Source organism: Ailuropoda melanoleuca, chromosome 14, assembly GCF_002007445.2.
Source record: "Ailuropoda melanoleuca isolate Jingjing chromosome 14, ASM200744v2, whole genome shotgun sequence".
NCBI lineage: Eukaryota > Metazoa > Chordata > Mammalia > Carnivora > Ursidae > Ailuropoda > Ailuropoda melanoleuca.
Genome location: NC_048231.1, coordinates 2,891,692 through 3,118,089, shown reverse-complemented (window position 1 = coordinate 3,118,089; position 226,398 = coordinate 2,891,692). Strand labels below are relative to the sequence as shown.

General features: G+C 36.7%; 3 protein-coding genes and 2 long non-coding RNA genes across 13 annotated transcripts in view; 3 read left to right on the top strand and 2 right to left on the bottom strand.

Annotated features, from left to right (window-relative positions):
- LOC117796047 overlaps positions 1-7,801 on the top strand; it is a 32,092-nt gene extending 24,291 nt beyond the window's left edge. Inside the window, exon 5 of the long non-coding RNA XR_004620383.1 lies at positions 6,487-7,801. This is a non-coding gene — a long non-coding RNA (uncharacterized LOC117796047). The remainder of the gene's footprint in view (positions 1-6,486) is intronic.
- Positions 7,802-26,588: 18,787 nt separating this feature from the next.
- Positions 26,589-41,511, top strand: DHRS7 (dehydrogenase/reductase 7). The gene is made up of 7 exons (XM_002913025.4): positions 26,589-26,846; positions 32,171-32,323; positions 32,960-33,066; positions 33,504-33,743; positions 36,327-36,449; positions 37,703-37,918; positions 41,270-41,511. The coding sequence occupies exons 1-7, from the start codon at positions 26,714-26,716 to the stop codon at positions 41,315-41,317; spliced, it is 1,020 nt and encodes a 339-aa protein (XP_002913071.1). The 5' UTR covers positions 26,589-26,713; the 3' UTR covers positions 41,318-41,511.
- A 2,598-nt stretch (positions 41,512-44,109) lies between these two features.
- Positions 44,110-83,956, bottom strand: PCNX4 (pecanex 4). 8 transcript variants are annotated; one of them, XM_034643381.1, is made up of 12 exons: positions 83,486-83,956; positions 79,061-79,223; positions 71,130-71,874; positions 65,581-65,760; positions 64,979-65,493; positions 64,638-64,738; positions 64,389-64,511; positions 59,940-60,300; positions 57,042-57,145; positions 51,939-52,972; positions 51,372-51,558; positions 44,110-44,954 (listed from the first exon to the last, which is right to left on the bottom strand). In XM_034643381.1, exons 3-12 carry the CDS (start codon positions 71,825-71,827, stop codon positions 44,703-44,705), a joined length of 3,555 nt encoding a protein of 1,184 aa, XP_034499272.1. In that variant the 5' UTR covers positions 71,828-71,874; positions 79,061-79,223; positions 83,486-83,956; the 3' UTR covers positions 44,110-44,702. The 8 variants fall into 8 exon arrangements, with proteins under 8 accessions (XP_034499272.1, XP_034499275.1, XP_034499277.1 ...); XM_034643384.1 differs by lacking the exon at positions 79,061-79,223 and adding an exon at positions 72,620-72,701; XM_034643386.1 differs by having other exon boundaries at positions 83,635-83,956.
- Positions 83,957-84,034: 78 nt separating this feature from the next.
- Positions 84,035-176,761, top strand: LOC117796133. Its single transcript, XR_004620519.1, has 5 exons — positions 84,035-84,171; positions 96,638-96,722; positions 112,365-112,425; positions 145,974-146,125; positions 176,098-176,761. It is a non-coding gene; the product is annotated as an uncharacterized LOC117796133 (long non-coding RNA).
- LRRC9 (leucine rich repeat containing 9) lies at positions 107,883-226,010 on the bottom strand. 2 transcript variants are annotated; one of them, XM_034643379.1, is made up of 33 exons: positions 225,743-226,010; positions 217,343-217,423; positions 216,861-217,079; positions 215,227-215,367; positions 214,621-214,684; positions 214,244-214,314; positions 209,398-209,580; positions 203,238-203,393; positions 200,523-200,719; positions 199,512-199,643; positions 192,106-192,282; positions 191,666-191,783; positions 180,438-180,570; positions 178,381-178,503; positions 176,757-176,872; positions 173,408-173,620; positions 168,567-168,686; positions 158,572-158,763; positions 157,099-157,224; positions 154,699-154,833; positions 153,560-153,737; positions 150,758-150,978; positions 149,147-149,269; positions 145,769-145,899; positions 143,586-143,694; positions 142,733-142,872; positions 139,473-139,609; positions 134,562-134,779; positions 130,414-130,482; positions 114,488-114,628; positions 112,009-112,153; positions 110,386-110,554; positions 107,883-109,564 (listed from the first exon to the last, which is right to left on the bottom strand). In XM_034643379.1, exons 2-33 carry the CDS (start codon positions 217,388-217,390, stop codon positions 109,525-109,527), a joined length of 4,485 nt encoding a protein of 1,494 aa, XP_034499270.1. In that variant the 5' UTR covers positions 217,391-217,423; positions 225,743-226,010; the 3' UTR covers positions 107,883-109,524. The 2 variants fall into 2 exon arrangements, with proteins under 2 accessions (XP_034499270.1, XP_034499271.1); XM_034643380.1 differs by lacking the exon at positions 158,572-158,763.
- Between the last annotated feature and the right edge of the window lie 388 nt (positions 226,011-226,398).

The window sequence follows — 226,398 nt, the reverse complement described above, 5'->3', positions numbered from 1 at the left end:
CTTTTATCTGTAGTGTCATTTGCAAATATATTCTCCCATTCCGTGGGCTGCCTCTTAGTTTTTTTGACTGTGAACAATAGGGCAAGTTTTAAATGATTTCCGAAAAAAGCTGAATACCACCAAGAGACATGGCAAAGGATATAAACAAGCGGTGGAGATATAAAAAGGTATAATAAAATTTAATGTAGCTCATATATATTTATATAATATATATATAATATATATATTTATGTAATATATGTATACTCCCTCCCAGATATATGTGTGTATATATATATATGTGTGTGTGTGTGTGTGTGTGTGTGTGTATATATATATATATATATATATATGTCATTTAGCTTAGCAATTCTTTTTTTAGTAAATTAATACCTTGGGAACAATTAGTACAAGGAAGTACAAGGATAATGTATAATAAAAAGAGACTGCAATGATCTAAATGTCCATCAGTTGGGTTTGTTGAATAAGTCATACACAGCAGCAAATACTATGGGATACTATGGAGCCATTAATAAAAATGATGGGGTGCTACATTTATTGACACAAAGAGATGTTCACAACATTAGGTTAAGTAAAATGCCAATGGCAGAACAGTGAGCTGACATTTTGAAAAGTTTGGAAGAGACATACTACAACGTGGCAGGGTGAGAGGAGAAGCTCACTTTCTTCTTCCCCTATGTCATTGATTTTTTACAATAAGCATCCATTGCTTTTATAATCAGCATAACCACTAAACTATTCCACTCACACCTCCCATAAAGCATAAAGAAATGAAAAATATTTCTGTGAGCTAGTAAGAATTTATATAAAAGGTAATGCTATTGAATCCCCAACCTTTTCCCCCTGGTATGGGATTTCAAGTTCAGCATCACTATGGCAGTGACAAATGGGGGAAGGTTTGGTAGAGGCACGATGTTCCAAGAACTTTGTTGAAGAAATTCACAGCTGTGAGGATTTGAGGAAAGTCTAAAACGCTGTCTCCTTTTATGGTGCTGTTGTGTGTATGCCTGCATGCCCCTACACATAGCTTCTCAGGCAGCATTTCCACTGAACCTCAGAGCCTCTGAGTGAATGTCAAGGGTGTGGACTCCTTTCACATTCCCTTCCTCCCTCCCAGATCCCCAAAGGAAGTCCTTTTAGAATGCTCAGCTGCACCCAACCCCAGTCCTGGGAAAACCTTAAGTACAAGAGCCTCTCACCACCTCTTTTCTCTCCATGGGACCCTGTTGCTCCTTCCAGTCTCCTCTTTCACTTCTGTCACTTGAAGCTAATGTCCAACTGGCTGGTTTTAACTGTGGTCTCCCACCATGCATACCATACTCTTAAAGGCTTCCTTCTCTCCAGGCTCTGGAAAACATTACCTTCCATTCCCATCTCCCCTTTGGACTGTGACAACTTCTATTATGTCAGGGCTAATTTCTTAGTTAGGAGAATTGAAATCATGCCACAGTATAGATAACAAATACCCTGACAAGTATTATGTCACAGGGCTTAGTTATACCTTAGAGAGTTAACCTGGAGTAAGGAATCTGTCATAGTGGAATTTTAGTCAGAGTTACAAACTAATAAGGAAGATATTTTTAGTGGTGGTTAAGCTTGTTAGCACCAATGGAAGTACTAGAACCTTTGTTTTCCTGTTGCCCAGTCCAGGGTCCTTCCAGCTATAGTTTGCTACCTCTTACTTTCTCCTTTGTTGTGATTCAGAATTCTTAGCGCTATGTTATAATGTAAAGAAAACTCCAACCTTCACCACTTTAAAGGAAAAAAAATATATTGCTATAGGATATGCATATGAAGCTGATTTGAACAGTGTTTTTAATCATCGTGGTGTCTCAGGCTTATTACCTTGTAGTATATCCAGTTTAAAGTAAAAAAGAAAAAAAAATTGAGATAATATTAACCCTAGCTATACTGTTTGATAGATGGTGAGCTCTGGAGCCAGACTGCCTGGATTGAGTGAACATGTTACATGCACTAGCTAGCTCAGCCTCACACTAGCTATGTGACCTTGGGCAAGTTTACTTAAACCTCCCCATGCTTCCATTTCCTCTTCTGTAAAGCACAGCCAGTGAACATACCTACCTTATAGGGTCACTGCTAACATTAAATGAGTTGATGCATGTAAAAATACTTGAGTGCCTGGCACAAAGCACTCAATAGATGTTCTCTGTCATAATTTAGCAGTTGGAGAAATCAAAGTACAGGGCATAATCTACATATGCATTTAGTTGGATGCTCAATAAGCAAAAAATTTGTCAAATATATTGTTGGAAATAGGAAAACTTCTAAAAGAACAATAATAAAATGAATGCTTGCATTTCTAGGCATTACAATATACAAATACAATTGATCAACACAATCAATAAAACAAAGAGATTATTCCTACAGTAAACAGAACAATGGAGAACTACAGAAATCTTTAAAAGCAATCCCAAATACACAAAAATTGAGTATCTGACAAAAATGACATTTAAAATTTGAATCTGAAGAAAAGTTAAGCCACCCAATAAATAGTTGTAAGACAAATGGTGAACAGTTAAGAAAAGTTGTCATAGGGGCACCTGGGTGGCTCAGTCAGTTAAGTGTCCCACTCTTGGTTTTGGCTTAGGTCACGATCTCAGAGTTGTGGGATTGAGCCCTGCAGCCGGGTTCCTCCCTTAGTGGGAAGTCTGCATGAAGATTCTCTCCCTCTGCCCCTCCCCCACTTGCATGTACTCTCTCTCCAAAATAAATAAATAATCTTTTAAAAATATTTAAGAAAATTAAAAAAAGTTGTTATATATATATTTTTATAATTTACACCAAAATCCAGGTGGATTAAAAAGTCAAACATAAAAACAAAATAAAAATACAAAAAGATGAAAAACAAGTATAGTTGATGAAGATAACTATTAATCAGCCTTTAAGGTGAGAAAGGACTTTATATATTGAAATGAAAAGGAATAAGCTACTAAGAAACAGCTTAATTTGAATATGCAAAATGTGAAATTTCTGTATATTAGAAAAATTAAAGATTTGGGGGAAAAAGTTGCAATTGAGGTTAAGAGCCTTAATATATAAAGTTCACTTACAAATTAATAAGAAAATATAGTGCCCACTGAAACAGAAAATGGATAAAGGACATGGGAAGTCAATTCCCAAAAGCAGAATCTTAATGGCTAATACATTAAAAAATTTAACTGGACTAATATTTAAAGGAAACAAAGTTTCAAAATGAGATACTATATTTCTCTTATAAAATTTTATTAAAAATTACCAACTTTTGATAAATTATAACTCTTATTATCTGTGAGAGTTGGGGAATAAATATTTCACTGTTTTAGGAGTGTATTTTGCTACAACCTTTCTCTGGATTTTAGTGGTAAGCGTTAAAGGTCTTAAAAATGCTTATACCCAGGCACCTGGGTGGCTTAGTCAGTTAAACGTCTGCCTTCAGCTCAGGTCATGATCCCAGGGTCATGGGATCGAGTCCCGTATCAGGCTCCCTGCTCAGCGGGGAGCCTGCTTTTCCCTCTGTGATCTCTCTCTCTCAAATAAATAAATGAAATCTTTTAAAAAAATTAAATTAGTTTAAAAAAATGCCTATACCTTTGAACAGTAATTCCACTTCTTAAAATTTATCTGAGGGAAATAATCAGGAATGTGACCAAAGGTTTATCTGCAAAGATATTCACTGAACATTTCTCATAATAGAGAAAAATAGAACAAAACTAGGGATTGGGTAAATAGATAATGGTTTTTCCATATGAAGAATTAATAATGTTATAGGAGACTACATAATGATATGAAAAAGTGCTCACAGTATATTAAGGGAAAATACCAGCTTATAAAACAGCATGATACCAAGATTTTTAATATGAATTTTTAAAAGGTTGGAAGGATACACTTTAAAGTTTTAAGAGTTGTTCGTTTCTAGGTGATAAAACTGAGCATTCCTTTATTTGTCTTCCTTATACTTTTTCTTTATTTTCTATATTTCCTACAGAGAATGTGTACTATTGTTTTAGTTGAAATGTTAATTGAGATAACTGTATGCTCACAGAAAATTGTAAGAAATAATACAAGGAGATCCCAGGTACCCTTTATACAGTTTCCCCCAATGGTAACATCTCACAAAAAATACAGTATCACAAGCAGAAATATTGAAATTGTTGCAATCCACTGATCTTGTACAGATTTCTTATTTCATCGTACTCCTATTTCATCATACTTGTGTATGTGTGTTGGGGGGTCCTACACAATTTTATCACATCAGGAAGTTAGTGTGTCCACTGTCACAGCCAAGATACAGAACAGTTCCTTTATAGTAAGAAACATCCCTCCTGTTGTCTTTTATACCCATACCTACCCCCCTCTTCTCCCACCCTCCCTCTTGAACCCTAACCCTGGAAACCACTGATCTGTTCTCTGTTTCTCAAATTTCTTATTAAATAGGGTAAATAAATGTTTTGATTTGTTAAATAATTTAAACTATGGAATGTTAAGTGTTCAAAATTTTAAAGTATATTAAATATTGGAATGTTAGATGTTAACATTTAAGTGTTAAATAAATAGAATAATACAGTATATAACCCTTTAGGACTGGTTTTTTTTTTTTTTAACTCAGCATAATTCCCTAGAGATTAATCTAAATTGTTGTGTGTACCAATATTTTCCCTCACTTGCTTGCTTGCTCACTCGTGCACTCTCTCTCTTGCTCTCTCTCTCTTTCCCTGCTGAGTAGTATTTATGCTATGTCTGTGTTACAGTTTGTTTAACTATGCATCTGTTGAAGGACCTCTGGGCTGTTTCCACTTCGGGGCTATTATGAGGAACATTTGTGATGAACATTTGTCAACTATGAACATTTGTGTACAGGTTTTCATTTGGACATAAGTTTTCATTTTTCTGGGATAAATGCCCAGAGTGCAATTGCTACATTGTATGGTATTTGTGTGTTTAGTTTTCTGAGAAATTACCAAACTGTTTTCCAGAATGGCTGTTCCATTTTATTACAACCTCACCAGCAACGTAAGAGTGATTTAGTTTCTCCATATTCCTTGCCAGTATTTAGTGTTGCCTCTAACTTTCATTTTTACCCTTCTGATAGATGTATAGTGATATCTTATCATAGTTTTAATTAGAATTTTCCTGGTAGCTACTGATGGCAGCATCTTTTCATGTGCTAATTTGCCATCTTTGGTGAAATATCTGTTCATGACTTTGACCATCTTTTTGGATGATTTGGGTTTTTTTTTTTTTTTAGTGTTGAGTTTTAATTTTATATCTATTCTAGATACCAGTCCTTTGTTGGATATGTGGTTTGCAAATATCTTCTCTCAGTCTGTAGCTTGTCTGTTTATCCTATTCACGTGGTCTTTAACAGAGCAAAAGCTTTTGTCTTTTTCTTTCTTTCTTTCTTTCTTTCTTTCTTTCTTTCTTTCTTTCTTTCTTTTCTTTTCTTTCTTTCTTTCTTTTTCTTTTTCTTTCTTTCCTCTCTTCCTTTTCCTTCTTCCTTTCCTTCCTCTCTCCCCTCCCACCCCTCCCTCCCTTCCATCCTTTTCTCCTTTCCTTTCCTTTCCTTTCCTTTCCTTTCCTTTCCTTTCCTTTCCCTTTCCCTTTCCCTTTCCTCTCCTTTCCTTTCCTCCCCTTTCCTTCCTTTCTTTTCGCCTGTGATTGTCCAGTTGATTTTAAAATCTGTCTAAAGAGGGGTGCCTGGGTGGCTCAGTCAGTTAAGTGTCTGACTCCTGATTTTGGCTCAGGTCATGATCTCAGGGCTGTGAGATGGAGCCCCATTTTGGGATCCACTCTGGGCGTGAAGCCTGCTTGGGATTCTGAATCTCCCTCTCCCTTTGCCTCTTCTTCTCTCTCTCAAATAAATAAATAAACAAAATAAATAAATAAAACCTGTCTAGTGAGCATTTGAAACATTAGGTATTTTTGATAGTGCTGACATAAGATTGCTGGGTTATATACAACACCAGTTAATGTCCAAAGGGCCACACTGTAATATTTGAGGTTTCCCATTTCACCAGACCGAAATTATTTGCATCTCTACCAGACAAGAATCTATAAGCTCACCTCCACTCCTACGGTTGTAAATCCCCCAGACAATAGAATGTCAAGCTCAGCACTACAATGTAAGAGCACTGAGTAACCCTTTCTGCTTCTTCCCAAGTTTAATAGTGTGCCAGGAACACAAAATTACACCAGAGCCAGTGAGAATCTTCAGGTTTGAGTTTTCAATGATAGACTTCAATGCACAAGTAATCAATGCAAACTTCTTGTTCTTGTTAGAATGTTCTGTTTGGGGCAGACCATCCGCTCTGACCAATCAATGGAACAAAGTGAAGGTATTTTGCTTTCCAAGTCACTTTGAGAAAGTCTCAATAGTCTTAACTCATATCTTCTTGGGCAGCAGTTCAAAACCAGGGAGTGAGTCACGGGGCCTCACTGGTCATGGCAAAACGTAATGACAACTCTCTACTCATTACTCTCTCATTCTAGGTTCTACTTAAAATTATTGGAGTCCTGCCTCTAGGCTAACGGTCCCTGAAACGCTTTCCCCTTCATCTCAGAGAACTTCCATGAGCCACGAAGCCCTATGAGGATGGACCAGTTTAATAAACATGCCTGTGTTCATGACCCTTCATGACAGTGACGGACAACCCGAATTCAGATCCAGAAGCTGCAACCTCAACTTCTCTGTTGGCTGGAGAAGGTGCCAGCCTGAACTAGAAGAGGACTCCTCCCAGTGCCCAAGCCTCCAGGACCTGCAGAGAACTCTCATTTCTGCTGTCTGGAGCCTTTCAAAGGCACTATTCTTGCTGGTCTAATGCCTTGCCTTGAGGAATTCAAAAGATCACATTTATTTACTAAGCAGTGCTTCTGAACCATGTTCCTAGAGAACCAAATCCTGAAGGTGGTTCCGTTTCATTAATCAAGGTCTCAACTAACTTCTCTACCCTTCACTCCTACTTCAGTGACCTGAAAGTGGTTTCTGTTTCCAGAAAAGGTGATTTCTCCACCTCCTCACTCCTGACACATAGACCTTTATGTTAGGGTCTCCTCTCTTTTATTTTTCAAAACACAAACTACAACATACACAAAGAAAGGAGTGTAAAACACGAATGTACTGCTATTTAAAGCAAAATTATGATGGGAGCATCTGCAAAAGACCATCTAATCAAGAAGGAACACTTCCAGGCCAGAAGCCCCAGTGTGCCGCTTTCTTAACAAACTCCTTCTTCCCTTCCCTTCCCTTCCCAGAGGTAGCTACCATCTTGACATCTGAGTTAATCATTTCTTTACTTAATTTTTTTTTTTTTAAGATTTTGTCTATTTATTTGACAGAGAGACAGAATGAGCAGGGGTAAGGGCAGAGTGAGAGGGAGACGCAGGGGCTCAATCCCAGGACCCTGAGATCATGACCTGAGCTGAAGGCACGCACTTAACAGACTGAGCCACCCAGGCGCCCCCTTACTTTACTTTATGGTTTTACCAATTTTGTAAGCATCCCTAAGTGGCATAGTTTAATTTTGTCTGCTTTTAAACTTTTTATGAATGGAGTCATACCATGTCTCTTGCTTCTTTCATTCATTGTCATGTTTATGAGTTTTGTTGAGTCTAAAAGTAGTTTGTATACATTCACTGTTATATAGTATTGTGTGATTACACCATATGTTTACCTTTTTAAAAATTCATTCTACTGTTAAGAAATGCTTATATTGAGGGGCTTAAGACTCTCTCTCCCTCCCCCTCTGCCCCTCCCCCACCCCATGCTGGCTCACTCTCTTTCTCTGTCTCTCAAATAAATTAATAAATCTTTTTAAAAAAATGAACACTTATATTGTTTTCAGTTTTTGGTGAACAGGAATAATGTGACTATAAACATTCTTGTATGAATTTACTGGTGCAAACGTGCCAATAGTTTCGCTAGGGTAAATACCTAGGAGTGGAATTTCTGGGTCATAGTATGTGGATACCTCTGACTACTAGACAAAGCTTAAGATGTTTGCTAATTTACCCTTACCAGCAATCCCCATTGCTCCATGTGAGCAGGGTTATTTTTAGAGTTCTGGAGGAAAGGCCTATGTGGCTGGTGATTTCATACAGTATGCCTTTTTCCTTTGGTCCCGCGGATCCATGCACACTGAAGTAGCCAGGTTACCTAAACTCCCGACTGAGCCAAAGGCAATAAGTATCAAAGTCATCTTCACTGAGCAGGTGGCTGTATTGCCATAATATCACTGAAACATTGCCAAAGAAAGGATATTATTTTGACCACAAGATAATTTTGTAAAGCATAAAAATATTTGTTGCATTGAATGATATCAGCACAAAACAAAGGACAAGATATTTACTGACAATTCTGCCACTCAATAAATCACAGTTTTTCTTTTTCCTTCCAGACCCAGCTCAATTCACTACTTCAATTTTTTACATAACTGTAGTCACTACATGGATATATTTTGTCTTTTGCTCATCCCTTAAACAAGATAGCATGAGCATTTTTTTTTCCTACCTTGCTACAGAAGCTTTCTAATAATTATTTTATTCATGAATGCAATATTCTGCCAATAGTCGCAGGTATAGGGGAGACAGCTGGGGTTCTAGTGTCCCCCAATCCCATCCTTCATCCCCCACAAACAAGCCCAAATAAATATTCTATCTCAGGAAAAAAAACATGTACTCTGTCTAAATGCAGCTTTGAGCCCCCTGGCCTCCCACCAACAAAATTGTATCCTAAACCCTTACCATGTGGAAATGCTGGTGTTCTACTGACTGCCAAGGGCATGCCATAACTGACTTCAGTGTTCCCCTGGTGGAGAGCCTTCAGATTGTTTCTGATGCCCTGAAATTTTAAATCGTGTGCATTCATACAGCCATTTTCCTTCCTTTAGATTATTTTCTTAGCATAAATTCTTAGAAGAGGGCTAATGAGGGGCACTTGGGTGGTTCAGTCGGTTAAGCATGCAACTCCTGATTTCAGCTCAGGTCACGATTGTGGGGTCCTGGGATTGAGCCCCATGTTGGGCTCATGCTCAGCCGGGTGTCTGCTTGAAGATTCTCTCTCTTCCTCTGCCCCTCCCCCAACTTGTGCACTCTCTCTCTCTCCCTCTCAAATAAATAAATAAATAAAAATTTTTTTTTAAAAGAAGAGGGTTAGTGAGTCAGAGATGAATGTTTTTTTCTGGATCTTGATATATAACACTAAAACACTTCACAAAAGTGGTGTTTCAGTTCATATTTACAGTAAGGATGTACGAAAGTATATACTAGTCTGTATGTGTATAAACTACATTAATCAGGATTCTTAGTCGCAAACTAAGGAATTTATTGGTGCAGAGAGTAAGCCTTGGAGACTCCACAGCCATGAAGGATACCCACAGCACACTATAGAGAAGACTGTGCTGTTGTTATCGGGAGAGAGCACCACAGCCCATCTGCTGTGTCTGGACAGTGGCTGATGCCAGAAACTCTGCTGCCCTCAGAGCTGGCCACTCTCTGCTATCATTGCCATCAGGAAATGAATTCTGTGCATCAACTGCCTCCTCTTATTTCCCTCTTCTTCTTCTTTTTTTTTTTTTTTAAGATTTTAATTATTCATTTGAGACAGAGAAATACAAGAGCATGAGCAGGGAGAGAGGCAAAGAGAGAATCAGACTCCCTGCCGAGCCAGAAGCCCGATGTGGGACTTGATCCCAGGACCCTGGGATCATGACCCGAGCCAAAGGCAGACACTTAACCATCTGAGCCACCCAATCACCCCTTATTCCCCTCTTCTATATCAGACTCTTAATTGGATATATTTGTAGGTTACATGTCAACATCCCTGTTGCAAACGAACTTGGGAAAATGGGTTCCATATTTTTCCTTCAGAGACATGATTCATAATTTGACAACTTTCCCAAATATAAGAAATTTGTTCAAAATATACTGGTGGTCACCAACATGAGATATGTCTGCCTCACCTTCCATAGTTGTGAACCTTAGATAATTAAATTATTTTTGCTAATTGGTTATAAAATAATTCCTTTTTTTATTTATCTGATTACTATTTAAAATTCCTTTCAAGCTTCTGTGTACCGATTTTATATTCACTCACAGAAACTATCAGTCCATCTTCATCTGTTAGAAATATTGGAAATATCTCTATCAGAAATATCTGTGAATCTATTTATTAATGTATTTCCCATAGCTGTGTAGAAACTTTCTTTTACCGTAGAGATTAAACTTAGTTGTCAACGTTTTCATCTTTCAACATTTCAATGTCATAATCATTTCTATGCTGGCTGGTCAGGTAGGCTCAGTCTGTCTGTTCTTTCTGCCCCTTCATTGCCATGATGCCATTTATTCTAAGAGGTGGGTGGTCTCTTGACCTATGCCCAGAGAATTCCAAGTAACACACACAAAAAAAAAAGGGAAGAAAAAATGAATCTGAAACACCAATATTTGTTTTCTGCCTTTGTACATGTCACAGCTCTAGTTACTTTAGGAAACATGAAAACGTTATGCCTATAAGTGGCTGAGATACTTGTGTCTCAGGTGGTATTTTTTGAACAAGAGAGACAGACATGACTTTGACATTTTTCTCCTCTCTTCATCATGGATTGATGAAACAGGCAAGGGAAATATTTATTCTTTATGTCTAATCTTTCATCCAAAGATTGTTAGTTTACAAACATTGACCTCAAACTGAACCAAAACCTTAATGCTACACTCTAGAAATGGCCATTTTACATATGTGGGATAAACAGCTAAGGTGTTTTATTAAGGTTATAAATACTTTACCACCAGAGTCATAAATTGGATAGTTCTCAGTTTGGGCCCCTTATTATTGTTCTCTCCTAAGCCCTTTATACAGAATTGTACAACCAAGTCACATTTTCAAGAGCCAGGGCATTACGCAGTGCTCTTTGGGGCAGTAGGCCATGCTTTTTCCTCCTCCACCAACAGAAGTACAAAAAGTGCAGGTTACCTCATAGACCATTGGGCAAATGCCTAAATCCTTCTGGATCAATGTGCACATGCTTTCTGTTGCATAGGGATTTGCCCTTGCTAATGCTGGCCGTGGTTATAAAGGTCTGTAGAAGCGCTTTGATGGATGAATGGTACTTTCCACTACTTGGTGAACTGTGTGCTCCCATGGATAATAAAAATAAATACAACCAACATGATTGCATTTCAGAGAAGGGGTAGTAGAGCAGGGAACAACCAATCAAAAGTATCTAAAGCACCAAATTATGCCCCTGAGGAGTCATCTTGCATATCCTTGGTTCTGTTTCCATGGTAGTAAGGATTGCTTGGGATATTCAAAGGCAATTTAAATGCATTTAGGCCACAGCTTACAAGGGGATAATCTTAGGAAAATCAGAAGCGAGTAAACATTAACAGCTAGTAAGAGAAGCAGTATTAAAAAACCATACTCCATCTTGCTTGCTTTTTTATTTAGTGAAAAATAAAAATTTTTTGACATCTGGAAATTATGTCTGCTTCTAACTTGGGCTTGGGATGACTCATTTCGAGAAAGTGCCACCATTTCCATATGCTAGAACTCAGAAATTTGAGGCTGCTTGTTTTTTAAATTTAATTTTTAGACGCAAAGGTATGAATTTGCATTCTTCTCCCCAGGCCAGCCTCAGGAGTGTGCAGACCAGGCACAGAAGGAACTCCCCCACCCTCCATCTGAAAATACAACTCCTCACTGACATGTCAGCATCGCAGATTCATTTCTTTAAGCTCTGGTGACTTTCCAGCCTTCCAGAGTCTCCAGGGGGAATTCAAAGGCCCCTTGGAGAAGCTTGCTGAGACTGGCACCTTAAACATCGCCAGTTGTGATCTGCTAACACCCTGGTAGGAACTTGAAAAGGGGACTCAAGATGAACAGAGGAGAAGGAACTGCAGGTAGGAAAGACAAAATGCTTACTTCTTAATTTTCCCCCAGGGCATTGCTTGATCTAAAACATGGGACAAAATCTTCAGGAAGCTTTGTTTATTTTATAATTTTGTTTAACAAATACTTGTGTAGCGCTTGCTAGATCTTAGACACCATTCTGTGCGTTTTACAAATCTAGCTCATTTGTTCCTCATGACTACCTTAAAAAGTAGGCATTTTTTATTATTTCCAGTGGAAAGATGAGGAAACAGGCACACACCTTCAGGTAAGGGTCCGAAGGGTCCCCAAGAGCCAGTAAGTGGAGAACCAAGATTTTTAGATCCAGGTCCAAATATGGCTCCAGAGTCCCCGCTCTGAACCACTCCACACTACTCAAACACAAACCACGAAGTTTTTTCAACTCTCTTGGAAAGCTTTGGTATTAGGGGATGTGGATGAGGAGAGAGGTCAGTTTAATGGAACAGCTAGCCCCCAGAATTCAGCTTTCAGGTGGGGAATGTATAGTGTTTACAGAGGACTCACGAGAGAGACTTAGTCTGCTTTGTGTAACATTTAGAGAGCCAGAGCAACTCCCGCCTCTGTATTCATCTTTGAATGGAGATTTTGATGTTGATCAGATAGGAATTCTAATTTTCATATAAAAGAGAGGTTGAACTCCCCCAGGAGGCAATTGGCCATCAGCTTGATAGCCTGTGAAGGAAACCACTTTTTGTGCATTTGAAAGCAGAGAATAGTGGGATGGGAGAAAAAAAGGGGTTTCGACGTATTTTGTGGAATCTGAAACTTCTCTTAGCATCATGGGAATTGTCTTGGTCTGTGCTGTGCAGGTGGCGTGACCCCCTCTCTACGAAGGATGTGAGTTATTCACTATTTCCAACCGTACAATTGCTTCATTATGTCCACACCCACATTTTTCTGTTTACAGCCAAAGAAAAGGCCCATTGTTGATGCCAAATCACTACCTGAAACAAGCATATCGTAATTCACCTAAAATATCTTAGGCTGTTCTGGGGAACAGTATTTTATTTGACACTGGAAAGCAATTTTCAATCATCTTTTACTTAAGAAAATAATGTTAAATCTTTCTAAGTATTAAAACAACCTAGATATTCAAATGTGTTAAATCTTTGAAGGAATTACAAATAATCCTCCACAACCCTCAAAATTTGTGTTTTACTTTTTAAAATGTTATGTGTTTTTGCGTATTCGTAGTTTATCCACAGAAACCTGGGTTTCTGGCCATTGAAAGCTACGGAAGACTGAAGTGGTTGTGAGCCATTGTTCAGAGACCCTTGCATTCCAACGTCTGGATGGGGAGTGATTTTGGTCCCCCAAGGGACATTTCTTTGGCTGTAAACAGAGAACTGGTGGTGGGATGTTTTTCCAGGCATTTAGTGGGTTGTGTGTAGAGTGCTGCTAAAGATCCCACAATGCACCTGACAGTTCCCTACAACAAAGAATATCGAGACCACAGTGTTCCGAGTGGTGAGATAGAGAAACCCTGCAAGAGAGATTTTCCAAACCTTATTTGTAGGACTTTTTACATAGACCCTTCATTTTATGTTGCTTGCCTTATAAGCCCCCTGTATCGACAGCTAGTCTGTCTATCTTGGAACTTATCAGCTTGTGATGGGTACCCAGGACCATCAGGAACTCCATATTCACAGAAGGTCCGAGAAACACTATTTCAGGGCTTAAGCTTCCAAATTGCACTAAAAACAATTTTGCGAGCTTGCCCAAGAGCCTAACTTTCATGTATAGCTTAGAAAAAATATTTGCAAAGTTCTAGTCTTGGAATGAACTTTCGTAATGTACTGGCTTGAAAACTGGGTACGGCCTCAATCGCATTCCTCAGTTCACATCATTGGGATAACAGTTGTATCTGTGTTGTTCACGTTCACGCTCTCTAGCTCCTGGGAGTACTAAAGAAGGAGTCACTGAGGTTAGGATGTTCTGTTGGCAGAGTAAAAAGTATCAAGAAGTGGTGGTACAATGATGGGCTTTGGACCCTAGTGTCATCAGCTTTGTGGTCTTCCTGGCTCTAATACTCAGTATATTCATCTGAAGATACCAACTTGTAGAGATTTGTTTGAATGACATGAAGTGGTTTATTCAAATCATGTGTTCCAGTGTCTGAGCACATAGTAGATGTTCAGTTAACAATAATTTCTTCTCCTGACCTATTTTTCTTAGGGAGAACTCCTCCCTTGTTCTCCTAGCTCATCAAAATGAAATGACCACCCGTTTCGCATGGAGCTTTGTGTCCCCTCTAGGTAGATGCAGACCTCAGGGGGTGACCACAGGACTTGAGGAACAGACTATTTTTCTGCAACACAGACTCAAACCAGCATGCACTTATAATTTTCAAAACTGGAAAATGAAGCCTTTTTTCCAGGAACTTTTTATATGACCATATTACTAGGCATGGAGGAATATCCAGACAGCTCAGATGTCCTAGTTTCCATTCGTTTTTCATTGAAATTAAGAGAAAATATCAAAAATCCTATTTAAATCATCTTGGGCATGTTATGTATTAAGTAATAAACACAGATCATCCAGTAGAGGGCAGTGCTGACTTATTTATGGATGCCTTCACTAGAAGATGCAAAATTTAGTACAAAATAAAAGCCTTAAATTTTTTTTTAATTGAAGTATAGTTAAGACACAATGTTATATTAATTCCAAGTGTACAACATAGTGATTGTATCAATCTATCCCTTATGCTGTGCTCACCACAACCGTCACTGCACAGTCACCCTTACAGTATCATTGACTATGTTCTCTAACCTTTGCTTTTATCTCGTGACTTATTCACTCCATAACTGGAAGTTTGTAGCCCCCACTCCCCTTCACCTATTTTGTCTATCCTCTGCCACTCCCCCCAACCCCCCACCACTGGCAACCATCAGTTTGCTCTCTGTATTTATGTGTCTCTTTCTGCTTTTTGTTCTTTGTTTATTCATTTTTTAATTTTAGTGTTTAAAAAAAATTTTTTAAAGGAAGCCTCTGACAGACAATACGCAGTTTTACCTAAGATGCTCTGAATTCAGCAAAAGTGCCTTTGTTACAAAGGAGAAGCATGGTCATCAGCTTTGCTGTTTGAACATCCAAGTTTTGGTGCTGCCTCAGCTCAGATACCGACGAAAAGTTTCCTTCCTTCCTTCCTTCCTTCCTTCCTTCCTTCCTTCCTTCCTTCCTTCCTTCCACCCATTTATTTGACAGAGAGAGAGAGAGATAGAGCACAAGCAGGGGGAACAGAAGAAGCAGAGGGAAAAGCAGACTCCCCCGCTGAGCAGGGAGCCCAACTCAGGGCTCGATCCCAGGACCCTTTTTGAGTGCTGAGTCAAGACTAAGGCAGTATAGACACTTTGTCCCACTCTTCCGGGCCCAGTCCCCATCAATGGTCCTTTATAGACTTCAGCATGAGGCTTGTGCTGGGGAAGATGACTCAGAGTGTCAGTGGCGCCTGCCATCCCTAACTGGTCCTCAGGCTGGTCTGTGGCTCCTACAAAGAGAGGGGTTTGAGGCTGGTAGAATCTGGTGGAGTTAAACAAGCCTTTGTGAGGCCGAGCAAAAAGAACAATACAGAAGACATGGGGGAGGGAGGAGACTCATTCATCCCTTCTTCGGGAAACCAGGGACTACCTACAGAATGGAAACCCTGGAGATAGAAGCCTTGACACAAGACTTGATGTTCTTGCAATAGTGGGTTGAAGCAGTGAGGTTTCCACAAATGATTCTGTAGGAGTCAGTCATGGACAAGTGGGAGTAAAGGCAAAAGATTAGGATAGATGAGTTGAGGTTGTTGCTGACATTCTGCTTTGTAAGTCCATGTGAATTTCCTCTTTGGGGACACTCAACTATAGTTGGGAGACATCATTTTTTTTTATAAGTACACCATCATATTTTTAAAATTGAGATTTAACTGACATATTAGTTTCAAGTGCACAACATAATGATTAGATATTTGTATATATTGCAAAATGATCACTGCAGTAAGCCTAGTTAACGTCCATCACCATATAAGGTTCTGATTTTTTTTTTGTGATAAGAACTTCTAAGATCTACTCTACTACCAACTTTCAAATACACAATACAATATTGTTAACTATAATCACTATGCTATACGTGACAACTCCATGACATTTATCTTATAACTGGAAGTGTGTACCTTTTGACTACTTTCACCCATTTTGCCCACCTCACACCCTATGCCTCTGGCATCACCAATCTGTTCTCTGTATCTATGAGTTGGCTTTTATTTTTCAAGATTCCACATATAAGTATGATCACATGATATTTGTCTTTCTCTTCTTATCTCATTTAGCATAAGGCCCTCAAATTCCATCCATGTTGTCACAAATGGCAAGATTTTATTCCTTTTATAGCGGAATAATATTCCATTTATGTGTATACCACATTTTCTTGATCCATTCATCCATCAATGGACACTTAGGTTGCTTCCCAGTCTTGGCTATTATACATAATGGTGCAATGAACATGGGAATGCATATATCTTTTCAAGTTAGTGTTTTTGTTTCCTTTGGATAAATACTCAGAACTGGAATTGCTGGATTATATGGTAGTTCTATTTTTTCTTTTCTTTTTTTTTGGTGAGGAATCTCCATACTATTTTCCATATTGGCTACAATGACTTACAACCAACAATGCACAAGGGTTTCCTTTTCTCTACATCCTTATCAACACTTGTTATTTTTTGCCTTATTGATAACAGCCATTCTAATAGGTGTGAGGTGATAGCTTGTTGTAGTTTGATTTGCATTTCCCTGATGATTAGTGACGTTGTGCACTTTTTCATGTACCTGTTGACCATCTATAAGTCTTCTTTGTTAATGCCTATTCAGATCTTCCACCCATTTTTAATTGGATTATTTGTTTTATTTTGTTGCTACTGAGTTGGAAGAGCTCTTTATATATTTTGGATATTGTTCCCTTATCAGATAATATGATTGGCAAATGTTTTTTCCCATTCGGTATGTTGCCTTTCATTTGTTGATGGTTTTCTTTGCTGTGCAAAAGAATTTTAGTTTGATATAGGCTCACTTGTTTATTTCTGCTTTTGTTGCCTTTGTTTCTAGTGTCAAATCAAAAAAAGCATTGCCATGGCCCATGTCAAGGAGCTTACTGCCTGTTTTCTTGGAGTTTTATGATTTCAGGACTTATATTCAAGTCTTTAATTCATTTTGAGTTAAGTTTTGTGTATGGTGTAAGATAGTTCAGTTTTATTCTTTTGCGTGTAGCTGTACAATTTTCCTGACATTAATTGAAGAGACTGTCCTTTCCCTGTTGTATATTCTTGGCTCTTGTCATAAATTAATTGATCATATATGTGTGTGTTTTTTTTCTGGGCTCTCTATTATGTTCTATTGATCTATGTGTCTGTTTTTATGCCAATACCATCCTGTTTTGTTTTAAATGGCTTTGTAGTACAGTTTGAAATCAGGAAGCATGACGCCTTCAGCTTTGTTCTTTTTCTCAAAAATGTTTGTCTATTCAGAGTCTCTTGTGGTTCCATACAAATTTTAAGATTGTTTGATCCATTTCTGTGAAAAAATGGCATTGCAATTTTGATAGGGAAATTCTACTAAAAATTCAAAGAAAAATTAACACCAATCCTTCTCAAGCTCTTCCCCAAAAAATGAAAAGGAGAGAATACTTCCTAACGCATTTTATAGGGCCAGCAGTACCTACACCAAAGCCAGAGAAAGACACCATAAGAAAAGAAACCATAGGCCAATACTGTTTATGAATAGTGATGCAAAAACCTTAACAAAATACTAGCAAACCAAATCCAACAGCATATTATGAAGATTATACATCACTTATACATCATCAAGTGAGGTTTATCCCAATAATGCAAGGGTGATTCCACATAAGAAAACAAATCAATGTGTAACGCACAGCATTAATAAAACGAAAGGAAAAAAACCATGATCATCTTAATTGATGCAGAAAAACACTTAACAAATTCAACATCATTTCATGATAAAAACACTCAGAAAACTAGGATTAAAAAGAAACTTCCTCAACATGATAAAGGGCACTTATGAAAAATCTGCAGCTAAAGTCATAATCAAAGCTGAAATACTGAAAGCTTTCCCTCTAACAGGATCAAGACAAGAAAGCCTGCTTTCACGAATCCTATTTAATTTTGAACTGGAATTGTTAGCCAGGGCAGTTAAACAAGAAAACAAAACAAGACAAAACAAAACAAAAAAAACAAGAGCCATCTAAATTGGAAAGAAAGAAGTAAAACTTTCTCTATTCACAGATGATATGATCCTATATCTCAAGAATCCACAAAAATACTCTTAGTGCTAATAAATTCAACAAAATTTTGGGATACAAGATCAACATGCAAAAATCAGTGTGTTCCTACACACGAGCAATGAATAATACAAAAAGGAAATTAAGAGACAATTCAATTTGCAATAGCATCAAAAGGAATCAAATAACTAGGAATGTATTTACCCAAATAGGCAAAAGACAGAAAACTACAAAACAGTGCTGAAAGAAATTAAAGACGACATAAAGGGAAAGACATCCCTTGTTTATGGACTAAATCTTATTGTTGTCAAGATGACAGTACTACCCAGCACAAGCTAACATTTAATGAATTCCCTATCCGTCTTCAAATGGCCTGTTTTACAGAAATGGAAAGTTGATTCTTAAATTTATATAGAATTGTGAGTTGCCTGGAATAGCTAAAACAGTCCACAAGAACAAAATTCGTGTGTAGTTTATAACAGATTAGGAACAGAAGGCTAAAAGAAGGTAAGGCTGTTGGAGCTTGTCACAAAGACTCACACTAAACAAATATCACTTAGATGTTTGCTATACCACAATAGATACCAGGCATTGGAGAGACAGCAGCTCCTGTCCCCAAAGAGTCTGTGTCAGGGATTGGCAAACAACACCTTGGGGGACAAATCCAACTCTTAGGTTTTTTTTTTCCAATGAGGTGAAATTCACAATTTAAAACAATTAATAAACTTATTTTTTTAGAGCAGTTTTAGGCTCACAGCAAAATTGAGCAGAATGTATGCAGTGTTCCCATATACCCCTGATCCCCACACACACACAACATGCCCCTCATCAACATCTTGCACCAGATGCTACATTTGTTACAATCAATGAACCTACACTAATCACATCACTATCACCCAAAGTCCATAGTTTGCATTAGGGTTCACTTTGTCATTGTATATTCTATAGGTTTTGAAAATGTATGTTCTATAGTTTGACAAGTGTTTTGACAAATTCTATAGGCATGACAAAAGCATATATCTATGATTATGATACAGAGTATTTTCACTGCCCTAAAAATTCTATGTTCTGCCTGTTCTTACTTCCCCCCACACCCTCAAACCCAGACAACCAATGATCTTTTTACTTAATAGTTTTGCCTTTTCCAGAATGTCATATAGTTGGAATTATACAATATGTAATACTTTCACATTGGCTTCTTTCACTCAATAATATGCATTTAAGTTTCCTCCATGCCTTTTCATGGTTTGATAGCTCACTTTTTTTTAGTACTGAATAATATTCCATACTCTGTATATACCATAGTTTATTTATCCATTTACCTACTGAAGGACCTCTTGGTTGCTTCCAAGTTTTGGCAATCATGAAAAAAGCTGCTATAAACATCCATGTAGAAGTTTTTATATGGATGTACATTTTCAGTTCATTTGAGTAAATACCAAGGAGCATGTTTGTGGGACTACATGGTAAGAGTATGTTATGTTTTATAAGAAATTTCCAAACTGACTTCCAAGAACGGCTATACCATTTTGCATTCCCCCTGGTAATGAACAAGTGTTCCTTTTGCTCCACATTCTTGTTTGCATTTGGTATCATTTGTGTTTTAGATTTTGGTTATTCTAATAGGTATGTAGTTGTATCTTATTGCTGTTTTAATTTGCAATTCTCTAATGGCATATGATGTTGAACATCTTTTCATATGCCTGTCACCTATATATCTTCTTGATACACATCAGTTCAACTCTTCTGTCCATTTTAAAATTGGACTGTTTGTTTTTGTATTGTTGAGCTTTAAGGGTTCTTTGTCTATTTTGGATAACAGTCCTTTATCAGATGTGTCTTATATAATACTTTCTCCTTGTCTGTGGCTTGCCTTTTCATTCTCTTGACCCAGTCTTTTGCAGAGCAGATATTTTCAATTTTAATGAATTCCAGCTTATCAAATATTTCTTTCATGGATTATATCTTTGGTGTTGTATCTAAAAAGTCATTACTGTACTCAAAGTCATTTATGTTTTGTCCTTTGTTATCATCTAGGAGTTTTATAGTTTTGCATTTACATTTAGGTCTATGATCCATTTTGAGTTATTTTTTGCGAAGTGTTTAAGGTGTGTGTCTAGATTCATATTTTTTTTCCATATGAATGTCCAGTTGTTCTATACCATCTGTTGAAAAGATTGTTTTTTGCTCCATTATATTGCCTTTGCTCCTTTGCTAAAGATCAGTTGACTATTTTTGTGTGGGTCTATTTATAAGTCCTCTATTCTGTTCCCTTAATCTATTTGTCTATTCTTTCAATGCCAAACTGTCTTGATTTCTGTGGCTTTACAGTAAGTCTTGAAGTCAAGTAGTGTCAGTCCTCCAGCTTTGTTCTTCTTCAATATTGCGCTGCCTATTCTGGGCTTTTGCCTCTCCATATTAACTTTAGACTCAATTTGTGAATTTCCACAAAATAAGTTGCTGGAATTTTTATTAGAATTACATTGAATCTACAGATCAATTAGGAAGAATTGACACCTTGAAAGACTATGGACTCTGGGAAACAAACTGAGGGCTTCAGAGGGGAGGGGGGTAGGGGACTGGGATAGGCCAATGATGGGTATTAAGGAGGGCACATATTGTATGGTGCACTGGGTGTTACATGCAAATAATAAATCATGGAACATTACATCAAAAACTAAGGATGTACTGTATGGCGACTAACATAATAAAAAATTATTATTATAAAAAAAAGCCATGCATGAACTCCTGACGCATAGAAGCCATGAGGCAATAAATGTAAGTTATTTTTAGCCAAAAAAAAAAAAAAAAAAAAAAAGGAAAAACTGACACCTTGCTGAGGGGGTTTCTGGAAGAGATTAGTATTTGAATCAGTAGACCACGGAAAAGCCACCCTCAACATTATGGGTGGGCATCACCCAATCCAACCAAAAAAGCAGAAGGAGGGCAAATTTGCTCTATGCTTGAGCTGAGACTTCCATCTTCTCCCACCCTCAGGCATCAGTTCTTGGTTCTTGGGCATTTGGTCTTAGGCAGTGACTTACACCATCAGCTCCTTTGGTTCTCAAACCTTCAAACTTGGAGCAAAATACAGCACTGGTTTTCTGGTTCTCCAGCTTACAGACAGCAGATCATGGGTCTTCTTGGTCTCTATAATTGTATGAGCCAATTCCTATAATAGATCTCTTACACACACACCCATAACTTATTGGTTCTGTTTTTCTGGAGCCCTAATACACTCTTCTTTCTTAGCAAATCAATTATACTTTTTTAAAAAAAGATTTTATTTATTTATTTGCGAGAGAGAGCATGAGAGGAGGGGGAGGGGCACGGGGAGAGGGAGAAGCAGACTCCCCGCTGAGCAGAGAGCTGAATGCAGAGCTTGATCCCAGGACCCTGAGATCATGACCAGACATTCAACCAACTGAGCCACCCAGGTGCCCTCAATTATACTTTTTTTTAAAACTTTTTTAAGTGGTTGCCCTAGAATTTGCAATATACATTTATAATTAATCCAAGTTTACTTTCAAATAACGCTATTTTGCTTCACAGGTAGTGCTAGCATCTTATAATAACAAATTATTCCTACTTTAAAATGATTACAGATCTACAGGAAGTTGCAAAAATGGTACAGAGAGGTCCTGTGTACTCTTCACTCCATGTTCCCCATTGGTAACATTTTACATAATTTTAGAACAATAACAGAACCAGGAAATCGTTATTAGCACAATTCATAGACTTATTAAAATTTCACCAGCTTCACATATATGTATCTGTGTGTAGGTGTGTGTGCGTGTGTAGTCCTATGCAATTTTATCACATGTGTGGATTTGAGTAACCACCACCACTGACTAGAACGTTTATTGCTGTATGTAAGGCGGAGTTTGAAATGAGGCATTTAATGAGAGAGAAGGGGGCAAGGACAGAGACAGAGAAGGAGAGAGACAGAGAGAGGGAGAGAGAAGAGGATATATAGTGAATTGTTCACGTCTAAGAGACTTAAGATCATGCAGAAATCAGCTATCTAAAGAGACAATCAATTCAGTGATATGCAGAACTACATGTGGCCAACGGTGCAGTGAAATTTTCCTAGCGAGGAATCCCATAAGATTACTAAAGATAAGGAAATAATTTACATGAGACACAAGATAATTCAAGCAAGACCTTGTCTGCCTGCAGAATATGAGAATAGTAAACAAGAGCCCGAATGCTTCTATGATGAGTACAGGCAAACAGATGCAGAGGAATGCAGGAATGCTTCCTTTAAGCAGGGTATGGATCAAGGAGCACGTGTCCACCACAGCTAGGCTGCGAGATTTCTGTACAGGGGCACTGGGGGCCAGACAATTCTCTGTTGGGTGTGCCTCTATATGCTGCTCAGATCTTTAGCACTCCTGGCCCATGGCCACCTGGCACTATGAAAACAAAGCATATCCAACAAATTGCCAGAAGTATCTAGGGGTTGTGATACTATCTCCAGCCAAAAACCACAAACACCTTTCTCTTCTACAGGAAGAATATTCTTCTCCCTGACTTCCTCACTCCCTGTTTCCACTCCCTTGGACTTTCTTTTGTTTTTTGTTTTTTTCTCCAGAGACTGACAATAATGAAGGATCTGGATTTTTTTTTTTTTGAGGATCTGGATTTTTAAAGTTATTTTTACATGTGCTTTTATTATGGAAAGTGACAGTTTTCTTACACATCACTGCCTTCCATCCTGGCTGATCTATCCTGAGTAGGCCTGAGCCCATACCATCAAAAGTGACGATTACCAAAAGGAGAGAAGGGGGTACCATTCTATCACAGCTGAAATTTAAAACTAAGGGTACCAATTATACAAAAGGCCTTGGTTGGGACTTTATTCAAAGTCCCATTAAAATAATGACATTCAGGGAAGACTGATTTGTTAAAATGTAGTAACTCTTTTTCTATCAACTTAAGAACCTCAGGGAGGGAGTGCCTGGGTGACTCAGTCCGCGAAGTGTCTGCCTTCCACTCAGGTCATGATCTCAAGGTCCTGGGATCAGGGCCTGCGTAGGGCTCCCTGCTAAATGGGGAGTCTGCTTCTCCCTCTACCCTCCCCCCCCACTCATGCTCTCTCTCTCTCTCCCTCTCTCAAATAAATAAATAAAATCTTCAAGGAGGTTTACCTTTCAGGGAAAGGAGGATTCGATACAATGTGGGCTTATCATTTGTTGTATTAACACTAAGCTAACTACTGCAGACTCTTCAAAAGAAGCATTAGCTTTGCTACTTGATCTCAAGGAGCTTAAAGTTTCATTGGGGTAATAACATATTAACCCTGAAAATAATTAGAGATATCAGATAGTTCCCATCAGAAGTAATTACAAAAGAGATGAGACTAAGGAAGAGGTGATTATGGCTCCGGAGAGCCACAAACATCTTTCTGGAGGAGGATGGGAGTGGGGAGCTGGGGTGGAGGTTTGCAACAGGATTGGAAAGGGAGACTTAATTATTGCAAGTAATATTCTTCAATGCATTTCAAGACAAAAGAAAGTGGAAACTTGGTAAGCAGAATGGAAAATAAAATGTTGAGGAGGGGAGCCGATGTCTCACTTTCATCACTGTTTTAAAGTTAAATTTGGCTTATGCCAAGGAATAGCCTTTGACATCAGAACATACAAGGTATTCCAGGAATTAGAGAGGATGGAAGTTCTATTGCACCAACACCAAGAATGTTCTCCATTAGACTCTCCATTATCCTCAGCCTTGACCTAATTTCTATGCACTCTAACTGGGTCCCTAGCAGGCTCGTGGATCAAAACCCCTCATTTTTAAATTCTTAATTTTAACGCTTGTAGGTGTTTAGAAGGAAGCAATGAAATGTTTTGAAGCTCATTTCTAGTGGAAATGAATCAAGACTAGTATCTTGACATTTTGTATAATTAGTGGTGTTTTGATTATATTCTCTGTTTTCACTGTGCTGTTTACTTTGGGAGGTAAATCATGGCTTGGGAACAAAGATGTTTAGCACTGAACTAAGATTTGTTTTGCTGGGGCGCCTGGGTGGCACAATGGTTAAGCATCTGCCTTTGGCTCAGGGCGTGATCCCAGCGTTCTGGGATTGAGCCCCACATCAGGCTCCTCCGCTGTGAGCCTGCTTCTTCCTCTCCTGCTCCCCCTGCTTCTATTCCCTCTCTCGCTGGCTGTCTCTATCTCTGTCAAATAAATAAATAAAATCTTTAAAAAAAAATTTGTTTTGCCAAAACAGATAGTCAGCTAAGAGCAAGTTTGTGTGCTGTCAGAAGCACATTGTAAGGTGTTGAAATATAGCATACAGTGTTAGTCTTTTTTCTCTAATTGTGAAAGGACCCCATCCTGAGGGACCATTGCCTTGACTTGTGGGGACTTGTGTGATGGCCACTGGACGTCAGCACTGTCCTGGCTTCATGAAAGGATACAGAGATGCGAGGAGAGGGAGCAGCCGATGCTCTTTCCAAATGGGAATGAAGAAGGGGCTGAACGGAGAGTGTTTCCCTCCTTGACTCTGGCAGCTATTTAAGTTTCTCTGTTCATAATGGAAATAATGTAGCTTATATTTGAGTCCACTTTTTAAAATTATTGGACTTCTATAAATGGTTGAAATTCTGGACGAATCCAGGAGAGGCCAGGGCTCCACTGCTCTGTCTATTGTGCCCCATGAGCTTCTGGGGAGTCCTTTCATTTATTCATCTGTCTTTTGTTTGCTTTGCACACTTTGGATCCAGTTTTGAGATAAATTCTGCTCAAAATAGGAAGAGGCAATCCTGACGGATGCTACTTTGACAAGAGCTTGCTGAGTATCTTCACCAGAGGCAGCAGATTCTGAGGCTGGATATTTCTCATTGGTGAATAGAACGAATGAGGACAATTAGGCACTGCAAAGATATTTGCTGTAACAGTTGCTTTTCTGATCATAATGACTGATTCTTTAAATATATAATTGAATTCCAAAACGAATTATGTTTCTATTCAGGTAAAAGGAAATTCATGATGTTGAAATTTGTTTATTAACCTGTTTTCATTTTCCAAGGCAAAAATCACTAGTGAGATGAAATGACCCTATGGTTTTATTATTGTTTGTGTATTAGTCCCGGGTTCTCCATAGAAACAGCTTTGTTCCCCTTTCACCCTTCCCAGAGCTGGAGTTTCTGATGGAGAATCCAGGAACACATCCATGGTATGGTCTGGCTTGGGAGACTAAATCTAATTCAATCCTTACATTTTACAGACAGTAAACAGGCTCAGAGGAAACTCTTGGAATTTTGTCACTGGAGTGAGACTCGGTGTAGTATCTTTAAGCAACGTGGTTTAAAAGTCATTTATCATCAGGAAAAGAAAACCCATATTGCAAAGGTCACAACTAAAGAGGACACCTCTTGAGCAATATCATACCAAGTTGTAATTGAGGTAAACAATCCATCAAGATCCAAGTTTAGCTAGTGTAGGTCTTCCTCGGAGAATCAGACCCATATCACAACAGTACCTGATGCATCATAATTGAAACATACTTATTGCTCTCACGTGCAAGGATAATTCTATAGATCCAGAATGTAGAAGTTTATGAACAAAGTCCCTGTCTTTCAGGTTGGACTCCAGAAAGTGATAATTATAATGGAAACAATAAATAATTAAAATGACAATTCTCATAATCATAAAAGAAGGACTATAATTACTGTGTATGAGCTGCTGTGTCCCTCGCAGGCATTTTCTTATTTAAACCTCCCTATTCTTTGTGGGTACCTAAAGATAAAGAAATAATTTACTTAGGTTGCTGAGGGAGGCACCAGCTGGGCTCAGGTCTGCAATCCTGCCTCTAGAGCTAGTGCTCATGGGCAATCTTGACTGAAACTGCCCTTTCCCGTCCAGGAACCAGGCAAGTGTCTCTTGCAACTGCTTTCCAAATCTAAATCGACAAGATGGCAACTCAGATTCAGGGTTCATTGGGTGTGATGGTGGTGAGGGCATGGCGTGGGTGGAAAACTAATAGTCTGTTCCCTTCATTTAGTTAAAGAAGGAAAGAAAGATGAGGATGGTGGGAATCCCGGTCATAGGTCGGAATATCTGTGCTCTTCCTTTTGACACAACCCGAGCCTTGAAACTATATTCCCTCAAAACAACTGTTAGAGAATTGTTCTTGATATGACAAACCTTGTGGCTGCTGTACTAACGGCAGTCTCGCCAAATCTTAAAGTCCTCCATGCCTTCTGTCCCTACTGCAACCCTTCCCGGGGCGCAGACCCCCGCGAAGACGGGCGCGGCGTGCGGGGATCCCCAACATCCTCCGCGCAGCCCCGGACGCGGCGGCCGGCCGGCGTAGGGTGGAGGGGGGATGAGGTGGGGGGCGGTGCGGAACGTGGTGCCGCACTGGGCGCGCCCGGACCGCCCCTCCCGCCTGCCCACTATCTGGGCGGAGCCGGGGCGGGGCGGCTCTCGGGCCCTGGGGGAGGAGGCCGCGCTGAGTCTGGAGCGCTGAGTCCCGTGCGCTGCTGCGCGGCTCGGACGCGGCCAGTCTTCCTCCCGCGGAGCCGGGCGCGCGCGGCCGCGATGAGCTGGGAGTTGCTGCTGTGGCTGCTGGCGCTGTGCGCGCTCCTCGCGCTCGTGGTGCAGCTGCTCCGCTTCGTGCGGGCGGATGGCGACCTGACCCTGCTGTGGGCCGAGTGGCAGGGGCGACGCCCAGGTGAGGACCCGCGGCCGCGCCTCCTGAGGGGGAGGCCGGGCTCCGTGCGGCCGTCCCCGCTATCACCTCATTCCTCCGGGCGGCTTGGAGCTTCGGCGCCTTTCCCTGGGACTGCCTGGGGGGGACGAAAAAGCCGGGACCAAGGAGGCGGTCCTGCCCCTTGGTCTCTCTTGGGGGTCAGCGAGGACTTGGCCGCTTGCCGAACGGAGAGGGCTCTGGAATGCGCGGGGCGCCCTAGGGACTCGACATTCTTACCCCGGCTCCCAGGGGTTCTGCCGCTGCGTCCACGGAGGACACCACTTTGACAAACAGTGTGGGTCCCCTGAGTTTGTAAGGAAGCCCCTTTTGAGAACTGGAGCCCGGTTTATCTACTTAATGAAGCTGTTCCCACTCCCCGAGTGGTGAAATAAAATGAGAGTGTCCGGAGTTAGCACCCTACTCAACGTACTGGGATAAATGTATCACCCTAGAGAGAACTGGATTTTGCCCGGGGCGAGATCCTTACTGGCGTACTGGGGGCCGTTCTGCCTCTCCCACTTTCATCTGTACCCTGGTTAAAATTTGGTGGGCGTTGCCTAAGCACATTCTTTGTGCTAAAGCGATGTGACACGACCTCTAGCCTTTACAGCGACTCTTACAAAGTAGACGTTATTAATCTTATTTTCCCGATAGGGAAACCAATGTTCAGAGACATTAAATGACCTACCCAGAGCGAGGCTTTGGATCCATAAGCTCTAGGGTAAGTGGGGTTTCCCTGGAAGTAGTTTCCTCTGTGAAAATACCCAAAGCATGTGAGGTAGTTTACTTGGAAGTGATGCTAGCAGTGCAGAAGACAGACTCTGCTTTCCAAAGGGGGCTAGGAGGGAAGGGCAGCGATATGGCTGCCAAGGGTGTCAAAACAGGTTCTTGAGGACCAAAGAAAATCTTAGATGATACAGTTTTGTGTTCCTCCAAAGCTCAACCCTACCGCACAAAACCTTATTCCTTAATATTTCTTCTCGTTGCATTTTCTTGGGGATAACATCTGGAGTGCTGACATTATTGAGTTGGTGGAAAATACACCTATGCAAGGTCAACACTACAAAACTATGGCAAATAGACGGTTGTGATTGTCAGACCTTCTCTGAATCAGTCCTTCACTTGTCTGATGGCTGCCTTGTGGCTGCTTTGTGGATATTTCCATTCGATCCTGAGTGTTTTTGTGTTAACTTGGACTTGAGATTACTAAAAATAGGTTTTTTAAAAAATTTAATTCTGCAAAAGTTATTCGATCCATTAGTTATGTCAAGTGCTGAAGAGGAAAAATGTTGACAGTGTCTGAATGAATATCTAACAGCAAGTTAAATTTAAGTTATTATCACATATCAAGCAAAAATTAAAAGTTGACCAAAAATAGTTTTTAAGAAATTCATTTAATCTTTTCAGTGTTTTACTGTTGCTGAAAAAATAGTTTTGAAGGATTTTCAGATACATTTAATTACACTGCTATTATTATTATGAACTTCTAGAATAGGCTAATTTGCATACTAATTCGATACCTTATCATTTATCTAAGTAAATAAATTACATTAAAAGTTATTCTGCAAATACAGTTATAAAGTTAAATGGTAATGGCCTTTAAATTTTAATTTAACTTTTAATTTTTTAATTTAGTCGTTCTTAAACCTGCATTGACTGGAGAGTAAGCTTTCCAGAACTCTTTTTTTTATGTATAAAGCACAGATATATATATATGTATATATATATATATATATATACACACACACACACAGTACATAAATGGATATACAGTATAATGGGTGTTAAAATTTCATGGAGGAGTTTTTAGGACAAAAATCATAAAAAGTCTACTGGGGGTTGGGAGGGTGGTAATAAAGTTTAAGGCACATGGAGATACACTCAGGTTCCCATCAGGTTCCCAGAACAGTTTAGACTGGAAAGTTGGGCAGACTCTATTAAGGTAAAATATATATATAATATATATTTTTATAAGTAAGTAAATCCCCCCTGTCTTCTCCATCGGTTTATTGTTTTTGTCACCTTAGAAAATAGACAATATACTCATGCTACAAAACCTAATGATGCAAAAGGATATACGGTGAAAAGCTGCCCCCAGCCACCAAGTATGCCTCTCTGGAGCAACCAATGTTTCCCACCTTTTATGTATCCTTCTAGACAAATTCTCTGTTTTTCCAAGCATATATCTCCCATGGTGAAATTGAAGGGTGACTAACTTTAGATGCTGCACATAGATCCAGAAAAATCCATGGCACAAGTCCAGAATGGGAAGTCTCCAGCAGCAGCACACCAGAGGAAAACTCAGGTTTTAGTTGGCAGTAACCTCCATGTGAGCAGACTCTGAAATGACTGCCAGAAAAGACTCCGCAAGCCGTGGAGGCATGTCGCGTATGAGGCAACACATGGCAGTCCACAGCAGATGTCTTCTGAATGGCTGCTTGTATGTGTCAGCCTCTGTGCTGGACCCTGGGACACCCCAGTGGCTGAGCCAGCCATTGTCCAGACCCCATGGGAGTCCTGGATCCTTCTCGGGCCAGTTCTTTTCACTAGGAACATTGACAAGCTAGAGTTTGTGCAGAGGGGTGTGAGCCAAAGAGTGAGGAAACCTGATGCCATGTCATCTGAGGGCAGGTCACAGACGTTGGAGGTGTTTATTTAGCCTTAGAGAAGCAAGAGATGAGAGGATTTAGGGAAGACATGTAAGCTGCCTTTACATACACAAGGGATTGTCACATGCAAGCCAGGCTTGATTTTTTCTTTCTGTTACCACAAGGCAGAGCTGCTGCCAATGACTCCACTGCTACGGGGCAGCAGATTAAAGGTGGACCACAGTATGGGAAAGAATCCTTGACCCCTTGAATGATTAAACTAGTCCGAGGAAGGAGGGGGTGCTTTGGAGAGAAGTAGCTTCTGCATCCTGTGAGGGAATTAAGTAGACATTAGTCAACAGCTTGAGGAGAGAATTCTCAAACTGGGTTGGGGGTTGAACTCTTGTGGAGTTTCCTTCCAACTCCGGACTCTGCTTTCAGAGACTCAGTGGGGGAGCCCTTCATGTCTTGCTAGACTCTGTGGAATTGGTAAACAAAAGCTGGTGCTAAATATGCAAGTTTTCTACTCCAGGGTGGGAAGAAGGGGACCAGGACTGCAGGTGTACTGACTGGGCCTAGGGGTTTTCATCATTGGTTTTAAGTCATATTTGCTTAGTTGTGTAAACATGAAATTTTTGTGAGCCTTATGCTAGTTAGTAAATAGTTACAAACAATTATATTCACTCTGTAGTCTGAGTACTGCAGAACTTTGGAACGATGAGCAGTCAGTGAGTGAATGCATGATTATCTGAATGTACATTCTGCTCTTCCTGATGGAGTCCTCTGTTGTGCATTTCAATAAAAGTACATCATATGATAGGAAGGCATTGTAGCCTAGACGTAGTATTTGGGATATTTACAACCTTAGTTCAGATATTTACATGAAACCTCTTTCCTGAAGACAAGTTGCATTTTCTTGAATGGCTAAGAAACAGTTGGGTTTTAAAAGATTGATCATATTAAAATGTGGGCACCACAGGCTGGTGGTCCGAGTGTGGGCTTTGGAGCCAGATGTGCCTGGGCTTATATCCCAGCTCTGCTAGGGTTGTGTGGTGTTTACTCAAAAGTTACAGATGGCGTTCTTTCTATATTCCGGTATCCGTGCTAGGCACTGAACAGTGAACAAGGCAGACAGGGTCCCAGACTTAAGGGAATTTACAGTTTAGTGGGCTAAATTAATGTCTGTAATCCTCAGTTTCCTTTTTGTAAAATTAAGATAATTCTTATTTCGTAAGTTTCTTGTGAGGGTTCTAATAAGGTATTTGTTTAAGCACGTAGGAAGTAATAAAAAGTATTAAGCCTGTAAAAAATTATAACTATAATGTTAGGAACCCCTTTGCCCCTGGCTAGAGGAATTATAACAGTTGTTGGGTGAATATTCTTCTTTGTGTTGCTGCTGAAAAGTCTATTTGTTAAACACTTTTAGCAATAGGTACGCATTTTATTAAGCACTGAGTATGTGTCAGACACTGCTCTGGATACTTATTTTAACTCATTTTTCTCAGCAACACTATGAGGGAGATTTTATTATTAAGCCAGTTTTCCAGTTGTGGAACATTAAGGCACCAAGTTTTCACAGGAGGGCATTTCCTTGCTGTGTGTGATGGAGCCAGGATTTGAACCCTGGCAGTCTCCAGAGCCGGTACTGTTACCCTGACAGGTTTTAGAATGGTTTGACTCAAACAGTAGACTGATTTCCCAATTTTAATTTTTATGATCTCAAATCAGAAATGTGTGTGGTGATTCCGTGTTTACGTGTGTGTGTGTGTGTGTGTGTGTGTGTGTGTGTGTTTGTGTGTGTTTAAGATTTTATTTACTTATTTGAGAAAGAGAGAGAAAGAGAGAGAGCAAGCGTAAGCAGGGGGAGGCCAGAGTGACAAGCCGACTCCCCACAGAGGAGAGAGCCCATATGGGCCTGGATCCCAGGATCCTGAGATCATGACCTGAGCCAAAGTCAGATGTTTAACTGAGCCACCCAGGTGCCCCTACTGTTTTTGATGAACAACACATATTTTAAGAAAGAAAGCACACAGGAACGTTGTACCACAGTCACTCTCTAGGAATTCAGATAGACGGTGGCTATCATGTCCTACAGGGCAAGTGAGTTTTTCATTGGAGAAAAGGAGAATAAACCACTCCTCATTGCTTTAGTGCCATAGCATTTTTACAGTCTCTTTTTTTTTTTTTAAGATTTTAAAAATTTATTTGAAACAGAGAGCATGAGAGACAGAGAGTAGGAACAGGGGGAGAGCAACAGAAGGAGAGGGAGAAACAGTCTCCTTGCTGAGCAGGGAGCCCGATGCGGGACTCATTCCCAGGACGCTAGGATCATGACCTGAGCTAAAGGCAGATGCGCAACCAACTGAGCCAGCCAGATGTCCCTGTATTCACACTTTAAAAAAAAAATTAGGTAGGAGGTGCTTTCTGAGGATATTTAAATTAAAAAATTTTAAACCATTTTATTGAGGTTTGATTAGCATGTCAAAAAACTGTACATATTTAATGCATACAACTCAGTGAGTTTGAGGTAAGTGTACACCTGGGAGACCATCACCAGGATCAAGGCCATAAATTTAGGATATTGAAAATTTTAAACTCCATACATTGTATCCTTCATATATGTAGTGGTATGTTTAAGACTATCTTTTTGGTAATCTTTGAATTATAGGTATAATCTATTCCTTATTTCCTGCTCACTCCACACTTGTTTCTCACTAGAATGGGAGCTGACTGATATGGTGGTATGGGTGACCGGAGCATCGAGTGGGATCGGTGAGGAGCTGGCGTACCAGCTGTCTACACTGGGAGTCTCCCTTGTGCTGTCAGCCAGAAGAGTGCAGGAGCTGGAAAGGGTGAAGAGAAGGTGCCTTGGTGTGTAAATCTAAAATGGCAGCAGTACTTCCTAGAAATAAACCAGAGTCCAAATTCAAATACAATTTTGAGAATTTTAGAGGAAAAAGTGGGATTTTCCCGGGCTGTCTACTCTGGTTCCAAATGTCCCAAATGCTCAGATCCAAATCCTCTTCCTATGGGCATCACTTCATTAGCTGCCCTTGCCTTTTTCTTCTCTTTTTCTGACACCTTTTTTTTTTTTTTTTAAAGATTTTATTTATTCATTCGACAGAGATAGAGACAGCCAGCGAGAGAGGGAACACAAGCAGGGGGAGTGGGAGAGGAAGAAGCAGGCTCATAGCAGAGGAGTGATGTGGGGCTCGATCCCATAATGCCGGGTTCACGCCCTGAGCCGAAGGCAGACGCTTAACCGCTGTGCCACCCAGGCGCCCCCTGACACCTTTCTAATTATGGTGAAGAGAGCCGTTCTACTTCCTGTAAACCCAGCCAGCTTTTTGTCTGATGAGATGTTGCCTCATGACCACCAGTCCTCTTAGTCAGTGAGTTTGTTGCCAAGTCCAGTTGTAGGGTGGGTGTTAAACTTAATGCAGTAGCGAGAAGCCTGATTGAACTATCTCATGATGTCTCCACTAATTTTTAAATGTCTTTATCTAGAGAATGGCAATTTAAAAGAAAAAGATATACTCGTTTTGCCGCTTGACCTGGCTGACAGAAGTTCCCATGAAGCGGCTACCAAAGTGGTTCTCCAGGAGTTTGGTAAAGTAAGGAGCCATTTTGAATCGTTAAGTCTTGCTTTGACACAGCTATGAAAGAGATTCCCATCTTTGTGCTGTCACTTAAAGGGCTTTAGGTAAATGGGTCAGTGCCCACGAGTCTCTTACACTTGAAGACTTGGCTTTATGTAATTCATCCTTGCCATACCTTAACAAGTACTAATTCCTCCATCTAGAACAAAAGAAGGTAAAAATTCACCATGCCTTTTATTTTTGTGACACTTATAAAAAGTCACTTAAGATGGGAAATTAATTCCATGGGTGAATTCTGGTTTTTATTTTCTCTCTTTATTGCTGACTTCTGGAAATTCACCATTCCATTGATTTTTTTCAAGTTAATGATACAACCATCCATCCCTGAGAATTGCATCAATCCATTTACAGGTCATCGCCAAAGTGCCCCTTTTCTGATTTTATTTAACTAGATTGACATTCTGGTCAACAATGCTGGAAGATCCCAGCGTTCTTTGTGTGTGGATACCAGCCTGGATGTCTTCAAGGAGCTAATAGAACTTAACTACTTAGGGACGGTGTCCTTGACAATGTGTGTTCTGCCTCACATGATCGAGAGGAAGCAAGGAAAGATTGTTACCGTGAACAGCCTCCTGGGTATCATATCTGCACCCCTTTCTAGTGGATATAGTGCCAGCAAACATGCTCTTCGGGTAAGTCTGCTCCAACTCAACTCTGATGGTACTCATCTAAATATGTATATGGGGGATATGACCATTACTGCAAGAGGTCAAGGAACTGGGCAGTGATGTAGGGAGACAGCAAGAGAGACCCAAGGAGACCTTTGGTAGAGGACATCCCAAAAGATGCTAAAAAAGACTTGAATCTCACAGGCTTCTTCCTAATTCCACAAACATGTATTGAGTATCTACACTGTGCCATGCCATGCACTGCAACAGATCTTGGGAATATAAAGATAAGAAACGGTCCCTACCCTCAAGAAGTGTTTAGTCTAGTCAACCTGTCACCCTTCTCCTCATCTCTACCACATCTTCCTGGCTAATTGGGGATCTGCCCCTCATTTCTTCCACACACACTTGAAGTTGTACTTGTCGTTCTCATTTCTGTGGCTTCTTTTTCCTTCCCTGTTGTAGTTGGTATTTGTTTTATCTGGTGTAAATATATATGCATGTCAGAAATAGGAGCTCACCACTGGATGAGTAGCTCTGGGCTTCATATCCCTACTGGGACTAGGCTTGACTCTATTGACCATGGCATCACTGAAAGAAAAGCTAGTCAAGGCAGAGGCTAGGAGAAAAGTTTGATTTGGTTTGCATAAGTTACTAGATGTAAATATTGGAAAGAAATGAAGTTTTAATGTTGGCTTAAGAGTAGATATGAAGAAATATTATTATTATTTTTTTTTTAAAAGATTTTATGTATTTATTTGACAGAGAGAGAGAGACAGCCAGCGAGAGAGGGAACACAAGCAGGGGGAGCGGGAGAGGAAGAAGCAGGCTCATAGCGGAGGAGCCTGATGTGGGGCTCGATCCCATGATGCCGGGATCACGCCCTGAGCCGAAGGCAGACGCTTAACCGCTGTGCCACCCAGGCGCCCCATGAAGAAATATTATTAAACTGTAACATGGAGCAAATTAGATCCTAAGCCCAATAGGAGACACATAGTTTATAATTAATGCTGTTGAAGGTCAGTGTAAGGAGAATGTTGCACCGTTGAAATAATGAGATGCAGCAGCCGAATGGTCCTCACAGTTTCATGGAGATCTGAAGCTGGTTCTTTAGGGCATCGTCTTTCTGCTGGGGAGAGCAGACAGTTGCAGAGTGGTGAACCGGATGCTACACTGATGATGTCCCCATATTTGGTGCTGGGGTAACAGTCACTTCTGCAGAGCAGTTGGGCAAGTCTTGGGCAGGCAGATAAGGGACGGCAGCCAAGTTTCTCATGACATGCAGGGTGCTTTCGATAAAACACAACCTGTGTTATCTGGCCTGCCTTCCAGGACTCACTGTTTTATTACTGGATTTGATCCTCTGAGACAACGTGGCAGGTTGAGACTCTAGCTAGTTAAACCGGTAGCTGAACCCTGCGACCAGGAAGCACTTTTCCAAGAACACTTTTCCTTCCCTGATTCACAACAAGCTCTAGAGTGAATTTGTTTATCACCGAGAAGTTCACACTCTGTACCGGATGTGATTTCAGACAAGGAGATGTATTAGCCTCTGATGTTTTTGGCTTTCATGTTGCCCTCATCCTCTTTTACTCTAGAGAGGCAAAAGGTTAAGGGTATGAGATTTCTTGAATTTACAAAGCCTTTTTTCCTGTCCATCTGAGTCAGGCACTTTATTAATCTCCGACAGCATGAACCCTCACCGCCCCTGTTTATTAGTGGTCAGCATTGGGAGCTGGTAACTGTTTAGTGTTGGTGAACTGTTTAACTGTTAAAAATGAACACACTCTGGGCTGGCTGTTTAGACTCTTTAATAGTTAATTCAGCTTATACCAATGTAGTCTTGGAACATTTCCTAATTTAGAAAAGAGATGAGGGGAAGTAGATGTTTATTCCCTATTTGGTTTAGAAATGGCCAATATCTTTAAGTCTAGAGGGTTTAGCTTGTTTTTACAAAAGCCATCAAGTAAGCAGTTGTATTATTTTTTTAACCAGCCATGTACTCTTTTGCTAACCCTAAAAATAAATGTTTGCTGAAATGAAGTGTCTGTTAAAATAGTAATGTAAATAGAAAACGTTGAATTCTTCCTCTCTGATAATTTCTGTTAAGTATTACTAACCCCTCTCGCTCCCTCTTGTGCCAGCACTGGCACCTTAGGCCACTTTGAGGGATAAAAGAGGCCCAACCTCAGTGATTCTCAATGGAGAACACGTACCTCTTTTGGAGTGGGGAGCTGGGGACTGGTGTGAGGAGGGTGGGTCGGAATAATCTCCAGGGATAGTTTTTCACTTGTCCAGCTCCTACCATAAAAAATCACTGATTGCATGTGCCAACTGCCAAAAGGGTGAACTGTTCCTACTGGAAGGTGATGATACCTGAACATGCCTGTTCTAGATTGCCCCCAGTCTTACAGTTAAAAATGTTTAATGAGGACACCCAGTTATATTTCCCATCCTTTACTTGGCATTTCAAAACATATTTTGATAGTGTGCCACTATTGTCCCCCATAAAACTTTGAAGAAAATTAATTTCATACTAAGAGCAAATATGAGATATGTATATCTCATTTGTTGCTTTTTTTTCTTTTTTCTTTTTTTGCCTATTAGGGTTTTTTTAATTGCCTCCGAACTGAACTTGCTACATATCCAGGTATAGTAGTATCTAACATTTGTCCAGGACCTGTGCAATCAAATATTGTGAAGAATTCCCTAACTGAAGAAGTCCAAAAGGTAAAAATATCTAATTAGAGAATAATTAGAATGCTTTAGTAGTTATATATTGATAATGTATCACTGTGTCTCAGGGCTTAGAATTTTTTCTAACATGCATGTTATTACCATGTTATGAATTATTTACAAAACTTACCTCATAGCACTAGGAACACTGATAAGGTTAGCTGATGGTGCTTTGGCATTCAGTTTTAATAAAGGCTAAAGAAACTGAGAAGATACTGCTTATAAGTAATCCAGTATTATGTGGACGGTCAATATTCTTAAAGCCCAGCTTCTGTCAATTCACAAATTATAGCAACATTGAAAGGTTCTGTGTGGCTGAATTTTAGTACATTAAATCTTACTAGGATTTTCAAGAGGGGCTATGGTGAAAGAGCTTAGGAAAAGCTTTGCCGAACTGAGATAATTTTAGGTTAGCCTCACCTGTGCTAAGCACAGGCCTGTGCTTCCCTCAGCTCATGGATTATATGTAGTGAGTTACCCAGTGGATGACAAATGTCTTGTGAAGAATCTAGTATCACTCAATAATCCAAAATCCCACTAAAGACCATGAAATTTTTCTTCTTCTCCATGAAGATCGATTTCTACTGAGATGTAAATCTACTTCTGCTTGTATGTAGAAGTTTACAGATACCATTTATATTTTCCCATTTTCGGTGGAAGCTCTAGGGTGAAACAGAATGAGCGTGCTATTATAGGAATCAGGTGACTTGGACTGTAGACCTGGTTACTGCTAATGATCTGTGTGAGCACAGCTGAGACACTACCTTTCTGGGCCTCGGTTTATGTATTTGTAGAATGGTAGGGGCTTAACGAGATGAACAGTACCAGATTTGTTCACTACCAGAAACTGCTTTTATCTTCTTCCTCCATTTTATCCCCATGGACTCCATGTCTCATAGAACTTCTCTTGCTAAATGGATTAATTTGTTTAAAAACTTTTATTGCTAAAATGACATATAATTATTAGTAAATACACTAAAGGTGATCTAAGGAAAAGCAGAGAACCTTCATCTTTTGTTTAGCCTGCACAGTCTTATCTGGTATGTGTGTGATTTCTCTTAGGCTTTTGGAAATATAGCTTACAGACACCCTGTAGTAGCTATGGGGACTACAAAGGGGCATGAGGTCCCACTGAGAGAGTCACTCCAGTAGATGACCTCTACGTCCTTTCTAGCTTAAAAGTTCTGTGAAATGTCTTGGATAAATACTCGACATTCACTTAATATTTTTTTTTAACATTTTCTTAGACTGTAGGCGTTGATACTGTCCAGTCCCACAAGATGGTGACCAGTCGTTGTGTGCGGCTGATGTTAATCAGCATGGCCAATGATTTGAAAGAAGTTTGGATCTCGGATCACCCTTTTTTGTTAATAACATATTTGTGGCAATATATGCCGACCTGGGCCTGGTGGCTAACCAACAAATTAGGGAAGAAAAGAATTGAGAACTTCAAGAATGGTTTGGTAAGACCCATTTATACACTTCTTAATACGTATCAGTCTTGTAGGAAAGTATGAAATTCTCTAGTGCTTGAAAACTTTTCTTACTAACCCTCCACCAACCTTATGATGTAAATACAAAAGAGATAAAAAGCATTGTGTCCCCCATGCATATCTGTTGGTTTACTATAGATTACTACTGGTCTTAGAGGAAGAAGTTTCTTCAAGGTAAAATCAAATCAAAGATTGCCATTTTATCTTCTACACTTTCGGATTGACCAGTGTATGGGTCAAAATACTCTTTCTCCACTGCTTTTCACCACAAGTTCCTAGCTGGTACGGTCTCCTTGGGTTGATAGCTGGCCTCCCCTCCCATTTCTCCCCAGGATGAGGTGTACCTCAGTCCCGTGCTTAACTCTGTCAAAGCACTTATTGTACTGTTAAAACTCATGCTCACTCTCTGTGTAGTGCTGGTCCTTTGGCCTCATTCTGGAAGCACTGTGCACATATGTGTCAAAATGTCCGTGTCTGAAAAAATTCGGTGATTATTCATTCTTTTAAATGAATGGATACTCATTCTTACAGAAAAGTGAGGAATAATTTGAGCTATGTCTGAGAAAAAATTATGACCATTGCAAGAGTTTAATGTATAAAGACCACAGAAAATGTAATGAGTTAAGCCAAAAAATATGGCTATGATAATGCAAAGAAAGGCCATTTCTGTGGCTGGTTTTTAATGTTAAATTATTTTTTCAGTGACTACTACCTTCTTTTAGAAATAAGTTAGCAGGGATTGATATATAAAGAGAATTACTCGGTGGAAGCATACCATATGTATCATTGTATAACCTACCACTATTTAAGCAATCCACAATTTGTTAGGCACTTAATTTGTTCCCAGTTTTTGCAGGACAGTGAACATGAATCAGTGAAAAAAGCAAACAACCAAAATGCTTAAAGAGACTTAAAGGTTATAAAACTTTCATGATGCACTAAACAAGTCCAGAGCTTGAAAAATCCTGAAGGAGGCTATTCATTTGCTACCAAGTTGTAACGTGGACAATTTATATGTGTTTTGGTAATGTTGGGACGTAGTAGTGTGGGATGGTTCCGAAGGTAGAGCTTCATCAAAGATTTACATCTGAATTTTTAATTCGGAGGACAGCTGATAGAGTGGTGTGCCCAGTGATGGACAGGAGTTGAGAAGAAAGGGCTCCATACTAGGGAGGTGACATAGCGTCCTGGTTAAGAGCATGGAGCCTCCTACCAGGTTCCCTGGGTTGAAATCCCAGCTCTATCCTGTGACCTCATGCCTCAATCTCAGGCAAGTTCTTCTCTGTAAGTCAATCTCCCCATCTACAAAATGGACATTAATGATGAACTTAGTCATAGGATTGTCATGGGGAGTGAGTGAGTATATGGAAAACTCTTAAAACTCATCTTGAAGGGTTATGCTCGTTAAGTATTCGTTCTTAATGCTTTTGTTTTGATGGTAGCAGGATATTTAGCTAGCAGATAAAGATGGAAGAGTTCAGCCATAGGGCAGAGAGAGAATACATTACAGAAGCGATTGGGTTCAAGGGAAGAGGGGACCAGGGGCTAGAGTTCCGGTGCCAACATAGCAGTTGTGCTTTTTGGAGTGTCCACAATAATGTTATTTTGTTTTGTTTGTAGATTATCTAACTGTAAAATATAAACATTACTCAGTAAATCAAGCATTTGATTACATTGAGTCTTTACTGAAATGATGGCCTTTTTCTTCCTACCACCACCTTTAATATGTTATTACATGATCTTTTTTTTTCTTAAACATTTTATTTATTTATTTGAGAGACAGAGAGCATGAGCAGAGGGGAGGGGCAGAGGGAGCGGGAGAAACAGAGTCCTCACTGAGCAAGGAGCCTGACATGGGTCTTGATCCCAGGACCTGACATTATGACCTGAGCCATAGGCAGATGCTTAACCAACCAAGCCACCCAGGTGCCCCTGCTTATTACATGGTCTTATTGCTAATCTTTTTTTTATGATAAACTGGGCATCCTTTCATTTCCCAAGAATATTTCTGAGATAAAATACCTCGTTCTTTCCACAAAATGATATGAACTGAAAAAAAATTGTTCCTCACTTTTTTACTCGGTTTTCTCCTCCCTGCTTTTTCTCCCATTCTTTTCTTTTTTTTCTTTTTCTTTTTTTTTAAATTTATTTATTTGACAGAGATAGAGACAGCCAGCGAGAGAGGGAACACAAGCAGGGGGAGTGGGAGAGGAAGAAGCAGGCTCATAGCGGAGGAGCCTGATGTGGGGCTCGACCCCATAACGCCGGGATCACGCCCTGAGCCGAAGGCAGACGCTTAACCGCTGTGCCACCCAGGCGCCCCTCCCATTATTTTCTATTCTATATATATATATATATATATATATATCCTTTTTGAAATTTGCTTATAAGGCATCTACATTAAGATAATGCCAATATAGCTTTTCTCAAACTAAATGTACGTATTGATAATACTTGAATTATTTCTGTTGTTTAGGCTAGGAACGTTGTATCTGGAACTTTGTTTTTATGAATATGTATTATTTTTCAGGATCAAGAACAATAGCCGCACTGAATTGTTATTTATTATTTTGTCTTAGTGCAAATTCTTAGAAGTGGTAAATGCATATCTTCCCAAATGAAATGTCACATCTTAAGGATTATTGAGTTGCCTTGGTTTACTCTTTAAGCAATGTACCAGAAGTTCACAGATCACTTTAATCTGTCAGCTACTTCAATTCTAAATACTCTGACCTATTCTTTGTATTTATTTTGTTTAAGGATTTATTTATTTTATCTGTTTATTTTGAGACAGAGAGTGAGCAAGCATGAGCAGGGGGAGGGGCAGAAGGAGAGATTCTCAAGCAGACCCCTGCTGAGTATGGAGCCCCAATGTGGGGCTCAGTCTCACAACCCTGAGATCATAACCTGAGCTGAAATCAAGAGTTGGAGGCTTAACTGACTGAGCTATCCAGTGCCTCAATTCTTTGTATTTATTACAGGTATGAAATGCTGGTCATAGTAATAGTAGAAATTTCAGCATTTAAGAAATGCTAATCAATACTATTCAATGATTAGCAGATGCTAATCAATGATATTTATACCTGATAGAGGATATAATGATACTAAGTCCTACAGAAATATTTTTGTGTAGATCTAGAATTCTGGCTGTGATTTTTATTCTAATTTAATCATTTGTCCATGTTTTATAGGGATTCTTAACAGTGAATCATAATGATACAGCTCCTGAAAACAGAAGGAATTCGTAAAAACAAAAAACAAAAATAAAACTAGGGTAAATAAAAGGAGGGTCTGATTCATGTTACTGTCACTTTGTTACAGGATGCAGATATCTCTTACTTTAAAACCTGGAAGACAAAACATGACTGAAGGAGGAGTACTTGTATTTTTTAAGTCACTGGAGGGAGAAATGAAAACAACAATCTTCTTATGTACTGAAGACTAACTTCTGACTTTCCTTTTCAGTAGATATAAGTTTTCTTTCAACATGTAATAATTAACAAAAGATTGCCATGACTCTTGCAATAAAGATATTAACATATACTGCATTCTTGGATAAAAAAGCATTTTTTGTATTTTTTAAATTAATTTCAGATGTTGAGTTTAGTGATTCATCAGTTGCATACAATACCCAGTGCTCGTTACATCAAGTGCTCTCCTTAATGCCCATCACCCAGACACCCCATTCCCCACCCCCCCTCCAGCAAAAAAGCATTTTGAAATACTCTAGCATATATGCTTAAAATCTAGGGTAGTAGAATGCTAACCAAAGAACTATAGTAACCCATTAAACATAAATGTATGGAATACTACATGAAGCAGAGTGCAGGATAATAAGCAGATAATAAAGAAGTATCTGAAATGGACCTGCGTCTAAGGTACTCACACTCTTAGAAGAGCTGACGGGTACAAATGACTATAATTTGAAGCGGTGGGTAGGGCTCATAGCAGCCATTATTAGACCCCTGTCACATGCCGTTTGCTGTACTGAGGTGCTTTGTATGAGTTAATTCACTTATTCCTCATAACAGCTCACTAAGGTATGTGGTAATATCCATCTTTACAGAGGAAGAAATAGATGCTCAAAGCAAGTAGGTATTACTTTCCCAAAGTCACAGAGCTAGTAAGGGGTAAAACCAGGATTAAACTCAGCTCAGGAAGACCCCATTGGCAACACTTTACTCTAGTTATTAATTTTACTTTTTTTACTAGTAGTATTACTTTAATCTTTACCGCTTGACAGTAGAAAACATACATAGGCCACAGCAGAAAATCAGCAAATATTCCTTGACTGTCTACTCTCAAGAGGCGTGTAACAACAGAAGAAAAACATGCCCCTTTATCATAAGCAGTTAGTTTAGCTATAGTCAACATACATAAAAGAACTAGAATAGTTGTTGGGCAAGTTGGAGGCCCCTCAGGTAGCTATCCTTCCAAAAGGGGGAAGGTGACAGAGGTAGACCATGGGGTACAGCAGCAACAGAATAAAGAGGGTGCAGTACGGGGATAAAATAAAATACGCAAGAGGGCTCTTGCACAACCAATGATGAAAATGGGCATTATGACTAATTGAATACACTGCATCTGGGGTAAAAATAAAAAAGATGAATTGTTGGAACAAATCTAGAATGCTACAAAACAACATTGTCACAAGGCATGGTATAGACTGTAAGCACAAATAATTCAGAAAAGGGAGAGATCTGAATATAGAAGAGTGCGAGGTGACTATGATAAGCACTACACTATGGAAACCCCTCCGTAGCATATAGAAGAGTGTGAAAGTCCTTTGTGGAGAGGATGATTTGCACTGAGCCTTGAAATTGTGGAATTTAGGAAAAGGTTTCAAGAGATTGGAGTGCAGGTCAGTTTTGTTTTGTCCCTAAATCTCCAGACCTTGGTGTGCTTGCCAGTGTTTAGGGTTTGTTGAAGAGTATGCCAGACTTCCAGAATGTTACGAATGAAAACTCACAGAGGATGAAATTAGCATGGTATGAGGATGAAGGAACACTAAGTTCAGTTTGCTCAATTTCTCCAGCCAATGAAGGGTAAAAGAGGCATAAATAAATTAAAATGATCTTTAAAAATTCATCTGTAGGGTGTTTTTCTATGGCATGTACAATCAAATACTTTTCTGTGTATAAACCCTCTCTTTGGTCTTTTTTGTGAGCAACCCAAGATGGAAAGGCAGCTTTTTGTCAAAGTTCATTTTGTCAAAGATGGTCAAGAGCTGTGAAACCAAGTGTTCACATATTGACTTTTTAAGAAGTTTATTATTTTGCCCTGACCTCTCATTTCCTAACCTTTATCTCGAACGGCCCTTCGAAAGAGGAAGGAAACGGCGTGCTCATTCTATCAGTGCTGAAAGTGAGGCAGAAATGGGGTTGTGCAAGGTGACAGACAGCTGGTGAGCTGGTTAGAAGAGTTAGCAGTAGAAGCTATGGCTTTAGGATTTGCTCAACTACTGGGTGCACCAGTAAGCACGTGAGACCTCAGTCACAGTTATTCAGAGGCTAAATCACGTATCCTACTAAATAAACAAAATAAATGTTCTATTATTTTTAACACATTACTATTTTAACACTGAAGTATAGTTGATGTACTATGGACAATTTGATGTGTTTTGACATATATGGCCATACTTGTGAAACCATTAGACAATAGAGCAAACATATCCATCAGCCCCCAAAATTCTTTTGTGCCCTTTGTAATTATTTCCCCAGCCTATCCCACCCCAGGTAACCAATGATGTACTTTCTATTACTATTTCTATTCCATTACTATTTAGAATACTATAGATTTGTTTGCATTTTCTGGGTTTATATAAATGAAATCGTAGTTTATACAGATACTGCTGGTGGGAATGTAATCTATAAGCAGCAAAAGAATGAAAGTCCTTATCGTGTTATGAACATTTTCCTGCCATTTCTTTCCGCCTTTAGTTTAGATACCTAAGACACTAGTAACCACTAGACATTTGGGTTAAATTATTCTTCAGAAGCAGTACATTCAATTGGAAAGAAATGCTTAAGGAGCCAGATCTAGGGAATGGCCTCTAGCAGTCACTCATTATGTTGTATCCAAGCACTGTTAATCCTGATGAACAAGATAAACCCATTTCCTTTCACATGTATCAAAAAGGTACTGGGAAAGGAAGGAAAAAGATTTTATTGGAAGAGGTTTTATTAAAGTTTTTAAGGTTTCTGAATTGAAGTATATGTAAAGAAAATGAATAGATTATATGAAAACACTCAGGCTATATTAATGTTAAAACAGCACAAAGTTTGAAAATACTATAAAATTTAATATTTCAAATAAATAAATATACATTATGCAACCTTCAATAGGATCCATTATCATTACATAACACTGATATGTGTGTATATCTTCTAGGTATGTAAAAATTATAGTTGTTGACTTCTGCAAGGCAAGCCACCTATGACATATTTAAGAAAGCATTAATAAATCCATTACCTAATCTTATACAAATATTTTATATTTGCTAAAGCCTACCACAATCCATAGGGCACAAATATTGGCCAACTATTTCTAACTCTTATGTTAGACAAAGTTTGTTTTTTAAACATTAAGATAGCTGATAGAATCAACTTTACAGAGCTTAGCTTTTCTCAGATATCTGACTTGTAGGAGGAGAGAGAGAAGTCCAGTGAAGTTATGAGGAATCACATTACTTTTCTAGAATGAGAAAATAAAAACATCTCATTTGATGACAACACACTCACAAGTCAAATGGGCTCTAATACAAATGTATGTGAAGAGGTTTTGAAGAATAAATTGGATATCCCAGGGGAGGATCAGCTGCTTGTACCGTAAGGTTTCTTAACAGTAGTGGATGTGCTTGTATACTATATCGTTCCTCATCATCGTTTGTGGCATAAAGCAATTCCCATGACAGATTGGCCCACTGACCTCTAACGGCTTCAGCATTTAACTTCCCAACTTGGATCAACAATTCTTGAAGGGTAAGTACTCTGCCAGTGTAAACTCCCTTTAAAGTATAAAAGGGGGGTGGGGGAGAAGAAAAAGTTATATTCAGGCCTTTACATTTTATTTATAAACTCAGAGAAAAATTCCATTGTAGTTAGGCAAACTTAAACAGAAAGTGGTGTATTAAAATATACACATGAATTACTTGCCTTCAGAATCAAGCATCACCTCTATTCGGTAGCTCTCTGAATAAGCATGAAATGAGAGACATTCATTCAATAACCCAAACAGCAAAATCCCGCTACTTCTCTTTCCTTTCCCTTTCTATTCCTTACCCCATCTGGCCTCAACAATGCATAAATCATAAATAGTAGTCTGGACAATCACACAATAGGCTCTTTTTAAAAACAGTTTCATTGAGATACAATTCACATTCCAATTTTCTCATGTAACATGTATAACTCGTTTTTTTTAGTTTATTCAAATATATACAACTATCTCCACAATTCTGAACACTTTCATGGCCTTAGAAAGAAACTTGTGCTCTCTAGCTACTACGCTCCTATCCCTTCATTCTCCCAGTCGTAAGCAACCACTAATGTAATTTCTATCTCTATAGTTTTGCCTTTTACAGAATTATCATATGAATGGAATTATATATGGTCTTTTGTGACTGGCTTCTTTATAACTTAGCATAATATTTTCAAGGCTCATTCATGTTGTAGCATATATCAGTACTTTATTCCTTTTTATGGTGGACTAATATTCCATTTTATGAATAAACCACAATTTACTTATTGATTCATCAGTGGATGGGTAGTTTGGTTCTTTCCACCTTTTGTCAGTTATGAATAATGCTGCTATAAACATGCATGTACAAGTTTCTATGTGGACCTATGCTCTCATTTCTCTTGGGTATATACCTGGGAGTGGAATTACTGAGTCATATGGTAACTCTAATCATTTAATAAACTGCCAAAATGTTTTCCAAATGGTTGTACCATTTTACATTTCTGCCAGCACTGTATTAGAGTTCTAATTCTCCATAGCCTCACCAATACTTATTATATGCCTTTTTAATTTCAGCCACTGTAGTATGTCCTTGTAGGAAGCGATATCTCATTGTGGTTTTGGTTTGCATTTCTCTCATGACAAATGATATTGAACATCTTTTCATAGGCTTATTTATTGCCCCATTTGTATATCTCCTTTGAAGGAATATCTATAGAGATCCTTTGCTCATTTTAAAATTTGCTCATATTTTATTATTATTGCATTGTAAGGGTTCTTTAAATATTCTAGTAACAAATCTCTTATCAGATATATGCAAACATTTTTTCTACTCTGTGAGTTGTCTTTTCACTTTCTTGGTTGTATCTTTTGAAGCACAAAAGTTTTTATTTTTGATGAAGTCCTATTTATCTATTTTTGTTCTGTTTTGTTTTCATGCTTTTGGTGTTATATCTCAGAATCCACTGCCATATTTGAGATCATAAAGATTTACTCCTATGATCTCTTCTATGATTTTTATGGTGTTAGCTCTTATATTTAGGTCTTTGATTTATTTTGAGTTCATTTTCGTAGATAGTATGAAGTAATGGCCTGCAGTTGGTTGAATGGTATCCCTCAAAGAAGATATATCTCAGTCCTAACCCATGGTACCTGTAAATCTTGTTTGGAATGTGTCTTTGCTGATGTAATTAAAAATCTTGAGATGAGATCATCCTGAATTTAGGTGGCTCTAAATCCAGTGGTTGGTGTCCTTAGAAAGGGATGGGTGAACTGACACAGGGGGATATAGGAAAGGTGTCCATGTGAAGACAGAAACAGATTGGAGTTATGCTGTCACAAGCCAAGGAATACCAGAAGTCACCAGGAGCTGGAAGAGGCAAGATTCTCCCCTAAAGCCTCTGGACAGAGTGTGGCCCTGCTGGCATCTTGATTTCAGATTTTGGTCTCCAGAACTGACAGAGAATAAATTTCTGTTGTTTTAAGCTACCCAGTTTGCAGTAATTTGTTGCGGCAGCTCCGAAAACTAACACGGGGTACAACGACATTCTTTGGAATGTGGCTATCTAACCGTCTCAACACCATTTGTTGAAAAGACTATTCTTTCCCCTTAGAATGGTCTTGGCACCCTTGTTAAAATCAGTTGATCAGAGTCACGTGGATTTATTTCTAGATTTTGATTCAATTTCATTGATTTTTATGTCTATCTTTATACTGTTGCCATACTGTCTTGATTACTGTTGGTTTGTACTAAGTTTTGAAATTTGTGTTAATCTGACAATTTTGTTTAAGATTGTTCTGTATATTCAGGGTCCTTTGAAATTCCATACGAATTTTAGAATCAGCTTGCCAATGTCACACAAAAGCCAGCTGAGATTCTGATAGGGATTGTACCGAATCTGTGAATCAGTTGGGGCGTATTGTCATATCATTTTGAGCCATGAACATGGGATGTTTTTTCATTTTATTAAATCTTAAATTATCTCTTTCAACAATGTTTTATAGTTTTCAGAGAATACGTTTCGTGCTTTTCTTGTTAAATTTCTTCCTAAGTATTATTAAGTAGAACTGTTTTCTTAACTTCATTTTTAGATTGTTCCTTCCTAGTGTATGGAAATAAAATAGATTTTTGTATGTTTATCTTGTATCCTGTAACCATGCTGAATTTACTAGTTTTAAGTTTTTTAGAGGATTCCTTAGGTTTTCTATAAGCAAGATCATGCTGTGAATAGAGATAATTTCACTTCTTCCTTTCCAATCTGAGTATCTTTTTTTTTCTTGCTTAATTATCTTGGCTAGAATCTCTAATATAATGTTTAATAAAAGTGGTGAATGAAATCCTTGTCTTACTACTGATCTTAAGGGAAGCATTCAGCTTTTCACTAATAAGTATGATGCTAACTGTGGATTTTTCATAGATGCCTTTATCAAATTGCAGAAACTCCCTGCTATTCCTAGTGGAAGTAATTTTAGTACTAAAGGCTATTGGATTTTGTCAAATGTCCACCGAGATGATTACATGGTTTTGTTGTTTATTCAATTGATATGCTATATTACATTAATTGATTTTTTGGTGTTAAAGAAACCTTGCCCTCCTGGGATAAATACCACTTGATCATGGTGTATAATTCTTTTTATATGTTGTTGGATTCAGTTTGCTATTATTTTGTTACAGATTTCTGCATCCATATTGATAAAAGATATTAGTCTATAGTTTTCTCTCCTTGTAATGTTTTTATATGCTTCTGGTATCAGGGTAATACAGGCTTTACAGAATGCATTGGTAGGTGCTCCTGTTTCTTCTATTTTTTTTTAAGATTTTATTTATTTATTAAAATGAGATAGAGACAGCCAGCGAGAGAGGGAACACAAGCAGGGGGAGTGGGAGAGGAAGAAGCAGGCTCATAGCTGAGGAGCCTGACGTGGGGCTCGATCCCATAATGCCGGGATCATGCCCTGAGCCGAAGGCAGACGCTTAACCACTGTGCCACCCAGATGCCCCTCTTCTATTTTTTTTTTTTAGAAGAGTTTGTGAAGAACTGGTATTATTCTTGAAAATGCTTTGTAGAATTATGTAACAAAGCCATATAGTTCTCAGATTTTCTTTACAGTTAGTATTTTGATTACTAATTCAATCTCTTTAGTTGTTATAGGTCTGTTCAGATTATTTCTTCTTGAGTCAGTTTCGGTAGTTTCTATTTGTAGGAATTTGTCCATTTCATCTAAGTTATATAATTCACTGGCATACAAGTGTTCACAGTATTCCTTTATAATCATTTTTATTTCTATAAGGTCAGTAGTAGTGCCCCCCTTTTTTAAATTTTCTATTTCATAATCACCTTTCTTATCTTTATTAATTTCTTTCTTCTGTTTCCTTTAAGTTTTGTTTACTCGTCTTTTTCCAGTGTTATAAGGTGGAAGGTTAAGCTATTGATTTGAAATCTTTCTTCTTTTTAAAGCTATGAATTTTCCTCTAAAGACTGCTTTAATTGCATCTTGCAATTTTTGGTTACTGTGTCTTGTCATTCATCTCAACGATATAGAATGATATAGAATAGAAATTATATTCTAATTTCTTCTTTGACCACTGGCAACTTAGGCATGTGTTAATTTCCACATACCTCTTAGTTTCCTAAATTTCTTTCTCTTACTGATTTTTAATTTCATTTCTAAAATGAAACATAATAGATTTTTGTATTCTGCAACTTTACTAAGTTAGCTTATTATTTCTTAAGTTTTTTGGTAGAGTACTTAGGACTTTTTATATATAATATCATGTTGTCTGCAAACAGTGACAGTTTTACTTCTTCCTTTCCAAATTGGATGACTTTGTTTCTTTTTCTTGCCTAATTGCTGGAGCAGGACTTCTAATACTATGTTGAATAAAAGTGGCAAGAGTGGACATCCTTGTCTGGTTCCAATCTTAGAGGAAAAGCTTTCGGCTTTTCACCAGAGTATGATGCTGGCTGTGGCCTGTTGTATATGACCTTAATTTGAGGTACTTTCCTTCTATATCCACTTTGTTGCCCACTTTGTTTTCTTCTTTAAGCATGGTTTCTTTCAGTCCTTTGAACATTTTTATGATGGCTATTTTGAAATCTTTGTTACATCTGACATCTAGTCACTCAGGCAATTTTCCCCCGCTGGTGTATGGGTCTGACTTTCCTGTATCTTTCTGTCTTATAATTTATGTTCAATACTGGACATTTTATATAACACCATGGCAGTTCTGAGCATTGACCCTTGCTCCCCACCCCCATCCCAGGGCTTGTTATTTATTTGCTTTAGTTTAGTAAGTGGCAGGATGACTTTAGTGAAGTTAATCCCTACTTCCCCCACAAGTGTGAAGCCTTTGATTTTGGTTCCTCAGGGAGTGCAGCCTTGTGAATGTCCACAGTTACCATGAGATGGCAGTGGTTTTAGCAGGGCTCTCTTCATCTATTAATTGCTCACAACCAGCTGCTAAGCGCCAATGATTGCCAGGTGGTTGCTTTATGTTTTCAACAATGACCTGGGAAGTAAATTGTTTCACAGACTGATCCAATTAAACATGGGAACATTTTCTGAACCCACGAGGGCTCTTCTCTACGGTTTCTTTCCCTGGTTCTGTTTACCTATTCAGCCTACAGTTTAGTTTATGCCTCTAACAAATTTACCAGTAGCCCCTTAATTACTTTTTACCACAAGCTCCTTTGTTTTTGAGGGCATCTTAGGTGTCAATGTAGCCACACTGCTGCAAGTAAAATAATTTCTTTTGGGAGAAATTTAGAGTTCTCTCTCTCTTTTTTTAATGGTCTGTTTCTCCCACTAGGCAAAATCTCTTAGCCAGAGCTCTGTATCTGGGGGTGAGACAATGTCACGCTTCTCTCTGAGAGACACCTCTGCTTTAGGAGGTGGAAGGGGAGCAGTAACCTCAGGTCTTCTTGGCTTGCCTCTCCCAGTGTGGAACCTCCACCTTCCGAGGAGGTAAGGGTGGTCAGGGCCCCATTATTCTCAATGGCACCAAGTCCAGAGTAAAGCCTCTATCCAAAGAGATGTGTTGGCCAGAAAGGAGTTCTCACCTCTTAACTACACATGCCTAGAACCTAGCCTCACAACAGGTAGCTGGAGGTAAGATAAGAAATGCTGAAAACAGTCTTCCAACTAGAAGCTGAAGTGAGAGGGAACCCTTCTTGTTTATATCAGTCTGAGGAGTTTCTGTCTTGCTGAGTAGGGAAGGAATGGGTCTTGGTTCAAATACTGCAGTCTCTCACAATTCTTATGGGGCTTTAGTTGAAAGTTTTGAATAAATGTTTCTTCATTTGCATTTGCCCTTAGGACCATTTCCAAATCTTTAAATGGTTGTTTTTTAAAAACAACTTTCATTATTTTTGATGGGGAGCACATCTATGGAGCTCCTCAAGCTGCAATGCCAGATATGAAACCTACAATGAGTGTGTAACATTGAATCACATTGTGCACACCTGATGACAGTTTAAATGTAATGAGAACAGCCACTAATTTCTTTTTTAAAAAAGTTATTCCCTATTTGGAGTCTCTGAATTTTCACAGGTCAGATTTGCTTCAGATAAAGCACTGATGTCAGAAAAAAGGAATACTTTGCCACATATATATTAATTTTTCATCTAGGAGTCAAATCCAAAGTGGTAATTCATGACTCAAATTTGGCATAGGAATATAAGCCATTTAGTCAAATATGTAATAGCAAATTAAGTTTACTTGGTTATCTTAGAGGTTATTGCACAACGGCTACACATTTTTAATTAGCTCATTATTAGGTTTGCAAAAGTAAATAATGAGTCATTCTATGATTGTACTATGTTGGCCATAAAGTCATTATTACAAATGCCTTAATGATATGATTAACACATCCATACCCAGAATGTTGTGTCTCTTTCACTTAGTTCAAATACTTTAGTTCCTTAAGGTCAATATATGAAAATGTTTAAAAACACAATTTTTACCTTACCATATTAGGGTCATATCCCAGAGAAAACAAGTATGGTTTTTCTTGTAAAATTGCTTCCTTCCACTTTTCATCGGACACCAAACCAATATACCAGTCAGTTTCATATTCTTCAAGGCAGTTAGTCAGCTCTTTAAAGTCTTCTATTGGACCTAAACTTGCTTTATCAATCATTAGTTTCAGAGTGTATCTTAAAAATGGAGAAACAAAGAATTTTAGAATTTTTAATAAAATTTATAAAATCAATTTTATAGGTAATTTTGTTCAATATTTTTAAGACATTGTGCTAAAATCATACAGATTTCAGATAAAAAGTTCAGGGAGAAATGATGGAGTGAAGTGAAAGTGAAGAAACCCAATAAGCCATATGAAAAATAGGTTCTCCACATAAACAAAAAGTAGAAATTAAAATGTACTCCTGATATCACTACATACTAAGCTTTTTTTTTTTCATTTTTAGGAAAGTGATTATTTTTTATAGTTAGAAATGAAGAAGTATCTCCTCCTAGGTTAAAAAAAAATCAGTATTTTTCTGCCAGTTACAGTTTATGTATAATCAAAATGAATTACCTGAAAGCTTTCAGTGCTAGTTGGAACAGTTCTGGCTTTTCTGTGAGCCAATCCAAGGCAAGAGACCAAGGCAAAACACCATTGTAAACTCTCAATATATGACCAGGACTGGGAACCATATTGTCTACTCCAAATAAACTAAAATAACAAGTCATTACTGCATGAACATAAAAGTCTTTTAAAACTCTGTCCTTTGCAATTTCTTCCAGTACATTTGAGGCATTTTCTTCTGTATGAAAACATTCCAACTGCCTTAAAACAAACCGGTACCACTCTTCTGGAAATAATGAGCTCATCTCCCTCATTTTGGAATTAGGCAAACAGTTAGATGTCCACTCTTCAGGTAAGCTTAACAAGTGAGAATGAGAACAACTGAATTCCGCGAGAGGGATATATGTCACATCTTTTTGTTTTCCTTTATCAACAACAGGGTAACCCAATATAACTGACTTGTAAAGACTGTTATCAGGAACTGTGCCTATAGAATGATCACCAAGCCCCTGTGATTCTACTGATCCTGGAATAGGCAAATTTATACCTGATACAACTTTTAATTGATCTTTTCCTTCTTTTCCTTTTTGGATAGTTGGCTCATCACCAAAAACATTATCATCAGACCAGTCACCCAAAATTTCTGAATTTAAACTATCTGTGTCTTCTGGGGATTGGCTTTGTGGTGAAGCATTCAAAGCAGGCAGAATTATTAGAGATGCTTTCCCTTTATTTTCAGTTCTGTGAACCTCCTGAATGTTGGGTCTTCTGGAACAGTACTGAACAAGTATCCACACAAGTACTTTAATAAGGTCACCTTTAAATTCTTTTAAATTATCATGAGAATCGATTATGCCAGATAGAACATTCCTGGCATCAGAATAGAGTTTTACTGGTAAAACAGTACAGGGTGTCAAGACATTTCCAAAGTGTTCGTTAATAGAACATATTCTCGAATATTCTTGTTCAAAGGCGCTTTGAAAAACTTCATCAACTCTTTGAGCTTCAGCAGTATGACAGGATGTCTCTTGCAATTCTAACCCCTAAAGAAGAAATAAAAAGGACTTGAGTTTATGATCACTTATTACACAGAGAAAAGCAACTATTTTTGTATATGCCATGGACTGGATTCTCATAATGAAAACATGGAAAATGCAAAAAAAAAAATTCTTTAACTCAAGAGCTACACCTTTACTCAAACGTATTGGCACTTTAACACATTTGATGCTGCATACAGAAATGAAAAATTATGCTACCATTTTAAAAGAAATTATAGAAATGCTACTAGAAATTGGCAAAGCGATTAAATTGACCATGACCATAATTTTGAAAGACTATATGTATGGTCAAGGTTTAATCATACTTACAAAAAACTACTTTTTTTAAAGATTTTATTTATTTATTTGACAGAGAGAGATAGAGTGAGAGAGCACAAGCAGGGGGAGTAGCAGAGGGAGAGGGAGAAGCAGGCTCCCAGCTGAGCAGGGAAACCGAGGCAGGGACCAATCCCAGGACCCTGAGATCATGACCCAAGCTGAAGGGAGATGCTTAATGAACTGAGCCACCCAGGTACTCCAAAAAACTTTTTTAAATATAAAATTTTTTCGGAGGGCAAAAGGCAAAATTGGAATTATACAGCATATACAGTTTTGTATCCTACTTTATATGGCAGCATTATTCTACTGGGATATGCCAAAATTTATTCGATCATTTTCCTGTTCTAGTTTTTTAATTTTAATATCATCATCATCATCCAGATTTATGTATCTGATTACTGTCTGTCTTCTCCAACTATAATGTAAACTCCATGAAGCAGCTTTCTTTTGGTTACTACTCTCCCTGCAGTGCCTAAACCAGTACCTGACACAGTACTAGTATGCAACAAATATATGTCGATAGAATGAATATTATGAATGTGTTTTTGTTTTTTACTTATTTATTTTTTAAAGATTTATCCATTTATTTGGGGGGGGAGGGGTCAGAGAGGGAGAGAGTCCCAAGTAGACTCTGTGTCCAGTGTGGAGCCCAATGTGGGGCTCAATCCCACAACCCCAAGATCATGACCTGAGCCGAAACCAAGAGTCTGATGCCCAACCAACTGCATCACCTAGGCACCCCTGAATGTGTTTTTCTGTGAATTTTAAACACATTACTTCTCTATAAGGAATTACATGAAGAGGATGTGCCAGGTCACTGTTTACTATTATTATTGCTATCATTGTTTACGTATACATTTTTACAAAATTGTCAGTGCCTTTAACAAAAGTCAATGTGGTCAGGTTGTATTAGGATCCAGAGAAAGAACATGGAATGTGAACATCAGAAGCCATTTTTAAATATGGCTTTACCAGGTGTTTGCACACAATCTTGAGTAGATCACTTATCCTGAGATTCCTTTTCTCTTTCAAAGAAAACTAATCCTAGCACATAGGGTTGTGAAGATTTAAATAATAAAAGTGTTTTGTTGGGGTGCCTGGGTGGCTCAGTCAGTTAAGTGTTGGACTCTTGATTTTGGCTCAGGCCAGGATCTCAGGGTTGTGAGATCAAGCCCCAGGTCCAGGTCTGCATTGAGCATGGAGCCTGCTAAACATTCTCTCTCTACCTCTCCCTTTGCTCCTTCCCCCCAACAATCTCTCTCTAAAAATAAATAAATAATTTTTTTAAAAAGTGCTTTGTAAACTTTAAAGCATATAACATATAAATTTTGGTAAGATAGTAAGCATTGCTAAGCCACCTTGTGTCCAAAAAAAGAAAAAAAGACTGCCATCAAAAAGTATATCTACGTATATAATAGAGCACAAAAGATCAATAAAGGATTCACATTATTAGGCATAAAACATATCATTTTAAAAATAGAGCCTAAATGAAGCAATGAAAATGCCCTCAATATTTTTTAAACATTTTTTTTATAATGCTCTCAATATTTTACATGAGATTTTGCCGTCTCTTACTTATACAGGTTAGACTAGGTTCTCAAACTTTAGGTGAGTCAGAATCACTGGAGGGCAGTTAAGACACAGGTTCTTGGGCCCTCCTCTAGTTTCTGATTCAGTAGGTCTGAGGTGGTGCCCAAGACTGTCCATTTCTAATAAGCTCCAGATGTTAATATTACTAATCTGGGGAACTGAATTTTGAGAACCACTGGACTAAAGAAAAAGCTTTTTAGTCACCAGCAATTTTATCCCATCTGTGCAAATACAAAACATTCATTCATTCACCACTGTTCATTCACCACTATTCATGAAGGGCCTATTATGTGCCAGACACTGTTTCAGGGGCTTAGGATATATCCCTTCAAAAAGAGATCCCTGCCGTTGTGACAATTACATTAGAGAGTAAAGGGACACAGACAATCAACTATGAAAATAAGTAAATTATATAGTCTGTTAGAAGGTATACGTGCAAGAAAAATAAAGAAAGTAAAGCAAGCCATGGAGGACTGGGAGTGCCAGGATGGGAGTGGGAATACAATTTTAAATAGGATAGCCTGAGAAGGTGACATTTGAGCAAAGACTTGAAGGTGGTAAGGGAGTTAGCTTGTAGTTACGTGAAGGAAGAGTGTTCCAGGTAGAGAAATAGCCAGTAGGCTGGAGTAGAGTGAGCAATTCAAGTAGTGGATGAGGCCAAGAGGAAACAGAGAGCCTGACCACTTAGGACCTCGGCTTTTCTTTTTTTTTTTTTTTAAATATTTTATTTATTTATTTGACAGAGAGACAGCCAGCAAGAGAGGGAACACAAGCAGGGGGAGTGGGAGAGGAAGAAGCAGGCTCCCAGCGGAGGAGCCCGATGTGGGACTCGATCCCGGAACGCCGGGATCACGCACTGAGCTGAAGGCAGACGCTTTAACGACTGTGCTACCCAGGCGCCCCCTCAGCTTTTCTGAATAAAAAAAGAGATCCACTGTAGGGTTTTGAGTAGAGAAGTGACATGAAATGAGTTAGACACTGAAGATCACTCTAGCTGAAACAGACTATCGGGAGGCACAGGCAGGGAGAAGCAGGGAGACAATCAGGAGGCTACTTCAATTACCCGGGAACGACAGAAAGCTTGCTTAATAGTAGGGTGGTGTGAAGTGGTGGGATATAGCATATGGCTTAAAGACAAAGCCAACAGGATTTCTTGTTGGATTGCATGTGGGGTATGGTGGTAAACAGGAGTGAAACATCACTGGACTAAAGCACAAATGTTTTGGGGCTGAGCAACCAGAAGGATGGAGTTGTTACCAAGGACTGCTAGGCTCTGGGGCAGTCTGATGTTAAGACGTCAAGGAAAAGAGGGACACCTGGGTGGCTCAGTGGGTTAAATGTGTGCCTTGGGCTCAGGTCATGATCTCAGGGTCCTGGGATCAAGCCCTGATTCCAGCTCCCTGCTCAGATGGGAGTCTGCTTCTCCCTCTCCCTCTGCCCTCCCCACTGTTTGTGCACACGTGCTCTAATAAATAAAATCTTAAAGGAAAAAAGAGGTCAAGGAAAAGAGAAGGAACCATCAAAGGAGACTGACAAGGACTGACCCATGAAGCAAGCTGAAAGAAGACACTGTGTCAAATGCTGCAGACAGGTCAAATAAGACCATGTCTGAGAACTGATCATTGGATTTGTCAATGAGATAGCCATTAGAGACCTTGAGAAGAGCAGTTTTGGTACAGTAATAGGTAACAGGGTGAAAAACCTAGAGTAAGTTGAAGAGAGAATGGGAAAAATGAAATTTGAGATTTATAAGCAATTCTATTAAGGCATTTTGCTTTAAAAAGAGGAGAAAGACGGTGTAGCAGGAGAGGTTTTTTATTAAGTTGAGAATGCTTATGTGATATAGGAGTGAAAGAATATTACTGAGTCACACTTTTGAGACGCTCAACTAGATAAGGATATAAAGAACAGTCCTGGACAAAAAGAGGGCAGGTATATTTTGTTACTACACTCTACCATACCATCAACACTAGTCTACCTATCAATATGTGCATATTGAAATACACTTTAAAAATCCCTATGTATTTTCACACGTAATTAACTGATACTCTTAAGTTGACCTAGTAAGTGTATGATGTGTCTGTAACAGGTAAAATTTTACACATGTGCTATAAAAATACTAGAGAGGTTTCAAATGTACATTGACCTTAATGTTAATACAGCAGTAAGTATAACCACATTCTAGAATCATTATCCATATTAAACGATCCTGAAAACGGCCCAAGTAATGAGACCCAGGTAAGAGGAGACCTAAAACAAATTAGAAAAAAAAAAGTAAGTAATATTCAACCTGTTTTATTTTGCCATGTGAATCTTCAAAATTGATAAGACACTTGGAACTGATTCATAGCTCCTTTTATTCTCTCTTTATGTCAAGAATAGAAACAATTATTCATTGCATATCAGGGGGCATTAAATTAAGCTCTTTATAGGAATAGTAACAGTTAAAAGAGAAAATCTATAAGTAATACTAAAAAAAATTCAAGCATATACTTTCCAGAGAAACAACAAATTAGAACCTACTATATAAAATCCTAAATACAGCAGGAAAAGTATTAAAAGTATAAACGTATTTTATGTAAAAAATGTATAAAAGCCAACCTCACATTAATTATTTATTTAAAGCATTTTGGACATTTTTTTAATAAACATTCATATAAAAATGTTTTGTGGTGCTAAAAATTTACTTAAAATGCCACTACCACACTGTACAAAAACTTCAAAAACATTAGTTTTCTCTCAACATTATGTCTCTGAGATCTACCCATGTTGACTGCAAATAGCTCGTCACTCATACCTACAGAATTCACTATATGAATATAGCTAAATTTGAATATTCATTTCCCATTAACAAACACATTCCATTTATTTCCAATTTTTCTCTATTACAAATAATACTGCAGGGCCTTTGTGTAAGTCTGCTTATACAACGTGCTGTACAGTAGAGTTAACATAGCCGAACTCACTGCTACTCTTTAAAAGTCCTGCTTGCAAAGTTGGTTGATGGCTGGCATATGGGAACTTGTGTTTTGGGAGAATTCTCACCACCCTCCCTAATAAAAATCTCACTGTGTCTAAACAGTTTGTACAAACAATACAGTTTATACTGAACACCTGCTCTCCTTCTGGGAGTCTGGAATCTTGGTACACACTAGGCAGATGATGCTTACATGACCATGCCCCAGTAAAAGCCCTCGGCGCTGAGTCTCAAATAAGCTTCCCTGGTAGTCACCATATCACACAGGTTGTGACAACGTGTGGCTGGGGAATTAAGCATGTTCTGTGTGATTCCATCGGGAGAGGACATCTGGAAGCTTGCACCATATTTTATCCCATGTAACTTTTCTCTTCATTTTGTTCTGCATCCTTTCACTATAATAAATCTTAGCCATGAGTACAAATATATATTGAGCTCTGCGAGTCCTCTTAGTAATTCATCAACCTGGATATGGGCTTGGGGACCCCCAAGACACATGTGCAGAAGTTTCCCTAGAATCAGAATCTAATTAGAATTATGGAATCTAAAACTGAATCCCTAAGCCATGGGATCCATACACCTTTACAACAGACTATTAGTTTACTCTTCAAGGTGGTTATACAAATTTATATTCCCTTCCAGCAGGGTGTGAAAGTTCCTGTTCCTCATACCCTAGCCAATACTTGGAAATGTCAGACTTTTACATTTCTGCCAACCAGACGTGTGTGAAATGTTATCTCATTGTTTTTTGTTTTTTTTTCCCGCAGGGATACTTTATGACACACTTCTTCGCTGAGTGTATACACTCACTGATTTGAAAATAAAGTATAATTTCTATCTCAGGAATTTATTACTTTACATGTGAGTCAAACCTCACAGGTATTTTTATAAGTGGCATACTATTATATAATAAACATTAACTAGAACCGGATGAAAAGATTAAAAGTGTAGAATATTTTCTATGAGAAAGAAAAATGATTATTCATTAAAAAATTTATATTACAAAGTTTTTCCTAAATTACTTCACATATTTTAGATAACAAATAGATAATTAGAAAAGTTCAATCCAAGAAAGCATTTCATTAAAATTCTAATTTGAAGTTTTTATTCTGCCTGGAATCAGTTTGCCAAGATGTCACTGGATATTTCTAAAACAAGTTTCAAGGGCTAAGGCATATGGTAGGAGACAACGCACTACTGTCATCAGCTTCTGCATTATCTAAAACCAACCTCGAGAAGTACAATATAGCTGAGTTTGTAGTTAGCACACAGTTAATGAAAACATTAACTTATAAAATTAGTTCATCCTTATAAAAAAAAATATTCTCTTGTTGATACTTGTATAGTACTTCATTTTGGGAGGCTACTGACCATTGACCACAGCTTTTGTTATCTTGCCCTGTAACCCTGTCAGAGTGCTTACGTTGCTATACAGTAACTAAGATACAAACAAACTCCCTTAAGCCCTTCAATCTGCTATTATGTAAAGATAGTTTTTTTACTATTTATGGATCTAAGCCATTGCATCTATTTGATGTGAACTCACTATAAACTCATGGAAATTTTGGGAGATAAGGTGTTTTCATGGTTCAGTGGTGGGACTATAACATGATTTTTAAAAAAATTTTTATTTATTTATTTGACAGAGAGAGACAGCGAGAGAGGGAACACAAGCAGGGGGAGTGTGAGAGGGAGTACCTGGCTTCCCACCGAGCAGGGAGCCTGATGCGGGGCTCGATCCCAGGACCCTGGGATCATGACCTGAGCCAAAGGCAGATGCTTAACGGCTGAGCCACCCAGGCGCCCCTATAACCTGATTTTATTCAAGAAAATCTTTTTTAAAAAATGTCAAATCACCTTAATGAAACTGCCTCTCCCTGTTTTTATTATGGCTTTGCTCAAAATAAGGAGCAAGAGATGTACTTCTATTTCATAGTTAGTCCTTCTGCCATACATCAAAGTATTAGAATCTATATAATGGCTGGATCAAGACTTTTTCTCTATGTTCATTTTTTTGTATTTTAAATATATTAGTGAGGATTTTTAAAGCACAACCCGTTTACTTACCTAAACTTCCAGTGGCCATTGCAGCCTGCAGTGCAGTGGTCAGACTTGGGACCATCTGGTGGTAGTACACTGTGTCTGCACACACGCAGGCCGCGGTGCCCACTGCTCCTGGCCAAATCTGAACAGGTCGGGGAAAGCCCACCAAGAACAAAGGAAGGGTGAAGAGGGGGAGTAAGGGAGAGGAGAGGAGTGCAGAGAAAACGATGAAGACCAACACGAATGGAGAGAAGACAATGTTGAGTATGCATAAAGTGGTGGTTGACTTTCGACGTTTTTTCTCAGTCCACGATGCCAAAAGTACAGTCATAGCAAACTGCAGTTTAGAGATGAACTGAATCAGACGATCACGCATGATACCAACCTGCAGAGATGTAAAAATGATTTATTTCATTCTTAAAGACTTCATGAATTTTTAAGATCCTATAAGGAAAACTATAATTTTATTATTGTTGCAATATTTTTGAGGAAATAGCTCTTCTATGAGATTCCTTGTTATAATTTTCCTCAACCCCCCAAGTAATAAATGAGCCTACATTTTAAAAAGTTTGGGCTCCTTTAGGAAAAAAGTGATACCAAAGAGAACTAACAGAGTGCTAGGATATCTTAAGGTTGACTAACTTTTGCATTACATGCTTGTTAGGTCATGAGAATCAGAAGTGCTAAATAGTTAAGTAACTATCCTTAATTCATCCTTATTTTAGAGAGTATTTTATAGATTAAGAAACAGAAGTCATAAGACAAGCCTTAATAAATTGAAATCATGTAAGTATGTTCATACGAATCATACAAAGTATGTTTTTTAACCAAAATAGAATTAAATCAACAATAGAAATAAAAAATAATAAAGGAATCTTGAAATTAAAAGACACATTGCTGGGGTGCCTGGCTGGCTCAGTTGGTAGAGCATGCAACTCTTGATCTTGGGGTTGTAAGTTTGAGCCCCGTGTTAGGTGTAGAAATTACTTAAAAATATAATCTTAAAAAAAATTAAGATAAATAACCAATGAGTTAAAGAAGACATCACACAAAAAAATGAGAAAACATTTGAGATGAATGAAACAAAAACACAACATATCAAAACTTGTGATTCAGCTAAAACAGTGCTGAGAGGGCAATTTATAGCTAGCTTTAAATGCCTATGTAGAAGAAATATCTTAAATCGATAACCTAATTTTCTACCTTAGGAAACGAGAAAACAAAGCACAAACTGAATCTCAAGTAAGCAGAAGGAAGGAAATGATAAAGATTAATAAAATAATATAAAAACAACAGAGAAAATCAATGAAACCTAAAGCTGGTTTTTTTTTATGATCAATAAAATGGACAAACTTTTAGCTGCACTGACAAAGAATAAAACAGAGAAGACTCAAATTACTAAAATCAGGAATGAAAGAGATAACTTTACCACCAACCTTACAGAAAAAATTTGGAAGGATTGTAAAAGAATACTATGAATTGTATGCTGATAAATTTGATCACTTAGATGAAACCGACAAGTTCCTTAAAAAACATAAAACTCAAGAAGAAATAAAAAACTGAACAGACCTGTAAGAAGTACAGAAATTGAATTTGTAATTTAAAAGTTACTCACAGAGAAAAGCTGAGGCTCAGATGGCTTCCATATTACAAAATACTACATACCACAAAATATTTAAGATACATACCAAATATGATCAAACATTTAAGAATAACTTGAATGAAATTCCTAACTCATTCTATGAGGTCAGTGCTATTTTGATATCTAAACCAAACACATGACAAGAAAAGAAAGATACAGATATATACAAATATCAACCACACAAAAACACTAGCCAACCAAATCCTGCAACTATAAGTAGGATTATATATCATAACCAAATGGGATTTATTCCTAGAATGCAAAGTCAGATTAACAACCAGAAATCAACATATAATACCATGTTAACAGATTAAAGGACAAAACCACATGACCACTTCAGCAGACACAAAAAATAGACAAAATCCAACACCCTTCATGATAAAAAAGACTAACCGGAAATAGAAGGAACTTCTTCTACCTGATAAAGAACATCTACAATAGGGACACCTGGGTGGCTAAGTCAGTTAAGCCTCCGCCTTCCGCTCAGTTCATGATCCCAGGGTCCTGGGACTGAGTCCTGCACTAGGCTCCTTGCTCAGTGGGGAACTTGCTTCTCCATCTGCCTGCTGCTTCCCCTGCTTGTGCTCTCTCTCTCTGACAAATAAAAAACCTTAAAAAAAAGTTTCTTAAAAAAAAAAAAAGAACATCTACAATAGCTGATGTCATATCTAATGGTAAAAGACTGACATCAACTTAATGGAGAAAGACTGACTGCTTTCCTCATAAGATGTCCGCTCTTCTATTTAACATTATACTGGAGGTTCTGGCCAGGGCAAGTAGGTAATAAAAAGAGAGGAAAGACATTTAGCTTGAAAAGGAAGAAGTAAAAATATCTCTACTATCTCTAATTTGCAGATGATGTAATCTTATACACAGAATGTCTTAAAAAATCCACTAAAAATCTACCAGAACTAATAGAAGTGAGGTTCTAGGACACAAGATCAATATTTTAAAAAATCAATTGTATCTATACTCTAGCAATAAACAAGCCAAAAAATGAATTAAGAGGGGCGCCTGGGTGGCACAGCGGTTAAGCGTCTGCCTTCGGCTCAGGGCGTGATCCCGGCGTTATGGGATCGAGCCCCACATCAGGCTCTTCCTCTATGAGCCTGCTTCTTCCTCTCCCACTCCCCCTGCTTGTGTTCCCTCTCTCGCTGGCTGTCTCTATCTCTGTCGAATAAATAAATTAAAAAATCTTAAAAAAAAAAATTTAAAAAAAAAATGAATTAAGAAAACAATTCCATTTATAATATCATCAAAAAGAATAATATACTTAGGAAAAATTTAATAAAACCATAAGACTTGTAACACTGAACACAAAAATATTGTTGAACTAAAGATCTTATAAATATATAAAGACATGTCATATTGATGAATGGGAAGAATTAATATTTTTAAGATGGCAATACTCCCCAAACTGATCTACATATTTGAGGTAATCTCTATCAAAGTTTCAGATGCCTTCTTGCAAAAACTTAAAAGCTGAAACTAATATTACATTGTAATGCAGGGGCACTGAAGAGTCAAAACAATCTTAAAAAAGAACAAAGTTGGAAGACTCACACTTCCCTATTTCAGAACCTCTACAAAGTATAGCAATAAAGATAGGATGGTACTGGCATAAGGATAGACATACAGATAAATGGAAAAGAACTGAGAGCCCAGAAATAAATTCTCACATTTGTCATTTGATTTTTGACCTGGGTCCCAAGAAAAGTCATTGCAGGAAGGGTAGTTCTTTCAATAAATGGTGTTGAGACAACTGTATAACCAACCATATATTAAAGAATGGATTTGGAACCCTACCTCATATCATATATAAAAATAAACTCAAAGTAGATCATAGACCCAAATGTAGGAGTTACAGTTTTAACTGTAAAACTCTTAGAAAACACAGTGAATCTTTATGATTTGGGTATAGGCAGTGTTTATTAGACATGACCCCAACAATTTAAGTGACGAAAGAAAAAAGAGATAAACTGAACTTCAGCAAAATTAAAAACTTTTTTTTGCTTCAAAGGATATTTTCAAGGAGAAAGATAGCCTACAGAATGGGAGAAAATTTTTGTTTATCGTATTTATATCAAGGAACTTGTATCCAGAATATATAAAGAACTCTTAAACTCAACAGTAAAAGGGCAAGCTACGTAAAATGGACAAAGGATCTGAATAGACATTTCTCCAAAAAACATACACAAATGGCCAATAAATTCATGAAAAGATGCGTAATTAGCATTCAAGGAATGCAAACCAAAATTACAATGAGATAGCAGTTCATACCCACCAGAATGAGTATAATGAAAAAGTCAGAAAATATGGATGGTAGAGAAATCCTGGTATGGATGTAGTGAAATCCTCAGACATTATTGGTGGGAATGTAAAATGGTACAACCACTTTGGAAAAATGTTTGGCAGTACCTTGAAGCGTTAAACATAGACTCACTATGAACTGAAACTCCAGTCCTAGGTAGATAGAGTTAAAAGAAATGAAAACATATGTCCAAAAAACAAATGTCCAAAAACATGTACACAAATGTTCATAGCAGCATTATTCATAATAGTCAAAAAGTGAAAACAACCTAAAAATCCATCATCTGGTAAGTAAATCAACCAGAGAAACAGAAAGTATATTAATGGATACTGGGGCTAGAGTGGAGGGTGGGTGGGATGGAGACTGGAAATAGGGAAGGCCATTAATGTGCATGAGGTTTCTTTTTGGGATGTTGAAAATGGTCTAAAATTAGACTGTGGTAATGGCTGTAAATTTCTGTGTACTATTGAACTATGTATATGAAATACATCTCAATAAAGCTAATTAAACATCATCTTACCAGTAAGAGTCTGATTCCTGTATCCAGGCTTCTGTTCCACCATACATCTGTACTGGAGACCAACAAGTGTACTACTGATACAATGACTGTCTCCAATAAAGCATTTTCTGTATTCTGCCATACCTGCAGTACACAAATTATCCACTTTATCAGGGAGAATTTGATAAATTTAAGTAAACTGTTAGAATAAACAAAACTGCAATTAAACTCAGCAATACAAAAATATTATTAAGTGCTTATTAGGATTACCATTCTAAATGCTCTCGTGAATCCAATGGAGACAGACAGAGAGTGGAGTCCTTGTAAGGAACTGTCCAATGAAAGAAATGCTATCATAGCAAAGGGTGACACTATGACAAACAAAAAAGAGACAAATTTAATTAAGGCAAAGTAACCTCTTCTATCATATTTTATTTGGGCTAATATGATTTTTATGAGCACATTTAACCAGTTAACTGAAAAAACTAATAAACAAACCAAAACAGAAAAGAATAAATGCTTGTATGCTGTATATTGCAGAAACATGGGAATTCCACATTTTTGTATACTTCCTAGATATAACACAAAGTTAGTAGATTTTATCTTCCTACCTAGATTTAGCAAAATCCGTCTGACAACACCAATCTTCACAAGTCTTGTTTGCTTCTCTAAGAATAAAGTCATAGTCTGCACATCCTTTGGATAGAAAGGGTTTCGGAAAATTCCAAAGATACAGACACTTTGAATTTCTCTAAGTATCCACAGTATTATAAGCAATATCATTAAAACATAGCCAACAATAGCCTGAGGACTGTTTTTGGAAATCTGTGAGAAACCAGCAAAATGATGCAGCAAACTAGTTTCTATGAGAGCCAAGACTAATATGATGATGTAGAAAAGGTATTCCTTCCAAGTAAACGGTTTCTCTGAACCACTGGGTAAAGCCTTAGAATTGGTTCCAACTCTGTGTCTAGTCACACTGCGTTTGAAGACAAGACCCATGTCACTTAGGTTAAGACTCAGTAAGAACCCAAGTCCAGTCATGAAAAGAACCACACCAACAGTGCTGGGAATGAAATACGATGTTACAGCTGTTCCAGCAGAGATGATGAACATTATTAATAACCTGCAGAGAAAAAGAAAGATTTGCTCAAAAAGAAAAACTGCACTTTAAGAATAAGTTAAGCAAAACTTTAATATTTAAAATAATTACCGTAGTTGTGTTGACATAGATGAGCCTCCAAGGCCAAACTCTAAAACCTGCTCCATTGCCCATAAGAAAAGAGCATCAGGTGGGGGCAGAGTTCCGAGTGCCCACAGAAAGGGTAAAAATATAAACAAGATGTGTAAAATCTGATTCATTTGTTCTAGAGCTGGTATATTTACCGTAAACCTATAAGAAAAAGGAAACATTTAAATCATACCAAATAATATACAGAAGAGGATCTTCCCAGGAAAAACAAAACCATGCATGTAACCCACTCCCTGAAACAAAGAACACTTACAAAAAGATCCTAGTCCCAAACTGCAAAAGATCAACATTTATAAATTGTGACTATTGCCCTTTCCCCTTATCAGCAACTACCCCTACTCAACTGTGTATGAGATAAGCACTAAGAAAATATGTGGATTCAAATGTGAAAAGGAAGAAGTAATTAAAAGTAGTTTACTGAAAAAAATTGAATTTAGGGACTTGTAAAACTGAACTGAGCCCAGAGTAAAAATATTACACCCTGAATTATCTAAACTACATTGGCTGAAATTCTACTAATGATTCTTGAGAGTTTAAAATTTTCTAATTTAAAATTGTAAGTAACTGGGAAAACCAAAGCCTTATTGACGTTCTTACCAGTAGTAGCTAGCAAAGAAAGCTCTTCTTGTTCTCCTCCTTCATTCCCCCACTCCCCCCATACTGTCTTAACCCCAGGTCCCAGAATTTGAAGTCAGTATAATTAATATCAGAAGTCAGCAACATTTGGTTATGAATGTGTCTCTGTGGGTTAGCCTGGGAACTTAACTAGCATTTATAATATTGTTTTTATTTTATATAAATAGTGGTATGGATTTGAAAATACAAACTTGTAAAATACAATCTCATAAATCAGAGATTGCTTCTATAAAGCGGAGAAATTGGTTCTTGGTATAGCGCTTACCAGTTAAATATACTATTATATGGTTTTAAATAATTTAATAAAAACTTCAAGCATAGAAGAATAAGCACTATATTACTAATTTTTTTGGAATAAAGCTGACCAAACACTGTCTGGAAACCAATAATGTCCTAATACTTATGTTCCAAAGATAACTTGCAAAAGAGAAAACTAATTCTCAAAACTTACAGCATAATTATACTTGAATACCTGAGCTGCTAGGAATCAAAGTCAAGGAGAAGGCACCTTATGTAATAATTACCCACTTAAGTGTATGTTAACAGCCCTGAAGCAAATGTATAGCAACTATGGATATAATAATGATGTGTTTGCTCACACAGATATCAGGACTATGTCAGCTAATGCACTCTGTCTCATAATGTACGTCCTTCAAATTTTTATAAGCAGAGAATTAATGAATTCAAGATTAACAATGTGATGCTAAATTAGAGGACAATACTTTTTGTAATGTAGTTTTAAAATACATTTCATTCTGGGAAGAAAATACTCAAGTACCAAAAAGGAAAATCAAACCACACATAATAAACTGCAGGAAGGTCAAGGAAAACACGTAGCTCTGTAGTTATTTTTCTTGTTAAAGACAACATTCCTCTAATATATTCAAGGATAGTATAATTTGTGTAAAAATAATGTATAGTCAGGAAATATTTTACCCAAATTCCATTTAATCTCCCCAAATCTCTTTGTTCTTAAGCAATGACACAGAAAATCTATTATATAGAAGAATATCATACACAAATACAAGCATATGTAATTTAAGCAGCCAAACATTGTGATCACTTTCCTGTATGACTCAGACTCAAATAATATGATTATTGTGGTTAAGTCTTTTATATGGAAAATATGTTTAAATTCTATTTCTGATAATGTAACATGATTTTTCTAGGGCAAAATATCTAAACCCTCAAGAAAAAAACTTTGTTTGAATCTAACAACCATAAAAACATTTCAAATTCTGTATACTAAGATCCACATGCCCAGAAAGATGTTTATAGTGGCTAAGATGATATAAATATGCATCATTCATTGAAACAATTCCTGAGAGTCTATGAACTAAGCACTACAGGTTTAACGCTTGTCTTTAATAAAAATGCACAGAAAAAGTCATTTAAAATTATTAATACACAAGTGTACTGGGTAAAATAAAGAATGGGGAAAGGGAAAATATTATTATACTGTGAGGCTTGTCTCTTCAACTTTTACATTCTCTGAAATTAAGACACAATTTGATATATTTGACAACTGTCCAAACTTGAACAGTGCACACATGTCATACATTATTGATTTACAGTATTATACCTACTATATAAAGATCATCTTCTTATTTTGTTGACCAAATTTCTTTTTTTAAAATTTAAATTCAATTAGCCAACATACAGTTTATCGTAAGTGGGAGGTAATTGTTCTGCACAAACATGTCAACTTTTTCTATAAAAATTGATTTGGGCCTGATTTTGTCTTCTCCTTTTAGTTGAAAAAAAAACAAAACCTCTTTGTAATGATCAAACTGTAAACATTAAAACTGTATATTAAATCCAACTAGAATGCAGTAAAAACATTTATGCTCTTTCATTTAGAAATTAATAATGCAGAAAGTCAAGGTAACCAAATTATAAATTAATAGATTTTTTTAAAAAAATTAAAGAACCTAGGGTATCATTTTAAATGCAACGATGTATTATAGCAGGTATATAATTTCTGATTTCAAAAATAGCACAGTGAGATAGTAACTCAAGAATATAAATTCTGAAAATAATCGTATAAACCTAACTCTTTCGGAAGGGGATGAAGGTACATATGTATACATAGAAATTCAAATTTACTGCTGACTTTTCAAAGCCAAGTATTTAACTTTAGTATATTTTACGGCTAGTAAATGGTAGTGGTACTAACAAACCCATCATAAATGAATTTCCCATAAACGAATTCTCCCCTTACATATATGATTAGGTGAATAACAACGATATTATGGTGTCCTCTGGTCCATAAATGTAGCACAATTAGAAGAGATTAAGATTTAAGGAATAGCAAATGGCCCCCTAAGAATAGGTCAGTTTCAGTACAAAAACTGGCTAAATATTTTTAAATGTTTTGTCTTATTTTAGGCTGCCATAACAACATACCACAGAGCAAGTAGCTTAAACAACAGAAATTTATTTCTCATAAGCCTAAAGGCAGGAAGATCAGAGTGCCACCACGGTTGGGTTCTGGTGAGAATGCTCTTCTGGCTTAGCAGACAGCCAACTTCTCTCACTGCAACCTCATATGGTGAGAAAGAGAGAGATCAAGCTCTCTGGTCTCTCTTCTTATAAGGGCACCAATCCCATTAGAATAGGACCACGTTGATGACCCACCTACCTCTCAAAGACCCCCATCTCCAAATACCATCACATGGGGGTTAGGGCTTCAACATATGAATTTTGAGGGGACACATATATTTATTCCTTAACATTCCACCCAGTCTCCCAAATTCATGTTCTTCTTACATGCAAAATACATGCAGCCCATCCCAACAGTCTTAACAAATTCCAGCATCAAATCTAAAGTCCAAAGTTTATCTAACTACCATCTAAATCAGCGATAGGTGAGATTCGAGGTACACCTCATCATGAGGCAAAATCCCTCTCCAGCTGTGAACCTGTGAAATCAGATAATTTATGTGCTTCCAAAATAAAATGGTGGGACAGCCCCAGAATGGACACTTATTCCAGAAGGGAGAAACAGGAAAGAAGGAAGGGGTGACAGGCTCCAAAGTAGTCCAAAACCTAGCCGGGCAAATTCCATTAGATTCTAAGGCTGGGAAAGAATCCTCTTTGGTTTCATACTCTGCCCTCCAGGACTCCAGGGTAATAATAATCACCCAAACAGCTCTGGGTGGGGGTTTCACCCCCAAGGCTCTGCAGGGCAGTACCAGCCCCAAAACTTCCAGTTTTTAGTTTGTTGAAACCAAGGAAGTAGCCCTGACAATCTCTAAATCACTTTTGGGATAATTTTCCCCTCTTCTTAAACACATGTCAAATCTAAGAAGTCTAATAGTCTTAGTTCATTTCATTTTGTCTCTGACCCCTTTTGCTGAAACTGGCAGTATTTTTGGTCATACAACCCCATAAACTATTTAGTGGTAGTCCAGTCACACTCTTGGTGCTCACTTCAGAACATGCTCTCTCATTTTTCTGCAATATGGTTAGGCCCCAAAATTTCCAAATCTTCAAGTTCTGGTTTCTTTTTTACTTATTCGTTCCTCCTTCTATTCATCTCTCCTTTCATATAAGCAGTCGTGAGGAATCAAACTGTTCTTTCAACCACTTGTTTAGAAATCTCCTCACCTCTATATCCAATCACTCTCAAGTTCTACTTTCCACAAAACGTTAGAAAGTGGTTCAGCCAAGTTTTGTGACACTTTATAACAAGAATCATCTTTCCTCCAGTTTCCAATAACAGGTTCTCATTTCTAACACCTCACCAGAAATACCTTTAAGGCCATATTTCTTGCATGCACCTCAAAACTCTTCCAGCCTCTACCCATTACCCAATTTCAAAGACACTTCCACATTTTTAGGTATCTGTTACAGGAGCAACCCACCTCTTGGTTTCAAAATCTGTCTTAATCAGCTTGGGCTGCCATAATAAAATACCACAGACTGGGTGGCTGAAACACAGAAATTATTCTGCAGGCTGGAAGTCCAAGATCAGCGTGCCAGCGTGGTCAGGTTCTGCTGAGAACTCTTCTTGGTTTGCAAACAGCAGCCTTCTCATTGTACCCTCATATAGTGGAGAGAGAGATAGATCAAGCTCTCTGGTGTCTCTTCTTAAAAGAGCACTAATCCCATCAGATCAGGGCCCCACGCGCATTTTCCTAATCACCTCCTAAAGATCCCATCTCCAAACACCCTCACTTGGGGGATGGGCTTTAACAAATGAATCTGAGGGGGGACATGAATATTCAGTTCATTAACAAGCCTACACATTTCTACCTGGACATGAACCTGTAAAAGAGAGAACCGCAGTCTACAGAAACAGAGAAATAAGTCAGATTTAGAAAAGGTAAGCAAAAGGGGTTATCCAACAATTTTGTAAACAGTGTGGTAAACAATTTAGTTTAAAAACTCTATTCTCTATTTTTCCACTATAGCAAATCAAAAAAAATCAATATTCCTTCTAGTTATTACAACAAAATTAGAAATAAGTTATTCATCTTATATTCAATCTGTACATAATATTTATGTGTATAAATTTCAAACTCTTCATTAGACCCTCATAGGAAAGTTCCATCTCTTTTCATAGGTCTCAGCCAGGCATCTTACAGATTCATAGCTCGTTACTGAAAGTGAAACAGAATTGAAATTTTGCTTATTTCTCTTACCTTATAAAGGGTTTTCTTTTTACTCTTCAATAAGGTTTAATTACTGCTTTAGTATGAATGTTTAACAGAGATTACTCCTAAGAGATTAATCATCAGAACAACCTATCAGCCAATGGTTTGGTCTTGAAGACTTTCAATTCATAGATTCATTTTTTTAATACTAAGAAGAGCTCATACTACGTATGCTTAAAAACAAAGCAAGTCATAAAGTATCTGATAGCTTATTACCTGTGTGCAAGATCTACAGAAACAAAGAAAAAAATATAAAGAGGTCTCATAAGAGGAGTGATTTCGTAAGTATCCTGGGTTTGGAAAGTCGCAGTCTCTGCAGCTGTGTTTACAATTAATGAATATTCTCCTATACATAATGTCATCCATCCAAAGAGAAACAGTAGAACAGTGCCTCCCGTACTGCCATATAGCAGGGATATTCTCTTCGGGAGCAGATACCATGTTCCAAGACCACACATTAACCCAGCAAGAAAAGAATGAAGAACTGTATTGGCTATGTATTTCTTGCCAGGAATTAGAAATTTGATAGTCTCAGTACCAGCACAACTTGTAAAGTCATGTTCATCTTCCTCTGCTAAGATATCTGTGGTTAGCATTCTTTCTATTGTCATCGACTTGTTTCTGGCATATAAACTTGTGAACTGGATGATAAATGCAGCGAAAAGCATTAGTCCACCTGAAAATGACGCTGTGTAATAGTCTTCCAAAATGCCCAACTGATACAAGAGTGTTCCTAATCCACCCCAAACCCATGGCATCAGAAAAAGGATAATTTGATTCACATATATATAAGGAGGGGCACAATAGCCTAGTTTGAATCGAGGGCCTCCAAGAACAGTCTGCGGAAAGCGCTTCAGAAAGAAGTCCTGTTTGTAATCATTCAGCAGAGGCACATCTGGACTCATCCTTCTCATTCAGGATTATTCTGAAAGTCACATCCTCTTCCGTAACACAGCAGTCTCTAAGAAAAAGAAAAAAGTCACTACTTGACAAGGTCTTACTTAAAAGATGGCAAGGGAGGGGAACACCATACTTCTATTTTTATCTCCTTAATTCCTTCAAGGGCAGGATTTAGAACTTCACCTCTTTAGCTCCTCCCCATTGCCTGACACACACATGGCACCAAACAAATAGTTGTGAAGTTGTTTTTTACTTGAAAAGGAATCATATTAATTATTAATTTATCTAGAACTTAATATTTGGGATTAGATCTTAAATTAACTAACCTTTTTAGATTCAAAGATAAGTTAAAAAAGCCAAACTATGGACTCTGAGAAACAAACAGAGGGCTTCAGAGGGGAGGGGGGTGGGGGAATGGGATAGACTGGTGATGGGTAGTAAGGAGGGCACGTATTGCAGGTGCACTGGGTGTTATACGCAACATGAATCATTGAACTTTACATCAAAAAAAAATAAAAATAAAAAAATAAAAAAGCCAGTCTATCAACTCAAATCTGCCAGTGGTTTAACTAATCTTGTCTCCCTAAAAGTTTTTGATGTTTGTTTTTAAACTTTCCCTCTATTATAAGGGTCAGCAAAATTTTTCTCTAAAGGCTGAAGAGTATATATTTTATGCTTTGTGGACCATATGAGCTCAGCTACAATGACTCAATTCGTTGTTGTAGCAGAAAAGCAGCCATAGATAATACATAAATAAACATGAGTGGTTGTGTGCCAGTAAAGCTTTATGTTATTTTTACCTGTACCTGTAGGCCAGATTCAGGCTGTGGGCCATAGCTGGCCAAACCCTGATCTATAAAATGAGGATATTCTCTTTATTCCCTTGAACTGGAATGAAAATAGAAGTGGAAAAAGAAATAGAAATACTGTTAGTCACATCATTTAGCAATTATAGTAAACTTAGGATTTTCTGCGAATTTAAAAAGTCAAATCCTGCTAAAATAGTAACATTTCAATAAAAAGCCATTAGCAGCTCAACATGCAGTAGAAAGAACAATAAACTGGAAATCAAAAGACTCCAGGTGTCTGACTAAATGCTTATTATTAACTATGTTACCATAAACAAACCGTTTTCTGATTCAATTTTTATCTTCTCTGTTAATCAGCTTCCAAAATCTACCCAAACCAGGAAAACATGAAACAATAATAGGACTTGTATGTGCTGTAGTCTAGATTATTTCTATCTAAGGGCCACAAAAATCTAAGTATCGGAGCGCCAGGCTGGCTCTGTCGGTAGAGTATGTGACTCTTGATCTCAGCGTCATGAGTTCGAGCCCCACTTTGGGTGTAGAGATTACTTAAAAAAAATAGAATATTTTTTAAACATCTAAGTATCAAATAACATAGATTTTCTTCTTTTCGAGTTCTCCTTTTCCTAGGATATACTTAGTAGCTTATTCTGAAAAACAGTTGCCTGACACAAGATAGCTAGCAAAGTATTACTCAGGGATCATATATTGGGCTGGGGAAAAAAAAAAAAAGCTTAAAGCTATCTTCATAAAGCAAGACATGTAGGCCAATGAAATAGAATAGAGAACCCAGAAATAAATACTCACATACATGTTAAAATATTTGACAAGGGTACCAAGACCATTCAACGGGGAAAGTTTGGTCTTTGCAATAAATGGTGCCAGGAAAACTGAGTATTCACATGCAAAAGAATGAAATTAGACCCTTAACATCATACACAAAAATTAACTCAAAATGGACCTAAGTGTAAAGACCTAAAACAATAAAGCTCTTAGAAGAAAACATAGGACAAAAGCTTCCAATACTGGCTTTGGCAATGACTTCTTGGATATGACACGAAAGGTACAGGTAACAAAAGGAAAACAGACAAATCAGACTTCATGAAAATTTAAAAATTATGTGCATCAAAGACAATAACAGAGTGAAAAGGCAACTCACAGAATGGGAGAAAATAACTGCATATCATATATCTATCTGATAAATATATATATATCTACATGATATATAGATATATATATATCCATAATATGTAGAGAACTCCTAAGACAACAACAAAACAAACACACCAATTCAAAAACTAGCAACTGAATTGGACAAACCCAAAAATTATAACTGAATAGACATTTCTCCAAAGAAGGTATACAAATGGCAATAAACACATGAAAAGATGCTCAACACCACTAATCATTAGAGAAATGCAAATCAAAACTATAACAAAATACCGCTTCACACTTATTTGGATGGCTACTATCAGAAAAACAGAAACCAACAAGTATTGGTGAGGATGTGGAAAACTGGAACCCTTGTGCTCCGCTGGTGGAAATATCAAATGGTATAACTGTTGTGGAAAACATTACGGTGGTTCCTCAAAAAATTAAAAATCAGATTACCATATGATCTAGGTTTTTGATTTTTCGCTATATATCCCCGAAGAATTGAAGCAGGGTATCAAAGAGATAATTTGTAACTCATGTTCCTAGCAACATTATTCACAATAAGTAAAACATGGAAAAAACCCAACTAGCTGCATGTTACTATCCCTATTCATTTACCTTTTAGTACTTTGGAATCTTTGGTAGAGCTTAGTTTAAATGTTACTAATTTAATGGAATACTCTATGATTATATTCCAAAGTGAAATATTCTGAAGATCTGTTGTTAATGTGGAAACAGAAAGATACTGTGATATGTTAAAAAGTAAAATAAACACACTGATGATCTCATTTGCATTTTTTAAAAAAAGAGTACACACACCTATGCGTATACATGGCTGTGTATTGTTTGTGTAGGTGTGAAAAGTTCCAGACAGCATACATGCTAGGGTGTGCTTGTGTGCCTGTGTATTTTACACAGAACATTTTGATACCTCTTCAAATTACCAAATAATCTCTAGACTTCTCAGCCCCATGCCCTGCAAACACATCCTGCCCTTTTCCTTCTGGATGCTTCTGCTCATGCCCTCTCTTTTGCCTAGGATGTCCTTTCTTCCCTTCCCTAATTGGTATTCTTGGTCAACTTTCAAGATTGAATCTAATCCTTTCTGAAATTTCCCCAGAACACTCTCTTCTCTCTGCATATCAAACATTCCTTGTTCATACTACTCATCTTGTAACATGTATCAACACAGGGTACTTCTTGTCCTGTTCACCTCTTCACGTGTTCTTTTTTCATATGTATATCTTTTCTCTACTAACAAGTTATATGTGGGCAGGGGCCAAATCTTGAGACACTTCCAATTCTCCATAATATTTAGTAAAACACCTTGGCATGGAGAGGAATATAATACATTAATGGCAGAGCTTAAATAAGATGATTAAAATGAAAATATTAAACACTGCTGTTTAAAAGGGAAGTTGGGAGTATTTACTGTTTTTGAAAACCTCTTCCTGCATATCCTGTCCCACTCACAACAGTAAACTCATAAACTCTTAATTTTTAAATGTTTAGAAAATATCTTAATTTATTTTTAATATGGAATAAATAACAGCATTTATTGATAGTATTATTGGCTCAGAGAAGATTTTGCCTAGAGCAGTATGTCCCAAAGCAAAATAGAAACAAGATGGGCCTGAGGGAGAAAAATGGCTGGGTTTCTGCGACTGAAAAGGAAATGGCTAGAGAATTTTAACAAGTCAGAGATCCAATTTTAATTTGCTCCCTATCCTATGCAACATTTTAACTTCCTTCAGTATCAGGAAAGAGAAGCTAGTGCATATTAGGAGAGATAAAATAGCAGGTACGAGAGTCAAAATGAGGCAGGAGCAATCAATAAAGAAGTGAGAGCACATCGGGAATTATGAAGAGAATGTTCATACTTGAGTTCCCTCAAGACACCTTAGAAGCACGTGGGAGGACACTTAGATGGTGATTTGAATTATTTTAATGTGATATTAAAAGAAAGGCTGAAGGATACAGAATTATTTGCCTTACACAATGTTTCTTAAAAGGGGGTCCATGACAGCTATATGCAAAAGAATGAAACTTGACCACTCTCTCACACCATACACAAAGATAAACTCCAAATGGATGAAAGAACCTCGATGTGAGACAGGAATCCATCAAAATCCTAGAGGAGACCATAGGCTGCAACCTCTTTGACATCGGCCACAGCAACTTTTTTCATGACACATCTCCAAAGGCAAGAGAAACATTAAGAAAAAATGAACTTGTGGGACTTCATCAAGATAAAAAGCTTCTGCACAGACAAGGAAACAGTCAAAAAAACTAAGAGGCAGCCCACAGAATGGGAGAAGATATCTGCAAATGACACTACAGGTAAAAGACTGGTATCCAAGATCTACGAAGAACTTCTCAAACTCAATACACGGGAAACAAACAAATCAAAAAATGGGCAGAAGATATGAACAGACACTTTTCCAATGAAGACATACAAATGGCTAACAGACACACACAAAAAATGTTCAAAATCATTAGCCATCAGGGAAATTCAAATCAAAACCACATTAAGATACCACTTTACACCAGTTAGAATGGCAAAAATTGACAAGGCAAGAGACAACAAATATTGGAGAGGATGTGGAGAAAGGGGATCCCTCTCAGACTGCTGGTGGGAATGCAAGTTGGCACAGCCACTTTGGAAAACAGTGTGGAGGTCCCTTAAAAGTTAAAAATTGAGCTACCCTATGATCCAGCAATTGCACTACTGGGTATTTACCCCAAAGATACAGATGTAGTGAAGAGAAGGGCCATATGCACCCCAATGTTCATAGCAGCATTGTCCACAATAGCTAAATTGTGGAAGGAGCCGAGATGCCCTTCAAGAGATGACTGGATTAAGATGTGGTCCATATATACAATGGAATATTACTCAGCCATCAGAAAGAACGATTACCCAACATTTGCAGCAACATGGACGGGACTGGAGGAGATTATGCTAAATGAAATAAGTCAAACAGAGAAAGACAATTATCATATGGTTTCACTCATTTATGTAACATAAGAAATAGCAGGAAGATTGGTAGGAGAAGGAAGGGAAGAATGGGGGGGGAGAGACTATGGACTCTGAAACAAACTGAGGGCTTCAGAGGGGAGGGGGTGGGGGACTGGGATAGGCCGGTGATGGGTATTAAGGAGGGCACATATTGCATGGTGCATTGGGTATTATACGCAAATAATGAATCACGGAACACTACATCAAAAACTAAGGATATACTGTATGATGACTAACATAACATAACAAAAAAATTATTATAAAAAAAAGGGGGTCCATAATCAAAGAAGTTTGAGAAATAACACACTTGAAGAGTCACAGTGGATATCTGCAAACTGAAGACTTTGAGACATCTCTGAAGTTTAAAAAAAACAACAACAAAACCACTGCAAACCTGTTTAAAATGTATCATTTGAATTTTCCAAACTTACTTGCACAGGGAGCCCATCTTTCCCACAGTATCTAGTAACAGCTCATGTGTATAGTGTTCTGTTTAAACTACTCTCAGAAATATTGGCCTGGGCTTCAATTACGATCTTAAAGATTTAGCTAAGCCAAGGAGAATTAAAGATCTGTAGGAATCAAGTAGGAATCAAGAGGAATGTCAAAAACAAAGGTACACAAGGAAAAAGATTATGAGAGAAATTTGACAGGTAGCAAGTATATCAGATTGCTGAAAAGCTTATTTCTAGTATGGCTATTTTCTTTCTAATATTTTAAGGATAAAAGAGGATTGTAGCACAGATACTAAAAATTCATTAAAGCAAAAATTATGATAAACTGGTACTGTGTGATTTTTAATTTAATTACAGATCCTGGAATATTTATAAAATATTTTCTTTATAGGCAGTAACACTTAACATTTATACAGAAAGACCTTTCAAATCCAATTTGGATTACTAGAATGGAAAGTAAAATCAGAATAATTAAAACTTAGTTCCAGGGGCGCCTGGGTGGCTCAGTCGTTAAGCGTCTGCCTTCGGCTCAGGGCGTGATCCTGGTGTTCTGGGATCGAGCCCCACATCAGGCTCCTCTGCTGAGAGCCTGCTTCTTCCCCTCCCACTCCCCCTGCTTGTGTTCCCTCTCTCGCTGGCTGTCTCTCTGTCAAATAAATAAATAAAATCTTAAAAAAAAAAACAAAAAACTTAGTTTCTGAATGAGATTTTGGTATACATTTTCAGAGACAATTCCCAAACAGACTGATGCATTTATATGGCTGCTGCCTCCAACATGTTAAAATGAAAAATGTCTTAAGGCTTAGGGGAAAAGAAATGCCGTGAAAAGAAAGGTTAAGGGATAAGGATGGCATCACAGCATTGATTTTGGCCATATGCTTTCTTCATATGCTACTCTGAAAGTGGGCCAACAAAGTAGCCATAGAAACACTGCTTTGTTTGGAATTTGAGCCATCTTTCTTTCTTTTTTTTTTTTTTAAAGATTTTATTTATTTATTCGACAGAGATAGAGACAGCCAGCGAGAGAGGGAACACAAGCAGGGGGAGTGGGAGAGGAAGAAGCAGGCTCATAGAGGAAGAGCGATGTGGGGCCCGATCCCATAACGCCGGGATCACGCCCTGAGCCGAAGGCAGACGCTTAACCACTGTGCCACCCAGGCGCCCCTGAGCCATGTTTCTTATGCATTATCCAGAAGGGTGAGAAACAGATCAATTTGGCAATGTACTAGGAGGGAATTCTTATTTTTCAACTTTAATGCAGGAATCAGGCAAGATATCAACCTGAAAAATCCCTTAAAACCAGAACAAAACAAACAAACAAAGATAACAAAAAGCAGCAGTTTGGAGGCATTACAATAAATTGATAGTTTTCTTAGTTTGGCAAACAGAATTCCTAAAAGAAGTTTTAGCCAACTGTGTGATTTTTATTTAGTGAAGTTTGTTTTTAACCTATCATATTATTTTTATTGATTGGTTAATTTCATTCATTGAACCAACCCTTCTTTTTTGTTTTATTAGATTCATATTTTTTTATAAGAACACTTAACATGAGATATATCCTCTGAACAAATTTTTATGCGTATAATACAGTATTGTTAAGTAGCAACACAATGTTGTACCGTAGATCTCTAGAACTTATTCATCTTGTACAACTAAAACTTTATGTAGCAAGTCTTCCTCCTGTTTCTTCCTCCCCCAAGCTCCTGGCAAGCTTCATTCTACCCTGTTTCTACAAGTCTGACAATTTTAGATACTTCATATAAGTAGAATCATGCAGTATTTGTCCTTTTCTGACTGGCCCTTTTCACTTACCATAATGTCTTCAAGGCTTATCCATGTGATCACAAATGGCAGGATTTCCTTCCCTTTTAGGGCTAAATAATATTCCATTGTATGTATATAACACATTTTCTTTATCCATTCATCTGTTGATAGACACTGGGATGCTTCTGCTTTTTGGCTATGGTGAATAACGCTGCAATGAACACAGGAGGGCAAATATCTCTTCAAGATTCTGATTTCAATTCTTTCGGATAAATACCCTTAAGTGGGATTGCTGGATCATATGGTAGCTCTATTTTTAATTTTTTTGAGGACCTTCCACACTGTTCTCTATAGCACATGCACCATTTTGCATCCTAACACTTTACATGGGTTCTAATTTTTCCACATCCTTGCCAACATTTGCTATTTTTCTTTTCTTTTTTCTTTTTCTAATATCCATCCTAACAGGTGTGAGGTGACATTGAATACATACATATTGATTAGGTACTTCTGCACTGTGCCTCAACTGTATTTTTGTTATACTTTCAGGAAACATACTATCTCCATTTGTCAAATTTTATTAAATCTTTGCTCTCATATTTTTAATTTCTATGAGTACATCTTTAACCCCTAGATGTTTCTTTTTATAGAATCCTATTATTATTTCATTAACATAGTCCATCTTTCTGAGAATATTTACTACACGTATGTGTACATGCAGATAAATATCATTTAATTTCTTTGTAAATTGCCTTTTCATGTCCTTTGCCTCTTTTCTTTTAAAGTGTTCACTTCTCTTATTAATTTGAAAGAACTTTTGATATATGAAGGATATTAACTCTGACATATGTTATAATCTTTTTTCCTCCCCCCATGCTAACTTGCTCTTGAAACACTGTTAGCAGATGCTGGTGAGGATTAAAGAGTTCATTCTGACAGTTGTTAATAATAGACAAATGTGTTGACCTTCCCCTTTCATAGAGAAATAGGTAAATGAAAATTTAGCACTTTCCACACATTTAAACTTTTAAATACCTATGAGGTACTAGGTAACGGTAATAAGGCTGCTCTCTTGATCCAAAGAAGTTTATAATCCAGTGTGATAGAGATAATTTCCCTCTCAAATAATTATTACTGTCAAAAGTAACTCTGGAACTATTTTAATTTTCATTATCAACAGAATAAACAATACATAAAGTTATTTCACAAATAACATAAAATTACTAAACAAAATTAACTTGTCAAGAAAAAGTAATTCCTGCTTGTTTAAAAAATGCCTACACAGACTTTGTCAGTAATATATAGAATGTCTTCATCCACGTTCCTAAAAAGTATTTTTAAAAATGTGAAAGGAAATATACTGAAGTTCTACTTTTCTAAGCATCACACCTTTACTAATTTGGAAAACAAAAAACTTCAGGTCTGGAAAAGAAAGAAAATGGCTTACCTGAGTACGCTAAAAGCATGTTATGACACAACTCAATTCTCATTTGCCCTGGATAAAATGACCTGTTCCTGTCAGAGGAGTCCTAATAAGAAAGCACCTACAGACTTTTTTGATAGCCAAGTGCTACCTGTTGAGGATATTAGTAGGAATCTAAAGATGCAAAGATAGCTACTCCTATAATTCTGAAAATACTCTATGAATCTTAACTAAATGCCATACCAGGCGTTTAGTTAAGCTAAATAATTCTTGAAGAGCCTCTTGAAAGACATTTAGTGCTAAAACATGAAAAACACATTCATGTTATAGTTTATCAAATATGTAGTAAGCACTCTCTTATACCCACCAATAAAAGGAAAATCTACTCAAGCCCCTAAAAAGAGTCCTAAAGTGAAAGAACAAGCGCAATAACATCTCTTTGATCTACAAAATGTTATTTATTCAAATTCAAGATTTTAGGAGGGTCTTTGAATCCTTTAAGGGTTTTCCTTATATTCACAGGAATTGGTTTGTAGAGAAAACTATGACTGGATGGAAAGGGTAAGTAGATTACTCAAAGGATTTATTTATTGCAGATATTGGGAAAGCTTCACAGGTAGAATGATGAGTTGTCAATGCTATGACTCACCCTTCTCAAATGTACAATACTAGAATATGAATTATTAACATTCCGTTATTTATGCAAAAACTAGATGGTAGAAAATGGCCAAAAGTCACATCAGCGTATCACAAATGTGCAGCAGGCCCAACTGACACCTCTTCTCTCCCAATCTACCCTTTCCACACTGCATACATATTACCAATTATAAATTCAAAGCTAATTGCTTGTTAATTACAAGTTTTACCATTCACATGGATTACCAGAAATAAACCAACTTACTTTACAGAAAAGAAACTGAGAACCGGTGAAATTAAGTGACTTAACCAACACACCATGTCAGTTGGTGTCTGACTGAGTTTTTCAATCATACCAAGACATTACCAAATGAAACAGAATTTTATTTTTGAGGCTAGTTCTTGAGGCTAGAGAAATAGAAGGATAACTTGGGAAAAAGAGTTTTCAGGGAAAAGTGGGCCTGAGAGGAATCTCCAAAATGTCAAATGGGAAACTTTTGTTAGCCAAGCCAACGTCAGGACACTGGCATGCAGGACTCCTTGATAAGAGATAAACACAAATGGGAAAGTGTCTAGAAGAAAAGGTTCTCACAATCAAGAAAATGAAAACAACCCACAGAATGGGAAAAATTTTTTGCAAATCATATATATGATAAGGGACTTACATCTAGAATATATAAAGAACTCTTACAACTCAATAGTGAAAAAACCAAATAAGCCAATTTAAAAGATTAAAATAGACATTTCTCCAAAGATAATATACATTGCCAATAATCACACAAGACAATGTTCCACATCATTACTCACTCGTTAGAGAAATGCAAACCCAAACCACAATGAGATATCACTTCAAATCCACTTGACTGGTTATCAAAAATAGTATTAGTGAGGTTGTGGAGAAAACAGAATCTGCAAGTTATAAGGTAAAATGGTGCAGTTCCTTTCAAAAACAGTCTGGCAGTTCCTAAAAAGGCTAAACACAGATTTACCATATGACCCAGCAATTCTATTCCTGGGAATTTACCTAAGAGAAATGAGAACATAAGTCTACAAAAAATTTGTGCATGAACATTCATAGCAGAAATATCAACAGCGAAGAAGTGAAAACACCCAAAATATCCATCAACAGATGAAATAAAATGTGATATAGCCATACAATGGCATATTATTAAGCTATAAACAAGAATGAAGTACTGACATATGGATGAACCTTGAAAGCAGAATGCTAAGTGGAAGACAAACACAAAATGCCACATCTTGTATGCTTCCATTTATATGAAATGTCCAGAACATGCAAATCTACAAAGACAGAAAACATATTAATGTTTCCCTAAGGCTGGTGGAGATAGTAACAAGGGTGGGAGGGAGTAATTCCTAAAGGATACAGGGCTTTTTAAAGGGGTGATGAAATTTGACTGTGGTAATAGTTGCACAATTCTGTGAATATACTAAAGGCCATTGTACACTTTTCTAAATCTTTAATCCATTAAAAAAATTTTTTAAATATAAATTCCAGTTAGTTAACACAGTGTAATATTAGTTTCAGGTGTTGAAATATACACTTTTAATGAGTGAGCTGTATGGAATGTGAATTATATTTCAACAAAGTTCTTACAAAGGAAAAATAACCAGAAAAGTTCCCCAGAAAAGTGTCTGTTAATAACTAGCAGGAAACTAAAGAGTGGCTGACAGGTGTCCCAGTTAAACTACTAACATGGCAATACCTGGTCATGAGTCTGGCTCTGGATCTATGATAAGGGTTTGGAGATTTGGCATGGGTGGCAGTGGACACTCAATAATACAAAGGACGGTCTTTGCCCTAATTGTAAAAATGATTCATAAAAACAAGAACCCACCTAATATTATATAGCTGAATAAAAGAGAAATGATTGGTAAAGAGCAGATAAGCAATACACAGGTTTGACAAATAACCTCTGATGTTGTAGATTTCACTGATATAAATATTGGTCCCTGACAGAGTTGTGAAGAGAGGCAGCAGATGAGGGGAAAGAGTTATTCATGTTCAGGGGGCCAGAAGTAGACCAAGTTGGGGCAAACGCGGTTTAGTTGGAGATAAGGAAAGAGTACAGTACTATCTACGGGAAGCAATTTGTACAGTTTATTGGGGTAACAAGGACATCACTAAATCAAGACTCAATGAACCGCAAGTGTCTCTTAAAAACAAAATGCCGTAACTCAACAAACTAAAGCAGTCTTTCGAAAGAAAGTTAAAGTCACATCGGATTGATTCCTCTAGCCATTGAGTTTACCTTCCGTCTAAAAAGTGCAATAATCGCACCTGAAGGTTTTATAACGAAGAACGAGAAATCTGTAGCAATTAAAACTGCAAGAACAACGTGGGTCTGCATAGGCTTGGAAGAAGTCCCCAAGTGGGTGTCGGGGATGGAACGTACCTCGAGTCACCCTAGGGAAGAGGCAATGCCAAGGAATCCCGGGAACTGCATTTCTGCAGGTAAAACCGGTTTGGGCGATCCCGCCCCGAGGCTGCCTGGGACCCGAACGCAGAGGCGGAGAAGCTCTAGCAGCCAGGCAACCAGCTCACCGCGATCGTGCCCGAGCCTTCTCCGCGTTTCCATGGCTAACGTCAACTCTAGCGGGCGCCACCGGTGCGGAACCTAGACCTCGTTCGGGGGCGGTTCGGGCGCTCGGCTCGCCCCGCCCCTGAGTTTGCGCTCGCCCTGGGGCGCTTCTCCACCAGCCGGCTAGGCGAGGCGGAGATGGGGAAGAGACGCGCTTCGTTCACTCCAGGCGTGGGCCCACACTCCCCTGATTAGGGGTCGTAGTAGTCTCACCGGCTCTGGCCTTGCCTTGGCGAGGGGGAAGGGTCTCAGCAAGCCCTGAACTTTCACCCGGGGCCGCGCTCCTACGTAAGAGCGCCGTTTCCCTGGTGACGTGACGTGTCTGCGGGATTAGGTAGTGCTTTCTGGCAGATTGACGTGCGGCCGCCATTTCGCGAGCTTTGGCTTATGGGTGCTCTGGCTGCGGACCCTGGAGTGTAGTGTGACTCCAGCCGCTCGCGGTCTCGCAAGTTCCATTAACCACATCCGTACTTTGGCCATCACCACCCAGCACACCGACGGTAATAAATGCTTTTAAGTAAACTTCGTACGTCCTCTTCGGCTTGGAAGATTTGGAACTGAGTATACGTGCCAGCCATTGCCCTTTATTGCATATTTTTTCTCCCTGAGATTTGTGGCTGCATTTTTAAATGCAAAGAACCAAAATGTCCAGCATTGAATCATGCCACTAAGAATTAGGTTATCTGTTTATTAGTAAAATAAGGCGAAGTCCACGTATCCTAATTGGAAAAAAAAAAAAAAAGCTGTGGCGGACTGTTAATACTTAGAGGCAATTAAGATCCGGGCATCTTTACAGGGTGGCCACCGAGTCCCAGTTTTGCTAGTTTAAAGTTATACGCCCTCAGCCTCCATTTTCCCTGAAGTTTGATTTCTTCCTCATGTTCTGGACATCTTCCAGATTGCTAGTTGGAAGTGCACAAGGTGGCCCCTTAGAGCATTAAATTGGTCTCAAATGATTTAGAGGCTCTTTGAGGGAACTCTGAAGCCAATTTGTTAGTATTGGGCTACTTGTGTTTCCCTAAGTGATTGACACTCGAGCAATTCTGCATACTTGGGACTTCTGAGTGCTTAGGACTGTCTTGTTTGGATCTTACCTCAAGACTATAAATGCGGCCTTTTTCTTTGTTTTCTGGCTTTACTGGAAATGATGGCTTACTTCTTAAGCAGGCCATAATAGGAAAACTTCTTGTGTGTTAATATTAAAAGAAAGCCAAAGCTTATACACATATATAGGTAGACACTTCTCTATGCAGAGGGAAAGTGTAGTTTATTGTTAAGTATTTGGAAGAAAACCCTGTGCAATTTCAATGATGTGCATATACTTGTCTTCAAAGACACAATTAGTGGGTAAAACCTTTTATAGTTCGGTCTGGCAGGGAAATGGACTCTTGATGTTTCCCATACTTTGAGGGAAATAACCTTAGTCGTCATGGGTCAGGGTACCACATTAAGCATCTTTGAGGCATCTGCAAATTACTAGGAAATAGTGTAGTGTGGTTAAGAGTAGAGGCTCTGGAAGAGTAGAGGCTCAGGAAGTCCTAGGTTGTTGGAATCCTGACATCACAGCTCCCTACTTGTGTGACATAGGGGTTACCTAATCTTCCTGGTGCTCAGTTTCCAAATCTTGTAAAACAGGCTTAATAACTGAGACAAAATTTATCACACAGGGAGTTGGGTGTATTGGATTAAATAACTAGATAGGCACAGCTTAAGTGCTTAGTGAGAATGAGCTATTTTCTTCAGGTAGAGAGGCTATATTTTCATCATCCTAAATGACATATAATTCAATCAGAATTAATATTTTTTGTTGTTGTAATACCTGCTGTAGATACTTGGTTGTTAAATTTTTCTTTTTTTCCGGTATGTTTGTTACTTTGCACTTTGAATAAAGTTAGTAAAGCTTATGTTGCAAGGCCTTTGGTTACTTGTACATAAAAAGTATTCATTCAACATTTATTGAAATAGTGGATGCTGTTTGCCAGGAACCACACCTATTCCTGCAGATACAAAGTCAAATGACACATGATCCCTATCCTCAAGGAATTTACCAAAATATAATGAGAGACTAACAAGGACATCAGTAATTACAGAGTGTGTGATAAACAGTCACTGGAGCCATAGAAGCGCAGAAGTGGGACATAGGAATCATTCTAGGGAAATTCAGGATGTCTGCAACGGAAGTATAAAAAAATAAGTACAAGTTAGCTGGATGAAGATGTGGGAGAAGAGGTTTTCCAGAATGGAGACCATTCATTTAGCAAATATTTAGAGCATATGTCAGGTACCTATGAGCCCTATTTAATCTTAACCTTATGGAGGTAGCTTATTGTTATTCTCATTTCAAATATAAGGAATCTGAGCTTCAGAAAAGTAAAATAAACAAGATTTGGAGTTGAGCTTATATCTGTCTTCAAGATCCATATTTTTTCTGTTAACCCTGCTGATTAACATAAAATGAAACATTACCAAAAATCTGTAGCTGCTTCTTTAGCCAGAGAAAATGTTTACCCAGCCATCATCACGGTATGTGTTTTTGTGTAATGGTAATGCCCATTTTCAAGTTACTCCTCTTGCCAAAAAGGAAAAAACAAAGGAATCCAAGATTACAAAACCCTTACTCTGCCCCATTGCCCACAGACCACTGACCAGAGGGCTCTGAAAATAATACAAAGCTGCAGCACAGGGTAAGATGATTTAAAGTGGAGAAGTGGCTTCAGGGAATTTGGAAGCTGAGCTTCTAGGGCAAGGCAATAGAAAAGCTAAAATTTGGTAAAGATTTGGGTCAGGGTGGGGAATGGGTGGCAGGGTGTGCGGGGGGTAAGGAGACCAAAGAAAAAGATAAGCCTAAGCTTCAAGCTGTGTGACCACAGTTTGAAGTACTCTTAAAGTAAGCATAGGAGGAAGAATAGGTTTGGAAAGAAAGATAATCCACTTTGAGACATTATGTGTTTTAAGGGCTTGAGGGATAGGTCCAGTTGCAGGTATAGGATTGGACCTTGGGAGACAGGTCAAGACAGAGAGATTTGGAAGTATTCTACATTTTTTTAAAAAGTTATTTGAAATAATGAGATTCAAAGAGAATGCCAAATTTTTTATATTAGTGAACATGAAGAAAACCATTGGGAGAGAAAAAAGGGACTATGAAATGAGAAGATCAATTTTTTACATGGCTTGTTGAAATTCATCTAACTTGTTTATGTTACAAAACATATGCATATAAATGTGTATAAAGACCATGTGAATGGGCATGTAGTGGGTAGCAATTTTAGTATGTTCACAGGCATATGGGTTGGGTGACAGTTATGAGGATATTAAAGACAGGGAGTAGTGTATTATGGTAAGTGAAATAAGTCAGAGAAAGGTAAATACCACATGATTTCACTTATATGCGAAATCTAAAAAAACAAAAAGCAGAAACAGACCGACAGAACAAACTGATGTTTGCCAGAGTGGAGGGGGATGGTAGGATGGGCAAAATGGTGAAAGGTAGTGAGAGATTCAGGCTTCCAGTTAGGGAATGAATAAGTCACAGGGATAAAAGGTATAGCATAGGGAATATAGTCAATGGTATTAAAGTAATACGGTGACAGGTGGTAGCTGCACTTACAGTGCATAGTATAATTTATAAACTTGTCCTGGTCTCTGTGTTGTACACCTGAAACTAATGTAACATTGTGTATCAACTATACTTCAGTAAAATAAAGACAAGGAATGACCAATTGTAATTACAAAGTTTCACATTGAAACTTCCTTTAATATAGAATAAAATTTCATCCTGGGTAAATATTCATAAGTAGAACTATAAAATAAACAATGTATGATGTATTCATAGTTTGCCATTAATTAGTTTTAACCTTTGTTGTAAAATTCGATATATTTTAAATTACAATTCTGAAAAGTTTATATTAATTTCTGATGAGTGTAGGGTGAAAAGGATAGAATTTTTTAATTTTAAGAATTTTTAATTTTCTTGTGTAGATATTAAATTTCATTATTTCACATCAATAACTTCACAGATTGAATTTTTTAATTTAGGAATGTTTTAATTGATATTATTTTAGAAAGTTGTCACCACTGGAAACCTATTTTAGGTATTTGTTTAAAAAGAGCACAGTAGAATTATTAATAGGAATATCACTAAATTGGAATATTTAAAAGGCTAGAGTTTCATTTTTTAAATTATGTTACATTTTTAAGAGTTTGTGAATATAACTTTCACTGAAAGATCAAACTCTAAATATCTACATGCATATTCACAATTTGACTCTTTACAAAAATGAAGGTACACGTAGGTCTGAATTACAACAATTTCCCCTAATTTTGGCACATGTAAATAAGAGCTGACTGTGCAGATGAGATTTCATAGTCTCTATTCCCAGTGTCCTACACTAAGATTGGAATGTAAATTAACCTCTCCTATTGACACTGTTACCAAGGAGATGTCTTAGTAATACTAATTTCTGAAGCTAGAGCTGAAGTTTTTAGATGTCCTTTTCCTGGCATTTACCTGCTAACTTCTATTATATTATAGTACCAACCATTTAGGATCACGTGAACGTCATCTTCACTTTCCTTTAGAATTAATATATAAGGAAGTGCAATGAACAAGTTGCCTGATAAAATTTTTGTTTGAACGTGTAATTGAATGTTTTGGTGGCGGGGGGAGGATGGAGAGAGAGTTTAGTGTAATTTGTCTGAAGGTAGAGGAAAATTTATATACCCTCTCACAATCTTTGCAGACTCAAGATACCATTGCTGTTGAATGGAAAAGTTCACACTGGTTAGAATGACTTCCTACAGCTTACATTGTGATGCCCTCTTTAGGTTAATATATTTAAAAATATGAAAACTGGAAGTTATTCAGAGATAAATAAGGGAAATTAAACCACGTTGAGCAAAACACAAAACACAAAAACCTTGTACATAAACTATATCAACAACAAAATTTATACGTAAAATATAAATAACAGCAATATCAACAATAACCAATGTAGGTGGGATAGTTGATTGGAGGTACACTTTGAAACTTAGCTTGGCTCTGCAGTTCCCATTGATAGAGAAATTTCATCTCTAGAAATACACTTTACAGATATCCCACCTTTGTAGATTTCTCACCTAAATATGCAGCGATATTTGTACAAAGATGTACTTACAACATAGCAAAACACAAACATTCTTCAATAGAGAACAGGTTAAGTAAGGTGTATCTACATGTATTGCTATGCAAACATGTCTAACTTAAGTAGAAAATTTAAAATTTGCAATTCGTATGATTTAAAACTTACAGTATGATGATATGTTAAAACCTAGATGTATGTATGCATGAGCATGCTTTGTATATGCTTATTTTTGAAGGATACATAAGGAAGTATGATAGAAGTTAACCTGTAGAGGTTAATTGGGGTTTGTTGGGAAGGGGAACTTTTACTTTTATATGTTACTCTTTGGAGCTGTTAATGTATTTTTAACAGTTTGTATCACTTTTATAATCTTTAAAAATAAAGTTGCACACAAAATTAAACTGACAATCAAAAATATCTCTTTACCCTGCCCCCAAAAACCTCACCATGCCACTGTGTAACCAGAAAAGTGGCATAGTGGATTTTTGTTTTTATAATATATTTTTATCCAGAGAATGATTGGAATATATAGTTGCTAGTTTCTATGAGTAAATGATTACAGTATTGATGCTTTCACAGGGAGAGAAATGCTGTTATTTTTAAATATTATATTACAGTTGAAAATTACAGTAAGTTATTTGGCATATCAGTACATCAGAGACTGCTTAGAATCTGGACCACTCCAGTGATATATCTGTAGGAATCCTTAAAGTGAGTTCATTTTTTTTTTTTTAAGATTTTATTTATTTATTCGACAGAGAGAGAGACAGACAGCGAGAGAGGGAACACAAGCAGGGGGAGTGGGAGAGGAAGAAACAGGCTCATAGCAGAAGAGCCTGATGTGGGGCTCGATCCCATAATGCCGGGATCACGCCCTGAGCCGAAGGCAGACGCTTAACCGCTGTGCCACCCAGGCGCCCCTAAAGTGAGTTCATTTTATACTAAGTGAGAGCCTTTACTGAATTTATATATATGTTCTGAAGATTACTAGAATTTCTCTGTAATGTTGCATATAAAATTTTAATTTTTAGTATATATGTAAATTTTACATGTATTAGTGTTATTTATACAGACGCATGTATGTAAACTATTTGTACATATAGAAAGTATATGTTATATATAACATAAAATATATGGGAATCCTATTTTATTGAAATGAGCAATAACTAAATGTTAAATGGAAGAAATTTTCATATGTGGCTTATCTTTAGCAATATAATTTTTTTTTTTGGTTAAGATTTTATTTTTAAGTAATTTCTACACCCAACGTGGTGCTTGAACTCACAACCCTGAAATCAAGAGTCCCACACTCCACCGACTGAGCCAGCCAGGGGCCCCTAGCAATGTAATTTTAAAGTACAACAATTTTGGGGGGTGCCTGGGTGGCTCAGTCAGTTGAGCATCCAGCTCTTGATTTTGGTTCAGGCCATGATCTCGGGGTCGTGAGATGGAGCCCCATGTTGCTCTTCCTGCTGGGCATGGGGCCTGCTTAAGATTCTCTCTCTCTCCTGCTGCCCCTCCCCCCTAAAAAAAATAAAGCACAATTTTTAATAAAATTTATTCCATTAATTATGCAAATTTTTTTTTTACCAGAGCTGCTTTTTAGGCTTATAGTTTAAATGAAAACCAATGAATAGAAATGAGTATTAGAATTATTAGAATTAGAATTATTAATCCTACTGGGGGCGCCTGGGTGGCACCGCGGTTAAGCGTCTGCCTTCGGCTCAGGGCGTGATCCCAGCGCTATGGGATCGAGCCCCACATCAGGCTCCTCCGCTGTGAGCCTGCTTCTTCCTCTCCCACTCCCCCTGCTTGTGTTCCCTCTCTCGCTGGCTGTCTCTATCTCTGTCAAATAAATAAAATCTTTAAAAAAAAAAAAAAAAGAATTATTAATCCTACTGAATTAAAATTGTATTATGAATTTCAAGCCAAATATTGGATTCATGTTTTTACGTAGCAATTTTCCTCCTAAAAGACTTTGGAGTTAGAAAACATGTATAACAACAAAGAGCAGCACGCAAGAAAGAGATGTATTAACTTGTGGAAGCCACAGTATGGTAAGAAACAAACGGGAGGTGAGTGGGGGAATGGGTTAAATAGATGATAGGGATTAAAGAGGGCGCTTGTGATGAGCACTGGGTATGTAAGTGCTGAATCACTAACTTCTAAACCTGAAATGAATATTACACTGTATGTTAAGTGGAGTTTAAACAAAAACTTAAAAAAAAAAAAGAAACAATTGATCATTTTTGTGGTTTTATGTAAAACTAGCCTATGGGCTTTTTTCTCTGTGAATCTTCTCCCTTCTAACTTTTTCTCTGGTAATAATAACGAATAAAATTTTAGAGACAAGCTTTTTTTAAAGGCAGTTAGGGCCTGTCCAACACATGTAATAAAAACCAACCAATATTCATGTTCTCTGCTGAAGAAATCAAATGAAAATATTTTTATTCTGAATTGCCCAGTTAGTGAAGAGGCAGACATTTTGAATTCCACAATTCAGTCAGTGTGCCTGTGCAACTTGTTCCTCTGTCATTGGTATGCTCAAATATACTCTGGGCTAGAACACTGGACTGTGAAAACCTTAAAGTTATACTCTATAAAAAGACTCCCTTTTTAAATCTTTATCCCTTTTCCCCCCAAATTTTCTTTAAAAATATAGCACATCTTAAAAATGCACTAACCTGAATGTGCTGTGGATTCCTCCAGGAAGAATTTTTATTCCTTTTTCTTCTGGTGCACATGGTGTGAATAATGTTTGCCTTATGAGAAAGTGAACGAGGAGGGCCCTAAGCTAATTTCCCCTCCTTTTAATTATAGCATTAATATCCCATCCGTTACTGCCTCCTCCCAAAGAAAAGGACGCATTCTGTTCAGAAACAAAAGCAGTCCTACCTGAGAACACTCTAAAATACTTGGTACTCTTTTCATAATCCCTATTTACTAGACCAATATTTTCCTCACTCTTTATCAAAGCATTAACTCGATAAGTGATTTCTTCCTTCTTGGATAAATGGACATGGGAACTTCAGATTATAATGTGGAAATTTAAGAAAACAGTGCTCTTAGTGTGAAGGAAATGTATGCAAATTTTTAAGGTGCGTAAGTTTTCTAAACACACTTTAAACATACAAATGAGCTTTATTTATTGTTAAGCAGGCCTTCACGAAACATGATTATCATTGGAAAACTGAATTCCGCTGACTTTAGTATTGACCACTTTTCCTGGGACAGTGATTTCTGACAGTATTAACATTAGGTAATTTGTCACCTTATTCAGAATTCATTAACAATTTAGTTTCTGAGGGCTCTCTCTTTAAGGTCAATTAAATAAAAATGTGAAAGCCAGTATTGTTAAGATTTCTGCTACATAATAGTCAAATTATTTTATGTTTAGCGCCCTTGATTAAAAGTAATGGTTAAAGATGTTGAAGCCCTGGAAGGTGATTTTGAAGATGGAGAAGTGCTGGAGCTACCCAGGCAGCAATCAGAAACAATTAGGAAAAATGTACCAAATGCTTCATTCTTTCTCTAGGCTACATGACAAATTACATTTAATATTTCAGGCTGTTGCATTTTAAAATAAAGGCCTCCAACGAAGCAATTTTCAAGACTACTCCAATCAAAAGATATTACTTTAAATTTTCTTATTGCCATAGAAATGAAAAGAGTGATTGTCTATGTTGATTAACTTGAAGATTGCTTTGGGAAGAATTTGACAGTTTTGTAACAATCCCATTATAACTTACAACCCATGAAGAAGAACTGAATACTACATTGAATATGAGGATAGTTTAAATCTTCCTTTTTATCTGATAATTTTATTCTAGTACTTTATCATCAAGAAAGTACCTTATAGTATTTATTTTTAATACATGTATAATTGATTTTTATCATGATTCTTTAAAATTATTCTCAATTAGATCAAACAAAGTATATAGCATAAATGTATACCAAAAATATTTGTTGATTCCTACCATGCAAAGTTTTGTCAGTTTGGTAGGTACAAAGATGAAAAAGAAACATTATTTAGTGTCAAAGAACTCACAGTTTAATGGCTAGAAAATTCACAAGAGAAAACAAAATAAGACAAAACCTAGAGCCAATGACATTTTGGTTATGATGAGTTGAGAATGGCTGATACTATTTTGTTTGCTTATACATAAATGCTAAATAGAGGTTATATCTATCCAATACTACAAAAGATGGCAAGTTAGGAAAATGACCCCACAATAACTATTTTATGTTTAGAATGAAAGGTTATAATTGAGTAAAATTATTACACCTGCCAATGTATAGGAAAATGTTTATGTACCAAGAAAGACCTTTATGCTGGCAAGAAGGTTCATTTTTTATGGACCTTCTGATTTGCAGGCCAATTTTTTTTTATTGTTTTAAAATAGTTTAAGCCAATCTAAAATGCACTATCATAAATTAGCAAACAACATAAGATTCAGTAATGGTGAGGATTCAGTTAAATGGCATTCTCATTTATTCATTCATGAATTTATTTAGTAAACATGTATTGTGTGTTTACCAGTTGATAGTTTGTTAGGGAATTAGAGATGCATGGAAGGATAACTCCCTCCAGTCATGGGTCACTGTGGTGAGATTGCTAGGGTAATACAAATTGTTATGATCCCTTTGGAAATAAATTTAGTGATATTTATCAACAACTCTATAAAAACGTGTAAACTTTTTAACATTAATACCTTCCTATGGAAAGTATTCAACAGAAAAAAGGATTTATGAACATGTGTGTTTATTGCATATTTATAATGTAAAGTTGGAAGCAATTTGAATGTTCAAAGTTTCAATAATTAAGAATATATTAGTATTTTCCTTTGGTTGAATATAATACAGACATTAAAATGATAATTTGGGGCTTTGTAATGTCATGGAAAATGCTTAGATGTGTAATAGAGAAAAAGACAAAAATTATATATAAAGTATTACAGTTCTGTAAAAATATACAAATGAGAAAACTTCTGGATTTTAGAAAATAATAGCTGTATTAACATGGTTAGATGATCGTTTTAGCATTTGTTTTTGAAATGCATATTATTTAAAAGTGGTAAAACATTTTAATGCATAAAAGTAGTTTTCAGCTGAACCCATGTGCGTTGCCTGTGGGAGTATAAAATGGTGCAGCTGCTGTGGAAAATGGTATGGTGGCTCCTCAAAAAATTAAACATAAAATTACCATATAATCCAGAAATTCTACTTCTGGGTATATACCCCAAAAAAGTGAAAGCAGGGACTTGAAGAGAGATTTGTACACCAATGCTCATAGCAGCATTATTCATAATAGCAGCATTATGAATTATAAAAGGTAGCAGCAAACCAACTGTCCATTGATGGATGAATGGATAAGCAAAATGAGGTATGTACATACCATGGAATATTATTCAGCCTTGGAAGGAAATTCTGATACATGCTATGACGTGGATGAACTTTGAAGACATAATACTAAGTGAAACAAACTAGTCACAAAAAGACAACTACTGTATGGTTCCATTTATATGAGAGTAATCAAATTCATAGAGACAGAAAATAAAATGGCGGTTGCCAGGGGCTAAGAGAAGGGGCAATAGGGAGTTATTATTTAATGGGTACAGAGTATTAGTTTTGCAAGGTGAAAAGAGACGTAGAGATAGATGGGGGTGATGGTAATGTAACACTTTGAATGTACCTAATGCCATTCGTCTGTATGATTAAAAATGGTTCAGATGGTAAATTTTATGTGTGTTCCACCACATTTGAAAAAACAACAAAAGAAGATAAAATGGTAAATTTTATGTTCTGTATATTTTACTGCAATAAAAGGTTTTTTTAAGTGGTTGAAGCTATGGATAGATTTCTAGACGTGCATCAGAAGGTGAAAAAGACTTCTAGCCAGTCAATAGATTTAAAAACACAGTACAGTGAAAAAATGAAATGTATAAAGCAGTTAGACAAAGAATATTTTATTTTATTCTTTTATTAAAATTCAATTAATTAACATAACATATTATTAGTTTCAGAGGTAGAGGTAGAGTTCAGTGATTCATCAGTCTTGTCTAATGCCCAGTGCTCATTACAACACATGCCCTCCCTAATGTGTATCACCCAGATACCCCATCCCACCCATCTCCCTTCCAGCAACCCTGCTTGTTTCCTATGATTAAGAGTCTCTTAAGGTTTGTCTCCCTCTCTGATTTTGTCTTGTTTTATTTTTCCCTCCCTTACCTTGTGATCCTGTTTTGTTTCTTAAATTCCACATGAGTGAGATCATAATGATAATTGTCTTTCTCTGATTGACTTATTTTGCTTAACATAATACTCTGTAGTTCCATCCACGTTATTGCAAATGGCAATTTCATGTTTTTGATGGGTCTGTAGTATTTCATTGTATATATATACCCCATCTTCTTTATCCGTTCATTTGTCGATGGACATCTGGGTTCTTTCCACAGTTTGGTTATTGTGGACATTGCTGCTATAAACATGGGGGTGCAGGTGCCCCTTCGGATCACTACATATGTATCTTTGGGGTAAATAACCAGGGGTGCAATTGCTGGGTCATAGGGTAGCTCTATTTTTAAATTTTTGAGGAGCCTTCACACTGTGTTCCAGAGTGACTGCACAAGCTTGCATTCCTACCAGCAGTGTAAGAGGGTTCTGTTCCATTGATCTTTGTGTCTATTTTTGTGCCAGGTGGAAAAATAATTTTGAGTATCACCAAATTCTCTTGTATTATGCGCAAATTTATTATTTGAGGTTTGTTCTACTTGCTCTTCATGCTTTGCTAAGCTCGCGTATGTTGGTAGTAGCAAAAAAAATGTAATTGTCAGACTAAATGAACTTTTAATGTTCAATCACAGTTTTAGAGGTGAAGAGAGATGCTTGTGTTAGAGGTGAGAAACCAGAGGTCCAGAGAAGTTAGGATTTAATAGATAGATAATGATAAATCTGACTGTAATGTATCCTTTGACTTTTACTACAACATTATTTAAGTTGTATACCAACTCATGCAGGCCAGATTGTAATCTTTAAAAAAATCACCTTATGAAACATTCAATAATTTCTTTCCTATTAAGAAAGTCTTGTATCAAACATGAATTTCCTATGGTATAGCTTTAATCTACATCTTTTACTCCTGCTTTTGACTTTCTCAAGCAATTAACTTCCTCAAGCAATTAACTTCACAGCTTTTCTTTTCCCAGGCCATAGTTCCTTTGATCCTAAGAGAAGTTGCATTTTCTTTACTATTTTTCTTTTTTAAGATTTTATTCATTTATTTGACAGAGACAGCAAAGAAGGAACATAAGCAGGGGGAGTGGGAGAGGGAGAAGCAGGCTTCCTGCTGAGCAGGGAGCCTGATGATTCAGGGCTGGACCCCAGGACCTGGGATCATGACCCCAGCTGAAGGCAGATGCCTAATGACTAAGCCACCCAGGCGCCCCACATTGTCTTTACTTTTAAAACTGTCTTTTTTATGAATTGATGGCCAAATATCCTTCTTGTATTTCTTCATTACTCTTGAATTGTAGAACTCAAAACAAAGGATATTATTTTCTATATCTTATGCATCATACTATGTCAGAACACTTTTGGTTGCAAATGACAGCAATTGAATTCCCCGAAAGATTTATTAGCTCATGTAATTGGGAGGTCCAAGGGTAGATCTTAAGACTGCATCGAGAGGCTCAAAGACCACTGTCAGGACTTTCTCCACTCTTGGTTTGCATTGATTTATTCTTCAAATAGATTCTCTCCTAGTGGCTTTACACTCACATCCTCCCAGTTAAGCAATTGCAGTGGCAGAAATAAATCACTCTCCCAATGTCTATTTTCTCAATTTCAGGTCCTGTGTGCCTACCCATATCATTGGCAGCCCCAACACTAACAGAATTGAGGAGGAGTTTCCCAAAGGAATCTGAAGAAAGAAGGTAGGAAAATTATCTGGGCAGACAAAAAGAACAACTCCCGTAGTTTACTATACCCGCTTTATAGTGAAGGCACTTTAAAAATTCTTAACATCAATGTTCCTGTTCAACTCCATTAAAATAGTTTAAATCATTTCATGTACTGAATATTTGTTGCCTTTTGTTGCCCAACATTTGAATCCTTTTCTTTTGTTTGGCACTGTGGCAGCCTTACTGGGAAAGTGGGGTCCCACCTAGGAAGTTGCAAAATATTTATGCTTATTTTAAACTGTTATAACTAAGGTTTGGCAGGCAGTATAAGTTTGGCCATCTTCCTGGGACTTTCAGTGTAATCATGGGAAGCAAAGAAGCAGAAATCGAGTTCATTCTGATGGCAGCAGGAACATCCAGGGCCCAGTAGCACCCATGTAGCAGCAAGGCAGTGGTGCCCTAATTAAATTATTCTTGTGTCATGACATTGCCTGTGATTGTGACCACTCAGCTTTCCATGGAGCTCATTCTATGAGCCTGGTTTTCCAGCTTTCCTATTGATTGTGTGAGCTATTTACATTGATAAAAACTGTTAACTAATTTAGAGACCTTAACATATTTCACCAGTTTTCCCACTCACGTCCTTTTCCTGGTCCAGGATCCAATCCAGAATCCCATATATTACACTTCGTTGTTATGTCTCCTTAGTTTTCTCCAATCTATTATAGTTCCTCAGTTTTCATTATTCAATGCCCTTGACACTTGTGAAGAGTTATTGGCTAGTTACATGTAGAATGCCCCTTAGTTTGGGTCTTTCTGATATTTTCTCATGATCAGTTTATGTATTTTTGGCAAGAATACCACAGAACTGACTATCAGTGCATCGTATCAGGGTATCGATATATCTTATTATTCGTGATGTTAACTTTGATCACTTAAAGTGGTGTTTACCAGGTTTTTCTACTGTGAAGTTACTTTTTTTTTATTTGTAGTTAAAATATGTTGTGTGAAAATTCTTAGAGGCCATTCTAATATCCTGGTTATACTGCCATCTATTAATTTTAGTATTCATAGATGATTACCTTTGGTATTTTGCCACAGTCGTCAGTATTCTTTACATGTTCCAATGTGTTTTTACCCCACACCTCCATGCAATTCTCCAATTCTTAGTAGATTGACTAAGTGTATACAAATTTAACTCACTTCTGACACTATCTATCTGGAGATAGCATCAGACCCCACATATTGAGAGTTCAGTCTCACAAGACTAGCCCTATTTCAGACACCAGCCTCAAGTTCAGGTTGTTACCTGTGCTTCTGATTGATTGGCTATAAATTAGAGGTTCCCACAACCCTCTCCTCAGATTAGATTAATTTGCGAGGGTGGCTCACAGAACTCATGTTTACCAGTTTATTATAAAAGATAAAGGATAGAGATGAAGAAGAGGTACATAGAGGGAGGTCCGAAAGGGTCCCTAGTGCAGGAGCTGCTGTCTCTGTGAAATTGGGGTGTGCCAGCCATCCTGCCATGCGGACTGTGTAACACCCTGGAAGCTCATCAAACCTTCCTGGAAGAGTTGTTACAGATCTTTAATCTCCAACTTCTACCCCACTTTCCCTTTTCAGAGGTCATGAGTGGGGCTGAAAGTTCTAACCCTCTAATCACTTGGTCTTTCTGGTGACCAGTTCCATCCTGATGCTGTCTAGGAGCCCCCACCCTTTGTCACCTCATTAGTATAAGCTCAGGTGTGCTTTAAAGGGGCTCCTTATGAATGAAAAAGATACTCATCACTCAGAAAATTCCAAGGGCTTTAGGAGCTTTGTGTCAGAAACTAGGGATAAAGACCGAATAGATTTCTTCTTATGCCACATAATCTATTGAGTGCAGGAGAAAATTGTTTACTCTGATTAGTAACAAAGATTTGTAAATGTGAACCTGATTAGAAATTCTTTTCATCAGTAAATTAAAGAAATGGTGGAGATGTTTGTAAAAGTTACAGGAAAAACTGTATGCAAATGTTAAATTATTTGTGGCATTTTCTACTTCTGCAGAGAAGAGCAGAGATGTACAATCCAGTTATCTCTATTTATTTGTAGGGTCAGTATGATTCTTGATGGGAGCAAGGAACTTCTGTGTTGACTCTTAGTTCTAATCCCACTTTTCTCTTTGTGCAGAACAAACCTGGGTCCATAGTAAAGGATGGGGAAAGCTATGTAAACAACAAAGAGCTAGAACTCCCTAAATCCCTAACCATCTTACACTTGACGGGAAGATAATAAGCTCTTTCATTTTCTCAATTCAAAAACCCTTCCAGGTTGTGATTGCCATAAGTACAACAGATAAGTTACTATGGATACATCACACTTGATTACATTATCTGATTATATAGAGCACAAACACTCTCAAATTTAACATCCCCAGACATTTTCCCAAGATAGAGCTAGCCAGATCATAAGTTACTTTGCCTTTAATTCTCCTGTACTTCATGTGCATGAGTTTGGCTGTTTTTCTTTTCATTATAATATCACTTTCATATGGTGGGGTTCCCATTGCTAGGACAACCAATGTAGTCATGAGACTTTACCAAAACCTTAATCCTGGTAGGTAGTATCTGTAGCTTTCTTACTCCTTGGGTTGAAAAAATGCAAAACAATCCTTACTTCTGTTGGGTTTCCCATTCTGTCTAACTTTCCTCAAAGTTTCTTTGTATATACTCCTTGAATTTACTAATCAAGCTCATTTTATTTCTACTAACCTTGATAAAACCAATCTTTAATACACTAGGTTCCCTTTAGATTAATATAGCATTACTCAGCATTTTAGACACTAAACTCGTACATGAATTACTTTTGTATGTTTAGGAAAGACATGAAAATCTTCATGTAAGAACTTCTAGATTAAGATAGGTGAATGAATCACTGTCTCCCAATTTCTAACAAAATAACTAACAACTACAAAAACAGGAATAATAAAAAAAAAATCATCATCAACAATCACAGAGAAGGACCTAACTGTAAACTTCAAATACTGGCTGACAGTAAAGGAAACAGAAAAATTCTGGAGCATGGTGTAGGGCTATAGTTAATAAGATTTAATAATGAAGAAAAAGAATTCTTTTGGCCTTTGGTCCAAAATAGTAAATTACCTACAATTGAGGGGAAAAAATCCACAGTAGAGTTGGGGGTGGAGTGGAGCTGGGAGCTTAATGAACTGGACGCACAATACTGTAGATTGCCGTGCTGCACAATAGGTTTGGTGCTTAGTCAAGCATGGTTTTGAAGAGAGTCTTTTCAACTAGGAAAACTGATTTGTGCAAATCATCCACAAAATTCTTGGCTCAGATCACAGATGAAGATTGGTTTAAGGATAGCCTTTTGGGCTGATATTACATCTAAATGCTCTGAAAATTCCTCTGGAATGACATTTACTAGTAGCTACACAGACATATGGTTTACTTTACGCAATCCTAGAGAAATTTTATCTTTGCAAGTTTGGCAAGTAGTCAGCCTAGGTAAGCTAGGCTGAAATTAATTTCCAGAAAAGCAAGTGCTGGCCTGTATGACACTTCTAAATATCTGGAGTTAAAGACTAGATTTCAGTGTTTACATGATTTCAGACTTTATGAATATGAACTAATTGTGCAGTTAGTTTTTTTTAATACTGATAATGAGAATGAATAGTTATACTTACTTATTTTTAATTAATTTTTTATTTAAATTCAATTAACATATAATGTATTATTAGTTTCAGAGGTAGAGTTCAGTGATTCATCAGTCTTATATAACACCCAGTGCTCATTACATCACGTGCCCTCCTTCATATCCATCACTCAGTTACCCCATTTCCCCACCCACCTCCCCTCTAGCAACCCTCAGTTTGTTTCCTACGATTAAGAGTCTCTTATGGTTTATCTCCCTCTCTGATTTCATCTTGTTTTATTTTTTCCTCTCTTCCTCTATGATCCTCTGTTATGTTTCTTAAATTCCACATGAGTGAGATCATATGATAGTTGTCTTTCTCTGATTGACTTACTTCACTTAGCATAATACCCTCTAGTTCCACCCACATCGTTGCAAATGGCAAGATTTCATTTTTTTGATGGCTGAGTGATATCCCAGTGTGTGTGTGTGTGTGTGTGTGTGTGTGTGTGTGTATCTTCTTTATCTATTCATTTGTCCACAATAGCCAAACTATGGAAAGAGCCTAGATGTCCGTCAAGAGAAAAAATAGTTATAAATGGAATTTAATGAATTGAAAATTAAATAAAGTGACATTGGAATACCAGAATTCTATAGACGTTGCAGGAGTAATATGCAAAAACTACTGTGAAAGATTTTATCCATAATTAAAGTTCTTGTATTTGTGAACACTTTTCTTTTTTTTGGCTGTGAGACTAATTTAAAAATATGGCTCCCAGAATTGAAGTCTGTATTTAATGCTGCAATCACAACTCCAACCTCACAGTAACATCTTGGTGTAGAAGAAAAAGGTGTCAGGTGTCAGTTCCAAACCAGATGAGTAATGAATTATAAAAGACCAGCATTGGTGAAGTATCACAAATTTGCATCAGCCTTAGGCCTGAAGTGTAAAAAGAATCCAGAGAGTTTTAGGAGAGCCTAAGAGGAGCTGGGGCCCTTGTGAAGGAATGCAGTTACTACTGAAGCCTAAATTTTATTCTTCTCCCTCTCTTTGATAGACTGCCAGTGTCTTCCATTGGCTAAACCCAACTGCCAGATAGAGACACAAAGAACCCTGGTTGATGTTGTCCATGAATCATTCTCTAGAGTCACAAAGCAGGAAAAAGGTGTAGAGTAGATCTGGAAGGGCAAATGGAAACTAGCACATTTTATTTCAGTAAAAGTGCAGCTGATTATATTTCTGGCTGTTAATTTTTCTTTTATCTGGTCTCCTTCATTTAGGTTATGTGGCAGGTCCCTGAAGTCATCTAAGTTTGTAATTTCTAGGGGAAATAATTTCATAGATCTTGAGGTTGGTTCTGATATGGTTTTCTTTGTTATACTGATATTGAAGATTTGATAACAGTATATAATTGAGTTTTTGGTGTCCCAGATGGTGAGGTATACATCTTTTTAAGTGTAAAAGAACAATAAGAGTATAATGTCATGAAATTGAAGCGATCTACCATATGGGAGGACAGCTCTTTGATTTATGTCATTCTTTTTGTTACTTGTGTATTGTCTATTCTTTGCCAGAACATTATTAATGTGCTTACCCTCTTTAACATGTAGGCCATTTAGGGGTGCCTGGGTGGTTCAGTCAGTTAGGCATCTGCCTTTGGCTCCTCCAGTCATGATCTTGGGGTCCTGGAATTGAGTCCCATGTCGGGCTCCCTGCTCAGCGGGGAGTCTGCTTCTCCCTCTCCCTCTGTCTCTACCTACCCCCCACTTGTGTGCGCACATGCTCTCTCTCTCTCTCTTAAACAAAAATCTTTAAAAAAATGATATATCGGCCAGTCAGCTGTGGTAAGCTTAATCACACATACAGGGAAAAAGTGATATATATCAAAGGAATAGTGTCAGTTTTTAAAAACTTATAAGCCCATACATTTTAAATATTTTTTAATAATCTTATACCATCAGTTAAATTCGAAGACTTTAGAACTTTTTAAAAAGTCATTTTTGTTCTTTCCCCTCCAAAACCATGGAAAGACTTGTTATAAACATAATAAATAAAATTATAAAATTCAGTGAGAAACAAAACAGTATATTATTAATAACTGATCTCAAGGTAAAATAACTTAAATGTTTAAGATCCAGTAAGGGAGGTAAACTTATTTATAACCAAATATATATAAAGTTACTTTAGATACCAATATTCTGCTTTGTTTTCACTTGATTTTCCTCATCTAGGCTCATAATTGTATTCTTTTTTGATCTTTTGAATATAATTGAAAGTAATAAAAATATGCAGGATCTAATATTAGAAACAACTACTTTACTTTTTGAGTTACAAGATTTTTTTTTCATTTTTTGTTTCCTCCATGAAAATAAAGCTCTTTAAAAATTAAGTTTGGCCTTTATTATCCTTAATAACTGTTTTTGATGATTTCTTTTCTAAATATTGAAGTTAACTGAAATACTCATGTTGTAAGTACATATTTCTCTTCTTATTTTCCTACAGTGCACTGAAAAAAACCTGGAATTAGCATTATATTGAAACAGTTTTGTGATACTAGGAAATCTTTACTGTTGCTGAAGTCTGTTGTAGCTGTGGTTTAAATCCTTAATAATGTCAGTATTTGTCAGTTAATACTAAGTCTAAAGAGAATAAACAAATATTTAAAGCATTTAATAACAGAAAAAAGGATGATGATTATATGGCTAACATTTTCATCCTTTTTGAAAGTTAATAGCCCAGCCTGTTAACATTAATAAATGTTTGGACTTTAGTCTTACTCATTTTCTATTTATAGATGTTTTAGATGTGGTTCCATAGATATACATTCATTGAAAACATTACAGGTCACATTCTATACGCTTTTTCCAGCTACATTTCTGTAAAATTGTAAATCATGCACAACTATCACCCTGAGGCACTATAAATCATTGAAAACAAAATTTTATTTATTCTAGTACTAAAGTAGGAAGGTATAGCAGTGCATTTAATAAAAGTTTTCCCGAAATGTGAAAAAATCTCTTCTGATTGACTGCCAGCTAATTTAAAAAAATTCACCCATTCAGTCATTCCACAGTATTGTATTCTATGAGTTACATGTGTTATTTTAGGTTAGTTTTCTTTTTTAAGTTTTTATAATTGTACACTTGCATCTTTGCCACTAACTCTAAATTAGGCTTTTTTGTTTTTGAAGAATGGGAAGTTTGACGTACATAGTGTACTGACTGCTGTAGACTATAATATTAAATTGTTAACAATTATCTGAGACCTGTGTGTTGTATTTTTACCTGCATGTATATGCATATGTGGTATGTACATATGAAATTCACATATGTACATTATGTTGTTGCTTAATAACTCCAAAGGTGGCAATTTAAAGACTGTTTTGTTGCTAATAGTGGCTTAATACCTAAAACTGAACAGAGTCCTTCACAAGGTAAATTAACCAGGGAAATATGCCAATTTTGACTTCATTTCCATCCTATTGAATGACTGCATTCATTCTCTTTAGATTTAAAGCTCTTCATTCTCCTGTTCCTCAACACTCTTTATAGAATTCCAGCTTGCTTTTCACCTTTTAACAGTTTAACATAGATGGCTGGATCAAGTCCATTGTTCCAATTGTATGTAGCTTAAAAAGCTCTGCAGTATTTTACTCTTTCCATTGTATCTGGCTCCTCTGAGTGCTCTGCTCACTGCATTTTACTCCTACTCTCTCTGTTTTCTAAAACCATTTATGCCTATTCTTTCTCAAGACACTTGTTCATCTGGGAGCTCAAATTAACTTCTCCCTATTCTATTTCCTTAACTAAAAATGCTCCATTAAGGTTGATTGAACTCTTTTAAAGCACTTCATAAAAGTAAAGTGAAAGACCATAAGAAAGTAGGCTACCAGTGTTTGTAAATACCTGTTTTCAGCCAAATTGATGGGAAGAAATAAGAAATAAATGGACACTTAAAAATGTTATTGATATATTTTTTACAGATTAACCTCTTTTGGTTGTTCTTTGAGAAACATACCTGCAAAACATTTTGGGGAAGGGGGAAATGGGAGAGGGGGCATTATGTTATAATTAAAGATGGAACAAATAGTACAGCCAAACGGCTAAAATTATCTAAAACATTTTCTAGAAAAAATGTTTTACAGTAAGCAAGATATAAAATATACAGGTCCATGATTAAAATCTACAGCTTTTAAACCACATGATCTTATTTTTTTTTCTATTTAAAATACAAATATTTTTATTTAAAAATAAATGTAACCAAAAATGGTTTACAAAAATAGTGGGATCATCACTAACCTTTTCCCCCCCTTTGTAATGTTTTAAAAATGAAACTCTTCTGGTATGAAATGTATTTATTTAAGCATTTGTAAGTTACTTAGAATTTTATTCAGAGCCTATGGAAATACTCTTACTTTTAATGATAAAATATAAAGAAAAATTCATTCTAATTTTAAATTTAGCATTTTAGACTCACTTGTATTTTATATGAAAAATGACGATGTTGATGAATTAGCTTTTTGATATCCCTAAGAGACCATATAGTTAAGGAAAGGCCTAATAAATAAAACATAAATGATCAATAATTTGATTTCAGATAATCACCACTTTCAAAGCTGCTTCACTTCTGAGTTCCTTTGAATATTCTATTTTCAGGTTACAGTATTTCATCTTTTAGCTATAAAATCATTCATTTGATCTTAATTATAAGGAAAAATCCTCACCAAAACAAAATTTTAAGATAAAAAAATGCAGAAATTTGGTTTGTGAAATGTCTTTTTTTTTTTTTTTAAAGAGGGAGGGAGGACAGGGGCAGAGGGAGAGGAAGAGGGAGAATCTTAAGCAGGCTCCACACCCAGCATAGAGGCTGACACAGGCTCGATCTCACAACCCCGAGATCATGACCTGAGCTGAAATCAAGAGTCAGATGGTTAACCAACTGAGCCACCCAAGTGCCCAGCTTACAAAACATTTTTATTCGTCAATGAAAGAAAAAGAGTAATAATGTTATAATTCATACTTTTATAAAATAAAAACTGGTAGAAAGAAAATATTACTAAAAAAATAACTCTGTTCTTACTGACCTAGTTCTTAAAGGCAACTGTGAACTAAAATTGTAATTTGTATAGTTTTTCTTTAAACATATTTTGATAGAGGTACCTGGTTGGCTTAGTCAGTAGAGCATGCGACTCTTGATCTTGAAAGTTTGAGCCCCATGTTGGGTGTAGAGATTACTTAAAAAAATAATAAAAGTCCTAAAAAATATTTTAATAATGAAGGCAAATGCAGAGAGATGAATAAGAAAAGCAGGTAGGGGGGTGCCTGGGTGGCTCAGTCGTTAAGCATCTGCCTTCAGCTCAGGGAGTGATCCCAGGGTTCTGGGATCAAGCCCCACACCATGCTCCCTGTTTGGCTGGGAGCCTGCTTCTTCCTCCCCCACCCCCTCTGCTTGTGTTCCCTCTCTTGCTGGCTGTCTGTTTCTCTGTCAAATGAATAAATTAAAAAAAAATCTTAAAAAAAGAAAAGCAGGTAGGCACTTGAATGTCATCCAGAAGCTCTAAGTATTATAGCAGAGGAATTTAAAAAACCAGCCAGTTTCTACCTTATAAAAAGGATTGGCTTGATCAGATTCATCAAATAACCAACAGAACTTGGCCATAAGCACTTGTTTCCATTCTTACAGAACTATAAATAATTTACTTCTTTTTATGTAAGTAACATTTAATTGAAGCTAAGAACCTAAAGCATGACTAACAATAAGATCTAATGTTTTAAAGTAAACACTTTTCGGGGCACCTGGGTGGCACAGCGGTTAAGTGTCTGCCTTCAGCTCAGGGCGTGATCCCGGCGTTATGGGATCGAGCCCCACATCAAGGCTCCTCCGCTGTGAGCCTGTCTTCCTCTCCCCCTCCCCCTGCTTGTGTTCCCTCTCTCGCTGGCTGTCTCTATCTCTGTCATATAAATAAATAAAATCTTTAAAAAAAAAAAAAGTAAACACTTCTCATAATGTATGAAAGATATGAATAAATAGTGAAATGGCATGTTACTTACATATAAAGATTATTTGAAAACTGGCCATGGGTGCCTGCAAACATACATGCACAGTACACGCTAAATATTCTAGGTAAATATGTGTTCACAACTATAGTTAATATTGTGCCAACAATCAGAGAAGTCTAGAAATATAAAAATAGAAGTAAGTAATAAAATCATTATTGAATAATTACTTTATTATAGTCAAAATTCATATATAGATATCGGAAGATCACTTTGACATCATTTATATTCAGTTCAGCATTGTAGGCTCCTAATTTTTAGCTTTCCAGGTTGTTTGTGGAATTGTTTTTAATTTAAAACAAGTCATGTATTCATGCATATGACTGTATATAAAATTAATCTATCAGGACATTTGCTGGGAGCAAAAAACTAATTTTACTGTAGAAATTGTGCATTTTCCCTAAGCTAAATATACTGGAAGAGAATGAATAAATAGTTTACCATTTTTACATACATTAGGGCTCTACAACAGCTGATTACATAGCACATTAGTAATAATTAAATGTCGAATCACTTGCAGTAATCGAAAAAGTGATGAATTTGGAGTTGAAAAAAATCTAGGATTTGGTATGATATCTACTCTTTTCCTTAAGCCAGTTTCTTTATCTATAAACGGAGACCATACATGTCATATCTACTTCACAGAGTGAATTATTAGGATAAACCATGTGAAATATGGGCTAGTGGTTTGTAAATTTAAAGCACCACCACTTGCCTGTTTTGTCATAATCAGTTGTGAAGTATGTTACAAATAACTCTATAACTTAAAATTCCTCAGTTTGTGAATTATTTACTTGAATTATTTAGGGCAGATCTAAAGTCACTCCTATAAAAACATCCCTCGTGTTCAATTACATTTTTTTTTGTTTTGTTGAACAGGAAAGGAATGAAGTTCTAGCTATTGTTTTATGAACTACACATATCCAATGTGGCTTAAGCCATCTAGGCATTCTCAGGGGAGTATGTTGTCTATCATGTTAGTGTCATCTGCTCTCGTGGCAGAAAAAAATTCAGAACTGTGTAAATTATGTTAGTAATCACCCCCTTCATTGCTTTACATGAAATTATTTGTCACGTATTTATATTAAAATGTTCTAAAGGTTGTATCTGTGTCTATTTTCTGTGTAGTACCTAGCAATGCCTAGATACATATTCATATTATTTTTAGTGTTACTATCAAATTACGTTATTACCGGGGCACCTGGATGGCACAGTCAGTTAAGCATCCGACTCTTGATTTTGGCTCAGGTCATGATCTCAGAGTTTTAAGATTGAGCCCTACATAGGGTTCCATGCTGAGCATGGAAGATTCTCTCTCTCTCTGCCCCTCATCTCCTCTCCCCCCTTTAAAAATAAAAAAAAAAAAACACATTATGTATTACAAATTAATTTACTTTCAAGAAGAAATTCAGATGTAATTAAAAATTTATAAAAGAAATAAGATATCTCAGAATTTAACATAGTATAGTACATAAAAATCAAATGATAGATCTCAAATATATTACAAATGCATAGGAAACATGGCTACAAGGAAATATGCTAAATGTTAAGTGGATGCTGAATAATGAGTTATGTTTGTCCCATGCTTTATACTTTTCTAATTCTTGAAAGTTCCTTTTCTCTAGTGAAAGCCAATTACACTTATTTTTCCCATCCAGTTTATTATTTTAAAAGACAACTGTCATTACAAAAGCAACATATATTCAATATTTCATTTGTACAGAATCATGAAAGAAAAAGAGCTGATGATACCAAGTTAGTAACAGAGAAGGGCAGACACTCATTAGAGTACTGTGAGGAAAACAATTGTCAAAACTAAAGGGCAACAAAGACCTCTTCCGGACATCTTAAGAACTGCATAGTTATTTTTAAACAAAGGATCTTATTTTCACCCAAGAGTAATAGTTGTTTAAAAACCACACATTAAGAGGTATAAAATCAATCTGTATTAGATTTGAAATTTTAAATATTACATGATTACATCACAAACATATAGCATTTAAAAAAGAAAAGATAAAAATTGTTGCATACACATTGGAATTAGTTTCCAAAATATTGTTAAGCCTATGTCCAGATAGATTATAAAATACAAATATTTTAGTAAAAATTTATTTTCATGTAAGGAACATCTAAAATTGTATGAAAGCTACATGTAATGTTGAACCAATACTTGGAAAATGGGCTCATGAATCATAGCCCACTTATTTCAAAATATGGTTGTCAAGTTAGTCATTAATTTAAAGAACTGTATTTAATAAAACAATGAAATTCAAAACCATATTTGATTTGTGATCTGTCCTAGTACTATGCAGCATAATATTTTAGAAAAATTATTTCCAGTGAAATAGAATTATTAAGGGTTTCAAATTTAAATGTGTCCACTCAATTTGAACATGTGTTCTTTTTAGCCTAAAACTGCTTGTGAAATTATATTACTATGGGCGCAATTAACAAATTTTATATTTGAAATAGTACTTTTTTATTTTTAGAGCATGAATGCCTAGTTGCACTGACAGTTATACACCTTCAGGAAGTACTACTGATGCCATTAATTTGCATCGCTAAATAATTCTTAGGACAGAACTGGTTTAAGGGTATTTTTTTTCCAATTATAGTCCTAAAAAACTAATTTGTAGTTCAATGAGCAAACTCAACTTGCTTTAGTAATAGTTGTGTATGGTAAGAAATGTATGCTTTAGTTTTAGGTAACTCCAAATAAATATTCAACAAATGACATATGCTTTTTTACTAGAATTACCTTTTCTTAGTGTCTTCATATGTTAGGTCATAATAAGATATTGTAACTAAATGCTTCCAATACCAGGACTAAATATTTGATTCTCTGGACTTTGTTTTATGTCACTTCTATCTTTTCAAATTGTATGGTATAATGGCTCATGATTTTTCTAATATAGAAATTCAAATGAATAATTAAGATAGCCATAACAAAAGTTTAAGAGAGGTGTTATTAAATAAAATTCAACCAGATTGATAGAGATTATCTTCAAATGGAACTGAAGTTCTTCAGTAAAATAAGTAACATGATTATCTTAGATAATTTTTTCACCGACACTGCTAGTTTTTGTACAACTACTAAACAGAAATAGGTTTCTTGGTGTATATTCATTTCTCTAGGCAGTTACATTCGATTTGATCTTGAAAAGTGGCTGCCAGGAATTCTGTTGGAAATAAAATATTTGAGTCAAATAATTATGGCTTATTTTCTTAATGGGTCAGCTAATTTAAGGTAATTCTGCAGTAAATAATTTCTGTATTTTATATGTGTTCAATTTCAAAAAGACAGTACAACAGAGAAAATGACCCTATTCTTGGACATCTAAAATTCAGGTTATCCTGAGGACTCAGCAGGGAATTCAATATAGCAAAAGCCAGGCCTACGCTAGATCTGCTGCTGCGTAGGTCATTAATAGATGAATTGGAGCTTGGCTACAAAGAAGCCTGGGGACAGATAAGGATTGGAAGTCTAGGTGATCAGATGTTGAGCAACAGAGTAGATTCTTAACGAGAAGTTACAGGTTCTTAGGCGCTGAGCTGGCCTCTAGGGCTAGGGTCCAGACCAGACAAGAGGCTTGAAGAATTTACAAAATTCTTGGTCTTTGTGATTTCACAACAGATAAATTGAATTTGTCTGTTGTTCAAAATATAACTGAACTGCTTTGCATATTTAATGAGAAATGACGTGGGAGAGTGCAATTATAAGTGTTTATTTCAGTGTTCCTTCATACAAGCATTAGGTGAGCACTATTCTACCTTGACAGCCATTTCTAAGCCTCTTTGAATTACGATGTAAATACACAGGACTTTGGGAAAGTTTGTTGAATATGGGAGAAGAAGCTGTATGCTATCTGACAGTTTTTTCCAGCTCTTAGTTATTAAATAATACTATAAAACAATATTTCCTATTTTTATACATGACTGGCAAATTTGGGGAGTTTTTTTTAATGATGAGAAATAGTATTAAAACACAGAATAGTTTTACCTTCCCTCATCTGGGTTGCTCTGGTACGTTTGTGCAGTTGGAGATGCCATATTCTGATGTGATAAAAGAGATGGAGAGAGGTTTATCTCTCTGAGTTGCCGAAAAGCTATTTCTGCATGGATGCTCTGAAGATTATTTGTCAGAATGCCTGCATTCTTGTTTTTTTTGTCTGAAATTAAGAATTGTGAAACAAGGAGAAGCATTAAGTAATAAAATGAATTAAGTAATGAAGCTTGGTGGCCCTTCAACTGAATGTGTGCTGTATGTATTTCATAATATAAATTAAAACACTTTAAATAAAAATACAGAATTGGAATAGATTTCTAGCACTTAATGCTACTTAAATTTCTCTGAGTTAGTGAATCTATTTGATTGTCTCTTGGTAATTTTTGAAAATATAAATACCTAGAGCTGTGTGCTATAATAAATGTAGAGATAATGTGATCATAATTTTCAAAATAAAAATTGCGGCAACATAGTCTGAAAATAGGAGAGAAATTATAGGACTTTTCAAGAAAAACCTAAAAAAATAGTCACATAACAAATCCTGAAGACAGACATCTGAGAAGGACATAATGGAGACGAATCCAAGGTTGAACTTAGTGCCAAAAAAAAAAAAAAAAAGAGAGAGAGAGAAGATATTGATGACGTTCCTGAAGATAACATTATACTGTTAAGGAGGCTAATAATTTGGGATGTCCAGTTTTACTGATAGTTATATCTACTGGACAAAAGCATACAAATTCTCACTGTGACTAAAATCTTAAAGCTGTACATATGTAGAAGTATGAAAAATAAGTTAAAAAATAACATCTTAACAAAGTAAGTTATTTTGGGTTTAACTGAGTTTCCTTTAAAAATAATCACACAGAGCAATCTTCCATTCTTAGTAGGCTCATAGATCATTTTATAATTACTGTGATGTTCAATTTTATTGTTCAACAGTGGTCCCATGCAAAGTGGGATGTTATAAGGAATGAAAGAGGTGAGCCCTCAGAAGAGTACCTACCCCCAGTTTTACCAAAAGATAGCCAGTGAATATTTGGAATATGGGAAAAGGTTTAATCTAAGCCTGAATTAAAATGTATATTATAGAAGGAATCATTTCCATGCCCCGTCCTTTTAATATACTCACTGCTCTAGAGCTCTACCTCTTGAAACTCTTTTCTAATATTAGCTTCATGGTTTATTTGTGGTTTCAAGGATAAAGTCTGAACTTCTCTTTGTACCCCAAGAATCTGTTGTCACAGATATTTTGAAACCTTTGACTTTCTACTTTTATCAGGACATACTAATGAATTGGTTTCATATGCTATGAAATACATAGAATGAAACAAAACCTTTGAAAATAGATAATTCAAGAAATAATTGTACAAGTATTACGAAGTTCACATTATGAGCAAATGTTTAGTTACAACATATTAGTAGTTCAGCAAAACCCAAAAATACTATAGACTCTAAAGTCAGAATTACCACATGAAGCTTGAACAAACATGCAGTTTTAGGAAATGTAAATTTAAAAATGCAATTTTAAGTAGTATTAGAAGTCAAAGTGAGATTTTGGTTTCAAATGAAGTATTTTTTCTGTTTGCTTTTACATTTAGTTTGAAACTGTCAAAATACCTTCCACTTCAGGAGTTACAGTGAAGTCAGATCCCAAGTAATGGCTGCATGCACCAGGCAGAATTACATTTGTTATCTTTATGGGAGGAGCTTTCACTTGGCCAAATGATCCCCCGTCCATTGGAGAGTTGGTAACAGGAATAAACTACATAATTAAAGAAAAACAATTAAGAACATCTCACCTCCAAAACTCAGATCAATAGATTAAGTTTCTTATTGCAAGCCCTATTTGATAATCAACTTAAAATTCTTTAGTTCAGGAGTTACATGCCTAAACTGAGTTGGTATGAGGCAGAAACTGTGCAAGTCTTTTGAACCCTTAACCTCCCTCAGAACCTTATGTTCTGTCTTTTCAGACTGCATCGTACTCATCACTAGTGTGAAGGCGCCTCTCCCTCTCCAAAGAATCTTAACGAGGTAAGTGCAGAAAATGAGAATTAAGCTCTCTCCCCTTTGTTTCTTTTTTACTGAGCAGGAGATTCTGGATGGTGACAGTTATATCTTCCACATCTTTATATTCCTCACATTACCTCATCAAGTGCTTTGCGGTTAGTTTTTCAAAAACAAACAAGTAAATAAAGGGGACTAAGGAAAGCATCTTATAACAATCACGTTTAATGAATGTGCTAACTCTCTAAATGGTGTTTACATTTTAAGTTATTTGAGGATTAAGGGGCTTTTAAAAGAATTTCAGGAGTCAGCAAACAGAGGAGAGAATTATTTTAGGCTGGAGATTCTTGGTTTCACTAGAATTTTATGCTTGCTGTCTTCATTAAGACTGACCTTCTTTATACTTTAAAAAATATGAATACTTTATACTGAATTCAGAATATATGATTCAACTTATTTAGAGATACAGGCTTTTGCCATTTGTGTAAAATGACCGATTTCCCTGTTTCAGTGAGTGTTACCAAGAATGCAGCTTTGTAATGAGCACTAAAGTATTAGGCCTTTTACTAAAGCTGGTCAATCTCAAATTCCCTAACTAATTCATTTGTAGGAGTTTCTTCCCATCACTAATGTAGAATGTTGTCAAAGTTTCTTCTGAAACCAAAAGCACCAAAATGTTCTGGTTTAAAGGACAACTATAGAGTTCATTTATTACCTCTTTACTTGCTGTTAAAAAAGAAAGAACAGCAGTAACTGAAAGAAAAATAAATTAGACTGAACTGATAAACTTGAAAAAGATTCTGTTTTTGTGTCTCCTGAATAGCTAGAAGAAATAGTGGCTTTGTTCTAGCCATGAAAATAAACATTATTATTGAATCTTAAAATAGACTTCTCTAAAATAAAGACTTCGTATATCCCCTTTATTTTATTAACCCTGTATAGATGAATCAAAAAATATTTTTTAATAAAATGCTTATATATGGAAAAGTGGAATAATAAATTCTTATATATGGCACTGATTCAAATGGCAAGAATATGTGTCTAGATTCACTCAAGACACATTATATCATAGTAGTGGGGAAAATCTGAATTTACTATATGAAAAATAGAATAGCCAAGAAGCAAACCCTTTAATGAAATACTCATCAGCTAAAATTTGAATATATGTAGTATCAAGCATCCAGTGTGCTTTGGGAATCAGTTTGTATTACAGAAGGGATGGAGAGTGTTGGGTAATCCACTGAGTTAAGTGAAAGCACCTCTTTTCTCTTTAATATGCATTTTAAAAGTAATCTTTGTTCACTGACTAATGTCCTTGCTCTCTGGCTTTCACTTACATTAGAGGTTCACTTACCTTCTTACTGCCCCACCCTAGTTTAGGTCTTCATAGTCTCCCTCTTGGATTATTCTAAAAGCCTCTTAACTGGTTTTGCTGCCTCCAGCCTCTTCTTTCTCAAAACTTGCAAAGCACAGCTCTAATAAGGTTATTTCTTTATTCAAAAACCATAGCTTTTCTGTGTTTAGTCTCTGTGGAGGATGGTCTCGAAGAATCCTTGTGGTCAAGGATAGAATTTTCTAATGATATGCTTTTGTGGCTTCTGTCTCTAATCTCTTTCATGTCATGGTCAGACACCTTTTTAGAGTTTGTAGGTAAAAAGTGCAATTTTTCTGGCCAAAAAGAAAAGAAGCTTACATCTCCCTTGTTAGATGAACTACGTAGTCTGGAGAGTTGAGGTCAGAATTCCTTCCTTCCCTTCCAAACAAGAGTTTGTTGGTTTCGGTTTATAGAAGTGATATGTTATAGATTCTTACCCTCTAGCAGTATCTCACATATTGAGCAAGAGGCACACAGATTTTAAATAATTTTCTTTATGCCAAATTACATTACTGTAAAAAGGAGCTTCCCTGGAATTTGTTTGTGTGGATGTGCTCTATTCACCAGATTAAGGTGCTTTTGATAGCAATCACTAAAATAGATACTAAAATAATCTACAAAAACATCATAGCCCAGATTTACCTAGTAAATTGGTTTTAATTTACTAATAATTATATATTTTAAAAGGAAAAATATAAATAATAGAAGTATTACCGAAGTTTTCTTTGCTTGTAGTTCAGAGCAGTGAAATTCAGCTTTAGCTCTATCATCTGAATTCACAGGAATTCCATCTAACATCTGTAAGTTAGGCAGCCGAAATATGAGCACGTGGCGATGTAGTGTTTTTCTGCAAATCTGAATAAAGTTAAAAATAACAATTTATTCCTTTAAAAAAACTTTTATTTCAAAGATTAACTTTTATAGAGAAGGAAATTTAACACAGGTAGTAAAAATGACAGATAATAGCTAATTCATTATAATAGACAAAACAAATATAAGCTCCCTTTTTGAAAGTTTTCTCAATTCCCTATTATGCTAAATGAAGATTCGAACTTTTTAAATTTAGTTTTTGTTTTTTTATTATCGTTTTAATTTAAATTCAATTAGCCAACATATAGTACATCATTAATTTCAGAGGTAGAGTTCAGTAATTCATCAGTTGCATATACACCCAGTGCTCAACACATCATGTGCCCTCCTTAATGCCCATCACCCAGTTACCTCATCCCCCCACCTACCTCCCCTCCAGCAACCCTCAGTTTCTTCCCCATAGTTAAGAGTCTCTCATGGTTTGTCTCCCTCTCTGATTTCCTCCCATTCTGTTTTCCCTCCCTTCCGCTATGATCGTCTACGCTGTTTCTTATATTCCTCATATGAGTGAAACCATAAGATAATTGATTCCCTCTGATAGACGAATCTCACCCAGAACAATACCCTCCAGTTCCATCCATGTTGATCTAAATGGTAAGATTTTATCCTTTCTGATGGATGAGAGTATATATACACAAAGGAATATTATACATATATATGTATACCACCTCTTCTTTATCCATTCATCTGTCAGTGGACATCTCGGCTCTTTGCACAGTTTGCTGTTGTGGACATTGCTGCTATAATCATAGGAGTGCAGGTGCCCCTTCAGATCAACACATTTATATCTTTGGCGTAAATATCTAGTAGTGCAATTGCTGGATCAGGGTAGCTCTATTTTTAGTGTCTTGAGGAACCTCCATACTGTTTTCCAGAGTGACTGCACCAGCTTGCATTCCCATCAACAGTGCAAAAGGGTTCCCCCTTCTCTATATCCTCACCAACATTTGTTGTTTCCTGTCTTGTTAATTTTAGCCATTCTGACCAGCGTGAGGTGATATCTCATTGTGGTTTTGATTCGTATTTCCCTGATGCCAAGGGATGTGAAGCATTTTTTCGTGTGTCTGTTAGGCATTTGTACGTCTTCTTTGAAGAAATGTCTGTTCATGTTTTCTGCCCATTTCTTTTTTTTTTTTTTTTTTTTTTTTTTTTAAAATTTTTTTTTTTTTTTTTAAAAAAAAAGAAAANACAGAGATAGAGACAGCTAGCGAGAGAGGGAACACAAGCAGGGGGAGTGGGAGAGGAAGAAGCAGGCTCACAGCGGAAGAGCCTGACGTGGGGCTCGATCCCAGAACGCCGGGATCACGCCCTGAGCTGAAGGCAGACGCTTAACCGCTCTGCCACCCAGGCGCCCCTCTGCCCATTTCTTGACTGGATTCTTCGGTTTTTGGGTGTTGAGTTTGATAAGTTCTTTATAGATCTTGGATAATAGCCCTTTATCTGATATGCCATTTGCAAGTATCTTCTCCCATTCTGTAGGTTGCCTTTTAGTTTTATTGACTTTCCTTTGCTGTGCAGAAGCTTTTTATCTTGATGAAGTCCCAATAGTTCATTTTTGCTTTTGTTTCCCTTGCCTTTGGAGATGTATCTAGCAAGAAGTTGCTGCGGCCGAGGTCACAGAAGTTGCTGCCTGTGTTCTCCTCTAGGATTTTGATGGATTCCTGTCTCACATTTAGGTCTTTCTTTTTTTTTTTTTTAAAAAGGTTTATTTATTTATTTGACAGAGAGAGAGAGACAGCCAGCGAGAGAGGGAACACAAGCAAGGGGACTGGGAGAGGAAGCAGCAGGCTCCCAGCAGAGGAGCCTGATGCGGGGCTCAATCCAAGAACGCCAGGATCACGTCCTGAGCCAAAGGCAGACGCTTACAGACTGAGCCACTCAGGTGCCCCACATTTAGGTCTTTCATCCATTTTGAGTTCGTCTTTGTGTAGTGTAAGAAAATAGTCCAGTTTCATTCTTCTGCATGTGGCTGTTCAATTTTCCCAGCACCATTTATTGAAGAGACTGTCCTTTTTCCATTGGATATTCTTTCCTGCTTTGTCAAAAATTAGTTGACCAGAGAGTCGAGGGTCCATTTCTGGGTTCTCTGTTCTGTTCCATTGATCTGTGTGTCTGTTTTTGTGCCAGTACCACACTGTCTTGATGGTTACAGCTTTGATTAGAACTTGAAGTCTGGCATTGTGATGCTACCAGCCTTAGTTTTCTTTTTCAACATTCCCCTGGCTATTTAGGGTCTTCCTGGTTCCATACAAATTTTGGGATTATTTGTTCCAGGTGTGTGAAAAATGTCAATGGTATTTTGATAAGGATTGCATTCAATGTGTAGATTGTTCTAGGTAGCATAAGCATTTTAACAATGTTTATTCTTCCAATCCATGAGGATGGAATAGTTTTCCATTTCTTTGTGTCTTCTTCAAGTTCTTTCATAAGTGTTCTGTAGTTTTTAGAGTACAGATCCTTCACCTCTTTGGTTAGGTTTATTCCTAGGTATCTTACGTTTTTTGGTGCAATTATAAATGGGATTGATTCCTTAAATGCTATTCTATCTCATTGTTAGTGTATAGAAATAGAAATGATTTCTGTGCATTGATTTTATATCCTGCCGCTTTGCTGAATTCTTATGTGAGTTCTAGCAAATTCTGGAGTGGTGTCTTTTGGGTTTTCCACATAAAGTATCATGTTATCTGTGAAGAGAGAGAGTTTGACTTCTTTGCCAATTTGAATGCCTTTTATTTCTTTTTGTTGTCTGATTGCTGAGGCTAAGACTTCTAATACTATGTTGAGTAACAGTGGTAAGAGTAGGCATGCCTGTTGTGTTCCTAACCTTAGGGGAAAAGCTCTCAGTTTCTCCCCATTGAGAATGATATTCGCTGTGGGCTTTTCGTAGATGTCTTTTATGATTTGAGGTATGTTCCCTCTATCCCTACCCTGTGGAGAGTTTTAATCAAGAAAGGATGCTGTATTTTGTCAAATGCTTTTTCTGCATCAGTTGAGAGGATCATATGGTTCTTGTCCTTTCTTTTATTTTTTTTAAATATTTTATTTATTTATATGACAGAGAGACAGACAGCAAGAGGGGGAACACAAGCAGGGGGAGCAGGAAAGAAGCAGGCTCCCAACGGAGGAGCCCAATGTGGGGCTTGATCCCAGGACTCTGGGATCATGCCCTGAGCTGACGGCAGATGCTTAACGACTGAGCCACCCAGTCGCCCCTCTTGTCCTTTCTTTTATGACTGTGCTGTATCACGTTAATTGATTTGTGAATGTTGACTGCCCTTGCAGCCCAGGAATAAATCTCGCTTGGTCGTGGTGAATAATCCTTTTGATGTACTCTTGGATCGTACTGGTAGTATCTTTGTGAGAATTTTGGCATCCATGCTCATCAGGGATATTGGTCTGTAATTCTCCTTTTTGGTGGGGTTTGTCTAATTTGGGGATCAAGGTAATGCTGGCTTCATAGAACAAGTTTGGAACTTTTCCTTCCATTTCTATTTTTTGAAGCAGCTTCAGAAGAATAGGTATTAATTCTTCTTTAAATGTTTGGTAGAATTCCCCTGGGAAGCCATCCAGCCCTGGACTCTTGTGTGTTGGGAGATTTTTGATGACTGCTTCAACTTCCTTGCTGGTTATGGGTCTGTTCAGGTTTTCTACTTCTTCTTGTTTCAGTTTTGGTAGTTTATACATCTCTAGGAATGCATCCATTTTTTCCAGATTGCCTAATTTGTGGGCATATAGTTGCTCATAATACGTTCTTATAATTGTTTGTATTTCTTCGGTGTTGGTTGTGATATCTCCTCTTTCATTCATGATTGTATTAATTTGGGTCCTTTCCCTTTTCTTTTTGATTAGTCTGGCTAAGGGTTTATTGATCTTATTAATTCTTTCAAAGAACCAGCTTCTGTAGTTGCATTCATCTGTTCTACTGTTCTTTTGGTTTCTATTTCATTGATTTCTCCTCTAATCTTTATTATTTCTCATCTCCTGCTTGGTTTAGGCTTTATTTGCTGTTCTTTCTCCAGCTCCTTTAGGTATAGGGTTAGGTTTTGTATTTGAGACTTTTCTTTCTTCTTGAGAAAGGCTTGTATTGCTATGTACTTCCCTCTTAGGACCACCCTTGCTCCATCCCAAAGATTTTGAAGTTATGTTTTTGTTTTTATTTGTTTCCATGAATTTTTAAAATTCTTCTTAATTTCCTGGTTGACCCATTCATTCTTTAGTAGGATGCTCTTTAACCTCTAAGTATTTGAGTTCCTTCCAAATTTTGTCTTGTGATTGAGTTCCAGTTTCAAAGCACTGTGGTCCAAAAATATGTAGGGAATGATCCCAGTCTTTTGGTATTGGTTGAGACCTGATTTGTGACCCAGTATGTGATCTATTCTGGAGAATGTTCTATGTACACTTGAGAAGAATGTGTATTCTGTTGCTTTAGGATGAAATGGTCTATATATACCTGTGAAGTCCATCTGGTCCACTGTGTCATTCAAAGACCTTGTTTCCTTGTTAATCTTTGGCTTAGATGATCTGTCCATTGCTGTGAGTGGGTGTTACAAGTTCCCTACTATTATTCTATTATTTCAATGTGTTTCTTTAATTTTGTTATTAATTGGTTTATGTAATTGCCTGCTCCCATGTTAGGAGCATAAATATTTATAATTGTTGGATCTTCTTGTTGGGTAGACCCATTAAGTATGATATAGTATCCTCCTTCATTCCTTACTACAGTCTTTGGTTTAAAATCTAATTTGTCTGATATAAGGAATGCTACCCCAGCTTGCTTTTGATGTCCATTGAAATGATAAATGGTTCTCCACTCCCTCACTTTCAATCTGGAAGTGTCTTTGGTTCTAAAATGAGTCTCTTGCAGACAGCATATGGATGGGTCTTGCTTTTTTATCCAATCTGATACCCTGTGTCTTTTGACTGGAACATTTAGCCCATTTACTTTCAGAGTAAGTATTGAAAGATATGAATTAAGTGCCATTGTATTCCTGTGAAGTCACTGTTTCTGTATATTGTCTCTGTTCCTATTGTCTGTATTACTTTGGGGCTCTCTCTTTGCTTACAGGATCCCCTTTAATATTTCTTGCAGGGCTGGTTTAGTGATCACAAATTCTTTTAGTTTCTGTGTGTCCTGGAAGCTCTTTATCTCTCCTCCTATTCTGAATGGCATCCTAGCTGAATAAAGTATTCTTGGCTGCATGTTTTTCTCATTTAGTACCCTGAATATATCGTACCAGTCCTTTCTGGCCTACCAGGCCTCTGTGGATAGGTCTGCTACCAGTCTAATGTTTCTACCCTTGTATGTTAAGGACTTCTTGTCTCAAGCTGCTTTTGGGATTTTCTCTTTATCTCTGAAATTTGCAGGCTTCACTATTATATGTCAGGGTGTTGATCTATTTTTATTGATTTTTAAGGGGGGGGGGTTCTCTGTGCTTCCTGGACTTGAATGCTTGTTTCCTTACCCAGATTAGGGAAGTTCTCAGCTATAATTTGCTCAAATACACCTTTTGCCTCCCCTTCCTCTTTTTCTGGGACCCCAATAATTCTAATATTTTTTGCTTCATAATATCGCTGATCTCTCTAAGCCTCCCCTCATGATCCAGTAATTATTTATCTCTCCTTTGCTCAGTTTCTTTATTCTCCATAATTTTACCTTCTATATCACAGATTCTCTCTTCTGCCTTATTTATGCTAGCAGTAAGAACCTCCATTGTTGATTTCATCTCAGCAGTACCCTTTTTGATTTTGACCTGATTAGATCTTATTTCTTTTATTTCTCCAGAAAGGGATTCTGTAGTGTCTTCAATGCTTTTTTCAAGCCTAGCTAGTGTCTTTATAATCATTATTCTGAATTCTACCTCTGACAGTTTACCAATATCCATATTTATTAAGTCTCTGGCAGTGATACTACCTCTTGTTCTCTTTTTTTGAGAATTTTTCCTTCTGGTCATTTTGTCCAGAGAAGAATAGATGAATGAGAGAACAAAAAAAATAAATAAATAAAAATAATAAAAATAATGTCAACCATGACCCCAGCGAAATATACACTAGACAAATCAGAAGAGATCAGAAACCAAAAAAGGAAAAAGGGGAAAAAAGAATATAATCAAACAGATGGACAGAACAGGGTGATATATTTGGTCATGGGTGTATTTTGGTCTGTTTGTTAGAAGATGCTAGATCCCAAAATTGTAAAGAAAGAAAACTTTTATGTATATAAAATTAAATTGAATATAGTGAAAGGAAGCCAAAAATGAAGAATATATCTATAAAATATAAATGCAAAAATGAAAGTTAAAAAAAGACTTACAAAAAAAGTTGATAAAATAAGAAACTAGTTGACAAGGGAAAAAAAAGAAGAAAATGAAAATTTTAAACTGAAAGACTAAAAAATCATGGAAAAAAACCTTGAATTCTATTTTCCCCTAGCGCTGGAATTTTTCAGTTATGTATGATTCATGAAGTTGGTATTAGCCAGATGTTCCTGCTGGTCTTCTGGGGGAGGGCCTGTTCTACTCTGATTCTCAGCGGTCTTTACCTGGCTGGGGTTGCCCCACCCCTTGCTACGGGGCCAGGCTAAATGTAAACTGCTCTGATTGCTCTGTGTGGCTTTTGTTCCCTGATAGCTTTCTGTGCCACTTTAGAGGATGAAAATAAAAATGGCAGAGCCCCATCTCCAGCAGCAGAGCTGAAAGACTGCAGCCCCCACTCTTCAGTGCTCCTTCAGGGAAAAGTAGTCAATCACTTTTGTCTACCTGGTTACTGACCTCACTCTGTGTTCACCAAGTCTATGACCAGGCGTTTTTATCTCAGACACTCGGCCCCCTTTCGAGTCTCCAAGCCCTGCAGATTCCTGTTTTGCACATCCTCACTGCGCATTCTGTGGGAAGGAGGAGGATCTAGCCAGGGCTGTGCCACTTGCAGGGCCTCTGCTCAGGGAGCCATGGCCCAATGGTATGCACACCCGTGTTTCTCCTCCTGGGGGCGTGGGAGGCTCTCCCTGAGGTTCTGCAGCTTGCTGGGTCCCTGCTCAGAGGGCAGTCACTGGATCCTGCCCCAGTTCATGGTTTATGGCAACCCCAAGATGAAAGCCCACTCCGGGGCTTGATAATTGTAGCCGGATTACCTGCTCCAATGCTTGGGAACTCTGCTGCACTCAGGCACCCCAGTTCTTTCTGTGACCCCAGGGATCCTGAGACCACACTGGTCCCACCGAGAATTCTGCCCCATTGCACCACCTGAGAACTTTTTAGGCAGGGACGTCCCTCTTTGGAGCAGACTCCTAAAAGTTCCTATTTTGTGATCCACTAATATATTACTTTCCGGTAGCCAGCTTTTGGAGGTTCCCCCCCCCCGTGGTATATCTTCTAATAAATTGCCTCAGATTCACTTCTCCACACCTCCTACCTTGCAAAAAGTGGTCTCTTTTCTATTTGTAGAGTTGCAGCAATTCTTTTCTTAGACCTCAGGTTGAATTCACAAATGTTCAGAATGATCTGAGAGCTATTTAGCTGAATTCATGGGACCAGATGAAACTAGGGTCCCCTACTCCTCCACCATTTTCCTCCCTCCTTTGGACTTTTTTTTTTTTTTTTGAATCAAGACTACCATTTAGAGTATATAACATTGTTTATTATAGGCAACCCAATTCATGAATAGGATTATACTAAAAAATTCACTTATAAGTAATTACTTTGAAACTTGTATGGTATTTTCCCATAGACACTATCCAATTTAATTCAATACACATCTACTGAATTGTATGATCCATCACTTTGTAGTTTGTCAGCCTACTCTAAAAATATTTGTATGTGTGCATAAGAAGGTATACAGAGGGGCTTGTGGGTAGCTCAGTCAGTTAAACATCGAACACTTGATCTCAGCTCAGGTCTTGATCTCAGGGTTGTGAGTTCAAGCCCCATGTTGGAGCCTGCTTAAAAAAAAAAAGAAAGAGGGGCGCCTGGGTGGCCCAGTTGGTTAAGTGTCTGCCTTTGGCTCAGGTCATGATCCTGGGGTCCTGGGGTCAAGCCCCACGTTGGGCTCCCTGCTCAGCTGGGCTCCCTTCTACCTCTGCTGCACTCCCCCTGCTTGTGCTTGTTCTCTCTCTCTTTGTGACACCAAAAAATAAAATAAAATCTTAAAAAGAAAAAGAAAAGGTGTACAGAAAGAGTTAACATAGTAGGCCTGAAATTGTGATCTTTAGAAATGTCTGCTTGCAAGGATAGCCCTTGACTAGTGTTTGGCACTTAGATTTTGGAAGTGTTCCCACTACTCCTTAACTGATTAATAAGTTCACTGTGCCTAGATTTCTTACACAAAAGATATGATTTATGTTCAATTTGCTTTCCTTCTGAGAGTCTGGAATTTTGGTATGTGGTACACATAGTGTACATATGTGAACAGCTTCCAACAAAATTCTTGAATGCTAAGTCTAATGGAATTCCCTAGTTAGAAACATAAACACATGTTGCTGCATTTTTTTTCTGGGTGAAGAATGGAGTGTATGTACTGTGTGACCCTTCCTGGGAGAGAAAGAGCATAAGGAAACCTACATACGAATTCCTCCAGACTCTGCCTGTGTCTTTTTCCCTCATCACCTGGCTGTGTATCCCCACTATGTCATATCCTCAGTATGTCATTGTATCCTCACTATGTCATTGTAATAAACTTAAGCCATGAGTACAATTATATGCTAAGTTCCATGAGTCCTTCTAGCAAATCTCTGAGTATGAGGGTGATCTTGGGGATTGACAACACAGAAAAATTATGTAGCACAGTTTGTGATCATGAAAAAAAGAAAAAAAAGAAACAAACTTTCACTGAAAGGGAGATCTGTTTTTTAATGTAGTATATACATATACATTAATGGAGAGAGATCTCTAAGACATATAATGGAGTTAAAAATAATGGACTGCATTCTAGGCCAGAAAGAAAGCTTCATAAATACCAAAGAATTTAAAATAGACTGTTTCCTCTGACTAAAATGTAGTAACAGAAATAATTGACAGATAACAAAAAACACTTCATAGGTTTGAAATTCACACACACACATTCAGACACACACCTCTCAATCATTAATGGATTAAAGAAGAAATCTTCTGGATATTTTAAGAAATAAAGAACAGGAAAAACACTACATATCAAAACTTTTAGGATGTTATTAAGCAGTATTTTGAAACCTAAAATTTATTCAGTTAAAAAAATATTAGAAATTAATGAGCTAGACATTCTATTTAAGAATTTTTTAAAAATGTAAATTCTGTTTTAACAATATATTTTCTTCCAATCTATAAGCATGGATGTCTTTCCGTTTCTTTGTGTCCTCTTCAGTTTCTTTCATCAGTGGTTTACAGTTTTCAGAGTACAGGTCTTTCACCTCTTTAGTTAGGTTTATGCCTAGGTATCTTATTGTTTTTGGTACAATTTTAAATGGGATTTATTCCTTAATTTCTCTTTCTGCTGCTTCATTATTGGCATATAGAAATGAAACAGATTTCTGTATGTTGATTGTGTATCCTGTGACTTTACTAAATTCACTTTATCAGTTTTAGCCATTTTTTGGTGGAGGCTTTCAGGTTTTCTGTGTAGAGTTGCATGTCGTCTGCAAATAGTGAAAGTTTTACTTCTTCCTCACTGATTTGGCTCCCTTTTATTTCTTTCTGGTGTCTGATTGCTGTGGCTAGGACTTGCAGTATTATGTTGAATGAAAGTAGTGAGAGTGGACATCCCTATCTTGTTCCTGACCATAGAGGAAAAGCTCTCATTTTTTCCCCATTGAGGATGATATTAGTTGTGGGTTTTTCACAGATGGCCTTTAATATGTTCCCTCTAAACCTACTTTGTGGAGGGTTGTTGTTTTCTTTTTTTATCATGAATGGATATTGTACTTTGTCAAATGCTTTTTCTGTATCTATTGAAATAATCATATGGTTCTTATCCTTTTTTTTAAAAATTAATATGATGTATTGTGAATATTGAACCATGCTTGCAACCCAGGAATAAATCCCACTTGATGGTGGTGAATGATTTTTTAAATGTATTGTTGGGTTTCATTTGCTAGTATTTTGTTGAGGATTTTTGCATCTATGTTCATTGGAGGTATTGGCCTGTAGTTCTCTTTTTTTTGTGGTGTATTTATCTGGTTTTTGTATCAGGGTAATGCTGGCCTCATAGAATGAATCTGGAAGTTTTCTTTTCTATTTTTTGGATCAGTTTCAGAAGAATAGGTAATAACTCTTCTTTAGATGTTTGGTAGAATTCACCTGTGAAGCCATCTGGTCCTGGACTTTTGTTTTTTGGGAGCTTTTTGATTACGGATTCGGTTTCTCTACTGTTTGTTCAAATTTGAATTTTTTCCTGCTTCAGTTTTGGTAATTAATATGTTTCTAGAAATTTATCCATTTCTTCTAGGTTGTCCAATTTCTTGGCAAATAGTTTTTCATAATATTGTCTTATAATTGTATTTCTGCAGTGTTGGTTATTTCTCCTCTTTCATTTGTGATTTTATTTATTTGGGTCCTTTTTGTTTTCTTTTTGATAAGTCTAGCTAGAGGTTTATCAGTTTTGTTATTTTTTTCAAATTACCATCTCCTGATTTCATTGATATGTTCTATTGGTTTTTGGTTTTTGTTTTTAGTTTCTATATCATTTATTTCTGCTCTAATCTCTGTTATTTCCTTCCTTCTGCTGGTTTTATACTTCATTTGTTGTTCTTTTTCTAACTCCTTTAGGTGTAAGGTTAGGTTGTTTATTTGAGATTTTTCTATCTTCTTAAGGTAGGCCTGTATTGCTATATACTTCTGTCTTAAAACCATTTCTGCTGTATCCCAAAAAACTGGGCTGTTGTGTTTTCATTTTCATTTGTTTCCATGTATTTTTATTTATTTATTTTTTATTTCCTGCTTTACCCATTCATTGTTTAGTAGCATGTTATTTAACTTCCCATGTATTTGAGGTCTATCCAGATTTTTTCTTGTGGTTGGTTTCAGATTTATTTATTTATTTATTTATTTATTTATTTTTAAGATTTATTTATTTTAGAGAGAGAGAGGGAGAGCACAGGGGGAGGGGCAGAGGCAGAGGGAAAGAGAATCCTCCAGCAAACTCCCTGCTGAGTGCAGAGCCTGACGCAGGGCTTGATCCCAGGATCCTGAGATCATGACCTGAGCTGAAATCAAGAGCCAGCTGTACAACTGACTGGTCCACCCAGGTGCCACTGACTTCAAGTTTCATAGCGTTGTGGTCAGAAAAGGTGCATGATAGAAACTTTGATCTTCTAGAATTTGTTGAAGCCTGTTTTGTGGCCTAATATGTAATCTATTCTGGAGAATGTTCCATGTGCACTTCTAAAGAATGTGTATTCTGCTGTTTTAGGATGGAGTGTTCTGAATATATGTTAAGTCCATCTGGTCCAGTGTGTCATTAAAAGCCATTGTTTCCTTATTGATTTTCTGTTTAGATAATATGTCCATTGATGTAAATGAGGTGTTAAAGTCCCCTGCTATTATTTTATTATTATCAATTAGTTCCTTTATGTTTGTTTTTAATTGTTTTATGTACTTGGGTCTTCCCATGTTGGACACATAAATATTTACAATTGTTATATCTTCTTGTTGGATTGTCCCCTTTATTACTACATAGTGCCCTTCTTTGTCTCTTAAAATGTCTATAGTACCCAAAGCAATATATACGTTTAATGCAATCCCTATCAAAATATCAAGAGCATTTTTCACAGAACTAGGACAAGCAATCCTAAAATTTGTATGGAACCACAAAAAAGCAAAGCTGGAGGCATCACAATTCTGGATTTTAAGTTATATTACAAAGCTGTAGTAATCAAAACAGTATGGTGTTGGCATAAAAAAGACACATGGATCAATGGAACAGAATATAAAACCCAGAAATGAACCCACAATTATGTGGTCAGATAATCTTCAACAAAGCAGGAAAGAATACCCAAAGGGAAAAAGACAGTCTCTTCAACAAATGGTGTTGGGAAAACTGGACAGCTACATGTAAAAGAATGAAAACCACTTCTTACACCATACACAAAAATAAATTCAAAATGGATTAAAGACCTAAATATGAGAGCTGAAACAATAAAAATCCTAGAAGAGAACACAAGGCAGTAACTTCTTTGACATTGGCCACAGCAACTTCTTTCTTGACAGGTTTCCTGAGGCAAGGGAAAGAAAAGCGAAAATAAACTATTGGGAGTACGTTAAAATGAAAAGCTTCTGCACAGCCAAAGGAAACTACCAACAAAACTAAAAGACAACATACTGATATTTGCAAATGACATATCTGATAAAGGATCAGTATCCAAAATTTATAAAGAACTTAAAAAACTCAACACCCAGAAAATGAATAATCCAATTAAAAAATGGGCAGAAGACATGAATAGACATTTTTCCAAAGATGACATATAGACAGCCAACAGACCCATGAAAAGATGCCCAACATGACTTATTATCAGGGAAATGCAAATCAAAACCATAATGAGATATCACCTCACACCTGTCAGAATGGTTAAAATCAACAACACAAGAAACAACAGGTGTTGGCGAGGATGTAGAGAAAAGGGAATCCTCTTGCACTGTGGGCCGGAATGCAAACTGGTACAACCACTCTAGAAAACAGTAGTATGGAAGTTCCTCAAAAAGTTAAAAATAGAACTACCCTATGATCCAGCAATCACACTACTAGGTATTTACCTAAAGAATACAAAAGCACTAATTCAAAGGCATACATGTACCCTAATGTTTATAGCAGCATTATGTATAATAGTCAAATTATGGAAATAGCCCAAGTATCCACTTACTGATGAATGGATAAAGAAGATGTGGTATACACACACACACACACACACACACAGAGGAATATTAGTCATAAGAAAGAATGAAATCTTGCCATTTGCAATGACATGGATGGAGCTAGACAGTATAATGCAAAGTGAAATAAGTCAGCCAGAGAAAGACAAATACCATATAATTTTACTCATATGTGAAATTTAAGAAACAAAACAAATGAGCAAACGGAAAAACAGGGAGAGAGTGAGACAAACCAAGAAACAGATTCTTAACTATAAAGAACAAACTGATGGTTATTACCAGAAGGGAAGTGGGTGGGGGGATGGGTTAAATAGGCAATGGGGATGAAGGAGTGAGTACACTTGTTGTGATGAGCACCAGGTGTTGTATGGAAGTGTTGAATCACTCTACTGTAGCCCTGAAACTAATATTATACTGTATATTAATGAACTGGAATTTAAATAAAAACTTAAATAAAAGCTGAACCACAGAATCAGTATTATGCTAAAAATAGTTTTAATAAATAATGTTAAAAATGTAAAAAAAAAAGTAGATTCCAAGAAACTGAAAGAAGGAAATAATAAAGGGTGGGAATTGTTGAAAAAGAAACCAAATAAATTAACCACTTGATAAAACCAAAATATGGTTCTTTGAAGAGATTAATACAATAGACAAAGCTTTAGCAAGGCTTACCAAGAATAAAAGAGAAAAAGCAAAAATCAACAAATTTAGGTATAAAAAAATTACAAAACACAAATATAGTAGAGATTTAAAAAATTCATGAGTATTATGATAATAATACATTTAAAATTTATATAAAAAGGATAAATTTATAGAAAAATAAAACTTTTCAATACTGACTTTTGAAGAAATAGAAAACATGATTAGATTTATAGCCATTAAATAATTTGAATGAGTAGTTTAAAATCTAATTTCAAAAAATATTGAGCCCAGATTGTTTCAGAGATAAGATCTAATTATCTGGGTGCCTGAGTGGCTCAGTGGATTAAACATCTGCCTTCCGCTCAGGTCATGATTCCAGGGTCCTGGAATCAAGTCCTGCATTGGGCTCCCCGCTCAGTTGGGAGTCTGCTTCTCCCTCTAGCCCGCCACCCCTTGTGCATGCTCTTTCTCTCTCAAATAAATTTTTTAAAAATCTTAAAAAAAAGATGTAATTATCCTTCAAGGAACACCTGAGTTTTTTCCTATAGAAGCTAATTCATAGACTAGCAAGAGAGAGCTCCCAATTAATTTTATGAGGCAAAGCAGCCTTGATGAACTTAATATAATAGCATAAGAAGATAATTATAGGCTAATTTTACTCATTTCCGTAAATACAGATATACAACGTGAAATCTTAGCAAATTGAATTCGGCAAAGTATAAAACATGACTAAATAGTATTCAACCCAGATTAGTGATGGTTTAACACTAGAGCAGGTTAAAGAGAAAACTACATTGCTAATTAGTCAAAATCCAATGACTATTCATGACAAAAACAGGTAGTAAACTGAATTAGAAAGGAGCTTCCTTAAAATGTTGAAGGTTATCTACTAATAACCTATAGCAAACTCATATTTAATAGTGACAATTTGGAAGTGTTTTCTGAAGTCAATTACCTACTACCATTGCTTCTATTCAATGCTTTAGTAGAGGTCCTAGTCAACATGGTAAGAGAAGTAAAGGAAATAAAAACATAAGGATTGGAAAGAAATGAGTCATTACTACAGATAATATGATAGTTTACAGAGAAAATCCAACAAAATTTACAATCCATTAGAACTGAAAAGAGAGTTCAGCGAGATTCCTGGAGAAAGTAATATGCAAAAATCAGAATTGCTATACTTCAGCAACAAACAATTAGAAACGTGTAAACAGATATTGTTCAAAATAGCTATTTAAACAATGGAATAAATCAAACCAAAGATTATTAAAACCTTTAGGAGAAAACTACAAATTTTATTGAAGAACACAAAATAAATATAGAGATGGATATTCATGCTTATGAATGGGAAACCTGAATACTACAAATATTAGGGGAGACTGCTTATTGTTATGTCTTTCTTGGTGGAAATAGCTCTCTGATGTGGCACTACTGGGCTCTCTCAGACCCTTTACTCCTCTACGAGGAGCAGAGTGACTTAATTGATAAACTTGGGAAGATTAAACTGAGCATGTTTAGCTCCTGGCTTTCCTGTCTTGGGAAGGAATATATTGCTACAGAATACCCTCTCTTCCTCCAGCAGAAGCTGTCCTCCTGTGTAGAAATAATTCAGGTAAGTGTTACTGGGTCATCATGATTGCCTATTTCTGGACTCTGTTAGCAGGCCTGTTTGGCTTTCTCATGAAGCTAAGCAAAATATTTTCACCTCTCCATCTGCCACTGTCATATCTGTCAATTTGTTCAGATGTTAGGTGAATAAAGTTGCTGCTTATATGATCCTTCCAAAGCCTCTGACAGGAAAAATAGCAGATTTCTCCCCAAATTAATTTATATGTTCCATGCAATTCCAGATAAAATGTCAACAAGACTATCACATTAACTTCAAAAGCTGTTTCCTAAAACTCATAGAAAGTGTAAAGGACCAAGAACAGCTGAGACAGTGAAGAGAGAAAAAGAGAAGGGGGAAGGGAAGGAAAATTGGAGGTGCTTTCTCTACCAGACACCAAGACTTAATATTAAATTAATTTAATTAATTAATTAAACTTTAATAATTAATCAGTACAATATTGGTACAGGGATTGACAGTAGTCCAATGAATACAATGTAGAACCCTGAAACAGATCCTCTTATATATAACAATGGCAGATTGTATTATCATCAGTTGAAAGAGGACAATAGTCAATAAAATTGTACTTGGATAACTGTCTATACATATCGAAACAGATAAATTCTCTCATATAAAAATTGATTATAACTATAAGTAAATTAACTGATAAATTAGAAAAGTAACATACTCACTGGATTGCCATAAACTGTAAGCTCTCTGAGAGAAGAGATACCATCAAGTTTTTCCAGTTCTGCCATATCCTATTCGAAAGTTAATCAATAAGTTACTATTTGGTTAGATCCAATATTTTTAAATACACACTGATTTAAGTAATTGTATGTAACTGTTGGATTACAGCTAGCTCGTGATTGAATTCTCCAAAGTGAGCTTGAGTGACAAATTCTGTATCGTTGATTTAAGGACAAATCTATGTACTATTGATTCCAAATACATGATTGGTAAAAATGATATGCTAACAGAGGAAACATAGCAGCACTTGCAAGAAAAGACCAAATTTCTCTTCAGAAAAATTATGGTCTAGGGCTGAGATTACCTGGAAGTATGGAAAAGATGGTAAATCCAGTCTAAATAATTTTAAACACATAAACACATTAACCATAAAGGAACATGTGATATTGAGTGGACTACATCCTAAAATATTTTCTGGGAGTACATATAGTTGAAAAACTATTTTTCTAGTTGAGTGACTTGTCTTCACTACTGAATGGGGTTATTTATTGTTACCTATTTAAAACTGATGAAAGTTTGCAAATACATTTTAATTTTTGCAAAATTATTTTTAAAAATGCTATTTCTGACAAAATTTAGGTGACAAGGTCAACTTCAGTTTGCTGCTAGTTTATAGTAATAAAATAAAGTTACTGATATGCTCCTATTCTTATTTGGAATGACAAGTAGACATAGCCAATTCATCTAGCAACTATAAAAAAATTTAGACCTATTTTAGACCATTTGGAAGTGGAATTTGATTAAAATGGCTGATCCTTACAATTTTGATCTTAGAAGTGTCATAAAGGAGGACTTTGGAAAAGCTCTGACAGTCAGTTATCTATGGAGATATTTACATTTGACCCATAGGTAGTTCCTGTCTGTGGAACCAAAGCCTGATTGGAAAGCATAGAAATATGAAAACTCTTTTCTCAATTATTTTCTCAAATTAAACAGAGTTTGGCAGTGTTCACTAGTAAAGTATTTTTAATCAAAATGTTTGTTTCTAATGGAAGATTTTTTTTTAAGATTTTATTAATTTATTCAACAGAGATAGAGACAGCCAGCGAGAGAGGAAACACAAGCAGGGGGAGTGGGAGAGGAAGAAGCAGGCTCATAGCCAGAGGAGCCTGACGTGGGGCTCGATCCCATAACACTGGGATCACGCCGTGAGCCGAAGGCAGACGCTTAACCGCTGTGCCACTCAGGCGCTCCACTAATGGAAGATGTTAATATGAGAACCAGAGTGTTAAATTTGTAGAGGATAATGATGGTATAAAGAGACATCAAGAAAATGATTATTTTCATAATTGGGGAAGAGGACTGATGACTTCCCATTTTTAATATAAGGTATTTTTTTACAGTAGAGTGTTGGACTTACTTTGTAATGGCTAAATTTGGCAAATTGCCAAGAATTTTGTGAGATGGTGTTTTAGCTTGAAATTGGCTATGGTGGAAGAAATTATACCATGGAAATTGGCAAATGCTATTGATTAGGACTTTAACAGAGCAAGCCATTAAACATTAACCAGCACACTAATAGTTAGTTGTTACCTTTTGAGTGCATTTTCAGGATAAGCACTTATGGCAATCGTGGTAATAGTTAGGCTTAGACTGGGGCCTTTCGTTTAAGGCAAGAAATAGCAATGGACTATTTCCTGGAGTCGTTTCCAGCCTCAGGTGATTACTGAGATGTTTGAAAGTAGACACGGTTGTTTGATGCCAGATAGAGGAATCATTTAGACACAAGAACCAAATAGGACTGTAAAGCTGAATTAAATAACTCACCTTTCAGTTGTGTTTCTGGAATTCTATCTGCAAAGGCAGGACTATAGGCAACAATTTTCCAAATCTACATTATGGGTCATGATGGCTAAGTGAAAAGCTTCACACTGGAATCTGTTATCAAGGATATGCAGTTTGTGAAAGATTTTAAAGTAGGTTAATGTAGGGCTGCATATATCTTCATTTGAAGTATTGTTTTCCTAATTTTTCTATGCCTTTTCCCTCCTGTTCTAGAGGTCTTTATCAACCCAAGGGTTATAATCTGATTGCCCATTTGTGGAAATTAATGCTGGTGTGTCAGCCTACCCATGTTGGTATGAATCGAGAGAAAAAAATCTCTCCCAACAAGAAAATCTGAATAGAGAGTTAAGAATTTTGAAGAACATAGTATTTTCAGTAGAATTAAACAGAATCTCCGCTTCAACTTCTTACTTCTCTCAGTTAATGTTTTCCAGCTAAATGTATGGTCATTTTAGGTAGTATAATATTAATAGTTAGAATAAGTTTGATGGTATAATGATCAATCTAAATTCAAGGAAAAATACTATCTCAGGGATAAAAATAAACAATGGAGGGCTAATCATGAAATAATCAATAGCCTTCATTCCATAATGTGTGTATAATTTCCCATGATTTATCATACAGGTTGTCTATTAGCTATATTAAATTTTTATAAAAAATAACCTTGACTAGGCATTATCCTGCTTAAGTGACTGGGGAGGAAGTTATTACAACAGTGGATCTGCCATTCCTTCTCTTCCTTTAGTGGGTTAGAAGAGTGGGGAGGTGGGGCAGGGACACTCCTAGGGAAAAGCAAATTACCTGGTCTAATCTCTTTGTAATTATGCTGGTAAATAGCTGTGCTGTCAAATAGACCAATGATATTTACTAGGAAAAAGGTCCTTATTTGTGAAATAGTCTTAGTAGGATCTCCCTGGTTAAGGACTGCTTATAGTAAATAAACCTACAACTATAGAATTATCAAGCATGGCTCCCTATAAAATATCACGTTAAGCTCATGTATAAAATGGAGTCATTTCATAAATGAAACATTCCCTTGTTATATGAGATCATTCACACAAAATTCTTACTTGAAGATCTTATATTTTAGTCTAAGCTAGAGAGTATGTAGAAAGAAAGGACCTGAGAAGCCACAGGAATGTCCCAGACCCTGTGTATCCTTGACATTATAGTGAAGCTTGATATTGGGTAAGATCTCCTATGCATGTTAAGTCCAATATGACAGTCCTTTATGTCAGCTCAGAGGCTGTCACTGGAAAGATTTTCCATAGGATTGCAATTTTCCCAATTTAAATTTTCTCTGGATAAAGCTTTGTAAGAATCATTGCAAGATTGGAAGGCTTTTCTCAAATGAATGTTGCTTGAATCTTGATAAATTAGTTGTATGCCATTTTTCTCTGTATGTATATTTCCTAGTTGCTATGTAGGACAGTGCTCATGATTTCCTTCTAGCCTTGAACAGGCTTTTATATCACTCCAGAACAAGCTTTCTGAACTCTAGCAAGTAGAGCCACAAATATTGATGGCATAATTACTATGTACTAGGCACTATGCTATATTCTGACACAAATGTGGGCAAGATATACTTGGTCCCTGCTCTTGGGTGGAAGTCCATTTCATTTTGTCTTTGAGATTGTCTTAGAAGTATGGGTAGAAGTAGTAAAATTGATAAGAGGAGGGCTAACAGATCATTACCAAAACACTGAGAGAAATGTTAGGGCTGTGGAAGGTTATGTATACCTTCAACCCTCTTATCTGCATACTATATCATGAGAGAGTCTGGGCAAGCTCAGTTGGAACACTGCCTAATGGAAATAGGTTGAATTTTGAGCAGGTAAAACTAAAGCAGAGCCTTATGTAAGGGAAGAATTGAGTGGGTAGAGATGGAATATTAAAACCAAGTCAAGGTACATTATCAGGAACTGATTCAAATGTCAGGTAGACCAAGGACAAATGCCAAGTTTAAAGGGCCAGAGGAAGTCTGGGATTGAGATGCAGAAATAGCTTGGACCAAGAGCAGTCAAGAACAAAAGAGATCTCTTAGTCTGCTGAGAAGAGCTTAGAATATTTAGAGCTAATTTTTTTTTTAGCCAGTGGATGCATGTGGGTTGGTTGGCTTTATAAGTCTAGAAGCAGAGTGGACATTTTTGCACCACAGACTATTAATATGCCTCTGCTTCAGAGTGTATTTACATGGCATATAAATAAGTTAACATGCTAGCAAAGTTTTCATTGGTGTGTTTGGAACCTTTATGTTCAGAGGAGTGAAGTCTTGTAAATCTCATAACAGACAAAATAATGTTACCTGGATTTTATTATATCCTAGGAAGAGTTTCTCCAGTTTTACCAAAGGTTGTAATTTGCTCAGCTCTCGTAGTCTGTTTTCCTCCAGGTGAAGTGCCAACAGAGAGCTTGGTTTGGCAAAGGCACTATCATTAAATGCTCTGACGCGGTTATGGTCCACTACCAGTTCCTGAAGGACTACTAAATTGTCAAGCCCTTCAATTTGGCTGATTTCATTCCCTGGAGAAACATAAGTCATGATATGTCAGGTGAGCCCAAACTTTCTGAATAAAAAGTTACCTATTTTAAATATTTTTTTATAAAATGACTTTTTAAAAAGTAAAATATTAAAAAGAACATGTTTCCAATGAGAAATAGAAGTATATTTATGGGAAGGTAGATCTTGGTCTTCTAGTCTCTAGAACTGTGAGGAAATAAATATGTTGTTTGAGCCGTCCAGCTGGTGGTGCTTTGTTACGGCAGCCCTAGCAAACTAATATATGACTGAATGTGCGATCCTGTGATCTTGAAATTCTTCTCCTTGAAATTTAACAAATTTCATAGAAGTTAATACTACAACAGGGGGCGCCTGGGTAGCTCAGTCGTTAAGCGCCTGCCTTCAGCTCAGGGCGTGATCCCGGCGTTCTGGGATCGAGCCCCGCATCAGGCTCCTCAGCTGGGAGCCTGCTTCTTCCTCTCCCACTCCCCCTGCTTGTGTTCCCTCTCTCGCTGGCGCTCTCTCTCTCTGTGTCAAATAAATAAAATAAAATAAAATAAAAAAGACTACAACAGTTGTTAAGATATGTCAGTATTTTATGTGTACTAAGAAAGAAAAAAATTGGCTAGGTAAACTATGACATGCTATCAATTAATACATGCCAAATTTCAGATATGTTAAAAAAATAAGCAGGTTTCTCAAAATTGGTGAACTATGGTAAATTTATCTTCTTTTGTTCTATTCTTATGGAGAACTTTAAACATCACAACCTTCAATAAAATTGCTCACAGAAATAAATAACAGACTGAAACTTTACCAGTTCCTTGCTTGTAAATGAAATAAAGTTTATTCAAGTCAGATTGAGAAAAGTGTCTCAGTTGTGTTAATATATTACTTTCATGAAATTATGTATTTAGACTATCACTTTTAATATTTTAAAGCCAGTGGATAAAAATCATACAGAATGGTTTCAAGTGCTAAATAATGTCTGCCATAGCATATATTTGGCCACTACTCATTTTAGAATGTTCGTTAAGCATATTTAAGAAAGAAAACTCTAAGACAACTATGCTGAATGTGATTTCAAGGATCTTACATTTCTCTCTTTCTCTCTCTCTCTCTCTCTTTCTCTCTTTCTCTCTTTCTTTCTTCTTTTTAAAGATGTTATTTATTTGACAGAGAGAGCGCACTAGCAGGGGGAGCAGGAGAGGGAGAAGCAGGTTCTCCACTGAGCAGAGAGCTGGATGTGGGGCTGGATCCCAGGACCCTGGGATCATGACCTGAGCCGGAGGCAAACACTTAACTGACTGACCTACCCAGGTGCCCCTACATTTCTTTAAGTAGGAGCATTTACCATTGTTTGAAAAACTCCCACTTACTTAACTAGTTAAATTTTAGGTAAAATTGACCCCCAGTCCTTAAGATTCTAACTTGCTTCCCTACACCCTCACTCTGCCCTTCCCCCAAAGATTCCACTTCCCCTATCTTGAAAATTTAACACAACAGGTGAAATGTAGGTTCATAAGCTCTCTCTCGTGGACCCTGTCATGGCCTGATCTTATCACTGCTTACATTTGTCTACTCTCCTACAGCTTTTGCCCTCTTGCTCTTTAGATTGATCTCAGAATTTTCTCTTCCTGTTTAGTCTTTAACCTAACTCACCTAACTCACATCTTTATAAACCTCCAAATATGTTCATAACCTCACTAGTGACCTTCTGACTTTTTTTTTTTTAAAGATTTTATTTATTTATTTGACAGAGATAGAGACAGCCAGCGAGAGAGGAAACACAAGCAGGGGGAGTGGGGAGAGGAAGAAGCAGGCTCATAGCGGAGGAGCCTGATGTGGGGCTCGATCCCACAACGCCGGGATCACGCCCTGAGCCGAAGGCAGACGCTTAACCGCTGTGCCACCCAGGCGCCTCGACCTTCTGACTTCTTACCTTCTTTTTAGAGACAAGCTCCTTGAGTATGCAATCTCTATCTGTTGCCCCTACTGCCTATCCAACCACTTCCCTCTACAGTGTTTTCACTTTGAGTTTTGCTCTTCCCACATTTCCAGATCTGATCCTCTGACAGTTACCAGTGGTCTTTTTTTGTTGTTGTTGAATCCAGTTTTCTTAAAAAAGTCCAACATTCTTTTTAAAGGTCTCATTCTTCCCATCATTTGACTTTGAAGCCATTCTTCCTTTCTTTTTCTGACATTTAGAGTCTGCATTTCTTGGTTTTCTTTCAAAATTTCTTGTATGACTGCTTTGCTGGTTCTTTTTCTCCAGCCTTCTTATGCTGGGTCAGGGATATAGTGAGATGTGTGTATAGGGGCATGTCTCCACATCTCTTTTGGCCTTTCATTGTTTCTCTATGCTTATTTCCTAAGTAAGCACATACACTTAATGACTTCATCTGTCACCTCCTTTGGTATAATTCCAAAACACACATTTCTAGTCCTAACCTGTGGTCTGGTACTACTGCTTGAATATGTTTCCATTTTTATTTCTCAAAATTGTCACAACACAAACTGATTGTTCCCTACTGCAAATTAGCATCATTTCCCATTGACTTTATCTAGTTTTGGTACCTCCTTTTGCCCAATCTCCTGAAGAAATAATGAAAACATCTTGAACTATTTTTCTTTTTAATTGTCTAATTAGTCACTAAGTCCTAATATTTCCTTCTTTTATTTTTATTTTTTATTTTATTTTTTTATAAAATTTTTTTATTATGTTATGTTAGTCACCATATAGTACATCCCAAGTTTTTGATGTAAAGCTCCATGATTCATTACTTGCATATAACACCCAGTACACCATGCAATACGTGCCCTCCTTACTACCCATCACCAGCCTATCCCGATCCCCCACCTCTCCTCCCCTCTAAAGCCCTCAGTTTGTTTCCCAGAGTCCATAGTCTCTCATGGTTCATTCCCCCTTCTTTTTACCCCCCCTTCCTTCTTCCCTTTCTTCTCCTACTTATCTTCCTACTTCTTATGTTCCATAAATGAGTGAAACCATATGATAATTGTCTTTCTCTTCTTGACTTATTTCGCTTAGCATTATCTCCTCCAGTCCCATCCATGTTGCTGCAAATGTTGTGAAAGTGTTCTTTTGATGGATGAGTAATATTCCATCGTAGATATGGACCACATCTTCTTAATCCAGTCATCTGTTGAAGGGCATCTCGGCTCCTTCTTTTAAAATGCATTTTGGGGTCACCTTTTACTCATCCTTCCCACTGACACCACTCTAGCCCAGACCCTTTATATGTCATTTGATAGAAATATATGTTATTGATAGAAAATGCATGTGCTTTGAAGTCAGACAGAGCTGTGTTTGACTCTGCACCACACCATTCACTGGTGCAAAACTTAGGCAAATTATTTGACCCTACTGAGATTTAATTTATTTTTTTGTAAAATGCATATAAAATTATTTACCATGTTGAGTTGCTGTGAAGGTTGAATGAGATAATCCTTGTAGACAAATACCTTGCCTAATGACTCAATAAATGATAGCCATAATTGTCAGAGTCAACTGCCTCATTCCCTGTATAAAACTGCTCCATTCTGATTTGCCATGCTAGCCATGCAAGAGAACACACTCCCCTTTTACGTTATTAGATTTAAATAGACTTTCCAGGGTTAGGTTGTCTGGTTTTTTTTGTATGTCACTGTATCATTTAAAAGATCTGTCATTGTGGTACTCAATTTCTTGTTCTTTTAAGGCTTAAGTCTCTTGTGTTTTTGATGCAACTCACAGCACCTTTGATAAGCAAAAAGATGCATTAAATTTTTAAAAGTGTGGTCTAGAAAAGCCTGTCTTTCAGAAAAAAGTTACCATACTCAGATCAACTATACAAATATCTCCCCACATGTCTCAGTGATGGATCTTCCAACCTTTCTTCTATGTCATTAAATAATTATTGTTAGACTAATTTCCAAACTGTTTTTTCCCCATTCCACTTTTCTAAAGATTTACAACTCCTACCCATTTTCAACTGCAAAATGAGCATTCTGCATCAAATTGACCATGTTTAGAGGCTTTATCACTCTCTCAGAGAACTGCAAACTCTTTGTTTTTATCAGGTTGGTCCCTTTTCAGATGTTGGCCGACAGACACCACAGTCATGCTCTTGTGATTCTTCTCCTCCCACTACTTGCAAAATTCTTGGTAATGCTCAATTTTATCAATCATTCAAAAGTCCTCTATGTGTTTCAATTTCTCTTTTCTCTAAACTACTGCACTTAAGTTAGTAACACATAGTTACTCAGAACTAATTCGTCTTTCAGTATATCTTCATGGGTAGATCTTAAACTACGTTAGAGCAAGGATCTCAACTATATATAATTACAATAATATAGTGTTTCTGTATATTTCTTAATACTTAGCCCAATTCTGGGTTTAATAAGTACTTGTGAATAACTGGTTACTTTCTATTGGTTTTTTAATTGAACGTGATGTAAAAGTAAATTATGATATAATACCATATATAACCCCAGAACATTGCATTTTCTAGGGCTAGAAATACAATATTCTGTGGCCCTAGAATATTGCATTTACATTATTTATGTAAGTAACCCAAGAAAAACCCATTTGTGATTACTAAAATATTTTTATCAATCTGCTTTAAGTAAATGTTGATGCTGATATTTGCTTATTAAAACATTATTATCAAATCAATTTTTAATAAAGACTTACACATTGACAGTGTTGCTACTCACCCTGTAGAAAGAGGAATTTTAAATTTCTTAGTCTATTAAGCTGTAGCTGAATTAAATTACAAATTCCATTGTAGCCCAAATGAAGCACTTCTAAACTGTGCATTATTGGAGGCAAATTTTCACTGCTCATTGTATCTCTGAAATACACACATAAGTTTGAGCCCATAAATTTAATTTCAAATGAGCTGTATCATAAAAAATCTGATATTTATTTACTATAAGTTGAAGTTTAAAAAAATTAATTTACTAGTAAATCAGAATTTAACTATAATGTTATCTCTTTGTATTTTATATAATAAACACTTTTTATTCTTTAAAAATATTTTTATATGGTAAAGAACAAAGTACAGAAAGAGTTATTTGAAATGAAAAGCAAGTGTCAGCACAATCAGTCAAGAAAAAGAAAAAAAGATGCATCCAGACTGGAAAAGAATAAGGAAAACTGTCTTTATTCTCAGATGACATGATTTTGTATTTAAAAAATCCTAAGGAATTCACCAAAAAACTGAGTTTTTTAGTTCAGCAAGATTAATATACAAAAATTAATTGAAAGTCTCCACGTCATCAATAAACTGAGAATGAAATTAAGAATTCTACTAACAATAGTATAAAAAAGAACAAAATACTTCAGAAAAAATTTAACAAAAATAGTGTAAAATGTATACACAGAAAACTATAAACCATTGCTGAGATAAATTAATGATTATGTAAATGGAAAAATATTTTATATTCACAGATTAGAAGACTCAATATTACTAAAATAGCAGTTCTCCCTAAATTGATTCAATGCAGTCCATCAAAAGTCCAGCAGGATCCCCCGCCCCCAAAATGTCTTTATTCATAAGGAAATGTAAAGAACTCAGAATATTCAAAACAATCTTTAAAAAGAAAAAAAGTTGGAGGGTTTATAATCTCTGATTTCAAAACTATTAACCTGCAATAATCAAACCAATCTGGTACTGGCAAAAGGGTAGACAGATCAATGAAATATAATTACGGGTCCAGGAGTAAACTTACAATAAAATAAACTGGTCAATTGGTTTTCAACAAAGGTACCAAGACAATGCAATGGGGGGAATGGAAATGATGCTGGGACAAATGGATATCCACATGCAAAAAGATGAATTTAGAACTAACATTTTACCTCAGAATATACACAAAAATTAACTCAGAATGGATCTTAGTCCTAAATTTAAGAGAAAAAACATAAAACTTTTTGAATAAAACATGAGAAAATCTTTGTGATGTTAAGTTAGGCAAAAATTGTTAGGTATAACACCAAAATCACAATCTGTAAGAGGAAAAGTTGATAAATTGGACTTAATAAAAATTAAAATTCCTTTAAATGACACCATTTAAGAAAATGAAAAGTCATTGAGAGAAAATGCTTATAAATCAATGAGATACCACTTCAAATCCACTTGTAATAAAAAAGAGAAACAATAACAGGTATTGGTGAGGATGTGGAGAAATTAGAATCCTCATAAACTGTTATTAGTAATGTAAAATGGTACAACCACTTTGGAAAACAGTTCAACAGTTTCTTAAAGGTTAAACATGAAATTACCATATCACCCAGAATTTCACTCCTAGGTTTCTACCCAAGAGAAATGAAAACATAAGTGCTTACAAATACTGCTACACAAATGTTTATAGCAGCATCATTAATACTAGCCCCAAAGTGGAAGCAATCCAAATGTCTATCAACTGGTGAATGGATAAATGGAATGTGGCATATCCATCCAATGGAATACCCAACATATTCAGCAATAGAAAGGAATGAACTATTAACAGATACTATAACATAGATGAACCTCAGAAACATTATGCTAAGTGTAAGAAGTCAGATATAGAAGACCACATATTATATGATACTGTTTATAGGAAATGTCTAGAAAACACAACTTTATGGCAAGTGGATTTGTGGTTTCTTGGAGCTAGAACTGGAAAAGAGAACTGGCCACAAATAGACATGACAGACCTTTTTGGTGTGTGATGGAAATGGTCTAAAAATATTCTAAAAAATGTTCTAAAAGTGTACAACTATAAATTTGGGAAAAAATTATACACCTAAAATGAGTGAATATGGTATGTTAAACTGTACTTCAGTAAAGCTGTTGAAAAATATGAATAGTCCCATATACAGGATATGTATAAATGAAATATTCATAGCAGCTTTAATTAAACTAGCCTCAAACAGGAAACAACCCAAAGGCTCATCAACAATAAATGGATAAACAATTTGTCACGTAATCTATAATGGTACACTACTCAGCAGTAAAATGAAATGAATTACTGACACTTGTAACAACATAGATGAATATCGAAAGAATTATGCTAAGTGAAAGAAGCCAGACACAAAAGACTCCTTACTATAGATTGCAATCATAAGAAATTCTAGAACAAGGCAAAATGATATTGATAGAAAGCAGATCAGTGATTGTTTCTAGGGGCCAGGGTGTGGGGGAGAGGATTGCAAAAAGATGTAAGGTAAGTTTTTGGGATGGAAATGGTTTGAACCTTGATTGTAATAATGGTTATATGACTGAATACATTTGTCAAAATTCATTAAACCATACATTTAAATTGGTGAGTTTTATTATATGTAAATCATACTTCAATAAAGGTGGATGAAAACACAGCTCTTCACTGGGATAACTGGAATGAAAGTATTCCTTGTTGGAGATATATATATATCTCCTTGTGTTCTACCAAAAATGTGTAGGAAGGTGGGAGGTATGTCCTCATCTTTGTAAAGTATGTTTTCCATTGGTGCTGGGGCATTAAATGACCAGATAAATAATTTAGAAACACAAACAAATTTTAAAAGAAACCTAAGTCCATGCTACTGCGTAAGGAGCTCTTTTGTGGAGTGATGAAAACACTTTAGAGTTAGATGGTCATAGTAGTTGGATAACTTTGTGTATATATGAAAATAATCGCTGAATTGTACATACAGGATGAGTATTATGGTATGTGACTTGCATCTTAATTTAAAAATCATTAATCATACAAGATCTTCTCATTTTCTTTTTCTCTTTTTTTGTAATATGGGTATGAAATGGAGGAAGCAGAGAAAAAGCAATGACAAAGGACTATTTTGAGTATCTTTTTATTTGTGACATTTGTTATTGGCCTGTAGCTATTAAAATAAGTATTAAAGTAAGAGAAATGTATGTTACTGCTATCACTAATGCAACTAACTGCTTTTTAAACTCCCAACCAAAATTTTTTATAATTGTGAAAACAAGCATAGTAACCTGTTTATTTTTGAAGTTCCTTGTTGTCCATAGCCACTTGAAGGCACTTTCTGGTAGAGTAGCTGTCTGTTGGTCAAGTGAGTCTGAGGTTTTACTCTGGGTATGATGGATTCAATATGGTTATAATTGAGGCATAAGACCTATAGAAAGAACACCTTATTAATCAGACATTTAAATATGAAAACTGCTGTAAATATATTTTTGGTTTGAGGTTATTAACATCCTAAAAACTATCAAGATGGTATAGATAAAACTTGGTCTATACAATATAATTTAATGACGTATCAATGTTAAAAATGACATAAATTTTTTATATCCCAAATGTTCTGGACTTGGCTTTGAATGTGTTTTTTATAATCTGACTTGCTGGGAAATGACAAGATTTCAAACAAGATAATGGAGACCCTAGAAAGCTGCTCAATGTTCTCAGTCTGCACTCCTGACTTCTTCAAGCCTGATATGGATGAAATAATTCTTTAGTTGGAGAGATTACCATTTCCCTATGTTTAAAAGGCCTTTGTAGGTAGCTCAGCCAAAGGTATAGGAGAGGAGGCAATAAGGCTGCTTTGAGAACCTCAGTATCCTCTAATTTCATTCCATACCCACTCACTATAGAGGCACCCTTCTATCCCATCTCCTACTGCAGAGTAAGATTTACTGCTTATACGACAATCATATAAAACTGAGGTCAACCAAAATTTTGGAAAGTAATACTTTTTCTTGCTTGGTGAAAAAAACCTTTAGGAATAATTTCTCTTCTTTAGTAACATAAAAATACATTTTAATCCAAAGTAAAGAAGATTACAACTTGCATTAAAAACCTTGAAAGAAAAAAAATCTGTGAATAACTCACCTTCACATTAGGCAGATAGATTAGTCCACTGAATGAGGTAAGATTATTGTTTTGTAGATTCACATTACATACATTTCTAAATTGGTCAACTGGAATCAAAGCCACTGTTCTGAATTTAGATAAATACAGTCATAATTTTAATAGGAAAATTATGTAGGTGAATCATTCATGTACGATCCCAAAAACATTTTAAAAATAACTCATCTGACAAATGCTATGAAAAAGAATTGCCTTAGTGTAAAATGTATGGGTCAAATAATTGAATAAATATATGTGTTTGTTGGACACATATGTAAGAAAAAGACAGAATTTGATTGCTTTAAAAATGTCCATTATTACATAAACATAGCACTATCACAAAAGAAACTTTTAAAATAAACATCTTCAATTTCTTTATAAGTTTACATACATGTTCATGAAATTGTAGTGCAGTTGATATAATAAATCATAAGATTTTTCAGGTTATATGCTGCAGAGGATATATGTGAAACACGTTATTTCTGAAATACCAGGAAGAAGTTGGAGATGGGAAAGAAAGCAGGTGAGGTTTTGGAAAAAGAGTTTTCTGTGCAATCTCCTGAAAACTTTTACGGCATTCCACCTTGTAAGGATGCTTTGGTAATTAAAAACAATGCTTGATTCCTAGTCCATAGCTTTACAACTGTTCCATCTTCCTTTGAGCCATGATAGAGAAGAATATGAAGCTAAATTACCTTGCCTTAAGCACTTCTTTGAACAAATCCTAAACCCTGTAGTTATGCCTATGACATACTTTTATCCATTAATAAGTCATTCGTTCAATATATTTTTATTAGTATTTTCCAAGTACAGACCATGTGTTTGGAAAGGCTACAACAAATATGAAAACATACCATCCCTGCCCTCATGAAATGGGATCCATAAAAAATAAAATAAAAAAGTAAAGTGGATACAATAGAGTTAGATGTAGTGGCATTTTAGGGAAAGAAAAACTGATCTGGGGAAGTCAGGAGTCACTTGAAGGTGGAGGAAGATCTTAGAATGAGCCTTGGAGAATTTATAGGTGTTTGTCGGGCAAATTAGAAAAAGAGTTCTAGGTAGTGGAACAAGTATAAGCAAAAGCAGAAACAGAATCACAGCATCTTGTGATTAAGGTTAAGGAACTAGAATATGTTAGAACTTCTGGAGTATAAGGAGTAATGGGCAGTAAAAGTAAGGATTACAAGAGATAAAAATAGGTAATTAAAAAGTCTCCTATGCCATACAAAGGAGTTTTACATTTTATCCTGTAGACAGTGGAAAGCCACTGAACAATGGTGAGAAGGGAAGTGATCTGGTAAAACTTGCATCTGAGAGGCAGTATGGATGGATAATAAATGGATTTGCAGGGAAGATTATGAAACACAAAAAACCAAAACTATCACCAAGAGTTTCTAAAATAGTTCAGTTTCCCAACCTAGGCCAGTGGTGGTGACTGTGGAAAGAAGAGGGGAATTATGAGACATACTTAGCAATATGGACTCTGTAGAATGTGGTGATCAATTACAAATGGAAGACAGAGGAGAGAGAAATGACCCTTAGATTTTTGGCTTGGGCAACAACAGCACGTGAATGTTGTTTTCTGGGTGCTCTCTAAAGAGCAACTGAATAGTCAAGTAAAGAGCTCAGGTTTGGGCTAAATTTAAAGGGCCATCATATAAATTAAAAATATGGCTAAAGATGTCTATCTGTGAGGAGTGGAGAATAAGAAAAGGAGAGGAGAGAAAAGAATGTATTTGCCAGGAGGACAGTGACAACAGCATCAGAGGAATAGTGGCGATAGAAACCATATTACACTGGGTTAGAGTAATATGATGACATTTTATTTTTTATTTTTTTAAGATTTATTTATTTATTTAGAGAGAGCAAGCAGGGGGAGGAAAAGAGAAGGATGGAGAAGGAGAGGGAGGGAAGCAGACTCCCCACTGAGCATGGAGATCAGGCTTGATCTCACGACCCTGAGAATATGATGACATTTTAAATCATAGTATGTGATAATGCATTTCAAAGAGTGGTGAAGTTAGCATGAGATTTTGAGGTAGGGAAGATGATTTTCTGAATTATTGGTTTTATCTGGATAAGATGTGTATTAAATTATAAACCTTAGAAAATGATATTACATATTTAACTGTAGTATCAAAAAGCATGTAATAAAATGATTGTACCTGATGGACGATGAAGTCCAATTTAGTTCTTGCATTTGGGTGAAGTTTGAATGTCCTTGTTGTTCTGCAATCATGTCAGAAGTAAGCCTGCCACCAAACAAATCTTTTGCACACTCAGTCTCTGATGGTTCCTATATATAAGGACATTTAGGAAGTGATGTCTTCTCTTGCAGATGATTAAATGACATTAATTGTTTGGTTTTAGGTCAAAATGGAGTGGACTCATTTCTCCCTATTCCTCCTACTAAGTGCAGCTGAAACTCTTACACGTTATATGTAAAATACAAAGGAGACTGAAAGGTTCAGAGAAGAAGGCAGACCAGCTAGGGACCTTGGGACCTGAGGAATGACACTGTGGTGAGTTCCCTGGCATATTACTGTGATTTATAGTAAATATATATTTTGTCTTTATCCACTGTTGCTAGCCTGGTCATATGGTTAAGCAGGAGAGCAAGGGAAATCTGGCCTATTAAAGGGATCCCATATAGGGGAGGGCCCTATGGAAATTTGAGGAGTACATTAAAGTAGGACACATTGATTCCCATCAGAACTTCCTTCCAGTTTTGAAAGGTGATTGGAATTGACAAGCAGATACCCCCATATGCTCACTTAAGGTGGCCACCTGGGTTTATGAACTAGGTGGACATTGGGGGGTCTACATCAATGCAGAGATGCTCTGAGGCACAAAATGCAATAAGTACTGTTCTGTCGGCCAGCAAAAGAGACCGAGACTGTAGATGACCATGTGGCAGATTTCCTTGGTGGGAAAGCCTTGAACATAGCTGGCAAGTCAGACTGATTCTAGTAGCCCTAAGGGGCTACAAAAGGGTCTGGATAGAAATAGATACTGACTCTGGACTGGGTTTTGCTTACCCAGTGGTAAATGCAAGAAACTAAGTTTCTAAGCAAGAAACTATAACTATAACTATGTTTTTTAAGCCTTATGTCAGAATTCCTAAGGGCCTGTTGGGGATGGGTTTTGCCTTCACCCCATCTGACAAAATTGGGGTTAATAGTGAATGTAGCTATATTGTCTGGGGGCAAAAATAACCCACTACTAGTCTTGCACCTGTATGATCTCACCTTATCTGAATAGGAGTGGACTGAGAGTGAGGTACTTGCTAAACTAGTATTGTTGTCTACAATCTAGACCAGCACAGTGACCCAACCTATCGTCCCTTTCAAAGGTGGAAAAGTTTGGGTATAAATGGAAAGAAGAAGAAATATGGGTAAAGGAATTAATAAATAGGTTATATAGTGAGGGGAATCCAATGTTACATTAAAACTTCCAAAGAGGCTTAGAGCAAGGGTTGCTATCAATTGATGAATGGATAAAGAAGATTGTTGTATATATATATATATACAATGGAATATTGCTCAGCCATAAAAAAGAATGAAATCTTGCCATTCACAATGATGTGGATGGAGCTAGAGTGTATTATCCTAAGTGAAATAAGTCAGTCAGAGAAAGACAAATACCGTATGATTTCACTTACCTGTGGAATTTAAGAAACAAAACAGATGAACATAGGGGAAGGAAAGGAAAAAAAAAGAGAGGGAGAAGGAGGTGGGTGGGGGTTTTCTGACATCAGTTCCTGAACTAGCTTAAGCCATAAGGGTGAAAACAGTGTCTTGTTATTCATAACAAGCTTCTTTCAACCACATCTGAGTTTATGCTAAAAGATGACTTTTATAAAGTCCCTAAGGATGGGGGCTGTTTGCCAGGGGAGACAACCATAATTAGAGGTTTGAAACTTTCAGTCCCACCCCTGATCTCCAGAGAAGGGAAAAGGGCTGGAGGTTTAATCAGTCACCATTGGTCACTGATTTAATCAGCCATGCCTACATAGTGGAGCCTCCATAAAAACCCAAAAGAGGGGCTTCAGAGAGAGAGCCTCAGGTTGGTGAGCACATGGAGGTGCTGGAAAAGTGCTTTGCTTAGAGAGAGCATGGAAGCTCAGTGCCCCCTCCTATATACCTTTCCATATGGCTCTCTTCTATCTGGTTGTTCTCAATTTTATACCCTCTTATAATAAATCAGTAATCTAGTAAGCAAATGTTTTCCTGAGTTCTGTGAGCTGCTCTAGCAAGTTAATCAAACCCAAGAAGAGGGTCATGGGAACCTCCTTTTTACAGCCAGTTAGTCAGAAGCGTAAATGCCAACCTGGACTTGTGATTGGTGTCTGAAGTGGGGGCAGGGGCAGCACTGTGGGACTGAGCCCTGTGGGATCTGATCCTATCTCCAGGTAGATAGTGTCAGAATTCAGCTGAATTCTGGGTCAGACAATTGCTTATACGTGGAAAACCTACACATTTGGTATCAGAAGTGTTGTGATTGCAGTGCAGTGTGAGAGTAAAGGAAACACACAGATGCGGGTTTTCCTTTACATCTGGGTTTTCTTTTTGCTTCATATATGTGGGACTTGGTGCTAGAGACACCAGAAACCCAGAAAACAAGAGAAAACAAAAATTCACATAAACACCTGCCCTCTATAGTCGAAAGACTAGGAAAAGCAAAGCCTAACAAGCCAGAAAACTTTTAGACACTAATGGGTCTACTCTAGCCAAACGCCATGGAATAAATTGTGTGTCATCTATACCTATAAAAGCAGAATGGGAGCAGAGACTCCCCCTCTTGCCCTGGTGTAACAAGGCATCTCCCTATTACTCCCTTGCTGAGCGAGCAGCTTAGACCTTCATCCTCTCTCAGCAGTAGTGAACCCCCCACACAAGTGTTCCTAGAGAATACTTGGGCAGCCTGTTCCACTTCCACCCAGTAATAATGGCCGGGCACGCATGAGGCACTTCTGACTGGGAAGAGGAAACCAGTCAGGATGAGTCAGTGGAGGCCTGTGGGGACTGTGAGCTTCTACCCTATCCTAGCAGGTAGTAAAGCACATACCTCCAGGTTGTCAACAGAGGCCAGGTAGGGGAATTTGGACTTCTACCTTCCACCTGACTGCAACATCACCTTACTTACAGTCACTGGAGACCCTGACATACCATTTTTTTGTTCAAATATATTTTGCTTAAATATTAACTGTATTTTTCTAGGAAGTAGGAAGCTGATTTTAGGCCCAAGAGAATGGTAGGGCTCCAGAACAATTTTCTATCCTGTCCCATAAATTGTACTCTTCAAGTTTTTAGGCACTGAATTCAGTGGGTACAAATGTAGGCAACATCTTCCCTTTCCTGCCACCTCAATTTAGATAAGAATTGGCTAAAGGAGAAAATTTTAAAACCCAGATCTAGAGTGTGCTTGGGAGACCTAAAAGTTTGGGTATCATACTAGTGAGAAGGTAATGTTCAAAATGATTATGGCCTATGGATATTTGAATATGAATTGAACCAAATGCTATGAGTCATAATATGGCTTACAATTGAGATTCCATCCAAAGCTTTCAGTTCTGGAAGATGAAATATTACAAACAACCGGTAGTTTTCTTGATTCCATACAATAATATTTCCATACATGTCGAGAATGACCAGGTTGCATAAACCCTGGGTAATAAAAACACATACATTTAAAGATATATCTATATATCCCTATCTATTTCTGTCTCTACATCTATCTATCTAATCTACCTACACACATACACATACATGTAAATACATACACGTATGTATATATGTAGTGGATACTACTCCAGCAAGTATTTTTCCTCTTTAAGAATTTAACCATCCTTGAATTTTAATATTTGAATTACTTTATCATTCCATAGTGATTTCAGTGTACATTTAGTGATACACATAATGACTTAAGTATACATTTTATTTCAGGAGTTATCCTGGCAGATCAATAAGTTCTAATTTTGTACAGTATTTCAGTGGTATGTGTTAAATGATCAGAATCTCTTTTAGGATGCTGCTGCTGAATGTAAAGACATGGAGGGAACTTTGCTAAACCATCTGCTTTGTTTATGGAATACTGTCCTACTAAATAGTATGCATGTGTGTATATAGATGTAATAGGAATGAAAAACACTGCCTTCTGATGAGGGATAAAGCTGATGTACTTCTATCTTCTGAGAGAGTAGCAGAACTCATCTTAAAGGAAAATATGATTTCTTATTAGACAGGACATTTTGATGTGCCTTTGTTGTGCAGGAAGAGCCCAGAGTAGAGGTGGATGGGAGAGGTTAAGATAAGCGGGAGTAACACTACTCTGCATCATGATATAAAATGGTTTATTTTGTTGCTGCTATCATTGATTAGGTTGCCTCTGCAGCTTTAGAAGAAGTAGTTATATTGGGGGAGTAGGAAGGGAGAAGACTTGAATGCAAGGGAAGATAGGAAACAGACAAAAGTTTTTGGTAGAAGGTAAAATCCTAGTGATACGGTATCAGCAAAAGGAAAGAGGCCATCATAAGAGTCCCAGTGGTAGGGAATGGACATTGAACTTTGGAAACAGTGAAGTCACACAATGCATTTGAAGTGAAATCCTATTCTGTGCTGTAGTAAACCTCCATTTTATTCAAATCTTCAGAAAAGCCTGTTATACAGTAGCCTTGACTTAGATGTTTCCTTGGGATGATTAAAGAGGACAAAGCTAGGCAAAGTCAGCTAGAAAGAGTTGGAGTCACCAGTAAGAACCAGGAAGTAAGTGAGACATAATCAAGAGTTCCTCTGAGAACAGGAAATGTTAAAGACTCTTATGCTCCAGCCAGATTGGGGAATCCTTGGAAATACTGAGGAAGGCTCTAATTAGAAGGGGTGGGGCTTGAATATTTTATTTGTACTAAAAAAAAAATTGCCCTAGTAGGTTGTCAACTTGGGGACATTATGGTTACATATATATATGTTTTTATGTATGCATAAATTGAATGCAAGTACATTTTAGTAAACCTTGTTATTTTTTATATTTTTTATTTTGTTTATATTTTTCAATATTTTACAAATCCTATACCTTGAACATGCATATTCAAATATAAGAAATATATACATATTTTAAAAAACAAAAACAAAAACATTACCACCCCAGACAGTCACCTTTAAATTGTAGATCTCCTGATTGAGAGCAATATAGTTATTGCTTATGTATAATTCAAGCAGAGTGAAAGCTTTTTGTAAACCACTCAATGAAGTGATTCTGTTGTTCTCAAGAGAAAGGGAGTGAAGATGAAGCAAGTTATCAAATGTATGTTTTTCCAGACCAGTGAGAAGATTATTATTTATGCTGAGGCGGGTTAATTTAGTCAGCTTGGAAATGCCTACAAAAATAAGCAAATTCAAGAAAAGATTCAGATAGCACTAAAAAGTTAATTTTAAAAAATAACTGGTTGTTTTATCTTTACAGACTCTATAGTATTAACTGTCATTGTTTTAGCTTTTGTTGAAGAAGGATATGATGTATATGAAGTCCCAGCTAATAAATTTGTTTTGGATTTCTAAGTAGACTCAGTTTTCTTAGGTGTTAAGGGAAGGTATTATGTAGGAAATATTGAATTTTGCTTTCAAATAAATTTCAAATGATATAATTAAGATTTTCACCATCATAGGAACACAAAGCTCAAAAAAAATCACCAGCCCCCATTTTAAAACAGTAAAGGTAAGGAACTAGTTACAACACTTCGTAAAGTATTCTTCATTGTGGCATCATTTGTATTGAACCATTTGGCCTAATTCTACCTTTTTATGCTTAAAAGTACTTTAAGACAGAACTTTAGAAAATGCTACCTCTCACCACAATCTAACTCTTATGTACGCTCTGCACTGGAGGTACTTCTTAACTGTAGGTATATGGTGTAAGCTGAAAGATGAGAACTTTGGAGTCAGAGTTGGTTTCAGATGTATAATGACTAGATTTGGGACCATAAGTATATTACGTAAAATTTTGTAACCTCTGTGCCTCATTTTCCTCATCCATAAAAAGGACGTACTGAAGGGAGCCTGGGTGGCTCAATTGGTTGGGCATCTGACTCTTGATCTCAGCTCAGGTCTCAATCTCACGGTTGTAAATTCAGGCCCCACACTGGGCGTGGAGTCTACTTAAAAAAAAAAAAAAGGAGATACTGAAATCTACTTCTAAGGGGTTATGGAAACAAATGGAATGGCATTTGAAAAGTGTCAGTTATAGCTTTTGGCAAATAATTGGTTCTTAGTACATTTTGTCCTTGCTGGCCTTTCATGCAGGCCTTCATCGTGAGACTACACAATGCTGAAAATAAATTGATCTAACAAGTTAGGATAAAACCATCAAGGCAAAAATCCTTAGAGGAATATTAAACCTATCTGTGTCTGGAGAAAAGAAGAGAAATATCTGTTAAACTTGAGTGAGGTAGAACTATCATCTCTGAAAAGTGGGTACAGGAAAAATATAGGTTGGAGAATTCTTCCCTTCAGTGAGATAATGGATGGAAATAAAAAGGAACCAGGCTCTCATTTATACATACAAAGCAAAACTAACACCCTGTTGTATGGGAATGGAAGACTGGTGATGGTTCTAAAGACAGATGTCTGAGCTACTACCCCCAGGTTTACTCAATTGAAATCTACAAAGGAGGGGCCTGTGAATCTGTAGATTCAAGAAGTGTCCCAAGTGATTATTATGAAACAAGTTTTAGAAGCAGATCGTTAAGAGCCATCAAAATAAAGTATAGCTATGGGGCGCCTGGGTGGCACAGCGGTTAAGCGTCTGCCTTCGGCTCAGGGCGTGATCCCGGCGTTACGGGATCGAGCCCCACATCAGGCTCCTCTGCTGTGAGCCTGCTTCTTCCTCTCCCACTCCCCCTGCTTGTGTTCCCTCTCTCGCTGGCTGTCTCTATCTCTGTCAAATAAATAAATAAAATCTTTAAAAAAAAATAAATAAAGTATAGCTAATGTTATGCATACTGTTTTTTAAAAGATATTTAGTACTTGCTTTTACATATGTAATTTTTTGAAATACAATTTTCTAGTTTATGAAAAAACGTGCACGTGTGAGTGCGCGCACACACACACACACACACGCTGAAAAGAATCCAACAATTCAAAAGTGAGTAAAGTATAAATTACGTCTCTTCCAGTCATGATTTCTCATTTTTACCTTCTCTTCTTGACAAGGACAACCTTGTTAGCAAAATGCACAACCAGAAATATTCTGTACCCAGAGAAACCCAGTATTAGTAAAGCTGCTTAACAGTACTTTATATGAATCCCTATAAAAGGTTGTATAGTACGGGGGCACCTGGGTGGCTCAGCCGTTAAGTGTCTGCCTTCAACTCGGGTCATGATCCCGGGGTCCTCGGATCGAGCCTGCTTCTCCCTCTCACATTCCCTTTGCTTGTGTTCCCTCTCTCACTGTCTCTCTCTGTCAAATAAATAAATAAAATCTTAAAAAAAAAAAGGGTTGTATAGTATGTTTGATTTTCAACCTCTAGTGAATAAAGTTTTCATTTTTGTTAAAGTCTTCACATTTCCAAATGTAACCTTAATTCCATATTTTGAAAAATGAACTGGGCTGCTTTATCTTTTTCAAAAGCACATCTCACTCATTCATTCGTTTTTCCCACTCTGTAGATATTAATCACTGCCTAGTTTGTAATGTACTAGGTTTGGTATAGGTGGTAAAACATTGGCACAGAAGAAAGAGGGATGTCAGAGGAGGTGCAAGTTGGCCAGCTGGGCTCATTACACATTGCAACCGGTCACAGATCCCATCAGTAGATGTGCAGAACCTTCTGCCCCAAACCTTCTTGGAACTTCTCTGGGCATCTTCCTCCTCAGACTCAGAAATTCTGTCCTCAGTGTTATTCATTTTTTGCTCTTGTTAATTAGATGTTCATATTTTAAGATTTTCAAATTCTCACATACCTTCTATCTTTGAGATACAGTTTCCATCTAATGTGAGCTCTTCCAAGTTAACACAGGATTCCAAGCCTTCCATTTTAGTGAGATTATTGTTGCTGAATGATGCCCATTTCAAATTTTCCAATTTTTCTAAATTTGTGATTTCAAAGAGATGTTGCCCATCTAAATTTAAAGCAGTTATCTGTAGAATAATTCACATTTTATGTTACTTCCGAATCTTATCAATAAACTCAGTGCTACAAGGCTAACAACGAAATAATTCGGATGTGATAAGTGACATCAAAGGAATTCCTTCAGGAACTAAAGACATAGTGAAGCTTACGAAAGAGTAAGATTTGACAAGATTATAACTCCAAGAGGGACTTATATGGTTTTATGGATGCTGTGCTGTGCCAGATTCCCACCGAAGTGAAAGACTTGTCCCAGCTACTGGGAGTGCTGTTGGCGGAAAACCTAGGGCTGTCAGCACCTTCGGGGACAGCCTCAGCTGCAGAGAGCTGCCTTGCTCAAGGTCATGCGCCTTCCTAGGCTGGCCCACATCCAATGATGGAAGGATATAAAGGCCTGGCCATTTCAGCCCAACCTGGGGCAAATTTAAAGAGTCATTCTAATTCCACAACTCACTGTTTTGGTCAGCTAGAGCTGTCAGTGGGCTTGCATCACAGCTAAATATCTGTAATAGCTGGTAATAAAAGTAATGTATAAGGGTGCTTTGTGTAGCAAAAAGAAGCTGGTGGTGCCCTCTAACCCTTCCCCCTTATCCTTGGCTGAATTCTGACCAGTTCCCCTAGTCCTGTGCCAGGATTCTTGATTTCTTTTACATTGCTACCCAAACTTCTGGCTATATCTCTCGTTCTGAGCTTTCAAGTTTGCGTGCTTATTTTGATGTATTATCAAAACCTACCCTTTGGTCTTGCAGTATACATTTATCCTAAATCTCTAGTTCTGTAGTGATCACCATTAAAGCCTAGTCCCTGTGACATTACCGTTAATGACTTGACCTCCTTGTTTAATTTTAATTTGGCTCTTCCAGTTTTCTGCCCTTTTCTTATTTGTACCCTCTTTATGATACACAGACCAAAGCTGATTAAAATCAATTGAAATTAAGCTTTTATATTAGGTTTAATAGAATTAGCTTTTACCTTCAAGTACCAGTTTCCGCTCAGATGTAAATGTGGTCCTAACTTTGAAATCTGTGTCAGAATTTTGGCAGAAGGCCATATGCTAAGTATCCGTGGTCTCTCCTCTTTAGTACCAGAATGCCGTAAGAGAGAGAACTAATAAAATAAAAAACACATGATGAATAAAAGAAATGGCATATAGCAGGTCATTTATATATAGTAAAAGTATTGTTTCCTAGATGAGTGGCCCAACGAATAATTTTAAAATATGACATTTTCTTTCCTTAAAATGTTTTTAATATCTAGATGTACTTTATATATTTTACTTTTTGTCTTAGCAGATATTTAACCATTACAAAATAAAAGTTATAGAACTATGAAAGGGTTGCTTTGTACCATTTAATCCATCCATTGAACAAGTTTCAAAGCTAGAATATTCCTCCTACCCTGGAAGCTCCCTGTGTCCCATCCTAACCCTTTTCCTCTCTTTCCCCTCAGAAGCCATCACTCACCTCACATGTATCAATCAATGCCCTAAGAAGCAGTCAGATGATCTCAAATTTTCTATTTACCATTCATTTGCTTTATAGACCTATGTTGTGCCCATAAATAATAGTCTTACACAAATTGGAACCTTGTGTGAATTGAATAATAAGTATGTGTTCTTCTATTACTTGCTTTTTTGCTCAGCCTTGTGTTCATGAGATTCGTGTATGCTGCTGTATGTAGTGGTAGTTCATTCAGGTGTCACTGCTAGACAGTACTTCCTTAGCGATTCACCCATCAATGAACACTGGGGCCGATTTCAGTTTTTCACACTGTTGTTATGAATATTCTTGACTCCTGCTGCATACATGCAAGAGTTTCTTTAGAGTATGTACAACTTGCTGGGTTATAGGGAAAGTATATATTCAACTTCCCCAGATTTCCAAATTATTTTCCAAAGTGGTTATACCAATTGCCACTTCTACTTCAAATTTTTGCTAAAACTTGATATTGTCAGGCTTTAAAACTTTCACCAACTGGTGACTCTAAGTTGGCAGGTTGTGTGGTTTTAACGTTCATTTTCTTGAGTACTAGTGTGGTAGGGCATCTTCTCTGATTTGGCGATTCTGATTTCCCCTCCGGTATCTTTTGCCTATTTTTCTGTTTGTTTTATTGTCTTTTTTTCTGATATATTGTGGATATATAAATAATATCTTTTGTCATTCAGATGTGTTGCAGTTTTTTCCCCGCAGTATATAGATTGTTTTTTCCCTTCCTTTATGATGGGCCCTTTAAGGAACAGATATATTAATTTTAGTGTAGATAAATCCAGTCTTTTATATTTATACTCTTGGTTTCTTGTGTAATAAATTCTTTCCTCATTCAAGGTCATAATGACAATCTCTGATCTTTACTTCTAAAACATTCTTGATTTTGACTTTTATAGTGAAGTCCTTAAGGCACTTGTCCCAGTGCCTTTTATTGACTAGCCTCCCTGATCTGTAAAGGCAGCTCTGCTTGTTGTTTATCAAGTTTCCATGTATGTATGGGTCCATATTAGGTTTTTATGTTCTGTTCTCTTGGTCTGTGCCAGATTTACTTTTTTTTATGTAGGCTCCACACCCAGCATGGAGCCCAGTGTGGGGCTTGAACTCATGACCCTGAGATCAAGACCTGAGTGAAATCAAGAGTCAGACACTTAACTGACTGAACCAGCCAGGCGCCCCAAATCTGCATTGTCTTAAAGGATTTTAGTAAGTTTTGATTTCTGGTAGGGTAAATCCCCAACTCTTCTTGAGGAATTAATTATATTTTTATCAACAAAAAAGTTTCTTTCCTTCATTTCGAATAGGTCCTCAAACATTACATTAATAAATTAATATTCAAATATCTAACAAAAAGTAAATAGCTAGAGAGCTAGAGTAAAGATATTTAAGATGAAGCTGCTTTGGCCAAAGTATAACATTCTTAATCTGGATTAATATGTGCATTCCCCATGCCCCCAAAGTTAATAGGTTGTGTGTGTGTGTGTGTGTGTGTCAGCCAGACACCTATAATATCAATACTAGGTAGGTAATTCACCAAGTGCTTTATCAAGGCTTCCAAGCTTACCTTATCCATAGAAAGTTGTTTATTTTCACGTAGGCTTTAGAAAGGACTCTGGTGAGTTCAGGTTGATAGGAAAAAAAGTTACCCTAGAGGCATTTTTGTTGATTTTTGGGGTAGTGTGAAGGGATGAGAATCCATACAACCAGTTGGTATTTAAATGGGATATATTTACACAGAAAAAAAAGTTCAAGTGATATGAATGTTATATATTAATTGATTTTTTATTAGAATGCTAAGAGAGGATACAAAATCTTAATAAACAGGAGTATAGAAAATATAATTTGTATATTCTAAATAGCACAAAAATATGAAACAGTAAAATCCAACCTGAGTAATCTTTGTTCCAGTAATAAATTTCATAGCTGCTGTTGTTTCTTCTTCAGAAATGAGGAGTCCATCTAAATGAGTGAGAGTCTTTAATCTGCCAATAACACTCAGCCTTAATGTGGCTGGCTTGGGAAAAATAACAAAAAGTTAATTTTTACAAAATATTACATATGTTATGGCATGGAAGAGAGTGCTTCTTCATTCCTTCCCATGTAATTCAAAATTATGCTTCTTCCATTTTATTAGCTATATCTACAAATAAGGGTTTAATTTAGTTCTTTAGTGGCTGAAATTAAGTTATATTTAAGAACTGATCTGTTTTGTTTGAAGGTGGATAGCTCTACTCTTATGAAGGAAGGGAAGTCCTGTAAGCTGTTGAAAAGTGTGGTGAAAAGTGTTCAGAGAACTGCAGTGCCTCCTGTTTATCTAGATAGCAGTTAGTCAGCTCTGTGTGTGCTTCTCTCTGGATCTTTAGCCCTTGACATCTAGTTTGGCAACAGGAAGAGAACTGTTCTATGGCCAGGCACATTCTGGGTCTGCTTTGGCAAAAGAAAAATATCCTTCAGTTTTTCTGAGCAAAAAAGAAGAAATACAACAATGTAAGCATAGTAATATGGTGAATTTAATAGAACGAATCAGTAGCCTCTTTTTAAAATGTTGAACAGTCTTACATACATTTTTGAAAAGCAAGGAAGGGAGGATTCTTGAAATTATGAAGTTGGGGCTTATTTTAAATACTTGGGGATACCCTTAAGCATAATCATTGAATATTGGAATTTCTTAGCATGAATCTATGTATTTTTGTGATGAGAAAAAAATAGTGGTCAATCAAATTTCCCTTTATAGCAGAACATAAGTCTTTATGATACCGGTTTATCAGGGGAAGTGACAAATTTGTTCCCCCCCTTAATGGTCTGTCTCTCTCATTGTATTCTATTATTATTTTTTTTAAGATTTTATTTATTTATTTGTCAGAGAGAGAAAGCGCGCACAGGCTGGGGGAGCCACAGACAGAGAAGCAGGATCCCCACTGAGCAAGGAGCCCAATGTGGGACTTGATCCCAGGACCCTGGGATCATGACCTTAGTTGAAGGCAGACGCTTAACCGACTGAGCCACCCAGGCATCTTGTATTCTATTATTCTTGCTCCCATGCCTCATTTCAGTAGGTTCTCGTACACTGAGCTATATAAACTCTCCCAAGGTTTGCAAATGGTAATGGTATCTAACACTCTTAAAGCCACAATACTCTCAAACTATTAGAGCTTATCAAAAAAATCTTTTAGTAACATTTGATTCATTTGATCACTACATTACACTAAATTCAACTTATGAAATACTTAAAGGGAATTCTAGTAAAACAAAGATAGTTTGTCTATTTCTGGCTACTACTGAACAGTAGTGAGAAATAAAAATAGTAGGCTTTGAAATAAAAATGATCATTTGCTTTTCTATAAACACATCTACTGCCTACCTTTTGCCATGGATTATGCCTAATATCAAGAGTAAGAAGGTTTGTGGTATGTTTGCATAGCATATTTATTTCATCACCAGATTTTTTCAGTTGATTCCAGCTCAAGTCTAAGTGCTTCAGTTTCATCAGACCTCTAAATCCCTCCAGGGTTATCACATGGTTATGGCTTGCATCCAAATATTCAAGGTTATACTGTAACACATAGAGATAGAAGTGGTGCTAAAAAGGATCACAGCTTGTATTTACAGAGTTTTCTCTATGGTTCACTAAGTACTTTATATGCTTTTTTGGTGGTTCTTACAGAGAGCCTACACGGTAGATATATTGCAATTATGGTATCAACGTATGTATTCTCCCAGAGAGCTACAGGTATTTTATTTTTAGACCTCTCTTAATTCTCACTTCACCCTTGTAACGTGGAGAGACAGTGTTTGTTTTCATAGAAAAGAAGGCAAAGAGTAACTGACAAGACAGTCTGTCCCCAAGAAACAAGGAATTACAATTCTTACTATCTGGACTTCTGGTTTATACCACTGAACCCATAGCCTGGCTAAAAAAAGTTCATTTTCAGAGGTGGAAATTAAACCTATTCTATAATTCTCATTTTTAAAAGTACATGACTTTTAATAACTTAAAAATCATTACTCATGGATGGTCTATGTTGGAAATTTGGGAAATGTAGTAAATAAATTAAAAATAGAAAGCACATATAATTCTATTGCTCAGAAGGAACCACTGAAAACATTGTTTTTTAATTATATGCACACTTATTTTTCTTACATAAAACAGATTGTATTATATAGACATTTGTATCCCTTTAATGTTCACACATAATTATTCTTCAAAACGGTTTTTCATGATTGTATAATATTACAATAAGTGAATTGTTAGGATTATTTTAAACATTTTACTATGAACAATTATGTGGCTTCTAATTGTTGGCAACACTGAAACAAACATCCATGGTCATGATACTTTAACTGAGACTCTGATGTTTTTTCAGAAAAGATTTTTAGAAATGGGATTATTAGTTTTAAGGACTTCTATACTGTTAAGTCTTTTTTTAACTTTTTTTTTTTTTTAAGTAGGCTCCACGCCTTGTGGGGAGCCTAACACAGGGCTTAAACTCATGACCATGAGCTGAGAACAACAGTTGGATGCTCAACCAGCTGAGCCATCCAGGCACCTCTATATTGTTAAGATTTTTGATAAATACTGCTAAATAATTTTCAAGGAAGTTTGTACCAATTTTTTCTTCCAACAGTAGAATATGGGAATGCTCATTTTCTTAAATACCTACCAGTTCACCTGCTTTATTTTAATTTACATTGCTTATTACCAGTGAAACTGAACATCTTTCCATGTGTTTCGTATTAGCCATTTTTAAATTTTTTTTTGTTTATTGTGTTTCTTGTCTTTAGCCATTTATCTATTCATATCTTCATCTAATTATTTGTAAGAAGTCTTTAAGACTTAATTTGTTACTTCTATTTGTTGCAAATAAAATTTTCTTTTAAGGTATATACTAATTCAGACATAGAACAAAGAAAAGATAAAGAGAACTTTAAGAAGATACTTTGCAACATATTTTTAAAAATAAAAGGTATTATTACTACAGATTAAAAGTGAACTTGATTTCTTTATAGGTAATTCAAACACTTATTTGAATTCAGCATAGAATTCGTCACTGCTATAGTTCATAGTCTTGGAAAAGCACTTATTATAGTGTTTCAGGTTGCAGGAGTTGAATATAGAGATCATTAAAATCTTTTTCTTTGCTTCAGATCATTAAAATCTTTAAAAAAATTCCTGGAAACCAAATAGCGTTACTGACTTTTTATTCCCATAAGCAAACATAGTAAAACAAACAAACATACAATGATTTGCTGTCATAATTTCTTGAACAAAAGGATATTTGATAGTATTAAGGACATAATCTTAGAACAGTCTTTTAAATGAAATCAATTTGGCTTTATGAAAATTTACTACATGACCTGTCTTCTCCCAGTTTTCATCATACAGTGGTAAAAACTTGTCCCAAATTCTGGCATTGGAATGCAGACTAGCATTTGGGAACCATACATCATAAAAAGATAACTGCCTTCCGTCCTTGAAAACAGGGATGGGATCTTCATTTTTATATTCCTGAGATATAAAACAGACTCTATGAACACATGTATGCTTGGAACAGTATTTTCAGTTTTGTAGCAGGGGTTTCTTTCTTAATATTTCTTGTGCTTCAGTTTGTCTTTCTTAAATTACAGTACAGTACAGCCAACTTACAAAGATTAAAACCCACAACACCCCTTTTAAAAATTCTTAGGGAAAATGGTTCATTCTCTAAATATAAATTAGCTTTCTCTAGACATCAGGAACACATTAGCAATAAATTTTTCATTGGAAAAGATCAGATGGAAGTACTGTCTCAATAAAAAATTAGGCACATAATCTAGATTAAGACTGCAAATAGCCATACATATTTGTCTTTCCCTGGCCAATTCTGACTGTGGTGGAGCTGTTTTCAGAGGAAAAAAATCTCTTCCTGTTCCTGTCTCTTAGATACTCTCTTTTCCTGATAGTTCAGGTGAGTGAATGATACACTTGCAGCTTAGGACTTTTTAAATTATCTTGTATGGATGTCTTGTTTAGACTTTTAAAAAACCAGTTAGTGTATATTTTTCCCAGCATTAATGAAGCCTAAGTCTTCTATTATATAAACAGTGTTATGTTGGGTATTTTGATTTAAAAGGCAAGGCCAGGATGATGAACACTTAAGAACAATACATTTACTTTCTGCAGCCTAATAGAAGCAACTTCAAGCATGCAAGAGGGGTAGGGAAACTCTCCATGTTAGAGACATGCTTAAGGAAAATGATAGTAAAAACGAGATATCTCAAAGACAACTTAAAAAACGTAGAAGCCAATAGGAATGACAGGTGAGTGATTAAACTAGATCATAACCTTTTGTAATGCTAGGATAAACATAATTCATATTAAATACACAAACAAAGCGCACCACTAGAGAATAAAGAGACGGAAGCAGCATAAGTTTTCAATCTCTCTGAATCCTCACATGAAAACAGAATAAATTGATAAAACCCAAATTGTATGGACAACATTTATAACAAAATTATATGACAAGGTAGCTCCATAAGCCCCCAAAGAAGTTGTAAGGATTAACCACCAACAACCACAAGACCTACATGGTATCCATGTCTATGTAAGAGGAAGAAGGAAGCATCAGGGCAGTATCTGATGGACCTGAGAACAACAAAGCCCACAAATAGCCAGTGTTTACTGGAAAGTATGGGAACAAATTTGAGTACAGCTAGGAGGAGTTTTGCCCTCTTCAATACCGATGAGTGCACGGGACCCATCGGAGAAAGGTTTAAAGCAGCGGGAGCAGTCTAGCACTTATGAAGCTTAAAACTGCCCCACCAGGGGCGCCTGGGTGGCACAGCGGTTAAGCGTCTGCCTTCGGCTCAGGGCGTGATCCCGGCGTTATGGGATCGAGCCCCACGTCAGGCTCCTCTGCTGTGAGCCTGCTTCTTCCTCTCCCACTCCCCCTGCTTGTGTTCCCTCTCTCGCTGGCTGTCTCTATCTCTGTCAAATAAATAAATAAAATCTTTAAAAAAAAAAAAAAACTGCCCCACCAGGGCTACTTCTAGAACAAAATCCTTCCCAACGAAGAAAATGTTGAGGCTAAGTAAAAAATGAAACAGGATAAGGACAAAAAAGGCAATAATAAATAAATAAATAAATAAATAAATAAATAAATAAATAAAAAAAAATAAATAAGAAAGGGAGAAAATAGAAAGGAACAGAGTCAGGAAATCTCAGAAAGTAAATACTACAATTTTTTTTTTTTTAAAGATTTTACCCATTCATTTGACAGAGAAACAGCCAGCAAGAGAGGGAACAGAGGCAGGGGGTGTGGGAAAGGAAGAAGCAGGCTCCCAGCGAAGGAGCCTGATGTGGGGCTCGATCCCAGGACTCCGGGATCACGCCCTGAGCCTAAGTCAGAGGCTTAACGACTGAGCCACCCAGGCGCCCCAAATACTACAATTTTTTTAAAGCACATATAAACAACAGAAGAGGGAGATCTCTGAAGGTAGGAAAGCTTTCCCAAACCCCACTTCACTTTCAAAGTAAAAAACAAAACTAATTTTTAAAAAATGAGCAACAGGAAAAGTATTGAGATCAAATCCCAGACAAAGCTAGGAGAGCTAGAGCAGGAACGGGAGGGAGAGAAAGGGAGGTGGGGGTGTGGAGAGAGAGAGAAAGGGACAAGGCTGTGGGCAATAAAAGTACGCCAGAAAGATATGCTCAGAAACTTATGACTATTAACTTACTATTTTAAAACGAGCAAAAAGATGTTAAGAATGATACAAAATATAAAATAACAACATAAATCTGGATTAGAAAAACTCAAGAGTGAAGTCAAAGAACCCATAAAAGAATTTGAAATAAAATAAAAACATTTCAGAAAGACTAAATAGTCAAACACAAAAACAAGTAAACACAGTAGATAATGCTTTAAAAGACACAGAAGTCATTAAAAAAGGAAGAACTGTAAAAATCAAATCAATTGAAAATTATAAACCACAATGAAATATCACCTTACACCAGTTAGAATGGCAACAATTAACAAGACAGGGAACAACAAATGTTCGGGAGGACGTGGAGAAAGGGGAACCTCTTACACTGCTGGTGGGAATGCAGGCTGGTACGGCCACTCTGAAAAACAGTATGGAGGTGCCTCAGGATGTTAAAAATAGAACTACTCTATAATACGGCAATTGCACTACTGGGTATTTACCCCAAAGATACAAATGTAGTGATCCGAAAGGGCACAGGCACCCTAATGTTCATAGCAGCAATGTCCACAATAGCCAAACTGTGGTAGAAGCAGAGATGTCCTCCAACAGATGAATGGATAAAGAAGATGTGGTTCATACATACAATGGAATATTACTCAGCCATCAGAAAGGATGAATACCCACCATTTGCATCAACATGGATGGAACTGGAGGGGATTATGCTGAGCAAAATAAGTTAATCAGAGAAAGACAATTATCATGTGGTTTCACTTATATGTGGAATATAAGGAGTAGCACAGAGGACCATAAGGGAAGGGAGGGGAAACTGAATAAGAAGAAATCGGAGAGGGAGAAAAACCATGAGAGGCTGTAGACTCCGGGAAACAAATTGAGGGTTGCAGAAGGTCAGCATGGGGGGGAACTGGGTGATGGGCACTAAGGAGGACACATGATCTGATGAGCAATGGGTGTTATATGCAACTAATGAATCATTGAACACTGTATCAAAAACTAATGATGTACTATATGTTGGCTAATTGAACTTAATAAAGAGACTTTTTAATAGATAAAAAGGACTCAAGAGAAAGTGACAAATAGTGAAGATAAAGATTCACTGTATGAATATTGTGAGTCCCTGAAAAAAACTAAAGCAAGGAAACAGAAAAATGGCTAAAAACTTCCAGTTTGAAAAAAAGGAAAGAAAGGGGCACCTGGGTGGCTCAGTTGGTTAGGCATCTGCCTTCAACTTGGGTCATGATTCTGGGGTCCTGGGATAGAGCCCCAGTTGGGCTCCCTGCTCAGTGGGGAGCCTGCTTCTCCCTCTCTCTCTCTTTCTGCTCCTCCCCCCCTGCTGATGCTCTCTCGTGCTCTCTCTCTCAAATAAATAAAATCTTAAAAAAAAAAAAAGAAAAGAAAAGAAAAGAAAGAAAAAATGATTTTAATCTGCATTTTGGAAGAACATACTGTGGATCCAAAATATTGGCCCAGGCAACCAATGTCAAGACATATTCTGGTAAAATTACCAGACTTTAAAGAAAACTAAAAATGTTTTTTGGCCATCTAAAAGAAAAAAACATGTAACTTAAGGGAAAAAAATTATACGTTCTCATCAGACTTTTGTACAGCAGCACTTTATGTCAGAAGAAAATAAAATAGCGTTGAAGATGCCCAGGGAAATAAATTGTGAGTTAAGGATTTTATATCTAGCAAAACTGCTGTTCATGTATAAAGGATGTAGAAAAACTATTATCCACATGCAATAATGGAAGGGATATTGTTCCCATAAGCGCTTCCTGAGGAATCTATAATAGAATATTTCAGACAATCAAAATATTTACAAGGATACCAATCTGGTGACAAGAATTAAATATACAGTTACCAATGAACTAAAAGGGAGAGAGTACAGAGTGCAAGGCTACATGCTCTGACAAAGTATAAAGGGAATGATAATTTTAATTATTTTTTTAAATAAGGAATAATGGAAAAAACATACAAAATTAAAAAAATCTTTCTAGTAACCATATTGATGAGAGTATTAGTGCTGTCATTCTGAGCCTGTTGTGTGTGTAATAGGGGATAAAACAATGAGCAGTTATTAAATATTCCAATCCTATCACTTTGTGTCCTTGAGAATCAAGATTCTTGGCATGAGAGAAAAAAAGATATAGATGTAAGTAACAGAAAAGGTTAAGCTAAAAGATTTTCAGTCTTGAATCTGAATTGGAAATACTAATATAAATTTATGAGGTTAGTTTTAGTTGTACATACATATTACAGTCTCTCACATACACACACCCCATCCCCACAACAAATCTGTCCAATGGAAAGACCTAGAAACAAAGACCAACCCTGATATACCACTTTTCTCTAAGAAATATTAAGGCTCGGGACGCCTGGGTGGCTCAGTCAGTTTAGTGGTGGACTTTTGGTTTCAGCTCAGGTCATGGTCTCAGGGTCGTGGAATTAAGCCCTGCATTGGGCTCCTTGCTCAGCACCAAGCCTGCCAGAGATTTTCTCCCTCTCGCCCCACCCTGCTCCTTCCTCCGCTCATGCTCGCTCTCTCTTTCTCTCTCAAATAAATAAATAAAATCTTAAAAAAAAAATAAACTAGAGCTCCTTGAAGAAGTCCCATGTCTACAACAGAAAACACAGAAAATATATGTGGAACATCTCTTATACCAGGTAGTAAAGAAGCTTATCAGAGACCGCGAGGGTCATGGCAAAAGAAGCAAATTTTAAGATGCTCCCATTGGCTAAGGATGAGACCATTTGAGCTGCAGTCATGGTAATTGCAGTGGATGGACTCTCATCGAATTTAAGTCCCTGCATTCCTAATGATATTAAAACAAAAAAGGAATTGCTCATCTTTGAGAAAACACAAGGAACCAATTCACTATCTTCAAAATTGGTAAATAAAGACAAATAAGCATCTATTCTGCATTTTCTTTTTTTTTCTTTTTTCTTTTTTTGAAAGTAATCCCTGCACGAAACACGGCGCTTGCACTCACAACCAGATCAAGAGTCGCATGCTCTACCAACTTGAGCCAGCCAGATGCCCCTATTCTGCATTTTCTACATGACTGGGACTACTGATAACCAAGTAGCAGATAAGGGGAAATGTCTATGCAAAAATATTCCAAATCACTGATGAATTAATGGATATAGGCATTAATAATGGCTACTGACATCAGAAAAGTGAGTCCGCCAGACATCATCTGCTTCCTACAGTCTTGCCAGAGGAATGGAACCAGAGCCTGATCCAGTCTCTGGATCTGGTTGTCAATTTGCAGAAAATATGGAGGGTGGAGGGCATGTAGGGTTATATCATAAGCAAATCAGCAGGGTCCAGCCTGTGGGACACTTTTGGGATTGGAAGGTCAAAATATTTCTACAGATAAACTATGGAGAGTGGAAGGGGACAGAAGGGAAGAGAAGGGAAACTTATAAATTAAAAGAGACTTAAGCAATTTTTAGAATGACAAAACCAAACTATTGTGCTAGGTGGGGATGCACATTTGGATGATGGAACTGTGGGGGAAAATGCAGGGAGAGGATTTCTTGAAGGGATGGGGAATATATAGAAGGGGCTTATGTTGTAGGTTACAAAGTTCTATTTCTTTTTTTAAATTTTTTTTATTATATTATGTTAGTCACCATACAGTACAAAGTTCTATTTCTTGACCTGGGGGTCAGTAATAAGCACATTCACCCTATAATAATTTATGGAACGACATGCTCGTAGTATGTAGTTTTCTGTATCTGTGTTTTATTTTACAATAAAAAGGTGAAAATATACATATAGAGTATCTCCTCTGTCTGATCACCCCTAACATCCCTATAGTCATTTTTCGAGACACAGTTATACATCAGATACTTGATGTTTGAGAGGTTCATATCTAGCAACCTTTGCCAATCTTAAAATTTGAAAATACCACTCGGGCATAAAATATGTCCAGTTCTCTTGTCTGTAAAATGGCCAAAGTAATATCAATCCAATAAGTAGGCTGTGATAGAAATTTTTCTAAGGGGAACAATAAAACTATACTGCAAAATACATGCTGGGCAGCTGGCTAAGCCATCTAAAAGGACTATCTAAAGCACTACCTAAGCGCCTTGCATGACTTAAGAGTTTACTTTTTTTTTTTCTAAAAAAAGGATTTATTTATTTTAGAGAGAGAGTGCAGAGTGGGGGGTGGAGGGTGGTAGAGGGGAGGGTGAGAGAGAGAATCTCAAGCAGACCCCTGCTGAGCAGGGAGCCCAGTGCAGGGCTTGATCCCACCATCCTGAAATCATAACCTGAGCTGAAATCAAGAGTTGGATGCTTAACTGACTGAACCACCCAGGCACCCCAAGAGTTTACTCTTTAAATTTTGTGCGTAAGCAAAATTATGACTGTCATAACCTCTGGAACCACTGGCAAATCATCAGAAAAAAATATATGCCAGCAATTTACATATAGTTTTGGGACCTCTATTAAATTACCTTCTTTCCTCAAACTGCATATCAAATCCAGACTACCAGGGATTCTATTAAAAAGGACTTCAGCTTGGGGCCCCTGGGTGGCTTGAGTTTCTCTCTCCCTCTCCCTCTGTTCCTCCCTGCCACTCTCTCTCTCTTTCTCAAATAAATAAATACATCTTTTAAAAAAACAAAAGGACTTTGGCTTACTAAAAGAAATAAGGATGGAGGTTTAATACTAAAACTTAAGGTCAGTAAGGAAAGCAACAGCTCCCGACACAGTGGGAGAAGCAGCAATGCAAGGGCTTTGATATGGTTGAAAGGGGGAAGGGAATGAATAAGAGCTGAGGATGATATGTTCTGAAAAGTTAGGCCAGTGACTTGGGACCCATGGAAACGGGATGCTGCGTTGGAGTTCTGGGGCCTCATACGCAATTATTTTTGTTATATGATATATAACAAAGAAAACAAAAGCCAGATGAGATGCTTAGCTATGTGTACATGGTGCATTACTGTTTGTCCTATGATCTATGAGAGGGCAAACACAAGTTAAGCAAGATCCACACATGTGACATTCAGGTAGAAAGGACAAGGCAGAAAGAAAGAGAAATAACAGGAATAATGAACAAATGGGAAGAGAACTGACAGCCTTAGATATGAAGTGGTGAACCAGAAAATGAAGAAGTAAGGACTCACAAGGAGAAAAATGAGAATGAGAAAACAAGAGCAGAAGAAAGTGGAAATGACAATTTCCAAAGAACATTTTAAAAACAAAATTTAATAAATTTAAAGTAGTTAGAAATCATATATGACCACATGTGTATATTTGGTTTGCAAATGGAATCTGAATCTAAGACCTATTTTATTTTATTTTTTAATTTTTTTTAAAGATTTTTTATTTATTAGAGAGAGAGCACAAGCAGGTTGGGGGAGCGACAGGCAGAGGGAGAAGCCGACTTCCCTGCGGAGCAGGGAGCCCGATATGGTACTCAATCCCAGACCCAAGATCATGGCCTGAGCCAAAGGCAGATACTTAACTGACTGAGCCACTCAGGCGCCCTCTAAGACCTATTTTAGACAAAGTAACATACCATGTTTTGTTTTGTTCCTAACTTGAGGTGTATAATCTTGAATATGGTATATTTGAGGTCTTCATTACAAAAATAATTTGTCTATTAAATTCTTTTACTTAAATAATTTAAAAAAGACAGTTCTTACCAGGTGGTATACATCATCTAAACAAGTAAATTCATTAAAGCTGATATTAAGTTTTCGAAGTCCTGTTAACTTGGAGAGATCTCTCAATTTACTCAGGCTGTTTCCATGGAGATTCAGACTCTGAAATAGAATGAAATGTAAATAAAAAATAAGACATTATATTCTACATCATAGTTATTTAAATAACACTAAGAGAGAGCCAATAAGGAATAAATCTAATACATGATTTTAAAAGGTAGAGTTTATAATAGCATTATTGGACCCTGTTCTTGATTAATCTGGTTTTCCACTTGGTCTAGAAATTGTTTTTAGAAAATAGTTAAATATATTGTTAAGACATTTATTGAGGCATACCTATTTCTCAAGCTAGCCAGTGAATATGTAGGCCCTAAAGATTTGGGGTATTGGCGAGGATACCTCACAGGAGAGAAGAAGGCAGGGCTACATCTTGACTGCAGAAAACTGTATGAGGGCACTGGACTAAGAAACAGAGGATGAGGGTGTTAAAGCAGGAGGACAGACACTCAGAGAAGGAGGTAGGAAAGTGCTTCCATATTAGAATTTGGCCTAAATTTTCCCTGTCCATTTGATTCTGCATTCAATAAAAAGGAATGTTAATACAGTTGTATATTTAGGGGATACCCTGATGACAACATATTTTTCTGTCTTTACACCACTGTGAATGATATCAAGTGAAGATTACATTCATGCATAGTATACATCCTAAGTCGTGGCACAAGAAAATGTATTAATATAATTGACTTCAATATTCACAACAAATGGGTTTTATGATAAAATCAAGTGTCTACCTCCCAATTCACTTCACTCACCACCACCATCTTATATCCTATTATACTGTGGACATGACGTAAGTTTCTGGCAAGAGAAACATCTAAATGTTGAGTAGTTGTCAAAACTTGATTAAAATTGTTAAGAAGGATGAAATTAGGCAGAATAGTTTATTCTACAGGTCATACACTGGTATCATCCGTGATAGACTCTATAGGTACTTTACGCTTAACAAGTCCAAACTGAATTCCTCATTTTTCCTATATATCTGCCAGGCAGTCTGTGTTTTCGGTCCTGATTAAAAGTTTCACTATCTATCGAACAGATATTGTTTACCATCCCCTTTACCTCTTTTCCATATACATTTGATTCTAGAGATGTTTCTCAGACCAACCGTTCCATGCCATCACCACTACAAGTGCCTTAGTTCAGACAATTATTTGTCCTTTGGACTACTGCAATAGTTTTCAACGGATATCCATACCATCAGTCTGACTTTAGTTAAATCTAACCACAAGTTGCCAAAGTGAGGGTCTTTAAAAACACAGAACCCATTCCTTAAAGAAAATCTAAAATTTAAAATTTGCCTTCAACAATCCATCCTATTTGATATAACCTCCTACTCTTCCAGCCCCAGCCTCATGTGTCTTCCTTGTATTCCAGCCTACACCTTCACCTTCCACCAGTACACACCCTGTGTTCATAGTCACAGTATGTTCCCTGATAACACTAGGATCTTTCCAAAACCATGTGCTTCTAGATAGTGTATTTCCTCTGCTTGGAAGATTTAAACAACTAAATTTCTCATATTCTTCAAAATCTGCACAAAGTTATCTCTTTCTGTGGCGTTCTCCCAGCAACTCCAAGCTTCCTGTGTTTGTCTACATACCTTTCTCCTCCACTAAAATGTCCTCAAGACAGGGAAAATAACTAATTAATTCACTTTGAGCTCCCAATACTTACCTCATGGCCTAAAACACAGCAAATGCTCAGTAAATGCTAGATGAATAAATCATTGCAAAAGCCAGACATGCAATGAACAACTCTATTTTTCTGTTCAAGTAAAATTAACATACAGTGTTGTATTAGTTTCAGGTGTATAATATGATTCAGCAATTCTATACATTGCTCAGTGCTCATCACAATAAGTGTACTCTTAATCCCCTTCACCTATTTCACCCATCCCCCCACCCTCCTCCCACCTTTATTTCTGTATATTTTATTTATTTTTATGGATGTCTTCAAAAAACTCCATCTAGTGGGGAAGACTGAAAGAAAATAAGAGGTATGTATCCTGAATTTTTTAATGGCACAAAGGAAGGAGAATAAAGGATGTGATGTCTAAACATTCTTGTTGTAATATCTAGTATTTTTACGAGAAGAGTTAGAAGGTTTTTCTGGCTTTTAAGCCGTATAGGCAAATTTAGGATGAGAAGTTCTTTCATTCTTATGCTGTGGGTATTGATCAAATTAAGGCAGTCAGGTGGAGGTCACGAGCAAGCCAGGGTATTCTGAAGTCTTATTCTCCTCACTGTTTTTTATCTTACAAATCAAAGATAATAAAAAGGACCTACTTTTTTTTTTTTTACTATTGCTGTTTTTTTTAACTTTTATTTAATCCCTTTAAATCTATAGAAATATATGTTCTAGAAGCTCAGTCCAGTCAGAACTCATGCATTTATTAAGCCTTTCATTACTAAAGCTTTATTATCAAAAATGTATTACTCAAATATGAAATCTTGACAACATAGCACAGAAACAATAATTTCTCCATACTGTCAGCTCAAAGATTGCTCCTGTAATCACTATACTGCATCTTTATGATGCAGATGGTGATAGTGTCATCACATTATGAAACTTTCCTTCCTTTCTAATAATAACTGGCTAAGGTCAAAACTTAATCTCCTAGACTTGAAGATTTATTTAGTGGATGGTGATGATGTAGTTGGACAAAAGCAATCCCATAAACAACTTGAAAAGAGATGTTTTCTAAATATTTTCAGAAGCAGACTCAAAATTACTGACCACACTGCTTATTTTTAAAAATATTTTTGCATTCTTTTTGTTTCCCACAGTCACTTGAAAAAGACTGTCATCATAAACAAGCAGTCTGGAAATGTCACATTGGAACGATGTAATTGACTTTCAAGATAAAAATCATTTCTGAGTATTTATCTCAACTTTCAGTACACACATAGAAAGACAGTGTCCTATGAGAATAATTTGTCTTCTCAAATATTCTTACCAGTGTATCAAGCAAATACCTACTTGCTTGCCAGTTCTGCAGGTGCAGGCAAACCCACTTTCTCTGTAAGAACCACTTGGTGTTTGTAAAGGTATTGTTTTTATAATGAGTATCTCATGTGTGCCAGGTGTTGTGCTAGAAAATGGCAGAGTCGATGCTAATCTATGTGGTGTTTATGAGTATATTAGAAAGTGGCATCCATCCTTTCCTCGAGACACCGTTTTCTCCCAGCTTTTAGAAAATTATCTCAATATGCCCATTTTATTAGTACAAGAAATTTTATGAAGAATTGTTAGAAAATTGTAGTAAATATACTGGTCTATGATTTAAAGGGTATCCCTTGGATATGGCCCTCTTGTGCAATGCACACCGCACCATCTTATATTGTTGGCCTGATACTGGGGATATACATATTGAAGAACAGCCATAGCCCCTGCTCCTGTGGAATTTTACAGTCTAGAAAGGATACAGAGCATATAACAAAGGAATATGTCTATACTCAGAGGTAAGAGAAAACTTGAATGCTTCAGTATAGATCTAAAAGGTGTGTGGAAATTAACTAGGAGAAGTGGGTCAGGGGAGAACATTCCATGCAGAGGACTAGCAAGTGCAGAGGTTCTGTGTTGGCTGCAGGCAGAATGCATTTAAGAAATAGGAAGGAGGCTGAGCACAGAGAGCTAAAGAGAGGGTAATATGAAAAAAGTCTGGAAAGGTAGGCCAGGAACCAGGCCATGCAAAATCTTATAGGCCATATTAAGGACTTGGGTTTTATTTTTAAAACAATGGAAAATCATTGAGGTTTTCAAGTAGGAGTGGTGAGGGGTGACAGAGATGTCATGATCAGATTTGCATTCTGAAAAGCTCTAGCTTTAACATGGAGAAAGAGTTGGGGGCTCAAAGTGAAAGCAGGACAGGGCCTCTGTTGCACAGCTCTAGGAGGCACCCCCTAACCCCCATATTGAGTTATATTCAGTTATATAATGAATGGCACCCAAAGAATACATTAATAGTATATAATGTGAATTGTACCTCCTGGAGTTGTGCAGTGTTGCAATTGTAGAGTGCAGGGAGCCCTGTCAGAAGGCCATGGCAGTAGTCTAGGTCAGGGATAATAGTTCAGATAGAATGGCAGCAGATTTGAAATGAACAGATCTGAAAGTCAAGGTACGGAGGTAGGCTTAATATCTCAATAGAACTGCCTCAGTGAAAGTAAGCTGCTTCAGTAGTAACTCAAATTCTATTGATTAATTTTATAAAGATAAAGCTCCGATATTGTGTTGATTAATCCTGGAAACTGATTTGAAACGTCATCATTTAAGAGAGCTTATTTGTTATTCAGGAACAAAATACCTTGTAAACTGGAAGGCCACCCTCTAGGCCTATACTGTCTTGTATGGCAGTCACTAGCAACAGTTGCTAGTTTGAAAGTGCTGTAGACTGCAAATAGACCCCAGACATCAAAGACTTAGTTGAATCTATCTGATTAATGACTCTTCATATTGATTAAATATTGAAATGATAATATTTTAGATATATTGGATTAATTAAAATTAATCTTACCTCTTAATTTAAAAATTCTTAACATGGCAGGTAGAAAATTTTAAATTACATGTATGGTTCATATTATATTACCACCAGACAACACTGATCTAGTCCACAAAGAAGGAAAGGTTGAGGCATTTTTAACTTGGCAGCCTAATGGCTGGCATCACCAGATAGGTGCTTTAGTATACTTAGACTTCATATGATAGATTATGATTCCAAATTCAAGGTCCAAATTCCAAATTTTATTCCTTATAATACTCACCACAATATGACTGTAAATACTAGTCTTGGCAAGAGAAAGTATTGTTTTATCATCCAAACTAATAAGTTTTGGCCTGGGCTTGATCCTGGGATCCATTTTTATAACTTCATCATCAAATTTCAAATCCTGGGACAAGACTGATCCTTCTGAATTTTTTTTGCTTTCTTCTAGAATAACATTGTTGAATGAAGAAAATAAAGAGTGAGGCTTGACCTAAAAAATTTATTAAAAATATTGAAAATTTGGTGGTTGTATTTATCATTTTGAACAAGAAACTAGCTATGTAACAAAGATGAATTATCTCTTTTTTCAGTTATATAGTAATGCCTATGATGATTAGTATCACATTAGGAAATCAATGAGAGTAGATTAAAATTGTGGGCTAAGAATAAACGTGTTCATCCCTTCCCACTGAAAATTCCTTAAAACTGGCAAAATATAATTTTTAAGCAGTTTTTCAACAGTGGACAGGGCACCAACAAAAGACTAGGAATTGTGAGGTATAAATCAGAAGGGACTGAATTGACAAATAGGAGTAGAAATCAATGGGAGATAACCACTTTGATAAGCAGATCTAGAGAAACTTGGTGTTCAGAGTGAACAAGTTAAACAGCAATGGATGCTCTAGGTAATTAACAGGAATTAAGTAATTATGGTAAGAACTGTGGATGAATGAGCATGAATAACATATACAGAAATGGCTCTAGAAAAAACCAAAATGGTCCATAAGAGAATTTTTTAAAATCTGGGAGAATAAAGCATCTATAATAGAATAGGCTGCTATAGAAAAGAATAGGGTAAATACTTCCAAGTCAAAATAAAAACAGTTAGTGAAAGAAAAATATTCAGTAAATGCTCTGAGAAACCAAATGGATATGGCAGCAGATCAAATTAGCAAAATGAGGCTATTATTGAAGAAATCTTCCAGAACATAGAATTTAAAAATGGAGATGTAAAATATGAGAGAAAAAGAATTTAAAAGACATGGAGGATCAACTCAGAATGTCCAATGTTTAATAATCAAGGTTCTAGAGGGCTGAACAGAGAATGGAAGAAAAAAAATAATGAAGGAATTAAGAGAAGAAAACTTCCCAAAAGTGAAGAAAGAACTGAATCTTTAGATCAGAAGAGCTAATGAAGTGGCAAGCAGATGAATGATGGAGCTAACTAAGGTCTTTGCTGATATCAGTCACTGAAGAGTCACAGCAGCCAGGACTGCCCACCTCTTGACTTTTTGTTATTTGAGTCATTCTGCTTACTATTTGTCTAGGCTTCTGTGTCTTTTTGCTGAAAGTGTACTTGACCGAAACAGTCTCGTTCATAGTAACAACATAAAATATAAATGCCCAGAACTATACTTAACACCAGCGTAAAGAACTTGAGTAAATGGAATAACTTACCATGTTCCTGGATGAGAGACCCATTATTGCAAAAGTCAGTTCAACCCAAATTAAGTTTTACATTCAATATAATCTCAACAAAATCCTGAAAAGATTTTGAAATAGAACTTAAAAAGCTCATTCTAAATTTTATTTGGAAGAGAAAGTGTTCAAGAATAGCCAAGAAAAAAGTTTAAAAGATGAATGGGGGCAGAGGAAGGGAATTTGCCCTGTAACATATCAAAGCGTATCATCAAGGTTGTAATAACCAAAAAATATGATAGGGGTCCAAGATTAGATAAGAGGACCAATGGAACAGAATAGAAGGATCTATAAATAAACCTCTATTTATGAAAATAATTTTAATAATAAAGATAGTATTTTAAAAGAGAGCAAAAAAGTATCTTGGTCAAGTTGCTATCCATTTTTCAGGAAAAAATTATTTGGCCCCCTCTCTCACATGATATAGAATAATTTCCAGATGGACTTTAAAATGTTGAAGGCCGGGGCGCCTGGGTGGCACAGCGGTTAAGCGTCTGCCTTCGGCTCAGGGCGTGGTCCCGGCGTTGTGGGATCGAGCCCCACATCAGGCTCTTCCTCTATGAGCCTGCTTCTTCCTTTCCCACTCCCCCTGCTTGTGTCCCCTCTCTTGCTGGCTGTCTCTATCTCTGTCAAATAAAGAAATTTAAAAAATCTTTAAAAAAAAAATGTTGAAGGCCGTAGAACTAACCTATCTTAAGTACTGGAAGGAAATAAAGGAGAATATTTACATAACCCTTCTGAAATGAGACATAAAACTGAGAATCTATAACAGAAAAGGTGGAGAGATCTGACGTCTTAAAAATAAACAAGAAAATTACAAATTAAAATGATAAGGTTTTTGCTACAAAAACATTTAAAAGACAAATAACAGAAAATGTTTGCAACATATATGCAAGATAAAGGATTAACATCCAGAATGCATATAAGGGTTTTTCCAATCAATGTGAAGAAGATAGAGTCCAATAGAAAATAGTCAAAGGATATAACGTAGTATGTAAGACTAAATAATCCATAAGCATATGAAAGAATAAGGTATCTTTTTCTTGCCCATCAGAGTGGAAATGTAAAAGATTGATAATAGCTTATTTTGGTAAAGATGCAAAGAAACAAGCACGGTCACATACTGTTGGAAATTTGTAGAATGGCCAAGCCTTTGTAGAGAGTACTGGCAAAATCTACCAAAATTTAATATGTGTTTATCTCTTTAATATGTGTATATCTTTAATATGTGTATATCTCTGACAATTCTTCTACAAATCTATTCTGCAGAGAAACTTCTGTATTTGTATGAAGATGCAGCTACAATGATGTTCACCGAAGCAGTGTTTTAAATAGTAAGAACACTGGAAACAACCTATATGTTTCATCCACAGAGGAATAGTCAAATAAATCAGAGTATTACTGGATAGTATGCAGCCACCAAAAGAATTAAGTATAGACCTATATGCACTGAAGTGGAAATATGTCCAAAACATAAATTGTTAAAGGCAAAAAACATCACAAAATACTTAGGTCTTGATTCTACTACGTAATAGAAGGTATATGTTGTTATATATGTAAATACGTAGAAAAAAAGATTGAAAGCAAACCCACAAAGCTGTTAACAGATTTCTTTATGAAAGGGAGTGGTGCTGGCGTTGAAGTGAAATCAGATTTTCATGTTTATTATATTTTCTTCAATGTAGTTTGAATCTTTTTCAGTGAGATTACAGCCATATATTACTCAGGAAGTCTATTTGTGCATATAAAAATATTTAGGTGCCATAGTGATTTGTTTTGAAAATTAAACCCTTCACTGAATAACCACTGTATATATGTTTATGTATAAATATATATGTTTAAGTATAAACTTGATATTACATTATTAGACTTCAAATTACTGTTCTGTTCTTATTTAAGGAATTCCAGTGTTAAAAATACATCCATACCACTGTAATATACTCAAATTCAACAATATATTCTGGCAAAACAAGGTCATGATCAAAGACAAACCACTTGCACTGCCGAACGCTGCAATCACAGTTTCTCTGTCCCATGGTAGAATCTACAGTAAAATAAAAAACAAGAAAAATACTCTTCAAAATGAAATATAATGTACTTTTTTCATTATTACACAGATTAATGAACAATAAACTCAGTTCCAACTCTCATGTTATTAAAAGTGTTTTATTTCTTATATTTTTCCACCCCTCCTAGACAGTTTCTTAATTCTAGAAATACTTCCTAGTCACCCTTTCACTATGTAGACTAGTAGGGTTTAATTTTATTCAAGTCCTTTTCCTTTTCATACTTTTCCATTTTTCTGTTCAATGTGTGGCCATATATTTTTGACAAATGTATTACTCAAAAACCTTTGTTATTAAAAAATAGACAAGGCAAGAAACAACAATTGTTGGAGAGGATGTGGAGAAAGGGGATCCCTCCTACATTGTTGGTGGGAATGCAAGTTGGTACAGCCACTCTGGAAAACAGTGTGGAGGTCCCTTAAAAAGTTAAAAATTGAGCTACCCTATGACCCAGCCATTGCACTACTGGGTGTTTACCCCAAAGATACAGACGTAGTGAAGAGAAGGGCCATATGCACCCCAATGTTCATAGCAGCAGTGTCCACAATAGCTAAATCGTGGAAGGAGCCGAGATGCCCTTCAACAGATGACTGGATTAAGAAGTTGTGGTCCGTCTATACAATGGAATAGTACTCAGCTATCAGAAAGAACGAATTCTCAACATTTGCTGCAACATGGACGGCACTGGAGGAGATAATGCTAAGTGAAATAAGTCAAGCAGAGAAAGACAACTATCATATGATTTCTCTCATCTATGGAACATAAGAACTAGGATGATCGGTAGGGGAAGAAAGGGATAAAGAAAAGGGGGGTAATCAGAGGGGGGAATGAAACATGAGAGACTATGGACTATGAGAAACAAACTGGGGGCCTCAGAGGGGAGGGGGGTGGGGGAATGGGATAGACCAGTGATGGGTAGTAAGGAGGGCACGTATTGCATGGTGCACTGGGTGTTATACGCAACTAATGAATCATCGAGCTTTACATCGGAAGCCGGGGATGTACTGTATGGTGACTAACATAATATAATAAAAAATCATTAAAAAAAAAAAAGTCTGTGGGTTTTTCATCTTTTGAAGTACATATAATATACATGAAATATACAGTCTAAACATGAAATATATATTATACATGAAATACATAAAATATATATTATGTAATATATATGTATATGTATATAATATACACGTAATATATGAAACATAATATATATAGTATATATACATGATATATATGAAATACAGATAACAGTATGTGTGAGTGTGTAAATATAAAATGAAGTTTACAAAATAAAAATCTACACACATACATAAATGTCATTGAAGTGGGGAGCAGAAAAATAGAAACTCATTAGTAGCTAGCAAAGGAGTTTTTAGGAAAGTTTACAAACTTTGTTGGTAGAGGTTAAACTCTACACATTAGTATTAAACACCAACATTTTGTATGCAGAAAAATTAAAGCAGATTTCTCTTTATGGCAGACATACTTAGTATGTATTTTCGAGGAACGAACACTGAATTAACCATTGGATAGTTAGCTTGATTGATGGAGTCCTGTTCATGAGCCTGAACACTCTGGCCAAGGAAGACCTTTGTAATGAGGAGGATGCCTAAATGTGAATAAAAAATAATTTTAACACTAATTCATTTTGGTAACTTTCCCATATCACTTTCCTTAATGGTCCCAAACTTGACTATAGGTTCTGTAAGGGGAGAAATCCTGGTTACCTTGTTTGCCACTGTATAGCAAAACAGAAGCTCACTAAATATTTGTTGACCAAATGAAATAATTATGGAAGAGGATTCCTGTGATTATATCAAGCAAAGCTTTACAGAAAAAGAAGAAGGAAAGAAAATAATAAGTTTTTTATTAAGTAATTTAAAGTAAGAAACTTTTTGTTGTTACTAAATGGGTAAAAATTAATCTCTGTATTGTCTGCACCTAGCACGTAGCTTAGATCATAGGAGGCACTCAATACATGTTTACTGAATGGATAAACATTTCTTTTCCCTTTCAATCCCTAAGGAATCTTTGGATTCACTCAATCCTAAGGATCTCTAGGAGTCAATCCTATAAAGTAACTTGTAATCACTAGGCATGAAACATTTAGATGGCTTTTTTTTTTTTTTTACTATGTACGAGTTATAAAATGCAACTTGAGAGACCCTAATTGTTTTGGGAAACATATTTCAGGAGGATCTAAAAGGATCTAGAAAAACATCATGAGGTGTTTCTTAAGATGGGAATAGAGGAGAATGAGAGAAAAGAAGCAAAAGGTTTTTTCAAATAACAAGTTCTTTCTAGATTCAATAATCTGCTTGATTTTCTGATTATTATTAACTGAATGAAAGACTGCAAAACACATGTAGTTCAACAGAATAATCTTAGCAGAACTATTGCTGGAACCTAGAATATTACTCTTATAGACTTAAGTTAACCAAATTTCTAACTCCCCAGTCTTCAGTAGGTTGAATAGTGGAGATCAAAGAACAGATGTCCCTTACTCCCTGACCTGGTCAGTTCTGCTTATATATTCTTTGGTCATATGCACTAATATTTCATCTTACAGCTCTTATGAAAATTGTAATTTTACATTTATTTGTGTGATTATTAATGTTTGTCAGTACCGTAAAGGAGCACTGTGCCTAGTTTGCATAGACTGTATCCCTATCACTTACTGGGAGCCTAACACGCAGTAAGCATTCCATAATAACTGGTGGAATTGAAGAATGAACAGTGGGAGGGTGAGGCAAAAGGACCTGATGAGAGGGTTTTTTCCGCTGGTCTGTGGTTAACAGGGAGCCTCTCCTATAATTGTCTTGCAGATTGGCTCATATGCTTTTATTTATCTATATATTCAAGATGCAAATAAAGTACTGATCACTGTGAATAAATGAAAGTACCAAAAGTTTATCTTCTGTGAGGCAATTTATAAAGCAATCTATACACTTCACAGTTTGTCTTTAGCCAGTTTTAGGTTTACAACCAAGTTTTCTTATTGTCTATTACGATGATTAAGGACAAATAAGGCCTGCCTTCCCGAGTGCTTGGTAGATGATTATTGCATAATTGGGCTAGGTTCTCTTTTCTCTTTCCTGTGACTTTGGGGTGCAGTGTGTGCCTGTGTGTGTGTGTGTGTGTGACATACATATATATTGAATTTATTTTTAGGGCACAAGTTAATGAAAAAAGAAGAGAGAGGAGCTAAGAGGGCAGTGTAGTAGGAGGACCCTAGGCTCGTCTTGTCTCTCCAATGAACAAATAAGACTGTGAAAAGTGCTTGTTCCATATAAATTAGCTTAAATATGAGTAACAAACGAGTCCCATCCTATTAATGTTGACACAATAATCAGCAAATATTTGTTCACAACTTAACTGAAGTAACAGATCAGAAAGTCATATATCACTACAGTGGTAAATACTAAGTAAAATCGTTTTTAGAAAATCTTCCTGATTGATAAAACTAAGTATTAAAAATGTTATGAAAATAATCAATGAAGACTTAGAACTAAAAAGTTCAGAAATTCTGTGTATTTATATTACCATGTCTGAAGAGCTCATGCTCAAGAGAGTTCTTCTTCTCATCTTTGTACTTTTGCTGTAAAAATTCAATTCTGGGACACTCACACATACTGAGGCTGTTAGCAAGAATAACAGCTTCTTTTCTGAGAGGCAGCTATAAAGAAAAAACAAAGTCTGAGTATTTTTATAAAATGGACAGTATTTCAGCTTCAATACAGATGGTTATTTGGTTTACATTTGTGGGTCTGGGCAAAGAAAAGTCAGGCTAGATTCGCTGAAAAGAAGTTGACAAACTTCAGGTGCAACTTCATTGTGTAAGGCCATTTATATATTTTAAATTTACATGCAAACAGGTTTCTGAAAAGTGATACAGAATAATATTTGTTCCCATAAATGCAGCCAGAGTCAAGACTGACAACACTGTGTGACTGAAGGAACTGTAATTTTACACATTTTCAAGGATACTCCATGAGTAATCGTGCAAATTCCAAAAAGAAAATCCTGTGTGACATTATATCAGTGAAGGTTCTTATTTAGATGTGACATGTACATATAGACAGATATATAGATATATAAATAAAGATTTGGTATAATAGTGGTTTTGGTTTAATAATATACGCTGCTTTCCAGATACATCTCATTGTGCTAATGCACCAAAATCTTGGTTTGCACTGTGACTAGGTTTATTTCTTGAAGTGTTTTATCAGAAATACAGTACTACTACCTGTATGGTGGCTAACTTAACAAAAAAAAAAAAAAAAAAGAAAGAAAGAAATACAGTACTACAGTAAAATTCATATTACTTCCCGTGAAAGCAGTTCTGAAAAGCAAATAAAATCTCTATTTTTAGTAGTAGGAAACCTAGAGGTAAGAGAGATTATATAGTCTATCTAAGGACAGAAATAGAAATTAGCAAAGTCATAATTTGAACTCAGGTCTGCTCCTCCTTGTCACTATCTCAGTTTTGAAATTGTTACTAGTTTAATATTAGTAGCCAAATTATCTAAAAATATATGTTTTCTATAAATGCTGAATTGCTTATATATTTTTTCTTACTGAAACCTGTAATCCAAAGAGATTTTTTAAAAAATAAATACTAAAATGTGGTTCATGTTACTATAAATTCCACATCCAAGTAAATAGAACCTTCTCAGATTTCCAATGAACATCACTAAATATCCATTAGATACAAGCTATGCACATGGCATTATGCAGCTATAGCATGGTCTTGGTCCTGAAATAACAGAGGGAAGGATCGTGAAGAGAGCATAGGCAGTAATCTTTCTGACATCGGCTGTAGCAACATTTTTTTTAGATATGTCTCCTGAGGCAAGGGAAATAAAAGCAGAAGTAAACTGTCAGGACTACATCAGAACAAAATGTTTCTGCACAGCAAAAGAAAGAATCAACAGAACAAAAAAGCAACCTCCTAAATGAGAGGAGATATTTGCAAAGGATATATCATAAAGGGTTAGTATCCAAAATACACAAAGAACTTATAAAACTCAATACCTAAAAAGCAAAATCCAATTTAAAAATGGGCAGAAGACATGAACAGACATTTCTCAAAAGAAGACATACAGATAGCCAAAAGACAATGAAAAGATGTTCAACATCACTAATCATCAGGGGAGTGCAAATCAAAACTTCAAGGAGAAATCACCTCAGACCCGTCAAAATGGCTAAAATAAAACACACGTGAAACAACAAGTGTTGGTGAGGATGTGGAGAAATAGGAACTCTTATGCTCTTTGGAGAAATGCAAGCTGGTGCAGCCAGTATGGAAAACAATATAGAGGTTCCTTAAAAAGTTAAACATAGAACTATCCTACGATCCAGTAATCACACTCCTAAGTATTTTCACACAAAAAACATGCAAATTCAAAATGTGTCATGCACCCCCATGTTTATTGCAGCAGTATTTGTAATACCAAATTACGAAAACAGCCCAAGTGTCCATTGATAGATGAATGGATAAAGAACATGCGGTATATAGGCACAATGGAATATTATTCAGCCATAAAAAGGAATGAAATCTTGCCATTTGCAACAACATGGATGGAGCTAGAAAGTATTATGTTAAGCGAAATAAGTCAGTCAGAGGAAGACAAATACCACATAATTTCACTCATATGTAGAATTTAAGAAATAAAATAAGCAAAGGAAAAAAGAGAGAAACCAAGAAACAAACTCTTACCTATAGAGAACAAACTGATAGTTACCAGAGTTGGGGGATGGGGGAAATAGGGAATGGAGATTAAAGAGTACACTAAATTATTATGATGAAAAAATACGATTTAAAAAATAAGTAGAGGGGCGCCTGGGTGGCACAGCGGTTAAGCGTCTGCCTTTGGCTCAGGGCGTGATCCCGGCGTTATGGGATCGAGCCCCACATCAGGCTCCTCCGCTATGAGCCTGCTTCTTCCTCTCCCACTCCCCCTGCTTGTGTTCCCTCTCTCGCTGGCTGTCTCTATCTCTGTCGAATAAATAAATAAAATTCTTTAAAAAAAAAAAAAAATAAGTAGATAGGGGCGCCTGGGTGGCACAGCGGTTAAGCGTCTGCCTTCGGCTCAGGGTGTGATCCCGGCATTGTGGGATCGAGCCCCACATCAGGCTCCTCTGCTAGGAGCCTGCTTCTTCCTCTCCCACTTCCTGCTTGTGTTCCCTCTCTTGCTGGCTGTCTCTATCTCTGTCAAATAAATAAATAAAATCTTTAAAAAAAAATAAAAAATAAGTAGATAACAACAAAAAAATAGAATCAGAAATGTAAAAAAAAAGGGGGGGAGAAGATGGAAACTATACCCAGTAATTAAAAATAAAAACCATCACAAGATATGTCAAATAAGATCTTCTTTATTTTCCCTTTTTTTTAGGTGGGGGAGGGGCAAGAGGGACAGGGAGAAAGAGAATCTCAAGCAGGCTCCCCACCTGGCACAGAGCCTGATGTGAGCTCGACAGGGCTCCAGTGGGGTTTGCTTGAGTGGGGCTCAATCTCACAACCCTGAGATCATGACCTGAGCCGAAATCAAGACTTGGAGGCTTAACCAACTGAGCCACCTCTCATTTTTTTAAATGAAATGATCAAGTTTGTAGAGGTAAGGGATCAGTGCTAGGCTTTGAAGATTGGACATAATTAGTCAATAATATTGTTAATAACGTCATATGGTGACAAATGGTAACTACACTAGTCGAGGTAAGCACTGAGTAATGTACAGAATTGTCAAATCACTATATTGTACACCTGAAACTAATAAAACTTTATATGTCAACTATATTTCAGTAAGAAATTTTTTTAAAAAATTGATGTATTTCTATTCCACCCAGCTGTGTTGCATGCTTACGAAAACTCAGTTGTGTTCCTAATCTTTTTTTATACCAGTTGTATTGGTTATTGAAATTCTACATATTAAATAAAACAATGAAATATGAGAAAGAATGAGAGTTATTTCTATGAAAACTAAGTGGAAAGCTTTGGTAAGATTGCAGAGAAAGTAATCATTAGAAGCTTCTGTTAAAGCATGTCTAGGTGAGGCAAACACAAAAGTTTGGTGGTGCCAGGAGGATCATACAAACTAAAACTAGATTATTGCACTCAAGTTGCTTTGCAAGAATCTTTAAGTTCATGCTCAACTTTAAAGAAACTGAAAGTAGTATGTAATATGGTTGTGGCCTGAGGTACTATCAGGAGTTCCAACCTCATATCAAATGCTTTGGCCCTACATAAAAAGAAAGACAAATGATGGGGCACCTGGGTGGCTTAGTCAGTTAAGTGTCTGCTTTCAGCTCAGGTCATGATCTCAGGGTCTTGGGATCGAGTCCCATGTTGGGCTTTCTGCTCAGCGGAGAGTCTGCTTCTCCCTCTCCCTCTGCCCCTCCTTTCTCCCTACCCCCCCCCCCACCACTTTTGCTCTCTCACTCTTTCTCTCAAGTAAATAAATAAAATCTTTAAAAAAAAATGAAATGGAAGTTTATAGGTTTAAAAAAATTTTTTTTAAATTTTAAGTAAACACTACTCCACACATGAGGCCCAAACTCACGACTCAGATCAAAAGTCGCATACTCTCCCAACTGAACCAGCCAGACACCCCTGTAAGTTTATGTGTTTTAAGTTTGCTAAAGGCAGCTTTGGCAGCACATATATTAGGTTTGCTAAAGAGTTCTTTAAGTAAATCATTTGTTTATAGTTCTCTATATTAACTGACTTTTTGATAAACCTGTAAACTAGGTAAGAGGGCTCCTACTGTTTGAGAACTCAGAAAAGGCCGCACAAAGGTAGAAGTCCTTGAGCTGAGACTTGAAGGTTAAGTTTGCCATAGGGGAAAAGCAGGAAAGAGCACTGCATCAAAGGGAGGCATGGCACTGAAGTGTGTTTAGGAGAATCATAAGAAAAGTGCATATTTCATTTGGGATATTTGATATATTTGGTAATAGGGAGTTGGGTTGAAGCTAGATTTTGAGGGGCCTTAAAAGCCAGACAGAGGGATTTGGATTTCATTATCATGAGTAATGGGAAGCTACTGAAGGATTTTCATCATGATACAGTGCAGTGTGAGCTAAGAAAATAACATTTTAGGAAAGATTAATTTGTACTGTTAAAGGTGGCTGGAATAGAGAGGAAGACCAAGGGCAGGGTTGCCTACCAGAAAACTGCTAGCAAAGATTAGAGGGATTTTTTTTTTTTTTTTAATAGTAGGTTCCATGCCCAGCATGGAGCCCAAGGCAGGGCTTGAACTCCAGACCCTGAGATCAAGACCTGAGCTGAGATCAAGAGCCAGACACTTAAACAACTAAGCCACCTAGGCACTTCCAGAAGGAATGTTTTAAGTGGTGGCAGGCAATGGGAACAGGGAGAGAAAGGGAGAATGCAAGTGATGCAAGGAAGAATGACTACAAATTGTAAATGATTAGATATAGGGATAATGAAGAGGGAGAGGTCAGATATGATTTCAGGGCTTTGAACCTGATGGGTGGAGAGAATGACAGCATTGTTAGTAGAAAAAAAGACAAGAAGATGGGGAGAGTTGCTTATGGGCAAAAGATTAAAGGCTGGTTTTAGATATATTGTATACGGAGATAAGGCAGATTCACCAGGTAGGAATGGCAGCTGTGGGTGTCAGAGCAGAGGTCAGGAGGCTGAGGATGTACATTTTAGAGAAAGTCAAAATGGAATAAATGATACTTTCTCTGGCTATTGACCAAGTCCTTGGGTATCAAAGGGAATATCTTATGTTCCCCCTGCCCTCCAGCCCTCTGCCTTACAAAGTCACTGTCAACCTAAGCCAAATTTGTCTTCTAAACTGCTTATGCAGCTCATGTTTTTAGTTTTATCCCATCTTTTAAATGATGCAGTAGATAAGTATTTATCTTTATTCCTTACATGCACATCATGGCATTAAAATCTAGTTTATCAGATCTATGTGCTACATAGTGATTTTTCTAGCCAGTTATGTTCCTGCGTATCTAAGATTTTAACAAGGGTAATTGATAGTGTGTGGAGAAAAAAGGGCAGATTAGTGAACCTTAATCTTGTGGTATTCTCATGTTTAGAGGAAAGAGGAGGAATGAAAAGAAAACAAAGGCAGGACGATCAGAAAAATAGGAAGATAACAATAGTGTAATATCATGGCTGCCAAAGGAGAGTTTCAAAAAGGAAAGAGCAGTCAATAGTACCAAATATTTCAGCTAATAATGGCAAATTTTACATCAAAACTTCCTACGTGCCAGAAACTGATCTAAGAATTTTGGGGTAAATTTTAATAATACATTTTATTTAATCTAATATATCTGACATATTATCATTTCAACATGTAATCAATATAAGAAATTATAGTCTTTTCTCTATACTAAGTCTTTCAAAACTGGAATTTATTTTAAACTTTTAGCACATCTCAATTCTGATGAGTCACATTTCAGATGTTCAGCAGTCACCTGTGGATGGTGGCTGCTGTACTGAACAGAGGGCTCGTAAAGGAGGTGCGGTAGATAAAGCACTAGCACAGTGTCCGGCAAGCAGAAAACACACAAATGTTAGCCCTGTCTTTCTGCCACAGTTTGTGCCCATGACAACTCATAAGAATCACCTTGAGTACTCTCTGCCTTAAAATCCTCTAATCCTCACCTCCTTCTCACTTCTCTTCCAGAAAATACAGTGAGGGCACTCTCACCACATCACCGTGCTGAAGCCACTATCACCTCTAGCTTGAGCTGCTACGGTATCTCCTCCATATACTGCCCTGTCATCTGTTCCTGCTCCCTCCAGTCCATTCTCCACTGAGTGGCTGCAATGCTTTTTTGGTGATTTTTTTTATTGTGGTAAAAAAAATACATAATGTAAAACTACCATTTTAATCATTTTTAAGCGTACAACTCATTGGCATTAAGTATACTCACAATGTTGTGCAACCATCACCATTATTCATTTTAGAACTTTTCATCATCCCAAATAGAAACTCTATACTCGTTAAACAATAACTTCCTATCCCTCCATCCTCCCCATCCCCTGGTAACCTCTATTCTAATTTCTGTCTCTGCCAATTTGCCTATTCTAAGTACCTCATGTAAGTGGAATCACACGAAACTTGTCCATTTGTGTTTGGCCTCTTTCACTTAGCATAATGCTTTCAAGGTTTAACCACATAGTAGCATATGTCAGAATTTAATTCCTTTGTATCCACTGTATGGATATACCGCCTTTTGTTTATCCATTCATCTGCTGATGAGCATTTGGGTTGTTTTTACTTTTTGGCTATTGTGAATAATGGTGTTATGAACATGGATGTACAAGTATCCAAGAACTCTTTAATGCATACTTCATCGAATCTAACAATTCCTCTGTGGAATAGATACTGTTATTACCTTCGTTCAGATAGGAAGAAACAGACACAGAGAGGTGAAGGTACATAGCTGGTGAGTAGGAAAGCCAAGATTTAAATGCAGCAACAGTATCATTTCATGTGTGCCATGATGTGAAAAGGGCTAGGAGGCACTGCTCTATACCTGTGTGTTACAGCTGCCTTATGAAGAGGGTGGAAGACTAAGAAAGGATGATTGGTATTTTGGAGCTCACAGTGACCAGGGGGCAAGGTGGGGACAATGAGATAGAGAATAAAGAAGTGGAGTCAGTAAAAGAAAAAAAAAGATGATAGCTAGAAATTCCAGCAGTGTTGAGTGAATGGATTTCTTTTTTCAAGATGGGGAGTGTTTTCAAGATGGACATTAGAGAGTTTAAAACAGATTAGAGAAGATTTCAAGATCATCAATAAAAGGATCACAACATAAAAATAGGATACCTAGAAAGATAAAGACAGGCAGATAAAGTAACTGATGGACTTTCACTGGTATAATACAAGGATGCTGTACTTTTCAGCATCAAGCTGTCCATGAAACAGCAGTTTGTTATAAATACAGATACAAGGATTAAGAATTGAACCCTGCCTAGCCAATGGCAGAGCTTTATTCATTAGAAAGAAAGCATTATTTCTTCGGTGTTCATTGTGATCTCTTCTCTTTCATTCATGATTTTACTTATTTAGGTCCTTTCTCTTTTCTTTTTGATAAGTCTGGCCAGGGGTTTATCAGTCTTATTAATTCTTTCAAAGAACCAGCTCCTAGCTTTGTTGATCTGGTTCTACTGTTCTTCTGGTTTCTAGTTCATTGACTTCTGCTCTGATCTTTATTATTTCTCCTTTCCTCCTGGATTTAGGCTTTATTTGCTGTTCTTTCTCCAGCTCCTTTAGGTGTAGGGTTAGGTTATGTATTTGAGACCTTTCTTGCTTCTTGAGAAAGGCTTGTATTGCTATATACTTCCCTCTTAGGACCGCCTTTGCTGCATCCCAAAGATTTTGAACAGTTGTGTTTTCATTTTCATTTGTTTCTGTGAATTTTTAAAATTCTTTTTTAATTTCCTGGCTGACCCATTCATTCTTTAGTGGGATGCTGTTTAGCCTTCACGTATTTGAGTTCTTTCCAACTTTCCTCTTGTGATTGAGTTCCAGTTTCAAAGCACTGTGGTCCAAAAATATGCAAGGAATGATGCCTGTCTTTTGGTACTGGTTGAGACCTGATTTGTGACCCAGGATGTGATCTATTCTGGAGAATGTGCCATGTGCACTAGAGAAGAATGTGTACTCTGTTGCTTTGGGATAGAATATTCTGAATATATCTGTGAAGTTCATCTGGTCCAGTGTTTCCTTGTTGATCTTTTGCTTAGATGATCTGTCCATTTCAGTGAGGGGGGTGTTGAAGTTCCCTAATATTATTGTATTATCATCAGTGTGATTCTTTGATTTTGTTAGTAATTGGTTTATATAATTGGCTGCTCCCATATTAGGGGCATAAATATTTACAATTGTTAGATCTTCTTGTTGGATAGACCCTTTAAGTATGATATAGTGTCCTTCCTCATCTCTTATTAGAGTCTTTGGTTTAAAATCTAATTTGTCTGATACAAGGATTGCCACCCCAACTTTCTTTTGATGTCCATTAGCACAGTAAGTGGTTTTCCACCCCCTCACTTCAAATCTGGAGGTGTCTTTGGGTCTAAAATGAGTCTCTTGCAGACAGCATATGAATGGGTCTTGCTTTTTTATCCAATCTGATACCCTGTGTCTTTTGATTGGGGCATTTAGCCCATTTACATTCAGGGTAACTATTGAAAGATATGAATTCGGTTCCATTGTATTGCCTGGAAGGTGACTGTTACTGTATATTGTGTCTGTTCCTTTCTGGTCTGTGTTACTTTTGGGCTCTCTCTTTGCTTAGAGGACCCCTTTCAATATTTCTGGTAGGGCTGGTTTGGTGATAGCAAATTCTCAATAGGGAAAAACTGAGAGCTTTTCCCCTAAGGTAAGGAACATGGCAGGGATGTCCACTATCACCACTGCTGTTCAACATAGTACTTAAGTCCTAGCCTCAGCAATCAGACAACAAAAAGAAATAAAAGGCATCTGAATCGGCAAAGAAGTAGTCAAACTTTCACTCTTTGCAGATGATATGATACTTTATGTGGAAAACCCAACAGACTCCACCCCAAAACTGCTAGAACTCATACAGGAATTTAGTAAAATGAAAGGATATAAAATCAATGCACAGAAATCAGTTGCATTTCTATATAACAACAATGAGACAGAAGAAAGAGAAATTAAGGAGTTGATCACATTTACAATTGCACCCAAAACCGTAAGATACCTAGGAATAAAGCTAACCAAAGAGGCAAAGAATCTGTACTCAGAGCACTGTAGAATACTCATGAAAGAAATTGAGGAAGACACAAAGAAATGGAAAAAAGTTCCATGCTCATGACTTGGAAGAACAAATATTGTTAAAATGTCTATGCTACCTAGGGCAATCTACACAATTAACGCACTCCCTATCAAAATACCATCAACTTTTTTTTCACAGAAATGGAACAAATACCCCTAAAATTTGTATGGAACCAGAAGAGACCCCAAATACCCAGAGGAATGTTGAAAAAGAAAACCAAAGCTGGGGGCATCAAAATTCTGGACTTCAAGCTCTATTACAAAGCTGTAATCATCAAGGCAGTATGGTACTGGCATAAAAACAGACACACAGATTAATGGAACAGAACAGAGAACCCAGAAGTGGACCCTCAACTCTATGGTCAACTAATCTTTGACAAAGCAGGAAAGAATATCTGATGGAAAAAAGACAGTCTCTTCAACAAATTGTGCTGGGAAAATTGGACAGCCACATGCAGAAGAATGAAACTGGACCATTTCCTTATACCACACACAAAAATAGACTCAAAACAGATGAAAGACCTAAATGTGAGACAGGAATCCATCAAAATCCTTGAGGAGAACATAGGCAGCAACCTCTTCGACCTCGGCCACAGCAACTTCTTCCTAGACACATTGCCAAAGTCAAGGGAAGCAAAGGCAAAAATGAACTATTGGGACTTCATCAAGATAAAAAGCTTTTGTACAGCAAAGGAAACAGTCAACAAAACCAAAAGACAACCGACAGAATGGGAGAAGATATTTGCAAATGACATATCAGATAAAGGGCTAGTATCCAAAATCTAAAAAGAACTTAACAAACTCAACACCCAATGAACAAATAATCCAATCAAGAAATGGGCAGAAGACATGAACAGACATTTCTGTGAAGAAGACATCCAAACAGCCAAAAGACACATGAAAAAGTGCTCAACACCACTCGGCATCAGCGAAATACAAATCAAAACCACAATGAGATGCTACCTCACACCAGTCAGAATGGCTAAAATTAACAGGTCAGGAAACAACAGATGTTGGCAAGGATGTGGAGAAAGGGGAACCCTCCTACACTGTTGGTGGGAATGCAAGTTAGCCACTCGGGGAAACATTATGGAGGTTCCTCAGAAAGTTGAAAATAGAGCTACCCTATGACCAAGCAATTGCACTACTGGGTATTTACCCCAAAGATACAAGAGTAGTGATATGAAGGGGCATCTGCACCCCACTGTTTATAGCAGTAATGTCCACAATAGCCAAACTATTGAAAGAGCCCAGATGTTCATTGACAGATGATTGGATAAAAAAGAGGTGGTATACACACACACACACACACACACACACACTGCATTTTTTTTTTAAGATTTTATTTATTTATTTGACAGAGAGACAGCCAGTGAGAGAGGGAACACAAGCAGGGGGAGTGGGAGAGGGAGAAGCAAGCTCCCAGCGAAGCAGGAAGCCCCATGCGGGGCTCGATCCCAGGACCCTGGGCTCACGCCCTGAGCGGAAGGCAGATGCTTAATGACTGAGCCACCTAGGTGCCCCCACACAATGGAATATTATGCAGCCATCAGAAAGAATGAAATCTTACCATTTGCAATGACGTGGCTGGAACTAGAGGGTATTATGCTAAGTGAAATAATCAGAGAAAGACAATTATCATATGATCTCACTGATATGTGGAATTTGAGAAACAGGACAGAGGATCATAGAGGAAGAGAGGAAAAAATGAAACAAGACGAAACCAGAGAGGGAGACAAACCATAAGAGACTCTTAATCTCAGGAAACAAACTGAAGGTTCCTGGAGTGGAGGGGGTGGGAGGGATGGGGTGGCTGGGTGATAGACATGGGGGAGGGTATGTGTTATGGTGAGTACTGTGTATTGTGTAAGACTGATGAATCACAGACCTGTACCCCTGAAACAAATAATACATTATATGTTAATAATAAAAAAAGAAAAAGAAAGAAAAAGGGAAAAAAGTATTATTCTGAACAACATTTTATGCTACCTTGCTTGTATCACTGTCTTTAAATCCTTTTTCAAGTATTTGTAGAAGATGCTTTTTCTTCACTGTAACTTCAGGGTCAAAAACATAAAAAAGACATTCCAGCATCTTTCGATAGTTCCTTAAGAATAAGTGAGACAAAAAAATGGTTGAGAATTGATTTAAAAAAACTTAGCCATAGATAAGACAACTGTATATCTTGCCCAGGGTATTTCTCATTTACAATGAATGTTCCAGTGTTGTTATTAAGCCTCCAATCCCCCTCATTCTCAAAAAGAGCCCGAGTGTGGGTAAAGTCATCCTAGTCAAGGGAGATGCATGAAAAGGAAATATTTACTGATAAGGTGTATTTTTAATATTGTAAACTTTTAAAACAGAAAGACTCTTTACAAAATAAAATCAGACTTCTATAAAAATTTTCCTTATGGAATTTAACTTCTTACTCTGAATCATGCATATCTTCATTGTCAAAAAACTTTTGGAATTTCTCTTCAAACTTTAGTCTCAGAATGCGGTTGTTGACTTTGATGACACGTTTTACTTTCACTCCTGTAATACCATATGTTCGGAAGTCCCATGTACAAAAACGCGAGAGAATTAATTCATAGCAGGAGTTAAACCTATATGGGAAGACAGAATATATACAAAGAAAATAACAGATTGTCTTTAAAATGTTGAAGAACACAAAGTTACATATGATAAAAGTTATAGCCCATATTTTATGTATTTTGCTAAAGATACATTGTCATATTGTAGCTCTGTTTTCAAACTAAGTATATTTATTCAATCAATAAAAGAGATGCTAAACTTTGAAACATACAAGTAAGAGTTTTTTTTTTTATTATTATATATGTGTTCTGATTAAAATACGTTGGTTGAGTAATTCTCCATTACTGAAAACACTTTCTGTTTTGGCTTCAGTGTAACTATGTTTCTGGCTTTCTTCTTACTGGCTGCTCCTTCATGGTTTTCTTTGCTTTTTTTTTTTTTTTTTTTCCTCTGAGGTTTCTAAGTGTTGGCTTGCACCAGGAATCACTCTTTGGCTCTCCTCTTGTTTCCATGAACACTATTCCTAGGTGATTTCATCTGATTCCTTGGCAATATATAGAAAAAATACATTTTATATATACCAATAAACTCGAACATTTTATTTCCAGACTTTATCTCTACCCAATTTAGGTGGATATATCCTGAATTTAATATCCACCGCCTACTTGGTATGTTCACTTGCATATGGAATAGGCTTCCCAAACTTATTTCATCACCTGCCTCTAAGCCTGCTCCTCCTGAGTCTTTTCCATTTCAGTATATGGTACCAGCATCTAACTGGTAGCTTAAGTTAAAATCCCAGAAATAAACCTTGCCTCCTCTCTGCCCCACATTCAGCAAGTCTGTTTGGCCTCTACATCTAAAATACATCCTGAATATAATCCTGTGTCATCAATACTTTTCTTATTACCCTAGTCCAAATCACCATCATCTCTCATTTGGACTACTGCAAATAACTTCATAACTAGGGATATAGAAGTGAATGAGGCAGGGTCCCTGCTCTCAGGGAACCTATATTGCAAGAAGTTGGCCAAAAAATAAATAAGACATAAATAAAATCATTTCTAAACTGATAAGGGCTTTGAAGAAAGAGAAGTTTAGGGTAAGGATTGGAGTGGGGGCTACTTAAGATTGGTCTTGGGTAAGATCTTTCAGAGAAGATATTTGAACTAAGAAATGAAGAAGGAGAGGCCAACTATGTGAAGCTCTCAAGAAAATGTATTTGGAAGTGCTCATCTGCTCTTTATTGCCCTTAGTGTGCCATCCCCTGTCTTAAAGTAGCACAGAATTTGGATTAAGATGAGATTTTAAAATGGATCAATTTGAAAAGGAAGTTAAGTGGTGTTATATGGGATATACTTACCTGTAATGAGATGTCTGGTCCTTACTGGCATATCAACCAAGGCCTGAGCATGGGTGTGGGCTAAGATCATAGAAGTGAGCTTCCTGGTGGTGGTCTCTCCCTGAGACAAACTTATTTAGAGTGTTTTCCTTTCTCACTAGCAAAGACTAAACCACTGTAGCTAGGAGCTGCCCAGTAACTCTTCCCCTGGAATTGAAAAGTGAGCAGCCCAAACCAAACCATTCCCACAGGAACTCACAGTCAAGGAGACAGTATAAGTAGTGTTGCAACCAGCATGATGCTGATAATTAGTTCAGAGGTCTGGCTAAATAGCTATATCATCACAAGGAGTGGGAAACCTACAGTCCCATGTATAAAGGGATCACTGTCTGGGCCTAATCAGTCCAAGTCACCCCTACATCATATGTCCTGAAACCACAGAAGCTATTATTACTACTTGTACCTTATTTATTGTTATTATTATTGTTGCACTTTGATAGAAACAAGTGCTATAGGCATTTTATTGAGAAAAAGTTTTTGTTATATAGTAATAAAAGGGTAATCAAGAACAGGTATAAGTGGGACACTTGGGTGGCTCAGTTGGTTGGGTGCCCAACTCTTGGTTTCAGCTCAGGTAGTGCTCTCGGAGTTGTGGGATGGAGCCCAGCATCTGGCTCTGCGCTCAGTGGGAAGTCTGCTTGAAGGTTCTTTCCCTCTGCCCCTCCCCCCACTCATGCATGCATGCTCTCTCTCTTTCTCTCAAATAAACCTTTATATATATATATATATATATATATATACACACACACTAAAANTTTTTTTTTTTTTTTTTTTTTTTTTTTTTTTTTTTTTTTAATTTTTTTTTTTTTTTTTTTTTTTTAAGAATAGATATACGTAATGAATGGATAATACCTAGCTTCTAGTTTGGTTCCCAGAAATGCAAGAACCAGGAATGGCATAGAAAGTTTGGTCCTTTCTTAGAGCTTCCCTCTGCCTAGAAATTGAGTACCTGAGTTCTTCCTTGCATGAGCCCTGGAGACTGGGAACCCCAGGGCTAAGAGAACATGGGCTCTGTGCTACTTGGGATCAGAGAAGTAAAGCAGTTCATTCAATCAGCTGGCCACACTGGGGATGAGAAGACATCATTCACAGAGTGCTGGAATATAGCTGGAGGAGGGAGAACCAGACCTATGCTGACAGAGAAATTACTTCCACTATTATCAGGTCCTCACAGAGGATGATACTTCCCACAGCATTGCTAGTAATGTGCTACACGCACTGGGGGCATGTCATTACTGGCTTGAGATACATGCATTGTAGTCTGAATCTGAAATAATGATTCTATAGGAATTTATATAAAATAATATCTAAATCTGCTATACCTCTCCTTCAAGCAGTCTCATAGATCTAAGGGCAAAGTTCAAACTACCAGCTCACATGCTGTTTCCTCTGCCTGGGAAGTCCTTCCCCTAATACTTTGTATAGTCAACTTCTATCTGAATCATCTCCCTCCCAAATGTCCCCACTTCCAGAAAACTTTCTCTACATCCCCATTCTGGTTTGAATGCCATTCTTCTCCATACTGACAATTATCCCACAGTGGAATACTGTTTCATTAGCATAGTCTCCCACACCAGATTGCAGCCTGGATGTGAGCAGGAACCATGCCTTTTACCCCTAGCTCCTAGACTAGAACCTGGCCCCTAGTGGAAACTCAGTGGATGTACGCTGAGCAAGTGATAGGAATAGAAAAGATTCAAAGGTGAATACAAATGCAGTCTCTATCTTCATTGAGTTGATAAACAAATGGAGCTGAAAAGTAATGGGACAGATACAGACAAAATTATCATAGAGTAGAAGATAGGAGAGATACAACTCAGTGCTGTGAAGATTCAAAAAGAATAATAATGACTAATCCAATAAGAATGACAAAAATATCCCTCACAAAAGATGGGGCTCTTGATGTTGGCCTTGAAGATAAAGTAAGTTTTGAGAGACAATGAGAGAGAGTGAGGGCAAGGATGCAAGGCATTCTGGCGAAGGAAGTGGAACAGATGAAACCGCTATGTGGTGGTATACCAGGCATGTCCCAAGAGCAGTGAGGCACACAGTTTGGCTGACTCCGGAGAAGTCTGAAAAGGAGCTAGGCTAGTTCAGTGGCCATACAGTGAAGGCCACTGAATATAATTTGGAAGGCAACAGGTCGCTATAAAAGGCTTTTGTTTTGTTTTAAACAGTGCTCTCCGTGTAGGAAGTCTGCTGGCAGGGACCACATAGGAAATCATTTAGTTATCTTGACTGATTGATTAGCAAACACCAAGTGCCTACTACATGCAGACACTGTGCTAGATGTTGTAGCATAGTCTAAGAGGAAGGTTCTGAGGCCCTGTTTGCAGGTGATTTGGGTCACAGTGGAGAGGAGAGAATGAATGCAAGAGACATCACAGAGGGTCTTGGCCTGATTGGATGTGGAGACTGAGGGAGAGAATGGAGTCAAGAATGGCTTCAATGTTTATTGCGTCTGCATGACTGGTAGGATGGTAGTGCCACAAACAGGAATGGAGGAGTCAGTAGAAAAGGGTGGTTTGTAGGTAGGAAGAGGAAAACAAAAACATAAAGATTAAGAACTAAGTATTTTCACACTATTTTGTCTTAATCCCAGCAGTAATCTTTTGTGGTAGATTTTCATTTTTTTCATTTTTATAGATGAGGTTCAAATGGGTTAAATGACTGTTTCAAGATTATGTAGATAGAATTTGACCTAGGTTTTCTGACTCTAACCTTGCTGTGTATGTTATTACTTCACAGATGAGTTCTCTTTTGAATGTGTTGAGTTTGCCTTACCAGTTGGACACCAGATAGAAACATCAAACAGGAATAGAGTAAAGGAGAAAGACTGTAACTGTAAGTAGTTTTTATAAGCTCAGAAATACAAGAGACTGGCAAGAGAATATAAAAAGGAAATAGAAAATGTCTAAGTTCAAAATGCAAGAGAGGTGAGGAGTGCCTGGGTGGTTCAGTTGGTTAAGCGTCTGCCTTTAGCTCAGACCCTGATCTCAGGATCCTGGGATCAAGCCTCACATCAGGCTCCCTGCTCAGTGGGGAGCCTGCTTCTCCCTCTGTCCCTCCTCGCTGACTTCCCTTTGTGTTCTCTCTCTCTCTCTCAAATAAATAAAATCTTTTTAAAAAAAAATATTTTATTTATTTATTTGATGGAGAGAAAGAGCACAAGCAGGGGGAGCAGCAGGCAGAGGGAGAGAGAGAAGCAGGCTTCCCACTGAGCAAGGAGCCTGACGTGGGGCTTGATCCCAGGACCCTGGGATCACAACCTGAGCCGAAGGCAGACACTCAACCAACTGAGCCACCCAGGCGCCCCTCAAATAAATAAAATAAAATCTTAAAAAAAAAAAAAAAGAAAGAGAGAGGTGAAGTTACAAAGAAGGGATGGTTAGCAGCATCAAGTATGGTAGAGGCTAGGAGAGTGAGGGCCCATCATTTCATGGGGGACCATCACTCATTCAGTGGTATGGGAATGTGTGAGCATCCCCAGTGGAGACTGAGTTACACAGAGAGATGCCTACAATCATTCAATAATATCCAAATGATGCACTCATTTAGCAAATGTAGAATGCACACTTTTTAAATGGCTGGAGTTCAATAAAACCTATTAAAATGTACTTCAAAATTCTAAACAAGGGTTTAATAAATACTGTCAACTTACTTGCTGACTTATATCAATATCTTATCAGTATAAAACAAAAAAGTTTTTTATACTGCTGTGACTCCCTGAAATAGTACAGGAAGTATGAAATCTTTATATGTAAGAGTTAGATTTACTGAAAGTCATTATATACACAAAAGTGAAACTGTTAAATGAGTATCTATTAAGTGATTTAGAAACATCAAATAGTAGTTATTTATGGAGCTATGAACCCAGCCAGCCCCATGCTAGTTGTTATGACTTACAAAGTACATGAAACATATTATCTGTCCCCAGGGAATTTATAGTCATGTATATATTATTTTGTGATGCTTTGAACTTATTTCTTTAAATTGTAAATACCCTGTTATCTATAGCCAGGTTCAAAGCTTCTCAAGCACAAGGACAGTGTTTTATGGTTTGGAGTGCGTCCTGACTTGGCCAATGTTGTCTGTTGTCAATGGCTGACTCAACTGTAATACATAGGTAGAGAATATAAATCTGTAATGATAATGCTACCGTGGCAAAAATCTACTCAACAAGGAAGTCTCTATAAAACAAGGTCGTCTTTAAACTGAAAAATATAGTCCTTTTATTTCATAACATAAATGAAGCTAAGAAATATTAAATGATACATGATTAGAAATCTGCAATGCTTTTGCTAAAGAAATAAACAAAGGCTATTTTGACAGAAAATCTTTATATTTGGGTTCTGTCTCAACTCCAATACTTTTTACTTAAATTTATTTATTTATTTAAATCCTAAATCACTGGCTTTAAAAGTATTAATAAAAGAGAAGCCAGTGTTTAAATAAAATAACTAGATCTGTAACGCATAGAGCAATTCAAAGTATGTCAGTAGTTATTTCCTTTTTTTTAAAAAAGTAATCTCTACACCCAATGTGGGGCTTGAACTCATGACCCCTAGATCAAGAGTTGCATGCTCTTCCAAAAGAGCCAGCCAGGGACCCCATAAAACAGCCATATTTTTTAACATCCATAAAAAAAATCACAGCTAAGGTGGCCAAGCTTGTGGTACACTAAAAGTAAAAAACAATCCTTCAAATTCTGCCAATATATATTTGATTTTCTTCTTAAAATGGATCAAGTTTATTCTTATTAAAACTAAGTAAACAACTGCTAATGCTTATCAAAATGCATCAAAACATCAAAACAAATCCATTTGTTTCTTTTTAACTTTTGCGGAGGAGGCTCAGGTCATGATCTAGGGGTCATAGGATCAAGCGTGACGGGGTCCTGGGATCAAGCCCTATGTGGGCTCTTCACTCAGCCTGCTTCTCCCTCTGCCCCTCCCTTTGCCCGTCCCCCTGCTCATGCTCTCTCTGTCTCCCATATAAATACATAAAAAATCTTTTTTTTAAATAAATAAAAAATATTTTTAAAAAATCCATCAAAGCCAATTTACTATCAGGCTGACATAATTAACCTAAATGGCTTTTTAGTCATTTTGCTTTTATGTTTTTTTCTTTATAATCTACTTGTTTTGTAATGAGCCTCCTCTGCGAAGGTTAAAAAGAAACAAATAATAATAAACAAATCTATTTAGGTTGAGTGAATATAAATGAAAGACTGAAAAATTATTCATGTACCCGGCAGACAGACACCATTCAATTTTTGCACTTGAAAAATCAAGGCCCTTATTTGTTTATATGGGAACTGGGATGAATACTTTCTGTATCTTTATACATAAAAATCAAGTATTGTGGTTAAGCGAACAGTGGTAACTGCTGGGCAAATGGATGCATTGATACAAAAGAAAGTATTTTAAAAGGTCTCTTTCTCACTTGGGCAGAACTTCTCAGACTTTTCCACCAACGTACCTCCAAGGCCCTCGAGAAGCTTTACTCGCAGAGGTAAGAGCTACATGTAATATAAATCAGGGGGCTTGTTTTAAAGTAATCCATAACAATCATATATTTTTCTCTATAAAAATTAATGCATATTTTCTATTTTACTCCATAAAAGTCAGAATCCAGGGCTATGTCCAGTCCAGAAACGAACAGTATAAACATATATAATATTAATAACTGTTCATAAACTTTAAAAAATTATATTCTGGCAACAGAAAATATATTGGTGGTGAAATAGGTAATGGCCAATTTACAGTGGATGAATATTCTATGAGAAGTGTTTTGAAAATTAGACATCTTAAGGTTTTATAAGTTGATATTTTGGTTGATGATCTTAAGCACCTAAAATTATTTTTAAAGCTGTAACTAAATATCAAATAGATTTACCAGTCATCAGATCGAGTGCCTTCTTCAAAGTGGATATTTCCCACAGTCTCCAACTCAATTAACAAAAATGGGATCAATAATCCATGACTTTTCTTCTTTAGCTTTACTTCAACACGATAAATTGCTTCAATTCTGTTTAAGAAAAAAAATAAAACTATTAGAAAAACTTAAAAATCACATTAAAATTAAAAGATTTTTTTTTTATAGCTGATGTGAAAATATAGCCTCCAACAATGGATAAAGAAAGCTTGGTATTAATAGTTAAACCAAGGAAAAGATATTCTATTTCTGGCATTTAAAATCACTTCAAATTATGTTAACTTCAGAATATGTGAAGGTCAGAAGGCTATCCTGGCTCCACCACTTATGGCTCTCAGATCTTTTTATGCTGTAGCTTCTTAGTAAAATGGCAATATTAATAGTACCACACCTGAAAAAGCTTTTTTGAGGATTATATGCAAAATATGTGTAAAGCTCTTACCAAAGAATTTGACACGAAGTAAGAATCCAATAAATGTTAGTTAGTAGTAGTAGTAGTAGTATTTATAGGGCAAATTAACTTATCCATTTAGTGCCCTAGTAAATAAAAAATTCACAGTACTTACTAAGTCTTCTTGCTTTTTATTTCTAGTTGATACTCAACCAGAGTTTGTTTCTACATGATTCCAGACAATTGTGTATGTGCTTTGCTCAGTCAGATCTATGTGGTGAGTTTCTGCATCAGTAGCAGCTCTGTTTTTAGTTTGCAGACACTAGAGCAGTGATGTGACAGGAAGCCAGTAGGGGGGAGTTTGCTGTGCCTAAGTATTGCCTCTGGAAAAAACTACATATGTTAGCTTTGAACCAATGATGTCAAGCTCTACTGGGAACCAGACTAGAAACACATGCCATGTTTTACTTCATAATATAATTCTTTCCACTCATGAATAAGGGAACTGAGCTCAGCTGATAGCCTAGAACATTCTATTCTCTCATGTTTCAAATTTGAACTAGACAATTCATAAAACATACTCATCTAGTTTTTTGTTCCAGAATGTTACCCTTTCATTCAAGGCATTTAGTTTGGTCAGTATCTTCTGTTGAAGATTTGGTTCTTCTGTGACAGTTTCACAGTTCTTGGATTTTTCAAGTTCAGTTACTTTATTGTTATTGGATCTGTCATTGTGCCCTTTGCCAGATCCCTTGAGTTCAGCAAGTTCCCGTTCCAGCTGTTGAAATCAGTGTGACAGAGAGCAAAAATTTTTAGTGGAATTATTAAATATATAGTTAATTTAAATTAACAAAATAAAAATCTAGATAATAAATAGGCCAAACTTTATAAAAACATGCTAAACATGTGATTACAACTTCAGTACAAGTTTAGTCAGCCAATTTCTCTTGTCCAGGGGACAGTCTTAAATACTTCAAATGTGGCAGTTTTTTTAATTGACAATGAGAAAAGCAAAGAAATGGATTTTTAAATATTAGGTGATGAGTTTGCTTCTATTAAAACCAAAGTAAAATTATAACAAATAATGATTTTGATATAAATAAAATACCTAAACTTCAAATTAATGTGACTTCTATCATACCTACTTTCCAATTTTTCAGTATTTTTTCAAGTACTGTGGTATTCTGAGAAAAAATCAACCATAGCAAATATATAAAACATGCATATAGGGATGCATAGTCTTCCTTTTGCCACAGTCTCCTGTATATGACTCAGCATAGCAATGTCTTCATTTAAAATTTTGATATTTTGTTTTTTCTTGTTCATTATGGGCTTTGTTGGCATTCATTTGCATTTTTAGAAAATATTGCGCTAGGTGTGATTTATTGTGGTTACTGAGGTTTTTAGCGCTCAGATTTTGGGCCCACAGCCTCACTTGCCTTGCCTTAATCCCAGCCTTTCAGGATTTCAAGATAAATTGTAACATGGGGAGGTGTATATAAATAGAAATTTACTAATTAGCTGTCTCCCTCTCTCTAATGGCTATATCCAGTTGTTAAAAAACAAACTAAGCATATTTATAAAAATGTCTATGGTTTATCTTATCTAGAGGTATTATTTTTCACATTTGCGGGTTTTACTTAATACGTTCATTTCCACATAAAAATAGATATAAAATGATTTCCATATACTGGTTCATTTTTTTTCATATACTGGTTCATTCAAAAATAAATTTTGTTAATGTTTTACTTTAAGGATAACTTTCTATTATATTATTAACCAGAACCAGCTCATTTTAGAAATATATAACTTACCTATATTATATATTAATATAATTAATGATAATGTATTTATAAATATTAAATATATTTAAAAGACTTAGGTTTTAATGGTAGTATACTGTTCTGTCTTAAGAATGAATAATTCTTCCTCTCTGGTTAAACATTTAGAGTTTCCAATTTCTTGTTGTTGTCAGTGGTACAGTGATAGGTATCTTATGTATGTAAATATTTATCCACCTCCAAATATTTATCCAAATGCTAAGGGGACAAATCCTTAGAATAGAGGGCTACACGTAGATTTACTGGGTCAAAGGCTACAAGCCTTTTCAGGCTGTGAAAACATACGACCCAAATTACATTCCATCAGTGTCACACTCCTCTTCACCAGCCTGAGTACTATCATGGGTTATACTTTGACAATTTCATAGGCAAAAATGGTTGCTATCTTAATTCACATTTGGAAATTCGTAATCAAGTTGAGCTCTTCTTTCAAATGTTTATTCGTCATTTTTTATTTCTTCCTTTGTAAAACAGAAGTTTATGTGCTTTGCTTAGTTTTTCTATTTGAATATTTGCTTTTTGTTTTATTTAAGACTGTTTATTCTAAGGATATCAAGTTTATCCAGGATGTTTGTCGAAGACATTTTTCAGACTGTCATTTATTGTTTACTTTTATTAATGATGGTTTTTTAAGCACCAAAGCATTTTACTTTTATTTTTTGCAATTGAATCTACATTCTGTTCTTTTGTCATTTTTCATATTTCTTTTATTTGGCAGGCTGAGATCAGGTAAACATATTCATCTATGTATTTGTCAGTTTTTTCAGGTTTTTAAAATTTTTACATTTAGTTCTTTTTTTCCCCACTAGCATTTATTTTTGGTAGAGTGTAAAATAAGAATCAATTCCCCTACTCCCAAATAGTTTATTTTTTTGATACCATTTGTTGAATGATTATATTTTCTTGCCTTTAAAAAAATACGATAAGTTCTAATATATACAAAGTTTTATTTTGAGGTTAATAATCCTTAATTTTTCAGAGCCTACTTTTGATAAAGGAAATCCAATTTACTCCAAGTAAAAAAAACATGCATAATATAACTACCAAGGTATAGCTTGATTTAAAGTTCCCACCTTGTCTTAATATCTTAATAATATTAGTAAATATTTTAGCACTTTAGGCAAAAAAATGAATTTTGAGCACAGCCTGAAGGTGTCTAATAAAAATGCAGTTGAAATAACTCTAATAGATCTCTATTACTTTTGTATTCATACTGAATTTCTCAGCTTTTTAAAATGTTTATAAATTAATAAGCCTATACGTTTTTATGGTTGTAGACTTCTTAGCACACAGTGAAGCTTAGTCAAGCAAGTGGAATCAAAAGTTTGGGGGCAAACTTGGAGGTATTAATAAAAAAATTATTTCTATATATATATAAAATTTAAAAGATAATGCTGTCTTATTGCCAGTTTTTGTAAGATATAGCCACTGAAATTTTATAATATTAAATCTTACATTTTTTTTCACAAAGCTAAATAATTTTATTCGTTCTTCTGGCAACTTCTGTAATTTGCATTTTCGATCATTCAGTTTTTCAAGGTCTTCATTAAGATGCCTCTGAACAGTTTTTATACGCATATTGTAATACATTATTTTTTTCATTGCTGTGGTCTAAAAGTGAGGGAAAAAAAACAACAAAAGATTAGCTGAAGCTAAAAACATTATAAGTAATTATTAGTGGCATTACAGGAGTGTGATATGTTTTATATAACTCACTGGAAAATTTTGCATGCTCAATTACTAATAATGATGATAATTGAAATGGTAATGGCTACAGAGTGCTGTATTTAAACTTAATAAGCAAAATATAAAATTCTAAAGACTTTCTTTGTGGATAATATTTTAAGTGTGAGGCATATTCACATTTATTTCGAGGATGACAATGTTAAGAGACTCCAGATAGAATTCAGTTTATAAAATCATATCATTTAGATAAAGAGGCAGTACTACTAAAGCAAATATGTAATTACATTATTCCTATTTGATTAAATTAGGGAAAAATACATTGAAAAGCATTAAAAGCAAATGTAACATTATTCAATTCAGTTTTTAAAAGCATGGCTAAGAAATCATGGATTTGATGGGTTTTTTTTCCAATTCTCTAAAAGGATGCTCTAAATAAACTTGTTTTCAATTGAGCAAATGATTAAGTTGTCAATCTACCCATTACCTAGAATACCTTAATACCAGTGGATCACCCAGTTATTAATAAATACATGATGATGAATAGATTAAATCTATTGAAAAATACACCATCTATACTAATTCTATACGAATGCAGCTAATACTCAAGCAGTATTAGTCAAAAAGAACTAGCTGGGGCGCCTGGGTGGCACAGCGGTTGGGCGTCTGCCTTCGGCTCAGGGCGTGATCCCAGCGTTATGGGATCGAGCCCCACATCAGGCTCTTCCTCTGTGAGCCTGCTTCTTCCTCTCCCACTCCCCCTGCTTGTGTTTCCTCTCTCGCTGGCTGTCTCTATCTCTGTCGAATAAAGAAATTAAAAAAAAAAAAAAAAAAAAGAACTAGCTGAGGAGAAAATAAACGTAACAGATGCACTATTAAATGTGACCTAAAGGGGCACCTGGGTGGCTCAGTCAGTTAAGTGTCTGCCTTTGGCTCAGGTCATGATCCCGGGGTCCTGGGATGGAGACCTGCATCAGGCTCCTTGCTCAGTGGGGAGTCTGCTTCTTTTTCTCCCTGCTCTTGTGCTCTTGCCCTCTCTCCCTCTCAAATAAATAAATAAAATCTTTTAAAAAAATGTGGCCTAGATTTAACTGTTGACTTGAAATAATGAAGGAATTTGTCTTTTTTAGGAAACCTGTACCTCAAATAATTCAGAAGGCTTTGTACACTGCTCTGGACATGTACTTTCATAGATGCAGGCTCTTGCTATGTGATTTATTTGGTAGAGAGTGGATAATCAAGTGGATAATCAATCCCAACAGGATTATTTGGCATAAAAGATGGAATAGACACAAATATATGGCATGATGAATGGGCCAAAAGAATTCCCTTGCCCATGCATATTATGAAGTTTTGAAACTGAAATCACTAAATTCCTCCACAAAAAATAAGGCATTAATAACACAGAACAGCTCAGGGAAAAAAATGTGTTTTAGGATGATTAAGGTATAAAAAATTCCTGATAAAGAACTTTTTTGGAAGTGCAACTGAGAAGAAAAAAGGAAATAGCAAGTCATGTTTCTTAATTTTTGACTATTTGGAGAAAATGAAAATCCAATAAAGAATGCTTTGAATCAGTGGCAGCTAAAAAATTTCTACCGAATTCTTAAATCTAAAATGAGAGAATATGGGTAGAGTTAGGATTGCTAGATAAAATATAAGATACCAAGTTAAATTTGAACTTTAGGTAAACAGTAAATAATGTTTGAGTATAGGTGAATAAGTATAACTAAGTTTAAGAAGTATGATATTAAAACATTATTTGTTGCTTATCTGAAATTCAAATTTAACTTGGAGTCCCTTAGATGAGGGAAAAAACATACTGTTTTTCTTTTGTTTTTAATTTTTAAAAAAAGATTTTTATTTATTTGAGAGAGAGAGAGGGAGAGAGCACAAGTGGGGGTCAGGGGCAGAGGGAGAGGGAGAAACAGACTCCCCACTGAGCAGGGGGCCCAACACAGGGCTTGACCCTGAGATCATGACCTGAGCCAAAGGCAGATGCTTAATCGACTGAGCCACCCAGGTGCCCCTAATTTTTATTTTTGAATAAGTAATATATTCATGTGTCAAACACCAAAATAATCGAAAAGTATACAATTTAAAGTCTACTTCCCACACGTGTTTCCCATCTGCCCAGTTGCCCCACCTTCCACAGATATCTACTGATTTGTTTCTAGTGTATCTCTGCACAGTTTCTTCTACTGTACTTTTATATTTTATTAAGAATATACCTATATCTGCATTTGGGAACATAAACTGTGATATTTTATTACTCCTGAACTCTTTCAAAATCACTTAATGTGTCATAACAGTAAAAAAGAATTATCAGTAAGGGTTTTTTGTCCTTGTTTGAGAGTATATACTAAGACATTGGAAAAGTGGGGAAGACTATGTTGTAAATTGTAAATACATGACAAATCGACTTTGTAGGCTTAATATATTTCAATTTGCTTTTTTTGTATTTGGACTTTTGGGAATGTTGAACTCATTTTTCACTCAATTCCACTTTGGTAGAATTACTTGCTTATTACAGTAAAAATTTTTTTTTGAAAATAGTCTAACTATAATGCTAAATCCAGTTGCATGGATTCATTCCATTTGCTTCTTTGATTACCATAAAAGAATGAAAAGTCATGGGCTCAACTACAGTTTCATAGTGATTATTTTTATAGTATTCAACAATTAAAATGGGCTTTTATGCCCATTAAGTCACTGGATCCCTACAATAACACTTGGGACAGGTACTATTTTTATCAGCACTATTTTAATAGTTCAGAAAACCGAAGTTTGAGAAGGGAAGGCCCTTGCCTAAGTGACTGGCTGTAATGGATGCAACTGCAGCTTGAATCCAAGTCTTCTGTTTTGAACTCCCATATTCTTCCCTCTTTCCCATGCTGACTCTCTAGTAGTCCTCCGGACTTTACTTGCCACTTACAGTTCACACAAATGACTCCATAGTCATGGATGAAAATTTGAAGAATCAACAGTACTCTGCTCAAGAGTTTATGACATTGGACAATTGCCACAACCCGGCACAACCTGGCTTCTTATGAATGGTAATGAAGAAAAAGCATCTTGGAAATCCATATGCAACCCTTAAATAAAAATACTTTGAATTTGAAAAATCATCTTGATCTAAGTAAAAACTCGAGCTATATTACATATCCTATTTTTGCCTTAAAAGTGTGAAGAAAGAGAAGATATAGGGAACTGTATAACAATTCCTTATTTTGTTCTTTTATTGATCCTTCTGACATATACAAGACTAAACCAAATGTATGACAACCTTAGCCATAATGTCAAAAGAATCTGCCTCTCTTACCTCTCCTCTTCCACCTCTCCTGCAGGTTCCCCAGTCTCTAACACCCAACTGACACACTTCCCCATTTACACCATTCCCTCGGTGATTTATCCAGTCCCTGGCCTATGCACCATCTTTCTGACTTCAACTCTCATATTTGTATCTCCAAACCAGGCAACTTTCTTAAATAGCAGACTCATATACCCAACTACTTATTGGACATATCCTTTTAGATGTTCAAAAGATTGCTCAAAATTTACATACTTGGGTGGGTGGCTCAGTCAGTTAAGTTTCAGACTCCCCCCACTTGCGTGCATGTATGCGTGCTCTCTCTAAAACAAATAAATCTTTAAAAAAATTTTACATGCCAAAAAATTAAACCATGACTCTTCCTTTTAACCTATTCCTTCCATATTCTCCCTCATCTCATTAAGAGCAACTTCTTCCCTCCTTCAGTTGCTGAAGCCAATAACTTGGAATTATTCTGTTTCTTTCCTCAGTACCTCACATCCAATCTATCAGCAAATCCAAGTGGGTTCCACCCTTCTAACTACTACAGAATCTGACTACTTTTCACCAACTCTTCCACTAACACCTTGTATCAAACCGTCAACACCTCTTATCCCAGTAACTGGGCTCTAACTGGTTTCCCTGCACTCAACTTTTCCCTCAAATCCTCTATTCTTAATCCATTAGCCAAAAGGATCCCTTTAAAACATAAGTCATTTTGTCTCTCCTCTTTGAAATTTTCCAGTGGCTCCACCTCACTCAAAGTAAAAGCCAAAATCTTTATAACATCCTACAGTCTCATATGACTCCCCCCCTCACCATTCCTGTCTTCATCTCTTCTCTTCCTCTCACTGACTCAGCTCCACCCACACAAACCTCCTGTTCTTTAAATATGAGACACATGCTCCTGCCTCAAGTTCTTTGCATTTGCTGATCCCTGAAAAGCTTGCTCACTTACTTCCTTCGGGTCTCTGCCCAAGTGTTGCCTGAGGAAATCCTCTCCCAACAATTCTATATTCAATAGGTAACACTCCTCCCTCTGCCCCGACCAATAATCCTGTTTCCTTCGCCCTTGTTTTATTTTTCTCCATAGCATTTATCACTACCTGACATACTAGTTGTTTTCCTACTTCATTGCTTATTGTCTTCTCTCATAAGAATGTAAACTCTAAGCAAGCAGGGATTTTGTCTGTTTCAGTCACTCTGTATCTCTAGGGCCTGAGCTGTGCCTGAAACGAAATAGGTATTAAATATTTGTTGGATAAGTTAATAAGCCAAGTAATTTCATGAAGCATGAACAAGCTGACCTTTGAAGAAACTGCCTAATGTAAAACTCTGCAGATAATAATGGACATTTCAAAATGTGTTACTGTGAAGTTTTATTGTTATTTTTGACTTAACACTGTTAGAGAAGACATTCTTTCCTGAATCTCCAATGACTCTGATCATCTGCTAGTAAACAAAAACTCTAGCCCTTTGCTTGATAATGCAAGACAGTTCACTTTTTGGATTGGGGTGGGAGAGAGGATAATCTCAGTTAGGAAAAGGGAGGAGAGAATGGAACCTGAGAATAAATGCCTCAGATAAAGGCATGCTTTATATTGAGATGATGGATGAGCCACAAGGAGAGGATGGGAGGTCTCATGTGGGGGCATCCTCATGCTTGGCACACCATAGATACTCAGAACCTATTTACCACATGGTTAACAGAATGAACGAATGTGGCACACTGGACTGGAAGGAGAGGAAGAAACACAGTGTGGAAAGACTATTAATAAATATGGTGAATTCCTATGCACTCCCTTCTGAAATTATAGACTTCTTTTTTTTTTTTAAGATTTTATTTATTTGTTTGACAGAGAGACAGCCAGCCAGATAGGGAACACAAGCAGGGGGAGTGGGAGAGGGAGAAGCAGGCTTCCAGTGGAGGAGCCCGATGTGGGGCTCGATCCCATAACGCCGGGATCACGCCTGGAGCCGAAGGCAGACGCTCAACGACTGAGCCACCCAGGCGCCCCTGAAATTATAGATTTGTTTGATGGCATGTGAAAGCAACCCCTTTACTGGGAGGTCCACCTTCAGTGGCAGCCTAGGACTGGCTGTCTTCAAGATTTGAGATATCTTCAAGATTTTGGGAGTGTGGGTTGATCCACCTGTACTTCTAGGGAACCCCAAATCATCTTTAATTAGATTAAAATCTACTTAATCCTGTCATACTACCATCAACCATGGATATTTTCTAATTTTGATATATAGTATTCCAAATGAAAGGGTTACTTATTTCATTTCTACTTTATAGTTAGGCCTTATTAATTTTTGTATGTATAGCACTAGTTCAATTATTCTTAACACTCATAATAATCTTTCAGATTTCTTTCTTTTAGTTTTGTATAAATTATAATGTTTTTCTATTAATCCACCATCTACTGTCATCAAATTTGGTATTCTAGTACTAATATTATTATTTATCTACACTTATGTGAAATATCCAGCTCACTGGGGCAAAAGTAGAGTTGGTGACAAGAACTGACAAGATAATACTACCTACCATATGTGAACACAGCCAGAAAGAAGCAGTTAATTAAACTTAAGTCACAGATATCCGATTAGCAATGCACTTACATCTGCCAGTTCCTTGATCTGTTTTGCTGACACATCAAACGTGTCAAGTCTTTGAAGGCTAGGCAAGTGATACAATACATGTGTGGAGTAATTACACAGCAGACAAACTGGATTGGTTTTATATTGAGGATCATTCAGACACAAATCCTTTAAGCGACGCAGCCTGGTTAAGTTAGTGAGGTCCTAAAACAACAGCAATAATAATGTTCAATTAATTAATTGCAACTGTCCATTTCTAAAGGAGGCATTTGAATCAGCTTAAGATCACCCATAATTTAATGTAATGCATTTTACTATGGGCTTAAACATGTTAAAGTGATTTAGATGGATAAAATTTATTTTCTCTAGTGAAAAACATGTCAACTACATGAAGAATAGATAGCAGTAATTAAACAGCAGGCTCTTCTATAACTATATATTTTAAATATAGGAGGTCAAAGAATATTTACTAAACCATGCATTTCACCTGGGACCTTGGAGCCAGTCATCTGAGCACATTTATTTATTAAGACAACATTACCTCCTCTGCACAGCCCCTTTGCTAACAATCGTCCCCAGTACCTGTAGATCTCCTGCTTCCTTTGCCACCATTTCCCACACTTACCACTCTTGGAACACTGCTTACCATTCTCCTCAGCCTCCAGATCTTCTTTTCTCATCAAAAGCTAGGGGACTCCTGTTTTATCATTATCACTGTCGAATTCTTGATGTTTAGAGGTTTTTGTTTCCTTGTTTTTCTTCTGTAAATGCCCTTTCTACCAGTTAATGGCAACTGAAACCTAGCTTTCTCCTAAGGGCCTCATTTTCCTCACACCCTGTGGAGGTGGGGGTGGGGGGACTAATAACGCAATTCCAGACCAGTGCTTCTCCTGAACATCTTTTATCCTGAGGTTAAGCTGTTGTTTACACCTTCCTTTATTTGGCATCTGGCCCTTGCTTAACTCTTCAAGTCTTGTGTCTTCTGTTTCAACCCTAACATTTCTTGTTTTAGCTGTACGGAACAAGTGGAAGTTTCAGAATGTGCTAGAATGTAACTTATCATTATACCTTCACTTATGCTGCTACCTTTGAGTGCATTGAACTTCATCCCAGTTTTACTTCTTAATCTGTCAAGACTCAATCTAGTATCATCTTTTCTGGGAGTTTTGTTTCATCACCCAAGTGTGGGGCAGATGGTCCTCCTATGAACTCTCTTAGCCACTGGGTTTACCTTTGTTACAGAATTTATTACAACTCTATTACCAATTGCTTATGCATATACAAGTCTATAAGCTAAAGGTCTATATGGGCTTTGGCCCTCAGTCTCTAAGCTAGGAATGGTGGTTATATTTTTAAAGTGTTGAGAAAACTAAAGAAGAATTCATGACAGAGGCCTGATGGAGGAGGGTACTGTGGTGGGATTGGCCTTAAACAGATGTAATGCTAGTTAGGAGAGTCAGAATCAGAGTTAAAGGAAATCCAAAGCAAAAACCAGAAGGCATTAGTTCTGAAGATAAAATACAAATGGAATGGGGAAATAAAAAGTGAAGTCAGGCTCCTAGAGTCAAAAGTAAGACAGGCTCGGGTGGCCAATGTGTGTCCAAACTCTCACTAGCTGGCCCCAAGACTAGTACTGGGCTCAGGGCAGAAGTGGGACTAAGCAGAGTTGCTCTGAAATGGAGATTTCTGGACAGAGTTGTGCAGAGAATTATTTGGTCAAATTCTGCATGGGCAAGGAAGGTAAATCATCATACTGTTCCAAGGAGTAAACATTCTCTTTGATTTCTGGGTGGCTCTGTTGCCTTTGACCATCAGTCTGGGCTATGGTAGGTATGAACTTTGAAGTCTTACACAGGAACCCCCTCCAACACCCACCTATAGTCTAAAGTCAGATGACATTGGAGTCTATGAAAGCACAAAAATCTCACTGCAAATTGGTGTTGTGGTACCTGTTATGGATCGAAAGTGGCACAGAAGTTATACCATCACCACTAGTATAGTATCTTTTTAGAGTGGGTGGAAAGTTTAGAGATAAAAATTCAAGATAATAGTGTTTCAAGAACATTCTTAATGTGAGAATAGTAAAAGTTGCTGTGAACCATGTTTCAATGCTTTTCTGAAAAATAGCCATCATTATTATAAAGAACCTTTTTAATTTTACACCATATGATAAATTTTTACAATCCAATTTTTATCCTCACTTTTTTGATGAGGAGATTGAAATAGAATAGGTTAATGTAATTAAAGTGATAATAATCATAAAATGGCATATCTATTGAGTACTTACTGTGTACTAGTCATTATTCTAAGAGCTTTACATTATTATTTTGCTTAAACTTCATGTTACCACAGTACAATGCTGCCTCTGGCTTGTGGCAGTGCTGGAAGTGACAGATCTTTCTATGCAGCTATGCTCTTCCACCCCACAAGGCTGAATGAAGCACCACATGCTAGGCAGGGTAAGATAAACTTCTATGTGGCTTCTTGGTAGGACAAAACCTTATTCTCACAGCACTGTGTACATATCTTCTTCAGCTTCAACTTGATTCTCTCCCTCACTCTGTTCCAGCCACAGATTTCTAGTTTCTTGAATTTACCATGCTCTTTCCCCCCTACTTAGGTCCTTCACACTTTGCCTGGAATGCTCTTTCCCTAGACACGTCCTACTCATGTCTCATAAGTTAGCTTAAAAATTACCTCCCACAGCATTCCAAATTTATCTTTCATAGTTCCCTCTGCTTTCTTCTGCTGATGTTCTCAAATATATGCCTTGATTTCTTACCACCATGTCTTCATGCATATTGTTCTCCTCATCTTAGAATGCCTATTTCCCATGGCACATGTTTATGTAGATACAAATATATATGTATTTTTTCAGTAATCTCTATGCCAATGTGGGGCATGAACTCATGACCCCAAGAGTCCCTCCCACTGCACTGTAGAAGATCCTCCTCCAATGGCCTGTAGAAATTCTATCAGCCTCTCAGTGTTCACACCAAATATTTCCTCTTGAATTTGACCAATTTTATGTTTTTAAAACTTCTGGTTAAAGTGTTTATAACATTCTGCCTCATTCTATAGCTTTTTGGTGTCTAATATTCTTCTCTGAGTAAGAGAATGTGTATTTTAATAATGATCAATTCAAAATTATTTTTATAGTGAATTTATTCATCATTCTTCATTGTTGTCTAGAGGAAGTGTTTGAGTATGCACTTTCAATTTGACACTGTCAAAATTATAAATGTCATATGTTTTCACCTACATTATATGCCATAAACATTGTCTTTTTGTTTTCCTCTCTTTCATTCAAAAGTGTATTGAGACTTTACATGTCAAATACTGTTTTAAACATTGTGGATACAGCAATGAACAAAACAGGCAAGGTTCCTGCACTCATGGAGCTTGTATTCTAGTAAGGGATGAGAATAAGTGCCAAGAAGGAAAAACAAGGAAAGAGTGATGGGAATGCTTTTGGGTTATGGAGGGTAGTAGGGGTTATTGCTATTTTAACTAAACTGGCCAGGAAAGGTGTCACTAAGAACATAACATCTGAACAAAATCCTGAAAGAAATGAGGAGATAAGCCATGAAGATATTTGGGGAAGAATATCCCAGCAAGTGCAAAGGCCCCAAGATGAGAGCACTAGCTATATTCAAGGACCAGTGAGGAGACCAGAGTGGCTGGAATGGAGTAAACAAAGGGGAAAGTGGTAGAAGCTGTGGTCAGAGATACAGTGTGGGGGAAACTAGATTATACAGAGTCTTGTGGGCCATTGTAGGAATCGGATTTTTCTTTGAAAGAGATGAGAAGCCAAGGGAGAGTTTTGAGCAGAAAAGTGATTTGATCTGGCATAGTTTTTGAAGGAGAAGTTTGCTGTGTAGAAAACAGACTGATAGTAGTGAAAGGATAAGCACAGAGAGACCTGTTTGGAGGCTTTTTTTCCCTTTTTTTCTTTCCAAAATGCAGGTTAGAGATGAAGGTATCTTGAACCAGGTTAGTAGAGATCTAGGTGGTAAAAAATGGTCAAACGGGACATATCTGAAGGTAGAGCCAATAGAAATTGCCAATGGATTGGATATGGGTTATGAAGGATAAGAGGAGTAAAAAAAAATGACCGTAAAGATTTTGGCTTAAGTTATTAGAAAAATGGAGATGCCGTTTAGAGAGGTGGAGAAGGCTGCAGGAGAAAAAGGTTCAGTGCAAAGGAAATCAGTCTGAATTAGAACAGGAGATACCTATAGTTCTGAGGAGTTACACGGGAAAGTAGAAATAGAAATAGCTGTAAGGAAAAGTGGAAAGTTAGGAGTCATAAATGAATAAAATGTATTTAAAGTCATAAGATGATGAGATTATTTAGAGAATGAATGCAGATAGTAATGAGAAAAGATCCTGGGACTAACCTCAAACAGTCTACTTTAGATGCTGGGAGAAGATGAAAAACCAGAGGCGTAGCCAGAAAGATCAGAGGAAAACTAAGCCAAGTAAATAGTTTCTTGTTTGGTTTTAATAGCATCAGATCATTAGGGCCAACTTAATCAGCTGCCTCTAAAATTTCTTAGAATATTGAATAGTCCAAAATAATTAAATTGTTCTTTTTTAAAATTTTTTTAAAAGTTTTTATTTATTTATTTGACAGAGAAAGAGAGAACACAAGCAGGGGGAGTGGGAGGGGGAGAAGCAGGCTCCCCGCTGAGCAGGGAGCCCGATGCAGGACTCAATCCCAGGGCCCTGGGATCATGACCTGAGGTAAGCCACCCAGGCGCCCCAAATTGTTCTTTAAAAGAGAACTATTTAGTACATTTTCTGCAATAAGATGGTTCATGAACCAAGTTGGTAAATAAAAATAGACTGTTCCACTTAAACATACCTTGAAAGAACATATTTGGTTACCAGAAAGGTTTAATCTTTCCAATTGTTCATTGGGATCCAGACATCGACCTTTAATTTAAAAAACAAGGTAAAAGAAAAGTTAAATTTCTTGATTTACCTCCTGTTCATATCTCATAATATTTCTTAGTTGTATATGATCATTATTTCTTACATGTAAGCGAGGCTAACAGTAACATCGTAGAGTTAGTAACAACCGATTAATGGGTAATATTGTCACATCCTATAATCATAGATTTAGAAATGCTTTGCAAAATATCATACAAAAGAGTCTGAAAAAAAACTAAGAATGTACTTTTCCTACTGATAAAAAATTATTGTAGCATTATCTCATATTCCAAATGAAATAATACATACCAATGCTGCTTATTAGATTTCCGGCAAGGTTGAGGTCATTTAAATTCTTCAAAGTCTGTAAGCCCTAAAAATTTAGACAATATATCATTTAGAAGAAGTCAGTAAAATATATATTTATAAGTGATCTGATCAATCTGGTTTGTTCTCCAAGTGTTCTGAGCACTGGGTGCTATGTACTTCACAAGCACAGGATTAAGTGGTTGCCTTAATGCAGTCATCTTAGTTTCTCTGGAACGTGGAGAGAATTAGAAGAAGAGGGAACAGGGAAGGGAGGGGAGGGGAGAGGAAAGGAGGAAGATGAGTAGGAAGAAAAACACACCAGAGTGTGTTTATAATCTTTGGCAAGTTATATATATAACTTCTCTAAATCTTCTATTTTTAACTTTGAAGGAAGAAATAATACCCTACCTCCCAGGCTTGGTGGGAAGAGTAAAGAAAACATTGTATATGAAGTTTTCTACACATTATAAATGCTGTATACATGTTAATTTTTCTTAACTATAATTAAGCTAGTCATAAATATGTCCATAATATGATCTTGGACATTACGGTTAAAACTCCACAGGGGTAACTGAATTTTCATATAAATTATTGAAATTATCTTACCTCAATATTTTTAATTGTATTGTGGTTCAGCCAGAGAACCTCCAATCTGAATAATTTCTCTAAATTTTCTATTTTGGAAATTTTATTATAATATAAATACAGTTTTTCTAAATTTCTACATTCTTGAAGACCTCCAATTTTCTGTAAAAAAAAAAAGGATACTGAATAGCGTTAGCTTATGTTTTGGTATTATCCTTTTAATACAGTAGATTATAAGTACATTATCTTTTTAAAATCACATTTTATTGCAAAATCTGTATCCAACAAAATGAACTAAATATTTTAAAGATTTTAATTTATTTATTTTAGAGAGAGAGAGACAGACAGCACATGCACATGAGTGGGGGGAGGGATAGAGGGAGAAGAAGAGAGAGAATCTCAAGCAGACTCCACTCTGAGCTCGGAGCCTGAGGCAGGGCTCCATCTCATGACCCTGAGATAATGATTTGAGCCAAAATCAAGAGTTGGACACAACCATTTGAGCCACCCAAGAGCCTCAAAATGAACTAAACATTTTAAAAGAAAAAAACATGTAATCTCTCCACCAAAATATAACTATTTTCAATGTTCATATTCTTTTAAAATTGTAATCAACTCTATATTTTTGTATTATAATCATAATACCTACATAATTTTATGGATTTTTTTAAACTTAAACCATCTAAAATGTTTTCATAGGGGCGCCTGGGTGGCACAGTGGTTAAGCGTCTGCCTTCGGCTCAGGGCGTGATCCCAGCGTTGTGGGATCAAGCCCCACATCAGGCTCCTCTGCTATGAGCCTGCTTCTTCCTCTCCCACTCCCCCTGCTTGTGTTCCCTCTCTCGCTGGCTGTCTCTATCTCTGTCGAATAAATAAATAAAATCTTAAAAAAAAAAAAATGTTTTCATAATCATTCAAATAATAATATTTCATAATTACAATATATTACATAAGTTATAATAACATTCTTAAAAATACCTGTATGTGTGAAATATTTTTTTCAAATTTTTAACTATTATAAATAATATGCAACAAATAACTTTATAGTGTTTTCTGCTGTTGAATTACTCCTCTAGGATAAAATCTTAGAATTAGGGATTTCAGAGTCAAAAGGTATGCACCTTTCCTTGACTCATGGTACATTTTGCAGTCTTGCTCTTCACTACAGATGTTACAATTTTCTTTTTTTTTTTTTTAAAGATTTTATTTTTAAGTAATCTCTGCACCCAACATGGGCTTGAACTCACAACCTCAAGATCAAGAGTTGCATGCTCCACTGAGTCAGTCAGGCACCCTTAGATGTTACAATTTTCACACAAGCAATAGTGACTAAGTAAACCAATTTAAACCAATTTACTACTAAGCAATACTGGGCATTATTTGATATGATCTGATTGCCAAAAAGTAGAATATGTCTGTATTTTGATTCATTTCTATTTTCTCCTTTGTAGAAATCTATTTCTGTATTTTACCCATTTATCTGTTTTGTTTGCTTTGTTTTACTGGGTAAAGGGTTTTATTTTAATTCATCACGTATGCCCCTTCCCATTCATCTGTTTTGATTCATGACTCATGCATGTATTTCAAGGAACTGTTTTTCCGAAGCCAAAGAATTCAGCATAAAATACTTCATGTACCGTTATGCTTATGCTTACCTCTATGCAGCATTCGGCAATCCAGAGTTCTTTAAGCTGTAAACAAGTTTCTAGCCCTGAAATTTCTTTTATATCTTGAGCAACAATTGTGAGACTTGTTAAATTAGGAAATAATGATAATCCAACTATACGCGGATACCCTGAGAAAAACATCTCCAGTTTTGAAGTATCTGATCGTTCTTGTCCAACCATCTCATAAGACAAACCATTGCATAAACACTGTTTCAAAAAAAAAGAAATTGGGTTATTATATATTTAAAATAATTTTAAAATTATTTTGCCATTAGAAATTATAAACTGTCAATTGCACTGATGCCATTTTTAACTTATAAGAAGGAAAGTTATACCATAATAATGATTTTTCTCTACTTCCAAAGGTCATGGGGTAGAAGAAATCTAGGTAAGCTCCAGAAAGGAGTGTAAAAATGTTCCATTTAATATTCTTGCAAATGTAATTGAAAAGAAATTTGGCTTTGACTCACCAGTTCCTTAATTATTTCTTCGTGGTTTAGGTTTTCACATTCAATCATCTTCCATTAAAAATAAAGGTCATAATAATATATCTATTAAGGAAAATGAAAAGTTGAAATAAAATAAATTCTAGAGTCATGTTATTCCAAGTTGAAGGGGTCTTAAAGCTACTTAGGTGGAATTACCCACATGTGGCCTGAAATTTTCACACAGTATAATACTATCTGTCTGGGCCCCAAGACAGTCCATTCCATTTCTTAAGTTTTCTGTTAGAAAATCATTTTTTTATTCTGAATTTAATTCTGTCTCTCCATAACTCCACTGCATTGTTATTCTACCTCCTGACTTCAAATAAAATGAGTATTTTTCTTCCACACCGTAAGCCTTTCATACTTGAAGAACATGGTCATCTCTCGTCTACAACTTTACCTCACTGACCAATTCATCTCTTTTAGTTTTCTCACTGGAGATAACTGTTTCTCTTCTTTGAACAGGCTACAGTTCATCCTTCCTATTATACTGTTGTGTCCAAAACTGAACATAGCTCTCTAAGTGTACCAGCAAAGAAAAGAAACCTCCGGGTTTTGTAACATACCTGGCATGGTAATAAATATTTATTAAAATGAATTAGCCAATATTTTCATTTTAGATGATATGAACGCTTAATACCTAAGTAGCTGTAATAAAAACCCAATTTTTTGGTAATTTTTAATATATTCATTATATTATTCCAGACATATATTATTTTTAAAATATAAGAATCTAGGTTTTAGTATTTTCATTGGGATCCAGACATTGACCTTTAATTTAAAAAACAAGGTGAAAGAAACGTTAAACTTCTTGTTTTACCTCCTGTTCATATCTCGTGATATTTCTTAGTTGTATACGATCATCATTTCTTACATATAAGCGAGGCTAACAGTAACATCATAGAGTTAGTAACAACCGATTAATGGGTAATATTGTCACATCCTATAATCATAGATTTAGAAGTGCTTTGGAAAATATCATACAAAAGTGTCTGAAAAAAAACTAAGAATGTACTTTTCCTACTGATAAAAAATTATTGTAGCATTATCTCATATTCCAAATGAAATAATACATACTAATGGTGCTTATTAGATTTCCAGCAACATGTAGGTATGACAAAGCAAAATGTAGGTATGATGTATACTGTGATTGCACTTTTTACAATTTCCTTGTAGTTATGTATGGGTGTACATCTGTGTATATATGTGTATATATGTATACGTGTGTGTATGATTATGTAAGGAGAAAATACGTGAAGATACACACTAAATTGTTAACATGAGTTACCTTGGATGCCGGTGAAAGCTAGTGTGGTCATAATAGGCATGAGAGGTTGGATAGGGATAGATCCAGGTAAAAATGGAAAAGAAAAAAAAACTTTTTAAAAGCATGTTTAGTATTGTATAGTATGAATACATAAACCATTTATTCATTCTACTGTTAGTAGACATTTGGAATATCTCCAGTGTAGAGCTAAATAGTGGGTTCCCTGAACAAGTTTTCCCATGCAAGACATTATCATGCAAGACATTTAGTCTGAATTTATACCTAGAAGTGGAATAAGGAAAAAACTATTGTTGTATACAACATGGATCACTCCCACAAACACAGGCTGAGCAAAGGAAGACACACACACACAGTGAGGTTTATACTGTGTGGCTCTGTTCACATAAAATTTGAAGACAAACCAAGCTATGGTGTTAGAAGAAGTCAGGATAGTGGTTACCTCTCAGGGGTGAGTAACGAGGAGGTACAGAGGGGCTCCAGAGTGCTGATGAAGATGTATTTCGTGATCTGTGTGCTGGTTAAAGGAATGCATTCACTTTGAGAAAATAAAATTGGATATCTTAAGATTTGTGTGATTTCTATATATATGTTATACTTAAAATGAAATTTTACTTAAATATTTATTTAAAAGTATATGCTCACTTTCATTCGTTCATGCAAAACTATATACATGTAATGTGTACACATAAATTAAAATTTTAAGAAAAAAAAAGATGGTGACTTGTGTCTGTGTATCTACCTACCTTCTCTCCCCAAATCCCACTAGAATGACTAGGGAAATATGAAAATAAGAAAAGAAGTAGCAGTGCTAGAAAAAGAGCATTAAGTGCCAGAGATGTTGAGAAAGGTATTTTGTTGTTGTTTTTATTTAAATACCAGTATAGTTAACAGTGATAAATTAGTTTCAAGTGTACAATATAGTGATCAACAATTCTATATATTATGCAGTGTTCATATTGATAAGTGTACTTTTAATCCCCTTTGCCTATTTTACCCATCCACCCACCTCCCCTCTGGTAACCATCTATTTGTTCTGTTTTTTTGGTTTGTCTCTCTCTTTTTTTCCCTTTGTTCATTTGTTTCTTAAATTCCACATACGAGTGAAATCATATGGATTTGTCTTTCTCTGACTGATTTATTTCACTTAGCATTATACTCTTTAGATCCATCCATATTGTTGCAAATGGCAATATTTTCTTCTTTTTTTTGGCTGAATATTATATATATGTATGTATATATATTCCTATATGTATGTGTGTGTATATATATATATCACCTCTTCTTTATCCATGCATCTATTGATGGATGCTTGGGATTCTTCCACAGTCTGGCTATTACAAATAATGCTGCAGTAAACATAGGGGTACATATATCCCTTCAAATTAGTGTTTTCCTATTCTTTGGGTAAATATCCAGTAGTGCATCTACTGTATCACAGGGTAGTTGCTAAAAATATCATAGCTATTTTTAATTTTTTGAGGAACCGCCATACTGTTTTCCACAGTGGCTGCACAAGTTTGCATCCCACCAGCACTGCATGAGGGTTCCTATTTCTCCGTATCCTTGCCAACACCTGTTGTTTCTTGTGTTTTTTTATTTTAGCCATTCTGGTGTGAGGTGATATTTCATTGTAGGTCTGACTTGCATTTCCCTGATGAGTGATGTTGAGCATCTTTTCATGTGTCTTTTGGCCATCTGTATGTCTTCTTTGGAGAAATGTCTGTTCATGTTTTCTGCCCATTTTTAATTGGATTATTTGGTTTTTTGGTATGATAATATTTTGGATACTAACCCTTTATCAGATATGTTGTTAGCAAATATCTTCTCCCATTCAGTAGGTTCTCTTTTAGTTTTGCCGATTGTTTCCTTTGCTGTGCAGAAGTTTTTATTTTTAGTTCCAATAGTTTACTTTTGCTTTTGTTTCTCTTGCCTCAGGAGACATATTTAGAAAGATGTTGCTACAATCAATGTCAGAGAAATTACTACTTGTGCTCTTTTCTAGGATTTTTATGGTTTCAGGTCTCACATTTAGGTCTTTAATGCATTTTGAATTTATTTCTGTGTGTGGTATAAGAACGTGGTCCAGTTTCATTCTTTAGCATGTGGCTGTCGGGTTTTCTCAACACCATTTGTTGAAGAGATTTTCCCATTGCATATTCTTGCCTCCTTTGTTGAAGCTTAATTAACCATACAATTGTGGGTATATTCCTGGGTTTTTTATTCTGTTTCATTGATCTATGTGTCTGTTTTTGTGCCCATACCATACTGTTTTGATTACTACAGCTTTGTAACATAACTTGAAGTCTGAGTTGTGATACCTCTGTGAAAATTGCTGTTGGTTGTTGACGGGGATTGCATTAAACTTAGTGTAGATTGCTTTGGTTAGTATAGACATTTAAACAGTATTTGTTCTTCCAATCCATAAGCATGGAATATCTTTCCATTTCTTTGTGTTGTCTTTAATTTCTTTCATCAATGTTTCATAGTTTTCAGAGTACAGGTCTTTCACCTCTTTTGTTAAGTTTATTCCTGGTATTTTATTAGACAAAGGTCTTTTGAATGGAAATGAAGTAGACAGCATGAGACTGAGATAAAAGCCCATCAGTACAAACCAGCCGCAAATTCAAGGTACCAAGGAAAGAAGTTTTACAAAACTGTCCTAAAAATTCCCCAAACTTGGAACAGCAATGAACCATCCAAGGGAACCAAATCAAAGGACTGTGAGATCTGTATCAGATCTCAGGCTTTGTAAACTGGAGATGCAGTCTGACCTTGCTGAGTTGAGGAGAGGAGGGGCTCTGGCTAACACCACAAAGAAAAATATAGCCAGAAAATTATCCTGGAATCTCTACTAATTCATTCACTCATTCATTAATATATGTGTTAATACACTGATATAACTATGATAGGGGTAAAAGGAAAGAAAAGACTTCTCCAATAAGGTACCATCTAGGCAAAGAGCTGAAGGAAATGAGGGAGTGTAGGCTATGAATAAATCTGGGGAAAATGCATGCAGGCAGAGGGAAGAGCACATGCAAAGAAAATAGGGTGAAAGGATACTTGGCATGCTTGCAGAATAGCAAGGAAATGATATGGCTAGAGCACAGCTAGGAAATGGAGACCAGTAGGATGTGACATCAGAGAGGTAGTGCAGGGCCAAATCATGTGCTAGCTTGTGATTTGTAGGTCCTTCTGAGGATTTTAGATTTTATTATTATGAGTAAGATGGAAAGCTCTATGAGGATTTTGAGGGGCGGAGTAATAGGATCTGTCTTAAGTTTTGAAACGGATCACTCTCAAAGGATCTGTTGAAAGTAGACTATAGGGGGTCTAAGGTAGATGCAAGGAGACCAATTAAGGGACAGTTGTAGTAACATAAGTTAGAGAGGATGGTGCTTGGAGTAGTGTGGTGATAGTGGTGATAGTGAGAAGTAGATACATGATGGACCTATGTTGAAGGTAATACTGATCTTTCTTTCTTTGCTTGCCATCAGCAACTGTCTCTTACCCCATTCTTGGGTACCCCCAAGATATTATAGCACAGGCTGAGGAGTGGCCAGTCAGGGGAGCACTTTGCAAGGAACAACTTGAAAGGATTTAGATACTCCATCAGAGGCCCATACATAGATGCAGGCCACAGTCTTTCCTCCCTAGGCTTATTCAGATGCTATACTAAGTAAAGGAGGGCTTTGTACCACCACTTCTCATCAGAAAAGAAGCCCCTACATTCTGGTTTAATGTCTGTAAACATTAAAAGGAAAGCCTGCCTTCCAACTACCACACAAGGAACAAGGCCTGTCCTCGGTACATCCAAAGTCACCAAGTGGGGATCCAGGTTATCTAGTCTATATCCAAGATGTCTATTCCAAAAGAAATTAACTGTTCCCTTTATTATTCACTAAATTATCACATATATTTGAGCCTAATTTTGGACTTTCCAACCTGTGTTCTTCCTTAGCTCTGTCTTTTCCTATAGTATCATCCTGTTTTAATTACTGTAATTTATATTAATTCCCACCTCTTACATTAATTTCCACCTCAAATTTTAAAAAATTTCTTGGCTATTCTTTCACATTTATTTTTCCAAATAAAATTTATGACAATTTCATATTTAGTGTTTAAAAATTCACTTGGGTTTTTGAGATTCCATTGAAAAGCTTAATTTAGAGAGAACTTCCATCTTCACAGTATTCAGTCTTCTTGAGAAAAAGGTATAGCTTGCCATTTATCCAAGGAGACTACTTTGTCTTAACAGAGAAATATGCATGTTTTGGGTAAGAACCTCACTTCCCCCTTCATCTTATTTAGGAAAAAATCTGCTCTAATTTAACTGTTAATTAATAAAACAAAATATAATTTAAAAATCTTCAATTCTATAACTTGTATAACTACATCTGAATGATGAAGAGCCTGAACCTCCCTGCTACTTACAAGCCTCCTATCCTTCCTCCAGTCACAAGTGGGCCCAGGGCTTCCAGCTGAAGCTTCTGATTCCATCAAGAGGTGTGTCCCGTTGGCCAGCTTGCACTCATTCACCTCCACTTTGGGAAAGTTCTTTTCAGGGCCTGACCATCTAAGAGACTACAGGTCTTCTTTAATTCCTTCACAGAACCAGGAGCCACCAGGAGCTTCTATAGCTTTTACCCTTCAAATCTCAAATCTCGGATTGATTCAATCCCTTCCTTTCCCTCTCTACTCTGGAGTGCTGCTGGATGATTTCCCATAACCAGCACAGAGCTGAAGTCACTGCAAGTGCATGGCCTCTAACTTCACCTGGATCTTCAATAACAGACATTTTACATTTTCCTCTTTGACTTCCTCTCCTAGGAAGAGTAGGGCTAGAGATACAGCTCTGGGATTCATGACATAGAGACTATTCTAACCTTCTATCAGTTCAAGTTCTCCCTCCCACCCCTCCTCTGTGGATGATCTTGTCCCTATCTTAACAGAGAACAGTGATACCATCAGATATTCATTCCTTAAATTCCCTTTCCTCCTAAAAATGTATTTCTTTTCCTTCCTGACTCCTGTCTTAGTAAAAGTATTCTTTCTCTTGTCTAAAATGTGTGTACTGATCCCATTGTCTTCAGTCTCTTTCAGAACACGATTATGTCAAATTTTCCTCCTCCTTTTATTCCCATCTTTTCTTATTTAGGGTATCTCTTCTCTCCATATATGACTGTTAGATCATTCCTATCTTTAAAAAAAAAAAAAAAAGTCCTACCCTGTATTCTGTGAATGAATGTTTTAGATACTTTCACAGAAAAACCTCAAGATAGAGGATTCATTATAGCAACACTTGACTACCTCCACTCAGTTCTTAACTCACTGCAACCTGACTGGGGATACCTCAGACCACTACTGCTTCTTTTGCCAAAGTCAACAATCATCTCCTGGTTGCCAAAGACACTGGACATGTTTCAGCTCTCAACTTAACTGGACCTTGGCATGGCATTTGACAATGTTCATAACTCCCTTCTTTGAGTTTTCTTTTTTGGTTTGCCTTTTTCTCCTTGGCTTCTCTTTACTTGTTATTTCAAATCTACTTTTCTGATCAATTGTTTCCTTCTTGGTGAAAAACTACTAATCTTTATCTTCCTATTTTTCCATACAACAAATCCAGCTTCCCACATGGAAAGCTGTATCTGAATGTGTCATAGGCATCTCGAATTCAGTGTGTTCAATACTGAAGTCATATTTCCCAGGCAGCCTGCTTCTCTGAGTGTATGCCTTCTCTTGGTAAATGGCACATCTTTGTAATCATCCATATCAGAAACCCAGGACTTATTCTTAACCACTCTTTTACTGTCTTCCATGTTCACTCACTCATTAAATCCTTCTGCATATACCTCTTAAATGTCTGTCATTTTCCCCCTCCTCTCCATTCTGTTCGCCTCTGTTTTGGTTCAGGCCTTCATCACTTCACCTTAATTGGATGCCCTCCTTACACTCCTACAACTCTCCAATCCATCTTCTACACTGCTGTGATAGAAAGCCTCCTGAAAGGTAAATCTGTTTAGGCTACTCCCCTTGGGAGGTATTCATGGTATCCACACTCTGACTCCTGCCTACCTGTCGAGCTCATCAACCACACACTCCCAACACCCCAGGGTCTGGCCACAGCTATAGTTCTCTGAATGGGCTGGGGTATTTCTTTATTTTGTCATATGCTGTCTTCCTTCCCTAAAATGTCTTTTTCCCTTGACTTTATGGCATACTCCATGCATCCTTAAAGATTTAAATCAAGGTCTTCTTTGTGAAGATTTTAATTCTCTCTGGTGTTATTGTAATCATTCTCTTCCTTTGGCTCCAGTTAAGGCCTGCATATGTTCTATATATAGCACCTATCCCACTGTATTGTGATGCTTGCAGGTCTTTCCTCACCAGGCTACATGGTAATTGAAGGCAAAGACAATGAGCCTATCACTGTGCCTGACGCTTGGTGTTCCATAAAATTAGTCAAGTAGTTTGAATTAGTTGTCTTGCTACAGAGTTCTATATGGTATAACTTGGAATATATGTAATAATATGTAAATGCTTGCTGTACATGACCAGAGTATAATAATAATTAGAGTGTAAAGCACCATGTTTCTGTCTGCCAGGAGAGCTGGGCAGGGTACTATTCTGAGAAAATCAAATTTCTTTTGTACAAAGTAGAAACCCTGTATGATCAAACTGTCTCCTCCCTTGGGTATAAAGAGATCAGAATCCATCTTTTAGCACTGATCGGCCCGAAGAACGCCCTTCTGGCACTAGGTAAGCAGTATCCAATTTGGCCAAGGAACATCTGGTTTTCTCAGTTCTGTACCTTAATGTGTGCAGGAGAGGCTGCACAGGTGACTGTGGGCCACCTTCCCTTTCTTCCTCTTCTTAACCTTTGCTCTGGTCACCCTGATGGCCTCCAATAAAGACACGTCACTGTCTCATTATCATCATCTCCACTGCGCCATTACGGGGGGGTCCTTTGACCTCAGCGTTGCTTCTCTCCCGTCTTCCTCTCGGGGGCGGGCCGAGAGGGAGGAGAGGAGAACAAAGACTCCTGGGGCCTGCAGGCAGGTGATGTAGGCCCGAAGGCCGCAAAGTGACACACTCACCTTATCCCAGAAAGATGATGGATTCCAAGGCAATCCGAGACAGACCAGAGTCCACTCCGACCTCTCAATCCCTGTTTTGCAACAGCAGGCACGACACCCTCTCTAATCCGGGGCCTGGTGTGTATACTTTACCAGCTCCGGTTGCCTAGGAAACCTGGCCTCCCCCTCCCGCGACCTTGGAGTGGGGAGGGGGACAACAGAGGCGGGGAAAGCAGCGGCCGAATCCGTTTCTGGGTCACGTGGCGGCAACCTCCAACCAATCAGCAGAGGTAGGGGTCCACCCGGAAGACCCCGCTGGTGCTGCTGGGAAATGATGGGGAGCTTCTCGCGCGAGGCTTTCTTTGTGCCAGCGCGCATCTTTTCGCCTGCTTTCGCTGGATCAGGAAGCCGGACTGGAAGCACCGAGTTGTGGGCATAGTGGCAGGGATCTAGTCGCATGGCCTCCTCCAGTCCTGGCTCTTTCCCATTGAAAGCCTTTGACCCTTGGGGCCTGGAAGTCTGGAGTCTCCCTGGACTTGAATCTCAGTCATGGCGCTGTGATGTCATAAGGCGACCGGAGAGCCAGGACAGGCCCCTATCCCCTGGCGTGGCCTCCGATCCCCGGGAATGTAGCTGACCTCCGCCTGAGCCGAGCGCCGACGAGCCGAATCGAAGGA

Coding starts and splice junctions, on each gene's coding strand:
- LRRC9 (XM_034643379.1), bottom strand. CDS start 217,390: ATGATTGAATGTGAAAACCTAAACCACGAAGAAATAATTAAGGAACTG. Junction 149,270..150,757: donor AGGAGATCTACAATTTAAAG/GTGACTGTCTGG, acceptor TTTATTACCCAG/GGTTTATGCAACCTGGTCAT. Junction 110,555..112,008: donor TGTAACTCCTGAAGTGGAAG/GTATTTTGACAG, acceptor TCTTAATTTCAG/ACAAAAAAAACAAGAATGCA.
- PCNX4 (XM_034643381.1), bottom strand. CDS start 71,827: ATGAGAAGGATGAGTCCAGATGTGCCTCTGCTGAATGATTACAAACAG. Junction 65,494..65,580: donor TCTATGTCAACACAACTACG/GTAATTATTTTA, acceptor TTTTCTCTGCAG/GTTATTAATAATGTTCATCA. Junction 52,973..57,041: donor ACTGCTGTATTAACATTAAG/GTCAATGTACAT, acceptor TTTCTTCTTTAG/GGGTTAGAATTGCAAGAGAC.
- DHRS7 (XM_002913025.4), top strand. CDS start 26,714: ATGAGCTGGGAGTTGCTGCTGTGGCTGCTGGCGCTGTGCGCGCTCCTC. Junction 33,067..33,503: donor TTCTCCAGGAGTTTGGTAAA/GTAAGGAGCCAT, acceptor TTATTTAACTAG/ATTGACATTCTGGTCAACAA. Junction 36,450..37,702: donor TAACTGAAGAAGTCCAAAAG/GTAAAAATATCT, acceptor ACATTTTCTTAG/ACTGTAGGCGTTGATACTGT.